Genomic DNA, 245,220 nt, shown 5'->3' on the forward strand with positions numbered 1-245,220 from the left:
TACGAATAAAAACCAGCTAAAATTTGTTTCCACTGGCATTGGAACAAACTCCGCGCTACGGCCATTCAGTGTTCAGACTTGACTGACAAGTAATTGATAAGCTTGCCAATTACTGCCAGCAGGCGGAACAATGGGATAGAATTACGCGTCGTATTTTCTTTTGTGTTTAAGAAAAGGGACCGTGGATACGGCTACGAATTACGAAGTACGAATTAACCGATAGAAATTAACGGGAATAACGAAGGAACAAAAAGGGGCCTTTCATTTTTATACGAATTAGGTACGGTAGCTATACAAATATACCGTCGACGAATTAAGCGAGTTGTTGACTACTGTGATGGGCTTGTAGTCCGCAGTCAATGAAAGTTGACAAATATTGACAGGTTTTCTTTTATCATGTGACTACCCTTGATTTTGTACGAACTGTTGTGATCGTGTTATTTGAAATAAATATATATTTTCTCTGTTGTTCCATTTATGGTTACAGACACCAGCAGTTTTATAGACTCTGCGTCACGTACATGATAAACCTTACGTATGTGATAAACCTACATCCATAGGTTCAGTTTCATAAAAATGATTTGGGTTTTTAAGAAACCGAGCCGAAGGTCCAACAATTGCGTAAGAACATGTACCGGTATTTTGTTTTCAAGAAACAATCCAGACATTGATTCCTCTGTTCGTTAAACGTATCCTGTGGACCCGGTTTCACTAACAGTTGAACTAAGATAGGTGAGGAGCGCGTCTCCCACTGGCTGATATATGGGTTTCGTGATTTGTTAATTGTCGGAGCCAGCCTGCACTCTCCATTGACCCGCGTTAGCGCTTACTTCCGTTGTAAATAAATACCCATGGCGCACATTACGGTTTCTGTCTAAGAATAGGCCTGTTTGTAGACGAGTTTCTGTTCTGAATACTCGGCCGTACGTAAAGACTCCAGACACCATCATTTTGATTTACACATGACTTAAAAACGTGAGATAAACCTGATGGTAAGTGATCGATTTTGATCCCGTTTATATTACTGTAGTAGTAATACTAAAATAAGATAAATGCTATGCTAGATCCGATCCTATAGCCGAGTCGTACACAAAATGACAGCTTTTTCAATCGATGAAGCTTGGTCTGAAGATCAGAAGGGTTAGTATCAAGAGGGTTTAGGGTTACGGTTAGGGTTTTGGGTTAGGTTTAGAGGCTTTAGGTTTATTTCTATAAGGTAGCTTAGGGTAAGGCTACATCTTGATCTTGATTAAATGCGTCGTCGTCGAGTATCCTTATTAGGCGTATAACGACGGGTGAGAGAGGGCGTGCGAGGATGTCAAAAGTATCTTCTTATGCCTTGTTGAAAGGCGCAGGAATCGCTGGCAGAGGCGATAGCCTCTTCTAATTGGTTCCACTCAGCGGTAGTACGCACAAAGAAAGAGTTTTTGTACTGGTCTTTCCTGCTGAACGGCACTTTAAAACACCTAATTAGAGTGATTGTACACTGTTCTCTGTACTAGATTTGTAGCTTCAAATTCTCTCAGGTGTCCAGTTTTTATTTTCTTCCTGTTTGCACGAACTGGTTCGAGAAACTGGTCGGGTGGAAGTGCCGGTACTAGACCCCCAACAATCTTATACATAAGCTACATGAATTTATAAAATCAGTGGTTCCGAAAGCTAGCGAGTGCTGTGGGATAACGTTAGGCTTACACTGTCGTGTAGGCCCTATGCAAGAGTTTTCTAAGACCAGGCAGTCAATGCGCATGCGCGATAAGTCAGTTATAGGATCTAACATCTACCCTGTAAAAATTGGGGATGAACTTCTATTGTGATAACCGATAAATCGTTCTATCTATTTATTTTGTTCTAATCGGTTTATATCGAAGTCAAAATAACAAGGTTCCTATGTATGTATTTTTTCTAATGTATTATAAAATTATTTATTTCTATTTTACAGAGATGAACGCAATCGGCGACCCCAATGCGACGGAACTGTGTCTTATGGATGCTGGCATCCACGACCTGCACAGTCTTCCATTACCGGACAAACTTCAGTCTCTCATCCTCCATTGCAACTCGATCAAGACTGTCGACAGTCTCAGTCATTTGAGCTGTCTTCGCCATTTAGACCTGTCATCGAATCAGATTGCGTTGCTATCCGGTTTAGAAAATCTTGCATCCCTGACTGTATTAAACTTGTCTTGTAATAACATCAAGGTCATACAAGGATTAGAATGCCTTAGGTACTGTATATGTACAGTAAAAATTGAATTAAGTTAGGCTAATAATTAGGCAATTATTGCCGGGGGGGGGGGGGCAATTGGCTTGCTCAAAAGTTGGTTAGAGTTACACTTCCCTGGTTGGAGTTAACCAGTGGCTACCTGACATGATGATAATTAAAAGTTCATTGTCAGATTAAATACGGACTAGATACTATAAAATATAGAAATCAGATTTTTTATTTTTAAAAATTAAGTAGAATAATATAGCATTGATGATTATTTAATTCTGATATAGTGATAGCATTAATTCTTACAATGTTTTATAGTAATTTGTTTGGTTAGAGATTCTATTTTTGACTGGAACTGGAAGCTTTTTTCCATGTTTGTTTGTCGGTTGTCTTTGACCAACTTTCGAGCAACTGGCCTCTGCTTTTCTTATAATAACAATTATTGTCAACTTGACCAAAGAGGATACAATTCATCGAATACTTGCTTCTCTACTTGAGAGCTAACCACTGAGACCGCTGTTTTCTGTCATTACAATTTCAACCACCTTTCACTTTTGCAGATCTTTGGTATCGATAAACTTGTCGTACAACGCGATAAATGATATTTCGGGATTCGTGTTGATGTCGGGATCGCAGTATGCCTTGCAAAAAGTCGAATTGCACGGTAACGATATCAAATCACAGGACGATGTTTTGCAAGCGTTTCTTGGGTGTCAGAATTTACTGCGGTTGACCCTTGCACAAGATGGTGCTAGTAACCCTGTCTGCTTGACTAAAGGTACTGGTATTTTTGTTTTCAGATGATCTGAATGCTGAGAAAGAGTCAGTTTTTGAAATGTATACAATGCAGAGCTGCCAACACAATGTTACTGATTTTTAGTATTTGTTACTCATGGCGAGAAAAACCAATTTGATTTGATTAAAGCGTACAGACATATGAAAGATGTTACTGAAGGTCCTACTGTTTGATTACTGATATTGAATGGAACATTTTCTTTCTTATTTCAATGTAATGTCACCCGAAAAATTCTGATTAGTAACTGATATCGTTTATCAGCAGTTGGCAGCCCCGCATTTCTATTTTGTGCATTTCCAATCGTTGAATATTTAAACTTGTAACGATGGAACTGAAATTTATTGGGAAATAGCAGATATGTAGAACTCAGTCCTCTATTTCCGATCTTACCGATCTCTTCAGGTTATCGCGATCGTGTGTTGTCGACTATACCTCAGTTGATAGCCCTGGATAATATCGACAGACGCGGCAAGCTGCTGTCTGATAATCAGGACATCGAAATTCCAGGTTTCGAGGACTATATCGAATATTTGCAATCATCGACAACCACTTCTAGCAATGTAAGTGATCAATCACGCTTTGGATCAATCGCCTTTTTTCTTGCAGTGATGTAGAGTTATCTAGTGATGATGAATTCGATTTGACTTGGTTGAATACAGTAACGCAAGGGAAATCTCACTTAGTCGATGAAAAATTTGAAGAAAAAATTTTTCAGGATCCTCCGATGGTACCAACCCCTTGTATTGATGCAGCATTGAAAACCTTCCAACGTGAGACACGTATCGAAACGTCGAGCAGTACGGAAAAAGATATTTCTCCTGTAGCAAAGGTATTGCAAATACCATTATAAAAAAATACCTCCCAACTCGGATTTAGAAATGATTTTGGATTACCTGGTGGCAAATTGGCTGATAACCGGCTAATATGAATTATCTTGTTCATCAACTGTCGCATCCAAATTTCTATGCAGTCATTCGTTATTTTTAGGGAGTGGATCAGTCATTCAACATGAATCAGGATCAAACAGACCGTATAGAAAAACTGGAATTGCAGTTGGCCAATTTGATGAAACAGAAACTGGTAATATTTCATGATATCATAGTCGTGTGTTCTATTTTCGGTTCAGTAAAATCGGGCGTTCATCACATCCATCTATTCCATTTGCAGAATGAAAGATCCGGCAATTCATATTCCAGTTGTCCAAAGAGTCCTCACAGATTGCAAGCTGAGAAAGGTAAATAATTGGGTCGGTTAGTGCATTTTGAATGTGTACACATACATTTTCTGTTCTTGCTGTTGAAACCAGTGATACCGTATTGTCGCGGGCGTTCCCCGCTTATAATTCCAATATTTGTCTGAAACCCCAGGGGTGCTTTCCCGAGAGTTACCTGGCCAATGCACCCTCCAAATTTTCATTGAGGCAGCGTGGCATTCATTCTTATCTTGCATAAGTATTGTTTGATAGGTGGCGTCATGGAAAATGTAGGGTTTGAGCTTGCTCAATACAAGAGATTTCGGTATCATTAAGAATGTGTCAAAAACCCGGAAGATAAAACAAGGCTTAATTGTTTTGGTAAAGGTTCTTGTTTGTCATAACAAATAAAATCAGGGGAAGCAGACCAGGGTTTGTAAAATCAGAAATCAACATATTAAATGGCATGGTTGCCCCAGAAGGGACGCTCGCCCAGGAGAATTTGATATAACCAATAATATCTGTTATAATATTCATGGCACCTTTTGTTTTATATGATATTTTCAGACTACTACAGCGGCAGTGATTCGAGTGTCAAATCGGAAACTCCAACGCAGAAAGGACGCAAACTCAGTAAAGATAGACGCGAGAAAAAGTAAGCTTCTCATCTGTTATAGGTGTTTAAACATCTGCTATTTTCTTGCACAGATTTACAAATGATTGAGAATGACGGCATGTTATTTCACCTATGCTACTCATTGAGCAGCTGCTAATTGTTGAAAAAAATGGGGAAAATGTAGGGATTTATGAATATTACTGATAATGTGTCATGAGAAGAGCCGTTATGGTTTTAACTCTGCTGTGACCAAAGGTCAGCGGAACTGATGAGCAAGGGATTTACTTTGAATTGCTACTAGTCCAACACAGTTTCTATCAGATCAAGATGAACTTAATGAAGCCCCTAAATAGAATAGTATAGAGCCGTTTTTGGATCTGACTCCAGGAGGTAACCTAGGGCTGGGCCCATATTTCCGTGAAGAATTTCTGTCAAGATATTACCATTAGATAGATGAGGTATATAATGAAGTTTATGTAACACAACAGAGCTATATCAGTTGACAGACTGCTTGTCAGGCATTGTTCACCAACAACTGTATGAAATCTTCCATTTTACAGGCTCATTAGGCTGCTGCTAGGTAAATGAAAAATTTAGCGTTAACCTCGCAGTGTATCATGATATATATGCCATTGTAGGGTTTATAGCAGTCATTGAAGGTCCTTAGAAGTATTGAAATGGGAATTGGTCTATTCCTTTGAGTTTTCATATTCCTATGGCTTTGAGTGTCATGGATAGGCTCTAAAATTCTTAAATGATTGTCATGGTCCTTAGATGGCATCGCCTAACCACACCAAAAAAAACAGGTTGAAGCTTTTGGTCGCATATCAATGGTGTATCGTATATCAGATCTAGGTATTGTTCGGCCTAGTACACTAGTCTGGTGATAATTCTCAACTCCAATGACGGCAATGATTCTGGACGATGCTAGTATAAAGATTATATTCAAGTCCTGGAATCGGAGTCAAAGAGATTGGTCACACACACTATGAACCCAGCGGCAAAACCAAATTATTAAGCAGTTGATATTTTTTTCATAATAATGGTTTGAATTTTATTTCTATAAAGCAGACAAATAGACACTTTCAGACATTTCATGTACATCATATGAATACGGTGATATATTTGTACACAATGTCGATATATTTGGTCCAAAAATTAAAATCATTGCACATTTTTTTACATCGATAACTTTAGGAGCACAATACTCAGATAACCGGTAAATTTTCCCAGTACAGCTAACTAAGTCCTTGTTAGCTAACCCCCTAATTTATCCGTGTTTATTCTTAAAAATTTTTTTTTTACTAGGGTACTGTACATTTTTTTTGAGGAGTTGAAAGTGATTTTTGTTTCATTAAGAAGGCAATCTTTCAATTTGAAGGAATCGCCGAAGAACAGTCAGTTTTTATCGGCAATTACATTCTGTACACATGTGCTGATTGATCTGCATTATTCCTAAGTTGAATACGAAGTTAACAAACCTAGCGACGAGCGACATTCATCTGTCCCTTGATTATTTACACCGGGTAACTTCGACACTGGTGCCTTGTAGAAACCTAAATCATGAAATGCAATTTCGACAGGAACAGCATCCTTCCTTTGGGCGACATCAAGTTTAAACTTTCTCGCATTTAATTGAATAGAAACTCTCCCAGAAGCCCTGAATATGATCAGACTGTTTCAATATTCATGTCTCGCAGCAATTATTCAGAAACCTAAGTTGGAATACGCTTTTGAAGTTATTCGTTGCCAAAATAGATTTTTCTGAGCCCTGAGCTGGATGCGGAATAGCTCGTCATGGTCAGGGTGGCCACTGACCTGGAAATCAGGGAAAAGCCTGGGAAATTTATATTTTCTTTGAAAAAGTCGGGGAATAGTCCGGGAATTTTGTAAAAAAAGTTAAAATCAAGGAAAAGTGGGAGAAATTTGTTGAGTTTGCTAGATGGCATGTAAAATCAAACAGTTTTTGCTTATGTCTCACATACTTGTCTGTTAAATGAATTCAAAATAATGGCCACCCTGCTTCGTTCGTTCTGGCCAAAACCATGTCTGTATCATCCGGATCCGTTGTGGTACTGTGACATTGAAGGATTATTACACACTTAAATATAGATTATAGATTAGTTTGTCATTATACTTCGTCATCAGTGGCAACAGTCGTGGTTGTGATGAGTCTTCGGCGCGGATCGTCGTTATCGACGGGTATCTCGACGTCGTCAGCATCGATGAATTGCGTCGCGTGCCCGTTGACGTGGTTGTTATTTTGTAATCCTTGTTTGACGACGACGTTGTTGTGCTCGCGGCGGCTGCCGGTCGCGTTCGCCTGGCGTTGACTCCCGGCGGCGGACATCGTCGTGCCGGTGACCGTTTGTCGGTTTGTCGTGCGGAACATTTGCATCGACGTCTCGCTGCGGTCGGTGCTTTTGCGGCCGCAGAAAATCTGTAGGAACACACGTCGGAACTTGTTGCCGAACACGCAATAGAGCAGAAAGTTGATCGCCGAGTTGATGGCGACGAGCAGATTGCTGACTGTCGTGAATCGCGTGAAGAACCAGTGAGCGTGTAGATCGGCCATCGACACGATCGCAACGAAGATGTTGTCGATCAGCGCCGGCAGTTGACACACGAGAAACACGATCACGACGACGATAACCATGATCGTCAGGTTGTTCTCGCGCGCCGTACGGGCGTTCATCTGGTTGCGCGCGCGTTGCGAGTCTTTCACTGCTCGTAACAACAGTATGTTCAACGTGAACAACAACAGGAATGGCAGTAGAAAAATGAAGAACAGATACATGTACGTTCGGTATATTTTCAGAAACACGACGTTGTTGCCTAGCTTCGACGGATGGATCTCGGGACAGTTGTGCGTCTCGTTGTCGAGGCGAGTCAAATCGGCCGGGCTGAACGTGTTCTTTTCCATCATGCGCGGAACGTTGTACAGTATCGACACGAACGACACGAGTAAACTGACTTTGATGGCGCGTTTCGGCGTGCACATGTTCGACGCCTGCAACGGTCGGCAAACGGCGATGTAACGTTCGACCGTGAACGACACGGTGATGTAGATCGTGCCTGTCTGCCCGATCAACGCGAGCGGATAGACGACCGGATTCAGGTATGGGTACACGCAGCGGTAGCTGTCGTTCAGCATGCTTATCGTCATGCTCAGTATCATCATGATGAGCACGATGCAGTCGAACACGGCCTGCGCGATCAGGTAGCACGACATGGACGAACGCATTCGCCGTCGGCTCAGCACGATCACGGCGAGCACGTTGCCGATGATGCCTAGAATGCAGATCGTTGGCGCCACCACACCGTAGACGCCGAACTGAAAATTTACGATTCCCGTATCGCTGTTCGTCGCTTCGCTGTCATTCATCGTGTTTTCACTGTTCGTTATCAACTATTACATCACTGAAACAGCAAACAGAAAAAGATGTTATTTGATTGTCCATGGTTAGAACTATTAGGGTACCTACAACTTGATAACTGTAGAGTAGCCGTGTTAACCGCATTTAGAATAAATAACATGACAAATAGTTCTGTAAACGTTTACTTTTAATTTGACGCACAAGCTTTTGCAACTTATGTACAGAAAAGAGTACATCAGGTGAATGATTACTTAAAAATTTTGATTATCCTTAGCACTACCTTAACTTGGTTTCTAATTTGGTTACCGCATTATAAGGCAAAAAAAAGTCTAGGTCCCAACTGTACCGATTTAGGCGTTGTTTACTGTACAACCCTTTAAAAGTATTTTCCATTTAGAAGGTGTTTATAAGTAAAGATTTTCTTACGAGACCACAGAATTAATGGTTTACCGAGATAAACAGTACTGATTTAGGTGTCTACAGTAATTACGACTTATAGTGATGCAGACGCTTCCTCGAAATTTGAAATTTTCTTCTTTAAAACCCCTTGAAAACTCCTGATATCCAGGAATGGCTGATCTGTAGGGAACCGGATATAACCTGGATTGTGATCAGAGATAGAATAAAAGAAAGTACACTCATTAATCGTCGTTTCTTGGGCGCATCCAGGTGAACGCTATGAATCGCGCTTTACCGTATAATTGATTTTTTCGTACATACGTCTAACTGATTAGGCTGATCGATGACATCAGCGCTTTTTTACGAGCGCCTATTAAGTTCTAATCGAGATCGTTTTAATGAACCTCGATAACGCTAATTCCTTTTCCTCCCAATTACTCTCTCCGGTACGCTGAGATGAGTAGTGCTAATAGTACGCCGCGATTGATTTTCGGTCGGCGGATTAGTGCTTTTTCTACTACCCTTCATCAAATCGTTTACGCTAATTGGCGCCACTTGGCGTTCAATTCAATTCGCTTATTCAGTCAGTAAAATGCCTCATTTGAGCTTTCTCGTCACCTTTCCAGTATTTCTTATAGTTGTATGGTATAGTATAGTATATTCATTTTTCATAAGCCATACATACAGTGTAATAAGTCGATAATATTTTTAAGTGCACTTTATATGTGGTTATGAAGGATCCAGTTCTAGCCAGCTGGTTGTACTTAGAATAAAGGCACTGGACCCTGAGCAAGGTGAACAACAGGGTGATAATGATAATAATAATGATAATTGACGAGGATATACCACAATAATTCAGCCAAAAATGGAAAAGTTCTTGAATAAAAGTGTATTTGAGCAACGCTTTGGCTAAAGACATAAGCCATCATCAGCCATCATCTCTTGTACATTCATCTTACACGGATATTGGTGAATCTTTTTGACTAGAAGTAATAATAATAATGATAATGATAATAGTTATTATTATAATTATACAGCATTTTGATATGCCATACGTTGTTGATATGCCAATCAGATGCCATACCTTTTTATCTAGGCTATTGTTATCCGTTGATATTGTTGTAATGTTAATATCAAATGATGCTTTCAATTAAAAATTGAAAACTTGCATAACTGCCAAACAAGGTCGCGCGCACACATTACATCGCACTTTTACATCAATAAACATCGAATGTCAATTTACGTCAAGCCGTGATGGAGCTTTCAGTTGAATAAGTTTCATCAATATAAAAAAGAAGATATCTCCTATCGAAATAAGGTTTATATCGTGTTACTATAAAATCATAAGACGCTTTAAAAAGCTCGCTGATATCTCGGTATATTCAAAGAATTTAAAAATGTTATCAGCGTGTTGTCCCATTGAAATTGCCTATAATCCTTATTGATTTGAAATTCTTTCGCACCGAGGTTAGTCTTATCAGTAGAAAATAACTTGAAATATGATCATTATCTATATAACCTATGCACGGTCAGTTTTATAGACGGGTACCAGGGGCTGACTCAATTGAAAATTTTAACCCTCCGCCGGGTTGAAGTAAACACCAGTCCCTGAATGTAAAGTTCATGTTAAAGTTGCCTGGCATTTCGCAATAATTTAGGGATCATTTGTCTTTTCGCGCTGAATTTCAACACCTTTTGTTTGGGTTCGTCATCGGCTGGTGTTGTTGTTGTCGTGGACTTGTCGCTGGTAACTCCTAATGAATTTGTCTTGTGTAGGTTTCTCTTCCAGTTATTGTCCTCCGGCTTCGACGTATCGTCTTTCAGCTCGGAGCGATCATTCTGTCCATCGACGAAGTACATTGGTATAAACGAGAGTTTAGTTTAGGGTGCGTTGTTTATACGCCCATATTCTCGAGTGATTTCGCTGATTAAACGTACGTGGTAACCCGCAGTCATCATCGCACTCGATATTGTAATTTTCATTTATTTCTCCTGTATTAATGGGTCGTTTGTTAATATTTGTTCCCCCCCTCTCTCTCTCTCTCTCTTTGTTATGTAATCATTTGTCTCTGTTCCGTTCGTATGTGCATTTTATTGCATGTAATTTTGTTATCACTTGGAAGCTATTAATCTTTATTGGATTGAATGGATTTCGAACACCACTATGGTATTTTGCAGCGGCAGATCCAGGGGGCCAAAGTGGACCGCCCTCCTATCTTTTGTCAAAATAAAATTTTTACAACCTGGTAAATTATCGCCGGTCATTTCGTCTTAGAATCATTTTGAATGCTCAGAAAATGATCAACTTTTTCAAAATTTTCTTGGGCCCCAAAAAACCCCTTAAAGACTTTATGTCTAGAGTGTTCATACCAAGTACAGGTATACAGTTATTATTTGACTTGAGAACTATACGTTGTTACAAAATTAAAAAGTGATGATAAGCTTGGGTTCATTGTTAATGTGGGAAAGGGTTTTGTTGGCCTTCTGGATGGAATGGTCAATTTTGAAAAAAAACATGGACATTTTTTAATGCCACATTGAGTATGTTATCTCTAGCTTGTTATTTCCAATCATTGTAATTCGGTGAAAAAAATTATTTTCGATGCGTTCATTTATTGATACATCAATCATGTTGTTTGACTTGTCATCTTTTTTCTTATTCTCGTTAGGTCATCGCCATCGCCCTCGAAGCGGGATAAGCTGGTAAGCGCAGATAAGAGAAAAGATATTCGAGCGGGTAACAGAAAACCTAAACGCGAAGATGAAGCGAAAAGGGATGATCTTGAGGCAACTTATCAGGTAAACGGACACTCTTTGCGATAAAGCTGGTCGGGTAACAAAAAGTGGAGTTTCACGTGACTAGAGAGCCATACTAGGTTTCCTGATAAGGACAGTGCGTTCATGTGAATGAATGCAATACTTTTTCAAAACCTCGCGATGATGGCTGGACCAATCAGTAAGCTGATCGTATGACAGTTTTTGCCAAGCTAAGTTGGTTCGATACAGGAGTATTTCATGGTCCTAATTTCTGTAGTTGAACACCAGTTGAGTTAAGAACTTTAGTAATTTTTGGAACAATGCATTCCTAAGCGCTTCTTTCAAGTTCAAAGGAATGCAGCAATACCTTGCAGTAATCTTTTTTGAGTTGAGTAACATTTCCTTCCCTGGAAGTACCAATGGGTGGTAACTTTACCAAATTTTATCATGAAATGTTATTATGAGCTGGACTTAAAAGCCACATTCACGCTACTATATTTAGAACGGTCTAAATTTGGACCGTTGCAATTTAGAAGGGACCAAGGTTCACACTACTAAAATACCAAAATGCTCATGGTGACATCATGATGATGTAGGGCCACTTATGGCTATCTGCAGCCAATTCAGCAATGCGAGTGTGAATGCACGCTTTGATTTGGTCCGTTCCAGATATGGACCAATTTGGAACAGTCTAACTAGTGGTAGTGTGAACACGGCTAAAATTGTTCTTGTCATAGTGCATTTGCTTTAGTCAAATCGGCTGTGAAAGACAAGACACGAATGTTAATAGTTAAGACTATTTCCAGTCTTGAATATCAGTGAGCTGAAACCCACGATATAGATAAATCTTAACAAGTCGGAATGTTTGTTATCGCTTACATCAAACCTACTATTGTAACAAATAGATTCTAAAATGAAGATGGGCGGAAATATAAAGTTAAAGGAGTACGACAAGAGCAGTTGTTTAGATTTACAACGTCAGCTTTCGCTGAGGTCGTGAAAGTTCTGAGGAACAGGAAATGTTGCGTCACGAGCAGCGCGATACTACTCTTTTTTTGCAGTCGGCTATCAATAAATTTTGGCGAAACAAATGAACTGCCGATGTATATAGAATCTCGGCTCATCGATGCGCGATTACCACCAGTCATAATCATTTCCGCGGGACACGTGTGGTCAGCGGGGAGACAGATGCAATTTGTCTTCTGCGCAACTGATTGCATCCACCAGCACCACCACCTATAGTGCCTCGACTGTGAATAATGAATTCTGCGCGCACCGTAACGATTATCCTTGATGCAAGAAAAAAGTATTCCACTAAATGACCGATGCCCCTGGATGCAAATCGAACTTATGAACAATTTTGCGTCCGGGCCAAGAACGCTTGCGTGATCGCTGCTAATGTCTTATTGTCTGTGCTAGAATCACATATGAAATATTTCTCCGATCAATTATCATCGAGTTTGGATATCACTAAAATCTGACTTATTTACATATGGTTCAAAAAAATCCCAGGCAGAATTGGCTGTTACTAAAACATCCGACTGTCGTATATAAATTTGGGTTAATTTGAATTCACGGTTCTTATGGGTTTTGGAAAGTTTAGGAAAATTTGAATTTTCTTTCCAAGCCCTGGAAAAGCTGTGGAAATAGTATTTTCTCCATGGCTACGGAAAATCAGATTTGATACCATAAACACATTGTCGATGGTATTTGCTTGAATGGGCCTACATTGCCTGTTCTTGATAGGCGACATGAAACTTGGGGGTATGGAAAATTCATAATCCAGAAAAGAAAAAGTATGGAAAATGAAATTCGGGAAACCCGTAAGGACCCTGCTCGATGAAATATAATCAGTTTTTAACCGATGTTTGCTGCTAGCAGGTGTGCTATCAAACTAAGAAAAATGTAGATATAGGTATAACGCCCTGGAGTTAAAAGTTTTATGTGTTAATGGTTCGATGCATAATGCAACACTTGACTTCTGGTTGTAATTTAAGATTAAAGGATAGATATGATAGCTTTGCTATCAAAGAAGCCATAACGCAAAGCCGCCATTAAGCTGAAGCTTTAGTAAGCTTTATGGTATGTTTTGCAACTGCCGCGACGGGGCCTCGCAAAGCCGTATTGAATACACCAGTTTCAACGCGTCTATTCATAACAGTAGCAACAACCATTTCTATTGAATCCAGCGGCCTTTTTTTGCGATTGGGACGTAAGACAAGAAAATAAAACGATATACGATTTATCGCCGTGTACATTAAATTCTGCGGGTCATAAGTATTCATGAGTTTTCAACGAAAGAAAATAGAAGACCAATGCTGGCGGATCCTTTTCGTCCGACCAAAATTTTCAAACTTGTAGTCAATATCATGTCAATGCCATGTCATGACATTGCTCCACAATTTGACACAAAATTCGTTGTTGTATTATAATCTTTTGGTTTCTGGTTAAAAAAAGTGTTCAGAATGCGCCAGAAAACATCTAATTTTCCTAAATTTCCTGGGAGAGGACCCACACCCCCTTGAGCAGCTTGATTGGCCCATCGGCAACCCCCTTTTCTCAAAATATTGAATCTGTCCCTGAAGAGGAAGGTAGTTAACCCGTAAACTACCCAGTAGCCAGATAAAATCCCACTATTTACTGATTAAAAGAATTTAAAAACCAGAATTTATTTATTCAATCTAAAATATATAAAAGACACGACGTTTCGATCTCACCCTAGAGATCATTGTCAGGTGATCCGTTATCCGTTCACCACGTTTGAGTGTGGTTATCGTTCTACCGAGTAGCCGTTTAGTAAACCAGGACCCCCTATTCTGGAAAGGCGTATACACATTAGACATAACTTTCAATGGTGATTTAGTTATCCCAGGTAATCTCACAAAATCGATACCTGCACCGCTGAACTGATTATTCAACTGATTTGGTCAGTTCCCTTTCATCTCCTCTGGATGATAAACATTGCAATATAACTGGCTGCAGACGGCTCTGTGGGAGTATATAATTGAATTGAGATTTATCCGGGCGATATTCACTGAGCAATACTCACAAATCGATCAATTAATGATGAGCTGATTGTTATTACTGTTAGATCAATTGACGTGCGGAGAAGTGGTATTTATGTAGAGTAATGATTTCAAGTGGGGATCTTAATTTCATTATTACAATGCAAGTCATTGAAGGTCTTTACCTGAACAACCTAAACAAATACCGTAATGTTCAATAGCCGTGATCATACGAGCATTTTTGGCGCGGGCCAAATTTGCCCTGGTACAACTGTTCCCATGGGTCACAAATGGGCCCGTGCCTGTTGAGCCCGACCAAAATTTTAGAATGCGTCAAATTATTGTCTGTGATTTGCAACTGGATCTTGCAATGACTCCGATTTGTTTAAACTCTTTTTAGTATGGAGTGAGTGGTTTCCTTAGGCACGGGCCAAATTTGACTCGGGCCTGATCCGTGCCAATTTTGCGTGGGCTGAACCGTCTCTGTGCGATGGCGACTTATGACACCCCTTTTGGCATTTTGTAGTATAGACCCCGTTCTGAGAGCTTGCGTTGCTTGCAGCACTCTCACCCCATCAGCCAGTTCCGTAATATCTCAGGGTAATCGGCAAAATAACACTCCCTGGTAACATAAAGACTGAAGTGCATATGTTTTGAAAAACGTGTATGTTGTACTGAATTCTTTCAGGCCGGCCCTTAGTGGTGGTTATATAAATTCCATCGGTTTTTTACACATCCACTGGACTTCTTTCATTCCTCATTTGAATGCGGGGCAGAGAATAATAGCTTCGGTTAACAAGTTGATTTATGAATAATTAATTGACTGTTCTTTGGGAAGCCTTATTTCCATTCATTCCGTGCAGAACTGTTCAAGTATTCACTGCTGCTGTAATTGTAGCTATGTACATGTTCTAGTAAGGCCGCGTGTTACTTCAGTTACTTCAAGAAATCTATATATTACTCATGGTTGGTAACTAAAACTGTAAATACCCATTAGAAAGCAGTGCTTTCATTGTTACGCAGAGAATTTGGACTATAGGTTCATCATCAATGGGAAAATTGCTGATTGAAATTTTAAGATTCTTAAATACATTCATAACTTAGGGGTTTGGAAATTTATAACGTGGGTATGGAAAATGATATTGGCCAACTTGTTGGTACCTCTATACTTTTTGTATTGAGAATTTTTATGAAAATGACAACCTGCTTCGCACTCAACTTCTGAAGAACTTTTCCGAACTCCGATACGTATTCAACTCTGTCCAGTGCTTTTGAGTTGCTCTCTTTTGTAGCTATCTTTTTTCGATAAAACAAACCCGGCAGTGAGGTGATGATCGTTCCCGGGTTGCGCTGAAATGAGCTGATATTATCCGCGGTGGTTTCACCGGGCAACGTCCCTGGATTTGGATGCGTTCTTCTCGAATAATCGCTAGCCGTAACTTAGTTCTTGGATGCGTTCTTCTCGAATAATCGCTAGCCGTAACTTAGTTCGTACGCTCATCCGTTCGCCCTCAGAAGTTTTGCGTGATTTCTATCATTTTCTCTCGTCGCCCTCAACGATTCCACCCAATTTTCCCCCGGTGTTGGCTTTGTAATGACATTGTTGTCGCGTGTGTACATCAAATGCTCAGAGGAAAAAATTTGTTCAAAGCGGCAAAATGGTGAAGATCAAGGCGACATCCGAAAATCTTGTTGATTTTTTCTGGCGTATCTAAAACAAGGGCTGAGCTGAATCAGTTGATCACAGTATCCGTGATGAGATGGTAAATATAAAATCCCAAAATAATTGAATGACTGAAAGTTTAGAAATATTTCGGATGGTGTATGCCACCCTTCTTCGGTCTAAAATGATCCGTCAACCTCGACAAAGGTTTCAGTCCTCGTAGTAAACTCCTTTAAAAAAATGTCAGTGCTCAAGTCCCTATAAGCTAATGTGCAGTAATTCTCGTCTTGTTTTACATTTACTGTGTATTCATTTGAAATATCATTTAAGACTGAAGAATGGGGCAGTAACCACCAAAATATTTCTATTCTTCTTATAAACATTTTACTCATTCAATTATTGTGGGGTTTTTTTTCGGGGTGAGTCGTCGTTTCATTATTCCATCTACCCTACTTTTCGTGATGTATCTCGGCAAAATTAAGTAATACGCCAAATTGACCGCGTATTACGCGCCGATGATCGGTCGTCGGAGTCGCTATCAATTTCTCGACGCTCGTTGGAAAGTTCCTTTACGGCACTTCCGGGGGTTTTCATTCATCAGTCATTAAATGTTAAGAGCTTTTTCTGGTATTTTCCGTGTTTCCTGTTAATTGGCAAGATTTTATCGAGAACGGCTTCGTGCGATGCGCGAATTCGATATTCATCCTGTCGGTTTATGAGACAGGAACCGATTCTTGAGGATGAAAGATTCTGCCGAGACTCAGTTGTGCAAAGGTTCGATAATCGATGTTAAAATGATTCATAAATAATTTGGATTCATTTTCAAATATAACTTTCACCTATAGAACCCAGTATACCCCCTTTGGACTCCCCTTTTTGTCTTTTTTCTTTACTACGCTTTACAGTGTAGAAGTACCTTCTGTAACCTTTTCTTTTATGTAATAGTGATGATGACTGTATTTCTGTATTGTATCTATTAAGTAAAGAAATAAACTTATATATATATAATGAGAAAATATGATATTTTCATTGCAAAAAATTGTTCAGATGAAGATCAAATAATAAGGCCATTTTGGTTTTTTTAAAACTTAACAGCAACAAAAATAAGGCAAATACTGCAAATAATTAAGATCTATCCAATGATATCACTAATCAACGTCCTGCAGAATGATATGAGATTTTCTGAAGTAGAATTTTTTGTTACGGTAAAGACGATGTACCGCATGACCTATTGAATCGATGTAGTGTCAGTCATTGAGAAAAACTTAAGAGCAGACGTCAGTTGATTTAACGTCAGTTGATTTAAACGAAGCCCCAGAAATGAGGCAATTATACGGAGATTATGAATAAAAAATGCGTTGGTCTCGAGCTTTCAGCGAAGAAAATCGTATCTTGACATTTAATCGATTACGTCTTACGTTCTTGACACGTTTTATTTTTCCATACAATGCCCTTCCTTCGAACTGAAATGGATGCTGTAAGTCAAAAACTGTGTGATTAGATTCGCATTTCAAGTAGAAGCGTCTAATTTCGTCGAGATAACCAGCGAAATACCGATATCAAATGTTGTATCGTTCCAGACAGTATTTAGCGTATTGAAAACAACATTGTTTTGTATCGCAAATTGATAACTATGCACCTTAGTCTCCTTAGTGTTGGTTTTTACGGAGCGATAAATCAATTTCTCAGAAATTTCTGTTCGATATTCATTACATTATTAATGATTCCAGCGATGTGACATTTATTTGAAGTTGGCTAAGTAAACGATACGTCTGCAGCTAGTCGTGTTAGCAAAATATAAGGGGTAGTTTTTAGTCTCAAGAGCTACGGTTGCTATTTTGTGTGGTATCCTTATCCTTATCGGCACCCGGCACCCGCCGCTGAACTACAAATGAGACGAGCGTCCGCGAGGTCGTTCGCGCGAGATTCTACCGTACTTGGATGCTCATGAGATGCCGAATCTGCCTTCACACTAAAGAAAATACGCGGCCAGCTCAGCGCTGTACTGAGATGGGGTTTTTGGTGCATAATCACCTTCTACGCTTAATAAGCCAGGCAATTCAGTACGGTACTGAATAAGCCCAGGAATAGGGTCTCGAATAACTTTGTGAATGCTTAAGCCGAGGACACACTGAGCGATTTCGTCTTTTTGTGTGTCCGATTTCGTCGCCCGACGAAATAGCCGGTAAAATCGCCTTGTGTGTCCGACGAAATCGCCCAAATCTAACATGTTGGATTCTGTCGCCGGCGACAGAATCGCTAAGTCTGTCTGGGTACGGCGATCAGTCGCCTCGAGCGGCGTATTAACCAGCCAATCACGGCGCTTCGACGCTTCACGTGATAGCAAAATGGCGACCCACCGATTTCGTCGGCTGACGAAATCGCCCAGTGTGTCCGGGTCTGTCAGCGATCAAATCGGTCATAAAATCAACGGCGACTGAGTTGGGCTGACGGAATAGCCCAGTGTGTCTGAGGCTTAAATAAATACCATACTGAAATCCTTGTGTGAATGCAGCTTTAATCTTTCTTACCTATTTCCTAAACTACAGATAAGATCGGCGATCACAAAAGCGTTTTTTTTTGCCTGGTCCTGGTGAGTAGTTTATGTGTGAACCTTCTGCTGTATTTAGGAGGCACAGGCCCAATTGAACTCAAGTCTGAGCTCGGCCAGTTTGTATCTGTGTGATCGCAGGTAAGAGATACACCAAACTCATTTGGATGATGTGCGAGTACTAGAGATGCAATTAACGTCATCAGTTTTTTGAATCGTCGAGTTCTATTTTGAAAGTCATATTAAAAACGTATTAAAAATGGCGTTAAGCGATGAGAATCATGATGGGGATAGAATCACTTAGTGGTTTTTCTGTAAGCATCAAATGCATTATGAACTGTTCAGTTTCGTATCGTTCAGCACCTGACCGAATTAACGAACTTCCCACCGTTCATTTCTTTAAATCAATTCTACTAACGGGCTTCATTTCAAAACGAGGAAATCTTGAAAGAACATTCCGTTTTTGGAATGCCGTAAAGTAGTTGGGATCGATAATTTGGGTACGTTGCTGGTGATTTTTCATTGCTTGGGATGGGTAACTCAAAAACTACCAAAAGAAAACAAACTGTATGGAGGAGGACTACGGACAAAAGTGATGATTTCTGAATGGTGTTACTGAATGATGGCAACAAGACCATGGATTTAGGATTCTCCCATTAAACAACAGTATGTATGAGCACTCTTTTCAACTTTCAACTTGAAGAGGCTCATAATCCTAAACAAACCCAATTTCTTTGGTTGAATATTCACGTTATTTTCTTTCGCCAATGATTTCTGATGAGTGAGAATTTCCATTGATGGTGAATTAAAAGTCTTTTCCGAAACCACTTTTCAAGGGGTTTCAAAAGTCACAATCGCACAGAGACGATTTGACCCGGGCCGAATTGGCACGGATCTCACCCGTGCCTTATTAGAGAGCAGCTACTCACTTGATATTGAAAACAAGTGAGCCTTTTGCGGAACCAGTTGCAATTCAAACGCAATATTTTGAATCGTCCCGTGCTCACATTTGCCTCGGACCTGGTCCAACATTTTAAGTTGGGCCAAAAACGCTTGTGTGATCGCGGCTAATGATAATGTCAGTGACGAACTATCAAGAAGAGCCATGTTGGTACGGTCCGAGCTCTTCTCCCATCGAGGGGTTTGAAGCTATCTTTATCCCCAGTCTCTTGAGCTTAAACGCATCAACTCAACACTGCAGTTCCTGCTGCCGGAAAAGACATAAACCACAAAATATCTTGCGAATATTGTTTCCGTGTGGGATTTTTTCCTCGAGTATTAGGTTGATTTCTCGCTAGGTCAATAGTTCAATATTAGAAATCGTTATCACATATACATTTTCTAGTGTCACAAGAAATTGGAACTATAATGCACGAACTGCTACTTGCAGGCAGTTGGTCTGGGTTTGATTTTTTCTTTAAGTTATGCCGAAAAATCACATAGATGAATAAGAATTATAGAAATTTGGTGGATTCCCATCTCACGCACTACAAAACGCTGATTGGTTTTGATATACAATCTTATTACAGTAAGACCTCGTTGACGTTATAACGAAATTTATGGGACCAGAAAATCTGTGCGTTTTAAGCGACAGTTAGTTATATCTAGTAAAAAATCATCGAAATTTTGTAATAACCAATACATATGGGAGGTTGTACTACTTCTACTAGACTTTTCTTGACTTGATGATAGGAATGTGCAGAAAGCAAATCTCTCGTATCAAATTTTTGATGTGTTATTCACAAGACGTATTCGGTTTTACTGATTGAATCTATTCACTCGACGACACAATGAAACTCTCATCGACTTGTTAGCAGTTTTCATTTGTTGCTGCAATTTTTTGTTTGCGCTGGGTGAGTAGCGCCGGGTTGTTTGGCCAACGGGGGGTCACGCCGCGGTTACTGCGTGACCGATCTCGTAATCATCCGTGTAATTCGGCTAGAAATTCATCTGATTTGTCCGCAAGGTGTATCAGATTAATTTGTGGCGTGGACGGATGCACGTTTCTTTCACTCGATTGTGGAGGAGATGCGGATGTACGGTCACGTCGTGTCATTTTCCGAATTAAGCACTTGAAAACCGACGACCGACAGCAGCGTCTGATGAACCATAATTAACCTCACAATCGTGTATTTTCAGTAATAGCAAGAATGATTTTGCGTTAAATGTCTAACCGCGACAAGTCGAGATGGGTTCCATTGAGGAATGAAATTTGAAAGAGTCTTGTGAGGAAGTGTCATTGAAATGCAATGCGAAGCATTTTGCAGTAGAATCTGCTTAATTCTGTTGGGAATATCATATTTTTGATGCGTTATGTATTATAGGTTGGCTATACACTGCATTTCAAGCGTGAAACGTTTAAACCAATCAGTGTGGAGCATTGCGACGTTGCCTTCATTAACGATAGGTTTCAACAGATCTGAATTATTTGTTGAACACTCGGGCAATAGTAAGATTTCACTTACAGGGAGAGTTGGCCAACTTTTCTACTTTTCCTCCTTAAAGTTGTGTAATGAGTTATTGATATTTAATGTTCTGCATCTTCAAGTACTAATAATGCAGGGCGTAAATTATGTAATTGGGTCCCTTGCACGCGGTTGTGGGATATTTTGTCACCTATAACATTGTTTCTCTTTTGCTAGTGTCCTGTTACCCAGGCTTAGGAGCTAATCTACGATAAATCTAATGGCTCTGCTGTGCCTTATATTCTAGAAAAGATTTTCATCTGGGAATAGAAATTTATTTCTTTCCAATAATGGAGTTGCACCATTTTTGTTAGTAGACTGATATTCCAGTACCAGCAGCCGCTACAACACAGGTCGCCTATACCTCTGATTTAGGGACTCTCTTTACCCTTGCATACCATTCTCGTGCATTACACCATGGTGCGGTGTATTGTTAGTCACTAGTATTTCACTTTATTTGACACGTCCTGTCATATCTTCCAATAGAGATAAAAGCGATGTGGTGTATTAGCAAAGTCCATCACCGATTTATATGGTACACAAAAAGGGTTAAGCATTTGTTCGAAGCCAATACCACTGAGGTTGCATGCAAAGGAACAAACTGCTACAGATAGGATGCTAAGGTGTTACCAGTGCTATGCAGTTGTGTCGTGCTTTGAAGCTGACCAGGTAGCTGCAGGCCAAATGTAGAGCTAGATTCATCGGAGCAATGAGAGATTCTAACAACACCAGCAGTCAGGAACAGCAGGATTATCTGAAGTATTTTGCATAAGCCCTGTGTCGACGGGCGATTTTTTCCTGCAATTTAAATGCCACTGAGAAATTGCTTGAAAATCGCAGTGACTCGTCGCTCGTTTGCAGTTTCATGCAACTGCAACTGATATCAAGTTCAAGCCGCGATCATATGAGCATTTTTTTATCCGTGCTTTGTTATGAATGAAATGATAATTAAATCGGCTCTTAGAATCTTTTTCATTTACATAAAATCCATGCAAGAAACTGATCCCGCTTACATTTATTCTATTGTAAGACTGCCGAGTATGTGCCACTTCTGACTTATGCGACAGATTTAGACAGTATTCAGTCATTTAGAACATATAAGTCGTCTTGTTGCAACATCTAACAAAAGTCAGTCTGTTGCAGAAACAGTGTTCTTAATTTTTCTACATAAAATCCATGAAAGAAACTGATGCTGATTATATTTCATTGTAATTCTGATGAGTATGTGCCTCTTTCGAGTATTCCAGCAAATTAAGACGGTATTCAGTCAATTTAGAAGATATAAGTCGTCTTGTTGAAGCACTCGGCCAAAGTCAGCTTTCTGTAGAAACACTTTTCATATGGGAGAATATTCTGCACCTTAAAGACGGCGGTTTATGATTGAGTTTAGAAACATGATCATTTATAGCAACTACGCTTTTTATTAGGTGGAAATTAGTGAACATGCGTAATCTGATCGCGACCTGATGTGGCGTGTGATTTGATTTCTCCGTCGAGGACCGTCCCCAGCGTTGTCTGAATGCGTTTTTCACGCGATAAAAACCTAATATACAATTTCCACTACATTCGCAACGCCGGAAAACTCTCGGGAGATCGAGGCCATCTAAGCGACGGATGAACTTTTGTAAAATTATCCTACGTTCTTTTTAATCGAAACTTGTACTCGTGATGGAGATGTTGAATTATAAACCATGATAAAGGATATATTATTGGAGTAGTGGACTAGCTTATCTAGACCACTTTGAGAAACGATGAGATATTGATGATATGAGAATGAAACAAGCAATTTTCACAAGATTCAGGGTTGAAATTCAATGTCTAAATATACGAGAGAAATTCCACAATTATTCAGTCATCTTCCAGATGAAAAGTTCTAGAATTTATATGAATATATTTTCCAGCTTAATCATCTAAACAAAAGATGAAAACGAATCCGCCACTTGTTGTCAGTACAGTGTCGTGTTATTGGTGGTGACATTTGCAAAAATATCGCATGAGTTTTTTCTTTTGTATTTCGTCAAGTGTTTTCAGTTTATTTTCTTGGAAATCAAACTCCGCAATGACTGATGATCGCTGCATCACTTTTCATGGTATCAGGTACGGTAAAAGGAAGGTTTCTACTTGAATCGGTTCCGATGTCCCATGCTGCAACACTTTTACAGCGATTATTACTGAGTTAGCTATTAGATCATTCAGGATGAATTAAAGGTCATGGGTTCGAACACCCACATAAAAAGAAAGAGAAAAAATTACCCAATGATACAGGACAAAAGTACCCTAACGAAATGGCGGCTAGCAACTGTAAAATGGTTTATTTAATGGATTATTCTGTAGGTTCCATTTGTGGCTTATTCAGGACGGTTGCGAAATATGATTCCGCGCCAAAAACCTTATCTAGATATGGTACTGAGAAGGCCATGCATCTTCTGTAGTGCGGACACAGATTCAGCGCTTAGCAAGCCACATATTGTACATGTTGTAACTGAGACACCATCTTGGAACCATTCCCCACATGTGCGATATTCTGGCAAATTTGGCACCACATTGGTACAGTACTTCATAAGCCCAGAATCTCCTTTGAATGTCACTACAGTACTGTAATGTCGCTAGACAAGACAGACACTTAGCCACATTGCATTTCTTTTCTCCGTACAGGAATAATTAGGTTCCTGGCCTGATAGATGACTTGCTGGGTGCTGAGAAGCAGTACATTCTTCGGAACAGGCTATGCAGTTATGTTACCAGACTATGAGTCAAATCACATTTGGACTAAACATCTTTGATGATTTTTCACCATCGTGTTTCAAAATTATCGATGTCAGCAATGTATATGTGTTACGTATAAATTGATATCATTATCGGAGAAAAGTTTCAGTGGTATTCCATTTCTGGTCTCTGAAGGACGGCCTTCAATATGTTCACATACATTTAGCTCGTTGATAATTGATATGAAGTTACATTGGAGGTAATTTGGTCAACTGGTACTCGAGGCGTAATTTAGTGACTCCCTCAGGATGAGCTATATACACATTAAGTACCCATTCACCAATCATCTAATGAGTTTTAGGTTCATACAGCAACAAGGCTTGTATACAAAATTCAATATTTAAAAGGTCTGGTTTCTCAGTCGACACTGTCCTCTTCCCAGAAGACCATAATTTCTTTTTCAAAAAGTAAAAAGGAGGGCCATGACGAAAGTTGCTATCTTTTCTATAAATTCGAAAAGTTCTCCCATTTATTCCTGATCGAGGTAACAGTGGATTACCCGGTGAAAATATTTGAATTTTCAGACATTGAAGTTGAAACTTGGATATTTCATTTTTTTTCCTGGTGTTGTTCCCTCCATTAATATGCACCAGGTTGAGCTAACTATTATTTGCTAATATTCTTCAGGTTGGTTTTCGAAGTAGTGTTAAGACAAATTTAAGTAAATCAATTCCTGATCATTTTTCATCGAACGATTAAAATGTGACAAAATTCTCTACCTTCATGTATTTTTCTATTTGAAGCATTTGACTCGGGAACTGTCGATGGAACAGGAGAGACGATGGAAAGCGGAACAGGCCGGCGGTAAATTGATCGACCATATAAAACTGCTGCAGAACAAAGGTAGGAAACCTCAAAGTACAGTTAAACATTATCATCGGTTAAGAGCATTGGCGTTGAATATGTAATTCAAACGTACCCAAGTTCATATCGCGCGTAAGCGTTTTGATAGCATTGCGACCTTGAGATCGAATAGAATCTGAATATTCATTGTTTCGAATTTGAATCTGTCAATAGGTAATAATTAACTGCGTCGCTTCACTTGATAAATGTATGTACGTATGTATAGTATCGACAGGACGGAAGATTGATGATCAAGAGGAGAGGGCTCGACGAAGAACGATATAGGTTATTGTGTCCCGGGCGCCTCGATGATTAATTAGCGTACAACAGCGTTAGAAAAATTTGTTCGAACTGAGCAGGTTTCCGGGAGGTGAGGGGGGGGTAATTATCCAGGAAAATGTAGAAAACTTGATGCTCAGGTATGGCCTGGGAGTGAGTCTGTTGATATTGGGAAGGTATAAACAAACAAACAAACATGTTTGTTATGGCTTACTTGTTTTGTGTTGTTAGTTGTAGTTATAGTATAGCTTAATTACATTTCAGCTCAAGGATATTTTGATATGAAAAATTAGCGGAACTAAATCATTTTGCGGACCCCCGATACCCCCACGCTACGGGCCTGTTTAAAGTTTAAAAACTTATGACGTACGACTGTATTCCCTACGCTTGAAATTGGGTGCTGCGTGAATATTTATATTTCCCTTCTCATTCTACGAATTATGGTCGATCCCTGAAGACCAGAGCGTAAATTTGAAATGAGAAAACGTAATTTAATAATTGTTCCCTATTCGCGATCTCAGCTGGGATTGCCGTTATAATGGCGTCATTCAGTTGAGGGAGAGACCTGATGATCAATGTGATGTTTCAATTGAAGAAGTCGAAGAAGAATCGGAAGAAGTTCTTCTCGTCATCATTCATGTTACTGTGAACGCTCTTTTTATCTTTGCCTTTTTTAAATGTACTTTTTGTTATAAATTTTATCGGTCAAGAATTCTACTATGAAAAGCTGCTGATTTGTGATAAGAAAACCAAAGATGCAGATCTCTAACCAAACTGCATTGGATATTTCTAGATTTTTCTATCTTAGGGTGCACCACGTATAGATAACAGCGCTCCTACTAGGAGTCACATTATTAAAAACATTTATCACTGTTAGTTTCCGCTTTCTTTCCGGCTGAATTCTCGAGGTAGATTATTCAGACTTTTCACGGATGATTTTGGGCTGATTTATGATACCCTGCAGTCGATGCGTGTGGAACTGAGTTTGAACGGATTCTTCTGATCGAGCCATTTTTGCGTCGGTGAAGCAGTCGTTTGTCAAAGTCTTAGTGACATATATCTTCGGCGGCATATTTCCCGGTTTTATTTGCGGTTTAACCCACTGACCTATAAATCCGTACTCGACTGTGTCGGCAGTACGTCATCGTCATGGTCGTCGAAACCATCCCTGAAAATCGTTTGATGCCGGTGACAGATTTAACCGTCATTCCACGATGTCGGATGTCGAATATCGCCGGAAAATTTATCTCCCGTGAATTTTCGCGTCGTCAAAAATCTTTCTTCGTTTTCGATGTTGACTTGATTGCGAAGCTGTCACCGGCGTCGTCATCAACCACCGGTGAATCAATATGGTCGGATATGTCTCGCATTCAGCTGACTTTGACTTTCGTACACGATATTGATTTGTGCGCGTGTTTGCCTTCTATCATTATCTATTTTTTCATTCATCTAATAGCCACCTGGAGACCTGCCATTACTAACAACCGACAAACAGACCTATTACATGCACCCAGTGCACATGCCAGGTATTTGATGGACCTTTTTAGCGTCTAGTCGACTAGTGGGAGAGGACCTCAATGACAGGACTTGTTGAACACTGGAAGGAAAAAATGGCCAGGTGAAAATGACTAAGGAAAAGAATGGTCAAGGAAAATTAAATCAAAACTTAACTACTATTTCATCAATTTCAACAAAATTGAATGCATAGATCTCTTGATAAGTTCCTGAGATTGTAAGAACAATTCCTGAATTAGTTAAGGTTGTGTGTTAGTTCTTCAAGTGGAACGGTGTGCTCTTCCTCTGAAATAAGTCAGTTTAAGGTGGGAATTTATGCGGCCAGCTAAACCAATGAAACAATTAATATGAATCAAATCTTCATGAAAACTATCTTCATGTAAACTATATGTACTGACTATGATGCTGGTCATCGTGGATGATTTCTTCTGTGGTTTTCTTCTGTTTCGCTGTTCATTGACGATCATGTCATTTGATTATGATGAATAAACCAACTTGTAACTTGTAACTCCGCGGTGTTGCACGAAAGATTTACTTTTGAATCAAAAGCCGCGATCACACGGAGAAGATTTGGCACGGGCCAAATTGGCACCGATCAGGCTCGGGCCAAATTCGGCCCGTGCCTAATTAGAGAGCGCGTTCACACGCAAACCATTCACTCGATACTCAACAATGCTCAAACAAAGCGAAGTGGATCATTTCCGGGGCCAGTTGCAATTCAAACGCAATAATTTGCCTTGTGCTAGCCTGGTCCGATGTTTTTGGTCGGGGCAAATTTGGCCCGGGCCAAACAGGCTCGGGCCCATTTGGCACCCGTGTGAAAGGTTGTTCCGGGCCAACTTTTGCCTGGGCCAATAATGCTCGTGTGATCGCGGCTAATGGCTTCACAGAAAGATTCAACTCCATCTGCACGGTGTAGTATCCTATATTCTGAATTGATTATAGGAATATATGTATTTTAATTGTCTAAATCAAACTATAAAATATGCGTCATGAAAAATGAATAATGTCATTAGATATAAAGATCTGCGATGCCAGTAGTTTGATCTCCATTTCTCATAACTTTTCCTTCATCTTTTTTTTCCATGTTCATTTTTTCCTATGATCCCTCTGAACTTGAATTGCAGATTCAGTCAACAATTGATTGTTGGTCATAATTTTCAAAGCCATTTGAATTTTCAGCTGCTCCGTTATCTCTGACAAGTCAGGTGAATAAATCTTTTTTGACGCTGTAAAAACTTCTGCTTGAGTAGATGTGCACTATGCAAAGAATATTGGCGCTAAAAAATAACCACTACAATTGTGATTTTTGGCATTTATTTCGTAATTAGATATATTTCATATATTTCATTGCTATTCTTCAATGCGTCAATGACCTTTTAAGTTAGTTTTCTTCTTTTTTTTCTGTTATTTTTCTGCGTGGGTAGATGTGCAAAGAATATTGGCGTTTAAAAATAACAGTCGTGAATTAGATTTTTGGCATTTATTTCGTAATTAGATACATTTCATCGCTATTTTTCCAGGCGTCGATGAACTTTCAAGTTCGTTTTCTTGTTTTTGTTATGTAAACACATCTCGAGTCAGCTTGAATCGCATGCCACTCCGATTGAGAACTGATGTACGCGGCATTTTCCACGGCAGCTCGGCGCGATCCTTCAAAAAATGTGCGTAATTGTCGACGATATGAATGAGTGTTTTTCGCTCATAAATATTCCTATTGGACTCGATGATCAAGTTGGCCATCAATACGTTATTTATTTCAGCTTGCCGCCGTGCTATTCATCAGCTTATCAACAAGCCCCTGCTGGCTTGAAAATGTCACCGCGGCGTTTTCTATCGAATTTACCTGCGATAAATGTTTTCTTTCGTCCCTCGTTAATAGCGACTAATTTATGACTTCATTGTTGTCCGTGATGCTGTTACGATCGCTGTGTACTTAACCCAATTTGTCGGGTCAAACTGTAACGTCCCGCTGGGTAAGTGCGGGCCTATTTTGCCAGCATTTTTATGCAATCATTTTAATGTATTTGCATAATGAAATATTCTGCCTCTGTCCACAATTTATCACGTCGATTTATCGTGGAACATCAGGAAAAAGCAACCACCACGTTGTTAAATGCCTTGCGCTGAATACGTGTAGAATGATATATACCGAAATTTAGGACTTATCGTTTATTTCGGGCGATTCATTCGTCAAGTTTAGGTTAGTCAAAAGAGATATATAACGTTTGAACCATACCTGGATGTTTACGTTTCATCTAAAGGTACCGCTGATGATGGCCAAGGCATGATCACCTGTCGCGCGAGTGGTAATTGCATTGCCATATGGTTGATATTTATGATGGCTAAAGCGTCATCCTCTATTCCGTTGTCAAAGCTGTTTCTTTTGGGAGGAAAACCAGTCACGTCTCGTCATGTTGTCGCTACTTAAGCGCGACGTGTTCTCTGATGTCAAGTCTGGGGGTGTTTTGTTTGGTCTATGGTATTCGTAAATATTGAACTTCATTCGAACAATTGAAATGTTGTCTTTGAAGTTCCTTCAAGACAGATCTTTAAGACGAACAAAGAATTTGCCAAATGAATTATAAAATCCAGTCCAAAAATATGACTCAGGAACAGTTGTTAATTTTGTTGGGTAATTAAAAAAACCAACAACGCATTATGTAAATGGCTTGGCTCAAACTGTTCAAAAGAAATAAATCCTTCGCTCTTGAGGAAATGAAGTGATGGATGACACATGGACAACTTGAATATGCAATGGATTAGGAAGGATGGTAGGTATATTGTCCCTGTGCTTAGCTTAAGTCATCCCATTTCCAGGAAAACTATTTTCCATTTTTTCAACGTCCTGAGATCAGTAGGCCCGTTGAAGGAGGGTTGCCTGAGGAATATATTGCGAAAGCAGCGAGCAATCGTCGAGATTATTGTACATCGGCTTTGTTTCAGCAATTACGATACATGTAATCAAGATGAAGTCGTGAATGAAAGCTAGATGTGCCAACTAACTGCGCTGATATATATCTGTTTTATGAAGTTGTCGCAAACAGTGTCTTCTCCCAGCGTTGGACCATTGCCATTTGTACAAGCATCAATTTCACCATTGTCATAGACCGAGTTACACTGATCCGATTCTATGTGAGGAGATAAAGAGGAAAAACTTTCCATAAGATGTCTAAATAGAGGCTAAAAGTTTACAGAGTGCAATAAGATGAAGGAAAAAATTATAGCCGCGTTCACACTAGATTCAGCGCTTACAAAGTACCGTACTTCGCTGTCGCCAAATTCACCAAAATACGGCGCTTACACAGCCATTTAGGTTCACACTACGAGTCGCGATTCGGCACTTAGTAAGCCCAGTATAGTAGTCACCCAGTGTGCCAATAGAGGGAAGTGTAATTAGTGCTAAGTGTTTTGTACTACTAGGATGTGAATACGCGGCTAGCTAAGCGCCAAATCTGCGTTCACACTGAAGAAAATACGCGGCCAGCTCAGTTCCGTACTGAGATCGGGTTTTCGGCACGGAATCGCATTCCGCGTTTAATCAGCCGCGTATTTCAGTACGGAACTGAATAAGCCGCGAAAACAGGCCTCGAATAATTTCCTAGTGTGAACGCTTAGTACCGTACTGAAATCCTAGTGTGAACGCAGCTAATATCTATCAACAGGGCTAAGCCATAAAATAAGGGTATTTCTTTTTTATCTTCCATCTTTTTACAACACTGTAAAATTAGGATACCCCTTCTCTATCTGCCATTTCTATCGAACTCTTATGTAAACTGAGCCTCCATTTCAACGACTTATCTTAGCTTATCCTCCACTTTATGCATGTCTTCATCTTTATACGTGAGTGGAGTACAGAGTTATCAAAAATTTTGATTATTGTTCGAAGCTTTTTATGTATTCTGTTCCGAGTATTCCATTACCGTGCACCACGTGACGTCTGAATTATGCGTTTGTACACAAATTCATGAAAACAAATAGGAACTTTTGGTTTATACCATGAGATAAAATGCGGTACGTGACTTAGTTTTTGGCTACGATGATTCATTCAGATTCATAGCAACTGTTCAGTGTTGTGACATGTCCACGACGCCGGTCTAGAAGAACCCTGGAACGTTTAACTTCTATCAGCTCATATCTTAGCGATAGGTATATTTTTCCAGCTGATCAAACTTAGCTTGCTTGTTCAGGGAGGAATTGAATTGTGGTTCAGGTAAAATGATCTTAGAGTGCGCTTTTTTTAAGCGACCAGTACGTGACTGGCTTCTGTCTAGAAAACAAAACCCCTCTGAAAACACGTCCCTGGGTAACAGCCTTTCAGGGTTAACAATGACCAGCTGCATTTGCTACTAAAACTGTTGACTTTCAGGGTCTGTCATTGCAGAAGTTGACAAATGGGAGTTGTATTTGTGTTGTATGGATGACAGGTTGCTGGATAATGGCAAACAGTTTATTAGTCAATATCGTCTGAGGTTCTTTTTTTCACTTCCGCCTTATACTGCGTTCCATCAAGTCATCGAGCCCTATCCAATCGGGATATCATTCTTGCCATTTTCAAGAGAAAAATCTTGTAAGAGTCTTTCTAGTCCGCTGTAGACAAGTTTTTCTGTAAATCCTAGCCGCACAATCAGAAATTCCCAATGTGAAAACGTTAGAATTTGTTATATAATCCGAATTTTCGGTTTTTCACATTTCATTTTCAATTGAGCTAGCGCCGGATGTTGAAGTCATTACCAGTCGATGGGCCCTGGGTCCAGTTTAAAAAAAAAAGTTTAACTCAAATTTTTGGTGTAATTGCTTTTGGACACTTCATGTTTTACGATGAGGACAACAATTCCATTTTCGGCTTACACTTTTTCGTGAACCTGGGCCTGGGTGATTTTCAATGCTCACAGAAACTTTTCAATTCTATATAAAACCTCTGACTGGTTTGATTAATCTGCTACACACACAGCCATCATTCACTATTTACAGCTACTTAATTAATTAATTAATTAATGAATCGTTATAAGTAGGCATTGTTGATTAGTTCCGTCCGAGAGAACCGGTGACCTCTTCTTCGTTCGTGTCATCACATCATGTTCGTGACATTCTCACGGGCAACGAGTCCCTAACTCGCGTTAGTGCGTCGATGTAAATGGCAATTCACTTATCGTTGCGTCGCCCCGCAAGTGGGAAATAGTTGTAAAAACCTATAATATAACATATCGTTGGTGTCGTGTGGCATTGCCACTCCATTACTGTTCTACAATTTACGTTTCTGTGATTAAACGCACTCGCTTAACTTATAGCTCCTCGTGTTCTAGAATCAATACGAGACAACATTTTCAACTTCGGCAGCTTCGTCGATGAAGCTTCTCGGTGAATTACAACTCGCGTCATTCGAAAAACAAAGCAGCTGGACACGCAATACAGGACTTGTGTCGATCGAAAGTATTAAATATCGTGTGGAATTGACAATTTAACATGTCGTTAATTGCGCAGTCGTATTTCGATAAGTCTGAGAAACGTCTGAAAAAAATTAGCGATCTGTCGTTGCGCGGTTTATAGCTCGATCGTGATATGGGTGATAGATTGCCGTGAAAGATGAATATCTGTCAATATCGTCTCTTAGCTAGCTATGACAGATCAGCGGTCTGCTGTACGAAAAACTCGAAAAACGCAATTATTCCGTTCATCAATTTGGCAATTTCAAATAAGCGATGTATGTTCAGTTGCGAATTGAAAATTGTCGGACCTTGGCAGAACGCTATGGAAATCTAACCGTATCTGTTGAAAAAAAGCACAGGGGCTTGAGTGGGTATGAAACAGTATCAATGAACAACTGCAGTTTCCCTGCATAACAAAAACAAAGCAAGGGTGGCAACTAATCATCAATCTGAATATTACCTCTCCTGCAATTGACTGCAATTCTAAAGATTCTCAACCGATTCACATGAAATACAAACTAGAAGACATTCTACCACAAAGAGTCTGTAAACATCGCTGTACAATAATTATCTCACAACGAAATGGCCATTTTTTATGAGAATAGCTCAAAACCGTTTATATGGAGGCGACAGTAAAATGGCGGTTTTATTCACTTAAAACAACGATCTTAGAGATGACCATAAAAAAACTATGACAACTTCACAAGTGTGATTGAAAGTTCTAATGTAGCTGCCTTTTTCTTTGAAAAGGTGTTAAAATGTCCTTATAGAATCCTATGAACCGAAGGGTTTTCTTGACAAAGAACAATGTTCTGACAACTGATATTCACCTGAATTTGGAATTTTCCACTCTCTGTAGATTCTTCCTATTGTAAAGTACATCAGCATCAGTTAAGTGTTCGAAGCAGAATCACGTTATAGCTCGCAGTCAGTTCAATTATTTTTCTGAATGCACTCATCATTTGAATGTGCTTGTTCGTTGAAGAGATATATCTCTAACAGATGCTACCGAGCTGTCGGCCTCATCCTTTTACTATGTCAGTTACCAATTTCTCGGCGATTGCATTTCAATTCTAATTTCCTTCAAACGCGATCGAGCGCAGATTGCAGATGTCCGATGAAAAAAGTGAGCGGTCTATTTCGAAACTTAAGATATGCCAATGCAATTTAAGATTACTGACAGCATTTACGCTTGCTTTCACATTAATTCACAATGATATCCTTTTTAAGCTTTGACTTTTTTGTGAATGAAATGATATCATTAGTAACTGACTAAAGTACGTTCCCACTATGTTATCTGGACCTATGTCATTTGGAATGGTCTAAATTTGGTCCGTTCCAATTTAGTACCATTCAAGCGTTCACACGAATGAAAAGTCGGATCCAAATTGGTTCATTCCATTCGAACACCGATCCTAGTCCGTAATGAATTTTGGAATGGAATAAATGTTGGGTTTGGTTGGTTGTTGGGTTGAGTTGGTTGGTTAATTGGTTGGATTGGTGGGTTGAGTTGGTGGGTTGTTTGGTTGGGGGGTCGGTTTGGTGGGTTGAGTTGAGTTGGTGGGTTGGGTTAGGTTGGTTGGTTTGGTGGGTTGGGTTGGTTGGTGTGTTGGTTTGGTGGGTTTGGTTGGTTGATAGGTTGGTTTGGTGGGTTGGATGGTTGGTCTGGTCGATGGGTCGGTTGGTTGGATGTGTGTGCTTGCGCGGAGACAGAAACTGGTTCAAGGTCCATACTAAATGGTATTCTGCGATATGAATTGAATTGTAATAAACTTGTCACTAATTTGTCATCCAGCTGATTGATATAGTTTTCAGATTTCAGATAATTTGCTAGAATTTAACATAGATTGATATATCCAGATACATGTATATGATAAACTGCAGTCATCAAAATTTCTTTAATAAACAACAGCCAGGGACTCAAATCTATCTTTTAGATATAAATTTCAGGGAAAATTCTCATTATCGCCATTTAACAATCAAACTTATATTCCATATTTTATATGAATCCCAACTCTTTCTGACAGTCTAATTATAGTCTTTATTAAAACTGTACAGGATCCATACACTCGGCACTAATCACTGGCTTTCTGGCGAACCGTTGAAAATGCAGTTTTTATTGAAAATGAGCTGAATGGACCATCAAAATTTTAAATTTTTTCATTTGTGCTAATTTGGCATCAGACCACTAATGACTTAAGTACCCAGTCTGATTAATTGTGCAATATGATTTTCCCCTTTTTTTCTTTTTGGCAAAGTGTCGAATACCATATGGGTGTAGATGTCTGTTGAATATGTGGAATTAATCAAATCATTGTATGGTCTATGCTTGTTCTGGATCCCGTGGAATATGGTGACTCCATCTGCAATAGTTTTTCTGGACCTTGTGGAATATGGTCACTCCATCTGCAATAGTTTTTCTCGACCCTGTGGAATATGGTCACTCCATTTTCAATAGTTTTTCTGGACCCTGTGGAATATGGTAACTCCATCTCCAATAGTTTTTCTGGACCCTGTGGAATATGGCGACCTCTTTTTTTGCAGTTGAAAAATATTGTTAACTGTCAGTGATTTTCGGTATATTTGCTTGTTCAATACGCTAATAATCAGCTTACTCTGACTAAATATCTGAGATAAATGAATCTGAAAACAGAACAGAGATCGACAAAAAGTTCAAAATTGATTTTTCTTTAGAGTAATGAGCCACGCATATCTATAAAACTGATGACAACCGTATTATGGAAACCAGCAGGATGTTAACTAGGCTGTCGATGCTGGTACTGCGTACTGTTATTAAAAATGCAGTTGTTAGTGTCATTTTCTGATTGAGGGTGTCTCTTACTACGCAAATAATTATAGCCGTCTATTGATCTCGAGCTTCTGTCTGGATTTTGTGAATTTTATGACTTTCTCGGACTAACTATTCGACTTTGTCAATTCCAATTGTCTTTAAATGGTCGGATGATGGACATGCCGTGTAATGCCATGGAGGACGTAATAACCAGGGCCGGATTTGCAGGGTACGCGCTCCCTTTTTAGGATCTAGTGTTGCTGGAAATAAAATTGGATCTCAATCCATGGCGTAACCGCAAATAATCTTTTTGACAATAATCAATTGAAATGCAGGGAATGCCATCTAAAAGTGTAGATTTTAAACTTTTTTTGACTCGGACCCTCCTCCCTTTGCAAGTCTGTGCGAAAAAAAATGTCTTTTTATTTAAAGTGCGCCCTCCCCCTTAGTCATCTTCACGTAGGGCCACGAGGGTCTGTTCATCTCATCAGTACAGATTATTATGTTATTTTTCTCATCGGCCACAATTATGAATTTGGTCGGATAGAGATCTGTTACGGATATCGGTTTTGATGAAATATCTTAAAGAAGTTACGATTAGGTATAATCATGCGATGTATGACATATGTCTGTTGATGTATGACATGTCTGTTGATAAAGCTGTAATCCGCGTTAGATTAGATATGTTATTAAATCAATATTAGGTATCTTATCAGCGGATTGTGTTGATTTAATGACAGATTACGGGCTAAAGATGCAGATCAGACCACTCAATTGAAGCCGGAATTGGAATTATTGAGATTTAGCGAAATAAAATGTGGGTGGTTCTAATAATCTGGCGGCTCAATTTCGCGACAGAAAAATGTCCATTGCCGCGAACACACAGAGACGATAAGGCACCCGAGTCAAATTTGGCCTGTGCCTAATTGGAGAGAGAGTGCATTCGCATGACCTAAACCATGGACTCTAAAACGAATGCCTAAACATATTGAATGACTGGCTTATCGCTAATAAACTAACCCCTAATCTGAACAAAACTAAATATATCATATTTCATAATTATCAGAGAAGACCATTCATAAACCACATACAACAAATCAAAATAGGCAACTTTGAACTTGAAAGAGTAAAACAAATAGATTTCCTCGGCTTGACAATACATGAAAATCTGAACTGGAAACCACATATCGACAAAATACACAAGAAAATTTCACAAATTACTGGTATCATAAACAAAACTAAAAACATCCTAGACACACAAAATTTACTTTCTCTTTACCACACCTTAGTCTATCCTCATTTGAACTCTGGCTTGTTGGCTTGGGGCCACTCGCCTTATAATAAAAAATGCCTCCTAATCCAAAAGAAGATTGTTCGAATAATCACCAACTCTAAGTACACTGCACACACAGACCCACTTTTAAAAAATCTTGAAATCCTCAAAATCAATGATGTCCTCATCCTTAAAACTGCACTTTTTATTCAAAACACCATCAAATCTTCACCCCATTACTTTTCTAATTACTTCACCGCGGAAAACTTATCTCCTTTAGTCAACATCAGAAAAAGCATATATTTAGACCACGCATATTCTTTATTTTCAAAACAAACACCGCCAACCCCGCATCAAAATTCACCTCAAAACATTCTTTCAAACATCTGGCAAAAACTACCTTTTTCTAATGACATCCTACAAACAAGCAAACAAAATTTAAAACGTAAACTCAGACCATATCTCACCTCCGCCTACAATGATATCCATGTAATAACCCTAATTGTTATAATTGCTCACTCTCCTGAACCCTCTAGCTTACTCATATAAACTCTCCTGAAATTATCAAAAATCATCAACTTTCATTTCCTTCCCCTTTATTTCTTCATTTCCCTTTCGTTTTTTTTCCCTGGGTGCTTGCGACTGCGGCCTAAAGGCTTTGCTTGGCCCACACTGAAAGCTACTGTTCTCTCTCTCTTTTTATAATTGTGCTTTGTTTAAAAAAATTGTAAATTTTATTGTTTGTTTTCTCTCAACCTGTGTACATAGCCTGTCATGCTTTCTGTGAAATAAATTTGAACTTGAACTTGAACTTGAACATAACCACTTAATCGATACTTAACAATGCTTAAAAAAGGCGAAGCAAGGAATATAGCAATTCACACGCCATAATTTGAGCCGAGATTCTGAATTAACTGAACTGATCGCCAAATCGCTTGATTCGCCGCTATAGAACTCCAAAAAAATCGCTCGGAGTTTGATCGGACACATAAATCTAGAAACAATCATGGCATCTTAAATGCTGCACCCAAGGGGAAACCTGATAAACATTACTTCCAATGCATAGAATATGAAACAAGAAATGGAGTTTATCGAAGTTTGACACGATGTTGTTGTTGCGTAATCATGGTACTTCAGTCGGAATGTCCCAAAAATGAATGAGTGAAGATCATTTTTGTCCATTTGCGCATCAGTTCATCCATCATCTGTTGCTTTCCGATCGAAAAAAAGAAATATTACGCGATCTGGTGAATTTTTGATGCGGCTGTGGACAGAAGTCGGCATGCACTTTCTCGATTGGTTCCTCGATTGAAATTCAGATGATTAGCGCCACACACTAGCTTCTTAGACTTCGCGAAGTTCATCGAAATTATGGTAAACAATTTCTGCTTCATCCGCACGTTGCTGACGGTGGATTTATCAGGAGAGCCCACCTGCGGTGAATTCATCAGATATCTTGGAAATGTCGCCGATAAAAAATTCCATTGAATCGAAATAGAATTTGTATTTTTCTGCCATTCTCGTGTGCGTTGAGATAGCTATTCTAATGGGAATGGTTTGTCTCTGATAAACCTTTTGAATTTTTAAATGATTCTTGCTCTTAGAGAAACTTTTACCGCGATCACACAAATTTGGCCCGTGCCTAATTAGAGAGCGCATATGCAGGTAAACCATTCATTTGATGCTAAACAATGCTCTAACATTTCCTGGGTCCAGTTCCACAGTTCCGAGTTAAGATTTGACCCTGGGTTAAAACATTGAAAATGAACTAACTTTAACTCAGAGTTAACTCTAACTCACAACTGTGGAACTGGGTCCTGAACTTTGTTCGCAATTCGAAATGACCCTGGCTAGAGTTTGGCTCGCGCTAATATCTGATTGGCTAATAATGACATCATTTAAGCTGCGCACTCGGTCAAGCGTGGCAGGGATTTCGTACCATGGCAATCTCGATGCCATCAGGTTCGAATCCCTGCCGGGGGAGGATGGGCGTTTTCGGTTTGGCCAAACAGCCGTTTTGCACCCGTTTGACGTACGTTCCGCGACTAATTCTCGTGCGATGGCGGCTATCGTCGCCCACACTTGTTTTCGTTCCCTTACGATGGGGATTTTTTACATGAAGTACTACGAATAGATTGTTTTATTCGCGACCAACGGAACAGGTGATCTACTAGAGTCGAAGAGTTGGCGCTGATAATTGCGCTGTTACTGAATGCAGCGTCATGTTCGGTAAAGACTACGCGAAATTAGGTACAATTTTCTAATCGGTAATTGATACCGGTAAAACGGCCCTGAAAACATGACAGGCATGTTTGCTAAGTTGGATATCGGGGTTTCAGTCAATTCAGCCGGGGGTTTCCAGCGCTGAATTTATTAAACAAACAACTCATGGCTACATGGAGAGCAATTTTTGCAAAGTTTCCCCTGGCGTGACTATAGCTGCGTTCGCACAGCGAATATTTGGCCTGTGCCAAATTGGCACGGATCAGGCCTGAGTCAAATTTGGTTCGTGCCTTAATAGAAATAATTCACACGTAAACCACTCACTCGATTAGAGAGCGCGTTCACAGGCAAATCACCCACTCAATTCTAAACAATCTTTAAAAAAAAGCGAAGTGAGTCCCTTCTGGAACCAGTTGCAATTCACACACAATGATTTGACCCGTGCTTAAATTTGGCACAGGCCTGGTCCCACTTTTTTGGTCGGGCCAAATTGGCATGGGCCTATTTGGCACCCGTGTGAACAGCCAAAGATGTTTCGTTGATCGCGGTTTATTTGACTTTTGGGAGATGAGGCTACAATGAGGACATGTCATTGACGTATCGCATGTGGACAAGAATCGCGAGGTTACTCCCTCAACAAAGAGACATTTTGACCTGTGAAATGTGTTGACGTGATGGACTAAAGTTTGGGAAGAAATCCCCATAATGATATCAAATGATACCCCATAGATACATTTCAGTTGGCAAAAATGATCGGTTCTATGATTGAATTTGGCATTCTTCGAAATAGTGACTTATTTAGTTTATGAACTAAACAAATTAACTTAAACTAATCCTTAGCATTTTTTTGGAATTTGTTTATAATCAAGCGGATCTGGGGATATCAGTTGTTTAAGTTTAAACTGAATCTAGCTTTCATTAATTTGCACAGATTGATGAGTTTCGACACGCAAATATAAGATTATATTGTATGAAATTACTGTCATCCATTGCACGCTACCTCCAGTTCAGTACCGTGGAGAGATGAAAGATTACGCAATCCTGCGGTCTATTTATTTGGTGTCATTGTGGTCATTGTGATCAGCGAAAAAACATGAAAATGCTGCGTAAAAGCTGATTTCATCAGCATCAAATCAGGGAGATAAGGCGTGTTCGCACTATCAATTGTTAGACCGTTCTAAATGGGTGCGTACCTGGAACGCGCCAAATTTAGAACGGCCATATCAGAGTGTGTGTTCATGCACGCATGCTGCATTGGCTACAGAAAGCGATGACTGCCCCACAAGATATTGCCATGAGCATTTTACCAAATTGGGCCTGGGCCAGAAATGCTTATGTGACTGTGGCTATTAAGGAGTTCAGCCCATGTTTTGCTTATCACCGGTCTTGGACATTATACAGTTCATGGTCATGTGTAGAACGTAGTTCCTGAGTGTTTACATATTGATTTCTAGTAACTATTTGTTTGCGTTCGTGTAGTCTACTAGCTTCATCTTGCCGGGGATCTGCTATCTGTAGTTGACATGCTACTGCAGTTCGATTCACCCGCGGTTGTCGGAAACACGCACTCAGACAAAAGCAGTTTACCTGGGAGTTCGACGAGTTACAAAATGTATCGAAGCTTGAAGTAATCATTCTGACCAGATACCTCGAGATCAAAACGAATGGAACTCTCTTTCCATATCAATACTTGAAGCCATCAGTATGTAACCTTGACCAATATGTGACATTGGCATGATGTTAGGACAATATTAAACGGTAATTGCTGTTCAATGTTTGATGAGTTGTTTATCCAATCTGATATATCACTGCCTTATTGCTTTTATCAATTCGGTCCACTCTATACTTGCTGCCTGCTGGTACGCATTCGAAATAAGAAAACACTTCTTTTTGTTCAATCGTAGGAGTATAAGCTGCGATCACGCGATTGGTCCTATTGATTACGATGAAACCACACAAAAGATGCACTTTTTTAGACAGGTCTTGACATGTACGTCAGAATCTTCATTCGATAGAATTTGCCATCTCGCATGGGCCAGGTCGCAATTTGTCGTGTCTTGATTGGCTAAATTCCGAGAAGTTGCTAAAAAATTGTCGAAATACGTGTAAAACAAGTCCCAGTTTTTAGTCGTCGTGACTGACAGGACATGTTGAGACAGACAACAATTTTTATCGTCTAAATGTTGTCCATTGCCTGGACTCTGCTTTTTTCTGTCCTGATTCTGGATCAAGGCACTTTCCTCGCATGATACCGCGTGCTTCACTGTTTGACCGCTCTATACGTTAGGCAATTGGTCACGCCGGCTTTGTTAATTGTGTCGAAGCCGGCGGCTGTATTTTCCGCCGCTCGCATCATCAACGTCGACCTCCATAAATGTCAAAATCATCTTCAGCAAGCCCGCACTCCACACAAACATATCATTTTCATCAACTAGGCTCCATTAAATAACGGCACTTTCACCTTTGGCTTAAAGGATAAAAAATGACACATCTCAGATATTCTTGACATATGCATTTAGAATTGCCGTCATCAATTAAGTAGCGTATTTGAGCCGTTGATATCCTTCAAAATCAGAAATCTGAAGATATCTTTAAAATTCAGTTATATTTTCAGTTATCGGACCTCCGTTATGAGCTCCTGTCTGTGTACTATCCGTGTGTTTGTCTTTCATATACTTTTTTCAGGGGAGGAACCTCATTATTGGCCCTAGATACAACATGTCCAAAATGCAGTGAGAACTAACACATGGTAATTTCGGGGTTCCAGATTAGAGTCTGAACCTGGAAACAGTTGTCGCCTGTGTCTTGTCACTCATGAACTCGTGAGGATGCTGTAAGTCGGTGTATCGACGCTGATACTCGCAGACATTCGTATGACTGGTAACAACTCAAGTGCAATGTTACGAAAGGCATCGATGCCAGATTGATCTGAGCCGGGCTTTGCATAAGCTGCGTTCACTTTGGCCCGAATCAGGTCCGAGTGAAATTTGGCACGTACCTAATTAGAGAGCGCGTTTATATGAAAACCACTCACTCGATACTAAATGCTTAAACAAAGTGAGTCACTTCTGGAACCCGTAGCAATTCACCCGTAATAATTTGACCCTTGCTTAAATTTGGCCAGGGCCCAGTTCAATGTTTTTGGTCAGGCCAAACAGGCACAGGCCCATTTGGCACCTGTGCAAAAAGTTGTTGCGGGACTAATTTGTCACAGGCCAAATTTGGCCGGACCAAAAATGTTTGTCTCAAAAAGGTTTGTGTGATCACAGCTACAGCGCTGCAATGGTGACTCCATTTCCAGTAGTTTTCTCGTAACTTTTACTAGTGATTTTGTCCGTTCGACAAATTTACACTGCAAGGTTTTAGGTAAACACTTGACGTTGTCGACTCGAAATCCATTTGCGTCATTCTCTCCTATCTTAAAGAGATGAAAAAAAGTTGCAGTTTATTTCTCTTCGAAGCCATGCCGAATATCCCTGTTGCTCACGAGATAATCACTAGGCGTACTCCTACGCTTTGAAGCACAAAATAATCATAACCACACGAAGGAAATAACGAAATAATGTCACATAATGCACTCTATTATCTATTTACATTTCAGTATTATCTACAGGGAACACGAAATCAGGTATCTCTGTCGGAAGCTTGAAAGCTGACATTCACTCGAAATCATCCTTAACTCATCTCTCCAATTATTTTCCAATGTCATCAGTCCTAAAGATCAATGCAGATGAATATAGGTTTTCCTCGTGTTAGTTGTCTAGGAATTACTGATTCCATGATAATGATGCGAATTAAACCTTTCAGATTTCCTAATTTTGTTTTTTACGGTTTCACTTACATGCTTGTAGTTCGTCATCAGGTTAAATGTTCGGATGATTTCCCATGACAGTCGATTCAGGCGGAAAGTTTTCCGATGGCTGGAAGACATTTCTGTTTTTTACGACCACCACGCTCAGTACAGTTGTTGCATAGAACAAACATGTTTGATTTATGAAAAACGTTTTTTTTTTGTTTTTCATTGCTTGCGCTCCACGTTGGCAATGTTATCATTCTTATGATTACCTAAATGTTTTAGTTACATCTCATCGCATCATGGCAGACACAGATAATCAATCCCAAATCGGCCATTCCGACGGCTATTCGCGAATGAATAGGGATGCATATTTCACGAAAAACGAGCCGTTCTTATCTAATAACATCAGTGCCATGTTTTTTACCATTTATACGGCGGTCAGTCGCTGGACGCATGATTGATATTCCCCTATCACTGGGGACCATTTGAAGATGTAAGTCAGGCGAGTTGATTGCCCTGCTGGGCGGCAATGCGTAAGTGGACTATTTGTTACTTAAGACGTAATCAACAATGATGACTAGACGACTATACGACTATACGTAGTATCTATCTGGAAGGTGGCAGCGGACTAAATAAACTTTCTGCTGTTATTGCACAAGGAAAAGAATACTTGATAAAGAGCGCTGCAAGGTAGCGTCATATGAGAGTGAAAATTCTTTATCCATGTTTCGATTTTGTGTGATATTTGACGTATTTTGACGCATATGCTGACTTTTTCTAGAGACCACATTTTGAGAAGATGAAAATAGTTGTAGCGATTTCTGGTGATAAACAGAATCTCCTTGTACAAATCATAACGCTACGCTATTGAATAGTTTGCTCTAGATAGTAAAATTATCATTTTCGGATGAAGTGCTAATGCTCTACGGAACATATTTCTATGATTTTTCATGTATTTTTGTTTTCGTTTCTTGGAATTACACTTTTATGTTAAGCTAATTTTCTAGATGATGAGAATAGGGTGAGGCAGTTTTTACAATCAATGAGGCATCTGATTTTACTTAGGTATCCATGAATTTTATATATGCACAAATGTAATTATATTGACTGATTGGTACATTGACCAGATTACATGACAAGTTGTTTAATGAGCATAATACAGTAACATGAGAACGTTTAAGGTTTTCAGTGTGATTCTGGTAAAACCAATCTTATCTCGTTCATAAAAAATATTGAGCCTCATAAGTGGGCTCCTCATCGGCCTAATCTGTTTTAATATGATCAGGGGGCCTTGATTGTCTTGCCCAAGACCCTCGTTTCTTTTCCATCAGCCAAAAATTCCTGTTACGTGTCAGAGCTATTGCTTCTGTGACGTACGAGACTGAATTCCAGGTAAAATGCGACTAAGTGAAAGGCCATCGGGAAGTTGGAGTAATTTAAGCGAAGGCATCGGTTCATTTAGAAAGGAGTGAAAAGACAGGAATGAACGATAATCAAAAAAGGAGGAGCATGATCATGAAAGCAAATTGTTATGAAAAAAAGGCAAAACTGATTGCAAAAAGAGCATCTACAAAAGATTTATGCAATTTGATCTTCAGTGAGTCGCAGAAGCCTTTTTGTTGCTCAATATTTGGAAAAAAGCACTTATCATTTTAAAAGGACATCTTTAAAATAAAAGATTACTATGCGCATTGTAAAAATGAATTCGGCCACTTAGTAAATATCACCTATTAGGCCTTTGAGAGAAGTGTAAGATCTAATGTTGCAAGATTCTAAACACTGGGCCCTGGATCTGCTCCTGTTGATAGATAGATAGATTGATCTCAGTAATCAATCATAAAATAAAGAGTTTGACTGAAACATGATCGTGTGCATTGTCGAACTGTCACTTCTCTTTTTTTCACACTGATTACCGCGAGAACTTTTTGAAGTCTCTGATGATGTTTACTGTCGTCGATTGAAAGCTGTAGCCAACGAGCGAACAAAGATGGAATCTGACGTGCTGATTATAAAATGATTTACGCTATCTGATAAGTGAAGCCAATACAACAAGGGAATACCATTACCTATCGATGTGACAATCAACAGTCTGGGTGACAGAACATGGCATCTGTTCGTCATGAATACTTTCTATTGTAGCTTCACAGTTTTGGTTTTTACAGAGATCCAGTGATCCATCGAATGTAATGTGGTCCTAACGAATTTGAAGACAAAATCCTAAATTTTATCTGAGATATTCTAAGATAGGATTTGCTGTGAAAGAACGCCGATATCAAATTTGAGCTGCCGCATGAGTGTTTTGACACAGGCCAAAATTTGGTGCTAGGTTAGGCCTGGGCCAACCTTATATGCTCGTATCAATTAATGAGTATGTGCCTGTTAGAGGTCGGCCAAGTTTTACTCGGTTCTGGTCTGGGCTCATTTGACCCGGGCTGCATCGTCTCTGCGCGGATTTAGCTATGGACTGACATAAATGCTGTAGAATCCTGTTTCTGGACCATAGGAAAGGTTTCTAAAGGGTAAATATATCGCAGGCAGCAACTCATTGCTGGCCCTTATTATGCAGATCTCTTGGTGAATTTGTGTTTGCTATTGTAGAAGAAAAACCCGAGTAATTTCTTCGATTGAAATTTTGATCAAAGAACAGCGAAAACGGTAAAAACCTCGCAAATTGTACGTTCGACGCATCCGACTAGATAATTGTATTTACCTAGAACACAGCTGGGACGGAAAATTATCGATGGCAAAACTAATTTTAGGAAATTCGAGACCGGCGAATGAAAAAAATAATCTCATTCGAAGCGTACATTATATTTGCTTAGATAACAGCGCGCTCACAGACATCATCCATATTGATGAATCGCGTTCATATTTGAAAGAATCAGAAAAATATTATTGATCGTTAAGCGACTTGTGGAAATAATGCCATCGGAAAAAATGCCACCAAATTTTGCGGCGACATAGGGAAAAATGCCACTGCTAAAATTGCCACTTTTTGTCTAGTCAGAAAAAAGTTCTCTAGCCTGAATTTGATTTAAAATCCATGTCCTGGTAAATACCTAACATTTGTTTAGTAATATATTCGCCAGCTTTGTTGAACTAAGTTTGCCGAAAGAATACTTGAAAACTATTAATTTTTTTAACTCGAGTCACTACCTCATTTGTTTAGACGATGAGTTGATTAGGGTCTTGAGGATTACGCCGCATATTATGCAACTATTTGCTGAATCCATATTCATCGAAAGTGAATCAATATTATCTTACTCATAAGTGCACCTCCTGAATATTCATGCATGATGTTACAAAAACAGTTCCTGAACTGGTTAAGAAATATGTTACCGTTGCAAGTGATAAGAAATTTGTTGACAAATTTCATTATGACAGGGGCCTGATTCAGGGTGCGCCCCCAAAACTGGGCATTATAACTAAATCTCAAACAAATCAAACCAAATCTACCGATGCAATAAGTAGCAGGGACCATCTGTTTTAAGATCAAAAAAGAAAAAGAACTATGGATAAGGAAAAGAAGTTTTCGCAGCTTTTCTTACTGAATGAGCATCATTTTTTCTCACTGGAACTTGAGTAATGATATCATTAGGGTCACTCTCTCGTCATTTAACTCGCACTTATAATCATAATTCATCGATTTATATTCAACTGCTTTTCGTGTGTATTCTTGCGTCATCCTGTTTTATTCATTTGCCCTGGCATTGTTTAGTTGTCCGTTGGGTGTGATATACGCTGCATCACTACCCACGGAAAATATCCATCGTATATCTCCCGGCTGACTCGTTACTGTTCCCTTTTATTTTCAAAATATTCATCGCATCAAATATTGATCATATAGAGCAAAGTTTTCGGGGGACCTCCGAGTAATCATGTCGTAAAATGCAAAATGTAATCGTCTTTGAATATTGCGTAGCTAATTCAATTCAGCCGAGCGAGATATAATCGTGTCGTAGATTTATGGTAAGCGTCGAAGAAACTTAGGCGAAGGGGTAGTTTTTTTTGGATACGTCTATGGGTTATACTTCTATCTAAGCTGGCAATGAGGCCGGCTGGCAATGAAGCAGGGAATTGTCCATTCTTGAAAAAGTCAGGGAATAGTCAAAACCATCGTCTAAAAGCTAAAAGTCAGGGAAATTTGTCAAGATTGTTTATGTCTTTGTTTTAGATATTTGACTGTGTTGATTTATTGGATTCTTCCCAGATCGAAGTCTGGGAAATCAAGGTGCATGTCAGGGAATATTCACGGAAAAGTCAGGCAAAAACCAAGTCAAATAATAGTGGCCACCCTGTGAAGGCCCTATTGTTTGAAATCTAAATCATTTCCAAAATATGTCGTTCCGAGCATGTAGTGGTAGACCAGCAATTCGAATACCCTATTGTTAAGCATTTCTGCTGCTCTGATTTTCTCAACGTGGAATAGGTTTCGAAAATAGATACTGCATATATAACGTATATAGCAAAGAACGCATCCTTACTTTGATAGAATATCCTTCAAAACATTGTCGAGCGTCATCGAACATAGAGGAGACACTGCTGATAATCTAGTCATCGTATCAGGTAATTCAGTCTCCCGGAAATGAGAAAAGTTTTATCTTGGTTTCGTCACCGTCGACAGTGTTCGCGATAGCGTACGAGGTATCGCCTGCTGGAATAGTTTGGTTCAGTCGTCGACGAGTTTTTGAGTCGCGAGACCGCAAACTTCTCGCGGCGTGTGATAATGTAACGTAGTAAATCGGAAACTAGTCGCGACAACCAGCCGGGCTAAGGTGAGGTTTCATTGATCATGAAAAATGCGATCACAGGCCATTAGCGGTGAGACGATCCCGATACCTGGAAACAAATTTATCATGAGATGCGAATGATTTTGCTGCCTATCAGGTGTATTAGACTGATGTATTTCCAATAAAGTTGTGTGCACCAGTGACTGGGCATCTAGGGAAGAGTTTTCTATTTGAAAAACTTGTAATGGAAAATAGCGAACAGAACGTCATTCTCGGTTCTTGAAACCTTCTGCACATGTTCTGATTGAATATCGTAGGTATTTTGCCCTGCGCAAAGTTGGTACTCATTGATTTAGTGCAAAATATAAGCCCGCGAAGGAGGAGCTGTACTAATAAACCATTAGAGATAAAATCCTAAAAGAATAAAAGGTAATTTTATGGATGTCCAGGGGGAATATACATGAGTACAGCGGAACGTAAGTTCATTCTGGTAATCCCAAATGCAGAAAGTGATACCCACGTAGTAAATCAATGATTTCTTTTTCCGAGATTGATACGCTAACCCCTATCATCAGTTTTGGAGTAATAACACATATGCATTGGCATTGGAAGCGGCGCAGAGTTACCTGCTCAGCTAAACGTACTTGATGCTGCATTAAAAATCATCAAATAAATTGAATATTTGATGAACAGCATAATGCGCTGAAAAAAATGATGCAGCCAATTTTCTATGCATTCTTCAGCTCACACGTGCAGGGCTTTAAGCTAAAAGGTTGGGTCTGCGAGTATGTCTGGAGGTCCAAGGAGGTCGTGTTGCATAAACCAATTTTGTAGATCTGTTACTCAGATGTTTAACCGAGCTACCCGAGCCTTGATGGAATCATTTTTATCGGATATAGGATCTTGAAGAATAGCTATGGGGTGTTTGTTGCAATAAACATCGACAAAAAGGCATTCATATTTGTCGCCGAGCTAGTCGCTTGTCATTGAAACAAACTTGATAGTATCATTTATTTTTATTGGCTGTTCCTATATATCTTATTTTTCCAACTGAAATGATATATATTATGAAATAACATCTATTATATAGATTATATTATATAGACATCTATTATATATTGAAGATACCCTTCGATGGGGGGTGACTTTTTCAAGAAATCAATGTAACGAAGATGAAAACCTACCTGAATTTCATTTTCTTGATCGCGGGTACCTTGCATCCAAACTGTAAGGAAAGGAAATTTCGGAGTAGAGTTTTAATCCGGAAATGTCAGTAGCTACCGGCACCGATGTATAGGTAAATTAAAGTGAGACAAGAAATGACGGCATCAGGATCAGTTGAGGTAAACATCGGAGTTGTGTGCGAACAGTGCCTGATCACATTCAAACATGTCAGAAAAATTGCTATTTCAGGTGAACAGATGTCTACTGAAACTAATCTGCATGATGATGAATAGAGAATCCCGCAATAATAACAAAAAGTCCAAAAATGTTTCCTTGAGCTAGTAGTTCACTCGACATTTCGACTATATTCCAATAGTCATCTTGAGGAATACTGAAGATAACTATTAAGCCGGGCTCAGATCGACCTTACGACGCGACTCAACTGTCGGCGACTGTCGTAGATTGCACTCAGATCGAATTCAGCGATAATCGCGGACCAGTTGCTATTGGTCGTAACGACTGGACGTGAGCGCGCTCACATTGACACCGATACACCGAGGCGTGGGCTCCCTACGAGTAGATCACGTGACCCGTTCGAAGCTACGTGCACACATTTCCCAATAAAAAATAACAACATGTATGCCATTTTATTCCATAAACTCTCCATCTATTTAGCGGCATTATTGTGAGAGAAAAATTGAAATTTTTAGAGTGATTCAAATAATATTCATGATTTTAGGCTATTCATCAAAGGTTTTTTATTATCAACATGCAAAAATGTCATGGAAAGGCGGCAGCGGCAGCAGCAGCAGCGGCGTTGTATATGGAGGCTGTGTTTCTCTTCTCACAATAACAAAGAGCTTTCCTTCATATTTGGCAGGCCATGAGGTCGCCATGTTCATTTCTGATCCACCACTGATTGGCTGGAATTAGTTGTCGAGTCGGCAACTCATCACAGAAACACGCACACCGACAACGACGAGTCGGCGACTGGTTCTGTTGCGTCATAGAAGTTGAGCATGTTCAACTCCTGCGATTCAGTCGCCGATCGTGAAAATCTGTCGCACGACGGTCGTAGCTAGCCTCAGATCGACTAGAATTGGTGACGAAAATCATGCGACGATCGGCGGTAGTCGCCGGAAAACCAGTCGCCGACCAGTTGAGTCGCGTCGTTAGGTCGATCTGAGCCCCCCTTTAGAATACTACTGGGTCTTGGAAACGTTTCCGTCTCAACATTATTTTTCCATTATTATTGTGGGATTCTCTTTATATAATCATCACAACGTCGATACAGTGTTTTTATCAACGGTTAGTCTCTCTTGTACTTTTACGCTGTATTCTAAACTTTTAATTTTTTATCAATGAGAAAAATCTGTTTCCAAATAGTGTTTGACTGGCAATGTAATGTGCTGTAGTTGTCACAGATGGGACGGTTTAGGTACAATTTCAACTTCCACGTTCTGTCAGGTTACGTCGAATATCGGTTGATAGATTCGCTGCTTCGAATGTTTTTATTGCGGTATGATATCGTATGAGTTATGGAGTATTATCGAAGATCGCGAACGTTCGTTGGCAGATTCATAACTTTTAAGATATGAAGTAGCTGATAAAAACAACGCGTTGTTACATCATGTTTTACGAACGGCAGTCTGAATGTTTACTGCTTGTCCATTCATACGTAAATGCTATCAGTCACTGTCTCTCAATCGTCATTACAAACTCGTTTATTGCGCGCTATTTTTACACCCTCCAAAGCCTTGTCTTGAGTAATCGGGTTCAAAAGGCTGCGTTGACAATGCTGATGTCACCTCTGTCTGTCTGGCTGGTTAAACCTTTGAAATATAGTCGCTGCATTACACCTTGGAGTAATCAGTCTGATTACACCGATATGACCATTTGAACTCATTTGATTATTTTCCCGCTGGATTTTCATTACCGTAGATCATTTTCTTTCCTCATCATTTAATTCTGGTTATTGTCACGATCACACAGAGATGATTTGGCCTGGGCCAAATTGGCATGGATCAGGCCCTAGTCAAATTTTGCCCGTGCCTAATTAGAGAGTGCGTTCACACATAAACCACTAATTTGATACTAAAAATTGTCAAACAAATTGAATCATTTCTAGAACCGGTTGCAATTCAAGCGCAATCATTTGTCCCATGCTCAAATTTGGCTTGGGCCTAGCCCCGCACACGAGCACTTCCATTCATATTGCATCTACAAGATTCAGGGTTTTGCAAGGGAAAACTTTTAGAAATACACGTAAACTGCGTAAGGCAATAATGGAAATCAGTGATCACTGCAAATGCTGTGAATGTGTTGAACATCAACCGATCTGTCATGAAAAATACTTGACTACAAAACTGTGACTGCCCGAGGCAACTCTCCGAAAAAAAAATTTCTACCGATGTAAAAAAATCAAATTAGCTCAATCTTTTCAGGCGGCCTCCACTTCTTATCATTTCATGACAACGGATTATTCAAAATCGACTGGGTTTATGCTGCATAATTGTCTCATGTATGGTAAAGTTGATAGGTGTTAATGTTGATTCAAGACGTCTGTCTGCTATAGTTCGGAGTTGGGTTGCAGTTAATGATGGTTATTTCATACTCGGATGACGTTTGCAAGAAGCTAGAGGCTCTGCAACTCGGGTTACCGAAGCCGGGTTTCGAATTCGTATTTCTGCATCATTATTTTAATGAACGGATAGAATTTATTGGCTGGATAATTTGCACATTGTGTCGTGCCGCTGATCAATAAGCCATTTTACTCTTTCTAGCCGCGATTTTGTTTGTTATGTTTTCTAAAAATTATTTGCGATGTATATTTCATCATATTTTTTACCAGTCCTGTCGGTTTATATCTCTTATCAATATCTCTTATTTTTTGCTTAAGGCTGAATCGACTTTTCTCTGAAGTAAACCCATTATCGATGAAAGCTATACGAAAACGCTGAGCAGGAAAGTGACTCTTCAAATCTTTCTGTAAGCTTGTATGATTATATTTGGATTCTGGAGCTTAAAATCCATATAGAAGTTAATTGAAAATTAACTACTTTGAGTAACATTAAGCGTAGCGTATCCATTGATAAATTGGAGACATCTAGTTGCCTGGCAGGTTATGGTGTTTAAGAGGAACTGGCTGGAGTTCAGTTGCTTGAACGCATCGATTTACACGCGAGCTTTAAGCCTGGTGAGCGAGGATCTATCTTCAGTTCCAGCCAGTTGCCCATATTATACTTTTGAGCAACTGGTTGTACTCGGTATCCACACATTGTGCAACTGACAAAAACAAAGCAAAATGGCACGGGACATAGGATATCCTCTAGAATATTTGCAAGATAACACATTTTAGTTGTTGTTCGATGGCTGCAATATGGGTCTTAGACTAGCACACTTCACAAAGTTGCTGGTTTCCACGAGATCTTTTATGTGTACTCTTTCACTTACTTACAACTGGATCTGATCATTTGTTACTCCAAATGTCCAACAGTTGATGGAAATCGGATTGTTCTATTAAAACCCTATGTAGCGTATTAGTTAACATGGAGTTTTCTGTTGTATAAGATATCAACTATGCCCAGTTTTAACTTTGTGGCTCTTTAACCGATCTAATGAATCAGTGCCTAAATTCTTGCTTCAGAAGTATTCGGTGATGAGTTCGTTGAAAGCTGGTGAAATCCGTTTTGATCTCTGTAGCTAGAAGGAATAAATGTTACTCAACATGGGGTCTATGTTAAACGCCTGCCAGGTGGAGAACTTTGTACAGGTGTATCATAAATGATAACATCATGTGCTGTGAAGTTCTTAGCGGTCAGTGACCTGCGCACAAAAAGAATCTATATGCTTATTGAATAAACGATGGTGATAAGGTAATAAGTACGTATCACATATGAAGTTTACTAAAGAACTGTGTCAGGATTACTTCGAGAAAAAGCAATTTTCCCCCAACGGGCGCACCGTTTGATTGAGTAGCCCATTGGTCGTTATTCCCGGACATATAGCAATGATACTAAGTGCACTTATGCTCCTCTGCGATGGACAGTTGGATAAACATTTTAGATATAAGTTCTACTAAAACCAACATCATATCTATCTCATAAACCCATACTTATCAATTACCTGCTTATCTGAGAATATCAGTTGTCGGACAACAATGCCTTTTGATACCCGATACCTTGATAAGATTGATGAATATCTTTTAACCCTTTACACCACATATCCTATTAAATGATGGACAAACTCATCACCACTGATTAATTAGCAGTAACAGAATGAGCCCCCCAGTTGCATGTTTACCTTTTGCTAACAAGCAATTGTTGGAATATACCGTTGAAGGTAAATCTAAACCGAGAACGAACCTGATCTTAAACAGCGAACGAACCTGATCTTTCTGAAGTTACGCATAAGATCAACCATTCCACGTTTTTGTATCAAAATACAAGACCAGAATCGAAGGAAACCTCTTTGTTCAAAACATGGAAATGAACTCATTATGTTAGGTTTTGGTGGCTGGATGGTTCATTTGCGTGTGGTATATTGAAGAAGCATGCCCATATACATATCACTAATAAGCCATGAAATGCAAATGTCAATGAAGATATTTGTAACGCAATTACCATTGCAGGTCATACAGTGGGTAATTCATACATGAAATGCCCATGAATGCTGTTCCAGTTTGCTCCTCAGATTAATCACGGCGTGGACAATTTGTTCTTAAGCTCTTCAATCATTTCCAAATGCCAATAGATTACTGGCCATATTCACATGTGTCTCTTCTTAATTGTATTCATACCTAAGCACTAAAGCACTTTGATAATGATAAGTCCGGTGATGGAGAGATATAGAAATGGTTTCAAATTGTCTCCATGATTTTTGTTGATGAGCTGGCGCACACACCAGGCATGCGCATTCTCGTCTTCCAACTGAGTATTTTGATCAGCCAAAACTACAAAGCTCTACGTTTCTTAAGAAGTTCCATCGTTCTCCTGTTTCCAATTTCTGTTTCAATTTGCTCGATTGCATCTAGATTTATTTGTACCGTCATAAAGCATTGTCCTCACGCCGCTTGAAAAAACAGCGAAATAATCTCTGTATGTAAACTCAGAATGTAAACTCATCCTGATGCTCAATACTTTTTCACCCTTGCAGCCCTATTTAGACATACCTACAGCACATACATATATACACGAATTTCGAAAGGTAATTTGTTTTCTTCGCCTGTAGATACTGCCCGAGTATCAACTGTGATAATTGGACTTTTACCTGTGCGCACTGGTGCAGAAATTGCTGCGGAATGTTCTTAGCTGTGAACACGTGAAATGTTTCCGCGGCCATCATTTTCGCCCAGTAGTTGCTATTACACTGTCTCGTTTTATTTTGATTCAGGTTTTAAGAAATATTTGGGGGAGAGACATTGGCCAAATGGTTGAAGCCAGCCGGTCACAAGTTCAAATTGTGATGAAGTTAGGGGAAATGATGGTGGGGGGTACTTTGGACAGAAACCCACGTAATTTCACACAAATTATTAATAAACAATCCTTTGATGGCTGGCCTTCTGGACAAGGGACGACTGGATCCAGTTAGATAGTTCTTCGTTTAATTTGACTAGAAGAGTTGAATCAGTTCATTTTCAATTAGTTTACTCTAGACTCAACCTAAACAACCAACTGTGCAACCACGGTCACGCTCAAAGACGCATCTATATGGGGGTGACAATGTGAACTCTTTCTCACATCGTCACCTATAACAGATATCTGCAATTACGGCCCACGGGGTTCTTTGGAAAAAAAACACTTTGTAAAAAATCTAGATCATCTTCGCCAGTATAAAATCAGTCAAAAGACCGCAAAATTTTCAGCTGTGTAAATGTATAAATATCAAGACTAGGAAACAAAGGAGTTTTAGTTTTTTGTCAAAGTACACCTCAGTCAGGCAAGGTTATCGACATTTTGTCTCCATCATGTATTCGTTCTTTTGGTCACTTTTATGAAGTGTTAAGGAGACTTATGAAAGTGTTCCATTTGCCACATCGCATTGATGGAGTTATAATCTCATTTATATGCGTCTGCTAAAAGGAAATATTGACTTATTCAAAGTACATTATTATGTCACAGACAAAAAAATCTCAGTGTTGCGCCAACTATCTGCTTGTTCAGAAGACTGATACGCTACTTTTTCCTGAAAAATAGATATACGCATCCGTGTTATCAACAAAGCAAATCTTTTTTTTTTCATCTAGCAAAGGGACTGGGGAAGACTGAACATTGGCTTCAGGAATTGACCTAGTTACTGTTTGCTGGGTTTTTGTACATTTCGACACCTGATATTGATTCAGAGCTCTCAATAATCTTCAAAGAATCATCGTCATTTGTCACGAAAACCAACCACCGCAATCTTATGATTCAGCTGTTAAACCTGCTCCTCATATGATCCTGTTATTCATATGATGAATGATTTTTATCAAGACCTGCTGTTGCGCCTAATGGGTGAATCTTTGCAGTGCGTGGGTGTAAATTTATGTGATTAGCCACTAGGTACCGGCATCTGTTTGCCAAGAATCGAAAATTCCCTTCCGGATTCAATCTTGTCAGGCTCCATTTCCCACTGACCAATAGAAATCTTATTGCAGTAAAATGAGCTTAGCAGGCTGTCATGTAACTCAACTAAGAAACCTGATGTAGGGACTGGTTTCGAAATCTCACTTCCGACAACGAAAATTATTCTTTATTTTCTATACCTGTTCGTGCTAGCTAAATTCTCAATTATCATGAATACGATACGAAACGAAGTACATTTACGTGAAAGAAACGTGAAAATGGATCTCTTTGGTGTCATAAATGACGGCATCTTTCTCAAGTAGATTTTCAGCTTAATCGGCTTAGGTTCGCTAACAAGTCAGAAGACAAAAATGTATGGATCGATAGATGGACCCGTGTATGTCGATAGTCAGTGACCGGTGATAAGCTCAGAGACAATTTTAGAATAAATTTATCGCCCAGATTTCCAGACTGTAGTCTCCTTTGTCAATCCATTATGGTGTCATTAACATCAAACACTCGTCGCCATTAGCTAATAGCTATATCTATGATTTCTGAAATAATTTATCGATTGTTAAGGACGTATGATTTCCGAAACAGTTTTTCTTCTCTTCCCTATTGCACGATAAGATCTTAAAATCTTGAGCGTGCGGTAGTTAGAAGAGATAAGCCGCGATCACTCGAGCATTTTTGGCCCCGGCCAAATTTTGCCCATGTCAAGTTTGGCCCGGAATGGCACCCAAATGGCCACCCTGTTACTTGTTATATCATGAATCTTTCTTATCAATGTATTAACATAACCTGTTGATGCGTAGTTGAAATAAAGTGGATGTGGCGAGATTACTATATTATAATTAATACAATTTCATCACTGAATTGCTCATTTCGCAAAATGTGTTGCATTTATAAGTATCCTTTTTGTTCACCCAGTCCTGGCAGTGTGGCTGTCTCCACAGTGTATCTACGTTGCTCTACGATCCTGTGTAACCACCCACCCAGACACGTTCATTCAAATTTCGCGTGACTTTTGCCGACACAACTACTGTCGGCATTTTTGCCTGTGTTCAAACTGCGATATCACAGCAAATAAACAACCGATTTTGATAAATAAACTATCTACACTAACCTTATGATGTCTTACGTTTGTTCATTATATCATTTTGACGATGAATCTGATTTTAGTACGATTAAATTTAAGATACAAAAATACACGCATCGCTCAAGTGTCTTGTTGCTAACGAACTACAGTGTTACAATGCCTAGTTTCAAAGTGAAAAAATTGTGTCATTTTTGCTATTTCTGTATTTATATCGCATTAAGCACGGAGTATGATGAAGGAACCTCCGAATGAACATAATAATAAGAAAACTGAATATGTGATGTTTGCAATGATAGTTTATTTTTCACAATCGATTTGGTGAAACTGGATTTCTGGTGGTTTAAAGTCACAGTGATTTAATAGTATCGAGAAAATGTCGTTCGTGTCTTAGTGTCTGTGGTACATCAGACACTATAAGGTTCTTGGTGAACCTTTTTGATGTGTCTTTTTAAAAGTCAATTCGTAATGTATACGTCCCAATTGGCTATTGATCTGATTTTATACACAGCTGTGGTGAGATATGTTTTTCCTTCATCGGTGTCCTCACCGCTGCGCTATTTGTCTAATGAAAGATCTAATCTCCCGTGCATTGGAAATCAATCCAGTAATGGAGAGATATCGAAAGGTGTCTGATTTCTTTTCACTGAGTCCGAAGGCCATTCAGGCTTATGCTGTACCCCTTGGTCTCAGTGGTGGTTGTCTGGCGTGCCTACGTCTTTGAGTTTGTCTTGTGAACTCTCTACAGACCAGAATATTATTCCGATCATCATCAAATTCGATTATATTGTGTAGGATCATAAAATCTGGTATGAGTTCGATATTTGTGATTATCGGATCAAAGCTGGCCAATTAGCAGCCATCTTTGTTTTTTGAAATTTACATTTTGGATAATAACTAATATAGCATTCCATATCAAGCTATCATTTTTCACATGAGAATGGGAAATGGAATGGTGTATCATAAGACCATAGAAGGTCATGATGTCATCCAAGATGGCTGACTGGCGGTCATTTTGGAATCTGAAATTATACATTTTGGTCATCAACTCAAATTTTGATTTAAAGCTTTCATTTTTCATTCGTCAACTGGGATGCCCATCCCATGACCAAACTAGGTCATGATCTCATCCAAGATGGCCGACTGGCAGCCATTTTGGATTCTGAAATAATGCATTTTGGTCATCAACTCAAAAGGTTTTCCACCTAGAGCTTTCATATATCAACTGGCATGACCTATCACATAACCAAACTAGGAAATGATGTCATCCAAGATGGCTGACTGGATTGTGAATATGAATATGTCACCTAGTGACCAAACTAGGCCATGATGTCATTCAAGATGTCTGACTGTGACTTTACTTAGCACCTGACCACGCAGGCGTAGATGCACCTTCATCTTGTTGTCAAAAGACGTGCGTGGATAGCGGCAAACTCACAACTACAGAAGCTCTAGCTCCGCATTTTGATCCTTTGTGACTTTCCTTCATTACGTTTTAAGTAGTAGGGAGCATGACGCCAACAAACGCCGAGTTGGTCACCGGTAGTCGAATCGTATCGACTAAATTTGATTTGTTCGGGATTAAAAAATTCCTTTGGTTGGCAAATCTGCTTAATGCGTTTGACAATAAAAAAGTTTGCTTGCGATCTGATCAGAAATTCGTACACGCGCAAAACTAGTCGGAGTTAATGAACTATAGTTCACACTTCATCTCCCTGCATAACATCTCATTGGCCTTTGTGTCTGCTGTGCCATTTGCTGTTGATCAAATTTCACTAAGCGCCCTTCAAGCGATCACTCATCCACCGAAAAAAAGCAGTTCGATTTGCAATAGCTATTGAATGATTGAGTGTCATTCCGTGGACTGCATCAGATTGCTGATAGTATTTCAGGGATTAGTAGGTTGTCATAATCCTACCACACATTGGTGTACTGAATATGGTCTATGATACCTTGATCATGTCCATCTCGGTTTGAAACTGAGATGGACATGTTTCATGAATGGCGATCATACAAGCAGTTTTGGCGCGGCCTAATGTGGCCTGGAAAACTTTTCACACAGGTACCCAATTGGCCCATGCCTGTTTGGCCCGAGCCAAATAAAGCCACGGAGACAGTTTGGCCCGTGCCTAATTAGAAAGCGCGTTTACACGCAAGCCACTCAGTCAATAGTAAACAATGTTGTAAACAAGCGAAATGTGATGCTTCCAGAACAAGTTGCAATTCACACTCAATGATATGACCCATGCTAGATTTAGGCTTGTTCCTAATTTGGCCCATGTTGTACTCCTAGCTTCAGTTACTGCTCAGTTGCAAACCAGTTAACAAGTGATTGTCTGAATGAACCGAAATTTCCAATTATGTATTTCGATTAAAAACTCTGTCTGAATTTGACCGCCCATCACACCTATATCTGCACTTCGATTTCTGATATCATAATCGGCCCCTGGTCTCGCTCCTGGCAGGTGTGGCGGGTTTGTAAGGGTACACCAAATCAAAACACATCAGACCAAATCTACCAATGATCACAGTAATTACCAGGGTCAATCCTATTTTTAAGATAAAGAAAATGCGCCTTCAGAAACGGTGACCTTTAAGTTGCGCACGTTAGTTACTGATAAGTGAACAGTTGTACAGGAAACTGAACAAACAACTCGGTTCCGTCGTTTGATCGTTAATCACCGGCAAAATTAGTGACATTATTGTAAAAACCGTCACATCGTCCACGGTTGAAAATGACCGATTCCACCGATATGACGGCCACTTACTGTCATCGAGCCCCTGATTCGATAACCATGATGCGGTATCAGCGACGAGAAATTAAACACGAACGCCGTCGCCGTCTGTTACTACCGGACTTAAAGAAATGGCCATGAAACGATAATTTATATTTGCTGTGGAAATAAGCAGGTTTTCGATAACGTCGAACCAAGCGCGAGTTCGACGTACCAGCTCGCCACGCTGTCATCGGCAACTCAAAATGAAACTTAATTGTTTGAGTTTGAAACATCGTTGAAAGAAAATTTCCTTTTCGCTTATACTTTCCTCTTATGCCTCGCGCACGCAGCATGACATAAACACGAAAAAAATGTTTCCAGTTTGTTTCATGACTTCAGTCCGGTGTTCCGAAACAAGAAACAAGGTTAACTGAAACTGTTTTGCATGTTGGTTTCACCGTGAAACAAGAAACATCATTTCGATTGCTTTGTGCGCATTAGGCATTTTACTTGCTTGAAATCCTTTCGCGAATTTTTGTTTTTGGAAATATGACCGTGCAGAGATCTCTAGAAAGTTTTCTGCGATAAACAAAAATAGTTCCTTAGACTGACTGTTCGTTTGTTGAGATGCCAGATTTTGCAGGGCTATTGGCTTGGCTTCAAATAGGAGATAGTTTAGTGGTTTTTTTTTCGTTATGACATGACATATCTCATCGATGCCCGGGTCATTCGCTACGATTGTTGGACGTACCACGAAATTTCTGATTGTCATGTTCTGTGAAAATAACAAGAACGATGATGTATCTTCTTGTAATGCAATCTTCTGTAGGCTATACAGATGTCTGTATTTGTACCAATTTATTTAGGTTTCGTGTCTGTGCTTTATTTGCATCGGCTCCAAATTGCCGTTACTTGTGCAATCCCGAAATCTCGTATGATAGCATGATTGAATTGTCCGAATGCAACAATTTTCTTTTGCTCTGGTTACATATGTCCACCTCGCCGAATAGATTTTTTTTCAACAAAGCCAACTTTTTGCAGCTGATGTTGACGGTATAGCTAGTATTCTAAGCTCCACTTTTTCCATGCCATGAGCTTTGAAGATGCTTACAGTTTGGTTATCTGGATGATTTCTTAGAAATTCATATTTTTGATATCAATCTGAACTATTAATGCGGATATTTGCGCATTTTTCAGCGAAAGTGGGACAAAGTGATTGGTAGATATTGTTAAGACGACGCTGTTGAATTGGCTTTTTTCTTCCGGGAAAGGGGCATCTCGTATTGACCTGTAAGCGAACGTCTTGTCTAGTTCAATTAGAGCCCGCTCGTGCTGCAGGCGTGATTTGCGATGCGAAAAACACAAAAGGCTGAACGTTCGCTAACATTTTCATCAGCCTAATGAACCACCGTACGTATTGAACCCAACGCGCTGTGACATTTCGGTCTGCTATTGTTTGCCAATGGCGCCGTATGTTACCTGTCGTTCACTTCGCCGCTGGGTCGGTAAATAATTTTTAACGCAACCTAAAACCAGACTCGGTCGTAAATGTCGTCGCTTAAAGCTGCAGGTGCTCGCTTCGCTTCCCTATACTGGACACTGGAATGACCGTCAGCTTTTTAGAATAACAGTTGGCTAAAAGCTGTTAAGTGCCCGAGGTGACTAATTTTCCAACCACGATTCGTGTTGACAGTTTTTCATAAGCAGCGCATATTATGGTGCTTAGCTTTGAAGTCAATGCACCCGTGTTGGCTCTTGTGTCATAGAATGGCCTTGAGATTTGAGACTATAGCCTTGATCACCCGAGCATTTTTTTGCCCAGAACAGCTGTTCACACAGGTGCCAACTGGGGCCTTTGCTTGTTTGGCTTGCCCCAAAAAGGACCAGGCCTGAGCCAAATTTTAGCACCGGTCAAATTGTCGCGTATGAATTGCAACTGGTTCCGTAAGTGTTTCACTTCGCTTTGTTTAACAGTGTTTTATATCGAGTGTGTGGTTTACATGCGAATGCGCTCTCTTATTAGGCACGGGGCCAAATTCGACTTGTGTCTGTTCCAAGCCAATTTGTCCGGGGCCAAATTGTCTCCAAGTGATCGTGACTTATGTTTTAATCTGTAATCGGCCTTAGGAGCTGGTCTGTCTCATTTCTAGCATTATGTAGAATATCGAAGTTGTCCTTATGAATATCGAACTTCTCCCTGTCACAAAATGACTATCACCACTCCATATTATTGCGCACATGCCCCACTAAAAGCAATCGCCAATTCGTTTCAGTTCTTCTGGTCAGGTGGGGGAATGAAATCGACTGACTGACTTAATCGATTCTAGCTTTCCAACATTTTCATTTCTAAGAAATAGCCCGACTCATTGGTGTATTCAGTTCATGTATCTTACGTACAAGATGAATCCCTATTTATAGCTTATCCTCAGAGCTGACAGCTGCCCGTGATGGATTTGTCAGAATGCCCTGCTATTGTCTTTAACGCTGTCCGGATTACTGATACTTATCTCTTAGAATCGCTCAATTATGGATTGTCAGCGGCATGCCGAATCGGTTGACAGAAACTGACGCTCAGAAACAGCCGCACGGTTTTGTTTTGCCGAACAGTTTTCGGGATTACTCGACCTTTTGAACAATTCGACGAAGATTCAAATCTAACTACCTTTAGCCGGGACACGCTACAAGATTTTAGTCACCGATGATGGCGACTGGCAAGAATTCTTGAAAAAATTGCTCCGTGTTTAAATCTACTACATACAGAATTAGAAGAGAGACTGAAAACGAATTTTATTTATCAAAAATTGAAATCGAAATACGCGATGTTTCAAACTCTCACTACAGATCATCTTCAAAGAATGCAAATCATCATTCTCTAGTGAGAGTTTGAAATGTCGTGTATTATGATTAAATTCTTAATAAATGAAATTCCTTTTTAATCTTTTGAATTCTTTTAATATGGGCATTAGGCTTATTATCTGTTCTCCACATCAGAGTGTGGCTATTCTATCATTACGTAGCATGCCCGCATCAGTGATTGAGAGTGTTGTAATTATAATAGCAAAATCACCATTATCATCAGGGTGGCCACTGACCTGGAGTATCTGGGAAATCTAGAAAAAATCTGTGAGAACTGGGGGAATTTGAAAGATTTTTCCAAATAGCTGGAAAACTCAGGGAATTTGGATAATGTTATCGATGATGTTATTGACCGCATGTTTCTTTACGTAATTCAATGAAAAATGAATGAATCGTAACATTTTAAACTTCTCCGATTCACGCGGGGAATTTAATGTAATCACGAGGAAAAATCGAGGAAAACTCGGGGATTGGTAAATGGGCGGAAAGCGGCCACCCCGATCGAGCATGTTTGATATTTCCACCGTCGATTCCACAAAATTAGCTTCTATTTGCCGAATGCGTCCGCTCCAGTAACGAAATCGCGTCGCAATCATTTTATTAGTCAATCGCGAGCAAACAAAATGGCAACACCGATGAGACGTGGGATATAGACATTACAGCGAAAACACGGGTTATCAGAATGATTCTAAAAAAATTACACTTACAAAAGTCAGACTGACCAAGCAGAGCGGCCAACTGTTGCTGATTTTCTGTGTTTGTTACTATTTCATTACGAAAAATACCGATTTTATTTCATATTTCAATGAAATGTTCCCACTGAAAAAACTTCAATTTTATCCAAGGTCACGCCGCTGAAAAATGGTTTTATGTGCCTAATTCTGCTGCTAGGTGACGCACTGGGCCCATTCTTTGCTTTGCACAACTAGACCCCTATACTAATGTACCATTACGACCCATTCTTAACGAAGCTAAGCAGCTGAAGAAAACAGACACAGACAGTACAAGGGTCTTTCGGAAACCCGAGAACCAATATGATTCCTGTACTTAGCCGCGTCTGTGTTGCATGGCTTATGAGGATCTCGCTGGCCACATTTTGGTGGTAAGGATATATCAACGATTGGATTTCATCTAATATAAGTGAGCAGCACTCCAATCTCGCCCTAATATTGATGACATAGTACACATCCACTTGCACACTACCCTATTTGCGATCAACATTCACTATTCAAGACATGAGAATTTGATGAGATAGAAAATAGATTGTAATTGTTATTTCAATGTTAATATTGATGATGTAGTGCACATCAGCTCACATACTATCGCTTCAATAATGCATCGTAGTAAGCAATGTATAAAAACATTTTTGTAACGGTTTTTCAACATCAAACAAAAACTAGTGTGTCCTCACCGCCTTTCTGTCAAAATGATGCGATCAGCAATTAAATCCCTAGCGTGTCTCCGGCTTTTAGCTCAGGGAAAGAGAAAAATATGCAGATGAAATGAGCATTTACAGAGTAGAATTTTATTGGGTTACGAAATTCCAGTTTTTTTCCCTAACAGTCATCGCCAGGCGACACAATGAAATGCACGAGAAACATTTGGTGACATTTAAAATACTGCTGTTTGTGTAAATGAAGAAATGATCAGAATTTCTAGACCTGTAAGGTGTGCCTAGCCTTTCCAAAGAATTCTGCTCTTAGGTTTTGTGTGTTGTATTTTGATGGACTTCGCAGTGCTGTTCATTTGGGTATGTTGTCGTGCACCTGCCTTTGGCAGCTGATCTCGCATTGGCCTAAGATTTGTCATCATTTGACTTGGTCACGTAGACCAAGACCTACTATCCTCGTAACGGTGATTATGGGATACAATAAATGCTACTGACATCACTGTCAAAAGCTTGCAATCTTAGACTTGATGACGTTCTGGAGACGCATTACCCCAATAATAACTGTTTGTTCCAATTGGCTAACAACATGCATTTGCGTCCGGCAAAAAAGTCATTAACCTTCAATTTAGGCGCTGATTACGTTGTCATCGGCATTCTTAATTGGCGAGACAAGTCAATAAACGGATTCGAATTTGCTGCTGTCGCAATTAGAGCGAGCTCTGATGGCATTATCGTAAAAATAATGTACACTGTTGATGTCTACAGATTGCATTAGATGTAAGAATGGGTTATTATGTAAATATACACTTCCCGTTGTCATCCAGAGAGATGAACTTTTGAAATATTACTTGCAATGGCGATGTACTTTAATTTGTTGACTTAATTGTAATGGTTGGTTTAATGTCTAATGTAGATAGCGATCTCTCAAGAAATGCAACCGATTTCTCGGAAACGTTTTAGCCTTATTTACTGTGCCATAACAAGATGTTTGATGAATTGCTGTGCCTGGCCTTGAACGCGTATCAAGTGACTATCATTTATTGTCTGCCTGTCTTGTCTATGAATAATTAATAGCAATTTGTTTTTGATATCAACAAATTATAGATTTAATTAAACGGTGAAATCGTGCTCGGGAAAATAATTCGTTACGCGTTAATGAAGAAAAAGGTTTTAGATTTAATCAGTGTTGCTTGATTAGTTTTCGGGATATATTTGCGAAGTTGTAATCGAAGAAGCGCATGGCGCTTGTTTCTCGGAAAGACGATATTTCTAATCTGGCTGAATCTGGCTGTCTGTATTTCGTTGTGTACATATTCAGCGGATCTGGTTGTTTCGGTTTTGAACTGGTCGTGAACCGGTTTTTATCTCGAATTTTGGACGAACAGTATTTTGGGGAAAGGGAATCGCATCACTTGTCTCTGCTCTTGTAACCGGCCGGTGTATCACTTGTTAACATATATATATAAACATACCTGTTCAGAGTTAGGCAACTGAAAGGGATTAACTCACCCCCCATAACTATTTGTTTGTTTACACAGTTAGATAGTTGTATATATAGTTTCAGTTGTCTGAAATCGGAAACCCGACTTCCCTGAAACTAATCCAACTGAAATTCCTGAATGGTTGAAATTAGTTGCCGCTGATAGTCTAATGGAGCGCACAAGCATTTTTGGCCGTTCCAAATGGGCCTGACAAAAACATAGTAGGGGTCGAATTATTGCATTTGAATTGCAACCTGTTCGGGAAGTGACTTACTTCACTTCGTTTAAGCATTGTTTAGTATCGAGTGAGTGGTTTGCGTGTGAACGCGCTCTCTAATTAGGCACGGGCCCGTGTGATCCCAGATCATGCCATGCCGATAGTTACTTCATCTTATGTTCAATGCATTTGCTTGATCATCACATGAACTCACATTCACTCAGGCATTCATTCAATTCCTTGTTCTCAAAACACGATAAGTAGCAACCACTACATCCCAAGGGTCTCTTGTTAGTTTCGGCTCGGGTGACGCTGCTTTGGACCATCCTTGAAGGTTTTTTTTTGTTTCCGCGACGCGATATCATGATGCATTGCGCTGTTGAGATTGAGAAACTGTGTAATATATACATGGAAATGATGTATATTGAAAATATGGGTGAAAATGATGAGACACTTTAGTGTGTCGAAATTGACTATTTGACGACTTGAATATTCATGAAGCATCAATATTATCGCGCCTTGACAGCGATGCGATTGTATCCAGGAATAAACATAAAAAAACATCTCGTTCGCAGGTTACGCAAGCGATCGAGAGGCGGAGATCCGACTTTTGAGAAAAGTTGCCGGATCAAGAATAAATCGTAGAGAGTCGTAATTTTGACACATCATTAGTTGGAAATTTAGAGACAATATCGTATGACTGGCATTGCAATAAATGCGTTGAAGCGGCTAATGAGCACGGTTTCCTTTCCGGTATATTTCCTTTCATGCAATATATCTCCATGTTCGTAGCGCCGTTGTTTTTCATTTCGAGATCTTTTTCTACGTCTACTTATTAATTTTTTCATAAGTTGAACATGTGACGAAGTGGTTACATAACATTTTCCTAAATACTACAACATGTATGTATTGAAAAACTACAAGAGAAATCCTATGATAGAACGATAACCACACTCAAACGTGGTGAACGGATAATAAGATAAAATCCCACTATTTACAGATTAAAAGAATTTAAAAACAAGAATTTATTTATTAAATCTAAAATATTTAAAAGACACGACGTTTCGATCTCACACCTGACGATGATCTCTAGGGTGAGATCGAAACGTCGTGTCTTTTAAATATTTTAGATTTAGATCTTTGGCTGATTTATTGTGGGATTTATCTCGTATATTCACCGCACATGGATATTGTGTATCTTGCTGACTTATGTCGAAAAAGTACTTCCCCGCGCTCATTGGCAATAATACCAAAAGTGGGAATCGGTGCATTGAAATCGAGTCTTATTCAGATATATTAAACCCAGCTGTGATTTATTTAATAGAACGATCGTAAACGAGTAATGGCTTTGATAGATGAAAATTGCGACAGCAGTGGCAATCACTGGCTCCCCACGCCGTGTGAAGAACGCTCCCCAGAATTGAAAGCGAACGAACACGCGAAGAGCAACGACTTCTATTTATCGAAAAAAAACATTCGTTCGAGCAATAAAACAAGTTTGCGTTTGTCCCAATTTCGTCTTATGTTTTGTCATTAGTATCATGATGCGAAGGCAATTATACTTTTCAACCCGAAATTTGATGCGAAACTCAAAATTGTGCGAAATTGCTTTGATTGCAATTGACTGCCGAGACAATTAGCTTTGAAACTTTTATTTCTAAACCAGATCGCAAGCATGAAAAGGGGAATTTATGACTTTCAATATTTCCATTTTTCCATTGAAAAGTTCCTGTTTTAACATCAGTCAATTTCATAAGTTATTGTTAACAAAACCTTCAAAAACCATCCGTCTTTTTGTCGTGGGATTCCATGAATTGAGGCCGTTTTATTCTTATTCATGAGCGAATCTTGAACAGGAAGCCACGCAGTTTGAAATGCTATTTTCATTCTTATGACTTCAAGCATTTGGGAATGATAAGTTGGCCATTGATCCGCCCCCCTTTGAACAATTCCTGAATATCTGCCCCCGCTTTTTTCATTCAAAGACAACAGAAGCTTTGATTTCAGGGAACATCCGGCTCATCAGGTTTTTTTCATGCGCTGTTTACCAGTTTCGGTACCACATGAACTCAATACCCTCGTACTTGCGCTATGATACTTATGCACTATCATTAGTTAAAAATGGACCCTGTTTTGCCCAACCAAAAAAGTTGAATCAGGCCGGAGCCAAATTTCAGCACAAGGTAGATTATTGCATTTGAATTGCTACTGGTTCCGGAAGCGTTTCACTTCGGTTTGTTTAAACAGTGTGTAGTATCAAGAACGCGCTCTCTAATTAGGCTCGGGCCTAATCCGTGCCAATTTGACCCAGGCCAAATCGTCTCTGTGTGATCGCGGGTATTGACGAAATGAAACCCGATTTTGGCTAATGATATCATCCGATGGACGAATAGCTTGATACCTGTGTCAGAGTCTTGTGGTGCCCGTTAAAGTTCAAACCTACCCAAGGAAGAATGCTCAAATTCATCCAGTCATAGATGATGTAGTACTCAGAAAATGACTCTCCCTCCAGCATTTTCCAACTGAGTTAACCTGATGTTAACCTCATTTATTCTGAATTGATCATTTGGCTTCGTTGTGTAATTGGCTATTACAAATATCTAATTGTCATAAACGGCGAACTCATTAATCCCCGAACTACACTTAAACCCCATATCTGTAGGCATTCTGCAGTTGTCGGTGTTCGACAATATACTTTTATGTCACAGATTAAACTGTGGACTTCCACCGGAATTCAAAGATCAAATTAGTTTATAGTCGTTTCATTTACATAATAATTACACATACGGTCCACATGGTAGGATTCTCGGTATAGGCTTATCGCATAGAAAAATATAACCTCAAATTCAATTAAAGAACAAAATGGCCAATCCCGCATTTGATGTTGATTGCATAACGAACTGATGTAGAACTGATCCAGTAGATGACAACATAATGTGATTGAATAACTAGTGGATTGGCTTGCGTGAATTCTAATGATTATAAAAGTATTCGTATATCTGATTGCTGTTGTCTTTTGAATTCATTATTCTCTTTGAGAGATCGAAAGTTTTCTGTTTTGTGCCAGAATTAATACATCAGCCACTGTGCAGTTGTTGGTCACTGGTTATCCCATGTAACCAACAAATTGGACTTGAGAACTTTCCTCAATATGTGTTATGTGTTTTATCAAAAATACATTTTCCTTTTTATGTATTATCTATTTTTGGTTTTATGTGTTAACACTACACCGCAGTGCGGTGTATAAATCGGTGATGGACTTAGCTAGTACACCGCATTGCAGCATATTTATGCTATTAATTATTAGTTTTGATCTCCATTGTAAGATGGCTGCACTTGTCAAGCATAGGAAAATAGTAGTATAGATACACCGCACCGAGGTGTAGACACTAGTGGTATTCAACACACTTGGGTAGAATTTTCAAATTATCTGCAGCACTTTAGGGTATCAATTAGTCGGCACTGAAAGGGCTTTTAGGAACCATGCGGTCAGACGAAACTTAACGATACTATTAATTAGAGAAATAGAGAAACGATTCATTTTACAAACGTCACTGCTTTATCGTCATTCCCAGAGCAGCATTGTGCCCAACTATACCCTCTGTCTCCATCACGCGTGACAACTTTCTCCAATTAAAGTCAGATTATTTCAAAATCCATTGCGTTTGCACCGACACGTTTGTTTGCAATTAAGATTTCGCGACGATTCTATCTCTTTTTTTCATCCACTGTCACGCCATACAACAATTTATGAAAATTATCAACCATCGCGTCGGGAATGACAGCAACCTTGGTGTGATTTTAATCCGCGTTCGAATACTGTCAGTTTAGTTGTTCGTCTTCATACCAGCCTACTCTAAATCCTCTGCGCGTGTTAAATGATATTCCGTGACATTTTCTTTCTCCCGTTCGTATAACAAAGGGGTATGGCTTAAGCTTATGTTATCAAACAACTTTGATTCCACTCCTGAAACCGACTGATGATAACATATGAAGAAAAATAATCCGCAAACGCCCCTTCCCATCCTCCCGCGGCAGGGACTCGAACCTGATGGCATCGCTTGACTCGCCACGGCACGAAACCATGGTTCTACACACCAGGGGCCGGTTCCATAATCAAGACTTACCGTAAGACCAAATGTGGTCTTAAATCTTGAGACTGGTCTTAAGTTATTAGATTGGCTATAGAACTAAGTTGGTCTTAGAATGGTCTTAAGTCTAAGCCCTCACTATGGAACTGGCCCCAGAGCTTGATACTAACTGTGCAGGAGCGGGGGTAAGCGGATGCATTATTTCCCGGTACATTTTCCCCTACATTCGAATATGATACTCTCCAAAATTCATGGTTGATGCACAATGCAAAGTAAACATATTTACTCTGGTGGGATCCTTTTCCGCAACTGAGTGAACCCCTAAATGAATGTTAGAGTGTCAACGATTAACCTATGTCGTGCCTCCTGCTTTATTGATGATTTCTCTCCGTTCGTTGTGCTGTTGACTTTCTTCTTACTGCTCCACGACAGTCGACCACATTCGGCAAATATGATTACATGGTCGAGCTGATTGTTGCATGTGTTTACTCGTTGGGCAGGGGGGCTTCACTTGGCGATTTGAAAGAAACAAACAGGCGCTCTCGTTAAAAATGCTGTGATTGATTAAGTAGTCCTGTAAAAAGAAGCGTACTTCGTTGAAGCTTTTGACTTCCGTCCAGTGGTATATAAACTGACAACAATTAACATTTAATCGTGGCCAAAATAAGCAAAGTGAGCTTAGTTGCTTAATCCGGTTGGGAGAGAGATAGAAATAGCAATGAAGCCGTTTTAGCAAAAGCTTGAAATGTCTTCGGTGGTCATAAGTCGTGATCAGCATTTTTGGCCAAAAACGTCACACCAAATTTTAGCATTGGACAAATGATTGTGTTTGAATTGTAACTGGTTCCAGCAATGATACACTTCCCCGCTTTATTGAGTATCAAGTGATTGGTTTACGTGTGAGCGTTCTCTAATTAGGCACGGGCCAAATTTGACTCGGGCCTGATCTGTACCAATTTTGCCCGGGCCAAATTGTCTCCACGTGATGGTGGCTATAGAGGGGAAAGGCGTGCGCGATATTTGCTGCGATTAAGGTTAGATTTGTTACGAGGACCTCCAGTAGATTATTTCATGTAAATTCGTCGCTCATCGTCACCATAAATATGGTTAGAACGCGCGTGGATTATCACCTGTTTCGCTCAGTCAATGCCAATGCAGCTCGTAAAAACGAAATAAATGAGTGTATTAATTAACGCATCAGTCACCTCAATCATGAATTATTTAGTAGTTATGATATCAACCATCGGGTGGTTCACAAACTACGAATGCATTACAAAATTTGATTAAAACATCAAATCTACATTTTATAGTTAAAATGCATGGAACAGGGGATGAATGGATTCAAATCTTTGTGGGAATCGAGGAGGTAGAGGAAAGGAAAAACAGATGTTCTTGTATATTTTTTTTGTAAATCAGACAATGTCTATGCAATAAGGTTTTATTTTTAAAGAAAATATCAACAGGTTTTAACTGATAGCCTTGATATTTGATAATTGTTGATATTTGAATTAACACTGTCATACATGGGACGCACCTCCATACATGAAATTGCGATTATCCGATATTTCGTTCTCCCCACTAGGCAGAGTTAAATATTGAATTACACACAATCTTTATATTCATATTGGTAAAATTGGTACCTATTTTATATAATTTGTAATCGCAATTATTTGCAAAATTGTAGCTCATGACATGCTCCATGATTATGGCAGGTTTCAAGGTCATTGGTTTCTGTTAATGAACAGCAGGGGGCGTTGAATAGAGCAACAACATGGTATTTTGTATAATTTGGTACTGTTTTTTTGTTACGACAATCAATTGCAAAATTGACATGCTCTATGATTGTGGTGAGTTTCTATTTACTGCTTTACTACATTTGTTCACCGTAGGCATGACGTCCCTGGGTCCCCATCTTTTCCAGATACCACAGTGAATTTGATTATATTTCCCCAGTAGTCCGTGGTCTGTTGTAACGTTTTGAGTCTGCAATGGATATTTTTTGATCGTTTTTATTCAGCTGAATAAAGATAACTGTAATGGTCGATTCGTTTTATTGTAAATACTAGCATTAGTGACAGCTGTCGTACAGAAGTAGATGAAGACTGAATATCTGCTGATATTCATGGTACTGATAAGAATATTGTGGCAACTTTCAAAGCACTAAGCGTGCTCATCGACATGGCCAAGGTGTGCTATACTAAGTAGTCGGTCTATCATGGTTTGTTCTTCTCAAATTGAATATATTTGGTATACAGCCTGTTGCATATGTGCTACTATTCAGCTGAAACTAACTCGAAGCCGAATGAGGATGTATCAATTTTGGTACTAGAGGGGCCGCTGACCTGGATAACCTGAAAAACTCAGGGAATCAGAGAAATCTAGAAAAAAAACCAGGGAATTTGGATGAACTGTTGACCAAAATTGTAACAGCGTAAACCAAGGGATTTCTCCATTCTCCTGGTAGGGAACAAACTCAGGGCATTTGTAAATGGGTGGAAAGTGGTCACCCTGTGGTACAGAATATAATGGATTGTTTGTCAGGTGGTAGCATAGATGTCGAATAGTGCCAGTTCTCTATATCAGAATAGAGCCGGCCAGTTGTCATGCCAAAACCACCTTATGAATTGCACATTATATTAGATGAAATACCATTACAGCAGTCACAGTCACAGACCCATAGTATTTATTTCCTCATATACTCCATTCACTTTCTCGTTCGCAATTTCCCTCGTCTAATTGGATGCATGCAAATCAACTCATTTATACGATGACGACAGTGGACTTATGATATTGGCTGTTGGAGGCATTTGGTTGCCGTATAGAGAAGTAAAGCCTCCGTATGTCCAAATGCACACACCGGGTCAAAAGTTAGCTGTAAATTGCTGATCGCTATCATCTGGACTAGCAAATGCGCCCAGCACTGTTACTTGTACTTCCAGTAAAGTTACATCGATTTCAACTTAAGTCAAAAATGTATATAGTAGAACTTGGAGGTAATGCAGATGACCAGGGACTCAGCCCAGAATTCTTCGAATTAAGTAAAATCTGAATTATGAATGATGGTTTACAAGGTTCCAGGTTAAATGGGCAAAATATTTCATACAAATAAATGAAAATTTGGATTGAAAATTCTGAATTGTATGAATCCTGCTGTATACAGAATTGTTGGTACTCTCTGTAGCAAAACCTGTCACATGATGAGAAAAACTAATGAAAAGAATGATTACAGAATAGCTACTTAAATTACTTTCTGTCGAAGAAAAAAAATAATCTATTTTTCACTTTAAGGAAATGAAAAATATAAATGCCGGGTTAATATCAATAAGTTAGGGTGCAGTTACAGAGCACACAGGCTGTAACAATTCTGGCCATGCCTGTGATGACTGTACCAAAGTGACTGTACCAAAGTAACCAAAAATAGATTTTCTAGTGACTTCATCTTGAAAATGGTTTTAATGTATGATTTTCGCGAACAACCAGACCTTGTTGTGTTACCTATCTTTTAAAAAAGAAGTCGAGTTGTTCGTTCGAAAAAACACATGGAAATATAGTTCTACCCAGAAGAACAAAGAGAGAAAAGAACGTGTCTCACCTGAATTCTATCCTTTGCGATTATTTCCAGCGGAATGCACTCAACAGATAGTAATCCATTTGTTGTTAATCACTCAATAAAACTCCTTCGCGCACAATGTAGAGACGAGTTGATTGCTCTGACGTAATGGCTCAACTAGCGACAGAGTGGACCCGAACTTACTGACGATGATGATGTTTGTAACGGTTGTTTTTTGTTTCGAAATCGTGTTTCAGTCCCTCGAGTCGGCGTGTAAGAAATCGCGATGCCGTTAGTGCCGTCAGTTGATGGCGCTTTGCGACGTTTTTTTATTCAAAGACAGCGACGACAAACTAATTGATGAGATATATCGCGTGACGAAAATTTCGTCCATTTTTTTCAGGCTTCTTCAGTTTCTACTTACTGCACTCGAATGGAAAACAAAATATGAAACGCTCCTAGAATTTCTGTTAAAAGATTTACCTCAGCGTCGCGAAACGGCGGTGAAATTTGTATTTGGTAATCGCCGACGATTACCATTGAGAGACGTCTTCGTTTAAAAGTAACGAGCGATTGATTTGGTGGTTAAATTTTTTGCGCTCACGGAGAAATAAGACGTTGCCGATAGTGAGAATAACCGAAGGATTTCACGAAATCCGGTCCGCGCGAATGAGACGTCGATTTTCCGTCTGGTCGAACGTCGTCGTCGTCGGTTAACCATCGATTAACTCGAAAAAATGAGCCGCGCGATCAAACGATCGCTAGTTATGATATTTCAATAATCTAGTTACTAAGCTCGTACGGTTACGGCTCGTGCTACGGCGATTCGATTATAAACAGTCAGATTCAAGCTTGCCGCAGTAGAAACTTTTCAGCGCGTAGATGACGTGACGTAGATGACGCACGCATACGTTTGCGGTCTGGTCTGCTGCTCCCCGACGCGTATAGCGTTTATTAGACGAGAGCGATATTTAGGAGGTGATAGCGCATATTTAACTTCTGCCGTTCAACAGATGGTCGGAAGGATGCGCGCGGGTTTCGTTCATTGGTTCATTCATGCGAGCTATCAACGCTCGCCGATGATTAATCTACATGGTCGAGCAATCGGGTTATTCACCCGTGTCAAATACTGGCTAAAACAACTGTTGTACAAGCGTGTACTATTTAGCGTTAAGAGATGCCTGTACTACTAGAATCCCCCATACGGATCACCGTCCTATTGACAAGATTTATAGGTCCGCATTGGGTTGATTTGTAACGAAGGTTAGAAAACGATTTTGGCGCGCAACGCATCGATTGTATACGTTCTTTGCCGAACACTTCAAATTCAACAATAAATGGCACGATTAAATACTTCTGTTGTTTGATAAATATTGCCTCGGTTTCCCAATCGGTATGCGGCTTTTACGAATATTTATGTCTTCTACATTTATTGCCGAATATGTCGAATTTTTGTCGAAATTGATAGTAATCGAGTACGCGCGCACATGCGCAGCGTAATCAAATGTGCGCGGGCGTAATCCATTTCATTTTTAATAAAAACCATTGACAGCCGCATTATTCATTAATGACTTCATTCGTATGACAATAATTAACAGTATAGTTTATGGTACCAATCGTAAGGTAAAATGTACTCACGAGTGTTGGCTGAAAACGAGTGAGTGATCGAAAACGATACGAATGATACCCCGATGGAGATATTTCAGTAGTGCGGGGCGACATCAACGAGATGAGTTCGTCGGCGATGAACAGAATCTAAAGTGTTTCATTCAGCTCCGTACTGGTAAGCTAAGTAGTTGAACAACAGACACGCGTAAAAACAGACAATTCAAGAATAAGGGTTACACGGAAGTCCAAGATTTGTTCCTGTACCATCTGTCTGTGGGTCTGCGTGTGGTCTATTTTTCAGCTACTTAGCTTGATAATAGTGACTTGATCTTGATGAAAATTGGGTCCGATGTTTTGATCTTAAAATAGGGATTGTCCCCATTATTTATTTATTTGGCTGGTAAATTTTGTTTGATTTTTTGATTGAGTGTCCCTTACAGACCCACCACACCTGCCGGGAGCGAAACAGGGGGTTTGATTTTGAAACCGGAAATCGAAGTACAGATATAGATGTGTGATCGGCGGTCGAGTTAACAGAATATTTTTAAATCGAAGTACATAATTGGAAATTCAGTTCCGGTTCATCTAAACAATCTTCCATTCAGTCTGAACAGTATAGGGGTCTAGTTGTGCAGTGCTTAGAACAGACCCAGTGCGCCCCCTAGTGGCAGAACTAGGCACTAAAAACTGTTTTCTTTTACCTTTTACTTTGAAGATGACCTCATAACTGAGCAACGGGGTTGAAATTCAAAAAGGTGTCTCCGCAAAATTCAGCTATTGGCCCTAGAAACAACATATCCAAAATGAAATGGGAACTAACGTATGGTAATTTCGGAGTTCCAACCTCAGCTCGAGAACCATTGTCGCCTGTTCGAAATCTTCAGTTTATATATCATGTGTGTATTCAAAGTCAGTAAATCGATCCACAAACACAGATCTCACATCTGCAAATGTGCACGACATTTTGTTATCGACAAAGTGTCACTTCATTTCTTCTGTGTTCTCTGCAGTTTCATATTACATCAGCGGTATAATATATATTTCTTTTCATTTGACGATGTTCAGATATCCCGCGCAAACAAAAAGTCGACATATGTATTTTATGTATACGAGATTAATTACTGATTAATTCGATACTGTAATCACTCAAATAAATGCTGTCTAATACTGTCTAGATTTCTGAAGTCTGAATATGATTTTTAATCGAGCGTGGTTTGAATTGATGTCGGCCATAGCAACGAAACGAGCTTATAGACGTGTCTCCAATTCTCTGGTAATTCGCTGTGTGACATCGGAGGAAGATGATTTGAAAATAATTTCCTGTCTTAAAGCGGCAATCTTTTCCGCTATTAGAATTGACATTATCACGTATTGAATCAGTATCTAGACACAATGATGAGACTGGTGATTCCGAAATTGACCTTTTGCCCGATCCGTAGACGTATACGTGTAGTATTTTTCCTTGCCGGAATCCGATGTATGACAAGAAATTTTCAATCAATACTCCAGCTTTTCAGCGTTCTCCACACCGGGTTTTAGAGGGACAGCCACCCCTCTCATTTATGTCAACCTTTCTGAAATTCGGCCACCCCTTATAAAGTATGGGCTGCCCCCTACCAGAGTCATTTTCAATATTCAATCAGTGCTGATTATATTATATATTTGAGCTGATGTGAAAAATAGATGATCACACCAATATTCAGCTCAATTTTCTGTATTTTTGGGGGGTATCAAAAGCCTTGCCATTTCAGCAGCAACGATGTCATACATTTAACAACGAATGCAGCCTCGGAGAACACTGGGTTTGTGATCACTGTGTGTACATATATTCTCTTTTTCATTTTAGTTCAACAAACCGCTGAGATCGAGAAGGCCGCCGACAAAGTCACTAATGAGTTGAAAGAGCAACTTAATGACCAGTTGCAAGAGAAAACTCAGGTTGAAGAGGAAAATCTAAGTTTGAAGGTAATCATCCACCATCTAATTAGAGAGCGTGGTCATACATAAACCACTCACTCAATACTAAACAAAGTGACGGAAGTGAGTCACTTCCAGAACCAGTTGCACTAATTTGACCTGCGCTAAAATTTGGCTCGGGCTAGCTGCAACATTTTATGAAAACGTAGAAATGTACTTCTAGATTTGGCGGGCACGGGTCAAGAAAGCTGGTGTGATCGCGGCTTGAAAGTGTTCTGTTGTTTTGAAAGGCGTTGGTCTACTTGTAGAATTGATTTACTCCCGCTATTATTTAGAAGGAAGTGAGAGAAGTTATTTGTTCAGTAAGGTGTTTAATGAAATGATCAATCATGTGTTTACAGTAAATCATCTTGTCGAGAAAGTTTTCCCCCAGAACATTAGAAACGATATCTTTACTTTCCAACTTAACATCTACGCCTAGTACATTATCAAATTTGCCGACAATGCTCTCTCGGTGAAAAGGATGTTGTTAGAATGGGCAATCAATGGGATAAAGGCGATAGTTTTACTACAAATGTATTGAAGTTATTTTGATCGAAGCAACGATCAGACGTCAGAAGATCGACGACTGACGCTCTGATTGATGCGCAGGATTTTCAATCATCTCGGCGAAAGAATGGGGGAAATTACTCGCTATTGACTGATGCCGAGGTAAGTTCCGTTGTCGTCGTCGGTGCGGTTCATTCTGAAATCGGTAGGTTGACATTGATACAACGGGTCGCGATTGTAATAGCTTCCTGTGAGGAAAACCGGATGGGAACCTGCAGCTGTAGAGTCAGGCGATAAAGACTCCTCCATAGCAGCAAACTACGTGTGCATATATAGTCACTTCATGAACAATTAATTTTGTATGTGCTTGGTTATATTTTTCCGAGATATCATTGATGATTACAGAAAAACAGCGAAACCCAGATGGCTGGTCAGTCAGTCAAGTATGTGTCAAGAAAAGGGGGGGGGGGTTTACAGTTTCGCAAGTCAAGGCTTTGATTTTAGGCCCGGTCTAAAGCCGATTATGGTTCAGAAGAATGAAGACCGCTTTCAGATGACTGTACCGCTGGGCTTCGAGCGTCCAAATTTTTGAAATAATTTTCCTATTGATTCTTCTTAATTTCGAGATCATTTGAACCAGGGATCAGTTTACAGATACTTTGAAATGTGTTTACATTTTTTCCGTGCATAGATTTCTGTCAGCTTGCATCATCTACATCATCGCGCTAATTTTCACCTACCGATATAAATACCTATGAAATAATTTCCGCTTGGACATAATTTTTCTGTCAATCGGCTTCCGCTCCTGTCATTTTCCATACAGCTTCGGGCACCTGCACTGTGATATAGAATGTGGCTACGTTTTCTATTGTTTCGACACGAACTTGTTCAGATTAAATCTGTTTGAAGTCTCTTTTTTTCCCCTAATGAAATAAAGCGGCATTTTAGATATGCAGATAAATACGATAACCCTAATCGTAGCATCTACAGTGAAATATGTCACTGTCAGTGTACCAAGTTGGGATCAGTCACCGAAGTCGGTATCAACTACGAGCAATCATTGCTCGTAGGTATCAACCGAGCAGAGATTCAATTCTATATAAACCGTAGCTAGTTCCACTCTCTTCTTGGTTTAAACCGACCAGATAGAGAAGTTAGTCGAAATTAGTTCCTTTTCAAACGAACATTGAAATGATTTAGATATAGAATAACTGTGGCTCATTGCGCAGATCCCATTCAAAATGTCTTTTTCACCTCTCTAAATTTCAAAAGATCTTTCGGAAGGGATCTTCAAATGATCAGCTTCATTCATTTATTATGTACATGTAAATTTAAATTTTTTATCCCCTAGTGTAATTTTTTCATAAACATTAAACATTATAGTACGCAATTCACTTACCCCTCCCTTCCTACTCCCCCTAATGCGTAGCGATAAATGAATGACCCCCCTTAATGTCTTATAGGGCACATTTCCAACTTTTAGTTCGATGCTCCTGCTCTTGAAAGGCCACTCTAAATAAATGGGTTTGTAGCCTCAACTTGAAAGAATCTTTGGGTATGTGAGATTACCCGGTATTCCAGAATGGGGGGAAGGGGATCAGTACATGAAAAACTGCGGTCCCCAAACATTATATAAGTTTAAATCCCCATAGCTCTTTGTCGATGTAGTTCATTCAAATTTGAAGAAAGAATGTCCAGCTTTCAGGAAATGATGTTATTAATGGCTAATTTTTCCCCATATATACTCACATGCGTTTACAGAAATATATAAGCATCAAAATTCATCTTTTAGCATTATCATAAATTGTATCGACTGGCTCATTTCAACTATTAGATTTAGAAGAAGATTTACTACAAAGCCAAAATGCCAATATGTGCTGTAGTAAAATGAGCCGTCTGTTCAAATAGTCATCAACTTTGTGGATTTGCGCAGCAGACGCTGTCGCGATAAATTATCTGATTATCTATCTAATAAATGATATATGTTTGTTTCTATTTGCGCGAAGGAGACAGTATTGCAACTGCAGGCTAAACTCGAAGGACAACTTCAGCAGAACGTCGACTTTCAAGAAAACATACAGAAACTCGAGTCGGAGATCGAAAAGCAAATTAATGACCGCATGACGCATCGCGCGCATCAGGTATTTACGGTCTCGGCGACAGTGTCTGGGGCAAATCTCAATGACCGGGGTTAATACCAATGATTACCGCGTAGAGCATGTATGGAACTATCACTGGAGGCTGTTGCTGGCCTTTTATATAAGCAGAATGCACCCAAAAACGGATTTCTGTCCTCTTCGGAAAGGTCAAAATCTACGTCGAGAGAAAGTGTCTTACGTGAACCTTCCCTCGAGTTGTAAAAACAATCTCTTGTTTATCATCGAACCAATCGAGATGAACAAGGTTAAGTTGATCCCATGTTATTTTCATTACGTTCGATACCAAGTTACCACTACTGTTTGCATGTGGTAAATACAGATATAAAAATCGATAAGTTTGATTAATATCGTTGTTCATTAGATGTCACCTCTAAAATGTGATAATGTGAACTGGTTTCTAGAAATGTCCTATGGTATCAATTTTGCATCAGTGTTTTAATATTGGTTATGAGGTTGGGGTATTCGTTCAAAAGAGAATAAATACTATTTTCTAGAGCAAAGCCACGCAAGAAGCGCAGATGAGAGCGTCGGCATTGCAGCGCGAGGTCGACTTAGTTCGAAATCAACTGAAAGAAACGACGAAACAGCAACAGCAATTACAACAGCTGCTAGCCACTAGAGAACAAGAACATCAGTAAGAATGATGAATAGTCCGTTCGTATATATCGGCCTAAATTATCATCCGTGCAGAGCCTTTGAATTCCTCTGTTTCATTTGCATCAAAGAAAAAAATGGATATAATATGGAAATTCAATTCTCGTTTCTAGAACTAGATATGGAATCTAGTTTCGGTGAAACAAATATTCAAGTTACACTTTGCACGTGTACAGTACTATGTAAGCCCAGAAACTCATGTGAACACTGTGTATGTTCCATAATCTCAAGACATACCGTGTGGTGTGTGGCACCAGTTCCTGTTGCAGGTGTTTCCAACAGGTCAGCAAACACAGACGTAGAACACACACTCGCCTGCGGTAATTGATCTTTCAATTAGTTTCATCGGCAGTTGAAGTTCAACCGTCTGGTGAAACATGTTTGTTGAAATCGATGTCAGAAATCAAGCTTCAGTACAAAATCCCGATTAACAGGAAACTGCTAGTCGCCCTGTTTGATAAATTCATGTATGCTAGATATGTAGTTAAGTTCATCTAGCACTCTGGTCTTAGTTGGTGTAACACTACATTAGAAAAACTTTTCTGAGAACCAAAGTTAATATCTGAAAATCACTTTGAGGACGATTGATCACTTATAACCTGGAGATCTCTTTGAGGAAAAAGGTTAGGGTCTCAGCCCAAGAGTCAATAGTAAGACCTTTTTTAGATTACTTGGAGTACAGATTTTTTCAAGTAAAAAGTGCAAGGGCGAAGGGGAAAAATAGAAATACACCTTTTTTTATTTAAGTATTTTTCACATAAACCCTCGGAAGGACCACAGAAGGAAATTAAAAAGGAGTGATGCAAATGATTGGAGAAATGGAAAAAAATTACGAGATTTAAAATTAAGATGAACGTAACTTATAACTTTTACAAGTTACTAGATTGAAGTTTTTTTTTCAATTGCAAAAATTGTGATGAAAACATGAAGGACTGAAAGAAAGAATTTATTTTGATTTGATGATTGCAGAATTCAGGGAGGCGATTCCGTACTCCAAGTAATTTTTTTTTAAAAGCTGACGATATAACTTGTGATCTTCAACATTGCCTTGAGTTCAATAGATGTGTACTAACAGTATAATCTTGCTTACAAAAAAATTATTACTGTAATTTAATACTCTTCTTTTGTGTATACAGTAATGAATTAAGTAAACGCTATTCGCCCGAGAGCCGCGAGTTGCAGGAATTACTTCAGAGAGAAGTCAGTCGCGTAGAGCAGTCTCATCAGAAAGAATCGCAACTTCAAGAAAATCGGTACGATATATTTCATCGATTCATTTAGACCCAGCTGAAATCAGTGTTCTCCACAACAGGTTTTTGAGGGGTGGTCACCCTTTTTCATTTTTACATCCGCCCCTCTGTAAAATCAGCCACTCCTTATAAAATATCTGTTACCCCTACCAGAGTGGATGTCAGTTATTCTATCAATGCTGATAATTGCTTTGGAATATAAATCGCATGCCTGGAGAAATATACATCAGTGCAATTAAATGTGCCTTGCAGAATCAAGATGGGGATTTTTTGCTATTGACTACTGGTAATCGATTGTACTCTTTTCCTGGAAACAAAGCTGCTTACCATCCATTACCGAATTAGAATGATAGCTGCTGCTGGTGCTGGCAGATGATTTCCAGTTTTTAAGCCAGCAGAAGAAATTCTCTGGTCAAGTTCACTTGAATGTTATATTATTACTTCTTATGACAATCTTCCCATATTCAACTGTAGGAACGATTCAAATAATCACTATTGAATTGGGTTCCTGCGATCGCAAAAATTCAGAAGGACGGAAAGTTAGGCCCGTGACCCTATTCATCTGTTTTGACATGTATAGTTTCTGAGAACAATAGCGACGATCACACGGAGACGATTTGGCCCAGGATCAGGCCAAAGTTAAATTTGGTCCGTGCCTTATTAGAGAGAGCCTTCACATGTAACCCACTCACTCAATACTAAGTGAGTCACTTCCAGAACCTGTTGCAATTCACATGCAATAATCTGACCTTAGCTAAAATTTGCCTCAGGCCTGGTCCAATGTTTTTGGTCGAGCCAAACAGACACGGGACCATTTGGCACCTGTGTGAACTGGTGATCCGGGCTAAAAACACTTGTGAGATCGTGGCTAATATCCAAGAACTAGAGTACTCAGATTTATGATACCTCGAAGTTATTGATACCTGTCATCAATAATTATGTTTTATAGGATACAAGCTCTGAACAAGCAATACCGTGATCTGGAAGATGAATTTAGGATGGCTCTCCATATGGAGGCGGATCGTTATATGAAGGTATTATGATGTTTATGCTACATGCTTTCCTTCCATTCCTGGTTTCGCTGGACCTATCGTTAATGAAATTCTTAAACGACGAAGACCGATAATCAATTCTGACTAGATCAACTACTGCTGACTATCGTATCGTAGAAAATATAAGCCATGATCACACGGAGACGATTTGGCCTGGGCCAGATTGGCACGGATCAGGCTCGGGCCAAATTTGGCCTGTGCCTAATTAGAGAGCGCGTTCACACGTAAATCACTCACTCGATACTAAACAATGTTTAAACAAAGCGAAGTGGATCATTTCCGGTGCTAGTCGCAATTCAAACGCAATCATTTGTCTGGTGCTAAAATTTGGCTTGGGCCTGGTTCGCCAAAATGTTTGTGTGATCGCGGCTATAATGTGCTTATTCATGAGAATCAACTCAGCTGGACCTGGCCCCATGCTTGAAGTGCTTCACAATTTAAATCTGTGGTGAAGAATGTAAAAACAATGGATGCTGAAATTCTCTTAAAGCAAGGTGCTTCTCGAAAACGTATGAATGATCGAGTTTTTTGGTGAGAGATTCTGGCCATTTGTAGCACTCTGATAGCACAGGGAAATTTTTGCGCCGAAGTATTTCGTACTACCTTAACCGTTGCTCTACTAGTGGCGGAATAGTGGTCTATGATTTTTATTAATGAGATGATCTTGCCAGCCATTTATCAGCATTAGTGAGGTTTCTCCTTCTCTCGTGGTGTTGTCGTCGGCGATATAGAACGGTTTAATCACGAATCTTTTGATGAATTCATTAGTCAAGGTGCGCCGCGATCGCGCGATCGTCGTTCGTTCAAAAAGCGACGAAGACGTCGTTTGTCTTGATGTAGAAACGGAATTGCAATGATTTCTCGTTCAACAATGCTCGCAAAAATGCGCGCGTTTGTTTGTTTTTCTGCAAATGTGTGGATAGACATAAAAGATATAAAAGATACGATTTAGATCAATGTTGCAGCGAAATCCTAAGTCAGAACTAAAGCCGCGATCACGTGAGCATTTTTGGCCCGTGCCAAATTAGGCCCGGAATGCCCCGAGCCAAATTTTAGTACTGGTCAAATCATTGCGTTGGAATTACAACTGGTTCTGGAAATGATTAACTTCGCTTTGTTTAAGCATTCTTTAGTATCGAGTGAGTGGTTTGCGTGTGAAGGCTCTCTAATTAGACACGGGCCAAATTTGACTCGCACCTGATACGGGCCAATTTGGCACGCGAGTGTATTTTCGTACAATCACGATGAAGCATTGAAATACGCTCGTGTGTGTCCCTAGCTTGAAGATCTGCCCTGAAAGCTGATGGTACGGATTCTGTGATTTTTGTGACCTGTCGGGCCTTCATCTAATGGCTCGATTAGTATAAATACAAACTCTTGTTATATCGATATCATATTGAGTTGTATAAATTGGAGTGGAAAAATAACATCTACTCTTTAACACAATATCATAAAGTGGAGTTGTATTTCTGCAAAACTCATTAAACTTGCATACCATATCCATGGTTACCCATGAGTGTGAAAAATGTCCGATATGATTATGGATGGAAAATTATCCGTCGCGAAATTTCATTTTAAATTATGGCGTGAAATCGATTCCGTCACCACATTCCGAACTGATGCATTTGTTCTCGTTACAATTGCGAAGTGACTTCCTGAAATGGAAAGCAGGCGGAATATGCAATTAGAATGTTAGAAATCTTGCTCCTGGGTTTTTTTTTTCCAAAATTTTTGTTCATCGCATTTTCTTCATCGCATCGCACCATAATTGTGCATACGTAAGCCGCGATCACACGAGCGTTTTTGGCCCGTGCCAAATTTAACCCGACCCAAATTCTAGCACGGGACAAACGATTGCATTTGAATTACAACTGGTTCCGGAATCATTTCACTTTACTTAGTTTGAGCATTGTTTAGTATGGAGTGAGTGGTTTACGTGTGATCTCGCTCTCTTATTAGGCATGGGCCAAATTTAGCTCTAGCCTGATCCGGGCCAAATCATCTCTGTGTGATAGCGGCTATTAACTTCATCAATTTTTCAATCCTGAAATTTGGGGCCAGTGGTTCAAAAATTGGTTGAAGATAACCATCAGATAAATACCGTAGTAACAATAAACTTTTATTGATCACTTTGTCAACTATCCACTGGTTAACTGTAACAAACTTTTGAGCAACTGGCCCCAGCAATGTATTGATCAAATAGTGAATGCAATCAAGAAATATTCATCACGTTTGCTGGTTTTTTATTTGTAGTTGAAAAAAATTTTGATATTTTTCGTACTTATTCAGTTGAGCAGGTGATATAAAATGTTATCAGGTTTCCCATTCAATTGTAGTTGGAGTCAACATATGAAGCAGCAAGTAACGAGGCCAATGCCAGTAGAAAATTGCTGAACGTTGCCCAGGAAAAAGATGAGAAATCTAATCGCATCATAACAGAACTGACGGCGGTAGGAAATTCACTGCTTCCTTAAATCCATTTCCAATTACGCCTTGCCCAGTAATTTGATACTCAAGTTATTTGATCAACTTGGTAGAGACAACTCGGAAAGATGATGTAAAGAAAATTGTGAATTGACATTGATTTATTATTTTCACTGTGGCTGTTAGTGATTTTACGTGCTAGGTAGGAACCCTTGCTATGGAATAAGTTTAGACACGTTCACTAAATGCACATGAGCCAAATACGGCGGATGCAAAGTCCGTAGCACAGTTTTTTGGCACTTGTGCGATGCATTTTCTAGCGCATTTTGCCGTTCACCAAATATTCAGTATGTTTGACATTTTTCGACGCAGCGCAAAGTACGCTCTCGTGTACTTTACTGCATTCGTTGTCAATGCGCATGCGTCGATGCTCAGAAATTGTTCATGGCGGCTAGCGTATCAATTTCGCTATAGAAAATCGTCGATTTATTTCATGATGACCATTGCTGAAGTAGGGTTACTTGAATAAGGCTAAAAAAAATTGATACCTTGTTTCTCCGCTCTGCTGAGCTTAAATGTTGACCCGGCCGGCCGCCTATCTACCCTATACATTACTTTTTTTTAAAACCGTGATCAATTTTACCATAACAGACCCGGCCGCTATAGGAATGAACTGTTTATAAATTTTATCATATTTTACAAAAATGACCTGGCCGCTGCGGAGAAACAAGGTATCATTTTTGTATAGCCTAAGTAAAGTCATGATTTTCCCTCGCAAGTTCCTCAGATGCAGATGTAACAATAACTGAAGAATTCTTTCGTATTCAAATTAAAGTGACAAGGATGATGATAAAAAGTCACTTGCAAATGGTGCAGATATGTAGTAGATATGATTGTATACCACAAATCCCTTTGCGGGGTGGGGGGGGGGCTATAATCGGAGCTAAATGCATACAAACTTAGCGCAGCACGAAATGGGTGCGCGGGTGCCTTGACATTTTTTTTTCGATGTTAGCTCAGTACGATCTGCCTAGTTAATCGAATCTCAAGCCATCTGCTCTGGCTAGACGCCCGATTTAGTAGTCGCTCGAGAATTCAACTTTTAAAGAAAAATACTCGCCAGCTCATTTGTATGACTTCGTGCATAAAACAACCGAGTCGCACGATATTTGTCTCAAATTTTGAGATAATATTGCCTCGGGTGCAGACGGGGAAAGAAAGATATTTTTGCGACAGCCATTTAGCTTCAAAACAGTTGTCAGTGACAGTTTGTTGTGTGTGACGTTGTGTAACTCTGCGAGCGGTTGATTCAATTTAGATAGTGATGCGTAAAAAAAATCCGCTTCTCTTCCGTTTTGTTTTTTGAAGCAGATGTCTCCGACAAAAAAGAAAAACATTCTGCCAGTTAATGCCGTGAACGTCTTTCCATTAACGCGTTGGAAAAAGTTGTGCATCGAGCTTCTATCGGAATGAAGAGATTGGAAGAGAAAAATGTTTGGGCCGGGAAATTCGTTATTATAAATAGGTCTGCTGGGTTAATAAGTCCTGGTTTAAACCCCAGGCAACACTGTGTTGTGTCTGGCAAGAATCTGATCCTTGTTGCCTCTCTCCTTAGAGCAATTAGCTGCGATCTCACATGTGTTTTCGATCCATGCCAAATTTCAAACCTGGTGCCAAATGGGTCTGTTTGACGCTGGCTAAATTTGGCCCGTGTCAAATTTTAGTACGGGTGAAATTTGCATTTTGGCCCAAGCCAACTGTTCACACGGGTGCCAAATGGGCCCGGCCCAACAGCCAAATTTAGTTCGACCAAAAACATTGAACCAATTCATGTGAATTGCAACTGGTTCCGGAAGCGACTCACTTTACTTTGTTGGTGCATTGTATAGTATCGAGTGAGTGTGTGAACGCACTCTCTAGTCAGGAATGGGCCAAATTTGACTCGCGCCTGATTCGTGCCAATTTGGTGTGGACCAACTCATCCCTGTGATTGCGTTTATTATTCTGTGTGAATGTAAATTGGTAATGTTAATTAGCTCGCTTGTCACTGTACGACAATGATTTCAGAACAATGCAATCTAGTTATTTAAGTGTGGATGCGATTTCCCATGAGGCGCTGGCTATAGCCGCGTTCACACTAGATTTCGGTGCTTACGAAGTACTGTACTTCGCTGGTGCCGAATTCACCAAAATACAACGCTTACACAGCCAGTTAAGCGCCAAATCTGCGTTCACACTACCGAAAACAGGTGACCAGCTCAGTGCCGTACTGAGATCGGGTTTTCGGTGCGGAATCGCATTACGCGCTTAATAAGCTGCGTATTTCAGTACGGAACTAAATACGCCGCGAATAGGCCTCGAATAATTTCCTAATGTGAACACTTAGTACTGTACTGAAATCCTTGTGTGAAGGCAGCTTAGATTTGACCGGGGTCTGGTGCGGGCCGTTTTGACGTGCGACTCCTGAGCACAGAATTCTTGAATTAGCCAAAACTTTTACACATTATTCTAGATTATTAATCTTAAAGGTTTGTCCTTAAACACAGGGTGGGTGATACATGGTGCAATGACAGAACATCAAATAATGAAGCTAAGTCTTGATAAATCTATAGCTGTTTGATGTCGGTGATGCTGTCAACCACTTAATTAATTAGAAATCTAGGTACGGTATTGTACCTACCACATATGGCTAGCAACTTTTGTTGTCATAGATAAATATCATATCAGGCGATGCAGAGATATGCTTGAATGGAAAATTTAAGTAAGGTAATATCAGCGTTCACACAAGATTCTGGGATTACGAAGTACCGTACTTGTGTGGTGCCGGATTTGCCAGAATACCGCGCTTACAGAGCGTTCACACATGATTCAATGCTTAGTAAAGCTGCTTAGTTATGCCGATATTGACAGTGATTTCCATGCTATCATTCTTTTCTTGTATATATTTGAATCCATTCTTAACCTTCTCTCCTACCTTCTGAATTGCAGTTATTAGGTTAGAGACTGGAGTAAAAAATGAGTAAAAACTGGCATGTGCATGAATAAATGACATTCATCCCCCTGGTTGAGTAAAGGGTACTACAATAAGTGGCTTGCTAAGCACCGAATCTGCATTCACATTACAGAGAATACGCAGCCAGCTCAGTACTGTACAGAAATCGGGTTTTTGGTGCGGAATCACTTTCCATGCTTTATAAACCCGGTATTTCAGTACGTTACTGAATAAGCCACGAATAGACTTGGAAAAAGATTAGCAAATGCTTAGTACCGTACTGAAACGCCTCTGATTACAAAAACTAGTTACTCAATGCTCAAGTGGTGTGATTTTTCTAGCACAGACAATTTTTTTCGAATCATGTCGAAGATTGTATTTACCAAATGTAAATGAGAAACTGAAGAGACAACCTGTCACATGACTCGAAGCAAAATTTACTTTATGTTCAGCCAACTCGGTCATCAATTTAGTCCATTCAATATCAATCGAATTTTATGGTCTGTTATAAATATTTACGAAGCATTCACGGTCACGTTTTAGTATTTTCGACCATTGCCGACTAATCAAAAAGTGAACGGAAAGACCGCGCAAAGAAGAGTCGTATATTAAATATGGAATTGCGATGGGTGACAGATTACGACTCAATCCCCTTCCCCAATTACTGTTTGAACTGAGAATCTGTCAGATACGCCGCATCATCGTGTCGTGCCAGCAAAACTTATATACACGTTTTATTAAAAGCTGAAATTCATTTCTCACTTTTTATCTACGGTTCGTCGTAATTTTGCGATAACATGTTCAAATACAAGTAAAAGTGCTTTGTTATTAAATAACAAGTAACAAGTACCAAGTTTCTTACAAGTAGTAGATCAATGGATCAGGTCGGCCACTCACCTGGAAAACAGGGATAAGTCAGGAATTTTCTTTAAACAAAAAGCTAAAAGTCAAGGAAATATGTTAAGATTGCTAGATCACGCATGAATTAAAGCAGTTTCGGTGTATGTCTTAAGTATTTGACTGAGTTAATTGATTGGATTCTTAGCAGATTGAGTCAGAGAAAACTACGTGTCCACCTTGTTGAAATTTTAACCCGTGCATCTATTTTCATCCGCATACCGTATATCATTTTCATTTTCTCGCATATTTCCAAATTTGTCTTATCATGGGAAAATAGCTGACACAGCCTTAAAAAACTAATAGATATAATTGCTTCGAGAATTGATTTTCGTAATTACTTGTGTGTCTGTTTCCGTATGAAGACTTTCCCACATGTATTCCATTTCATATGCTTCTTGGAATCTGACGTATGATACCGTTTTTTTTTCTTCTCTTTTTTACTGTCAGCTTGTCAAAGAACAGAAAGTAAAGATAACGGAACTGTCGCGATCGAAGCAAGAACAGGTTTCCCATCTAAAGGTGACTTTTTTAACAGTCGATTCAAATGGAAGTATTTCGTTCAAACATACCGGGACAGTCGAGAAACATGATCGATTTTTCTTTTTTCACGTGCTTTAGGAGCGAGTCCAAACTTTGGAGGTTCACTTGGATGAAGCGCGCAGAAGAATGGTCCAATTAGAAATTCTCAAACAGGTAACTTCTATTTGCAGTCAAGTCTCGAGTCGTCCAGCTGAATTTGTTTTAGGCTCAAAAACGAACCTAACTTAATAATTGGATTTGTATTTAGGATCCAGATCCCGGCGTATAAACTCTAGTATCAACTGCTTCTCATTTCCGTCATATCCCCTATCATCTTCAATCCATCATATTTAGTCAATCGAACATGACTACTTTACAGCCCCAGTTCATTCTATCAATCGTCGCTTCTTCTAGTTGTACGACTTTCAAGACTTTCAAACCCTACTGCAAATTCGGCGCAATAATTTTTAACGCCTCAACGAGCAGATTTCTATGGACAACTCCGATAATGACATATGCGTGTGTGTGTGTGTGTGTATATATATATATATATATATATATATATATATATATATATATATATATATATATATATATATATATATATATATATATATATATATATATATATATATATATATATACACACACACACACACACACACATATATATATATATATATATTGCGCCGAATTTGCAGTAGGGTTTGAAAGTCGTAGAACTAGAAGAAGGGACGATTGATATGTAATCATATTATTTCATGGAGCCATTATTCCCACACATTCGACACTAGACGACAGTCCGTTTATCATCTGGCAGAAGATGCTACAACAACAACGGGGAGAAGTAAATACCGTTACCGATACGGATTATGCTATTTATGGTAATTTCGTTTCGGCAATGATACGTATATGTTGCTGTTACGTAAACCGCTTATATATATGAAGACAACCACAAGGGGGTTTGGTTTAACGCGCCCCGACGCTGCTGCCTCATCATCGTCAATGACAATTCTGCCGATAGAGATTTCGATGCGCTAGGATGGATTAATTCTTGCCATGCGTTGAATAGATTACCTAGGTGGTTAAGTAAGTGAGAATAGGCCTGGCTGTATCGGATATGGAGATATGATAGCGTTGTCGTCGCGAGGGCCTGGTTACGTCCGCGTAACTTATCGAGAACTGAATAAACTATATAGTCATCACTAATAGTCGAAGCCCTATACTACCGCGAGAGATACGAGATAACGATTTAACATATTTGAAATTTTTACTTCAAAAGGAATTAAGATGTGATCACACAAACATTTTTGGCCCGACCAAAAACGTTGGACCAGGCCTTAGCCAAATTTTAGCACTGGTCAAATTATTGAATTACTACAAGTGTCTCTCTTCATTTGTTTAGCACTTTTTAGTATGGAGTGAGTGGTTTACGTGTGGAACTCACTCTCTTATTAGGCACAGGCTAAATTTGTCTCTGGCCTGGTCCGTGCCAATTTGGCCTAGGCCTAATCGTCTCCACGTGATCGCAGCTTTATTTGCGAAAAATAATATATCGCTGGCTTTCTGGCGAACCGTCGAATATGCACTTCATTTATCTTGGAGATAAAGTTACATTAATTAAGCTGATTTAGGCCTCCTATTAGCGTGTCAAACATGTAAAGCACGAAAATGACTGATAGTAACCAATTTTTTTGAACTGATAAAAATATGTTGCCATATTCATCGAGGTTCAAAAGGTCCCATTTCAAGGAGGTCCGATTTGGGATGGAGTGACCATATTCGACGGTCGACCGTGCAATCATTCAATTGATTCCCGTTATTCAATGGATATGTACGCCAATGTATGGTATTCTACGGTTTACCAAAAAGGAAAAAGGGGAAAGCCATATTCAATCATTAAGTTGCCTTGAGTAATTATGAAATTACTTGTCTGATCCATATAAACACAAATGAAACTTTCAAAGACATGTGGACTCAGCTCATTTTTGACAAGAATTGCGTATTCAGCAATTTGCCAGAAAGCCAGCAATGTAGGTGTTAACAAATTTCACAGCACTACGTGCTGATTTGAAAGTATAGATCGAATCCCCAAAGCTTATATTTGACGAATTGGATTTTCATTACTGTACAGCCAAAACATCGGAACAAAATGAAACAAAACCAGGCTGTTTCATTATTGCCACAATAGGCTTCATCCTGTTCCGAGCCTTAATAAAACCTACACCGATTTATCTTCATAACGCAGCGCGGAAACTTCGCGATAACGCTTCGTTGATTTCGGTACAATGCTGGTTTAATCAAAATTGATTTCGCTTAAATGCCGGAATTCAAATACGCGAATTTCATTTCACACGTCGCAAAATTATTCGCTCCAGATCTCTGCGCGAATACTGGGGTTTGAATGACGAAGAAACAGTAGTGTTGTGTCTAGAGATTCCGGATTCGATAGTATACAAAATGAGCCATCAGCTCGATTTGCCTGCTTTTCAATCTATTCATTGTTTGGCATAGTCAATGTATAAAAAACCTCTCCAGCTTGTGAGACCCTTATTCTCATATTTTCTGATTGTGTGTGTGTGTGCGTGTGTGTGTGCATGTGCGTGTGCGTGTGCGTGTGTGTCTGACTTTCAGAAATTTGGCTTCATTAATAGCGGGTGGATCTTGATGAAATTTGGCTATAATATTAGTATGGGGGTCTAGTTGTGCAGTGCAAAGAATGGGCCAATACACCACCTAGCGACTGAACTAGGCACTAAAAGCACTGTTTTTCAGCGACATGACCTTGAAGATGACCTCATTACTGAGGAACATTCAAAATTCAAGAAGCCCTCTTGACAAAATTTAGCTATTGGCCCTAGGTACAACATATCTGAAAAGAAATGAGAACTAGCGCATAGTAATTTCGGAGTTCGAGCCTTAGAACCGCTGTCACCCGTGGCTTGTCTCATATTAACTCTAGATTTGTATATTTACTGCGAGTTATTATGGGGACTGAATTGATCATGGGGCTTTAACTTGAGTGACAAGTAATGGTAGCAGATATCCCGATGAGATGGACATCTATTTCAAGCAACACTTAAACATGTACAGGTCATAAACTCATATCCTCTGAAGTGGAAATAATCATTACGTCATCATTGTTCAAGAATAACATTTAAAATCCGCGACAGCCTTCGGAAGTTTCGCGGAAAGGGATGAGCTTCAAGGTAGCGGACATCAACCCTTGTCAGCAGCGTAAAGCGCGGCACCCATTATTCCCAGAACGACGAGGTGTAATGTGAGAACTCGTTAAAATTGTCATCATCGGCTTTTGAATTCCCGGAGGATGAAACATAAATTGTCTCCGTGTTGGGAGTAGATATATTGAAACCCTGCGATCATTGATCTGAAGTGCTCGAATACGCTAATGGGTAAATGGAGAAGACTGATCTCTCGTCATTATTGCGTGTGTGTGTACTAAAACCCTTTTTCTGTCATCGAATCTTCTGCCAAATCCTCCTACTTGAATAGCCGCCGATGCTATCCTTTCTCACAGTTAAGAATCTCCTCCTAGCCCCAACTGTTTTACTGACCTGTACTTCATTTAGTGAAAAACTTAAATGAAGTTTGAAAGAATAATTCCATGAATTTAATCTTATTGATAGCAGAAATTGAAGTTAGATATCGAAAAATGAAAAATTCATAGATTTTACACTGACATTGATATAAGCAATCTTATGAATTTCCATCTTGCAGGAAAAGAATCGCTTCCAATCTCAAGTTGAAGCTCAGGAATCACTGATCGACGGACTTCGGCAGGAGAAGAAATTATGGGGGCAGGAGTTGGCTCAACAAGGTCAGACATTGATTTCGTAAAATTCTATTCTCACGAAGTGTTACATTAATCTTAACATTTATCGCTGTTATAAGATAGTGGCTATAATGAGACGCGAATAATGGCTCCAGTACTTTTAATTCAGCTTTTGTCTTACAGTTGTTTCATTATGGCCACGGCTGTACTTACCAGCGAAATAGTTAATCATCTGTCCACATCAACAGTTGTATATGTGGGCTTCACTTTCACAATGCAAATGTTATTTTCTCACATTATGTAGGAACAAGTTTGGCTCAAGATCGCGGACGTCTAGAAGCAAAAATCGAAGCGCAAGCTGCCGAGATAGCATTTCTAAACAAACAAGTCGAGGTAAAAAAATCTAGTGATGAAATTTTCGAACAGAAATATGTGGATTACCCCTCGGTTTCCCTTAGTGACAATGTTTTTTTTTCCTTTTCATATAAAATTAATGAAAACCATATTTTCAGCGTGAATCCAGTACCGTGAAAATCAAAACAAAAATGTTAGAAGATCAAACGGACACTATTAAAAAACTGAAAGAGGTATTTTGAACCGTCTTCATACGGTCGTCAAGGACTTATTGGATTAGGCTTTTGATTTATATTTCCTTGTATTGCAGGGATTACTGGAAAGAGACAACGAGATCAAGGCTATCAGAGAAGATTCATTGACAAACCAAAAATCATTAGAACAGACATTAGCTGATGAAAAAATTGCCTATCAAGAGATTCAGGTAGGCCTGATTTTTGTTACCCAGTGGTACTCTTTGAGTTGAGATTAGCCTAATTTTTCAAAAATCTCTTAGGAAGTTGCTTGCTCTAAAAGATCTTGAAGTCACCATCGTCTCGGGGGCGGAAGTATTTGAGATAACTATCTCATTTATTTGTTTGACATTTGTAGACACAAGTCGATGATCTGACCGAAAGAAAGGAACAACTGAAAGACCGAATCGCGGAATTGCAGGAAGAACTACATGTAGCAATTGATGAAAAAACGTGAGTACAAATTCGTCTGTGCTTTCTCTACCGTCTTTACACCCGCGGTCTATGAAACATGTACACCTGACAATTTCAGCATTATGCAGAATAAGTGGAAAGAAAAATCAACAATGATCAGTGATTTAGAAGAGCAAGTTCAACAGTTGAAAACGTCGTGGGAGAATAAAGAAGTCAGGTTACAGGAAGAACGCGATAAGGCTGTCCACGCTGCTAGGTATGTTCGATGGTCTACATTTCAAAAATGTGCGCGCTAAAATGTGCATAACTCTAGTTTATATTTCGTCATGATTTCAGCTTGGCTTTGGAGAAGATGCGTAGCATGGACGATGCATTTCGAAAACAACTCGATCGAAAAGAGGCGGCTCATCGCGAAGAGATTCTGCGTCTGGTGGAGGAGAAACAACGTGAAATTGATGCAGCGGAAACCAAGGTACTTCATGCAGTAGACACTCGTGCCAGTCAGCTATTTTCGTGCAATCAATTCCCAGTTCATAAATAAGCAAAGCGGAAAATGTTCTTTTGGTCCAATAAATTTCCAGTTAACTAGATGTTCTTTATTTTTCTGCAAGGTTTCAGATGTTGAAGCCGAGATGAGACTGCTGCTGAAAGAAAACAAAGAGAACAAACAACAAATGGAGAATCGAGTTAAATTAATGAGTAACGCATTGACGGAATTGCAACAGGGATTATTGTGATATACATTTAAAACATATGGATAATAGACAGCATTTATAAAGCTAGAGTATTTAAATGAACTGCTTTCCGTCAATATTTTGACTTCACAACTGTGGAACTGGGTTATCTATTTGAAGATGTTAGAAAATGTTAAGTGTCGAATTTCCTTGACACTTAAGTATCTAAGTGGTTGGGGAATAAGTTAGTGAAATGCTATGTGTAATATACGTTATACACAAAATTATTCCCAAACCACTATGCATGAATGCGAATGCCATAAAGGCGATATTTTGATTGAAAAGCTTCAAATCATCTCCATAGTCATTATCAACTGTAATTATTTTATCTTAAGTCACAACATCGGCCAAGTGATAACGAAATTTTATATCTTTTTGTATGTAATGCATTTGCTGGAAGCTGGTCTTCGAGTGTTAGTACGTATTTCAATGAATGATATGATTTTGAGAAATAAAAAGAATAAGTGTTCATAATTGAAATTTTTATTGATTGATCGTATTCGTGAAATTGTGGATTTCTTCGGAAGGAAAAAATGATTTGCCATCATGGTTTGTGGTCTTCCACTACACATCCCATTCGTCTAATGATTTTTCAGTTTCCAATTTTTGCCAATGGTGCCAAAAACTACATACAAAACTGGCGTTTGTCTGACTAGACCATAAGGTGCTGCCCCTATCCTCATCGTACGCGGATTTTCCATACACTAACATGAATCTTACTCTGGCAATTAAGGACAGCAATTGCCAGAGTCGGGTTCATATTAGTGTATGAAAAGTCCGCCAACGATGAGTATAGGGGCAGCACCTATGTGTCCACTGTTAAACGCGCAATCGACATTCCACATTTCTAACACAGAGTCAACCATTTTCATTTGAAGTTAACTTCTTCTTTCAGTTAAGTTCCCCAGTTTCGGAATGAATATGATAAAGATGCAAATTCAAAAGATGGCTAAACATCTTCTCCATAGTCATTATCTATTGTAATTATCAAATCTTAAGTTACAACATCTAAACACAAGTAATAATGAAATTTTATATCTTTTTGTATGTAATGCATTTGCTGGAAGCTGGTCTTCGAGTATATACATATATCTGTATTGTTAGTATGTATTTCAACGAATCATATGATTTTGAGAAATAAAAAGAATAAATGTCCATAATTGAATTTTTTATTGATTGATCGTACTCTTGAAATTATGGATTTTTTCAGAGGGCAAAAGTGACTTTGTTATCATAGTCTTTCACTACACATCCCATTTGTCTAATGATGATTTTACAGTTTCCAATTTTTACCGATGGTGCCAAAAACTTGACATACAAAACTGCTGTTTGTCTCACTAGACCATCAGGTGCTGCCACTATGCTCATCGTATGCGGATTTTCCATACACTAACATGAATCTTACTCTGGCAATCAAGGACAGCAATTGCCAGAGTCAGCTTCATATTAGTGTATGAAAAGTCCGCCAACGATGACTTTAGGGGCAGCACCTATCAGTCCACTGTTAAGCGCGCAATCGTAATTAACGAACATTTCACATTTCAAACACAGCTCAACGTTGAAGTTTGAAGTTAACTATCTTCTAGTTAAGTTCCCCAGTTTATTAGAATGAATAACATATAGACACTAATTGAAAAGATGGCTAAAACATCCAGGGCCGGTTTTATTGACTGGTATTAACTTTAACTCGGGGGTTAACTTGAAAATGAATTGAGTTAGCCCCCGGGTTAAAGTTGATCAAACCGGCCCCAGCTAAATAACTTTTGAACAACTCTTTGGGCCATATTTTGTCGTACGCGAGCAAATGCACGACGAAAAAAAGATGTATTTACCAGTTTTATCCTTCTACGACGTCAGGAAGTCACAGAGGAATTGCATGCTCCCTAATTACATGCCATTTTGAAAAAAATTAAGAGATTCCCACGAGCTCGCTGTGCGTGATATAATTACAGAACTGCACTGCTAGCATATAAATTTTGTAGTTGCATGGCCGAGTTCTCGGACGGTTAGTAGCAACCAGGGCCTTCCTTCTTTGGAATCTGATGTCTTTAATGCAAAATAAATTACCTTCGTGGGAATCAAGTATTGCCTTGAATAGAATACTAGCTCAAGGAAACATTTTCGGACTTAATTCTATTTTCCGTTTTATATAGAGAATCCCACACTAATTCAACGTGAAAGATGAAGTCCGAAAAGTTTCCTTAAAGCTAATGATTTAATGACGTTTCGTCGATAACCTAAAAGTCATCTTCAGGAATGACTTTTAGGACTTAATTTTTTCTCGTTATATTAGTGTGGTATTCTCTCTATATGTCGTCACGGACATGGTGTTTCAGTAATGGTTATCATTTTCCGTTATTATTGTGGGATTTTCTTTAAATCAAGTACTGAGACTAAGCCGTCTGGTAAAAAGACATAAAACATAGTTCTTATTCAAGCGAACAAATTTAGTCTGAAAATGAATGGCAGACATTTTTGGTTTTTGGGTTCGAAATCTTGATTTAAGATTTAACATCGATGATAATGAAAAAGATTATTATATTTTCTAATGTGTCTACGTTTAACATTCCTGAGATGCGTAATTCAAAAGAACTCGGTATACGCACGGTATGTAATAACTCAAATATGTACGTAAATTGCTTAGATCACGGGACATCCCCGGGGATCAGCCATAGATATTTATCCCTAATCTGGATTACCCAGACATGATACCATTCATTTTTTCCATACAAAAACAAAAAAAAATAAAAAACCTATGCTTATTATATATCAAATGTAATCTACCAGAGATCACATTGGCATTCGCAAAATTCTTTATGATCCCAGATGGATTTCGTCTGTGATTTCGTATGCTCTCCTGGCATAAGAATTGAGTGGTATAATCCCACGTATTGAATTGAGCATTGTTCTTGTTTTTACGCATTTATTTCTGTTGCAGGCGTTGTTACTATAACTCAAGGACTGACGTATTGTTATTACAAACATACAACAACGACGCACGCCATCTGTTCTGTTGAGCACAATATTAAGTGACCATCGAGCACATTTATCAAATTTATCTTGGGGGATTATTCAATTAAAATCGATTCGAAAATGTGGTATTTTATTGCAGCGCTCTCTACTACGTAAGTTTCCTACGGAGTGGCGGTTTCGCCCACGCCAGCTGTTGTATAGGCCAACTCGTCTGCAATTCAGAGGCGTTCATTCAGTCGTCTGTCATTCGTAGCTAGAGTACATGTACATAAAAGGCTTTTCTATCTGCGAAAGGGCGTATTATTTTTCAATTATTTCATACGGCAATTAAATCCTGTTGATGATGGGAGACACTACGAACAACGTTGAATCAGCAGAAGTGAACAGTCCACCGGCTATTTCGCCTCTCGGAACTCCTTACGCAGACCTGCCCCATTTCGTCAATGAAGATGGGGAATATATATTTACGAAATGCTGGGAACCGTCCGGACCACCAAGGTTAATACGTATAGGCAATGATCGGTTATGTGTGTTTTCTTTTTCAATTTCTCGCTTAGTTTCTTTTAAATAGCTACATATATATTTGATTTTTGTTTTCAAGAGCATTGATCTACATCGGTCATGGAGGCGGAGAACATTGTGCGAGATATGAAGAGTTGGCATCGATATTAGTAAACGAAGGTTACTACGTATTCTCTAACGACCAAGGTGAGTTTCCGTATCCTCCAAGCTATTGAAAGATAGATTGAAAGAACCTATCCGACGCAGAACGTTTTCCCAATTAGAGTCGTTGTAACTTCTGGAAGACTTTATTTAGTATTTAATACTTCATGGGCGAAGGCGAGGGGGGGTTTTGTAAACTTTACACTTTGGTGTACAAGGAGGGGGGTTGTTTGAATATTCAAGGGGAGGGATGATTACCAACAGGACCTCTTTTATGGATAATAATGTAGGCTACCGTATCTGTGCTCTATACTGACAAGTGCATTACACGACTTCGTGCATTTAACTTCGAATTAGAGAAGAAATTTTGCAATTTTGTGTGGAAATCTTTTATGGACGCCCATTAAAATACACTGTATGGATATATGTCTATATTTAAACAATCCTGAAACAATAATCTATATGACATCTCATTCTATGCTACAGGGATCGTACGTTGTACATTTTGAATAGTTCCTTTAAACTATGCTGTTGAATTATGAATAAATTCTGACTCGAATTGGTGCGGATCCAAAGTATCAACGTATAATTAGGCTAAGCTTATTTCGGCGCCGTTTACGCAGCTGCGTTGATTTTACGTGTTTGTGGTGAATTCATTCGTATGCCACTTGTTAGAATATATATTAAACGTTTGAATATATATTATTCAACGTTTGAATATATGTATGTTTTATGAAGATTTTTGTTGGCATCTCCCCAAAATGTCGAGGAAAATCTATCTTCACACTGATTATACCATAATGGTTTTGATAATGGTTATTAGTGAAAAAACAAAAAATTCGGATTTTTAGAAATAAATTTTGATCTCTAAGATGGGTTAGTACCCTGTTATTTAATTGATTGGTAGATTTCGTTTGATTTGATTTGATTGTCATCCCTTACGAACCCACCACAACAACCGGGAACGAAACAGGGTAACGTTTCGATGTTTAAACTTTTCGGCTTCGTGATCATGGGACAAATATTAAACTTTCCAGAAATCCTCTCGGTGTACAGTATGAGTTGCTCTTCAGGATACGCGTAGCCCTATGCATAGCACGTAACTATAACACGGATCATGCATCAATAAAATTGATCAATCTTATTTTTTTGGTTTCAGACCGATTCTATTAACAATCGAGTATCAATTGCTTTGCGAGCATTGTATAGGCATAAAAATACATGCTATCATGATCTACGACCGTTACAGGCGGTCGTACCATAAACCGCAGGCGAGTGCGCGATTTTTACCGCGTTCACAGATGGTCCCCTTATCGATTAAGCACGTAATCAAAATAATAATCTTCATTAAGGCAGATTCAGATTCCAGGGTTTCGTCATTGGTTTTGCATAAATTCCGTACAAATTTCAATGCCTAGACTTGTTAATGTCAGTTAGCACTAATCCATTGACGCGATAGCACGGAGACAATTTGAGCCTGGTCAAATTGGCGCGGATCAAGCCCGAGTCAAATTTATTGAAAAAATAGCCAAATTTAAAGAGAGCGGGCTCACACATAAACCAATCACTCCATTAACAATACCTAAACAAATCGAAGCGAGTCATTTCCGGAACCTGTAGCAATTCACACGCAATGATTTGACCCGTGCCAAAATTTGAACAGCTGTTCCGAGCCTAACTTGGGCCAGGCCAAAAATGCTCGTGTAATCGCGGCTTATATTGGCAAACTCATATATTTGCGCGTATTTAACCAAGGTTCATGGGAAATGTGAATAATGTTTTGCAAAATGTTAAATATGTATAAAATCGGAAAAATACTCTCATTGCATAGGGATAGGTCTCGGCTTTCAGTTAAATCGTCGGACAAGCTTTCTGATATAATTAGTGAACTTTTCGGTCAAGGAGGGCACAAAATGGCTAATGATATAAAGAATATTCCCCCGACTATAGCTCATAATTATTTGAATGAACTTTGAAGTCTGTTCTAGGGGTAATTATGGACGGTTTTTTTTTATGTACATTGACTAGACCGTGAACATTCGTGTATCAGCACGGCTCTAGATTCGTAAGTTCAAGTTTAAGACTAGCTATACGACATAAACAGCTGTCACACCTATAGAAACAATGGTATCCTTCCCGTCACAATAGCATTTTGTAACTGATATGAATATTGTAGACGTTTGAATAAGGTTTCGTTGATTGTACCGCCGTATGATTTTATTCATTGCCTTGCAACATACACGCCGATAAGCTTGGTAAACACCACCACATTCAGCAGGTTTGGTGGGTTTGTAAGGGACACCAAATCGAAACGAATCAAACGTAATCTACCCATCAAATTGATAACGGGGTCAATTCCTACTTTAAGATCGACACCAACACCTTTCTGCGCTTTCGTATTTTTTCGTTCGGTATTCAGTTTACGGCAAGCCATCATAGTCAGTCAGTCAATCGCAAGCCGTCGCGTAGGTCCGAAGCGAAGGGGTTCGGGGGTACCGAGTGAACCCCCTAAAACGTTCCATTCTAAAAGCCAGTGTAAAAAATTTTAGTCAAGATTTTACGAAATTTTGGTATAAATTTCATGCTTTCATAATCTAAAATCCGAAATTACTCGTTTTTGTGCAAACCGTCGCTGCTGTAACCCAATCGCCGTGAGGCTAATGGATCTAGGAAGCTAATCGCGGAAATCAGTGAGACAGAAATGCTATCAATGCTAATTCATTTCAGTTGGTCATGGTCAAAGTAGCGGGGAGCGGATGCATATCGAAGAATTTACCGTCTACGTACGAGACACTAAAAAGTATATCGAAAGCGTCAAAGAACGCTTTCCCGATGTAGACGATCTTTTTATTATCGGATTCTCCCTGGTAGGATCTGCTAGAAGAGGATTTTTTGATATTAATTCGCCGCATCAGGAAGCCTTGTCAATTTTCGTAAATTTCATATTACTTACAGGGCGCTTCAATAGCTATCAGATTGGCCATAGAAAACAAATACATGTTTCGGGGATTGGTCACTCTAGCACCTGCTCTCATAGCTCACAATGAATTTGCTTCGGCTTGGAAGGTACATAGTGAACCGTGTCTAATCTGCCGATAATTTTCTTTTTGAAATGTTCATGAAATCGATCACTACACATGAAAATGTAAAATAAGATGTAAAATTCCATTTATGAAACCAATTACAGATGAAGGTTGTACAAGTTCTGGCGAAGGTGATGCCCAAAATGCAAGGGGAAGATTTGAAGAGTACGGTATTGTCGAGAGATTTGGATCGGGTAAGCCAGCCATCGTTAATCAGCCTAATCTTGATATGACCGATGAACCTGAGAATTTCTTTTTTCATTATCAAGGTGGAAGCTTACAACAAAGATCCGTTGAACTGGCATGGTGGTTTGAGAACAAAGTAAGCCGCATTTGATACGCGTTTCCCGTAGTAGAGGGTATCAGTAAAACTTATTCGCTTCGGGCCTGATTCGTACCAATTTGGCCAAATCGTCTCCATTTGACCGCGGCTTATGTTAAACTTTAGTACATCAGTACATGATTCTTCTGTTTTCATTCGTCGTTTCAGGTGGAGTCTTGAACTGATGGAGAACAAAAACTACTTGGAAAACAATATGAAGAAGTTGGAAGTGCCCATTCTGCTGTTACACGGTGAACGGGACGTTGTGTGTGACGTAGCCGGTTCGAAAATGATCGCCGAAAAGTCAGTGAGCAATGACAAAACTTTGAAGGTACATGCTTAAGATGCTTACATTGCATCGAATCTTGATAGTTATAAAGCAACGCAAACAATAAGTAACTTCCGAAATTTTCATTTCATTGTAGTATCTATATGTGTGTAAAGTTATAATGTCTAGCATATTTTGTTTCTCATTTATGCTGACCTCAACCCTGTACATTAATTTTCTTTAAAATCGTGATCAAGCTAACAATAACAGACCCGGCAGCTATAGAAATGAACTGATTACAAATTTTATCAAGTTTACAAAATTACCCGACCGATTGGTAGAAACAAGGTATCATTTTTAGCCGAATTGCTCACAAATACTTTTATTTTTGATTCAGACCTATCCGGGTTGTTACCACCAACTACTCGATGAACCGGCTCAAGACCGAGGCAAAGTTATAAAGGACATAATCGACTGGATTAACGAAAGAAACTGAGAGCAATATTTCAAAGCCGGATTTTCTTTATTATGTATAAGGCCTATCGATTTAACTGTTACATTTATTATTAAGTTTGATTCCCTTCAAAATGTACAAATATATATCTATTTTATACAGCATGTATAAATATATTTCATTCGTTTTTATAAGGAGATTTATTTCGACCGAATGTGAATTCGAAGCAAGTGATCAGTATAAAAATCAAATGGTTTCCCCAGAACATTCAAGGGACCCCACCCTCACAGTGCGCCGTGAGGGCCACCAATGGAACAAACAATAGCCGCGATCACACATAGAGGAGTTTGCCCTCGATAAGGCCCGAGTCAAATTTGGCCCGTGCCTAATTAGAGAGCGCGTTTACACGCAAATCGCCCACTTGATTCTAGACAATGCTTAAACAAAGCGAAGTGAGCGACTTCCGGAACCAGTTGCAATTCAAACGCATTAATTTGACCCGTGCTAAATAAAATTTTTCCCGGGACTGGTTCGTTTTGGGTCGGGCCAAATTTGGCCAGGGCCCATTTGGCACCATGTGAACAGTTGTTCCGGGCCAAATTTGCCACGAGCCAAATCGATCGCGGCTATCAAGAAGGCTATAGGAATCGTGAGTCGGTGCCACTTCGCTATGAACGCTCGTTGAAATTCCATGAAGCGAATTTTTTTTTCGGATAAAAGTTTTTCTTGTGAACGATCGCAAACGCTCAACATTTTCACGACATAAACAAGAAGTTTGTCGAAATTACGTTTGGCTGACTATAGATTTAACGAAACGATTGACAAAGTTTAGTATATCTTGCAAGGGCAAGCAGTCTACGGCTACAGTCTTTCCGTTATCCACTGTCGAACGTCATTCATTACAACTATTCTGTCATCGCCTGGTTCTGAGTGTAATTCGTGAAAGTAACCGGGATAAACCTGAAATAAATAGATAATCGTATAGATTTTACGAAGTCCGAATCTAAGCAAAATTATGCTTTAGGCTAAACAAATGGATATACCGGTATACCTCCTAACTGCGGGCTTAAAAGTTGACCCGGACTGCTGCCTATCTACCCTGTACAATACTATTTAAATCATGATCAATCTTTCCACAACAGACCCGGCAGATATAGAAATGAAATGATTACAAATTTTATTGCGGTTTACAAAAATGACCCGGCCGATGAGGAGAAACAACGTATGATTTCTTAAGCCTCATATACTTCTGAACAAACGCACGGGATATTGAATGAGTGAAAAACATCGAAGGAATGGATGGCCATGAGAGCCTTTAGACTAGATTTACCTTCAACTGTTTATCGGGCGAGTTTGATTTATCGTAAATGAGTTGCGCACCGGAAACGTCGCATATTTTGTCTGCATCTCCGTTCAACACGAGCAACGGAAAGTCTATCATATTAGCATTATCCAAAACAAAATCGATACTGTCTAGAATGCACGTTGTCCATCTGCAAAAAATTAACAGAAAATCTTATGAGCAGAATGAAAATACAGTGGAACCCCGTTATAACGACCTCGGATATAAGGATCTATCGGTTATTAAAAACCTAGAATTTCACCCGAAATACGACAATACTATAGATATAACGAACTATCGGTCAAAATGAACAGATTCTCTGGTGCCTTGAAGTTTGTCTTAACGAGGTTCCACTTAAGATTTTCTTGTATCGGAAAATCAGAAAAAGTTTTTCGGAAACAAGATAGGGTACACTATACGCAGCTAACTAAACATATGCGAAAGGAAACAATACACAACAAACGTTAGGCTTACTTGGCTTTGACTCCACCACTCCAGTTCAATTTGTCACTAGCACCCTTATTTAGCTATAAAGAAACGTCTCAAAGGTAAAGCGAAAATATACATTGCATAAACCTTTCTTAATTCGGCTTCTAGAGACAACATACCTACTTGGAGAAATGCTTGCCAATCTGATAAATTCAATATTCAACATCTCCCGCCTAAAGCGTTAAGTTAAAACTAACATTTTCCTTGATAGAGGAATAATGAGATGACTGCAGCCAATTACGTGAAAATGGACTGATTGAAATGCCTATCTGATTACAGATCCCTTCCCAAAGTTATATCCACTTCAAATTTCAATGAAAAGTAGCCAGCCATTTAGAAGCTAGGCCTTGCATTGGAAATAAGGCCAAAATGACATTTTTGGGCACATAAAATGTCACACGACAGCGATTTTGTGATCGATTGAGTCAATTTTTCTAATGTAGTGGGATATATTAACAAATGGAACATCAAAATAATAAATCGAAGCGTCTTAAAAATTATCCTAGAAAACATGAAAATTTGTGAAACGTGCTGATTTCGGCGATCCACAAAGGCTACCGGACGGCTGTCTTGTTGATTCTAGTCGAGTCAGTATGACCAATTTTTGGCTACCGTGTAGGGTACGATGTAAACCAAATATCAAGACAATACATTGTTAAATTCTTCGAAATTTTTCAAAATAACCGGATTCCTTTTACGGTCGAACAAACGGACTAAAGGTGTACGCATTAGCTCGCTTGGACATAGGTCCCAATAGTGGGCTAAAACGATATCACGAACGTTTTAGCTAATGATGATAGAGGATATTATTCATCGGAGAACCTTCATTGGATACGATACAAATAATCTTCATATATTTCATTTATCATTGTACAAATTAATGCCGTGATAATTGAAATTCTCACCACTTCTTCATCTCTGGTCATCAATGTTCCATCAACAGTCGCTATTTCCAGCTGCGGAACCAGCCACGATACCGCTTTAGCCAAAAATACCTAAAACGCCACATACACGAATCTTATTGTTAACCCGATAAACCCAAATCGACAAGGATCTTTCTCGAAATCGTATACCTTCGTTCGTGGAAGAAAGTCTGTACCAATTATGATTGCAGGACTGGACAGTATAACTCCGTCAAATATATCTTTGTACATCATCGCAGTTCGCAATGATATGAGACCTCCCTTTGCAAATGAAAATCAAGAGCAAAACGAGATAATTTGTTGCAACTTGTTTTATAAGTGCTTTAGAATCTGACTATCTGTGAGGGTTTTCATAAAACAAACATATAATATAGTAATTACGGATTTGTTTATTTACTTGGTAGAGACGAATTTCTTCAATTTCTATGAACGTACCATTGAGTGACCATAAGTGAATACTGGTAGGCTCGGATATTTTTCTTTCATTTCTGTTACGTGTTGTTTGACATCTCGACAATACGTCACAAAATGGTCAATGTGCACACGATCTCCACTGCTCTGTCCATGCCCGACTAAAAATCAGTGTCATAGGGGACGTAGTTAATTTGTTAGTTACATGGATTGCGATTCGGGTCACACTTAACTTTTATTGATTTTAAAGAACGTATCATTTTGATTGTTGGTAAAACGGACGTTTTGGGCTTAGGTGTTTGATTGTCGCGATGGTAGTACTGGGGCCGTGTATCGAGTACATTCTAGCCCTAAATATATTCAATTCTATTGAAGGAAAGTCGAACTCCGGATTAGAATGCTTACTGTGATCGTGAGCAAAAACGAGATAACCATCTTTTAGAAATTCCTGTGATACGAACGTGTCATAGATGTAAGCGCCAGAATGTTCGCCGAAGCCGTGACAAAGAAATATCAGCGCCCTGTGGAAAAAACCTGCTTATCAATGATAGATGGGACATGGTATTCTGAGGACCTGAAACACTATGTGCCCACAATCTAATATGAACGCCCATACCGCCAGATATTAATCTATGTTTTGCAGCACATTCTATATACGCTTTTTTATCAAATGCGTCATTCACATGACGGCTAAATTTATCAAAATGTTCTATATCTTGATAACATAGAATTTCTGTTTTCACCTATTGTCACTATAAAAAAACGAAAGACATGATACAATTTCAGTATTTTTCAGCTATGTAATTTGACAACGTATTTATCAATCTAAAGATGACACATTGTACTTGCTTCGGTTCAGTGTTAGGTCTCCATATACGACAGAAAAGTTCCTGTCCATCGGCATTCCTCATGGTAGACATTTTATTCTAAGCGCTAATTACAGTACTGCAGTATAGCTCAGAATTAGGTTCAACAGTGCGTTATTGTGTGCTATATATAGATGTATATATGTGTGTGGTTATATATTCACAATGTTTGTCTCTAGCGAAATAAAGTCAGCTAAAAACATAAAATAACGCCTGACCCTGTTATGCGATTGAGATTGCCACAAAGCAAGTCAACTTACTACGGCATAGTGTCCTACTAACGAGGAAAAATTATCAAATTTTAAAAAGAAAGAAATGTCCTTTGCGTCCTGGTCACTATTTTCATCGATTTACCGGGTTCAAGGATGCCTCTTTTTATGAGTCACCCAATCTCCGGGTTAGATCTTAGGAAACCCTAGTTTATATCCTATAGACCGCAGAATCGATATCGATCGACCGGGTTCGATCCTCTCGCCGGAATCTCCGCATCCTCTGATTCAGCATTGAATTCTTTATTCATCAATCCAAACTCGAATAAGGAAAATGCTTAGAATAGAATTACGTTATCTTTATCTCGACAGAAATTTCTGTACAAGCGACAACTATTTTGCCCTAAGAACAATTTCAAGAAACTTTGTTTGATTTATCTAAGAAAAGAATTGTTTTCTCAAATTATCCAAGGATTTATTTTTCAAAAAATATTCAATTATGGCTATAAATTACGCATTCTCGACTGCAACATAATCATCAATTGTTTTAGATTATATAGGCACTGGAGTAAAATGAAATAGGCTACCCTTTAGACGTTAGATCCCATGAAAGTACGGTTAAAAACAGTTATTCAAATTGTTTGTTTGTTACTTAGGATACATTTTTTTTTTGATTCGAGGATATTTTCAACTGTATGTTTCGAGAACATATTAGGCCTATCAGGAAAAAAGACTACGACTGATACCTTTGTTTTTTACAAACTTGGTGCTAGCACCGCATGGTCCCCTAGAGGAATTTTTGCGAACTATTGTAAAATTAGCCACTCATCTAAAAAGAAACGACTGTATGACAGATCTAGCCAGCAGGAAACGTTAAATAAATCACCAGTAATCCTTTCGGCTGACATGTTTAATCTCAAATTCTATCGGTTACAGATCAGTCGTTAGGAGAGATATTTAAAAATTTTAACGCAGGCCAAAACTGCAAATAATGCTCTATAGCCTCAGTAAAAGTGGAAAATATGGAAATCTAGCTTTAATAACCACTTACATATTTCAAAATCTATAACAATCGCATTTTTGACGCACGGTTTAAATATGCGGTCCTTGGTTTTACATCGTCACTGCTATCGTCAATTGTTGCGTTAAGAAAATCCAAGAATTACCGGCAAATATCTGCATTTGATTTCTTTTAAAATAGTGTATCAATTAAGTTCATCGAGCAAGGGACTGCAGAGCTATTTGATATTCAAACTAAACATATGTTTTAAAAATTAGTGCAAATTATCGCAACAATGGGGACCTCGAGGGACCGCCACAAAATGGCGCCTAGAAACTGGAAATTTCTCCATCCTCTATGCAAAAAAGAACAACAACGTACCTATATTACACATTTAACTTTATTTGAAAAATCTTAACATACATGTTGGACCCCGTCTTAAAAAAACTAGAGTGGAACAGCTATCATGATTGATTAAGTAACAATTAATGCATTAATCTGCAATATATCATCTGCAATAACCACCAGATAAAAACGTTTCGTAAATGTACGGTAATTTCTGTGCATTCAATAATTTCAGAATAACAAACATCTGAATCGATATTAACTATAAGAACTGAGAACAGAAATATTTACTCAATTGTGAGAAGTGAAGCGCAATTATTACAGCTGTGTTGATATGAAAAAGCTGACAAAATAATGGCTCTATCTCTATCTAAAACCATTGTTTACATTTAAACACATACAGGTTCAGTTCAAGTCGGATTCAATCAATTCAGATATCTGTTGAAATATTATTTCTCACACCAGGGGAGGATTCAGCCTAAATTCCCTGAGCGTTGCTCAGTCCAGTAAAACGGCACGACAGGGCTGTGTGGGAGTCCTCTCAGAGAAAATTTTGAAATTTTACCACCTTCAGATAGAATCTGAGCATTTGTGGAGACTAATGAATTTTTCATACATCCGAAATAAGTGGATCGTTACATAAGCTTCATTCATACAAAGGAACAGCTGAAGGGGTACCGCAGTAGGCTGAATCCGTCCCTGAACCCTAATGAGTCATAAATCATCAAACTTGGATATCCCTCGAGTAAGACACATTTTTATTGTACAAAAGATATGATTTGAGCGGAGTTCACTGTATAAATACATGTGGTGCATATGAATAAGAGATTTTTTCTAAATACCAACACTTGTTGAGATTCCCAAAATAGCAACACTTTCTGACTGTCCTTATGCATGCCACCCCTGCCAACAACAAAATGGCGGATCTATTCATTGGGGGTTATCGGAATACTGGATATTCTAAGAACAATCGGTGTTCACATACTTTACCAGAGCTTAGAATTTTGAATTTCCAGTACAAAGTATTAGTTTATCTGTTCAACCATATCCAGGATATTTCAAGGAATGTATGTACCAGATTTTCAAACCCTGAAATTGATCTTGCAATAATTCTAGCTACAACCAGACCATATTCATGTATATTGTAAACTTAATCATTCATTAAACAAATATACAGAGAAATATACTATATTTATCAGAGATCATGTTATTATGTCATTTTCACATAAAAAACTAAACAAATGAGATTGAACTTTCAACCTCACATCTTGACGAAAAAGAATTACGATTGATTATTACCTAAAGTGTAAAAATACTTTTTTCAAATTAAACATTTGATGATTTTGAAAAGATACCCGGTACATCACTTTTAGAAATTTAGGCATCATTTTTTAAGCCAAATATTTCGAGGTGAAATCACCCACCTATCCTTGGAGCCTAGAACATTATATCTAAAACCTTTTCAAAGCTGACACTGTCCAGCCACGGAACCACCTATCAACCATTCTGGCGATGAAGCATTTTGTTCCAACAGAGAAGACATTGGTAAAATTACACAAATTCACTGAATACAGAAGGCCTAAGTGGAAAGTGAGCAGTTTTTATCATCAATTATCTAATGGAAACGTGTTTGTGTCATTGTTCGGTAGCGCTGGGGAGTCGTTCTTTAATCCAAGCGCGAATGTCATTCATCACTTTAATATTGTCTCCATCGGGTTCCGCGTGTAATTGATGATAAAGTCCTTCATATATCTGAAAAATATGAATAATACTCTTGAATACAGGCAACGGGGATTTAAGATTCTTTCACTCACGTAACGCCATCATTAAACTAAGGGTCCAGGAACACCATTGCCTGCTAGGACTTAAGTTCCAAGTAGGCTAAAATGTAGCGTACCACAAGGCAATTCTGATCAAAATCTGCCACCTAATAGCAATAGTAATACAGTTTCTATAAGTGCCCTTTTCGCTGTGATACAATGTTCAAAGGTGTTCTCCATTAAATAGGTATTATTACCCCTCCCCCCCCCGACTATACTATAACTCTAACCATTTGCTCCTAGGTGAAAAGGGGCAATGAGCCGAGACACTACACGGACCTGGCTCTCGAGAGGTGAACGCTCTAACCACTCGCCCACACCGCTTGTTCACCTATCACAACTGCCATTAGGTCCGGACTAGAATTCTCAATAAATTATAAATCAATAGTTGGTGAAAGTCTAGATTGGTTTCATTACAGGTTGCTCAGAAAGTAACAAAATCAACTTCATTTTTGTCTCATGAAGATTATCAATCCCTGTTTGTCAGAGATGAGCAAAATTCAGAAATGCACGACGGACAGCCACAAGGTACCTTAAGCGTTTTGTCCTTTGATGTTGCCGAATCGTGAAGCAACTGCGAGCCTGCCACATCACAGATATGATCATCGCCGCCGTGCAGAATCAATACTGGAAAGTCTACTTTATCAAGGTTATCTTTAATGAAGTTGAAACATTCGAACATGGCTAGACCCCATCTATGAAAATAATACACAATCAATGATTAAATGATTCGGCTAAAAAAATTGATACCTTGTTTCTCCTTTTTGCTAAGCTCAATAGTTGACCCAGCCGGCCGCCTACCAGTATCTACCCTGTACATTACTTTTTTTCAAAATCATGATCAATTTTACCGTAACAAACCCAGCAGCTATAGAAATGAACCGATTACAAATTTTATTGCATTTTACAAAATGACCCACCACAAATCCGCTGCGGAGAAACAAGGTATCATTTTTGGTTAGCCTTATAGCATAATTTATAAATGTGAAAGTTCAGTTCAGTTTGAATTGTTCCACGCTATCATTATAGTTTGGTTCCTGGCTTCAGTTCACTCGAAAAACATCAGGGAAAGGGACGGTAACAGGAATAATCTACTTCACCGGTTTTCCAATAACTTTCGAATGTTTTTCTAAATCAACAAAACGACACAAGATTTAATCGATACGGCATTTCAAATAAATGAAATACATTTTACGATTTTTGAAGTGCGCGTCTGCACGACGTTTTCAACTACACAAGTGAAATATTCATAAAACAATTACCAGTACACCAATACCAATACGTACTTGATTTTCATTCCTCCGTGCCAATTGAGTGGATCTGCTCTGTAAGCAGCGACCTTGAAAATACAAATATTCAGTGACAATGTACGAGAAAAGATACAGGGGACCATTCATTTATTACTTATGCACATTTGGGGAGGGGGTGTCATATGATGCTTACGAATCTGTGTGGGGGAGGGGGGTTAAATGATATGTTTACGTACGTAAGTATCTATTGCACGAAGAATTTCTGAGACAACAAACTACCGACATTATACAGCTATGCGATGAAGCCAATACATCGAAAACTAATAATTATGTTACGATACTCAGCGCTACCGATCTAAGATCAATACAAAATTCGACGATCATGTAGGGCTGTAAAGGCATTTTCCTGGTTCTAGGAAAATCTGATGCTTCTGACCATCGCCACACAATACTCGCCTGTTTGAAGCCATAAATACCTCAAATTAACAAATTCATTTGAATGGTACCAATCTAAGTTTTTTCTTACATACGTATGCAGGGTGGCTGTAAAATAATGTATGCTTACAGGAGGATGGAATTTATAGAATATTTTTGGAATTTTATGCGTTACCTAATAAATGAATGGACCCTACACTCTCAAACATTTTCGATTTTTAAAGCACTCTGACAGAACAAGTGTTGGCTCTCAATATCAATATCATTCATATACATACCACGTCCTTATCGCGACAGACATAATCGCTTTCTAACTTGTCCATCTGTAGTTGAGGCCAAAATAGTGACAACGCCCTGGCTAAATATAACTGAAATAGGATATTATCATTATCGAGTGCTGTACTTAGGACTTTGGAGGGTCACAGAGTCAATGTATTGTAGACATTCATTTGATCTGTGGATGGTAGTAAGATACGCCTCATATTCATATTCATGTATTTGAAAACAATCTAGATCAGTTTAATCTAATAATCAGTTTATCTTAAACAATACTAAATATGGTTCTTGCTTGAGATACCAGTCTAGCTCTAACTTTTAATTGACAGCAATCAATTTATGGTCGATACCTCAAATTCAATGATTTATGATAAAATGAAAGCCAAATTGAGCGCAGTAATTGACCGAATTATCAATCAATGAGAATAATCTTAATCAGATCAATTTACATGCCTACATCAGAAATAGAACCACTTAACCAGCCGGACAGCCAAATCAGATATCCGTTTAATTAACACCTCAGACATCTGAGGATCCAATGATACTAGCTTGGGTGCACAACCAAGATTTTACTTAAGTTTGGTTCTTGTTTGTTTGTTTGTTTGTTTTTGCTTTATGTCTTTTGAATCTTGGTTTTTCAAGACTAACCCTATCGGATTATTCATTTAACCTCACGACGGGACAATGTAATGACACTGATACGCTGTCAGCAGCCAGCAGGACTCGAACCCGCTAGCCGGTCAGCACTCTGATAGTGAATGCAACAGCATGTTTTTTGATATTATGAACAAAATGAGCTTACATTGTTTGTCGAAATTTCAACAAATCATGATTATTGGTGTACAACTGTATCGCATTCAGGGATTTCACGGGGACGGTAATCATAATATATGATGGTGTATTTACGGTATGTGATTTCGTCGCGTCACGCTCGGTGAACAGGAAATTTTTACCTTAAGCTGTAAACAGGAAAGTGCATCTGGCGCGGGAGTAACAGCCGGGCCTGTTAATACAACACCATCGAATAAACCTTTATACATCATAGCAGTTCGTATGGCGATGGCTCCACCCTGCAAAACAAATCAAATGTGACTATTATCAAATCAAAAATAGTTTCATGACAAGGATTTTGGAGAAAAGCAGCCAGCGTTTGAAATACCCCCTCCCCCCGCGCTCACTGATGTTCCGGCCATAAGAAAGTTTGGGGATCAACCTCAAAAGATTCAGTCATTGGTAACACTTTTCATTTGTTTCCATTCAAAATATGCACATGCTTCCAAATTTATTTGATTTGAGGCCAAATTGAAGGGATAAAAGCAAAATATTCACCCCAAATATGCTAGAGAAGTTTAAAAATTAGTCCTGATTGGATCTAATTTTTCAAACATTTTCTGCGCTAAACTACATGGACCCGACATTTCCGTGGGCAAGTTACAAAAAGGTCCACTTTCAAAAATCAAACTCCAGAGACATGGCAGGCCCCCAGAGACATGGCAGGCTATGAGGTCGTGAGATCGATTGTCTCGATCAACGTAACTAAAATCCATACCATCGAGTGTCCGTAAATATACGTCGGCAAACCGGGGTGCTTTTCTTTCATTTGCGCGACGTGTTGCCGTACGTCGTTGCAATACTGCTTGAAATGGTCGATGTGAACTCGGTCGCCTTCACTTCTTCCATGACCAACTAGAAATATAGTCAATTAAGCTCGCGTATTACATTTCGCTTACACTTCATAGAGAATTAGACGGCGACGATCCATCACGATTTTAAATTATTCACTTCAACTTCCCAACAAATTCGCACCGAACATGAATATCATACATTATTCGGCCAACGGGGAGTGATTTGGTTATCGTAATTTTCACAAACCGTAATCGGTAACCAAAGGCAACAACGGAATCTGATAAATACGTTGAAGGAAAAATTCATCAGGAGAATGCGCTTGCATTTCATGAGTCCGCAAAGTGTATGCCGAACTTTACTTTTATTCCATAATCAGAATTGGCCGGATTTTGCTATTCTTAACTGGCAAAGTGTATGCCGAACTTTACTTTTATTTCATAATCAGAATTGGCCGTATTTTGCAATTTTTAACTGGCAAAATGTATGCCGAACTTTGCTTTTATTTCATAATCAGAATTGGCCGTATTTGGCAATTTTTAACTGGCAAAATGTATGCCGAACTTTATTTTTATTTCATAATCAGAATTGGCCGTATTTTGCAATTTTTAACTGGCTATGTCGGGAAGTTGTACGCTGAACTTTAAGAAATAAACATTTACCATGGTCGTGCGCGAAAACCAAATAGCCATCAGTCAACAGTTGCTGGGATACGAACGTATCGTACAGACCACCGGCATGCTCCGCAAAACCGTGACACAAAAATACCAATGCCCTGAAAAACATAAATCAGATCATAACAATGAAATTACGTTTAATTTCTTATTGAGGCCAGACGGCATTGAAATATTTCTTCATCGAGCTAGCTAACCTAGACGTGTATCTATGGAACGAGAATGTTTATCGTTATAATTACCCGAACGCCTTTTGATAGGCCTAATTACTGTCACCAACGTAGAAAGCATTTTATGACATAATTTGAAAATTATACTTTTTTATCACTTTCCATTACTGCTATAAAAGCAGGAGGATGATTATCTCATCCATTTAGGGTTACTTATTTTTTTTTAGATTTCTTCATCGAGCACCTAGAACGCAAGTTCTACCCAACTGTCAAGCGAGTACTTTGTTAAATAAGCGTTAACGCAAGATGTTTGAAGTGCGCTGCTTAAATCACGATATTGACAAGACAGCTCATCTTCCCCTGCGCATAGAAATGAATACCCCCTCGTCAAACATCAGATGATTCGGCCGCTGGCGGTATATCGGTAATTTCGCGGCGGTACATCCCGCCTGTAATGATTAACTAACTCCCGAAACGGTTGAGTCTGCAACATTTTACCCGTCATTGAATTATCAATTTATTTCCCAGTGAACGATGAGCGCAACATCATCGACAAACCACTTAATTCGAACGCCGATATCCGCGTCGACTGGTGTTAAGGGAATATCCTATAACGAAATTAGCCGATACTATAAACAAGCAGTCCGTCAACGGTTCGACGACGCGAAATTGGTTTTTCCCCGTTCGGAGATGAGTACGTTTAATGACAATCGACTTTCGAACATTTAAAACCACTAGTACGATCACAAGTCAATAAATGATGCAACTTACAGACAATAGCCGCGTTCACACGACAACTAGTTAGACCGGTCTAAATGGGTCCGTACCTGGTCCGGTCCAAATTTAGACCGGACCAAATTTTGGTGAGCGTTCACACGGCGTTTTGAAATGCGGTGATAAAATCGCTTGTCATCGGGCCCTCAAGATGTCGCCATCTGCTAAATAATTAATTGCGCCTGGATGAAGTCTTGCTTCCAGATTCCAAGTAGAGCAAGACATTATTTGACCAATTCGATCCTATGTCACGTTTATACATTTTTGCGAATTCGATTTTATTCTATCATGCTGATACTCTAAGTGTCGTTTAAACACGGTTCAAAGCACGGCAGTAAAACGGATGATGATCGCGATATGCGAATACGAATTACGCTCCAAACATTTCCATTGAATAGGGAGGAAAAAGAGTACTTAAAAATAATTACATAAACGGTAATAAAAGCATTTAAAACTTAATAAACTGGACTCACACTCTACTGCAGAGGTTGCGACATCTACCGCAGAGATTCAGAATTACGATTTAGACCGGACCTGGTACTAGTTTCTGTCCACACATGCATATTTAGACCGGTCCAAAATTTGGTCCGGACCTGGTTTGCTCTTTCAGACCGTGCCAAATTAGACCGGTCTAAAGTAGACTGGTCTAATTTGGAACGGTATGTTTGCCCGTGTGAATGCTTGGTCCGGTCTAAATTGGACCGGACCAAATTTAGACCGGTCTAAATTTCGTCGTGTGAACGCGCCTAATGTTGAAATACATGTATGCGAGAAAGATGAACAAAAAAGAAAAACAAAAAAAGACCACAATTTCTCATCGCAGACTGGTGGGTGGCCACTTTTATATGAATTGCTTTTTCCCTGACAAGAATATTGTTTTTCCCTGATTTTATTTGCTAAGAATCCAATAAACGAACACAGTCAACGGTAAAAACAGAATGGAAACCCTTTGATTTTACGCGCGATTCTAGCAATCTCATCTCTATTTCCCCAGCTATTCCCTGATTTTTAGCTTTTTCACAAAATTCCCTGCCTATTCCCAGACTTTTTTTAAGAAATTTCCCTGATTTCGGGTAAATGGCCACCCTGACAGAGGGATTCAAACCGCAATGGCATCACGAGATTCAGCGACCATAGACTGCGTGTATCCTCGCTTTCATATTTGACACGTCACCAACTCCATTTACGAATTCGTCGAAACTTCTATACAACTGATAAGAGTTGCTAACTGAAACTAAGGTAGGCCTGCTTAATCTGATGACATCCAGTGAATATTCATTGACATACGGACAACTTCAATCAGAACTCGGGTTATTGCGAAATGACCAAGGACGCACGATTCTGACAACGTTATTAAAGCGCTTAATAAAATCGAATGATTACTCTTCACAAGGAATACGTGGTCAGCGATGATGTAATTACATTCACTACGATACGAATGATTACCGTATTCCCGACAGAAATACCAACTGGTGGGTCTAAAGCCGGGCGTAGGTCAGCCTTGCGACGCGACGGGATCGTCGCGTTGCGTCACAAGTGACCGCGCAAGTCGGTTGCGATGCAGTTGTCAGCGACTGTGTGCGACTAGTTGCTGCCAGTCGCAACAGCACGCAGGTCAGTTGCGTCGCGTCGCAGAAAGTAGAACATGTGCGACTCATTGCGACTGGCGTCGCTGGCAGTCGCAACCCGTCGCTGGCAGTCACAAGGTAGCGTAGGTCGGTGAGTCGTTGTGACGCGATCGTCGCTGGTGGTCGCAGTGAATCACGTCGCAGTGAGTCGCAAGCCGTCGCAAGGCCGACATACGCCCGCCTTAAAGCCCCTATCGGACAGAACGATTTGGCGCGGCCCAAATCGGCACGGATCAGTCACATTAGGCCTGCGGTATATTAGAGAGCGTGTTCACACGCAAACCACTCACTCGATACTAAACAATGCTTTAACAAAGCGAAGTGAATCACTTCCGGAACCAGTTGCCATTCACACACTGATTGACCCGTGCTAAAATTTGGCTCAAGCCAAACAGGCACGGGCTCATTTGGCACAGTTGTCCCGGACCAAATTTGACCAGGGCGAAAAATGCTTTGTGTGATCGCAGCTTATAAAACCTCGAATGCAAAAATGGCGAAATTCGATATCGAAAAGAAAATCAAATAAATAAATGTGAAAAATAAGGAGTCAGGATTTGAAGTTAGAGATTTTTTTAGGTTTTTAGAATAAGTTAGGCCTAACCATGATCATATAAACATCTTTCTGCAGGCATTAGGCCTATATCCGCAAATGGTGACGTTTGAAGAAAGGAACATATGAAGACTAAAAACTGAAATGAATAATCCATAAAACATGCATTTAGAACAATCGAAAGGGCCTCCGAATGAACAGTGGGAACACGATTTTAAAAAAAAGATGAATAATGCAGCGAATATGTTTTACAAAAATAGCCTAGCTATTTGTATAATATCTCAATGAGTTGAACGCATGATTGAATCAATTAAACTGACGACCGGCTTGCAAGATATTCGAAATAGCGCTAATTTGTTCTTTTTTTGAATACATCGTAATAACGCCATCATCAGTAACGCCATCGTCATTCTTCACGCATCTACGATCAGCAGTAGACGCGCGGTTTTTTTTCTGGTAACAAAACGTTCACCGACGAAAACCAAATTGCCACTTGATGGCATGAATCAGTATGCGAGGCATTCCGCGTCTCGGTAATTCTCGACGCCGAACGAACGCAGAAAATCGCGATTCAGACACATATACATATATAAGGGACATGACGATACTGACGGAAATATCATCTACAGCACACGGTGAATAACAGCGAGGTGATGAGAAAATCGACTATCGTCTGATGACGAATTAGTCACTCACCCGATTGCGGGATGTCGAAACGTTCTTAAGGGACCGAAAACACAGTAAAGTAAACCGGATGATGATATTATATGCGTCAATGCTTTTACTAAGTGTCCCCTGCTAGCTGTAGTATATATCTTTTCCGTCATATATGCAATATAGCTATACTCGATGCCCTCATGTGATATCCACCGATTGGTAGAATGCTAGCTGCACATTGGTTCTGTTTTCCTATTAACATTTTTTGCTCTTGGAATAAGACAAATTTTTCTACATCGATAATTCTACATGTTGTTGATTAAGAATTTATATTCCAATTGTTTTTTTTTACCAGGCTCGAGCGGTCCTGATATCCTAGTGGATCTGTTCGCATGCCTCTCGCTTCAGTGTCTGATGAGTTCCTATACCCTCAGATTGCACCAATATGGGCGCTCAACTACAGATTCCGTCCTCCAGAAGCAGATACAAATTGAATAGGATCATTTTGGGCGACATAAGCTGGACGCTCATCCTCCTCACCACTAGCCCAGCGCAGAGAAGGTTTAAAATCTGGCTTTTTTTTCTTTATTTAGGTTTGAGGTCTGCAACACCCCGGATTTTTGCATTACTCTCTTTTAGATCCTGATTATTTCACGCGACAAGTGATTTGTCTTTGTATAATAATTGCAATTCTGAGAAAGGAATATTTGATGCTTATGACGCATCTGATGAAAAGTACATTTTTCACGTGAAGCACTGTCGGAAGAAGCCTCAAAGAAATCTAGAACCAATAGCCATTTTTCATTCATTTGTTTCAATACGCCTGCTGTCTGTAAACGAGTGTGAACACGGTGTGTCTTTCAACTTTTCCCCGATGAAAAATGGTGGAATTGTTGTTAACGATTTACTGACAACAGAAACAAATGGAAGAACTGTCTGTGTTCAGTCGATATAATATCGCCGTCAAGTGCTACACGATTATGCGTACATTAGCAATAATGATGGATATCTGACATATAGGTATGGTATGCAAATCCATATTGAAATTCTAGTAAGTTAAATATTCCGCATAAAATTGATGCCAACATTGATTTTGTCGAAGCTATATGAATCATTCATGAATAGTGTTTGAATGGTCTTAAAATATGACACTAATTTTCTACATCCAGAAATTAAGGTTGGCGGAAATGAAATGAAGATCAAATAGAAATATCAAGATTGCAGTAAAAACTAAGACGCTAAACAGGTTTTTCCTGAAAAATTTTTCAAACGTGAAAACAGAAATTACCTCCTGCAAAAAGTATTCACGAATAAACCACACCAGCAGCAAGCTTTAATCTATGAAAGGTAATAATGCCAATAGCCCCACAAATGAATGTCTATCAAAAGCTGGTCGACTGATAAGAAATACATCTTTCCCTTCTTACACAATCAACAAACGCAAGAAACAGTATTTAGCGAAATTCATTATTTGACCAAAGCCTCAAACAGTATTTTAGATGGACGCAGAAGCCTAAGGCCCCCAGACGACATTCCTTTGATGAAATGCATATGCGGATAAAAAACGCGTCTTTTTAACCAAATATGACTAGCTAGCTGACAAAATCTCGAAAAAATTGATGTCACTCGACATCCGGTCCGGTTCATAAGGGAAATTGTAACTAGAGAATAATATCACGCTATAATCCGGCAGTTGAAGCGCATGATTCAGAAGAATCTATTGAATACATCCTATTTAGATTGATGCGTTGAATTAGTTTGAAGTTTAGAACACGGATGAACGTACAACTTGCAAACACTTTGCAACAATTTATGATTGCTAAACAGAGTCGAATTCTTTAAGGAGGGCATTTACAAAGTTTTAGGCTATGCGAGTTTTTTAGCGAGTTAAAAAAACTCTTCCATTTCCTTCTTTCTTCTACATTCCATTTATCTGAGTCCAACCAGGAAATAAATTTGACAAATATTTCTGATCTCATATCAACACAGAGCACGTACATTTTTCATATAGGCCTAGATTCTATGGTATGGTGTTGTATGGTGTGGTGTGGTATATTTAGTATGGTAGTTTATTTTGAATAATAGAATGATACAAAGATACAGCTCTCTGATATGATAGCTTTGAAAAGCCGTTGTTTACATCAGTTCAGTTACAACACATCAGTACCCTAACTAAAACTAGAACAACCTTTGACCTTTACAATGGAAGAAGCCTAACTCGACTTGACATCAGTACTCAAGATGGATTCAGATGGACTCTATAGGCCTATGGCCCTCTACCCCTTTGGTTGCAAAGCACGATACCATACGATACAATATGATATATTATTGTGTTTGAGAAAGCAAATGTACTGATTTTCAGGACATGTTACAATTGTCAAATGATGATTGGACTTGATCGGTGAATATTTTCGATGATTTCAATCTGTTCTCCTTTCATTATTTCAAATAAGACCAAGTATCATCTTCGAATTATTCTGTACGTTAAATAATCCTCTGGCTTTTGAGGAATCGTCATTGTCATGATAAATAATCGCCTTGAGAACATGGCCAGCTGGAACCCATATAATCCTGATAATTTAGCTATTTTTACGCTCAATATCAAATCAAGCCAGTATTTTCTCTGTTCACCACAGTTCAAGTGAAGCCGGTATAATTCCACATAGCTTTACGATATAATAGTAATTTTCAGCCTGTTCAATTTTCTCGCTACATAGGGCCGGGGATTTCCTTTGTAGGCCTACGTTTCATAACAAAGGTATCCAGCAAATCCTGCGTATTTCAAAAAACTGATTTTGCATCGGATCGGCCACTTAGTAGTTTTTACCTATTACATTATTATCCAATTAAGCAATCGAGAGAACTGGTGGCTTAAACAAAGTCTGTTTAGTAAATAGTGTGAATTGCAAAAAAAAACCGCATCCGCCATGAGTGTAGGCCATAAATTGACAATTTACGGGTAGGCATCCAAAATGACCTCCAAAATCAAACAATGTATCTTTATCCGAATTCCCATCCGGGGTCACGTGGGCCTAAATAAATTCAAAGTCTTTAAGAAAAGCCTCCCCAATCATTTCAAGTCCATCAATATTTTTTTAGTTTCATTGGTGCCGGTGGAAAGCTTTTATAAGGGCCCCTTTTATAATGCCAATAATACCGGTAATAATGAATGCACAGGGACTTGTCACGACTGATAATGGATGAGACCAATGATGGGGGTACCAGTATCCCTGCAACTGTATAATAAAATAACAAGGGTGGCAACAAATTTTCAATCTGACAATGACTTCTCCACTTCAATCGACTGTAATTCCAAAAATTCTCAACCGATTCACATGAAATAAGCTTTAATACAACCTAGAAGACTTTCTGCTTCGAACGAGCCTACAACCACCACTCTCCGACAATTATCTCACAACGAAATCACCTTTTTTTGACGAGAGATAGCTCAAAATGGAGGTGTACCGATTCTATGGTGGACAGCAAAATGGTCGTTTTTTTCAATTCAAACGATGATTTCTATGTGAGATCTTAGAGAAAACCCCAACAAACCATACATTTTTTAAAACTACGCGGTCATACCTGTACGCTTATCTCATTTATTTGTATAATCCACGCGATGGGTGAGCTCACAAGCTCAAAATCGAAAATGAGGACGAACACGGCGTTCAACTTGTCATCAACTGGGCGGCCATTAATCACGTGATATCGTAGTAACGGGCTAAATATTTCACGCGCATTGATTGGCTTAGAGATTTCGAAAAACATTACAAAATTTATTAAAAGTTCTGTTAATTAATAAAATATCCGTATTATGAAAATATAGTGCAACATTCGTCTGAGGGGTGGTATTATTAGCAAATATTTCCTTTTTTCAAGTCTTCAGACGTAGACTTGTCGCGGTTCTATTAACATAGCCCGAACCTGCACGTCACGTGATTAATGGCCGCTAGCGCGATAGTGCGAGGTGACTTTTTCGTATATTTGTTCGATTTTGAGCTTGCGAGCTCACCCATCGCGTGGATTATACAAATAAATGAGATAAGCGTACAGGTATGACCGCGTAGTTTTAAAAAATGTATGGTTTGTTGGGGTTATCTCACATAGTTATTTCACATAGAAATCATCGTTTGAAGTGAAAAATACGACCATTTTGCTGTCCACCATAGAATCGGTACACCTCCAATTTGAGCTATCTCTCGTCAAAAAACGGTGATTTCGTTGTGAGATAATTGTCCTAGAGTGGTGGTTAAAGGCTCGTTGGAAGCAGAAAGTCTTCTAGGTTGTATTAAAGCTTATTTCATGTGAATCGGTTGAGAATTTTTGGAATTACAGTCGATTGAAGTGGAGAAGTCATTGTCAGATTGAAAATTTGTTGCCACCCTTGTTTTTTTATATTATACAGGGATAGTGGACCTGGTCATTGATATTGGTTTTATTCATTCACTATCAATTGTGACAAGTCCCTGTGAATGAATGGGAGTGTGGGCTGTGGTTTTTGAAAATATCCGATCAAACCAGGGAAACTAAACAACAGACAGGTTAATGACTATCTCTGACACACACCAGCGAACACTAATTTCCAATATGCTACTAATTACATTATAGTTAGTTGACACTGACAGACAGGTTTGTTGGTTACCAATGGGTCAAAAATTAGGACAGGTAAAAAATTCGAAAGTTGTGTGGTCGACAACTTGGCGTGTGACACCTCGTAAAGTAAACGTTGTATTACCTTGGTTCAGTATTCGTAGGTTTCCACATGTGACAGTACAGTTCTAATCCATCTTCGTTCTTTATCTTGGCCATCGTGTCCCCGAGACGCTGCAGGCAATGCTGAAGTGAAACCCTTGTGCAGCGTGTGCGCACAGTGACAGTTGATAAAGTTTTGGCCGCGTTGACCGTCCGCTACCGCCATCTGACGGGTTGGCTTTGGAATATTCTCGGAGCCACCCATATTCTAGATGACAGTAATGGATCATGTGATTAAACAAAATGTCGGACGAACAACAAAAGCATAGTTATGAGAAATAACTTTCAAATCAAGGAAACAATGGATGATGCCGATGATTTAACCGGTAATTTATTCACTACTATTGATCTCTATACAAAGAAAGATTTTATCTCAAATCATAAGATTATTGACATTTTTGCTAGAGATTATGAACGCAAGTGTTTTTCAATTCACAATTTCAATTCAAATGAACTTTTGTGCTGAATTGACTTGTTATTATTGTACTCTTTATATTTTTTAAATCTAGATTCTACACAAATATATACACCTCAAAAATGGACGAAAATCAGGAATCTTGTAGCATTTTGGTGAGTTGACTGAGACCCCGGTAAACTGACCTGTGTCGTGAATGATAATTCACAACCCACCCAGTTCCCTTCTCAACTTAATCTTGATTAGCATCTGATATTCATGGTTAACTCTCACAACCCACCCAGTTCCCTTCTCGACTTAATCTTGATTAGCATCTGATATTCATGGTTAACTCGACCGATATTCATAGAATCGTGTATTTAACCCTTTCGCTACTTGATAAATTTTATAACAGTGTTAGCGTAATTTTGCTAATGTAGTGAACAGGTTAAGTATTCAAAGAAACTTCATGTTATAGTCCTGATGATATGCGCTAACCATAGACTCACTCAGAAAACCTATGACGATAATCATTTAATGTTATTTTTTTTCAGGATTTTCGGATTGTGCAATAATTTCGCCTATGTGATTATGTTAAGTGCTGCTCATGATATACTAAAAGAAAATGAACGAAATGATAATGGAACAAATGTAAGTTTATATCAATTGACTAATCATTGACTGAAAAGTCCAATGTTTGGTCAAGATTGTGTATCATGATGCTACAACATTAAGTCATATACATCATTTGCCTGCCAATTACTTTTTCAGACAACTGTAGCACCGACAGTCCCCGTAACGATAAGTCCCAGTGGCAACAGTTCGAAGTTGATACCGGAGTGTAATCCTATTGGAACTGGGGTATGTATCATATTATACACCTTATGTTCGGCTGGAGAGCATTTCAGTAATGGGTAATTTCTTTATCCTCCCGATTCATCGCGAATCGTAGTTTCAGTTGTGTATTGCTATCACCCATGATTTTGTAAATACAAGCACTTTTTATGAGACACTTGAGATCTTTCTCTTATTTTTAGGCCATACTGCTTGCTGATATTCTACCGGCTTTGATCATCAAGATAACAGCACCACTCTATATGCAACGTTTTCCTTATTTGTAAGTGTATACTGGTGGCCTGAAAAATTCATATTATCAGCCCGCTCGCTAATATGAGTTGTCTAATCCTTTTTCTTTTTATTCCAGCATTCGTGTCAATTTAGTTATCATTTTTGCTGCTGCTAGTCTTGTTATAGTTGCTGTATCCGGTGCTGTTTGGATCAGTTTATTAGGTAATATTGATAATAAGGGCAGTAGTGTCTTTACTGTATCAAGTATAGTAGTAATGAAGGTCAGTCATTATATTGATGATTCTTTCCAGGTGTTGTTTGTGCAAGTATAAGCAGTGGTCTTGGTGAAATAACGTTCCTTGCTTTGTCATCTCATTTCGATAAGTAAGATTCTGAATGGTTGAAAAAAAGAAAATAATCTTTAAATGATAATATGAAATAATAATTCATTATTATTATTCATAGCATTATTAACAGCGGCCTGTAATTCTTTGAATATCTATTTATCCTTTTTCACAATGACAAATCATGATAAGCAGGTGTTTGAAATCTCTGTTTTGGTTTTCGAAAGTAGCCCCATACCATGACTGACAACATACCGGTTTGTACTTTACACACCGGTTTGTAAATTTTGTCTTCAGGAACTCAGTGTCGACTTGGTCATCAGGCACTGGTGGTGCTGGTATATTTGGGGCTCTGTCGTATGCTGGTCTCACGTCAATTGGTGTCACTCCCAGAGACACGCTATTCATCATGCTTGCTGTACCTGTGATATTGGCATTTGCGTAAGTCTTTTCAGTCTTTCCTACAATCAAGATTTCCCTGCTCATTAGTTGCATGAAGTGAATACTTTTGATTCCTCCGGTCTTATCAATCGGTCTTATCTATTTTTTTCCAGATATTTTGTCTTAGTCGTTAAACCGCCCACAGTCGATTCTCATGGCTATTTTCATATAGACTGTGGTGATGAAGATCTGCCATTGTTGAAACACGACAGTCTCGCTGAGGATGAGTCTCTGGACGATAGTGACATCAGTGATAAAGATGCTATGGAACGCGGCAAACAGCTTTCATTCAGAGATAAAGTACATCTGTTGAAACCATTGTTGAAATGGATGATACCGCTCGGTACTGTCTATTTTGCTGAATATTTCATAAATCAGTGCCTGGTAAGTGCAATGAATGTATGAAATAGTGACACAATTGATCGAATTAATTCTTTTCACATTCTTTGGTGTGTCTGAACTTCAGCATGAATTGATTGCCGTACCTAAAGCAGAGTTAGTTCCTGGAAAGACGATAAGTGTTGCTGAGCAGTATAGATGGTAAGAAGACTATATAGACTGATTCATTGGTTTTACAATTCGAAATACCTCTGACGACCTTCCTAAATGACAAATTTGCATTCAGTTGTGATTTTTATTGAATATTCTAAATATCAGGAATAATGATTGAAAGTTGGGTGTAGGTCGGCCTTGTGACTGGTTGCAACTCGGTGCAACACGATTTTCGGTGATGACCAGCATCTATCGCGTCACACTGTCCTTTGAAATATGCGCCTTGCAACTGCCAGACGAATTAGTTGCAAGGAGTTGCTAATGGCTCTACTTTCTGTTATAATTCGACCGTGTCCTCTCCCAGTGGTAACTGACCTATGCTGCTTATACACTAGTCGCTCATTGCATTCATTTTCGACCAGTTGCAACCAATCAAGTCACATCGTAGGCAGTCGTGAGTCGTCCTACACCTGTGTTTGATGTGCGGGGAAATTCACTCCTGTTGTGATTCATATTCAACATGTTCTGAAATTTGTAGGTTTCAAGTTGATTATCAGCTTGGTGTGTTTTTGTCGAGATCATCTGTGAATTTATTTCAAATTCGTAAGATATGGATCATGGCAATTCTACAGGTAAGTAAGAATTAACAAAAAACGACAATTACAGTTTAAAAACTATTTTTCTCTTAACTAATATGAATTAGAACAAAAACTTTCTTTTGAATTTCAGTGTCTGAATATAATTCCATTGATGTTTCAAGTATTCTTCAAGTATATTCCGAGCGTATGGATCATATTTGCGGTGATTTTATATGAAGGCTTACTGGGAGGATGTGCTTATGTCAATACATTCTACATGATCTCAAAAGAGGTAATTCGTCTATCACAGGATATATCAAATATTTCGAAATCTTTTGTAAGTTTGCTAGGCACGTGTTTATAGACCTGAGTAAAGGAAAAGGTACAGTGCAACATATTGTTTTCTTAGGACGAATTTAAATGTAAGAATTTTTGCAGTTAAGAGTTTAAATGCAGTGCTATTGAAGAGTAAAGAAGCAAACATCAAACTGGCTCTTAACCTAATGGACACAAATCAATGATAGAAAAACTGGTATTCTCTTATGATTCAATGAATCAGACACAAGCATCGCATCTAATGTTCTTTAATTGCATATTTCTCAAAATGATTTTTTAGATTCCGAAAGAACATCGTGAATACAGTATTGGTGTCGCCAGTGTTGCCGATTCGTTTGGTATCGCAATCGCTGCAGCTGTGTCTGTTCCTGTTCATAATTTCCTGTGCAGTTTAAAGAAATAAGGATATTTGATACAGGAATAAGCTATAGGAAACATCTTTTAGAAGCTGTTGACTTGCAGAGAGTGAAAGGATAGATATTCTTTAGTTAAATGCTATTCTAGTTGCAGAGAAGGTTAAGTAACTGTACTAATATTTCATAGAGGTAGGAGGAATTTAAGCCAAATAAGTACTCTTAACCGATTTTAATTTTTCCAAGCATATACATTTATTCTAATGTACATGTACATGTGCGTGTGTAAATAGCAATACTGCTATCATCTTTTCATACAGATTACTTATTTTATGGGTGCTTTTAGCTTGTTAACGTCTTTGTACGATGTGCCCTCTTAAATTGTATTTATACATAAAAGGTTTTAAGCAGATTGAAAAATTTTTAAAAGAACTCAAAGTGCTGAATCTAAACAATGTCTCAAAATATTGGGAGATGTTTTAGATCTAATTGTTTTAGATCTTTTTATTGACAATTGGAAAAATTATATTTTCCAAATCGTTGTACAATCTATGGAAATAAATTGATTTTCATAATGGTAATAAGTTGACGTATTTCCTTTTAATTGGTGAAAATTTTATTTATCTAAAAATTCCTGAATCTTTCATGATCCTCGTTTTATACACCATTGATCAGGTGTTACAGAACCTCTCGTATCAAAAGCGGGTATGACGATTTGTTTGATGGTGTTACCCAGCATTTGGCCCTAAAGCGCAGCCACAGGCAACTTTTCTCAGACTTGAATGCCGAACTTCCCTTGTTTTAGTTCCCATTGCATTTTAACTAATTTCATACTGAGATATGACAAACTATCAGTTACAACGAATAGATTCGATATCCACTGAAGTTCGTTGTAATGAGGTTTGACTGAACAGAACATGTGAAATCATTGTTATCCTCTCCTTGATGATATTTTGCAGTTTCATCTTTCTTGCCATCAGGATCCATTCCAAGAAAATAGCGGACATAATTTGATTCGATAAACCAAAATTCTAAAGGTTGAAAGGTCAGTTTTATTCACCTATATAATACATGGTACATTTTACAAAACATTCCAAAAGGACATCATAAAAAAGTGGTAAATGATATGTACATTATAAAAATTTGCATGAAATGTTCATAAAATGTTCAGTGAACTAATTGGCATCTAGAAGAAAACACAATTCAGGGTCAAGTTAGTTCAAATATCTTGAGATTATTTAATAAAAAGAACTTGCAGAGATAGAAAAAGCACCTAGTGAGATAAATGAATGTAAACTGATTCAGAATCGAATGTAACAAGCAATATGAATCATCAGCCTAATGAAAACCAGGTGGGAGAAAGAACCACCTCCCTGTGAAAACAGAGTTGGTTTACGGTTTTAAGTAGAGAAACTGGAAATAATTAGATTAATATAAAGCAGACATTAGAATTTAAGTTAAAGACAGCTGATATCTTTGTAAAGAAAAAGGTAATTAAAAAAAGAAATTATCCTAAACACATGGAAATCTACTTAACACAAATGCATAAATACAAATATTACTTCTTGTTCGAGTTAGGTTTATACAGTTCCTGGATCCTGCCAGTCAGAAACGTCGCACTATCTACATATATTCATACTTCATACCAGTACATTACATATGAATCATCATAGATTTGAATATCATATGAGACTGGCATAAAGAGGTGCAATGAAAAAATACAATAAACCGGTCAACTGATATTTATAGCAACAATAGCACTCGTATAAATGCGTTGAGAAAGAGAACAATTTTCTAGCAGAGTTTCTCCGAGGAATTAAAATTCCAGATCGTTTTTCAAAATGCCGTCGTCGAGCTCCTCTTCGACGACTTCTTTGTTCATTTCAGCCATGTACTTAACATCGGGTCCACCGTGAATTTGGGCATCCAGCCGGTCTTCCTTCGCCGGGCAATTAGCGCAGCGGGCTTCGTCGAGCCCGTAATCGAAACACGTACTGCCGATGCACTGACAACAGCCGTACTGGTGAAACCAGCGCATTTTCGTAGCACCCATCGATTTGCACCCGGATTTACACTTGCGCAGCGGCATACAGGAAGCCATAAATGCTACCGAGCAGTTTTTAAATGCCTCCGGCGGAAATCCATGTTGATATTTCTGAAATTCCGGATCGCCTGAAATGAAAAGATGACAATCCATATAAATATTTCGGTGTTCATAGTGCCTATGACCAATTTCAACGACTTTTTGCCTCAGATTCGAGGACTTTTTTTATCTCCTGATTCCAGGGCTGTTTTGGATAGTTCATAAAAGTTCCAATTTACGTTGGGTCCATTCATAGAAAAAGTCGAGACATCTGATATACTCTCACACCAGATGATACGTGACCAGAAACTTCAAATTGTAATTGAGGTCAAGCGATACCATTCTAGGACCATGACAATGATTTAGAGCCCAATTTATGATATTCATTTCCTGGGATTGACCCATTCCCTCCTATTTTATGAAAAAAGAAAAAAAAACCAGTTCTATACGCAGTAGAACGCGCGTATATTTTGCTAGATATTGCATCATTTCACAGAATAAAAGGTTCTCATAATAAAAAAAAAGACCGCAATGAACCCTGTTACTTCAAATCAAGCTCAACGTGGCCCGAAAATAGTTTGCTATGGTAAGTTTCGTTCAACTTACTGATATCGATGTTCATCTTTCCCTCGGCGTTGAACTTCAGCAAGCCTTTATACGTCGGATAACTGTGCACGCTCCATTCGGAATAAGGCGAATTGGAATCGGTCAGAACGTTGAATAACTCCGGTAAAGGGTTAGGCAGGTCTTCGATTGAGCTCGTACGGAAAATTGAATCGTCCAATCTCGGTTCGGGACACATTCCTAGAAAATCGAAAAAAAAATATTATTAACATCTAGTTATTATAAAGCTATGCTCAGAAAAACTGTACACGTCAGTTCCTTTAAGAAAAATTTCAAAACGCCCCATGAAAAATTGTGCAACTAAACCACATTCCCGTTACTGACTTTAGCATCATTGAACTTACCAACACATGAACAACATTCAACGTAAAGATTTGACAGACAAACGCTGCAATCTTTGCAGCAAGAACAATTGGCCTTGTCAGTCATATCACAGCCGCACGCTCTCAACAGAATACACTTGCTGACGATCGGAGCACAAACTGCTTCATTACACGCACTCGATTTCTCAGCCAGAACAATCAGCGTAAAAGTAGCGACCGAAATGAAAGTGGCGATCCTCATTTTCGGGAGTTAATTAACTAGGTCCAAACGGACAGAAGAGGTGTCAGTGGACAGGAACGGAGGAGCTGAAGAAAGAGGTTGATATCTATCTGAAATGGAAGAAGATGTCGATGGAAAAATTGAAACAACAAACAAAAAAGACTGAGACAAGGATCGCAATGTGAAGAGGCGATGAGACGAAGAGTAGAAAGCCATTGAACGATTAGGCGTGATAATAAATTTAAAAAGAAGTAGGTTGGTCTTACAAAAGGTAATAATTCATGCACTACAAAAACGAATTGTTTACCTTAAACAAAACACGAAAAAGATAAAAACTTTTTTACCCAAACTTTTTTTTTCGCGAAATATACCATGTCACTCAAACAGCACTGATTGCTGCGCCACCTATTAATCCGCTAATGAGTCCTTAAACGAGTTGTAGTGAAAACCAATGGATGCAAAGATGCAGGATTCTGAAATTCACTTTTTCATTGATTTTTGTTTCTAAGATTTTAAAATGATAGGTGTATGTCAGTAACTGAAAATTATAGAAAAGGGGGAGATTACCATCATCATCAGTTGCGAAAGTGATAGTAAGATAATAAAATGGTACGTAAACGGCGGCTGTCAGGGACTTGACACAGAAGGATTTTAACTCCAGTCTCCAGTAGTCTAGTACCTAGCCGTTGTTCCTGAAACAACGGAACCGTAACAACGACTGGTATTCAGACTAGTCTCCAGCTAGTCTGAATACCAGTCGTTGTTACGGTTCCGTTGTTTCAGGAACAACGGCTAGGTACTAGACTAGTCTCCAGCATGTCCAGTATCCTATGTACTATAATCCTATATTATGGTAAAAGTGCAGATCAGCACCTCTCGTGATTGACGCAATCTGCTGAATGACACTGACAGAATCCTGTCTAAAATCTGTCTACTCTCTCTAAGTGAAGATATCTTAAAATTAACCAATGGCAATGTAGGCTACTGAATTGCTGATGACATTTTGAATCTGAAACAATGATATTGAACATAATTGATTGAACCGTTTACGCGGAGAGGTGCGGATATGCGCTTTTACCCTATATTATATATAGTACCTAAGATATATCCTAGGTACTATATATAATTTAGTTCCTAGGATACTGAGGTCAAAATCCTTTCGTGTCAAGTCCCTGTGGGCGGCTGTCGGTGAGTGAGTGTACACTACATGTCTGTCTGCAGTACTCCTTCCTAGTCTACTGTCTAGTACTACTAGTAGCCTAGTACTAAACTAGCCGTTGTTCCTCAAACATAGGGAACCGTAACAACGACTGGTATTCAGACTACAGTACTCCCTCCTCTGTCTACTAATTTAGGTGTCTGCAATAATGCAAATTATGTTTTTTAATTTCAGCAGTAAGTGTTTCTTGTTTGGTTTTCGCGATTTCATGATTTGGGTTCATAGCCTTTGACAATCTTTTTCATCTGTTTGTTCCGATTGATTTTTTACAGTCGTTAGTGCAGTTGCCGCCAGGATATCACCATTTGCGTGATCTGAAATCGGGACAAACTTGCAACATTTACGGCGTGGTGAAATATTTCAGCAGGCCGGCACAAAACAAACGAAACCGTACGTATTATTTACACGCAATCATTCATAGTACAGGGGTCTTACAGGAGAGAACGTTATGTACGAAATGAAAAAGGTCTGAATCGGATTGATACCAGTACAAGTACTAATACTCTTGACACTTGAGAAATGCAATTTCTTTATTATCAGAATTATGATTAGATGGGATTAACCAGGAATTTCTGTACCATATCAGCCAGTATTTGGTTAATGCGAGGACGATGTTGTAATAATATGTGTTGTTGTAACCTGTGGATAAGATACGAAGATTTGTTGTCTTTTTTCAGATGGATACAGCATGTGTATTGCGGTTACTGATCAATCGTTGAATCAATCCTGGGAAAAACTTGTATGCATTTTTTTCGGAAAGAATTCGGCTGACTTTCCGTCGATTGATGTGGGTGATGTTATACGTTTTAATCGTCTGGAGGTATGTACCGTTCGTTTTCTCCCCTACAATTCGACAAATGCATACGTTTTGGGTAGGCCTGGACTCCGCTTGCCTCGTATCTAGCTAAAGCTCTGGGGTGATCGAAGTCTGTCGTATGGCAAATCCCTTTTAATGCCTTATCCAACGTTGATTGTACAATTACACCGAACTATCATCCTTTTGTAAATATTATCATGCAATTTTTCGGAAAATTTCGGAAAATGAAAATATTTTCCAGGTTCGTGTGGTTTCACAGTTTCTTTGGGTTTTTGTAGATATGTATGTTTAATGGAGGACCACAAGGTAAAGCAGCACCAGGCTTCACATCAGTGGTTTTCCCTCGAGATAAGAGCGATCCTCGGCCTTCGAAACCGGGTTGCGGTATTACCACAAAAGATCATGAAATCGTAAGTTTTAATACAACCACAGTACGGCTAAAAAGATTGATACTTTGTTTCTTATTTCCCTGATTCTAAACTCTGTATCAGGTCACCAACTCAAGTGAAATAGTTACCGTTTTGATGCCACCAGGTGTGCTTTACTTCTCAAATCTTGAATCCTTTCACTCCATTATGTTTTAGGTTAAGGGTCTATTGGAGTGGTCGTTTGACTTGCAGAAAATTGACGCAGCTGTTTGTCCAACAGTTATGATCAGTGAATGCAAGATAGAAAAGTATTACAACATCATATGTCAGGTAAAAAGCGAATCTGCTGGAAAAATACAATCGAGAGTTTTTGTTTCCCTCAGGTTCGGTGACGAACAAGGTGATCACTGGTTTTCTTTTCCATTGCAGGTGATAGGCATCAAAGTAATTGATTCTGCAAATTGTGTGCAATTAATGGTCACGGATGGAACTACGAACAAGTACGTAAGGGAAAACTTTGGTGTCATAGTATGACTATATCTCTATGTTGCAGTTGATAGCTTACCTGGTCCGAATAAAACATGTAGTACTTTTCATAAAGATTTCTATTTCAAGCTATTGCTCTCACATTTCGTCCATCCTTTGTCCATTCGTTTGATGGAATCAAGTCATTTTGGGAAGTTTTGACAACGCTTCAATCAGTATTGTCTTGCTATTTTGTTGATTCATGTACAAACCCAAGACTACAGTGCCCATGTGTAACTATGTCTGACTGACCCGCTCAGAATCAAGAGCGCTTACTGTAAAAAATTGTAGCAGCAGAAAAATCTAAATATACCTGTCCTTAAAGATGGAGAATATCTCGTTTCAGGGATATGATCCAAAGATGTAGTGGTTTGGCTACTGATGTACTTGTGTTTGATGATCATGTTCCTGCTGCTAAAACCATCAAGGTAATAAGTACAGTCATTTGGACTCCTTTGGCCAAGGTTACAAAAATACCCTTGCACTTGGGACTGAGGTCGTGGATAACTTGACATAATCAGCCACTTACCGTCAAGTCAGGGAATTTTGTAACAAAGTCAGGGAAATTTGTCGATATCGCTAGATCGCGCATAAAAACTAACCGTTGCAATGCTGTCTATGTCTTATGTAGACTGTTAATTCATTGGATTCTTAGCAGATCCAGTCAGGGAAGACAACTCACATGTCAGGAAAAAATCAGGGGAAAAGCCTGTCAAATAAAAGACTCCACCCTGATAATCTTGATTGGGAATGAACTAAATATTTGCCATCAGGAATTTAACATTTTGGTAGCAAAGACCGAGTGGCAGATAAGGACTATATATTTCATTTTCTCCAGGTCAAGGACTACATCAAACTATTCAACGTCCATGCTGCTCCGTACCATCTGGAGAAAGATATTTGTAGACGGGTCTCGGATACTGCTATTAAACCGACGATCGATTTGTGCCTTCACCGCGGGACAAAGTTCGGCCGCGGACTCAAAGTGATCAACGTGGATTTGACCGATGATAAAATTGCAGCCATTCACGATCGAATAGCTTTTTGCCCTCAACTGGAAAACGTCGATGCGAACGAAAGTCAAAATGCGTCGGGTTTAGACATCCAAGTGAATCAGAATGATCACCCGTCATCTCATCTATATAGTTCTACGCCAAAAAAGACGAGGACTGTATCTCCTATTCTGGAACTTAGTCAGTCACCTTTACAGTTGAGAACTGGCTCGGTAGGAAATGTGCAACAGGTCAATAATGATGGTGTTTATTTTACTCTGCCTAACGTAGGTGAGTGTATTGACATGTTCTCTCGACTTCAGTTGTATGGGTATTTTGATTGCCTTAGTATCAGGCGCGGATCCTGGGCCATTCGGTGACTACAGCACAGTGAAAAAGGGCACTAACTTTGAAAAGGGCCAATATTAATGCCCAGCGAGTTAGTTTGAGTGCCATTTATTGGTATCATGCCACTAAATTTGCCTTCACATTCAATTTGCTTGTGCCTTTTTTAGATTTTTGGCAAAATTTGCCCTTTTTCGATTAGATTTATAGAGCAACAATAATGTCTCTTTTAGAAGAATGCCCTTTTGAGTAAAGGAAAATGCCTCAGATTGCCTTTTTTGATTTTGGGCAATTTATTTTCATTCACGTTTTGCTTTAGTCCTAGTACAGAAAGGCAATTATTTTTATTTACTTTTTTCCCGAAACAAACATTTTTCAAGGACATTTGAAAACTGCGACTACCGCACGTGCTGCATGTGCGATAGTCTGGATCCGCGCCTGAGTATGAACCTAGTCTTTTAATGACATTCCTATGACATTTGATTGGAAGATTGGCTGTGCGTGTTTTTCAGACAATTTTCATTCCAAGGATAAACCGATATCAATCTCTGAATTGAAGCTAAACAATCGTATCGAATCAGAAATGAAAGTGACTTGTCGTATTCAGAATTGTCGACCTCAGCGTTTAAGGGATTGCCTTATTTTACACTGTGATGCATGTTTATTTGTGTAAGTAGTACAAATCATTAATAGGTCCGCATGGAGCGTGACAATGAATATATTCATTTTCGATTACCAGGTATTAGAAGGTTCTTATTGTAACACGTTTCATTCATAGGTCACATTTGTTTCCCAAGTTGTCATCTTGGCATGCGCCGAATGTATCCCACATGGAATTGCCAGAGTTACTGGATTTAATTGGAGATACTGATGTCGAAATGTTGAAATCATTTCTGGAATCATTGGAATCGAACGAAGATCCTGATTTTCACAAGGTTGGTTGAGTAAAGCGTTTCATGATACAAAAATGTTTGTGTGAAAGGAACCATATTCTGTATGAGCTACAGGTACACTTATTCAGCACTGGAGAAGTCGGCGTTTTGACAAGTCTTTCAACTTCTATTCTTAATTTGGTAACCAGCTTAGTGAGATATTTATGGTTCCACTACTGAGTTAGTAAGAGTGGACTATTGATCTTGAATTTGACGCTTCCAGAATATCAGGGATTAACCCTTACAGATCTACCATCTAGTTTGATTTACTTGTTATGGTTATGTTACATTTATTGTATTCTATAGGCTATGCAATGGGATGATGATGATCATGATGTGGTGAATGGTTACAGCGAAATTGAAGCTCACAATATATCCCATCCTCCCTCAACTTGCCAGATACCAAACTTCAATAGAATTTTGTATGTTGAATATCGGGCATATTATTCATGATCTTACCTAGTAATGTATACCGGTAGATAGAACTATTATTAAGATTTATCTACTTTTTATACAGTCCGTGTGTATGGCATAAGATGAAGCCAGCAGATGTTATTTGTGGAGTAAGCATTTATTTTTGTCCTAGGTGTGCTTCACCCGCAAAAACAGGTTAGCTTTTTAGTTTTAGGTTAAATCGAATGCTTGAATGTACAGTAGACTCCGCTAAAAGGGCACCTGTCTATCGGGTAATTCGTACAATTACAAAACATTCGCTATGGAAAAGTATTTTGGCATTTGTACTACGTTTTGTCAACTTCTTTTTATTTCTATGTTATAGTTTTAAAATATAGCGCACTCATTCAAATACAGTTAACAGATCAGAAGGATACTCTTGATTGTTGGCTATGGAGTCACAATATGGTAAGAGTTTGTCATAACAAGGTTCTAGTCTGCACAGAAACAGACAGTCATATAGTGGAACCTCATTAACACAAACTACAGGAGACTAATGACACGATTTTTAATCGTCTAATATATTTTTGTCAACGCTTATATATTAACAGGAGTTTTTCGGCGACACGTCGTTGTTGACAATATTTGATAACCCCGAACTAGTCGAACACATCGAAGAATCGTTGCATCGCATGGCAGGAAAGAGTATAACGTGCATGATTCAGCCACATCGTCAGTATGCAGGCTCGACCATTTATGAAATAACGGACTTAAACTTTAAGATCAATACTCAGTCGGTGCTGGAGTAATGAAATGAATGGAACTGGATGAACAATGACAGTATTAATACGTGCATTTATAATATTGTAAATAAAATTATATTCATTTATTCATAATCTAGTATTTCTACGTGGTTTGAATTACATTCATGCCAATCTATGCATTATGGTCTAAAATCAACTGTGGCTAGTGCAGTCAGTAGCTTGCGACTTGATATGTCGCATCTCATGAATGGTCTTTTAATGAATTTCACAATGACGCTTTTGAGCCTATAGACTATGTCATACAGCTAACTACGCTTACTATGTTTTAAAGTTCCAGTTAAATAAAGCGTTGGGATTAGAAAATGGTCTACTTCATTGTCCTAATTTCACTCAAAAAAGTTTGCTTGAGACTTTTCTACTGAGAAATTCCAACATTTTGTTATGTAACAGATGTCGAGATACCCGGGGCCCTCCCCTTGTAACAATAAATAAACTTTTTGACAGCCCCTGCCCATACGTGTTACGTAATTGTTGAACAGCCCCTAGCATTTAAAACTTTAAATCAATAAGTAATCCTGCCCCTGAGAGATGGATCATCTTCACAGAAATGTTTATCGATTTTATTTCTTGGTCACTTCGGTTAATCATTTTCATGTTCATTGAAACCACACCCAGGGTATTTAGTGCAAATGACTGCTTCTCGAAATCGTCACTTAACTGTGGTTAAGACGAGATGGCGGGTCTCGAACGAGCCACGTATTGTTGCGAAACTTGCAGCGTTACGATTAGAGCGAGCAACAATGGACTGAATACACACATATACCACGACGTTCCCGTCACATTTTTAACGAACCAGTTCGAGAACATACCCGTCACCAGCGTCACGGATGCGAGAAAGAACATCAGCGTACCGGACGTGGCGTGGTAAAGTTTCATATCGCCTAATTTCAGGTTGATGAATTTCTGCACAAGTGAATGGTACAAAAGTCCCGTTCCAGCCATACACTGAAAGCATATGTAGCTGACAGTCATTAAACCTAATATGCCGTGCCAGGTCACGAAGTGCAGTTTGTCATTCAGAATTTTGTTGTAGAATATCACACTGAATCCGGCGACAGCTGAACACGCAGCAATAAGCATTAATATCCAATGAACGCGTACTTTCAACGATCTCGCAGCCTTCTTCAACAGCGAACTGTCCTGTGAAAATGTAAGGATACCTTCAAATGCTAGAATGGTAAACTGAAAAGAGAAACCAATTTTAGATCAATTTGTCATTCAATTAAAACCGTGTAGATGAGTAAGTGTGGAGGTAGATGTATGATAGATGGTTAGCATATATACTTACTGCGATGACCATTAAAGTTGGATGCCAAGAGAAAAGACCTAGTAAAAAGAAAAAAAGTTCTTTTTCAAATTGCGCTGACAAGATCTGTAATAGTAAAACGCAGTTACGGTCAATTACATTTTGTTTGGCGGTATAGAATTTTTAAGTAGGGCCAGGTTACAGAGACTGTTTGGGTTGACCACAACCTTACCCCTTAACTAGCGCTTTTAACTCTAACCTTATACCGTAATCCCTAATTTCAGCGGTTCAAAAAGCCGCCATTTTGTATTTCAAGTACTACTTCCGTTTCGTAGAAACCCAGAATCCATATAAACCAGCAGAGCAGAAATGTTCCAGTGAAAATGAATCACTTACTGGACCCAGGCGTTGCGGTATATATTAGAAATCCAGCGAACAATACGGCTATGAAGTGAGCAGCCATAGCTTGAATTCTTTCGATGATAAATTCTATGTAAAAATGACGATTTGTGTTGTCGTCAGCTGTCATGTGTCATGTCACTAGGTTCTCCACGCTATCACCACCGATTATTTCTTAACCGCATGTGGATCTCTCGAATGCATATATATATATATGAGCCATCCACGTTCCCGTCTCGACCCGTTACTGTCTCGACCCGTTCCCGTCTCGACCCTACCGTACAATAGCGCCACCACAGTCGATTATTTGAACTAAAACACTACGGCGCGTATCGGATTCGTTTTTCGCATGTGAACCTACCAACAATTTTAAAAAATCAAATTAGATTTTTGAAAACTTTTCATTGAAAAGATCGAATGATGGAAACGGTATAAGCTTAAGTGCAGATCCGCACCTCCCCGCGTAAACGGTTCAATCAATTACATTTAATATCAACACGTATTGCAGATTCAAAATTCAGCAATTCAGTGGTTTGCCATTGGTTAATTTTTAGATATCTTCACTAGAAAGATTTTAGCCTGGATTCTGTCATTCAGCAGATTGCGTCAATCACAAGAGGTGTGGATCTGCACTTACCAAGAAAACGCCTCCAATGTCAACAGAAGTAAAAATTCAAGATGCGAAGTAAGCAATTTCCCGTCGAGATTTCCTCCCAGAAATAATATATATTTACTGGTAAAGCTAAACTAATTTCAAATATAATCTTGAATGAATTACACGAGTGTAATTATTTTGGTTTCTAAAAAATAAAATCAACTTTCTTTAAATCTCTCAAACCGTTTTTTTCAAAAAACGACCCGGCCCGGGGCATTTTGTTTGGGGCATGTTTATTGCCATTAATCAATTCGAATTCATCAAATTTATGAAGAAAATTAATGTCTGAATTTTGCAAAAAAAATAAAGATGATTGTTAAATTCATGAAGCGTTATCTTTCTCTACAGATCCCGTGGGTCTTTCTCCATGGACCCTATGTTCCTGTCTCGACCCTTCAAACCTGTCTCTAGTCTCTACACAGTCCCGTGGACACTATGTTCCTGTCTCGACCCTTCAAACCTGTCTCTACTCTCTACACAGTCCCGTGGACACTATGTTCCCGTCTCGACCCTTCAAATCTGTCTCTACTCTCTACACAGTCCTGTGGACACCATGTTCCCGTCTCGACCCTTCAAAACTGTCTCTAGTCTCTACACAATCCCGTAGACACCATGTTCCCGTTTCGACCCTTCACACCTGTCTCTACTCTCTACACAGTCCCCTGGACACCATGTTCCCGTCTCGACCCTTCTAACCTGTCTCTAGTCTCTACACAGTCCCGTAGACACCATGTTCCCGTCTCGACCCTTCTAACCTGTCTCTACTCTCTACACAGTCCCGTGGACACTATGTTCCCGTCTCGACCCTTCAAATCTGTCTCTACTCTCTACACAGTCCTGTGGACACCATGTTCCCGTCTCGACCCTTCTAACCTGTCTCTAGTCTCTACACAGTCCCGTGGAGCCTATGTTCCCGTCTCGACCCTTCACACCTGTCTCTACTCTCTACACAGTCCCCTGGACACCATGTTCCTATTGGGGTGATAAATTAGTAGTTTGCATAGAGGGAGGGAAGCCAGAGTTCAGGGCAGTGGCTGAAGTTAGTAAACAACCTACGTAGATGCTTACGTCGCACACAAGACACTGAATAGAAGATAGGTGAAAGTGACGTGAGTATCTGCGTAGGGTTGCTGGTTATAGCGGCAGCCTTGAGCTCTGGTATGGCTAGGAAGTAAACAAGTAATAAACTCGTGACGTATAACATATGTAGAAGTATACGTCACGAGTAACATGATATAAGATAAAAAGGGAGGGTCAGCACAGTAAGGGGGAGAGAGATGCTAGAGTGGCGGAGAAGCCTAAAAATACGAGCTGTAGGAAGGAATAAGAATTGTGCGGGAAAATAAAGAAAGAACGTAGACCCACGAGAAGAGTTGTTATTATTCCGGAGTCAGAGGGATATCACTTATCGGATTAATCGGAACCAACAACGACAACACGAGGGGAGAACGCAACGTGGCCCCCACAACAATTGGTTGAGAAACTCAACTCCACAACATTGTTGGAGAACCGAAAGCAACCCCACAACATTCCCGTCTCGACCCTTCTAACCTGTCTCTAGTCTCTACACAGTCCCGTAGACACCATGTTCCCGTCTCGACCCTTCTAACCTGTCTCTACTCTGTACACAGTCCCGTGGACACCATGTTCCCGTCTCGACCCTTCAAATCTGTCTCTACTCTCTACACAGTCCCGTGGACCCTATGTTCCCGTCTCGACCCTTCACACCTGTCTCTACTCTCTACACAGTCCCGTGGACCCTATGTTCCCGTCTCGACCCTTCACACCTGTCTCTACTCTCTACACAGTCGTGTGGACACCATGTTCCCGTCTCGACATTTTTAGTGGACACAGGTTTAGTGAAGCCATTAAGATGGTGTTTCGTATCTTGTATCAAGATATTTCGATATAAGTAATGATTTGTCATTCACGATTTGTCGGGCTACAACAGGCAGAAACAAGAAAATTAATTTTAGAAAATTATTTGACGCCTGAGAAAAAAGTGTAGAATTTCTGGGCTAAGCTAATGTGGAATTGCAAATTTGAAATCGAAGTTTTAAGAAATTTGGGGAATGATGAGATTTGGCGATTGGGTAGATGATACAGGTCTTCGACTCTAGTAGTGGTTTAAATTTTTTTATTGAAAATTCTCAATAATTGATCGCGAACTTGCGACCGACTTCATTTACTTATGCCTCTAAGCTGGTCTGCAACTTCATTGCCTCCATGGATGAAGAAAGAGCTCTTCTGATGTCTGCTTCATCATGACTTCGAGCATATCGTGTGGCCTAGCCAGCCGGCCCGGTCCCCGGGCCCGGGCCACGGGTTTGGCTGTCACTCGATATCCTAGAGTCTTGAGTCTGGGTGGGTTGAAGTAGACATTGTCATTTAAAATAACATGCTTATGTTGTTCTGTATGAATTACCCGTGTGTCATGTATGTTGTATTAATTTATTTTAAAATTTGTATTTATTGAATTTGGGAATTTTATCCCGGAATTTCAATGTAATAAGGATCAATAAAGAATTGAATTGAATTGTCACCTAATACACATGCCATCAGAGGACGCGGAGCCGTATATGACAGCTATGCTATTATAAATTGCTAATCTCACGAAACTTGCATACTCCTAATATCAAACATATTTTCACAAACGATTGAATATTGAAATTATATGTTTACACATTTTCATATTGACCGCTTGTAGCCGCTGATGAAATTCACGCCGGCCCTACACACATCGTAGATAGCTTCGTCATTCCACCGGCATGCCCACGTCAGGGTCTGACTTTTATATCAGACTTCTGCATCGTGTATACATCCGCCATTTAACCGAATAATCCGATTTACTTATCATTTCTATTTATGCCTGCCGCTTCTGATATAATCATACATCCTTTACTATTACAATACGTCTTCTAATGATATTTAATGCAATATAACATTTCGACGTTCAAATATAGGTCATTATATAATCACAGGAAGCCATTCTACATCTATGTCAATAATATTTTGCCAGACAGCTTGTTTGTGTACACATAAACCTGTGACGTTTTGCACATCGATTTACGGCTGTCGTTTGTAAAATGACGCTGAATGGTTAGCATTGTTTAGGTTTCATAATGGTAACGTTTTATAAGGCGTCAAAAAAAAGAAAATTAAGATGAGAATGAAAGCCTTTCGTATTGAAGACCATGGGATTCAGCCAAGGAACATTGATTATCGATTATCAAAAATCTAGAATTTCGACTATTAGGACAATGTCGGTTGTAATCTTCTGGTTCTTTGAGTTCGTTCTAATGAGTTTTCATTGTAATGTGTATGGTGCATATTCCTGAAAATTTCACTGAGTTTGATTGAAAATTGTAGAAATTTTCCTTATGTATACATGTATCAATATTCAGTCCGTCGGCATCGATTTTGTAGATTTCTCATCTTTTTAATCAATGAATATTCGACCAATTTTAATATTAATTTCCATCTTTTTTAAAGGCTCGTCCCACTGAGTGGAAATATTACAAGCCGATTAGATATGTCAGAGTATCCCAGAAACTGTCTAGAAACGGATGTGAAGGGTCGAGACGGGAACATGGTGTCTACGAGACTGTGTAGAGACTAGAGACAGTTTTGAAGGGTCGAGACGGGAACATGGTGTCTACGGGACTGTGTAGAGACTAGAGACAGTTTTGAAGGGTCGAGACGGGAACATGGTGTCCACGGGACTGTGTAGAGAGTAGAGACAGGTGTGAAGGGTCGAGACGGGAACATGGTGTCTACGGGACTGTGTAGAGAGTAGAGACAGATTTGAAGGGTCGAGACGGGAACATGGTGTCCACGGGACTGTGTAGAGACTAGAGACAGTTTTGAAGGGTCGAGACGGGAACATGGTGTCCACGGGACTGTGTAGAGAGTAGAGACAGGTTTAAAGGGTCGAGACGGGAACATGGTGTCCAGGGGACTGTGTAGAGACTAGAGACAGGTTAGAAGGGTCGAGACGGGAACATGGTGTCCACGGGACTGTGTAGAGAGTAGAGACAGGTGTGAAGGGTCGAGGCGGGAACATAGGGTCCACAGGACTGTGTAGAGAGTGGAGACAGATGTGAAGGGTCGAGACGGGAACATAGGGTCCACGGGACTGTGTAGAGAGTAGAGCCAGATTTGAAGGGTCGAGACGGGAACATGGTGTGGGGAACAACGTGATCTAGAAATCAACGCGTCATAAAATTGAACAAGATCTTAATTTTTTTGCAAAATTTATACAATAATTTTTTTTTCATAAATTTGATGAATTACATTTGAATTGATAAATGGCACAATGAAACATGTCCCAATTAAAATGCCGCGGGCTGGGTCGTTTTTAGGAACATGGTTTGAAGGATTTGAATAAAGTTGATTTTATTTCTAAGAAACCAAAATAATTCAACTCGTGTAATTCATTTGAAATTAGTGTAAAGCTTTTAAACAGTGAATATATTCTTCCCAGATTCTGGGAGGAAATTTCGACGGGAAATTGTTTTTCGCATCCTGAATTTTTACTTTTATTCACATTGGAGGTGATTTCCTCATTCGATCTTTTCAATCAAAAGTTTAAAGAATCTAATGAAGTTCTAAAATTGTTGGGAAGTGTCACTGATCGTTCTGTGAAAACCGAATCCGATACGCGCAAGTGTTATGGTTCAAATAATCGACTGTGGTGGCGCTATCGTACGGTAGGGTCGCGACGGGAACGGGTCGAGAGAGTAACGGGTCGAGAGGGGAACGTGGATAGCTCATATGCAACTCCTCGAATGACTTTGAAGTAGAAACAACAAAAAGGACGGCTCCGACATTGGATCGAAAAATGGCGACCACCACCAGCACTGTGATGACAACGACATGTAGTAGCAAAAATACGCAGGCTCATAGCGATGAAGACATCTTAAAAAACTCTATGTGCGAGGATGATCCGAACCAAAACAGTCCAGTGAATGTGAGTGAAAAGAAACCTCGATGGGGACCACAGCACACAGGCGCACAACTACTCGCAGCTCAGTATACACCCGGTACGTTCGTCTAGCATTTTTGGAATTACATAATTTGATAAGATAAAAACCCACTATGTACAAATTAAAAGAATTTTGAAATGGAGAATTGATTTATTCAAAGAATCTAAAGTCTAAGATACACAACGTTTCGATCTCACCCTAGAGATATTGACTAAAACAGGATAAGAGAAGAGTGAATTACATAATTTGATATTTTTGGAAGTGGATATTTTGCCAATGCAAGAATAACAGGAATAATGCCGCATTAGCAAAATATTACCTGTCAATTTTTACACTGAAATATGCAATCATTATGTAATTAGGACACCTTATTCAGTAATGGTGTACTTTTGATTCTCTTTTCAATCACTTCGGCTTTCAGCAAGTGGAAACGCATTCGATTGTGTTGACAGAGGTTTTGCCACACTCAGAAGGATATCTAGCCTAAGGCTTAAAATTAGACACAAAAACGCCTAATTTTACATTCAGCTACAAGTAACACATACAAAATATTAGTTTGTCCTTCATTTTAGGAAAGTTATTAGGACATTTCTGGGCAATTCTAATCATTAGTGTCACATGAAACTCCTATTTCCCAAGGCAAATATCTGTAACGCTATGTTACAAGGGTGTATAACAGGCTGTGACGCTATGTGAAACCCCTGTAACTTAAAGTGAAATATCTGTAACACCCTGTAAGGGTGTAACAGGCTGTAATGCCTGTAACAGTCTGTGGAACCCCCCTGGTAACTCAATATTATGTAAGGCTTAAAATGGGACAAAGAAATGCTTAACTTTTCATCAAGTTACAAGAGTAAACTCATAACATAATTCGTACTTCATTTTGCTAAGCTGAAAGGATATCTCAGCCATGTAATTCTACATAATCTTTAATGTCCCATGATGCTCCTATTACTGAAGGAGGTAATTATTATTCAAAGTAACCAGTAGACATACAAATGAAACTACATTGTTTTTCCAGGCATTTATCTGATTGATGGTTGACTTATCAAACAAAAGATTTGAGCCAGCGCCAAACCGTCTGCTGGCCTAAATAGGATCCTTTTCATTCTTGGCAATAATTTTTGATAATACATTGGATTTATTTTTTCCAGGAAAGCGTTTGCAAGAGACGGTGTGTGTAGGCGTTGCGATTGTCTTCATGGTGTTCAATCTATTCCAGTTTGCTAGGCATTTCGATTACCAAAATTGGTATGTCATCATCATTTGTGCTGGTAAGTTGTTTTGCTGATCGAATAGACTGTATGAACGTTGGTCTAGAGCCTGATTGATTAAACAGGAATAATGGCAAATTTAAATACATTTAATCATCAATACAATACTAAAGTCTATTTATTAATGTATGAGACCTGTTTTTCTGGGATATTTTGCTTACTTTTTGGGGTACATACCTCATTTATGTCTTAACAGAATGCCAAAAATCGCGGACAACAACTGAATATCCGATATATTTCCAGTTCTGTACCAATTAGATGGATTGGCAAAAAGACTCCTTAAGTCCAGTTGAATGAGAGAGAAAATCCTCCATTTTGTCAAATTTCTTGGATTTGAACATTGTTACCATGCCTACGCCACCCTGATTTAGTTGTTGAGACCCCACAAGAAAAATAACTTCATTTCGTAGGCATGGTGACAATGTAAAAATTCAAGAAATTTCACAAAATGGAGGATTTTCTCTCATTCAATTGGACTTAAGGAGTCTTTTTGCCAATCCATCTAATTGGTACAGAACTGGAAATATATCGGATATTCAGTTGTTGTCCGCGATTTTTGGCATTCTGTTAAGACATAAATGAGGTATGTACCCCAAAAAGTAAGCAAAATATCCAAGAAAAACAGGTCTCATCAATTAATAAATAGACATTAGATCACGGAATTTTCCCAGAATACAATTACATAAATCCCATATACTGAATTCATCTTTTCTTTGCAAAGCACCGTCATTGTGGCAGGCTCAATCGCACGTTATAAAATCCGCCCCATCAATTATTTCATTGAAAAGCAGGTTTTAAAAGCAAACATTTAGTACATATTGATCATAACGAAATACAATCCAGCATAAGCAATTTTCTTTTTCGATTCATCTATCTTCCATCTACTCAAATGACAATAAGAGGCTTTTTTACAGTAAATTATAATTATAATTACGGTTGTAATTATTATGATAATAATAATAATTACTATTATTTTCATTATGATTATTATCATTATCATTATTATTATTATTATTATTATTATTAGCATTATTATAATTATTATTATTATTATTATTATTATTATTATATTATTATTATTTTATTATTATTATTAGCATTAGCATTATTATTATTATTATTAGCATTACTATTGTTATCATTACCATCAATCTTCTTTTTTTCTCTAGGGGGCCTGAACGTCCTAGTGATTGTACAGCCTTTAAGGCTCTGTTCAGGTCCCTCATCATCAATCTACTTATTTGTTATACATTTTATTTGTAATTATAATTGATGATGAAATAAATTACATTACATACCCTTTTCCACTGATTGCTTGTCATTCCGTTGAAAAATTAGATAGCTAGGCTGTTACCTTTTGTTTTGGAATTTTGCTTAAATACTGTTATGTAAAGCCTATTGGAACTGTTCTTTTTCAGTACTAGGTATAATCACAGCAGATTTTGCCAGTGGTCTTGTACATTGGGGTGCTGATACGTGGGGCTCTGTAGACACCGCTTTTGGAAAGGTAATTACTTAACCCTTTCAGTGCTGACTAATTAATACCCTATAGTGCTGGAGAAAATTTGAAAATTCTAAAAAATTCCACCCTAGTGTGTTGAACAATGGGAATACCACTATAGCGCGTCTACACCGCAGTGCGGTGTATCGTTAGTTACTAGTATTTCACTATGTTTGACACTTTCTGCCATTTTTCAATAGAGATAATTACAAATTACTAATTACATCAATACACCGCAGTGCGGTGTTCTAGCAAAATCCATCACTGATTTATACACCGCACTGCTGTGTAGACGCACTGAAAGGGTTAATCAATATGAATTATGAGGAATTTACTTTAACTCGTGTAATGAGTTTGGATTTTTGCAGCGATAACGTAGAAATTGTCCTGAAAGGTTGTCGGGGTAGCTCTTCTATTTCTCGAAAAAGAGTGGAAAGAATTATGAAAATTGAATTGTCGAAATAATGTAGTTAGTTTTATGCGAAATTTCAGGCTCTTATTCGTCCATTCCGCGAACATCACATCGATCCGACGGCGATAACGCGGCACGATTTCATCGAAACCAACGGTGATAACTTCGCGCTAACTATATGCGCGACTGGTCTGCTCACGTATCGGTTTCTGACCTGGGAGGCCGAAGAGTTGAGGGCGGCGTATCCGTGGCATTCCTATCTGTTTTTATTAGCTATCTTCGTCAGCTTAACCAATCAAGTAAGTTGCTGTGAACAGCTGTGATTTTAATTGAGAAAATGTCTTTTGTTGATTGCGTTAGTTCTGTTGCCTTAAGCGGATCTCGATCTTCTGCCTGGAAATTTTACAAACTATTGAAAAAGCCCTGAAATTGGGAGTGGAGAAAGTCCTTGTATCAGGGCAAAAAATCAGTCGTGGTCATGTGTCAGTCATGGGTTTTCAATACAGGTGTGAAATTTTGAAGAATTGAACAGGGAACGCACATATCTGTCAAATTTATCAGTATTTGTTGTGGAGAGGAACACCACTTACGCTACATTTAACCTATAGACCCTGTATTTAATTCGATGTCTGTGGAATTTTTTGGGACATAAAGAATCAATTGCTTAATAGTCATAATGTACACATGCAATTGTCTTGAACTTTGAAATTTTGGTGCGAAATTCTATTATTATAAACACGTTATTAGATAATTTTTCGTAGTTCAAAGATTGCTATGCTAACCTTGACTGCGCGAATATCATTCTCGTGGATATTTGCACTGTGTACTTGCATAAATTGCTATTTGTCATTAAAACTGATGTTTGGTGTTTGATTCGATTTGAACTTTGTTCTTTTGCCAAATGTTCGAAAGTCCACAAAATTTATGATTCAGGATTCGGGTCCACAGTTGTCTGATATAATTCTTATGGAGTCAAAATAAGTTCATTTTCAATCAACCTGTCCACAGTCACGTCTTAACTCACGGATGTGGAACATGATCTGGAAAATAATCTTATAATTGTACAGGGTCCTGTTTTGGGAATATTATAAAGTCGAAGTCCATTATACCGCCTGCCTATATAATGCCATGTTCATTCGTTTTATTGCCTGAAAATCGTGTTCAACTAACCGGCTGTGTCTAGAAACATGTGAATTTAGTTGGTTATAATGCCATCCGCCATATGCCACGATTTATCTAGTACGTATTGGTATTAAAATGAATAACGGGTTTCGTTAAAACCCATTATTAATTATTGAATATCGTCAGTCTCCGTACGCTTACCGGTAGATGTATTGATTTACTATTCACACGTAAACGAGATCGACTTTTTCTACCGGTACTTAAATCGATTTCCCGATTGGTGCAATTGACTGACAGTCGGTCAAACTTCACCTCACTTACACGTCATATCCAGCCATCTGTTATAATGCGGCATTATGCCCAGGGCCAAGTTTCACAAATAGGTTTAACTCTTAAATCGATTTATTTTCTTCATTTATTCAGTTTATCTTAAATTGATTTACGCCTTAATCCTTATTGTGAAACTGGGCCCAGGTTGTTATAATGCCCAACGGTTCGGATGGTAGCGGTAAAATTGACTTTGACTGTGCATTTTATAAACATTTTACGGTAAAATTAATGAAACTTCCAAAAATTTCTCCTCTAAGTTTTTTGGGTATCATTGTTCTTTGTCATGACTGTGCAACCTGTGAACTATGGCTTATATGCCATTCGAGGTGAATTGAATGAATAGATAAGCTCGTCCATTTTCAGATACACAAGTGGTCCCATACGTATTTCGGCTTGCCGCGTTATATCACGATATTTCAAGATCTCCACATAATCTTACCACGTCGGCACCACCGCATACACCACGTTGCGCCGCACGAAACGTATTTCTGCATCACGACCGGCTGGTTGAACTATCCGCTGGAGTTCATACGATTTTGGCCGACGTTGGAGTACCTTATCGAACGCATAACTGGCATGAAACCACGATCTGATGACATGAAATGGGCTCAAAAAACCCAATAAGCTTTTGGTTAATGATCTACCGTAAGTAAAAGTGCGATCAAACCATATTGTTTGTAGTAAAAACTTTTGCTTGTTTTGTGTATGGAGTATTATTTAATGAAACGAGACAAAACTATTCATGTTAATTGTATGCTTTGTGCCCTGGGCAAACTGCGGCCATCGGAGTTAGGAGACTATTAGCGAACTGAAACCAAATGTCAGTTAGTCGGAACTGTAGTTCAGAAATGGTCAACCATGGGATTGAGCAAAGTCGCTGTAGTTGGGACCTAGTTTTAAGACGGCCGATACTGTGTAATATGTTATGAACAAACTAAAGTGCGTTTGGTTATTAGTTCCGATCACTATTCGACTTACTATGAAAACCGAAGTTTGCCTTTGCTGAACCTCCTGGGGCCTGTGTCATAAATAGCAAGCCTAACTTATTTATGTTATATGAATTGGAAATTCATTTCCATAAATGTATTTCGTTTCTCTTTTCAGTGTTTGCATGTCAATGTATGTATGCATGATGATGAATAGATTTCCGCTAGAATTTTTTTGTGATAAACGAACAGCCAATAGAACAAAAACACTAATATTGTACATGCGTGAAATATCAAAAAAAATACTGAAAAATGTGTCTATTTAATTCATACGTTTAAAACCCAGTGTGAAAGGCAATCATGATAAAAAAACGAAACTGTCGGCTTTGGTATCATTAGCTACATTAGCTTCGGAAGAGAGAAAAATTTGAATAATCAATTCCTGTGTTGATACTGATCAGAAATCAGAATTTTTACATCTTCATGTTTTATAAATGTACTGCGCAGGGTATGTTGATTAGGGTTAAATGATCTAAATGGACAACTACTAAGTACTATGAAATGATGTTCATAGATATGTATATCAATTCCCACCGAAGAATGATTAACCTGTGGATTTCAATGTTCCTCAGTTCATTTCTTAACCCTTTCGCTACGTGTGACGTTTTGGAAACGTCATATGAGTGACACTTGCTGTGCGTATGACGTTGTAGAAACGTCATGCACCTATTGATTTATAACTCGAACGCGTACACAGCAAACAGTATGGAAACGCATGTAAGACAAGATAGTTAGCTTTCTAAACAACAGATGGCGAAAATGCGTCAGTAGTTGGTGCTGTCAGCCTGTTGAGCACATGGTAATTTGCGCGGGATTGAGATGGCTCCCCACTTACGTACCTCTACCAGCGGAAAAGGATATCCCATATCAATTGAATTTCTTTCATCCACACCGTAGCATCAATCACCAAAGACTGAGATAGGCACTTGGGTGAAAAACTGAAAAAAAAAAAATTTTTAACCCATCCTGACCCCCCCCCCCCCCAACACGCCCCCCCCTACAGAAAAGGCTGTTGGTATGATTTTTTACTGATTTTCACTAAATAACATCATAATCTTCGATAAAAACGCGAAAAATCGGGGTTAAAAACAATTAGAAAAAAATCGAATTTTTCGGAAAATACCTTACGTAGGGGGTGGTGCAAGCGTGTACGCAGCGAAAGGGTTAAGTTAAGCTACTTCATCAACCCACAATTATAAAATCATCGGCAAAGATTGGAACTTGATGACATCGCTACACTCAGCCACGGCACGAACCAACCCCTGCCACACTAGACTGGGTGTGCAGGCATATGCGCAGGTTTACCCCACTAAAACTTGCAGCACCAGTCAGATTGCTCGTAAAATCGCTGAGGCAAATTTAACGAAAGAACAATATTTTTGGGAAAACCTGGGCTAAAAAAAAATAAAACGGGATATCTGACTGGCTTATAATGACATTATCTAAGCAGCGCACTTGGTCTAGTGTGGCAGGGTTTGGTACTGTGGTTATTTTGATGCCCTTCAGTTGGAATCCCTGCTGTGGAGGATGGTGCCGATGTGGTTTAATCGGTTTTATTTAATGTCTGTATATTTTGCTTTGCTCTTTGTTTCAATGAGCAATTGATATCATGGTTAACTTATGTCGTAAATGTCGAAGTAAGACGAGTGTGCTGTTTAAGTTCCTTGTAAGAAAAAAAACATTCTTTAGAATAGAAGTATTTTTGTACTATGGACGATGCTTTTGAAACATTGAATTATTTAAAGTAAGAAATACCGGACCGGGTTTGTTCAAACTTGCTTTCTTGGCTAGTTTGTGTAAAACTTGTTTATTATAAGCATTTTTATTGATTGATTATAATGAACGACATTCAGTTTCATTGTAACACATACTATTATATGATTGAAATCATTCAAATCAAAAGATCTCATTGTTTAGAATACTCTACATGTCCAGTGAATTTGATGTAGAAGCTCAAATTGAATTCATCTGACCGCCCTGTTATTGGAGCAAAACGGATGACCCCTAGATTGAATTGTAGAGTCTTGAAGCAAAAAAGTTTTACGAGGCTGATAGTGGTCTACTAGTGTGTGCTAGGCCTTCTTATACGTTATGTCTGCTAGCCGCTACTCTAAGAAATATGCTGATGTACTGATCTGAAGTGGCTTCATCAACATGTTGTTGATGTCGAAAATGAATTTATGTTAAAAAAAATTGATACTTAGTTTCTCATTTTCTACTCAGCTTAAAAGTATACTCGGTCCGAAATTACCTGTTATTTAAATCGTAATCAAACTAAAACTGTTACAGACTTGGCAATTTTATTGCGGTTTACAAAATGACCTGGCCGATTACTAGAAACTGGGCCGGTTCCTCAGTTGGGACTTAAGTCCAAAAATGGTCTTGAATTCTAAGGCTGGTCTTAAGTTGTTAGATTGGTTATAGAACTAACATGGTCTTAAATTGGTCTTAAGTCTAAGCAATGACTATGGAACCGGTCCAAGGTGTCATTTTATTTTAGCCCAAAAATAGCGGTAATTGGTGAATCGATATCATTTTCAACATTTTGTCAAAATTGTTTTTTTACTGGTGGAGCTAAATTCACGTGTTCAGTTGAACAAACCGAACCCATTACAGTATTATAGATATCTCACCGGTTTATATAGATGATCCATTGTGAATGACTGTAGTATTTATTTATCTGCAGATTCGTTTTGACGTAACATATATATGTATTTAAATGCGTTGTATTTATTTTATGTGCACAGTGTATTTTGTGGTATTTTAAGGGAACATAAAGTGTGCGTTGTGTAATTGTGGCAACTGAATGAGAAAAATTGTTACATTGTACATGTAAGATGAAAGATACTGTGCTAGTGGAACCTCGTTATGATGACCTTGGATATAACGATCTATCGTTATAGTAATATTAAGTGATAAATGACGTATTACAAACCTCGAAATTCGTCCCAACTAAAGTCTATTTATTTTCGGTTGGCATCGATCTTTTTGGGATATTCCGCTTAATTTTTGGCGTGCAAACCTCAAATACGTCTTAATCAAATCAGTAGGGTTTTGCAGTCCAGATAAATCTTTTTTTAGGACATTTTTGATAATTTGATACTCAATGTAGCGAATAATAAGTCTTTTTTCTTGATCTTAGAATAGAGATTGCCCCTGTGTCAGTTGGTTGGAAGATTTCGTTCGATTCGTTTTGATTTGCAGTAGTGTCCCTTACAAGACCATCACACCTGCCGGGAGCAGAACAGGCGGTTTGATTTTGAAATCGAAAATCGAAGTACAGATAGTCGTGTGATGATTGGCGGTCTCGAGTTTACGGAATTTTTTTGTTTAAATCGAAATACGTAATTGGAAATTTCGGTTCCGGTACATTCAAACAATCTTCCAACCAGCCCGAATCGGCAAGTGACTGATCTCGAACAATACGGTTTAGCGTACAGATAATGAAGGACAGTCCCCTGAAGTTCGTCATCATGGGGTTCCACTGCGTTCATAGCAGGCATCCACAATCCGTGTATACAATCTCTCGTTTCTAGTTCACTTTTTATTAGGAAATAAAGCCTTGCCTCCAGGTCTGGACGATCAAACGTTATCAGAAAAGAGTAAGAAACCATCCGAGGGTTGGCTCCAAGTTGCACGTTGATACTGATATTTGTTGGTGCACTGGTGATGCACGCGTGATGCCTTAGATTCTCACGTTGTTTTTGGTTGTAATTTATGTATACGAAAGTGTGTTATAACATTCTCTCATTAGCGCTTATAATTTTGTTTTAATCGAATTGATTCGCGTGATCCGATCATCGAACTTATTATATATATATATATATATATATATATATATATATATATATATATATATATATATATATATATATATATATATATATATATATATATATATATATATATATATATATATATATATATATATATATATATATATATATATATATATATATATATATATATATATATATATATATATATATATATATATATATATATATATATATATATATATATATATATATATATATATATATATATATATATATATATATATATATATATATATATATATATATATATATATATATATATATATATATATATATATTTTACATAACACTAGGGCTCACCGATATTTGAACAATAAAATTATATCGTCATCACTGTGATTGATGCCAGCAGCATTTCTGTGTTTTGTCTTATTTTATTCATCGAATTCAGTGCTATGAGGATACCGAGGAAACCATCGTGGACGTCCAGGGAGAAACACACTAGAGGATCGCAGCTATTTAGTTCAAAAAACATGACTGTGCTGCGTAATGTATCTATTTTTCTGAAGAAACTAAACGAGCTTTTTCAACTCTAAGTAGTAAACTCCGAATTTAAACCGGAACCCTAAAACAGTAATTTGTATATATGTATGTATGCATGTGACAATAATGTATTTTCTTTTCTGTGCTCGAAATTTTGTTAAAAAAATGGAGAAATAAAGATAATAATAATATTTAAAAAAAAGGATGGTCGTATCAAAGCTGTGGGTAGTTGGGTGTCGAATGGGATCGGGATCTGTGAGCATTTGTGTCCAGCACACAGATCAGAACGATCATAGTTAGTGTAGTTAATACGTCCAGGGAGAGGTAACATGTGAAATGAGGAAATAAAAAATGTATTTCCAAACCACATTTTCCAATGCATTCATTTGAAAGAATCAAATGATTTAGATTTCATCTTTTATTTTCGATCACTCATCATCGTACGAGATACTAATTGGACGCCGTCTGATCTGATCCAGGACGTATTAACTAAACTACGTTCATAGTCTGATAAGCAGACAGTGGCTGACGATCGATCTGCCTTGAGTCGCGAAGTGAGGTCTGGGTCACATTCGGGGCTCGTATCAGAGTTGTTGTAGGTAGTGTAAAAACAATATTCTGTTAATCCAGTGTACAGATTATCGTTTTTACACTCTACAACTCTGAACCGAGCCCCTGTGGTCTGGGCTCATACAGTTTGAGGGAGCTCTGATGCAGCAGGCAAAGGACAAGTGCCACAACGGAGAAGGGTCCAGCCAACACCAGACCAACGGAATTCATTTGTGCATACTGCAGACAGGACTGCCATTCGCGCATCGGGCTTTACAGCCAATGCCGACGCTGTTCAATCCAGGGCACAACCCCACGATCCTCTGAGAACGAAGGATGCATACTAGCCTGATAGGGAGGTGCGAGACCCCGAACTGGTGAAGGGTCTTCGTTCTAATGTTTCGCACTGCTCCTTGGCTATCAGGAAAAGAAATGGGCCAATTTAAAAAAAAAATTTATCGGCGTGCCTCTAGCTGTACAGAAATACTTATAGTATGTCCCGAACCAGCCACCATGGTAGTTAGGTCCATATCACTGATTCTGGTATTTTATCATATACGATCGCTAACCATCTATGATTCCGGGGAAAAACTGTTTTCTTTTCATATTTTCACAAGATTCATTTTAAAACGATATACATGTACAATTTAAGAAATCGGTTTGGAAATTGTGCACATTTACTCAGTTTTAACTACTGGAAGTACCCGGCAAAATCTGCCAAATTCGTCTCCGAATGCGAAGTCGGACAAAAATTACGGTCCCAAGTGTTCGCGTGTTTACTCTACTTGGAATTTTTAAGGTGAAATTGAAAGCTAAAGACTAAAGATTCTAACAATTGTTGAACCACAAGGCGTAAGAGCTCTGACAAAAATAGTTAATCTGCATTTGGCATTCCATTCATATTCGTAGCTAGGGGAGACCGTTGCCCGGGCCGTAAACCCAGTGATTTATTTCCCTTCAGAAATTTGGGAATTTGCCCGGCACTTTCGTTATTAGCAGCGCCTAGCAGCTTGTTGGTGCGTATTGGCATGGCCTCCGTCGATCGCATCAAGTCCGAGCAATCATTTCCCGATTTCATCATATCGACTAAAGTCTCGATGTTCCTCGCCGACAGGCTCAGATATTGTCCACCGACGGCGCACAACGGGTCCTTGCCGGTGGTGATTTGCGATTTAAGATTCGGCAACTGTTTCAACAGTAATTCCAGTGCCAGTAAACGTTTTCTGGCTTTCTGATTGAACGAGCACACGGGCCCGCAAACAACCGGTAAAATAATCATGTCTTCGTGTCTAGAATAAAAGAAAAATAAGTACTTTCAACTTTATTGAATTCTCCCATCATTTGAATCAAATTCATCACAATCTTTACCCCTTTCTTATTTTTCTCTACAGTCCCGAGGTTATGTGAATAACACTCAAATAGTAAAAACAAATAATAATATTTCATTTTTTTCCATTCTAAAATGCCTAATATAAAAAGTTGTTATTGGTAATTTTTCCCTTCGCCCTCCCGTATTTATTGAAAAAAGTAATTTTAAAAAGGCACGAGTAAATTTTTCACCCAACCTGTATTCTGGATCGTCGAGGATACTATGTAGTTCATTCAGAGCATCCATGGTCAGTCCTGAGTGATGGAGTTCCGGAGCTTCTCGGACATCGCGCGTGACCTAATCATAAAAACCGCCGTGGAACTAATGAAGGTGGCGATTATCAATTCCTCGCCTAAAGCAGCGATCATGCGGCGACCATTCGGGCCAAATTGGCACGGATCAGACCCGGTTCAAATTTGGCCCGTGTCTAATTGGAGAATCCTTCACGTAAACTGCGATATGAAACCAAAGAGAAGTGAGACACTTCCGGAACCAGTTGCAATTCACACGCAGTGATTTGACACGTGTTAAAATTTGGCTCGGGTCTGTTCCGACGTTTTTGGCCATGGCCAAATTTGGCTCCGGCCAAAAATGCTCGTGTGATCGCGGCTTAAGGATACACCACTTCCCAGTAAGGTGCACGAGGTAATGCACGAGGCATTTGAAAACTGGAGCTATATACACTATAGCAATATACTCGGCCGAAGAAAAAATGATACAGACCTCCTTATGCTTTTTCTTTTTAGTGCGTATTTTCTTCTTGGTTTGAACATATCTTTTCGCGTCAGATCGTGGATTTTGCACGGCCAGTGGTCGACGAAATAGATTCGCCTGACTTCCTTGTAATGCCCCAATATCTTTCTCGCGCTCGTCCCCCGACAAGGACGAGCAACTACCACCCTGGGATACCGAATCCCAGGTATCTATGACGACAGACGACGATGAACCACCACCGTAGCGACAGCCAGTACTTTCCGGTCGAAATTTAGTAATTGAGGGAAGTCTTGACGAAGAAGTAGCTACGTTGCGTTTGCTGCGATACGTCGGACCAGATCCACACCGCCAAACTCCAGAATTCGAAGGGTTTTGCCTCAAACTGGTCACGGATGTAATCTCAGCTACAAAAGATACCATTATCGAGATATCACCATCAAATGAGAATTACATGTTGGGGTGTGCGCGAATTACACAGGCTGCGTACAGTGTAATGCTCTCCAATAATTTTGTACAGTGATACTAGGCCAACCCCCGAAGAATCAGTGTAACTAGGACATGCCCAACTCGGACTTTCGATTAACTCGGATAAAAACGAAATCACTTTTGAAATTTTCCAATTTATCTTTCCTATATTCAACTCAGACTTCGCTTAACGTGGACCGATTTTGCTGGTCCCAGTTTGTCCGAGTTAGGCGAGGTTTACTATGTATTATTCTTCCAAGAATTGGAGGTTTCAACTTCAGATATATCTACCTTGCTTGTGTCTGCATTTTTGGCTGTCGGTTCCGCCGTCGATCATTCGAAGCGCTATCTCGTGAGAACTGAGGTGAACATACGAGCCTTGGCTTCGTCTGGCGCCGTTGGTCCTGTAGATATCTTCGATCATGTTTTGCACTCGGCGACTCAGCGGTTGTTTCTTTTCGTAGTCGAACAAGCGCGATTTAGATTGAATTTTTGATCGCCGCTGAGATAGCGAAGCCGATGAGCTGTGAAAAAGTTGGATAACTTCATTAAGATTGGCATAAAAGCTATCAATTCTATACGAAGGATGTTTCAGTTCTTGTACGAGTTTGTATGTAGTGATTGGCCGGGATAACTTTTACGTAAACGGTTTAATCTTAGTTTTATCTTTTAATCAGGCATTCAGTGTTATTCAAGGTTTTGGTAGGTTTTTAGATGGCCCAACCAAAAAATAGACTCCGTTATGAATTCTATTCTTGATAGATAAAATTTAATTTAAATCTTTAAACTCTGTATGTGGAGTTTTGAACTCCGGTCTCCACGTCTGAGTGAGGCTATATGTTCTACCCCTATATTTTCATCAAATAACGGGCACACGTAACTAACCTCAGCGAAGCGTTACTCGAGTTTCCACCATCAAATGATTTCTGTCGTGTGGTTGAAAATGAAAAAAAAAAACGATCTCATGACGGCACAAAATATGAATGTTTATTCGTTTACTGTTAAAATAAGTGATCGGGATTTCGATGGATCTGATTCGTTGCAGAAATCATAAATCAACGTTTATCATCAAGCTGTGTAACTGGGCAAACAAGGTAACGGAGTAAAAATATGAAAATTTCAGGGGCCAGTTGCTCAAAAGCTGAGTAGAGTTAACCAGTGGATAGTTAACATGATATTCGTGACAATTAAAAGTTCATTGTTACTATGGTATTTATCCACCGGTTATCTTTAACCAACGTTTTGCCCCAACTGGCCCCAGATGTAAAATTGTTCGCTTACTAATTTAACGTGGCTTTGGGTTTGAGTCTCGTTTGTTCGGGATTTTTTTCTTCTCGTACAACCACCAGACTCCAGTTTTTGTTCGCTGGTTTTTCTGGCAGAAGAACGCTCGACGCTATTTCATTGAGAAATGAAATTAAAAAATAACATCATACGAAGGTTTTACCTACCGGTACCTAGTAAATGATAGGTTTAACAAGAATTTTTCAAAGTATGGGCTTTGCAATGTTGTCATTATCTGTAAGTTAGACCGTGGACTCTAAAACGAACTTCGTTTTTTAGTTCATGGTTACGTTCGATCTGTTTTCGTCTTCTCGGAATGATAAAATTCGATTACTTAATATTTTCCAATGTCCCACGGCATGGGTTGGAACTCCTAGATTTACCCATGCAATAAAAGATATTCCATATTAAGGTTTAAAAATGATACCTCATTTCTCCTAATCGGCCGGAACAACTGTAATAAAATGTGTTATCAGTTCATTTCTGCTTCCGGGCTGTTATGGTTAACCTGATTCTGATTTTTAAAAAAAAGTAATATTAGGTACAGGGTAGGCGGCCTGGTCAACTTAAAAGCTCAATAGACGGAGAAACAAGGTATCAATTTTTAGTCTAATATGATGCAAGTTTAATTCCGTAGCTCAAGCCAGGCATTTCGTCAATTAATTTACCTGTTAGCCATTGTGAAAAATGTCCTCCCCAAGAAGGGATGCGATTAATTGTCTAATTCCCTTAATTACATGCTGTTTGATCACCTCTTGCCACGCGAGTCATCTACTGGTTGCTAAACCTGTGTGGAGTGTCGGGTTTCCAAAGTTTCGGTTGTTACGGCTACTCCATGGCAACGATTTGGATGAACTAAATACCATGTGACCACAATCCACCCCCTTCCGAATTCCCCGTGTAAGAGCAGAACTTTCCCTCTGTTCTGTTGAACGGTAGTAGGAAAGACCAGAGAATTATTATCTTGGCAGACCCTAAGTAGTAAGGTAGCTCAAGTAAATATCCCGACTATCCGTTTATGTATTTTCATAGGAATTCTAAATTGGCCATATGAAACGAAGATTCTAAATTTCTGAACGCAACCATGCGGAGACAACCAAATTCCTTTCGCGGGAAAAACGCGCAGGCGAAATAAACGACATTTTTTTGTTTCCCAGAGAGAAATTAGTTCCGTGTTTTCCAGAATCGTGGTCACCGTGAGTTACATTAATTTACACCTAGGTCTACGTAATGGTCGATGAGTGCACATATGAAATGTAGACAAATGTTGGATATGTAGCCCTAGAATATTATAACATGCTATCCCTAATCTTACGTAACTACGTTTCAACGTTTATCATTTTTCTATAATAGAAAATAATACTCCTCGGATAGAAAATAATACCAAGTGTTATCCAATGAGCTAGCCAGTAATCTTCATATTTGGTAGGGGGCTGAAATGAACAAAACTCGCCACTTTCCACTCAAAATATCTTCAGGAGCCATAGGGAAGGAAGACCAGGCAATTTAGTTACTTCGACAATACAATGCGTTTCCTTCTTACTTTCACAGCACTTTTCAAGCTCTTTTTGTTCAGTTGTTACTAATCCTTCTTTAACGATCTAAAGCCAGATACTCTCGGCCATCACAATGATTTCAATAACACCCAACAATAAAAAGTTTGTATTCGTATATTTCTTAAACTTCATTTTATTTGAAATGAAAACAACCAATCTCAGAAAGTAGTCATTGAATTGATTTATCTTAATACTATTTCTTTCGTTGTAAGAAGCCCATTACGGCTTTGAAACATTCCTCTGATTGCCATCGTTCTGTGAGTCTCACGCATTCAGCCTTGTTAACGCGGTGTAGAATATCTCGGTCGGCATCGCGAATCAAAATCTTTGAATATTTCATACTCTGAAATGTACAATATCATAGTCTTTGTTGGTACCGAGTGCATTTAAACGAAGATCAATATCGTACCTGGTATGTCACGTCAATGACTACTTAGGGCGTAATCGCATAGACTTACCTGCTTCGGGAATCCTGCACGCTCTGCTAGTTTGGCTTCCACTTCTCTGTCGAATGAATCATGAGGGAAGACTTCGGTCACTAATCCAAGATCACAAGCTTCCTTAGCTGTAATCATTTGGTTGAACAGCAAAAGTTCACTGGCCTAAAAAAACGATCATCCATACAGTCAATTCTACTTATTCTGTTTCTGATGGACCGACGATTTCGGTAAGGTACATTTCTATAAATGCAGCATTTTTAAAGATGTTTATTTCTTCATCAAATGAGTGTTGTTGATACGGAGTTTGTACTTTTTCCTGGGCCGATTTTTTATCGATATTTGAAATCTAATCTTTATTTGTCGAAGCAACACTTGCCTGGCTTTCGTAATATCAAGATATAATGATAATATGGAAGACGGCTTACAACACTACTAATACAGGATATGTTGTTTTTTAACTACTAACCTTGGCGATACCCATGAGTTTTGGGAAAACATAAGACGAACATCCTTCTGGCGATTGTCCCAGTGCACTGAATGGCGTATGAAATGTAGCCTACAAATATAATGAAGACATGAGTTACTCATTTCGATGTTTGTCCAGCTTTTGATAAATTCAACACAGTACAATGTGCATAGAAATAGTATTCATTTCCAACCAGCAGAGCCAATATGACGCTTTTTAGGTTTCAATACAGTCGAAGTAAATATTTCTACAGTGGAACCCCTGTTTAACAACCTCGGATGCAACAATTTTTCAGATATAAAAAACCTAGAATTTTGTCCCAGATATGGCAATATCAATTATTTTCACACTGGATATAACGAACTATCAGTTACAACAAACAAATTTTTTGGTTCCCTGAAGCTCATTGCGACGAGGTTCCACTGTTAAGATGATGGGTAGACCTTATCAGTAGCGTATACTGCATCGAATAAGCCGAGCACGGTAACACTGATTCCAACTGCTGGACCGTTGATTTTTGCGATTAATGGTTTAGGGTGATCTATCATTGAAGCGACGAATCTCCTAAAAATAAGAGAAATAATAAGTTACCAGTAAGGAATATTCCATCTGACCCCTTTGTTTCATTCTGTTGCAAATTCAACGAGGCACCATGTGCGAATATATTCAAAAGGACACTTTTGTTAAGTGAAGTAAAGTTTGCAATTACAGTACACAATCATTTCTTTCACTGCATGGATGTTGATATCTTGGGAAAAACGAAAGCTGAATACACATACTCTAATATTTCTGCGCCCTCTTCTGCCTTAGCTTTTACATTATCTGGTGTGATATTGGCAAAGTTTTCTAAATCATTACCGCTACAATAGAAATCGCCTTTACCTAAAATGATTACAAAATATTTCGATATCTAACTCTCACTGGTGGTTAGAACAGTACACTGGGTTATCCCAATTCCTACGAGATGTGTCCTATGAGAATGCCAACAATCATTGTCAATATGAAGCCTATAGGTTGAAACCTACTTTCCTCACATTCTTCAGACATGAACAAGATCGGATGAAACTAAGATGGCCGCTGACTGCATGAAAATCAACTGATCCAAAAAGCTGTTTAACTCAAATTTCAATGCAATTCAACAAACCATAAAGAAGCAAGAAGACGCTTACCAATTCAGTACTGAATGACTTTTTTTGGAACAAAAAATGGTCACCTGTTATAACTGTAATGGCTGTTTTAGTGTCATTAGCTGCATCCTGTAATGCCTGAGTCCATTGATCATACATCTGTGTAAATAAACTAGACTAGTAAAGCGAATTGCGTAAAGAATTCACCCAGTAACCTTTCGGGTTATTCCTCAGAAAGTCCTTTGCATACAAGCACTAAATACATGAATAGGTAACTCTTACTTGAGTGGTTATTGCATTCTTTTTTGCTGGCCGGTTTAGAGTAATACGAAATTGATTGTTTTCAGCTGTGACTTCGATGTCTTGATACTTTGAAGAATCTCCGCTTTTAGTGGTTGTAGCAGCAGCTGGTTCTTCAGATCCGGCCAAATCATTCACGAGTTTGATATAAGCTGCCATTGCATCGTCCTGGAATAAGAATTAATTAATGGAAATCAAGGGACATAACTGACTTAAGTAGAATATCTTACCTTGGACATGTCACCCAAGTTATTCCAGGCTTCCCATTTTACTTTTCCCACAAAATCCATCATGCCTGGCTTCTTCTTCGTATTTTTGCCTTCGGTGGCCTGTACAAAAAGACTGCATGTAATATTACACCATTACAATAATCTCTAAGGCAAGGCTCGATTCATACAGTTCTAGAGAGTATCTTCTCAGGATACAAGCTCCTCCAGTGTCGGTATCCCATGTAAAACTTTAGTATCCCTATTTGCCTTTAAATTTCTTTTCACGAAAATACAGTAAAGAATTGAATCAATATGATCCTCTTTATGGTGAAATCAGAAAATTTTTGTATCCTTCAGGATAATTTCATTTCAATATTTAGTATCTCAACAAAAAATCTCAGGATACTGTCAAGATTGAGCCCGGTTAGGGTGCCAGTAGGTTAGAAATTGTGAGTGTGGTAATTTGGCCAACCTGTTTGAAAAGTGAATAGATCTGCAGTTTAACGTCATTTCCGGGATCTTCTTGAAGCGTGTTCAGGCGATCTTTGGCAGCTTGGAAATCTTCATTAATACCACGAAGCACATAACTTGAGCAGAAACTACGTCTAGCCAACCCTGCCAACTGTGGAACAGCACGCCTACTTATCCTAAAATGAATACCAAAAAACACAAGTGGTTAAGAAACGACCTTAAAAAATTCTGCTTCAGTTTTTAGTTAGGTCTACTCAACGCAAATCTACTACATTTTGCATGTAATGTTTGCATACTCGCAACATATCATAATGCCATGATGGACTAGGGATCGTTGGGCCAAATGCCCCAAAAGCTTTTAAGGTTAGAAACATACCAGGTATGTACTACCAATAGCTAGGACACCTGACGTCCTTTAAAGTTTAAATAGACTTGTACTGGTGTACTGTTGCTAATACACCAACACTCAACAGGGAAAGGCCGGGTGAATACAGTGAAATTAAGTGATGGACTGTGCTGACGATCTTAACACTGTAAGGTTAGAGTAGCTTAGATCGTCCAATACTGCATGATTTTAGTTACAGTATGAAATGTAACTTAAATCATCCAGTATGACGTTCCTCACCAACCTCTGGGCTCTGTGGTTGCTTGTAAAACATATAGCTGTCAATAAAATTGCATTGAATTTGACTACTCGGTTATATTTCTACCGATCAGGGTCTGGATATGATGGAGATATCAAGTCAATTTCTGACTTCAAACAAATAAACCTATCGAGGGCTGTGTCCCGCATCGACTGACAACAAATAAAACGAGCGTTATTACCCGTTCAGATGCGATACATGTCGCAGGATTACACCTCCCGAAAGTAAACCGGCGGAAGCTGCCATCTTGACAGCTGGTAGAGTATACACAGGGAAGCGAGTGTGAGATTGAATTTCGATTCAAAAATCTTACACCGTTTGCGAGTGTAGAAATAACAAATGATAGCAGCAGAATTTACATATGATTTTATTTAAACGCAAAGATAAGATAATTAATTGATGTAAAACAATTTTAGGAAAATAATGGCTCAAAAAGCGGAATCCTTTTACGGAATGCGCCCCGGACTATATAATCCCGTGACGTCATTTTCGTGAAAATCTCTATACAATGGAGGATGATCCGAGTAGGGCTGCTGCTGAAACTATTTACGAGGTACGCGTAGCACACGCGCATTTTCGCTTCGTCGTTGACTGCTGGTGTTTTTATTCTATTCCATATCAAATTGCCCAGCTTTTATCATTGGTGTTGGTATAGCTATATACGTCTAATTCTACTAAATAATCGCTCGCCGTGTGCATTTTGATTTGGCTCTTTTTGAGATAAAACTTTTTTATCAGTCATTAATAATAAATCATGAGATTGATTAGATTAGATCCGCTCTGTTGATTTTTTTTAGCTGTCTCCATCAAATAATGTTTTCGCAGAAAATGACATTCATTTCACATCCATCCACTCATAGCGACTTGTCAATTTATTTACTTTTATTTTAGTGAATTCCTACTCACTATATTATTATCCTCTGTATTTGAAAGGGCCTGTTGCCGTTGGCCTTCTTCATTGAATATATTTTTGTACCTCATTATTTTCAGCATTTAACTAATGAACAGAGTTTTTCTTTTTAATTTATTCACGCTTTATCATTTGCCAACTGCATGTGCTTTCTGCTGTTTACATTATTTTTCCATCTTTGTGCATTAGCCTAACTACCTTTTCGCTTGAAGCATTACACAGCCGATGTTCGCTGTTCTTAACATTTTCCAGGCTGTTTCCTATCAAACCACACGAATGAATTATTCAAGAATATGATGGACGAACATTAGAAATACGTAGAAGAGCTCATTTAAACTTTGTTTCTGGTAAATAGCACAATTTTCTTACAAAGTTTTCCGAGTTGTCGCCTCTGTTCAGTATTTTCTCCGTTTCTAAGCTAAGCATTTTGCGAAAGGTTTTATTGAGTTCGTCTCTTATTACTAATAAAAGAAAAAAAAGGAACTTATCGTTGAAAATTACATGCCACGCCCAGACTACACCTATAACTCAGTGTACACAATAACCTTAAACCTAGATAGAAATGATAAGCATTTCCACAACCACATGATTTAGCATTATCCTTTATCACGCACTGCATGCATGTTCATTATTAATCTGATTCCTACCGTACTTACAAAGCTGATGTCACATATGTCCATTTGTGCAATAATTAGAGGAATAGTTCATTAATGAGAGACCCAACCTTGGTGTCATGAAAAAGTTAATTAGATGCCTCCATTATTTGATATTAACAGTACCCCCCGTATAATATACCATACCACTGACTAAATTGGTAGGGCCTATATGAGTTGTCTTGTCAGTGACTAAGCTGTGGTAAAGTTTCATGATTGGACAATGTCACAAACACTGCATGATTATACAATATTATAAAAAGCTTAAGGATAGGGTCATTAAGATAAGGAGTTGTGTTTCATGTTGTACACTACACTTTCATTCAATGAGATGCCATTTAATTTTCTATCAAAAACTGTAGTATAAATCTTCGGTAATGCCACTGTTTGGACCAATGAAAATGATTTAATCTATTCTTAATTTTCTTGTGAAAAACTGGATTGATTTTCCAACAAGTAAATGAATGTGACTTGTACAACATTTATATAGACCTAGTTCAGCAGATAATAGGCTTAGATCTTGTTTTTTGGGTCTCAAAAATTATGTCATATCTGCAAGATATAATTGAAAATGTGACACCATGAATATCTGGGCAGGTCATATTGGTGTCAGATCCTATCTGCCTTTCGGAATTATTCTAGTAGACCTGTGAACATATGTGAATGGGCTAACATTAATAAATTTCACCTTTGCATTATCATCATATCATTTATCATTGAAATGGGCTGCGTGGTTTCTTAACATTTCATTGGCTAACTTTTTAGGCATTTGTTTGGTATGGCAGTGCATGTCTGAACATAAAATATATATATATATATTTCATCTATGTGTTTTTAATGTAATCACTTTCTTTAGATTGACGACGTGCTCCAAAAGCGTATTGGCAAACTTGGTAAATTGGAATATTTGATTAAGTGGAAAGGCTATGAGAAAAAGTTTAACTCTTGGGAGCCGGGAGCTTCCTTGTTGAACTGTGGAAACGTGCTGAAAAAGTTCAAAATGGCGAAAGCCTTGTCGATTACGAAAACTGCCGGCCAAACAAAGGCTAAACAGTTAAAAGTAAAAGCACTGAAAGCTGGCATGGTTACGAAAAGCTCCATTCCTAAAAAACGCAAAATCATACCGACAACAAAAGCTAAAGGCACAAACATTATTAATTCGATTGCGAAACGAGTGCCGATGAATAAACTAGCAGGACTTTTACCGGAGAAAACGAAGAAAGCAATAGCAAAAGTTAAAAAAGACACTGTGAAAAATAATGTTGTAGTCAATACAAATCTAGAGTCTCATGTTAAAGAAGAGGTTACGACAGATGTAGAACAAGTCACCTCGGCTAGTGTTGATGATCTACAGTCTTTAAATAATAGTAATAATAATTTGGATAGTGTAGATGGTAGCTTCATCTCCATTGAGGAAACCTCTTCAGAGGCTGAAGATGTAGGTGATCACAAAAAAATCAGTGATAATAACGCGAGTAGTATTAGTGGCAATAAACCTAGTGCTAAATCATTTGCACAGAAGCGGGCTTTGAAAGACAATCGAGCACGCTATAAGTTGAATCCGGCTGCTCTGCGCGAGTTAACGAGACTTGTTGCCGATGAAAAGGGTAATGCAGATGCCCTGAAACAGATAAACAAACTGGCGAGTAGCACGAAATCGGGATGCGTCAGTTTGAAAGCGTTAACCGAGCTCGTAACGAAAGAGGCGGAACTGAAAGAGCGCACTCGCAAACGGAAGCGTGAGGCAAATGCCGCTGCAGCTCTAGCCGCGAAAAAGTCGAAGCCAGCAATGGCCACAGCTCGCAAGAAGAAACCTGCAGCCACTGTCGGGTCGTCGGCAAAAAAGCAGCTCACTGGTCAGGCACAGAAACAAAAGTCATCGCCACCTAAGAGTACTGCTCGGAAGAAGGATGTTGCTCAGGATGCAAAATCGAAAAAGAAGAAGTCCCCAAGCAGTGCAGCATTTCAGCAGTCCAATCATGATAGAACGACTGCGCTAAAACTAGGCATGCCAAAAACAGAGGTTGTCAAACCAGGTAATGTTGTTTAAAACTTCACAGTACTTTTGAAGTTGTAGATGCAGAAATTGTATAGAATATGTCTGAGAATGACTACTTAGCCTTGAAATTAAGAGTAAGTAGATAGTAAAAAGAATTGTAACTTCAAAAGTTTTAAACTTACTGGGTTTGCAGGCACAGCCAGCTTATTTGGTGATTACAATACCAAACTGACCTGCCTGGTGACATGGGTCACTGGTATTTGTAGTGAGTGCTTTATTATAGAAAATGTTCTGGATTTTTGTGATTTTGTAGTACCTCGTACGACACACGCGAAAACTGGTCCTTCAATGATGCATATCCCGACTCCTACTGAGTTCAGCGCGTTTAAGACACCAGCTACGACCCCGGCTACAATTGTCCATCAACCCCAGATACTCGTCCTCGACAACGACGCCACTGCTGCCTACTATTCCGATCTGCCGACATGCACACTTCCTGTTGCGCCAATATTCCCGAGCAGTCCGACGACGGAATCATATCGTTCGCTCGTAATGAACTTGCCGGCGAAATTGCAAGCGAATCGTTTGGTGCGGCGACGCAACAGCAAAGAGGAGGATGAAGAGATCATCCAGCGTCGATTGAGCGTTCGGCAGAGTGAAAGTGCATTTAAATACAAGGAAATCGTTGTGAAAAAGTTTGACAGCTACACCCAAATTTGGCTGTTTACGAACACAAAGCTCGGCAATTCGTTGAATCCTCAGGTAACCAAATTAAAGTCCATGTCCCTCTGTCGTTGTTGATCAAGATTTGAATGTCGATCATGCGTTTTGCCAATTGCCCACATATGAAAACTTATTCTTTTTCATTTTAATTCGTCAAGGAAAACTTGATACGCATCTTCAGAAATATTGTCCTTTTGGTTAATGTCTTAGTTCTTGTGCTGCATGTTATGAGTTGCTTTCTTCTAAAGGAGAATAGAAGTCGTCAATTGTGTACCATTTCAAGCTGTTCGTTCCAGGTTTTCCAAGAACTTATCTCGGCATTTAACAATGCTAAGTACGATGAAAGCTCGCTGGTGATGTTAAGCGGTACTGGTAGTCTGTTCTGCTCCGGAATCGATTTGGCGTATCTCATTAATTCGGAAAATCGCAAAAAAGCCGCTGAAAAAATGGCAGCAACTCTTCGGTAACTATATTTACCACAGTCCACCGAATTGAAATATGGCTCAAAGTATTGAGAATATTATGGACATAGGAGTGGATATGTACCGTCTACTTAAGGTTGCAACACAAACAAGATCTTGAGGATCGTAGTCTAGATATTGTTGAAAATTTTTGCTGTTTCGATCTTTTAGGGATTTTATACAAACACTGATAGCGTTTCCTAAGCCGGTTGTCGCCGCGGTGAATGGGCCGGCTATTGGTCTCGGTGCTACTATCTTGCCATTATGCGATGTCGTGTATGCCAGTGACAAGGCATCGTTCTATTTGCCGTACGCTCGAATTGCTCAAACTCCTGAAGGCTGTTCGTCATTCACTTTACCATCAACAATTGGAATGGCTATGGTCAGTTTTGTCGGGTTCATGAAAATATGCACTTTTGCCTATTACCAAATGGCTTTTAAAATCTCGTTTGACTTGACTCTATCTGTTATTTCCATTTGTAAGGCTAATGAAATGTTGTTTGGGGGTCGAAAACTGACGGCGATGGAAGCGTATCAAAGCAGTTTGGTATCACAGGTGTTTTGGCCAACAACCATGATGCAAGAAGTTGTGCCAAGGGTTCAACAGATGGCAAGTCAGTCTGCGCGAGTAAGTATTACTTAACCCCAATATCGTGCTCGAGTTAGAGCTGCCAACAGTTCCTGATTTTTGGTATTTGTTACTCTTTTAAGAAATACGGATTTGATTTGTTTGATGCATACAGAAACTGAGTTACAGTTACTGAGGGTCTTACTTTTGATTACTGATTAATTTGAACATTTTCTTTCATATTTCAATAAAGTGTACTGAAAAAAAATTCAATTTGTTACTGATGGCACTTCAGAGGTTGGCAGCACTAGATATACTGCATAGCATTGAATGTCGGGTGCAAATTTTCACTCTTGCTTTGGTTTTTTTTTAGGCATTGGAAGCGACCAAACTGATGATACGTAGCCATATCAAGGCCAAACTGGATTATACGAATGATTCTGAGTGCAATATGTTGAAAGATTGTTGGTTGACGTCCGAATTCTACACTGCAGCAAAAATCTACGTCGAAGAGGAGCAACATTTTCTTTGATGTGCTATATCTATTCTAGACTTCTAGGTGATAAACGATTTTATACGAGCGAATATTCGGAAAATACGCCGCGAGAATCATTCGAAACCGACTCGCCCTCGAGTCCGATCATTCTTAGGACTGTTTTTATTTGAATGTTTGTACATTGCCCGATTATGATGAACAGTTTTATACAGTGAATCTTGCCAAGCACTTATGAAGGCATTCAAGCAATTACACTCGTTTCTAGGCACGAATAATCGGTTACCCCTCTTTATTCGCTGAAAACACGAGTTGTACTGATTTAAGAAGATATTTAGGCATGGTTTACTTATTTTGTTTAATCGAATGTCTCGTATGTATGCAATCGCACGTCTTAATCATGTAGTAGTCATGCGCATTTTTGTGCTAGGAAAACAATTGCACTTTACATGCTCTTGAAGTGCTTTGTTTGTTGGGTATTGTAAAAGATTTTTTCAGTTACACGAGCATGATATTCCCGGTAATCCGGTTATCTTTACGCATCGTCATTGATGTACTATACATGTATAATGCTGAAGAAAAAATCTTAATTCGCACAAAATGTATCTTTCAATGGTGGGAATACAAGAAATAATGATTTTGTTGTCTCATTTTCCTCTAGTATAGCGAGGTTTTTTCGATCATGTGTATTTCATTAACTTCTAGAAGAAATTGCTCATATGGAAATCGAAGAAAAAGAAAATCTTGTATTTGATGTAACATGTCCGAATAGAAGAATTTTAGAAATAGAAATAATACGGTAATCGGATCGTTAGTTGAGGAACCCTCTGAAATGTGCGATGATGTTGAATTTTAGCGATAAGAAATAGTGATCTTTTTAATAAAATGATCGAATAGCCATAATCATGTATGCATGTTACTGTACGATAAATGAAGGTATATTTTTGTAAAAAAAACGGTTCTCATCTGACAAATACGACACTTGTGATAAATGATATCAATCAAATACTATATTATAGCAAAATTAAAGGAAGAAAAATATCCCCCTTGGCTTTGTATTATTAAGTAAATCATGTTTCTGATTGATGTGGTTGAAAATATTAATAAGTAACTGTAGTTTTGTAAATGAAATAATGTCCATGAATATCAGTTTGTTGACTATTTAGCCCACTTGGACTTAGTCCTAGCGTTCACTTTTCATCCGTATGTTTGTCTGTCTGTTGATGGAATCAAGTTATTTTTGGAAGTTTTGAAGATGCTTCAATTGATTGTCTTGATATTTGGTTTGTACATGTGTCTACCATTAGACGCACTTGCAGCCCAAAAATTGGCCCGGTCAGAATCAATATGGCCGAATTGTGACCATTTAACTTAGTCTTGATATTTGATAATTGGTAGCAATTTCATTGGAAATGTCACCCCACATGGAAATGGTATCATCCATTTTTTTTTATAATCCATATTTTTGGTAAGTTTTTAAGGTCATTGGTTCATGTATATGCTCACCACGGGACATTGAGAACTGAAATTTTCTGGTAGTTGAGCGTTTCAAAGCACTTCCCAAGTGGGCGTGGTGTCTTTGGACCCATAGTTCCTTATCTAACTATTGTCGACGCTTACTCGGAGCACTGGGACCGTAAATGTTGCGCCGATTTGGCCACGTTATTGAATTGAGATATTCATGTCTTGTCGTGTTAGCTTTTTGTAAATATGGATTTTAATTTATTTTGTAACGCTTTCGTCAAAATACATTATCATCAATTCGACAATTAAATATTTGTCATGGCTGTAGTTACTGTAAGCAGGATAATGCACGCAGACCTAACGCAACGCTTGTCTCGCTCCCAAATTCGTGTTTTATGTGAACGATTGAGGATTCTGGGAGTGGCACTTGCGCTAGTTACGGAGTTCCAACTAGAAACGGCGTAATCGATGCTCTTCGCTGTCGATTTTGGTCGGGATGTCTTCTTCGTAGTAAGTTTTCCGACCACAATCATTTCAATGGGTAATTCATATAGTTCTGTTATACAATGTATCATTTTTGCGGAGAATCAAAGGGAATGCCCGCGCCTTTAGTTGAGAATTTTTAAAAGAATGTCATCATCACGCTGTATATTGTATGACTAGTGATTTCTAGTATATTTCTTAGGTTCGTGAATTCCTCGTCGTGCATGCATCGTGTGGGTGTTATAAATGTATATGAACACTTATAATGAATATCAGACAGGTTTAGGCTAAACTCTAGAAATGATGAAAAATTATCACGTGTGCGAATTATATCGTTAATTCATGATAAAGTGTATGTTGCGAATGATAAGTTCGAATAAAGGTATCTTAATATAACGTAAGTTTGTTGTTTCTTTGTACTACTGACAAAATAGGCTTACAACGTAACTACGAAAAATCAGCCAAAAATGAAGAAAAATTGTTTGACGCTGGTGATTTTTTTGAAAGATGAGCGATGTATCCGTCGGACAAGTAGCTTTGGTGTCTACTCAATTTCTTTTTACTCTTGGTAAACCCTGAAATACATCGGGGAAATCCTCCGTTGCCGCTCCACACGGGTTAATCGTGACCATAAGTGGAGTCGAGGCGGCGTGATAGGTTCGCTTCGATAAACTGTTGAAATTTATTAGCCAGAGAAGTGAACATTTTTCCCACTATAGTATAGCGAATGTAGGTGATAATTCCGAGGGAATATTCCCCGCGGTTGAATTCCCTCCAGTAAAATCCCACAAGGTCAGAAACTTTTAAAAAACTTGGGTAACAATCCACGCGGTAAATCCCCCGAAATCCAGTTTTATATCAAACAAGAGAAAAAATACTTTTTACCACGATATCAAGGAACACGTATACATGTATATAAATGTTAATTCTTTTATCAGTTTCAAACTATATCATTTCTTCATAGACATTTTCAAAACTACGAAAATGTCAGTTTTGATGCGTGTAGCTCTCTAAAAGTACTTTATACGGTATACTTATCATTCGGAGGAGTCGGGAAAGTAAGTTTAAAAACCCAATACATACAAAATCAAAAGGTGAATGCGAAAAAATGTTTCGGACTCCCTCTAGAGACCATCCGACGGTCTCTTGAGACTATCACGCCTGTCTCGACTAGAGAGAGAGAGAGAGATAGTCCGAAACGTCATTTGTAATTCCTAAAGGAATAGATTTCGCTTTTAAATTTTGTATACAGTGTGTATTAAACTCATTTTCCCCACTCCCCGAATGATACCTAGCCTATACCGTACGAAATGCGCTCTAAAAGCCGTGCGATTGATATTGACCAACAAACGGAGAAACACTTGAACATCGCTCACACGTCGATCGCTTTCTTAGTCGAGGGTTACAATCTGTACCAAGTGAGCTTCATTTTTCCACTCAATAAATACGTCGTAACCATGTCACATTCCCGCATTGTCGGCTCACCTCCATCTAATATTTATGAAACAGATAATAAAACACATCATTCTATATGCTTGTCAAGCGTCAATTACACACATGATATGTTGCCAATTGGCGCTAGACTATATATCTAAAATATATATGTTCACACTTGACGCACGCGGTTAAAATAAACTAAACAAGAAAGCTAACTTGAAGATTTTTATTGACGCCTGAACAATCACACGGAGACGATTTGGCGAGGGCCAAATTGGCACGGATCAGGCACGGGCCAATTGTCTCGGGCCTGATCCGTGCCAATTCTGCCCGGGCCAAATCGTCTCCGTGTGACCGCGTATGCATATTGCTTTATATTAGCAACAATAGATACACGATTAAGGGATCAATAAGGTTATTTTGAATTTGAATAAATCGTCAACTGAATTGAATTTCCCAGCAACCAGTCTAGCCCCGATATTGATGGTCTATTCCACGTCATGAAACGTCATGAAATTTATCCTACATTCATTTCGTGGTGCTCTAAGGATTTGATCAGCATGCCATGAAATATGATCATAAAAACCATAAAAGTAGTCAAATAAGTTCCCTAAAATCCAGTTTATATCTTTCTATCCATTAGATACACACATTTTAATTTTAGATTTCATACGGTAAATATATATTGTATCAGTTGAATAATCAACCAAAAAGGGCCAACCGAGGAAGGGTGTTATAATTGGAATTATCCCCGTATAGCATTTTTATGAGAATTTTAATTGAAGTACACTTAGTAGCCCAAACACTATGCCGAAAAAAGAAAAAGATGTAACAACGGTACATTTCTCTGCAAAGTTGAATTGGAAACCGTGATATACCGCAAAATATTCAAACGTCTCATTTCAAGTCAAAACTGCAACAACGACTTGCTTACCAGTGGAAACGTTTCGGTTACTTTAATGGGTTATTTTGGCGTATTCTAACGCGCGGATGATAAAGGCATCTTTTTATCGGTGCTAGGTGTCAAGATACCGTACTTGCGCGTAAAAATATCCGCTGCCAACCGAGCAGCCTATCAGAAAACTACCCCGCAGTGAAGTGGGATGATCTCTGAAACGGCGAATGGAATGTTGGGACCGCAGAGCAGACGTCAAAATTCCTTTGGTGCGTTTCAAAATATATAAAATTGACTAGCAAATGGATTAACAGGGATTATCATGGATTAGAGCCGGCATTAACACGACAACAAAACAACATCGCGGATAGTATTCTAATTCCGCGAATACCGAACAAACTATGCCTGACCTAACAAATCACGTGCTGGACCATCCTTATTAGAAAAAAAAACTTTCATTAAAACCCTGCGACTTTTGAAGTCTCAGATAGTTTCCGAAACGCGTTTGTTTGCGTCTCGTGACTGTGAATTATCGAGTTCTTCGGCGAATCTGTTTAAAAGCGGCACTGTTCTCTTTTCTCTTTATCTTACGTTCGAGTATAGTTTTCGAGATTTTCTAGCGAAAAACCCGCACATTTTCCGCTTACGCACGTTGTTTGTGTGACCGCTATTTCTCTACAAAATCTTACGTACACGCACACGAGACATTTTCACACGTACGTTGAACGCCTAAGACGCATCCAGCGTTCGAAGTAGTTGTTCGGTGTTTTGTTTGCAGAACGTTCATTCGCGGGTTGCAAGAAGCGCGTGGGAAGTGAAAATTATGGCAGCGTCTTTACTCAGGTTATCAATTGTATCGTTATTCGTCGTCTATATCTGTTCCCGACTAGAGGAAAAACAAAGGTTCGAGGGGTAAGTTTTTAATCGAAAAATTGAAAGTTTCTCTTTATAGTTTTTTCACCAATACCCGGACGATGTTTGTCCATGTGTTTAGAACATTTTGCGTGGCAACCTCACGAATTGATATCTTTTCGAAGTGCTGATAGATGACCGGTTTGAAAAAATACTATCAATATCATATTCACTTTATCGGTTATCGGTTTAGGCGATTGTGGAATATAGAAATATAACAATTGTGAAAATTTAGCGCCCTCTTATATAATCTGTAAATGAATTGAAGAAATCAAGTTTAAAAGTTATTTTTGGCGGGATTTTGGAAGAAATTTGACAAGCGAAAATCCAGAAAACGAGCGAAAAATAGAGAGTGAGTTATATAACTTATGAACTGACAGTTATAAACGTCGATTAACCAAGCAAGTTGAAAATGATATAAATGAATCGGAAGAAATCAAGTTTGAAAGATAATTGTTTTCTCGAGATTTTGGAGGAAATTTGAAGGGAAGATCCAGAAAACGAGGGAAAAATATAGTGAGTTCTCATTACCCATGAACTGACAATCCAAAACGTCGATTAACTAAGTATATAAGTTGTTGAATGATATTGATTAAACAGAAAATCCGGGAACATTTGCGCTTGCGTGAAAACATTTTGCATTTGACCGGTTCATTTAGCTGATAAGAAGTAAATATTTGTAATCTGCTTACCGCAGAGTTATGTGGCTACTTCCTTGTGTTTATATTATGGCGATTCAAAACGTATACGAGTAAAATGCCGACTTTAAACAATCGGAAATACTTTCGATGTGCGCACGTCGTTGGTCGTACCTATTTCAAAATCAGTCCGAGGATAATTCTCGTTTAACTTGGATATTGATCAAATGAAATCACTACTGACATACTAAATGATTGATAATTTGAAGTGGAGAACAGATAACAAGCGTAAAACCCTCTATACAGAATTTATACAGAATTTAATTGATCAAAAACGAATTTCAGTCATCAATAATTAAACTCAAAACAGACGACGTTTCGAACTCTCACTACAGATCATCGTCACAACTGGTATAATCTTTTAAATTCTGTATATAGCGGGTTTTACAATTATCAATAATTTGAAAAGTCTGAAAGAATTTTAAAGTTTTTCGTCGCGTAATTTTCGCTGTAACATTCCTTTGTAGTCGATGTTACATCATTGGTTGTAGCATCAAATCTAGTTTATATAATACTTTCTACCAGTAAACAGTCTCGTCAGTAGCATTTTTGTGTACGGAATCAATTCGACGTCACGATCTGTCATTTAGTCATGTCGGTTTGTAATATAACCCCTGCAGATGATTAGCATATAAACCTGTTCATTTGGACTGTTGTGACGTCATTTGACCCGGAACACCGCGCTTTCATTCACCGTAACCTAATACGTAATATCAGTAGCTGTTTTTAGAAGTTAGTGACTGGCCACAAAACTCTTAACATACTAAAACCTGGACGGAGAACATTCCCTACGCAACATCAATGATTCATTGGGCGAGGAAAATATCAAAATCACCTGCTACGAATCCAAGGTCAATGCAGGGCGAAAACAATCGTTTTGTGTCGAGATTAAGCAGCGCATATAATATGTTCAATCAAAATCAGTCTATTTTCGTCATTTTAGACCAAGTCCCAAGGTTCATCTATTATGCGCTTCCGAGTTCTTCATTATCGCTCGTTATGATCGACTGACATTTACATAATTGTTATTCGTTGCCATTAATAATTGAGTTGAATATTCCATCTGCAAGTATTTTGTTATCAAACCCTGTCTCAATATTTTTGTTGAAAGTGTTCGATTTGCACGGAATATTTACAAATATTGGATCTCATAGGCGAACGAAAAAAATGTATAATCTACTTGTTAATTTATTTGGTTGACCTGAGTTAAACAATCGTAGATCCCCGAGGGAGAGGACCGGCGAGATGGCGTGGGATTTGTCGGATCGTGCCGGGGGATTTGTTTGTTACAATTAAAGTAGAGTCAGTGGCTGAGATAGGTGTGCGGATAGGATGTTGTCAGGCATAATCCCACCAGATATGGGCTGCTATGTCATCATTAGCGGCGTCTTAAAAGAGTCATATAAATCAGATCAGACACCATCAACTCACAAATCAACAATGATCACCGACCCACCGCATCACAATCGAGATTACGCTACGCTCCCAAAGCAACCGACTGGTTAAAAAAATATTTCCTATGGACGAAATGGGTAAGCGAAAAGTGGAAGTATCAAACATCAAAATATAAACGTATAAAAGATAGGGTTATATATCCCAGATAAAGGTATCGAAATATTTACCGAGCATTTTGCTCTACGCTGATAATTCTATTGTGATATTCTGTTCAGTAAAAAAATGAATTTTTAAACTTTTAAGTTCTTACTTCATATGTGTACATATATATCTAATATATTAGCTAATGGGTTCCATTATATTGATATTCCTCCGCAGAATATGCGAAATTTGATATTTCTGAGACGTTGTCATGCGACTCGCGTTAAGTGTGTGAAATTGACCATTATCATAAATCTCATATAAAGGAAATTATTGGAAAATTATTCAATCGGGAAATATTCGCGAATTCGATATATCTATACCAAAGTAGGCTAAAGTAAAGTAAAGTAAAGCGAATTATGACTGCAAGGTCTACAAGCTTAATTGCACAAACACACGATTCCATTAGGAACGTTAATATCGCTGCAAAATCTCTCAAGTAAAATTCCAATTAAGATACTTAGACGGAGGTAAGTTTACTTAGAACTCGTTGTCAATATGATATTCAAATGATTGATAGCGTTCTTCGACAACTCATCCCGCACTTCTAAAGGGTTTGACAAACCGAGCCAAAAATGCGAAAGACGACTGACTGATTTTAATCGCATCTCACGCGCACAAAATCTGCAAGTTTTTTTCAGATTTTTCTAAATGCTTTTCTAAGGATTCATAATTATATTCCATTTCCGTAGCTCCATCGAGTCTGATATTCATCATACAGGTTATTGCGCTTCTCTTCTCACATTTTCGGCATACCTTAATACAAAAACTTACGTTCAGATTTGATACAACCAGATAATGAAACCAGAATATCAAAAACGGCCGATAACTTTTTGGTCATTGATTACAGCTGATGTTATCGACAGCAAAAATTTAAGCCTAATGCCAAAATGTATAAATCAATTCCGATATGAAAAGTGAGCATCAGAGTTAAGGACATGATCAGGATCAGATTAGAAAGCAAACATTTATGATTTGATTAGCGTATTTAGATGGAACACTGTGAAAAAGAACGCATAAACAATTAACCGTTTCGAAACCCACGCGCGCATAACTTCACTCATTTAACGACCCGGTACAAATTGAATCTCCAATGACGCAATATATTACATAAGATGAGGTATCCGATATTTTCCGTTTTTGTTCGTAAAGTTTCAGAGGAACAATTCAAACGATTTTAACACAGTTCGCCACGGAGTCAAAATATATATCAGGAGTGAATTCAGGATCAAAGAGGGTAGCACAACTTTAAAAAATAAAGGCATAATCCACGAAAAACCCAAACATTTTTGAAAATTGACTGCTTTTTGGGCAATTTCCAAGGGTACAAAACTTTCACAACGGTAAGCGTGTGCATATGGTGCTACCGTCTGAATGCGCGCCTGTGTATACAGCATTATCTACGCCCATGAGTATGGATACAATTAAAAAGTTCAGACTTGATTCAACGCGGGTTCGAATCTTAATTGGGCTTCGTATGAATTGCACTTTGCACGCTACTTTGGTATATAAGACTGTCTGAAAATTAGTGGGAAAGGAAATTGCTAAGAAAATGATGAGCTTGTGGTCCTCGTGAATTTAGCAATTAACCTAGCAGGTTGATGACCATCGCATATCACGCAAGGGTAGGTCATTAAGTGCAGTGCAGGAATAATCACCATATTGGATAACAATCATCAGATCTCTATTTCGAGTTGTAATCAAAAGGACCGTCGGCGGTTGCATCTGGTACGCACTTCCGCTGTATATATATATTGAATATTCATACTAAAGATCAAGCTTTATCTGTGTAACTGGTTTCTGTTAATTCTAGTATTGTCTGCTTTTACAAGATTCTCCGAGCTCAGATTGGCGATAAATTTATCTTCGAAAACGGAATGACGGAAATATGAATGTATTGCAATAAGACCTTTGTTTAAAAAGTTGAGCGGTTTAACGAGTCCACCAATATAACCGTAGTTTGACGCATTTTCCCTGGCATGAACTTGAAAACCTTGAAATGTTTTTTTTCAATCACGGGAGGTATTCCCGCAGTCTTGAAAGCGTTTGACATTAGCGCGCCATTTTCGTATTAATTTCTGCGTCTCAGTCAGCTCCCAGCAAAATGGCGGGGGTGTGTTATAAAATAAGCGGAATCATTGTCGGCCTCGTGGTCTGACGCTGGCTTCGTTCGTCACCTGCTTATTTTTCGCAAAAGTCAACGACAGAAAAAGGTTAATCAATCTATTTTTTTTATATATGAATGTGACTTCCTCGAATATATATATATATATACACACACGCAAGAAGTGGGCTGCATTAAGTCTTACAGGCATACACGCCTCAGCAAAGCCTTAAGCCATGCCGTAATTGATCAAATTGTTCTAATCTTTCCAAGACGATACTAAATTGACGTAACTTCGTACGGAATAACATACGTAAGTTATTTCCACACCCAACCACTTGTGCGATTTATATCCATTCTTATTATTAGGGTGTCGACCAGACGATAGCGTTCGTTTTAGTTCAGAGCTTGAATGAATCTATTTTCGGTCATTTCAAAATGGATTTAACTTCGATAAACGCAAAAAATTGTTTTACATATATAAACATTTTTTTCAATCCATATATACATATTTCTTTCTCAGAATATGTATATAATATGTTATACATAACCAACAGCTCTTTCGAAATCGTTTCACTGATAACGTGGATGAACGTTTTAGAGTTTCGAAGAAGTTGCCGTATAGGTCGGTATCGATAATCGATCGACGTTCGGCCACTCATCATCGACAAGTTTAATTTGTGAAGTAATTACCGCTACATTCCAAGCAATAACATCTACAGCCAGTTGAATGGGGGTTTGGCAAAGTAAACAAAAACATTAGTATTTACAGCAGTTACAGGCATATGCAACTACTAGAATCTATACAAAGGTTATTGAGTAATGTAACGGTGATTAGTGGGTTATCATTAGGCCGCCAACAACGATTTTGGCTTCGCAGCCAGGGCTAAATCCAGAGGCAAGGAAGGACATAACAACAAGGATTTTTGTCATGTTTTGTTAATCAAAAATAAATGTATAAATGTCAGTTGAATAAATGCTCAAAAGTTAATACATAAACAATTCCCACGAAGCGATTCAACACCCATTGAACGTGTATCATGCCATAACGTAATCTCTCAGGCTATCTCGAAAGTTGTAAGGTGTAATTTCTTACCCCATTACACCAACTTATCCACACTTTTGATAAGAAGCGTGTGTTACATAACCCAGAAACCAGTCGCATTTAAAAAATTACAAATGCTTTACAACACAAGTCATATTGAAGTATCATCTCGGTTAGTAAAAAAACTCGTTAAGAAAAAATTTCCATCGTACGATTCCTGAACCAATATCGGCGTCATAGATTATGTAAATTCAGAGTGGGGGTTCGGGGTAGCGAACGAACCGCCTAAATTTTCTAAGTCCTTGTCAGTGTTAATTTTGGGTCAAGATTTTTTGAAATTTGGATAGAATTTTCATGTTTTATGTTTTGGAAAATGAAAAGTAATTCATTCTCAAATGATATATTCAGGTACCCCGGGAACTTCATATTTTATAACTGCCCTTTTTCAGTAGGAAAGTGTCCCTTTTCGCAGTGAAAAATGCCCTTATTCTTGAAATAGAATTTGACCCACAAAAAAACTCGGCATGAGCCTGATATTTTTACACGAAGATTTATGGTTTCATTGGAAAACACAAAATATAGATCCTTTTACCTTCATGCATAGCCAAATCTGTAGGTAGATTGTCCATGCTCAAGAATATATGCAATGTAGTGGCGAAATTGTTGATGACGTCAGATATATGCCCTCCGAGGAACGGCTGACACGCGCGCTCGGCGAAAATAGTGTAGCAATCGATTTACAAGAAATCATATAGTGTTTCATTAAGTCGAGATAAAAGAGCTCGCAATCGAGAGATGAGTGACTGGTATGCAAATGTTTACGCCGTCGCGGTCTCCGAGCGGCGTTCGATATTCAAAAATAACCTCATCTTCAATAATCTTTAATAGAAATAGAGAGCAAGTTATGCGGAAATGCGCCAGGTCCAGTTACGCGACTTACAATCACCAGGTGTGAAGTGCTTAGCTTGATCGACATTCGTCTAAATATTGCACAGAGAGTTTGCCTTCGCTCATCATTCCATCTGTAAATTTTCCATTTCGTTCGTCAGCGCAGGTCGGCGTATCATCTGCATTTCATACTCCCACAAATATTTGTATAAGTCCTATTTGAAGTTGGCTGTAATTGTCGCTGCAAACGATTAAAGATTCGGAGAATTATCCATTGTGATTTAGTGTTCCCATTTCTGAATAACATCAACTAGGAACAAAATAATCACTGGCCCGGATGGCGTTCATATTGCAGTATGGGTGTTTGTTTAAACTTATGTACATATGCGTATCATTTGTTGTAATTTGGTAACTGAATTGAGTAGTATACAGGGCCGTACCTAGCACTAGGGTTGGAAAGGGGGGGGGGCGATAAACTCCAAAAGGGCAGTTCTATAGGATATAACAATAATATTTGCACCTTTCAAAAATATTTCTAGGTGGGGGAACTCCCCTGCCCTGCTGAATACGGCCTTGGAGTATCGTGGTCGGTTCTTACCACGAACTTACGTTGTTGGAACTTTCTGAAAATCATTTTCTATGATAACTAACTAAAGACATAAATTGCTGATCCGTTTGGAAGTGACGTAATGGCTCTTTTTATTTTGCGGATATTTAGCTACGGCCGGCTAATGTATCACCTAAATTATTGTTTTTACATCCTAGCCTTCTTCCAAATACACCGAAAGATCCTCTTTGCGCTACATTTCAACTGATTATGAAGAAATGAGATTGAAAACACGAGGGTTATTAACGCGTGAACTTCATTTTGTACTGCGGCGACAAACGCAGGCAGAAGCCGCTATCAGAGCGGTCGTTGGCGATGTCCCTCGAGGACAGTTAATTTGTCGGCAGCGTCTCCATAACAATCCAATTTCAGGTTCTTCACATATTTGAAACATTAGCGAAGCTTCGAGAGTTGTCAAATGGACGAGCGACGCCGTGAAATGTTAATAAACAGACGACTGCTAGTTGTTAAGTCCACCCTCTCGTGCATAAATATACGTATCGCATTCGGTGCAACAAAATACATCGAATATTTTCGAAATAGATTCTCAATTTACACAGTGTGAAAGGTTTCGAGCATGGATAAAATTCGGGTAAGCTAAGAAATGAAAGGAGTTAGTCGCATGGCGAAGAACTTGCTCGTTACTTTTCTAAGCTTCGTTTTCGTCCATAAAGGCGCCCGCGGTCAATGAAGGCCAAATGCCCCTTCCTTCTCCCGATATAGAAATGGAAAGGATACATGAGAGAATAAGAAAAAACCAAATATAAGTGAATTGATGAATTAGGTTCAATCGATTGGAATGTTAATACTTCTAATGCATGTGGCGTTGAAGTAGTTTGTAAAAAAAGAGAAAAGACAAACGTACCACCGGCACGTGACAGCGAATAGAAATATTCAAATATTGCTCCTGGACCTACGTCATATTATGCTGTGACATTTCCAGAAATACAGACGTACGAAGAAGCCCCGCAACGAGTGTTTCTGACGATTTTTTGGTGTGTGTAGAAAATATAAATTCAATTAAAGGTGAATGCCATTTTGGAAAAACACCGTTTGATCTATTATCGGATTTATGATGGCGACAACAGCAAACAGTTAAAAGGAAATGTCATTTCGTTTGACTTATCATGTAATCGGAGGAACTGCTGAAGCGGGTTCGGCAGTGTTTACATCCGCGTACAAACCGTGCGGATCTCAGAACACCAATATCTGTATCATATATTAGTTAGTTTGCTTATAAGATTTTCCTTAATTCATATACGGAGATGATAAGAAATGGTATAGGGCTGTGAATGAACCAATTTTTAATATCCTAATTCACGTCCCATAATTTTGAATTAAACATTTCCTTCGTTATTCCCGAAGCTGTGTACCGTTGCTTACGTATGTACAAATCGTCTCAGGTGACGTATTTTCTGATATTTCTAGATATAAAGTCTTCAGAGTATTTACCAAATCGCCCACTGACGCCGACGTCATCCGAAAACTACTGGAAAACGAGCTGCAAGAGGTATTCAGTTCATTATTCGAATCAGAATGTAGTCACCTGATACCAAGACGCTATGTTACACAGAAGTTTCTGAAATTTTGCATTTCTATTGATTCATTCAAAAAGGAATTACGTTCAACTAGGCTAATACACTAAACGACCAGTCTCAATGTCTAGGATGCGAAAAATCTGAACTAGCTCAAATACACTGCCTTAATGAAATAGAAACAGAATTCTGAATAAGGTGTTCCTCTTTTACTTAACCATCGGTGGTATTTTTGTTGCGTTTTACAGCAGTTGGACGTCTGGAGCGAAAATGTTGACATCGGCGGCATGCTAACGGTCGACATAATGGTACCACGTCATCTGGTGGACTTCGTTAGCGAAACCTTTCAAGATTCTGGAATCAAATATTCAATATTGATCGATGACATCCAAAGGTTAGTACCATAGACTCTACTCACCTTGGATTATAGCCTGCTCGAAAATATTTTAAGATTTTTCCTTTTTTTAAATTATTTTCAAATAAAAATCCGTCATTTGCTTGGCGTCGCTTACGTCGGCTTATCGTTGAGCGCAGTCATATTTCAATGGCGCAATCGGTATTTTCTTTGCTTACCTCGGAGATTCCGTGACCGTATGTGTTTTCCAGTGGAGCGGGCGAACAGGGCCTATCGGTTCTCAAAGGTGATCGTCAAAAACGTTTTATCCCGTACAGATCTTCCCTTAAGCTACACGATTCTACGTAGGCATTCATGAACATCACAATTAGACTTTTTGATCATATTAATAATAAGAATATCTATTTCCATCTGAAAAATTGTGACAAAATATAAAACAATTTTTAGAGATTATAATATGAAGAGGTTATAGGTATTCATTGGATGCAAAATTGGTTATATTGCTTCTATGAGACACTCCTTTTACTGCCTACAAGGTAAATATGGAGGTCGAAATTTCATTCAAAAAATGTGATAGTGCTCACGACACTCCGGTTGCTAGCTCATCGAAAATCTATTGGTTCCGCGAGATCCGAGGTATGCGGAGTTTACTGAATTCCCTTTGACCACATCTCTGACCATACTGAGTGTAAGTACGACTCGTCGTCAGGTCGACGGGAGTTCGGACGTTAATGGAAGCTTATGAAAGCGCTGGCCAGTTTCTAAAAGAAAGACTCAACATCCTTTCGACGGATGTCTACTGCCAATCAGCCGAAGGGGATGTATCTTGTTGCAGGAATTATTTCCGCCTGCGGAAGCGCGTTGGTAGACGTCAAACTTTTCAGTGTCAATGTCAGACCGAATATTGCAGTCGGTCGGACCTCTTGATGGCGGGGATCTAGGAAAACTGGAAGACGGGCATCCAAAAGAAAAGAAAAGTCATTTTCGGATAAAGGACTCATGTTTAAGGCAACTTGTGGGGTCTCTCAATTTAAGGTTATGCAGATTAGGCAGAGATACGTCCTAAAATTTGCCAGGTTGAACAATCTGTCTTGGCGAAAAGGACAACTATCAATGGGAAAGAAAGGGTCCGGGCCCTGAGACCACCCCCTAAATCCACCGGTGTCATGTGGTCGGTATAGTAGATAACAATGGAAACAACAGCACGTGTAGCACATGCTTCATATATCCTTGTCTTTGATACCGCGGGTAGACATTGAATGCGTAATTTCATCATATAAAAACCTACAGCCACTTTGATGGATGAACGAAGTACACCTACATGCACGACTAAGTCCAAGGTAATAACGTTATTTGAAAGTCGGTTACAGCTCTATACGTCGTATATGTATAAGTATGTTGTCGGCGTCTCCTGAAATTTGTATTATGGAATTATGGGGATTCATTGTTCATTCTAAACCATAGTTTTCAAATGATTAACTATTTACAGCGTTTGATACATAGACGTTTAAATCGTGTACAATTCAACTGAAGCCCAACTTTAAACATAATTTCTCAAGAAGATACAACTATCGATTATAGTTCAGATCAGATTTGTCAGATTTGTATAATCATCTAACAATTATTTTACTCGGGGCTCAACATCTTTAATGCTTTCAGATATGTATTCTTCTAACTTGGCTTTATGGCCTAGTTCAGAATGAAATATTTCAAACGATGCTGGGTCCATTAGATTAATTTCATTTTATTCGAATTCATATTCAGTGACCCATATGAATTATGCTGCTTTGACGTGATATCGCGTACCGTGATCTTTACGTTTTTTTTTTCTTATAGTTTCCCTCCAAAAATAACAAACGCGGCTATCCCCCAAAGCTGTACTGGTGAAATCCCTTCTCACTCTCGGCCGGGATTAAAGTCATCCGAGTGCAAAGAAAGTTCAAAGGGATCTCCCCAATTTCATTATAGAAAAATAATCCGCATAGTCCGTAAACATAATCTATTATCATCGAACCAATCCCCTCTATAAAATAGGCTTTTATCTCTCTGCAATATCAATCTAGATGTTACTTTCATAGTGTTGATGGACGTTTTTTTATTGTTTAATATCTTTGAACACAACCGTTACTTACTTGATTATTCAGCGGCGGGGGAGAATAGGGTTTTTATATTTCAAACAAAGAAAAAATGTCTACCTCGGTCGTCCTCTTGAATAATTGCTTTCAGCCCGCGAACATGGGAGATGTGAGAGTCCATTTTACAAAACTTTTTCTGATTTTCAATGTGACTTACTTTTCATTGTCGGATTATTTTTACTCGAAATTATTTGCAGGTACTTATCAGCAATTTGAACGCGATTTATTTTTCATAGCGGAATTATTTTCGATGGAATTAATTTTTTCAAGACGAAATTATTTTCACTTACGAATATATTATTTTCACTTACGAATATATTATGATGGAAATCTATTTTTTCATGGACGTGATTACTTTTTTAATTTATTTTTTCATATTTTTCATGTCCCTTATCAGCCATCACAGTATAGCATGTAGCCTGTGCACATGTATACTTTTATTCATTTATTCACATGTTTTATTTTTCAGATTAATTGATTTAGAAGCCGAGTCGCTGCGGCGTAGCAATAAATCTCGGACAAAACGATCTCTGGAAGAAACGAACGAAATCATCCCCGAAAGACCGCTTTACGTGAAAGAAACCGTTCTTGGTCGATATCCACGCTACCACGAGGTACGCCGGTATAACACGTCCATTGAAAGTACTAACAAAAGCATCTATAGACAGAGTTACAAAAAGGAGAAATCTGAAAGTTATGATTCTTTGGTTCATGGGCTATATATAGTAGTATATGCGATAGGGATCTAATTTCTTGAGTAATTTCACTTTGACATTTAAAAAAATTATAAAATATACGTTAATGGTATCAACTTACAATGCGGGGCTGAGGCTTTGAAATAGGATCATTCAAAAATTGAAGTAATTTGAATATAACCACGTTTTTCTTGTACATAGATGCTAGTCTGGATGTCGAGAGTGGCGGCTCACCATCCTGATATTGCCAGTTTGGTAGATATCGGATATTCGTTCGAAGGAAGAAAACTTCAACTACTCAAGGTATCTGTCAACTAAATCTACTTCAACAAGTACAAATATCTCTGCCGTAATGACAGTGTATTTTGCAGCTGATTTCGCGCCGAGTCGTTACCGCGGAATCGATCTAAAAACATTAGTTTTAACCACGTATTACCACACAGGAGCAAGACTTGGTCGATAGTGAAAGATTCTACTATAGCCAAGGATTTTGAAATTATAACTTTGAAAATGAATTACTGTTGCTAAAATCGTCGATTTATACATATGACCCAATTTGACTTCGGCTGGCAGATCATGTCTATGCACATCCTCACTTGCCAGGGCTTGATTGCCTCCCGCGAAGCCAACACAAACACTGGCCGCAAGCCCTTTATTGGTCTATTGCATTACCCCAAGATTTCTTGGGCGGAGAGGTTGTCGCAAAGCGGCCACCAGTCTATATATTAAGCCAATCAGATGCGTTGTTTTCCACCAGACGATTCGCTTACACATCTGATTGGCTAGATAAATAGTTTGGTGGCCGCTTATTGGAAACATGTCCGCCCAAGAAATCTTGGGCAGGGTGAGCTTCAGCGGGAGGCAATCAAACCCTGGCAAGCAATGATGGTCTAATCCCGAGCACCTGATTTGGTGTTTTTGTTCGAATCGTTACTCATCACTCCACAACATCCCACTTAAACATCGTATTCCTATGTCACCTCTGTCGTATAGATTGGCAGTCGTTTGCACGAAGATAAACCAGCGATATGGGTCGATGGTGGTACACATGGCCGAGAATGGATTGCGCCGGCCACCGCTTTGTTCATAATTGACCAGGTAATCAATTGAGCTTTACGTTATGTCTTTGTTTCCCCACTCCATTTCCAATATCGAAATGGACTGCAAAAAAACCTTCTGAATAATCCTCCAGCTTCATTCATTTACGTAATACAATTAAACTTGATATTGATGGGCTAGTGGGCGGGATAGCGACCTAGATCCCAGAGACGCATGACTCAGGACTTTACAATCATGATAGATGTGAACATTTAACCAATCGTTCTTAACACATATATTTCCTTATGCCCACAGTTAGTTTCCAACTACGACAAGAAAAGAGACATCAAAGAACTGGTGGACATTTATGATTGGTACATTATGCCGGTCTTAAATCCAGACGGTTACGAGTTTTCCCACTCATCGGTAAGGTCCTGAAATTCCAGCTACACAGTTTATAGTTTCCTATACTAGACAACAAGAACAACAATCGGTATTTGAATATTTCAAATGATCTAACATTGATTGTTCTCAGAATCGTCTGTGGCGAAAAACGAGGAGTTTCACTTCAGGAAGTAATTGCAGAGGAGTCGACGCGAACAGAAATTTTGGATACAAATGGAAAGGTGAGAGTAAAGTGTTATACTGTATCGATGATTCTTGCGTTTCATTGAAATTAGCTTGCAAGTTATCAACTTACAACGGACCTCTGACTGAGTATCTTACTGTTCCTGTTCGTTCTAATGCATAGAATGCGAACGGCGTAGTTACGGAGGGCGACAGTGCTACAGCGACAACCCTTGCGAATCGATTTATGCCGGTCCTCGACCGTTTTCCGAAAAGGAAACCCGCGCCAAAAGGGACTTCCTGCTGTCAATAAAAAGAAACGTGAAGATCGTATTCAGCTTGCATTGTTACTCGCAGTTGTGGCTTACACCATGGGCGTACACGAAGACGCAACCAGAAAATTATAAAAGACTTGTAAGTCATTTTACGATTATAAAGATCTTTAAAACACAAAATATTGTTTGATGGGCTATGACAAGCTTATATTTGGATCACAATTTCTTCGTATTTACAGCTAACTGTTGCAAGGGCTGGTATCAGAGCTATTAGATTGAAGCATAACAGAGTCTACAACGTTGGTTCACCTGCCAGACTTTTATGTAAGTTTTTACACAGAAAATCCCAATTCAGGCTCCACGATACATGGTATAAACGCTTTTGGTTAGAGGTTTAAGATATCGCCCGTCTTACTTTAAACTGCTTCCAGAATATTAAACTTGATGTAATCAAGTAACTTATTAGAATAAGACTTAGAAAATTGATACATTGTTTCTCATTTCTGGCGAGTTGACCCGGCCGGCCGCCTATCTACCCTGCACACCTTTTGAAAAATCATGATCAATACCATAACTATGGTGGCTGATAAGGGCCATAGCGTAAAATTCCTGGTATGTAAATGAGGGCGCCAGAACGCCAGAACGCCAAAACGAAAAAAAACGTCAAATTTTCTCTGAAAGTCCGTTTTTGCGCACCAAAACAAAGAATATTCCGTTTTGGCGCCCCGCCAAAACAAACATCCATTTTGGCGCCCCGCCAAAACAACGAAAAACGTCGAAATTCCTCAGATGCGGCATATATAGAAATGAACTGTCATAAAGAATGTTATTGCAGTTTACAAAAATGACCCGGCTGATAAAGAGATTAGAAACGAGGTATCATTTTTTCTTAGCATAGAGAAATTTTGACAAGATGATTCTTTCACAGATGCAGCGGGCGGAAGTGCCCTCGATTGGACGTGGGGTACGTTGAAGGCCGAATATGTTTACACACTTGAATTACCCGACCAAGGTCAACTTGGATTTCTTCTTCCGGTCGAAGCCATATATCCCGTAGCCGACGAAACCTTTGAGGGAATAAAAGCTGTCGCTCACTTAACGTCGCCTGAGTTCAAAACGACCGCCACCCTGAAACCAAATAACGGCCCGCTACACGGATCCAACAGTGGCAGAATCACTGGTCCAAACGACTCGATCGGTGATTTGTCCAACTCGAAAGGCAAAGGCATTAATGCTGATTCAACGAATGATCCTAATGGTTATCGCGTTGTAGATTCTTCTTTAAACGAAATAAACTCTGAAAATGTGAACGTAAATGCTTTACCCAACGAAAGTCCGCTTGTGGAGGGCTTGGAGGAAATATTTTCACCGAATCAAATGTCTTCGAATGAAGTAACCGAAGATGTTGCTGAGAACAATGCTGTGGCCACACGGCCACCAGTTGCTGCTGGACAGATAATCGAAGCTATTGAACATGATTTAAACAGCATTAAAGACACGAATAGTAGATCGAATAACGCTTCAAGCAGGGCTAGGTTCGACGCGTTGGAATCTAACATGGCTATCGTGTCGGACATGGCCGCCGCTCATAGACCGCCTCCTTACGAAGCCAGTGTCGAATCTCGGAATAGCTCAGTTCCTACAGACGCGCAAGAAACCGCTACAAAATTCAACGAATCGGCCGTGTCTGACACGGAAACGATTTCGACAACGGAAATCGAAGACTTTGAAGTCATTCACCACTGAAATACTAGGCTTTTCTGTACATAGTTATCCTTCATATTATCTGGTGTAAAATATTTGTTGTGAATAAAGTTTTGTTGGTTCGAATATTTGTTGATGAAAAATCGATTCATTATTTTATTCTTCATCGTATATTCTATATGACATAATATGTTATGAAATGTATAAACATGATATTTTCCCTTCTCGACAAACACCGCCATTATTGACATTTTCACCAAATATTTGCTTCAAAAGTATCGACGTTTTTAATTATTTTCATGTCGTATAAGTAGCCACTCGTCAAATATTATTTCATCACTTATCATAGAAAATGTTCGAATTTTATATTACCAAACGAAAAACGCGAAAAAGTTAGAAGATATGACGAAACTTGGACAACGAGAAACAATATAATTATTAACATAAACACATTTACGGTCAATATACTCTTAAAACCTGGACACATTCATACAGTACGACGGTTCCGGTTTAAAGACCATACACACGTCTTGGGATCAATTGCGACCTGTCCTTTGCTCAATTCAATTATAAGACACCTACTAGTATAATACACGCAAATATTCATTACGCATAAAGAATGCATATCATATCTACCGGACATTATTTCGTACTGATACATCGGACCTAGTAAGTTGATCAAGTTAGTCGATTATCCCAAGGCTTAAGTAGGCCTACAATAATACAGGAATTCAACTGTTGCAAGAAAATATATATCTGTTGGTCAGATTATTTGGAAATGAACGAAATACACATCGTTATCAAATCACGCCGTAAACTGTCTCTGAATGAAAGTTATATCATGTTGCTTGTCAATTTTATCATGAGGATTTGATAATATGTGATGATCGACAAACCCGAAGATGGCTTATCAAGAAGCAACGCAACCTACAACAACGATGGTCGGAACTGAACCGGACACAGGAGTCCGTCCTAACCCAGATAACGATGATGCAAAGGAAGTAGATGATGACTCAAAATGCCTGGTGATTAACTCATGAAACTTTTGTGGCATTATTGAAATAAGTATTTACTATCTAGTAGTGGTAAACGAGCATAACGACATTTAATAGATTAGATACGGTAGTTTATTTTGTTCAGCAAAAAGATATTTGCTTAGAGCAAAGAAAAACCTAAAATCTGTAATAATCAAATGTGGATAATAATCAAATATATACATAGAAATATATGGACATATCTATAGATTAAACTATAAATCTAATTTACTAAAATTAATTAGATTTAAATATGAGTCGACATTGCATATGCATTGTTATTTCACCCAAAAACTAGCTATTTTCTTGTTAATAACAATTTTGAATGAATTTTCATAATAAAAAAAAAAATACAATAGAAAATGGAAGCTATATTCCATATGTCCTTCAGCAAACAAAATCCTTTGATATAATTTGTCTAATATAGGAGTCCCTTATCGAAGCATGCAAGTCAGGAAGATTGTCAGAAATAGAGTACTGTTTGGGTACCGTCAAGAAAGAGCGTATCAACGAAACTCTCGCTTCATCGGTAAGATTGTTACGAAATACTGATGTATAATTCTAAGACGTGTTAACAATAACATCTTCATGTATTGAAATTTGATGCAAAAAGACATATAAAAAGTTCGCGATTATATCATTCATTTAAGTTGGGATACGCAGCCATCCATTGTGTCGCAGCATACCGAGGCCGAACTTGTGAAAACGCGATAGCAGCTCTGATTGGCGCCGGAGCCGACCCTAATTTACAATCCGCTGAATTACGGGAGACGCCGTTACATCTCGTTCTAAAAAACACCCGATGCAAATATCCCGAATCGACTATTCTAACTTTACTCGAACTCGGTGCCGATCCATGGATAAAGAATAAGGTACGGGGCACACTTGATTCACACTTATCACTAAATGTCTTCATAGATCCATACATAATCAATGTATGAATTTGGCATGAATTTTTACAAATATTATCAGAATACTGAGATAAATATTATACAGTTGCGGTAATGGAGGACTCCCAAACGCTATCACACGCTTTCAGGGTCGTACCTAGCATTTCGAGGGTCCTGAAAAAGTACAGTCCCATTGGATATAACAATCATATTTGCAAAAAGGGCACTTTTCGAGAATTTCTGCCGGGCAAAGGCCCCGCTAGATACGGCCCTGGCTTTGAGAGCCCTAATGTATACGCGTAATGGCAATGATGTAGATAGCGATGAAAGCCATCGATTGACAGCGTCTAAATGATAAGAATATTCGTTCATATGCGTTTTTCTTTTCAAACGAGAAGGCGTTGAGAACATCTTACGACGAGGCAACTACACGTGGAGTCGCATCACTTATCGACATATTAGGCTCGACGCACGAACTTCTACGTGACGAGGATGTAATGTCAATACAGGTATCATTCCTCGTGCCTTAGATTTACTGGAAATTAAGAATATTACATTACTCGTTACTCGCGTAGGATTAGGCGTTTCTCGTGGGTCAATAACGAGCAATTTTCCCGATTAAAACTGGTTTTAACGGTTGTCGTACAAGTTCGAACACCGGTGACAGCTGCGATCAGTAAAAAACAGGTGCCTTCATTACACTCGAATTATTATTACTCGAACAGGTTCAAACAACAGTGACAAATTTTCGAACGACATTTATTTTCGTAAAAACTAAATGAACGCATTTAGGTAAGACTAGACATACATTGCCGAGAATATATCATCATCGAAGATATGTATTACGAAAGGTAATCATTCCAACAATTAATTCGCTATCTGCCTCGAAACGAAAAAAAAAAACAACAAACGTCGATCAATCATTCATTGCCTTCATTAACTTACAATCAATTGAGACTACGGTATTTGTTCAAAAGACATACACCATATCTCTTCACTTAGACGTTGTTCGTTCGTCGCAATGGTTATATATGGTGGCATGGATTTTCAGATGTTTTGCTGTCTAAGTTGGCATCGTCGTCACAACTGAAAGAGAGAGGACTATAAGACTGCTTTGGGAGGGGTTTTAGGTTTATTCATTATGTCTAACGGCTTCGGTGTCGTTTTGATTTCAGGATGTGATCAGTAAATATCGTAAAGCATATCCGAGGATGTTCGATCGAGAAGTAGTAAGTTTGCTTGGGTTTCCGACTGTAATCATTCACCGTTTCTAGCGATTTGAAAAGTTCCCATTCAGCAGTCTTCTTTTTTTCTGAATTTAGAATCAACTGCATTTGCTCTGCATCGATGGTACTAAAAATGAAATTCAAAGATGCATTTTACAAGACAGGGCCATGTTGTTCAGACATAACGAGGTCAGCTATTTCAATATTCAACAACACTGTTTCCGTAAACACGGCAATTCAACTATTTTGCAACGAATCAAAGATAAATTCAAAGTTGAAATATTTTTAGAATGGACTTCTGCCCATACACGTGGCTGTTCAACGCGAACTGGACGATACATCAGAGATACTGGACCTACTAGTCGAACATAAAGCCGACGTTAACGGTAAAACAGTGGTCGATGGAGACACACCGTTACATATCGTTGTCCGGTTAGTCGGTTTACAGAAAGCTATTGAGCTCTCGAAAAAACTGATGTCGCTTGGGGCCAACACGAAATCTCGAAACCGGGTAGGCCTAAATATTATGTTATTACTAGCCTTTAAAAATCCATTCAGTTGTCATGGACACTTGATTATAATTGTATTCCCATTCGATCGTAAAAGTCCTGCGGTACATGCATTTATCTTTGTTTAACTTAAGCCACAACTTATGCTGTATGGTCTTCATCAGCCTCCATATTAAAATAGCTTTTTTTCTTAGTTTATTTCTATGTTTTACAGAATAATATGACGCCTTACGATTACGCTGTAGTGAAGGGTTATCACGAACTAGCTGAGATTCTCAGTTCTCCACTTTGGTTAACGGTGAGCGAATTTTTTTTCTTAATTTCATGATTTTTGCAGAATTCTAGGGTTGGGTCTGTAGCCCAAGTTATTAAATGAATGCCTAATGAATATTGTAGGATCCAATGGCGTTAGTCAACGCGGTTTGCAGAGGTGAACTCGACGATATAAAAACGTGCATAAAAAAAGGCGCCGATGTGAATATGAAAACCGAGGTAACTTCCCAGAAAATGTTCTTGTAAATTTCTAAATCTAAAATCTCATATCTCTACTTTGTAGCGATCGTATCCTACCGTTGATAACAAGGCCTTTCCTTTATTACAGATTGGCGCAGCCCCGATACATTATCTGATGACGCACCGAGTATATCAGGATAAAACAGAAGTGCTGGACGTCCTAACTCGGTCGGGATTACATATCAACTCCGTCAACAGAGATTGGGATACGGCATTAACACTCGCGGTTAGTAACTTCAACGACGGGAAGGAACTATGTACGCTGGTTTCACGTTTACTCGACGCCGAATGCGACAACGCAATGAAAAATAAAGTATGTATGCATGTAAAAACATATAGAATATCTGAAAAAAGTGTATTCTACTTTTGCTCTTATCGTAGGAAGGGAAAGATGCGCTGGATATCGCTAAAGAACGAAATTTCGCCGACGTGGTGAAGCTCCTAGAAGCGGCTAATATCAAGTTGATAAAAGTAGGTTGAGGTATTTCGTAAAAAAGGACCGATCAGATCCAGGAAGAAAGACACTCTAAATGATTTGATTTGATTTGAACACTTTATTTTTCAAATATAATTTACAGCATAGTGTACAAAGCATAATACAAAATACAGTAAATTAGACCTGGAGGGGCCTGTAGAAACTAAGGAATAGTTTGTATAAAACAGGTCCCTCAAAAGAGAAAAGAAAAAAAGAGAAATGCAATAAAGAAAATAATATGCTCACAGTCAACCCTTAACACACAAAATGCAATCAAAGTAAACTATGATAACAGCTTGATTAAGATATAATCATTTAATAAGCCAGTTATTTTCTGAAATATTCCAAAAACAATAATTTTAGTTCGAATAACTGTATGATAAAATCAAGCACAAAGTTGCTTTCTATAATTTCTTAGGAACAGTTTAGAATTTTCCATGTTTTTTAGATTTTCACTGATGTTATTCCAAAGTAAAGGGCCGGATACTTTTACTGAAAATGTTCTTCTTAGACTATTGAAAGAAAGTGTTTGTAAATCTTGACGTCGCCGAGTATTGTGACTGTGGATTTGAAAATTTTGGTTCCAATAATTTTCGAATGATTTCGGTAATTCGGAGTGGACAGATCTGTAGATAAAAGTACCTAGCTGAAGTTTATTAATATCTTTGAGCTTGAGGATATTAAAAGCTTTGAATATAGGGTCAGTGTGCGCCAAATAATAGGAATTAGAAATTAGCCTGATAGCTCTTTTTTGCAATACAATTAATGGCTGAAGTTTATTTTCAAAATTTCGTCCCCAAACTAAGTTACAATACTGGAGGTAAGGATCAATAAGCGACAAATAAAGGGTACGAAGAGAACTCACTGGCAGCTTATATCTCACTCTATTTATTATACCAATGCTTCGAGAAACTTTTTTCTCAACTGATTTTATTTGATCGTCCCAGGTTAGATTTCTGTCAATAAAAACTCCAAGAAAATTTGTGACATTGACTTGTTTGATCTCTATGTTGTTAATTGATATTCTCAAGTTATGTTTCATGTTTCAAGTTATGTTTACCGAACACCATAAATGACGTCTTCTTTACATTTAATGACAGCTTGTTTGTTTGAAACCAGGTATACAATTTTGATAATTCAATGTTTACTGTACGTACTAATCTGTCTAAATTAATGTCACTATAAAAGGCATTTGTGTCATCGGCAAACAATATAAGTTTTAACACATTAGAAAATTTAATGCAGTCGTTTACATATAATAAAAAAAGCAAGGGACCTAAAATTGAGCCTTGGGGTACTCCAATTTTAACGGTACATAACGAGGATTTATAATTTTGAATTTGAACAAATTGTTTTCTATTCTTCAAATAGTTTTCAAACCAGTTGTTAGAGATGCCTCTTATTCCATAAAAACATAATTTTCTTAATAAGATTTCGTGATCAACGGTGTCAAAGGCTTTTGATAATTCTAAGAATACCCCAATAGTTGATTTGTTTTCTTCTAAATTTTGAGAAATTTCATCAGTTATCAATGTTAAGGCCATGGCAGTTGAATGGTTCTTTCGAAAGCCGAACTGGTTTGGTTGAATGATATGAAACTTGTTACAATATTCGGTTAATCGATTATACACTATCTTTTCGAGAATTTTAGAAAAGCAAGGCAGTACGGATATCGGTCTGTAATTATCAAAAGAGTCATTATTGCCAGCTTTATAGAGTGGACGTATTCGCGCTACCTTTAGTTCAGCCGGCACTATACCGGAATTTAAGCTACAGTTAAATATATGAGTTAGCGGGTATTTTACAGAATCAATTATTTTCTTAACTACTTTTACAGAGAAACCATCAGCACCAGCGCCTTTGCTGGGTGAGAAATCATTTACAATCTGACTGATTTCATCAGGGTGGGTCGGGAAAAAGAAAAAGTTTTCATTTACTGGATCTGTCAGATATTCACTGAAGTGGGCACCTGTATCTGGTATTTGATTGGCTAGGTTGCTACCAATATTTACAAAGAAAGAATTAAATTCATTAGCGATATTTTCATAGCCGTTTACAACGATACCGTTCCTTTTGAAAGAGCAAGGTAATCTACTCCGATCATTGGAAGATTTTCCAATTAGACTGTTTAAGATATTCCCTGATTTTTTCATATCGGATTTGGCTGCAAGTAATTTAGTCTCATAATACTTTTTCTCGGCATATTTGAGTGTACGAGACAAGGTACGTTTGTAATTCAAATAATTTTTCAAATGTGATCTATTACGCAAAGATTTTCTGTACAAGCGATTTTTGTGTTTAATAAATATTTGGATGGATATATGAAAGCTGTGGGTACTGGAGTGTGTAATGGGTAGCGTAGTGTGATCTGTGTGCATTTGTGGCCAGCACACAGATCACATTGTTCAATGGGGTTTGGTCCAGGACTCGCGAGATTTTCAACACGGAAGTAACGTGTAATAAATGATGACTTGAATTGCATGACTACCTACCACCCCTCATTATTGTTGGAAAACTAAACGTTCGGCACTGACTACAAATTAGTAATAACATTTTAGAAATGGCCAGAATTTTAACTTAGGTTCTCATTTTTATTTTACAATTGCGATTGGTATAATTTTTTTTTAAACGGCCGTTAAGGCTTCATGTTTCGTCTGCAATTCACTGCAAATAGTTACGCAACTATGCACATTTCAGCGTTTTTGGCAGCTGTACACTCAATCGGCACCGTTCGTGACTAGCTTCACTGCGGAATTATCATTAATTAACATCGCCATATCACATCATCAACTTATATTGTGCCTTAAAACCCTCACAGCCGAAATAATTGAAATGCACACACGATTTCTATCATTGAAAATTGAGAGAGTGGCCATGTTTGTGTTTGCTGCTTCGCGTAAATCCCGCGCGGTGGCGCAACCGCGCGGAGTGGGGCCGATACGTCCAGAATGATTTTGATACTATCACCCGCTCTTTTCTTACATATGTCGAGCAGAAGCATTTATTCAAAGCGGTGCAAATCGGAGATGTAAAACGTGTCAGAGAACTGGCCGAAAAAGACGAAGCAGCCACTCCAATGTTTAACGAGGTTTGTCATGGAATTATATTTCGAATCAAATCCAGGATTCTACCGTTGAGCGTGAACAACGTCCAGTGTTTATCTATCGATTAACTGTTGACGTTTACAGGTTCAAGTCAATAATAGGCGATGATTCTTCGCATTTTCAGGATGGCTTTCATTTATTGCACGTGGCTGTGGCGGAAACTAACGAACACGACCGAGGCGAAATGATACGCGTACTACTGGACCTAGGCGCAAAGATAAACATCAAATCGAAACGGGTGCGTACCCCGAGATTCTAGAAATTTGGATGTTGAAATAGTCATCGATGATCACGATAGACCGTATTATTAATCCCCTTCCTTCTTCTGTAGGAGGTCGATACTCCATTGCACGTAGCAGTCAAAAACAACTTCCCAGGGGTAGTGTTACAGCTTTTAGAGAACGGCGCGGACGCGGCGATGACTAATCGCGTATGTATACCCCCTTCGTAAAATCTGTCGAATTTAAATAACAGTATAAGCCAAGAGTGTTCAAACTTCGTTATTAGGAAGGTAAAAAGCCGTACGATATAGCCGTCGAGTTGAAGTACGAAAGTTGTCGCGCCATATTCGAACGCAGGAAGGCCATACGAGAAAAATGGTTGAAAGGAGCGAATAAAGCAAAAAATGTGTCGGTCGCCTCTAAATCATGTACCATATTGTAAATATACTGAAGATTTTTATAGTTAATTTAAAGAAAAAAAAAGAATTTTATCAATACAGCCATTAATACACACCATTGTATTCATCTATCCACGGGTTTTTTGGAAACGAATGGTCACGATCAGCCAAGAAAGCTACTACTGGATTGATAATGAGTCAGGGCAACTGTGGATTGTGACTTGACACGTTCGATGAGCTTTTCATTTTGTGCAATACAATTTTATACAAAGGGAGCATAAGTCCTGTAGGCATGTAGTCTCCTCATGTTCACGTATGAATGTATTTATTTCATTCATTCAATTTCATTTTTGGTTGCATGCAATTGTCGAAAAAAAACCAAATTTGTATCTATCGAAATCCATTTTATTCATAAGTGAAACCATGGACTCTAAAACGATTTTAGAGTCCAAGGTGAAACAGAGCTGTGGTCAGATACACATTATGATAGTATACATATTTTGGTACCGATAAAACACATTATCCGATGTTGTTGATGACCGCCATGGCAGCATCGTAATTTGAGTCGATAATCCAGCGAGTTACTGCAATGAGTAAAAACAGTTTTACTGCAGAAGTAAAAAATGTGAAAGAAATACCATTCATGGTCTGTCACAATGTACTTACAGTCCGGGTTCGTTTCGGCGAGCTTACATAGGCAGTTGTTGTGCAGAATTAAGCCACACGGACAATCGCCTACTCCCGATGAGGCACCAGTGGTAGAGTCTGGTAAAACTACAAAGATTTTACCGATAAAATAAGCTCATTAATGCAGCGTGGCGTTACAATATTTTCTCAACGAATTATGACGGATGAAAAAGTCTCGCGCGGTGGACTGCTGCTTACCAAAAGATGAGTCGACCTGCTTGAACAAAGCCTTATATCCAGATTTGTTTATGGAGCCGTCGGACTTAAAGGTGACTTTCACCTTGTTACTTGTCGATAACCAATCAGCGCCTTTCGGACGGGTACCGCACATGTTGCCGGATTTGCGTCCAGAAATGACGTCTTCGATCTGAGAATGGAAAAAAATCGCCATAGATCAGTAACTGCTTTTAGAATTTCACGGCAATACAATCTTATGATTATCACATGAGAGGGATATCGTGCGCCTTACCAATACGTAATCGTTTCTGCAACCGCTCCCACCTTCCAAATTGAACTCTTCGAATTTCAAGTGAACGCGCATGCCGGTAGCGGCTTGTATATTTATGACGCAATTCCTGTTGTTCGGGTATGATAGCGGGTAACTCGGAGAACTGATTTCACCACTAGTATCACTGAGCGTCTTACCGCAGAGGTCCGGAAGGGTTGGCACGGTCGTCGTTGGTGCTGGTGTGGTTGTTGTCGTCAAAAGCAGGACTTCTGTTGGGAAAAAAAATTAAACTAAGGATCCCATATATATCCTTACTTGATGAAATGCTTGACGATCTGACAAATTCAAAATCCAACCGACAACGACGAACGATGAAAATTCTGAATTGTACCTCGTTCCGAACTGGTCAGTGCTTGATAATGCAACCAATATCCACGTTCCTCAGAGTTTATTCCTCCTTGCATCCTGAGGATAATGTGCACCTTATTGGAGTCGGACACCCAACGAGTACCAATAGCGTCGCTATTCTGACCATTTAACATCCCGGTAGATTTTGACGTTTTTAAATCACGTAGCTATAAAGATACACGTCGAAAACTTAATTCGAAGAAAGTATGAATCCCAATCGCATCGAAAACGTGCGTATTGGTATAGACTCTGATATATAGGTGCTGAATACAATATGATATTTTTTTTCTAAATAATTTCATGTACGTAGACCAATGGTAAAAAGAATGTTTTATCAAGGTGGTCAAGCGATTGTAGAAGATCTTCAACAATTTGATGTATGTACCTCGAGGAAAAACCCAGATGACCTAAGACTCAGATCCTTGATGTCAAAGCGAATGGTCAAACCTTCGTCTACCGCCACGATTACGTCACACGATGTATATGGTTCGACTGTATCCGGATAATTGGGCGATTTGATGTCACCAGACGGCGCTGTCAAATATCCGCTACACTTGTCGTAATATTCTGAAAACAAAGAACGTATACCGGTATTGAAAGACACGAAGGATAAACTTGATTCGGAGTGACGTTCGCCTGAATACCGTAAGGTTTATTAGCCGGTACTGTTTTATACTTTGCTTTGAAGCCACGTGAATTGCTCGATCGGGAATCACTTCTGAACATCAGTTCGACCCTGTTCGAGTCGGACACCCAGGTTTTTCGGTTGAACGCGGAGCCGCACTGTCGTTCACTGGTACGCCTACTGTTCATATCAATTATCTACAATAAAGAATACATACATTTTTGCTTCAGGTAATATGATACCGGCAATCATGTCTTCGATGACTTCATCACCAGCTTGATTACAGATATATACCTCCAAAGAATCCGTGGGACAGTTGGGTAATGCATTGATAAGGTGAAAATCGATGAAATCTATCACAATTTTCTTTCCAGTCGGAACGTGGATACGTGTTCGACAGAGAGCTTTTTCGTAGAATTCATCCGGGTAGTTCGGTGAGCGCAGTTCACCAGTTTCTGCTCTCAGAAGTCCGTCACAATAATCGTAGAATTCTATGAAACCAAGAATGAAAAAATGGTTCAAACTAGGTGAAAAAAATCAGTCTTACCGTCACAGTGTATAGATGTGTATTTCAGAAGTGTTTCGCGTAATCTTTTGCGTATTACCGTCATCTTTAGGTTCAACTTGTTGATATCTAAGCTTGAAGCCGTTGTATGTATGACTATTATGTTTGCCGCTTATGAACGAAACTTCGGCCCGGTTCGAATCCGAAATCCATTCTTTCCCGATTCCGACTTTGGTGCCGCACAATTTCAGGCTTTCTTTGGAGCTGACCAGATCGCGGATCTGTTCATGAGAAAATGGTGATGAAATGATACGGTAATTCGCGTAGCGTACAAGGAGCTAGATTGTTTTTTGTTGTTGTTGTACGAGAAGATCTCTTTTCCTCAATAGCGAACTGACCAGATGAAGGCTTCATAAAAGACGTCTTACCATTGGCAGACGGACATTTTGTGATCAAATCTTTAACTGCGATCTCACTATCATAGAATGATTTCCCGTTTAGTATTTCTATTTTCGATAGTGCATTAACACGCGATAACAAACAAATGACAGTTATACAAAAAGATACTTTACATCTAAACATTTTTAAACCTGATTTGTGAATCCATATTGTCTGACCTGCAAAGAATCGACGCGACATTCCGGAAACGCGTGAGCCAATTCCACGTCATCGAAGTGGAATTTGATTTTTTTCCCCGGTTGTACTTGAATAATTGTTCTACATTTGTCGTGGTCGTACCAAGTTCCGGGGTAGTTGGGACTCGTCAGTACACCGTAGGGTAACGTCATGAAACCGTTGCAGCCATCGTAATAAACTGAAATTGAAATATGTCATATATATAGCAACGATATGTGACACTTGCCAATCACATATAGGACGGGATTTGTGAAATTAATTGATAAGTTGAATATTTAGGCCTAATTTGTAACCTGAGGCCAGTTGCATGGCCATGGCTTAGATTTGAGACTGGTCTAAGACCAACTTAATTCTCAAGTCAATATAACAAAGACCAGTCTTAAGATTTAAGACCACTTTTGGATTTGTGCAACGAGATGGCTCTGTACCTGCTGGGGTCGTGGTATCTATTGCGGTGTATTTGGCAGAAAATCCACGTCCACGATTAGACTGATCTCTCGGTGACGTATGCAAACTGATTCGGATTCGATTCGAAGTAGAGACCCATGTTCTGCCGCTGAATCGCCGGCCGCACATCTTTCCGGTGCTGGCACCAGTTTCTAAATCGTCCAACTAAAATCAAGACGTAAGCGAAATCTGTTTCCATAAACTAATACCAATATTGTAGATACATGTACTGGGAATCTTTCTACGGTAACCGATTTTTGTAAGTTTTCAGGGGTCCATTCAACTTATTTATCAGAAAATAGATAATCATAACAGTGATATTGATAATAATAATCAATGATAATAATAATATATAATACGTAACTATATAACTTCATTTTTCACTCTAATTAATTTTCGATCTTGAAATAGGGATTGTCCTTGTTATCTATTTGATTGGTAGATTTGGTATAATCTGTTTTGATTTGGTTTCCCTTCCAAACCCACCACACCTGCCGGGAACTAAAACCGTACTTTTCAATGGCTAATTTGGATTTTGAAATTTGAATTTGAATAAACAGAGGACCGACGATTGGAAAATTTGTAGAGGCCTTTTTCCGAAGACTTCTTTATCTTGTAAAATGTTATGCAAGAATGGTTTTTCTTTTTTCCCCATTGATGCCACAACCTTAACTTACCATCACATAGTCGTTACTACACGCTGGGTACGTCGAATAAACGAGATTAAAATCCGTAAAGTCCACTCGGATCTTTTGGCCTTGATTGACTTCCAATACAACCCTGCAGTCGTAGCTATAATCAAGGTCGTTGGGATAATTAGGAGAGCTGATTACACCCGTTTGTTTCTTCAGGTACCCATTACAGCCATCATAATGCTCTGAAATAAATAGATTTCTTTTCAGGTGGAAAAAGTGTATCGCAACTTTTACAAAAGGCCTTTAGGCGCTTTTTAAATCACATACTGTAAATATTAATTGATAAATGTTATATATCATAAAGCTAGTATTTTGGGGACTGAAACGGATGACAACTGATGTTCTGACGGTCTGTTATAAATTCACATCTTGTTTTAGACCAAGTTTTCGCTTGTACATTACTTGATCCACCATTCAGTCTTATTTGCATTTTACTCACGTATCTTTCCGGCCGACTTCTTGACAGCTTCGTACGTCAATTTATAACCTCGGGCTAATTGCGAATTTGACGAAGACGAGAAGATGAGGTCGATTCTATTCGAATCCGATACCCAGATCGTGTTTTTATATCGATTAGCGCACAGTTTTGCGGTTTCCTTCTGACTTTCCAAATCTCTCAGCTTTTTGTGCAATAAGAAACAAAAACAAAAATCAGAATTTCATCCTCTCTCAGATGTGCGACATTCTTTTATCAAAATAGAACGACGTACAACGAGCAACTTTTAAGAAAAAAAAGGATGAACTACATTGCAATGGGGATACAAAATTTAAATGGAAATGCATTGGCATGCATAGAAGATTTTGAGTTGAACATACGTACCAAGACGAAGTCAGTGCAAGACCCGGGTCTTCCGTAGAGCTCCAGAACCTCGAACTTAAATACAACGCGCACACCGTCTGGCAAACGGAATTGCGTTTTGCAATTTTCTCCTTTTCTATAGAAATTGTTAGGAAACCCCCAGGAGGTAACGGTGCCGCTTGTCTGGCGTACAACTCCATTACAACCGTCGCTATACTCTGAAATGATACCGGCGATAAGAAAAAAAAACATTGCTGATGTCGTTCGATTTCCGAAAATGATAAAAACGTTTCGCGTACCTATTTCGTTTGGTTTGACTGCTTCGTACGAAAGTTTATAGCCGCGAAGATTGTCTTGACTTCCGTTCGGGTCGACTTGGAAATGAATTTGGACTCTATTCGAGTCGGATTGCCATACTCTTGCAAATTCCGGAAATTTCTCACCGCAGTATCGTTCAGAACGACTGGTCGACAAATCTTTTATCTGAAGGCAGGAACTTGATCAATGTACAAGATATTCCCAAGTGCATTCGCGTTCGTAAACATTGTTCAAGAGCGTATCTGACTTTTTTTCAATGTTTTTTATTTCCAAGAGCTTGTGGCAGGTTTTCTTTTATTTCAAAATATAGGGAATGACCTGCTACGTATTTGATTGGTAGATTTCGTTTGTTTTGTTTTGATTTAGTGTCCCTAACAAACCCACCATTTTGAAATCGTAAATCCAAGTACATGTTATAGCTGTGTGATCGGCGGTCGAATTTACAGTATTTTTCTTTAAATCGAAGTACGCAATTGTAAATTTTGGTTCCGGTTCATTTAAACAATCTTAGCAGGTACATGAAAGAGCGTTTTTAAGATGAGGCTATTACGGACCGACCCCGTCCCTCCTTTGATGACCCATGAAAGGTGTTCTCGTCAACTACAATCCATTACCTCCAGGGAACTTCTGCCGCAGGTGTATACGTAGAAATCGTCGAACGTTATTTTCACAATTGTGCCAGGTTCCACGTTTATCGTGACTTTACAGTCAATTCTATCGGGATACCAATTCGGATATCTCGGTGACGTCACAACTCCTGTAGATGCTTTCATGAACCCATCACATCCGTCAAAATACTCTACAAAATGTATTAACTCAATACAGATACATACATTAAATCATTTTACGACAACGCCGTTTGACGATGAAATCCTATTCAATGATATTGCCAGGTAAATGCCATCGAACTAACGTAGACAGTAGCAGGGCGAATCCAAGGGGGAGGAGGCGGTAGGGGTCTCGACGCGCCCTGCTCCATTTTCGATATTTTTTTGATAGTGTCACCAATTATATCAATGATATAAAAAACCGCAATGCAAATCTTTATCGATTGCTGTTTCGGTGTCTGCCAGAAACTACTGTAAGGTAATGCACACATTTTTATGAATGCATTTTTCAATGTAATGTGAAAAACTGTACGTAGGAAAACACTGCGCTTGACCCCCTATGCTCAAATTTCTGGGTCCGCCTTCAAATTCATTGAGTTGCCTTTGAAAATATATTTCTGGAAAGAAAAATAGACCCATTGGAGGACACTAAGGGACACCATAAGACGAGGGCTAAGAGATATCTTGCAGACTCGTGAGGAGGGCAAAGAGGTGCTGATTTTAGAAACACGAATAGATGCATACCGTGTTGGATCTTTTCTACGGCTTCAAAAACAATTCGGTAGCCTCTTGAATCACTGGATGAATATTTGTACGTTTTCAACAATATCTGTACTTTGTTCGAGTCGGAGTACCAGATACGACCCCTGTGACGCCACGTCGCGCATGACTTTGGTGATCGCCTGTGAGTTCCAACGTCAACAATCTTATGAAAACATAAACATCCCATGCTAAACAAATTTCATCATCTACATAATAAGATACGACTTTGATCATACAGTATTCATACCTCAATGAATTCATCATTGCAATCGGTCGATTGTCGCATAGATACATCTTCCAATAGCAGACGGATTTTCTTGTCTTGTGGAACCTCGATTGTCTGAGCGCACTCTAAACCACCTTCAAGACGACGGGGATACGACGGCGATATAGCCTCACCGGATGTCGTGACCAGATGCCCTTGACAAGATTCTGTAGATTGTAAATTTATGATAAGAACTAGCGAAATACACGTGGAGAACATGGGTTTTTATCCCAGAACTTGCAAACTTTTCGAATACATATATTTAACCTCTGCAATCATACTATAATCGTCGGTGGCAAGGAAATGTTTGTCACGTCACTCCTTTTAAGCATCGGCACCTCCAGCCGTCAAATTCATCAATGCATGACCAGGAATATGGATGGAACATGGTTAACATTTTTTCAAAGTTCAATTAAAAACCTACGATATAGAACTTTTTTGTACATGAGTGACGTTACTACATTCTAGCAATCTTACCCGTGCTGGTGGCTGGGTATTTGCTAGTATGGTATAAAAGCTGTATATCTACTTAATTTCTCTAGCTAGCATAGCGGCAAGTTTGCTTCAGACACCGTCTTCGAGACTAGAGAAAACGACTTTGCATATACCTATTTTGTTTGCCGTCGAACTCGTGTCAGTAACTAGTCCAGAAGTTATAGCAGCGACGCATAATATCCCCAAAAGATTCATCGCCACGCAATCTATCAATTCTATCTCGAGGAACTTCATACCTGAAATGATTTCAGCACTGATAAATCATTGCCGTTTGTGAAATTCGATCACCAATAACACGTGTTTATCAACAAAACCAGTTATCAATCTATCCGTATTAAATCAATTTTTTGACATTTTTATTTAACCACAAATCTAATCACGTTCATCCACATGTTCAAATTAGTTTGGTTAATTTGAAATATACTGTATACGGTACCTTAAGCTTTCACTGTATAGTCTAATAGTATTTGCTGCGTGATACAGATGCTCTGTACTCTTTGAAGCTAGAACTGAATAAGATAACTACGGCTTATATCTGTATTAGAAATTTTCAATACCTTTTGATATAAGACGGTAGTTAACAAATCTTCAAGTAGTTAGCCCGTGTTTACAGCTTATGAGAACATAGTTTCCCGAGTGACGTATACAAACAAGATAATTAGAAGTTCCGGCAGGTCAAGTGCATGTTTTCTGAATAATCGTCGTCATAGTAAACAATTCTAGATAACAGTTATATCACCGTCTCGGCGAGAACTCTCATAAGTAAAAAACAGATGTTTTCTAGAAAAAGAATCATTGAACAGTCACATATATACGTTACGTAGATTTTTTGTTCTTCATCGTGGCGCCCGGTGCACGGAACGTTCGTTTTTTTACGAACGAACAAAATGAGAAGAAATGCAGGGATGGATTTTCTATGCATAGCTGAATTTAACACTCTTAATGAAAGCTACTTAAAATATTCCGAATGGTTATTGAGAATTCTGTTTGTCATAACGCTCAGGTGATACCTTATACCTCCGTCTTCCCCGGGTGAGGCCCCAGCAACCGTGCTCGGCGTACCGGTTTCGTCAGGGGAAATTGGGGGCTGACTTTTGCATCTTCTGATTTACATGGGAATGTTCCCTGGAAGAACCCATGGGCATGGAGATCACATAAAACGCACATATTCATATATTCTAAAAAGCACAGACAAAAATTACGTGCAATAGATTACAAACATTTGGCATTCTAAGCTAAAAACCCAGTGGCTTTCTCGGGATGAGTATAACAGGCAATCGCGGCGTTACAGTTTATTCTTCTGCATTCTTATCGTATCGTATCGTATCCATTTGGTACTCTGGTCTCTTAGACCTTGACCTCTCCTAGCGTAAATAAAAATCACTTGCCGCGTAATAGAAAGTAACGTTCGCTAAAAAAAATCATATTGCAATAATGTATGAACAATAAACAAAAGTAACAGTTGCGAGTGAATCGTTTCGCAGAAGACGTTTGACAGTTCGTTACACAATTAATCTAATTTAAAGAATGTCATGCTTTTGAATTAGAATACTTAAGATCAAAACTGGTTTTTACACAGTTCTGTTGACGTTAAGAAACTATTTATGTATTCAATTTGGTATGCAGAACCACCTAGTTATGTATATGGTAAGGGGCGTGTGACGTGACGATACTGGCCTATTTCTTATAAGCACCAAGAGAATCAGTTGACTGCTGAACGTAGATATCATGGCTCAACCAGGTTAGTCTTTTAAGAAACTCTGAAATCTTCATTTACTTCCCAGTTTGAAAAAGTTAGCATTGTAATGAATCCGATAATCCCTATGTAAAATATTCCACCATATTTCATTGTATATCTCTGTATTTCATTTAGCTAAAGGGGAAGCGTATGTAGTGGGTCAACCGCCAGCTCAGTACCCGGGTCAACCACCAGCTCAGTACCCGGGTCAACCATACCCACAACAACCTCAGGGCACATATTATGGGCATCCAGCAGGACAGGGGATAACCACAGTCATCGTTGGGCAAGGTCCGTTGCAAAATCCGCCTCCCGATCATCTTGTCTGGTCGATCATGATGATTATCTGTTGTTGTTGGCCGCTGGCTATTCCGGCAACGATCAAATCTTGCGATGTCAGAGACGCCGTCGCCGCGGGAGATCTACCGAGAGCGCAGACCGCGTCGAAGAGCTCGAGATGCTGGAATATCGCAGCATTGGTCGCCGGGATATGTGCCCATCTGATTTGGATCATCTACGTCATCGTAATCTACACTGTGTATGCGCATACACTATATAACAGGGCCGGATAAGCTACAATATATTCGAATTGAAAACATTTCAAAAAAGGAATCTGGGACTAATCTCCTCTCGAACTGTAATCGTCTAAATTATGTCATATTGCCACCAGAAAGGTTTGGGCAAACATTGCCCAGAAGAGTGGGATAAGCTGCAATTCGAATTAAAAATTAAAAAAAGAGATGCCAGGAACTAATCCGTCTCTCGAACTGTAATTGTCTTAATTATTTCCTATTGTCACCAGAGAAAATGATTTAAACGTGGACCTTAATCTATGAAATTGGAAATCTTTTCATATTTGAAATATGGAAATTTATAATTTCCACTAATATTCAGTGTACTTGATATTACAGCGTTTCAATGGACTAACAAATTATATCGCGCGAGCTTCGTCATTTCTTTAATGCGTATAATATGCAGAATGTTATTAACATAAAATACAAAACCAAAACCACTAACTTGCAAGTTATTTGACGCCTTGAAAAATAAAATTGCTGACGTAGTGCACATTTCCCCACACTATACACCTTATTATAATGCAGAGTAGTTCACTATGTATTATCTGAAAACATATTGGAAGTGTGTGACATCGAAATTAACTAAAATTACGAAAGACTTAAATCTTCCTTGAAAAGACAAATACAAAATGTTTATGTTCTATCACACTTCATCTATTATAGTCTATGTCTTATGTTGTCTCTATGTAGACCAATATTATATTTCAGTCGGCTCCATACGGCCCATTAATAACTGAATCTAATTTCGAAATTTCAACCCACGACTTTGAATCTGACCTCGAAAACTGGATCACAACGGCTCATTATGAAAAATGGATCAAGTATTATATTCATGTATAAATATAGTTTAAAGAAATAGATTTGTTATTACATGTGACATTTATCTTATCTTTTATTACATTAAAAATGGTGACTCGTCACAGAAACGAATTATTGAGTCGGAGGAGACCAAAACTTCGATCTATCGCTGGCTCTATGTGTCCATGCGTGAGCCTAAAGACAAGCGAACCTAGGGGATCGTGAAATACTTTTGTGAAAGTTTGAAAAAGTTAGCATTGTACTGAATCCGATAATCACTACAATGTTCCATCCCATTCCATTGAACATCTCTGTATTTCACTTAGGTAAAGGGGAAAACTGTCAATCGCCACAACAATCCCAGGGCGCATATCATGGGCCTGCAGGAGAAGAGGGGACAGCCACAGTCATCGTTGGGCCAGGTCCGTTGGAAAATCCGCCTCCCGACTAGTTTATCTGGTCGGTATTGATGCTTATCTTTACTTTTTCGCCTTTGGCTATTAAGGCAATGCTCAAATCCCTCGATGTCAGACACGCCGTAGCCAAGGGAGATCTACGAAAAGCGGAGGTCGCGTCGAAGAGCGCGAATGCTTGAATATCGCCGCATTGGTCAACAGGGTATGTATCCATCTGATTTTGATCACTGTACTCATCGTAATGTACGTTGTGTTTGCATCCACTGGATTAGATAAATTGGGAACTTCATCTGGCTCCACAGGATCAGATGCAATGTCAAAATGGAATAGTCCATATAGTGTCTAAAAAGGAATTGGATCGCCTTCAATCATTCCAGCCTTCGCACTCTAGCGACAAAGCCGTCGCAACAACGACGCAATAACGACGTGTCTATTTCATATTGTCACCACACCAGAAAAATGATTTAAACCCTGTGCTCAATGTATGAAATTGGAAATCTTATCAAATTTGAAATAAGGAATTTGTTATTATTCATCTTCAGATTTTAATGACGCCTTGAAAAATAACATCGATGACGCATAGACTCACACAGTACACGTGTCATCAATGTATGTTTAAAAGCGTATTGGAAGGGTGTGAATTCGAAATGAAATACAAAATGGGCATGTTTTATCGGATTTTATTATGTATTATATTGTATGTTTTACATGTATGTCTCTATTTAGATATATATTATATTCCAGTAAAGTCGGCTCTGTACGCCTCAATCAATATCTGAATCTATTTTTCAAATTTCAACCAAAGCCTGTGAATCGGGCTCTTAAAGCAGGATCACAATGACTCATTACGAATAATGTACAAGGCATTATGTTCATGTATGTATAAATATAGTTTTGATACGCATTAAAAATTGATTTTCCTAATGCGTGTTCCTTTTCTGTAAAGCCAGTTTCACTCTATTTCCAAAAGCGTTCTGTGCGTGGTGATTTTCTGTTCTATTAGATCACAGAAAAATAAAATCAGAAAGATAATTTTCAACAAAAAGGCACACCAGAATCTAATCTTTATTGCCTGGAAACATACATCTCGATGCACTTTGCATTTCTAGGAAGCACTTTGCATCAGTATACTTCATTTATTGCTTGGACATTACTCACCAAAAGCAGAACATTTTCAAGATTTTCGGGACGGGCCCCTTTTGACGTGGATCAGGCCCATTTTTTAAAGATGTGCTTCCCTCAACAGTGGTCTCTGGATCTTTCCTGGATCCCAGACCTTTACCCGATTTTTTTGCAAAAATTGCACGGGAATTAATCGCACTCGGCATTATCGACAAAGAATTGAATATGCTCGTTTTTCGTAAGTAATTTAGGTTGTTTGAATTGTATTGCGCTCGTCAGCGGATTCGACGATAGCACCAACTGTCGAAATCTCGAAAACGTTCCATCCTTTACCGAATACACCGACATCGGCTGTAAAATTCCTTGATGACGTTTGGCCCGATAGTTTTCTTGGGCCTCCATCAAACCTTCGTCAAACTGTGAAAAGATTAGACATTTTCTTAGATGCACTCTCAACTAAACCTTTTATTTCTTTTTTTATTTCGTCGTATATGAAACTGACCTTGGTTCTTGCGTGTCGAGACAATTCAACCGTATTCCCGTCCTTCGTTTTCAGTTCGACGAAGATAACTTCGTAAAGCCCTTGATTTACCCCATCCCTAGTGACTAAAAGAACAATGGAAATCACGACAGAAATAAACAGGAAATTAAATACGTTTCGATATTCGGGGCTTCAGAGGGTTTTTATAATTACTTACTTTTCGTTACCTCCTCAAACAATGGACCTTCGACGGATGTGTACTCTACAATGGACACGTTTAATGAATCCGCAGCGATGTTCAAACCTTCTGCTAGGGCGGTTTCGGTCAGTTTTTCATTAGCCACATTTAGAATCTGACCAGATCTGTTAAAAACTAGTGTTAGGTATTATTCGAACAATCTATACACACCAACTAAACTCATCGACCGATGTAACCTCCGAAATGAAACATTTCCATCACAGAACGATTCTGAACAATGTTAATACCGCTTTTCCTCTGATGCTTACCTGTAGGAAAGATCGATTAGTGGCAAGTCGTTATAGTATCCAACTACTTTGATGACGTCACCGCATCTATAGCGGTAAACTCCCCTGTTATTGGTTACAACAACCTCGTACTCTTCGTCTAATCTCAACTGTCGCATACCAAAATAGATACATGTTAATCATAGAGGTCAAGCCTTTTAGATAACGATATGAAATTTTCAGCAGTTGATATGCGCTTTATACCTGGTGGATTCGTTTCGTCGGAGGATGGTCGCTGCGCACTTCATCGATCGCGATGAATTCAAAGAAAACCTCGTCGACAATCGGTGTGTAGTTGCCTTCGGTTTCATCGTTAACGAATGTCAGACACGCCGCGCTGCTTTCCGTACTACCATACGCGTACGAGACCACTGGGATTTGGCCGAAATATCTCTTTTTCAACAATTCTGCGCTGTTTTTGAAAGACCCCGACGTCAAGAGGGCAATGCAGCCGGCGTTCGGCCAAATACGTGGCATGATGTCCTTAAAGCCACATTCGAATTCTTTCCTCAGTTCATCTGCGCGATGCGGGTCAGGTTTCAGCAGTGCGTTCAGTTCAGTTTTTATCGCTACCGATAGGGGGAGGGCAGACCACGCCTGGCCTATTTCTATATCTGTACATAGTTGTTTCCATTTTGCCTCGAGTAGTTGCATGAACATCATCGTTGTTCCGACGAATGTAAATATGAAAGCTTCCGTATTACGTTTTCCTAATACGAGAAGTGCGTGCACGTAGAGAACAGTTTCTTCGCCTGCCAGGGACGCCGCTTTGTTGATCTCATACGGAACGTAACCATTTGATTCGCGGCCAGAAGAAATCGGTCCTATTCTAAGTCCTTGCGGTGACGTTTTGAACGTAGGATTAATTCGAATACCGAATGGTCGTTTTAGATGAGTAAAAGCCGGAAACATATGTTGGGCCCGATAGAGAGTCATGGCAACATCCAAAACGAAGCCTTTAATGTGTAAATTGGAAATCGGGAATAATTTGTTATTTCCAGTCGTTCCTGATGTCGCAGCATAATACACAACCTCTCCTTTGAAAGTGACGTCTTTCAGATCCCCGGTCTCAAACGTGTAATCGATGTAAGGCTTGTAATCTTTATAGTTTGTTAACGGCTGAGTCTTGAAAAAATCATCAACTGAATTCATCTCTTTAAACCCGTGATCTATACCGTACTTCGTGTCTCTTGTATTTGCGATAAGTTTCATAAGTAGACGATTTTGCGTATTTTCGACATCTTTGGATGACCTATTCAAAGACCTGTAGCGCCACCAACCGGTGATTGGGATGATTATTCCAATCACGAAGTAGAAGCCTACGATGAACTGCAAGGACTCTGAGTCGCACGGTCGTCTTCGAGCTATATCGAAACACACAAAACTGAACGCGACGCTTCCTCCGAGTAGTATTACTGAAATATTCAATATTAAAAGACAGACTGAATACATAGAATAGCTTATACTGATGAAGCAAATTCCGAGACAGAAGTATGTCCATCTTGGTTTTTATTGCCCCCGTCTTATTCTAAAGAACTCTATGCCCACAATCAGACGATAAAACCCAAAAAAAGCTCTTACCAGAAACAAAAGATGAACTGTTGATTGCTAGTGTCCATGCATTCCAAACCGTTAAGATGATACCAACAGTTCCAAGCATCACGAACAGCTTAACCCAAGCCATGATGAATTTCGCGATACAATGCTATGATTGAAGGTCCGGTCAATTCTTTACGAAGATATTCTGTGAAACCGATTTTCGTTAAACAACAGTTTATATGCGAAATATATAACTCTACTGGAATGAGGTCATCAACGACAATAGCGATATAACGAAAATGACACTTTTTACGATATCTCGACCAAATGTACATATATACAACCACTCCGTTCATATCTATAGATAAAGCGAAAACACGAATCTATGTAGAGTATAGGAGTTATTTCTTGACGAAATCGGCTGCTTCCTTGGAATTGGCATCATCGTCTTATGATTGTTTTAAAAGATCGAATGATTTCCAAATCTTAAACTACGTATAGCTATTGCACATTATGCGCTCCTTAATTATTCAAGCTGAGACGAGTAAGAAACGAGCGAGTATGACATCTTTATGTGGATAAAATTGAATATATTACATTATCACCATACCGCCACCACGACGATGACCACGACGACGACCACAACGACGACCACCACGATGACCACCACCACGACCACCTCCGCCACCACCACCACTGCCGCCGCCGACACCACAACCACCAGATTAAAGGTTTACTACCCTAAGCAAATTCTCAAAAGTCAATAGCAGGTCGTTTCGAATTTGGTTATTGAACATGCATACATTACGTGCATTTTTGTTCTTCATAGGCGGATGGAGTTGCATTCTTCAACGCTCTTACAGAAAGGAAAAATAAATCTGATTAGCATTCGAACCTCGGAATCACCATACGTCTTAAGCTACATTCAGCTTTCACTAAAAAATTCATTTTGCATTAATGTATATGACCAATGACCAATGACTAAAAATTTTGAGTTCATCATATCGTAGAAGAATGCATCGATGCATACTAGTGTCGAGTCTGTTACACACTTAGACCTACACGCGAGCTACCTAAAAACCAGTTATATTATTATGAGCTTAAGTTAACACATAAGGGGAAGTACCTTCTTTGACGCGGCAATGTGTCTTCCTGCAAATATCGAATTGAAAATGACGTTCTTTTGAGATTCAACCTGAAAATTTAAAAGCATAATTTATTCGTATGCACCTAGCTATAAATTTGAGTATATATAAATATATATATATATATATATATATATATATATATATATATATATATATATATATATATATATATATATATATATATATATATATATATATATATATATATATATATATATATATATATATATATATATATATATATATATATATATATATATATATATATATATATATATATATATATATATATATATATGTATGTGTATATAATTCGGGCGTGTGACATAACTATTACTCGTCTATAAACACCGAGAAAGTCAGTTGACTGCTGAACGTAGATACCATGGCGCAACCAGGTTAGTTTTTGTTTTCCAAATTGTGAAATTTTTTATTCATTTTCAAGTTTGAAAAAGTGAGCTGTGTAGTGAATCCGATAATCCCTACAATATTCCATCAAATTTCATTGCAGACCGCTGCATTTCATTTAGCTTAAGGGCAGGTGTATGTAGTGGGTCAACCGCCAATTCAGTGCCCGGGCCAACCGTATCCACAACAACATCCGTGTGCATATTATGGACCTGCAGGAGGAGAGGGAACAGCCACAGTCGTCGTTGGGCAAGGTCCGTTACAAAATCCGGCTCCCGACCATCTTTGCTGGTCGATCATGATGATTATCTGTTGATGTTGGCCGCTGGCTATTCCGGCAACGATCAATTCGTGTAATGTCAAACACACCGTCGCCGCGGGAGATCTACCGAGAGCGCAGGCCGCTTCAAAGAGCTCGAAATACTGGAATGTCGCGGCATTGGTCTTTGGCTTATGTATCCATCTGGGTTGGATGGCTTACGCCATTCTACTCATTTCCATGTATCAGCGTTCGTTCATGGCCGAATATTAATGCTACAATCCGTATTTCTGAGGATTTCTAAGCAATCTGGGACTATAACCAGAAAAGTTATTTAAACCATGACCCTAATTTCTGAATTTGGAAATCTTCGCATATTTGAAATATGGAATTTGTTAATATTTCAACTTATATGCAGTGTACTTGATATTACAGTGTTTTAATGGACAAACAAATCATATCGCGCGAGCATATGTAGAATGTTAACATGGAATGCTAAAATAAAAAGCTAACTTGAAAATTATTGACTCTTTGAAAAAAAAACATTGATGACGTAGTGCACATAGACTAACACAGCACCTTAGATAACGCATATTAGTTTACAATTATATCTAAAAACATTATTGTAACGGTTTTTACTGCATCAAAAAGTTAGAATGATAATATCTTTATGATATACATATGTGACATCGAAATTAACTAAAATTACAAGACTTGAATCGTAATTACATGATAACAATATAATCACATAAGACACTACATAATAGGGGATTTCTTTTAATCATATTTTATCTTCCATTTAAGTTTCAAGTTTCAAGTTAAGTTAATTGTTCCAAAAAAGATTTTTCCGAGCATAACAAAATAATATCGATAGATAACGAAGCTGGCAAATTTATACATAACGATAGCCATAGCTTTAACAACCGGGTAGCAGTCGATAGATATTCTGATTCTGATAGATTGTATCAGATTGTAAGTTTTCATTTTTAAGCAATTGATTAAATCTAATATGATTTGCACCAATTTAATATCTGTTAGATATTTACAAATTCCTAATATCGTTGAAAATTTACACCCAAGGATAGAATGGTATTCGCCACCGATAGATTCAGGTTGCAATTACAAACTCGTTCGTTCCGTGTTTTGTTTTCATATCTACTCGTCTCTATAGTTGGAACATCTAAATCTACTGAGTGAGATTCTTTGGCTTCGCGATCATGATTCGGGATATTTTTCCTCTCTCCGATCAGTTTTGAATATTCTATACGTATCTAACTTAAAGGACGATACCGTCGATCCATGTCAAGTTTGAATTCTTAAGTTTTACGAGTTCCCCGTGATGGAAACTATATTCGGAAAAGTTTGTTCCAATCATACATTACCAAGACCAATTCTGTAACATTGATTTGATACTAGAGATCCGTTCAATATGTGAACTATTCAAATGACTAAAGAATGCGGCACATTCTACCAGAATATGTCTCTTCATTATTCTGCATGTTTTACGTTGTCTCATTGTAGACCTATTATATTCCAATCAAGTCGGCTCCATACGCTTCATGATTATCCGAATCTTATTCTAACATTTCAACCCATGACTGTGAATCTGACTCCATAATGACGCATTATGAATAATGTATCAGGTATTATATTCATGTATACACATGTTTTTTACGCATAAAATCAAAAATTCATGAAGTTCTAATAAAATTGAATATATCTAATAGATATTTCTTAATGCTTGCCTTGTATCTTTTGTTTTAAAGCCAGTTTTACTCTTTTCCCGAAAGCGCTCTGTGTATATATTTGCGGTGGGTTTCTGTTTCATTTAGATCACAGAAAAAAATGGCGAGCGTCACAGAAAAAAATGCGAGTCGGGACGACCGGTACTTTAACTTTGATTTTCCGCTGGTTGTATGTGTCCATGCCTGAGGCTGTGACATGCGGGATTATTCTTAGGTTAGCCATTTCGTATTTTCCTTGTTTTATAAAGTTCTCGTGCCTCGAATATAATACACCCTGCTCTGAGAAAAACTAGGGGTCCGAGGGCACCATGCCCAGTTAACGATATACTTTAAAATCTGACAAATTCAACACTACTCTCACAACTGTGGAACTAGTCCTGTGTTGATTGCGAAAACCAAAGTTTGCCCTGTCATTGTGGAATTCAATCGGTGCTACCAGCTATTCATTCACGAGGTGGCGGACTAGTAAAGCAAAACACGAATTTATGCAGAGTATGGGAGTTTTTTTTTACAAATCGTTAACTTTGATGTGGGGTATTACCGTCTTGCCTAAAACCCAGGTCACTCTTTATACAGTCCATGGCGAGTTTTCATTATGCGCTCCTTAAATAATCAAGATAAGACCAGTTAAAAACCAGAGTATGATATTTTATTTCAACAAAATTGAATTTATATTACATTATTATTACGTATCACCATCAACATCATATCAATCGAGATGATACACAATATCCGTGTAAGATGAGTATACGAGAGAAATGCCATAATAAATCAGTACGCCTGATGATGGCTAATAGTCTTTAACCGAAACGTTGCTCAAATAGATACTATTCTTCTATTGAACTTTTCATCTTTGGCTGAATTAATGTCGGATTTCTCTCGTATATCGTCATATTGTTCATGAACATCGTATACCTTTCTTCATTACAAACGTATTCCTTCTTTTCTTTATTCACCGGGCATCAGTGGGCTGCTTATAATCGTTCCTAAACAACCATATAAATGAAGTAAACGAATCTTTAACTAATATTGAACTGTGATCTATTTCATCCAGGGCCGTACCTAGCACGTAAACGTTGGGGGGGGGGGGTATAGCAGAGCAACGGGAAGGGCATCACCTAACATCTACATAACGACTCTTCTCATTGGCCGTAATGATTAATTTGTGGTTAGGTTCATGACAAAAATGTATTAATTTTCAATTGGATGATAACAATATTTTTACAAATCTCGTTCCAATATGGTTTTGTTATAACGGTTTATGGTTGTATTTTGTTGAAATGCCCAATGCACAGCGTTTCGGTGAGTTTGAAATAAACTGGTTGTTTGGGGTAGATCGATAAGAACGATTTTAAAATGGCCATTGGCACTGCCTTTTTTCGGGTTTCCGTAGGAAACTGCCCCTGTCGTAAGCAAAGTACGGCCCTTGAATCAACCTGGTGATTACGCGAGCACGATTAAATGCGCAGGACTGCCGTGAACCAGCCACTTGCAGGACTGGCTGAAAATCGTGGGTTTCATCGTTCTATATACAATATTCGGTATAACTAATGGCGTAACGTTTTTGATTACAATAGTTTATGATTTGAGCTTCGTCGTGCGATGCTAACGAATGCATGATGGTCATAAAACAATATGAGGATTTTTGTAATGTTTGTGCATTACTCAAGATACAAACTTCGAGTCCCATCCAGACAGTGTTATCACCTATTCACGATAAATCGAAATCCTAATCAGGAGATAACTAAAACATAACCAGCCGTCTGGCAGGGGTATTTACTCCAGGGCCTGGTCTAGAAAAGCTTTGCATCTTCTTTCTGGTCGAAGATGTCGCGAATATAAACAATAATAGCGACTAAACAAATAATCTAGTTATAAAACCAGGCCCGGGATACATCGGTCGTGATCTCGATATATCATGGTAATCGAATACGTGAATACGTGAAGTACTACTGCTTACCAGGGTATTTATTAAAGATGAAGTCGATATCATGGATATTATATACAAAAGAACTGTATCAAAATATGAGCCCTTATTAACCCTTTTACCGCGATTTCCGAGACACGTTTCATTGATATGAATCAACGAGTTCCAATAGAATAAAGCTCCTAAATATCAAATATTCGATCGATGCTACACACTCGTCGGATTTGTATATTCGTCTAAACTAATCACGACCCGCTTTCCGTTTATGTTCGGCGTAGAAGGTACGGAGTCCGTGCACGTAGTTAGTTGGTCTTCAGTCCGAGTTATCACTTCGCACATCGTGGCTATCTTCCGAGCCAGGATCGTGTTGCCGAACTTTAAGTTCTTTTGTTTCAGTAATTCCAACTTCATATGTATATTAAAAAACTCATCCTGAAATCAGACACAAAAAAATCGAACGAGTTCTAAAAATCGTAAGCTTATGTTTATGATGATAGTGATAAATTTTAATAATGATATCAATGATGATAATTGAAAGTGCCCTTCAAAATTTCTTGTCAACAAAGCGTTCCATGGTGATAATCATGTAACATTCTTTCCGGACCTCTCCCACTAGAGCGATTAGTGACTCGTTTTTGATGGACTAAATGCCCCAGGCGAGGGTCCAGGGAGTGTTTTGGGTGCTAGAACACCCTTCCTTTCCTTCGTATTATTCATTTTCAGTTTTCCAATGCTAAATTTCAAAGTACACGGTACATTTTGAATCATGAGATGAACAAGCAGTGAACAAAAACTCTCGGAACGCGTGAAATTTAGACAAACTTTTCAAAACTTTCTGTAGGATGACCAGGAGAGCACCTCCACTTTGAAAATCCTGGATCCGCCCCTGTGCCCCTAGGCAAAAGAAGCTATTTTGCAATCATGCGTGGGCGTGTACCCGAGACTTCGAAATTCGGTTTGAGATACCTGTAGCTCTTTCTCTATCGAATTGCAGTATTCATGGTCGTCCATTTTTTTATCCGGTGCAGCGCCCGCCGTTGTTACAGTGCTTAGTACGGTAGACGTGGGTACGCCTTTCGGAGCTGCCATGTACTTTGAGCCACGGCTGATTGTTGTTTGCGCTTGTTCTTTGTATCTATTTTTATAAACAACATACGCTTGAAAAGCCTACAATGAACGATAAACAAAAACATGGTTGCAACTTTTACGATTAAATCGAACTGGATAACGGACATTAGCATTAGGAATCCATGGTTCTAATCAACCCTTATTTGTCGTTCGGAAGTATGGGGTTCCGGAGGTGACACGGAGAAAATATTTTTCTCGTGGGAATGAAATAATCATTTCGTTCGAACGAAATCAGTTTCGTGGAGGCAAAATTATTCTTTTTGTGGGAAAGAAATTTTTTCGCCAACCCCGAGAATTTGCCCCTTGAAAAAACATTATGTTATCACTTTATTTCGTTTGACCAAATGAGAATTATGCAATAATTTGGTCATCTTAATATACATACGAGGTTAGTAACATAGATAGATTCATGAATTTTAGTTAGTCATGAAGTTGGTATGACTGCCAAATGGCTCTAATCTCCAGAGTAATCTGTTTGACCACCTCAATGGCTACGTGGGGACCTCTGCGGATACGAATTGACTATGATATTGATGAAACACTATTCCGTGTTGTAACGATATATAGAAAATCCTACACTCATATAACGGAAAATTAAGTCCGAAAAGTATCCTTTCAGCTATAAATTCATTCATTGATCGAACGTTTAGATCATAATCTAATAGTCATCTTCCTGAAGATGACTACGAATTGCCGACGAATAGACTAGCACGTTGTCCATCCTTTGAAAACTATTTGAGAGAATTGTTTTGCTCCCACGAAAAAGATTACGTCTGAAAGAAAACATTTCGTTCGTACGAAAAGGTTATTTTGTTCCCACGCAAAAAAAGCTTTTTCGCCATATTACCTCCAGGGCTTCGTACGGAAGATACTTAGAATCGCTATATATGAATATATGTACATATAATGTACTTACTTTACTGCCGAATAAGAAGGCTAATGTGACAGTAGTGGTTAACTGAGTATGCAGGAAGAGCACGAGATAAAGAAGATCTGGATTGGAAGGTGATTGTAAAAATAACCTGAAAATCATTCATAAACAGTGTTGCAGTTAGTTTTTGCAGGGCGGAAGGAGGAAACATTATTGCACGGGTGATCACAAACTATTGTGTCAAAATGAAATGTAAAAACCCTGGTTTTATAAACTGGTATTGCCTTTAACCCCAGGGCTAACACAATTGATAATGAATTGAGTTAGCCCCCGGGTTAAATGTAATACCAGTCTATGAAACCTTTTGGGTAAGGAAACAACCGATAAATACTTTATTTTCTGGGAATCAAACCCAATAAAGCAAATTCTAGTTTACAGCCAGGGTTAATTAAGTGAAAGACCCACAAAAAACTAGGAGAATCTGACGGTTCGACTCATATCTATGAGCCTTTTCAAAATCAGATTTTGGTACGACTGCCATACAAATGGCTACATTTCGACTAAGATCTGTGATTCTTTCCCAGTTTTTTCGATCTTATTATGGGTTTTTCACTTCATTGATATCAGACAGTCACTTTTCCTGCCAGGGTTAAGTTCCTATTTTCTTAAACTTTTAGTATAAGCCGCTGATTATAATAAGTTTTGCACTCTGTACCCATAAGGGAGCAAGTTTACTTACATTGATATATTTAAAAATAGCGATAGTAGAAATTCGTTATATATAGCCCAGCTTATGAAGCGACTTTCGTTGAATTCCGAAGGAGCTTTTCTAACGACGATACAAAGCCGAATGCCCCATAGTAGCAAAAACAATTCCGCTGAAACGACGATAATAAAAAGCGAGTTACTCCGATGAAATATCGTATATTGACGTTGACCCGGAGGGATATTGACTTGGCTGTCACTCTCGCTCAGTTTCAACACAAATGATGGGCTTCCGCTTCCTGACTGAGGGAAGTATCAGATAACCAAACAAACTTGTGGTTTGTTGCGAGTGCCGCACTGACGGCGTTACAAGCTTCCCCTAGTGGCTGGTTTTGCAGACGAGATACGAATCCCCCATACGAAGGTATATGGTACGTGGCTTTACCTATTGCGGCGCAGTAATCCCATACATCAAATGAGCATTGGAAGGCTTTTAACCCACTGGAATGTTTACCTGCAATGTAAATTCTAAAAAACTAGAACTAGACGTAAACAACGACAATTGTAACACGGAAACAACGTTCATTTTTCGATATTGCAACTAAAATCAGGCCGGCGGATCCAGGGTCAAAGGAAAGGGGGTGACTGTCCACTTTCGAAATTTTGGGCCATTTCTGAGCTCGGCTGCAATTTCGTTGTTCACATACACAATTGTCTTATTTAATTATCCTTTATTCGAAAATTGAATTACGTAAGAATGTGATAACAGGATAATGCAACTTAAGTCGGTGTGATTTTTTAGATCTAGATTTTTATTTTGATAAAATAGCAAATTGCCACAAGAAAATGTTGGTATTTTTTCAGTTGGTCAATCATGATGTTGATCTTTCTTCAGAAAATATTCAGTCCGGAATATTTGAGGATGGAAACTTTAAGGGACCTCGAATTCTAGGGGAGGTGTTCGGTCCCCGTGGACACTACTGGAACGCCACTGAAATTCCCCTAAAACATCCCCGTTCATTTTCACACTCGTCATTCTTTGCTCGAAGTTCGCAGCGGGCGCATGCGTCGGCTTACCCTGAATAACCTTCGGTCGGCCGACCACCGTTCTGACGGACATCCACGCACAGAACAGGAACGTTATGAACGCTAATCTCTTTATAAGATCGGTGTCCGATATTTTGATGCGCTGCGCCGATTTCACCCTGAATACCATGGAGATTCTACAAAAATGAAAAACGATCGCGGGTGTGTCAAAAGAAAAGATTTTCATAGCTTTTGCAGCTGCTATGATGCGGGGTTTTGCGAGAAGCGATTTTCAACTGTAAATATTTTATGTTATAAGTTTTTGCGTGAAGTTTCTCTCTTCGAGCACCGGCGGCGGTGGCAGTAGACTTAGCAAAAACTGCGTATAATTCGTCGCCTTTTCTAATTGATGCGGTGGATGCGCGGAAGCCTCCGGAACAGGTGCAATTCAAGGTGTTTTAGAATTCAGTCTAAATACACAAAATATCAGAAAATACATTCCATCAATTGGAACACTGATAAAAATTTATCATCAACAATTATCAAATTATGGATGGCTATCTTTGGATTGTAGGTCTACTAATCATCTATGTTTCTTGAAGCTTATTTTTGAAATAGAAAGAAGACACTTAAACCTATACGAAAGAAATCTTTTTCGTCTACGTTGACTTTTACCTCCATGTTTTAAGCAACAAAGCACCATAGGATATTGAAAAGCCTATTTCACGTAACCACAACCGCAATGAACACGTGATTTCAGTCGGTTCGAAGTAACTAACTATCATCTGAAACGAGAAATCCCGAGAAAAATGCACTTCCAAAAAGTCTAGTGGGATTGCTAAAAAAATCGACAGAGCTCATTTCTCATTGGACGACTGATTAACAAAAAAACGCAACCAAACTTACCGGACTGTATAAAAGCATCGCTCCTAACAGTATTATCTTTAATAAAACTGGACTAGCTGCCTTGAGAACCTGCAAATATAATGTTTATTCGGTAACGACATTTTCTCGAAAGAGGTGTCCAATAATCTAATTCAAGAAACGTCTGCGTCGCTTGGCACTGCGCAGTTCTGTTTGTCTAGGTGGGCATTTTTTGTTGAGTTGCAACCACCGACTTGAATAACTTAATTATATATATCCTGTAGTGCCTAGTTCTGAGAGCAAACGACCAGTTGGTATAGGGGGCCACTTAAAAATCCGATAGAAAATAACAAAATGATAATACATGTGATATCAGGCTAAGGAAGTTGATACCTTGTTTCTCCAATGCTGAGATTAAAAGTTGACCCGGCCAGCCACCTATCTGCCCTATATATATATATATATAACTTTTTGTGATTTTTAGAAAATCATGACCAAGCGAAACAATTACAAACCCAGTATCTATAGAAATGAACTGATTACAAATTTCATTGCGGTTTACAAAAGTTACTCAGCCGATTAGGAGAAAAAATGCATCATTTTTTATCCTTACTATTCATAAGTTTCGATGATTCATTTGAATGATAAATAGATAAATCTGATATACATAAAACGCCCAGAAAACACATATTAGAATCGGCTCCGCGGGACCAACATACAGCATCATTCACTTGTCTATAAATCGTTACGTGAAAAGTGCATTTTCCTACATCGTTCCTTTTTCGTTTGAAATTCCTGTGCGGTGCCCGTTAGAGAGTCGACGTTTCCATGTCGAAGTGTCGACCTGTCAGCAGTCCTACCCACGGCCTTGATTAATTACGACCCAAGACCTGTCACTGGTTTTCCGTTTCGACAACAGTGTCAGAAGGCTAATTACGACACGGCGTTGATCCGAGTCGTCTGTCACGTTTGAATCAGGCGCTTTCTGTTCCAACCCTTACATCTTCGCTCACTAAAATCAGACATGTCCTTCGATGTACTATTTCAAACGGTCCTAGTCAGTCGAAGTCCACGAAGGCATCAATGCAGAAGAACGATTTTGATTTGTGAGAATGTTTAGGATTAAGGTTAGGGTCAGGGCCAGCAGCCCAGGTGATTCACCACTTAATCCGTCAATATTGTTGAGGGCATCTGACATCGGGGCCTCTGATTCTATGACACCCGCCCTGATCTCTGTTGTGGAAAAATATCGCTGATTAGGCGTAAATTGTGATTTCTTTATTTTTTTTTGGGGGGGGGGGGAAATCATGTTTTAATGACTTAAACAATTAAATATCCATGAAATAAGTTGATGTTTGAATACATTTTATCTAACTTCATATAACGTCTGCAGAAATTCAATAGAAGCCATACTCGGAATAACGTATCAGCTTTTTGAGAAGCTGCAATGTATTCTGTCGAAACTTGTTTGAACAATTCATCGCTTTGATGCAGCAGTTTCCCGGAAACTTGTCTGCACACGCTATGAGACGACAGACTTAAAAATTGGCCGAATATCAGATTGATATGATGACGAAATCAATTTCTGACATCAGGAAATCGTTGCAAATGTCAGGCGTATTTGAGTTACCGCCAAGTAAATATTACAGGACAGTAATTGTATCATGAAGTCAATTATATTGTCTCTACGGCGAAGTAACGAAATTATATCTAATTTCATCACGACTCTGCAGAGGAGTTGAACAGACGACCTTCTCGAAACAACATTGGCAAAATTGGCCAAAAGATAGAATCCCCGATAGATTGAATCCATCTCATTGTCCTTTTAATATTCAAACTGCGATTATAGCGTAAATAATCCTGGGAAATTGGAAAATTTCGAATCAACATCGAGGCGGCAAAGCTGGAATTCTTAAACGACGAGTGATATCCTTCGAGACACATATCCAATCGCGTCGATATTTCAATTCACGCTCACGCGGTTATTCGCCGGAACAAAACAGTCGGGAACAATGACGTATAATTTGAAACTCGCTAACTAAACAATGCTGTTCAAATCGAGCGAGTTTGTTTCGCTTCACCCAACGTTACAGAGTATCCTTTCTTAGACATAAATCTGTTAAATTGGCCAATTTCAATTGGGTTCAGAGGACCAAACATTATGTATTTATCTATTCTCACGATGATAACGAAAGATAGTCATCTTCAGGAATACTGAGGGGGATACCGAACGTATTCGTGAAGATGACTATTAGATTATTAAAGTCGAAAAGTCAAATAAACTACCAGCTCAGGGACACATCTTCGGACTTAATTTTTCCGGTATTATTGTGGTATGTTCTTTGCAATATCGTCACATCACGGATATAGTGTTTCATGGCTGGTTATTGTGTTTTCTTTTGTTGTAATTAAACTGTAAGGTGAGGCTGACTGTGTGAGAAAAACAATGGACGCCAAGCTAGCTTTATAAAGCTTTGTTATATGATCGCTAAATATTGATTGTCACCCTGTCCATTTGATGAATCTTAGAAAGTCTTCCCGACACTTCTTTGAAGTTTTCGATCTTAGTCAAATTGATTTAATTTGTCAACGCATTGTAGTTTGATTTCTTTAATAATTGAGCCAGTTTTTACTTTTAGATTTTACAGCACGTTCTGTTACGCATATAGGACAAGCTGTAACAGTTCTCTTTCTCTGGGATTGGAACAAACATAGCCTTGGAACAAACATGTGCGGGGGCCGGGCAGACTCATTATGAAAATCACGAGGCAATTTTTAGAATGTCAACCTGATTTTTTAGTTGTTGTTGCGCATCGAGAGGAAATGTCGACTGTTCAGAGGAAAAACTAGCACAGTACAATTTACCAATCATCTATCATTCGTCGATATATTTTGTTTCATGGTTAATACTACATGATTGCACGTAATGTCGTAAATAAGGGGCAACTCCTTGGCCCACGTCCAGCAGAAAATATGGCGCGCATATCCGGTTGCTTGTCGTAAAATTGATGTAAATAATGGATTTTGTAAACGAGGGAAAAGATTTACGTTTACTGTCTGTTTTTATGTCAAGCCGTAGCTCCGGCGATTATTCTTTCCCCGTGGATTCGCGTCGCTTCCGTCCACCATCGGTCACACGAATTGTCACGTGACGAATGACGTTGATCGATCGTCAGCGCCTCGGCGGTGTAGACATCCGATGATTCCACCGGGAGAAGATCATCTGTAGTATAATGAACGGCGAGGTGACAATAGGGAACCGCGACCTCAGCTATCCCGCCAGATGGCGTGACGAGCCACTCAGTCTTGTAAATAGTATGTTGTAGATAACGTTTGTTATCTTTCAAAGTGCTTTTATCTACTGTTTTTGTAAATAATTGTAAATACGGTACGGTTTTTCCTCCATATACCATGAGAATGGTTGGAGTGTAATAAATATTCGTATTCGCATTCGTATTCTTGTGTGGTCAAAATTAGAATCAAAATGAACTTTGAACTGAATTTGTAGGCTCCCGAACCCATATAGGACCCATCATATCGAATTAATTTTCCCTACTCAGATATCTCTTAAGTATTCATGAATAATTGAATTATCAAAAAAGTCCATTCAGTTTTAATTGAAATGTGGAAGAAATCGAACGCGAAAGACCGAGTAACAATTAGCGAACCTGGTGGATCCTCGCCTGCCATAAGTGGAATTTTCGATCGCCACAGGAGGTCGTGTTCCCAATTTCATCCGGTCACCGGCAAGCGGATGTTTTGTTACTCCAAAGTATATAGCATGTGACGGTTTAAAGTTTCATTGTGAGTGAGCAATCTGCAGTTCGATAAGATCTCGGACCATGCGAGTGCTAGATTTGTGATAATGACAAAATCTGGTAATGAATGGTCTTCTTTTTTATATTGCCTTCATATTGCCTTCATACGGTGGGGCAGCAGCGCAATTCCATTCAATATGCATGTAAAGGGAAATTCTTTTCAGTTATATCACATTTTTATTTTCCCATCAGACATGTGACTGGTAAGGGGTGTGCCAATAATGAATGAAAACTATTTTATTGGCAGAGAATATTCTGTACAGAATATGAAAACAGTGGACCGCATTTACGTCTCCATTGCCCAAAAACGTATGTTTTTTATAAGTAACAAAACAAGAGAAAAAAAGATTGTCCACAGTACATTACCTTGATCTCCCTGTAGGCCCAAACGAACCACATAATGACGGGTATACCAGACATCATCGCGCACGTTATTCCCAACAGTATGCTTCTTTGTAGCCAGTCTAACGATATGATACACGGCGAGTCGTCAACGCATTCGTCGCAACCCAAGGCACACGGAAAACAGTCGAAATATTCCAAGTATCTATTCTCTAAATTCTGCAATTATCATTAGCATAAACGATAAGACCAGCCAAATATTATTATTGTTCTGTGTACAATCTTACTCATTAGTTTCGAAATTTGATTATCGGTATCTGGAAATATATGCCTCCTATTGTCACTGGATGTTGTGATTAAATAGATACGTACGTTTAAGTACCTGAATAGATACTCAATCTGGATGCATACCTTCGAGTGCTTTTCGAATTCTATTTCAATTTCGGTTCCGTTAAAATAATCCAAACCGGCAGAAGGGTCAGGAAAGTAGTAACCCATTTTGCAGATGCATTTGTACGATCCTCTTCTGAATCCGAGACCAGGCACTGGCTCACACTGAATTGAGAAGAAAAATAATAATAGTAAAAATAATAATGACAATGATAATGATGATAGTAAAATTTGTATAGCGCGATAATTCCATGCGAAAAAAAGCAAAGTTCAAATGCTCCTCCAGGGTAACGTCGCGGTATGTATGAAATAGTTGAGTTTTGATCATGGATCTAAATTCATTCAGCGTCAAATTGAGAACAGTGGGTGTAGAAATCATGGTATTCCAGTAAAATGAAAGGTATGTATTTTTTGAAAAAATGATTTTGATGTCTATGACTCACATGATGATAGATTCGTAGAGGAGCCTCTACCGGGTGCAGAAAACAACGAGGCGAGTAGTACTTAACTATTTTATTTGACGCACGAGCTTTCGCTTCTATTAAAGCTACTACCCGGTATACACTAGTTGCGAAAACTCGTGCGTCGAATAAAATAGTTAACCAGTAAAGCACTACTTGTCTCGTTGTATTCTTGATAATAATTTTAATAATGATAATGATGATGATGATAATAAAAAATGAATTGTCATTATAGCGTAAGGCTCTTTATAAAAGTGGTCAAATGCGCGCCTCTAGAAATTGTATGTAGCTATCACGGAATAGAACTGTTTTTAGTATCTGCTTGAATGACTCACAAGACACAGACATCGGATCCGGTATGTCCGCAAGAAGGTTATTCCGCAGTCTAGAATCATATGTGGCGAGTGCTCTAACATCATATGAAGCGGAAAATAGGAACAACCAGACTCTCCTGATTTGAACGTCTGACAGGTATATTAATACTTACCATAGTCGTTTCCTTTTTGCACTTCGCCGATCCGGCAAACACATTCGGCGTCGAGTCACCACCTTCGTGAGGGCACTGGTCGATATCAACCTTCTGCAGGTCGATATCAATACCGCTTGTACCCCTTTTTGAAAAGAAAAGCAACTGAGAATGAGAACAACTTCGACGACTAAGTATTGAGAATATTTCTGTTGATCTCATTGAAAGGAGCGGGTTTCATAAGGTCACACGAATGAGTATATGCGTCATGCCTAATCATTTCTGCACTATAAGGCGAGTGCAAATTAGAAAGGAATTATCAAAGTCATATCCGTGGCTCGAAGGCATCTTTTATGCTTCAGCCCGAAATAACACGCTCGATCTGATGTTGGTGCCTATTTTTATCGCGCTCGTCAAGGAAAGAACATCGTGGAAGTTTTTTTTAACGGCTTCCGTTTTACTAATAAAGCATTCCTCATCAATCACGCGTGGCGGAGAATCACCGATCAAATACGAGTCTCTCTCTCTCACACGACTTGGTAAACGTTATAAACAACGCGACGGCCATCGTGAAATGCGCAATAAAAAGGGGACAACATCATATCGGCTTCGTTCTAAAGTCTGTCGAATCTATTTCGAGCCGTGAAAACCGGTGATTTGTGAAGCGAAAAGCCGCAACGATGGGTAATAAACTCGACATGAAAGAATTACGACAAATAATCTAAATTCCATTAATTCTAACGATAGCGTTTTTCTTTTTTTGTTGAAAACTTCGGAAAGACATCTGAAATCGATTTGTTGGTTTGGCATTGACACGAACTCTATACTTCTCAGTGTATATCGTGTTTACGTTTTAATGATTGGCCAATTACGATTTCACGTGTGCTTTTCAATAAACAGACGAGTTGCGCGTTATTCTTCTAGTTCGGGTAACTTTAGAGAACCAAAGGGGATTGCCGGCATATCGGCTAAACACGCGCGTGTCCCGGTAGAGCTTCATTTACTACGTCGTTGATGTTTTTTAATTTGTCGCATCCGACAAGCTGTCATTTCGAGCACGAGCCAGCGTGAAGTTGACGCAATTATGCTCCATCTGCGCCACACGCTCGAAATTGCGGTTTGGCGGCGTGTATGGATTTCATCCTTTGTTGTGAAACCGTGTCTTCGATTCATAGAAAAACTCGAACAGATTTTCGTATGACTCAAGGCCGAATGGCCGCCCTTAGTTACGATACGTCTTAAAAACTTTTTTGCATAATCGATGAGTTACCGTTGTTGAAGTAATATTTCTAGTGTAATTTAGAATCATACAGGTCATGGTGGCGTTGAACAGGGATGAACCTTGGGCAACTTATGTCTTTTTTGACGCCGTAAAAAACGTTATTATAATTTTTATATACATGGATACCTAGTATGCACTATTTAAGAGATTCTGTTTGAAGTGAGTGTACTCACTACGTCATCAATATTCGCGTTTCGAAATAACATTTCAATAATGTGAATTTTGGCGTTCATATTGTTTCCCTTATTTTTGATAAATTTTGAAAATTATTTGAGAGAATGTGTTCTACGCCATCAATATGTTGGGCTAGACTGGTTGCCGTACAATTCAATTCAATTATCGATACATTCAAATCCAAAATATCTTAATTGATTCTTGATATTATAAAGTGTGTATCTTATTATTCATTGTCGATAATATTAAGCGATATTATTCTTCAAGGCGTCAATAAACTTTTAAGTTAGTTTTCTTTTTTGTATCTGTTTTTGTCAGTCAAACGTCAAACGTCCGTTGTTTTACGTTCTGATCATTGGTAGCTTTGTTACTTGTCTTGCTCTGTTACAACCTGTTACAACGGCTGCCGAATCTAAGGAATGTTTTTGTGAACGAACAAAAACAAATATTTGACTTACTTGAATTTGTAATTCTTATGCGCGTCGTAACCGAAAAACGGAACAGTGTACGTCATCATCCAGATGTTTCCGCCACCGCAGTCGAAATAGGGCAAACTCCAGTGACCATCTTCGTAGCGAACGGACAAGCTGACGACCTCTCGCAGAGGACCTTGGTAGGACTCATTCACCCGTAGCAGCTCTTCACCTAACAATGAAAATACAAATTGCGGTTTTTTTTAATACGTCAGCACCTTAGTCCCCATAACCTTATGTGCAGGACTTCGTGTCATATTCTATATTCATATACTGTTTATTTATTTGACATTACATCTTTAGACAGAATAAGGGTTGAAGCAACCACCCGAAATACTTCTATATTTCAATAAACTTTTCAGTCCTTCAATTATTGTGGGAATTTACATCCTGTGATTCTGTATAATATCGTGATGAATCTTTATCAATAACGCTTTCTTCAATTTCTTTTGAGCTATCTTCCTTAGCGCGGTAGAAGACGGATGGATAACGTTGGATTATATTACCAAGAGCAAAGAAGCCAGAAGCAATACGCGTAAACCAAGTTCTTTCTTTTTGCATCTACTACCTTCACTTGTTCTCGCGAAGTTGAGAAAGAAAGTTCCGTTACAGTTTTGTTTTTTTGTGATACGTAATTTCTCTAGTCGGATCAAATTGGATAGGTCATTTTAGTGCCTATCGCTTATAAAAAAGAATATGTGTACTTGTATTCTTTCTTTCACTGTCCCTCTCGCTTATTGGACATAGAATAAAGATCTATATCATCATATATATTACTACGATAGTTGTAGTTATTACATCCGAGCTATTTAGCAAATCAAATCCGTTATCAGTTTCAAAAGTTCGGGCTTAAGTTTGTTGCTAATGAAAAGTTCATTACCGCCTGCTCTTGCCACGAAATGTGATACGAAACGTGATTTTCAATTTTAACGTCCATCGATTACAAATAATTATTCATATCCTAGATGGCGTGACTATTATCTTTCTATCCACGCATCCGCTGCCGATTCATGTTGTTTATTCGTAAAGCGTTGTTCCGGGGGACACGGTGTCTGAAGCATTCAGTCGTTCAATACAATTTTAATCAAACGGAATGAATTCTTCGGTCGGTATTAGATGCACGCAGATAGTCGCTCATGAGGTGTTGGTATCACACGGCAAATTGATAAACTCCTCTTAAAGTCACCCCTGGTTAACAATTTTTTCACCACAATTGAAAATACAAAAGTCACCCCATGTCGATAAAATGGACCAAATCAATTCAATGGGCATTAGCATCTCTTTGAATTGGATTTTTTAGGCTTTTTGATTCATTTTTCTACTCAGATATCGGTATAGTTCATTAATATAATTGATTTGTTTAAGAAAAAGTTCATTCAGTTTTAATTGAAATGTTAAAGAACGCGGGCGACCGAGTTACTACTAACGGCCCTGGTGGATCCTCGCCTGCCATACGTGGAATCATCGATTGCCACAGAAACACTCTATTTTGCCTCACTGGAAATGGCGCCAATGATACAGTGGTTACATTCACGCGGTAGCCTACAATGGCATTCTTATTAGGTCGTAATAGGTTTGCCAAGAGATGAATTGACGGGTTGGGAGCAATCGCCTCGTTCGGCTTATCGAAAAGTTCTTTTTCCCATGCATATAGTATACAGAACGCGCCGTCATAGATCGACGCACAAAGTGATATGCTGGCAACAAGTCTATGGTCAAGCTAATAGCAATAAGTTACGCGGTACAACAGCATCGGGGTTCTTTTTTTGTCGACCGGACTTGTTTGCCTCACGCTGATTGGGAAATGTAGACAGATTGTTTTTGTGGAGATTTAGTCGGCTATGATGTATCGGCTTGTCAGCGCAGTTACAGGCGAATCAACGGATAGGATTTGTCAGTGTCGGGCTACTGTAACCGTGATAAAGTAGCCGGCATCTGGCTCGTGTCATCTCTTGCATTGGGTTCTGCTGCCAAAAGCACGCAGAACGGCGCTGATTTAGTGCTAGATCAGTGCGAATCGAATACGTGTTTTATATCAGCTATCGCAAGGGCATCGTAGCAATAGATTTCAAGAATCTCTGCCGACGTAGGGACTGTCTAAACTTGACGCCTCGAAGCTTCGTCGGCCTCGGATAGGAACGATAAATGTGATAAAACACGAGGAACAATCAGTTTGGTGAAATTGTCCGATAAAAATATGTTTACAGGAAGTGCGATAAAAGATGAGGCGGATTCAGTCACAGTTGAATCAGACGATCGTCGTAATACAGCATCACACGCGAATCACTGATCAGCAAATGACACACACTTTGGATAACATGCGTTGATTTGATAAAACTTGTGTTGTACCCACTCCAAAAAATAGGTAAAGGCCGATTTTTCATATTTCAACGAGGTATTTGCGGGCATTATCGCTTTCCGACTGCCATTTCGTCGTGCAAGGATAACGTTCCAAATGTTGTTGGAATGTAACTTTTGGATGGGTATGATCAAACCAAGTTAAAAACATAGGCAGTCGCTTGCCGGTTCAGACTGTTTGGATGATCGTTTGAATAAACCGTAACCGAAATTTATAGTTATGTACTTCGATTTAAACAAAAAATTCTGTAAATTCGACCGCCGATCACACAACTGTACTTCGATTTCCGATTTCAAAATCAGACCCGTTGTTTTGCTCCCGGCATTTGTGTTGAGTTTGTAAGAGACACCGAATCAAAACAAATCAAACGAAATCTACCGATCTAATAAATAAACGGGTCAATCCCTATTTTAAGTTTAAAAAAAACAGACTGACAAGGCTAGCAATGCTATTTGGTTGAATTTAGGGTGTAGACCTACTCGAAGTTTTCATACAAATAATGAGCAATTGAAATTGTAATTGAATTGTAATTGAAATTGAAATCTATTTTCATTTATAGAATGTTACATTATTGGACGATATTACAAATGTAAAAAAAATGTAACAGGATATTGGGGCTATATGGAGAGACTGGAACAGTTTATCTAGGCCGTATCACCCATTCATCGCACTCACGCACCATGCACACAAGTGATAAACAAATGTATAGAAACAGAAAATGTTTATACATTTTAAACTTTAATAGAATTTATGAAGAAGGTTTAACGAATTGATATAAGTACGCTTGTAGGCAGGTTCGCTTTGCAATGATCGAATCGATTCCAAGAGAATATTCCATGAATGTTGATTCTTATCCGTTTTTAGTTCACTGTAGTTCGGGCACTATATAACTAGGATCAACGATCCAATATTTCAAACGATATTGGACAGTTGATAACCCACTTGGCGGGAATAGGTTCTTTCGATGATAGTTTCATAGAAATTTATAGCCAGCAAAACATCGCCACACTGCTCGGATGGCTGAGAGATAATCCAAAAAAACACTTATCATGCCAATTTACGAGATCTGATGGGGAATCATTGATTACTGCTTATCTCTATTATGTGAGTATCATTGTTATTTCATCACATTTCGCGCCGATATTTTGCTACATCGACGCAGTGATAAATGATTACGCGATGGCCCGACTAACCCCTTGCACCACAACGACGCGTTAGAAAAATATCATTTGTCCTCGTTAGAAACAATTTCTGATGGAGAAACTATGTATATATGTTTCAGGATCAATGAGTACCGCGCGTATTTCTATTCGGGTTTCTTGTTACAGAGGGCTTCCTAGACCCTAGATAAATTCCCATTTGTAATTTAAAGTTAAAACTTATCGTGATTTCCCTATTCGAGCTGAACGCATTTTCGCATTTTATGGCACTTTTATTGGATCTAAGCCCGTGAGAATAGGCAAGGTATCTCCACGAGTCGAACTCGACTAAGATTTAGACAAATTTTTCCTAATGGATTGGTCGAAGTTACCGCAGACGATACGCGACGGCGCTTTGAAATGCGGTCTGGCGGGATATCATGCAAAACTGTGAACGCATCGGTAATTTAATAATTCTAATGGATTTGTCCGTGTAAAGACTGAAACGAATTGTTACACAAACCTGTTGCTTGTGAGTCCACCCAGACAAAAAAGGGAAGTCATCGGAACAATAATGGCAAAACCGGAGAGAGCTCTAATATGTACTATATTCCAAAAAATTAGAAGCCGTAGATTCCAAACCATTCATCGTCGTCATCAATATCGTTCGGCTGCGGGCAGGTGACCAGAATTTTACGTCACTCATTCTTGTCATTGGCACTCCTCGTCGACATCGCCTGTACAAACGGAAGGTAGCGCTGGTGAAACGTGAGGCGTTGTCGTGCTGGTCTACGCTTCCAAAGGGAGGGTGCATAGAGGCAGTATTTTCTGGCAGGCCCATCGCTTGGCATTCTCAGCAAATGTCCAAAGAATGAAAACCACCCAAACCATTATTGTTTGGTATATTTGCAAATAAAGGATTATTGATAATTTGAATGCGTGTTAACATAACTTTACTAGTTGTTTTTTTCTGCTGGTGGAAGAATTCATAGTACAGATTATCTTGATGAATAAACCTATACGTTTAAGTGGCGCTAGCGTCCTTGGCGTACAAATATTTGCACGACGAGTTTCTCTGCGGCGATTTGTATCTTTATTCGATTAAATCATTAACTCCTCGGTCTGTACTGTTCTTGTCCGTGTTTTTCATTTAGTGGCCGACTATAAATGTTAAAGCGATCTGTTTAGCGGCCCGTACTACCTCAATCAGGGCCTTGCCGGCAGATTCGATTACGTACTTTACGCAGAAAGCTAACGAACGAACTATCGGTGGCAAATGGATTACAAATTAGTAGCGCGGGACAACAACAACTTAGGAACACGTCAGCTAAAATGTCATTTTTCTTCATCGGCTTAGTTCTATCCCAAACGATCGCTGAACATCAGAATATCCCTTGTTGTCGTGTGTGTTTGTGCGTTTGTGAAGCATACAGAAATAATCGTCACCCGTTTGCGTTAGCTTAATAACGCATTAAACATTTTCCGAGAGATGACAAGAAGAAAATCATTCTGTAAATAGTATATTCACAGATACTAATGCAATAGTCTTTCTTCACTGTACATAGTTCGGACAGGAAGATATATACGATATCAATACGAAAATCAAGTATTTGCCTTTCAAAAAATCTTTTTCGTCAATTTAGTTATTGATCACTGAATCATGAAAAATATTATAGGTTCGACATCCGGGTAAATGTGGCATTCCGTAGAATGGACAACCCCGGTAGGCGAGGACGTTGTTGATAATGAGGATGATTTCGGGTGAGATTTCAAGGAAAGGTGACAAATATCATAGATGATGACCTGCTGGTGAAACCAAAAAGACTGCTGATGGTCGTATATTACACAAATCTATTTCTGAATCTATTTTGAATAATTCGCTATATCAGGTACCGCATCATCAAGAAAATTCGGCATTGCATCAGCGTGCACCATGCATAAGCATGCGATGGGTTCGACCTCCACAGGCCTTCAAAAGTTAAAACGCTCAACGTCAAAGATTTTGATAACTGATCTTTGAACAAATTCTGTTTTGATATTTTATCATAAACTGGAAACACATAAAAAATTTGAACCAGTCAATTCTGTTTATTATTTCCAGATACTTTCACAAAATAAGTTAACGTTATAGTGGTCATATCAGGTCAAAGTAGAAAATCAGTTATCGCTGCTTTGCAGCTATGTTACTTTGATTTGATTTTCCTGATACGAACTGAATAATGTTTGGATGAACTTATACACCCGGCAACATCGAAACTCGGCAGTTAAGAGAGTTCACTTTCTTACGTTGATGCTGAATCTAGAAAAAGAAATGTTTCTTCATCGATATAGGATCTATGCACGCAGGTCGAGATCCACGTCGTGGGATTCGAGAGCAAGCCCCTCGAGACTGATTGCCGTAGAGCGTTGAATGAAACCAACGGACAAGTCGTTAATCGTCGATCAATAAGGACATTCAGGAGAATGAAAACGCTAGTAGCTGCGTAAGTATTATTCTAAGCGTCAATCCAGATTACAGTAATAAATGGGCCTGCTCGGGAATGGGCATATTTTTCATGCAGCATCTCAAGTATTTTACAAGCGACAAGAATAGAACTCGGTAATACTGCTGCAACTGAGGACCCATTCACTCACACATAATTCCCCCGTACATTTCATTTTAAGCTAAGCAATTACTTTTTAGAAATTCATGAACAGGGCACCTGCTGAAATGATATTCGATGAAGTGTGATCGGCTTCATGATGGGATTGAGATACAACAAGATACATGTCATCGAAAACTCTGGAAAATATTCTCACCACTCCGCACATCGATCAAACATGGATTTTCGAATGATTCGAAATTTATTTACGCCGAAAATTCGAAAATCAAATCGTTTCTTTTCTAAAGCAATCACATTCTCCGACCCGCGATATCGAAGAAAATCAGATTGATTATTGTTTAAGACTATATCACGATTAAAGTTTCGACGAATGAATTCGATGAAATGCATTAATTTTTGAAATTAGATTTTTTTTCGATTATTCTTGCGTGGTAGCAAGGCCTTGGTAATCCAAGGTTGATGATTTGGTAACCCATTTTCGTTTCCGTTGCTAAATTTTGCTACCCATTCACAGGCGAGGAGGTCATATCATTCTTGCATGGAAGAAACTCGTTTCTTCACTTCTTGGCCTTGATAATCTAAGTTTGGTGATTATAAAATGTCGGTTTCTGTTGCGGAGGGTATTCCCGTCAATTTCGATCTGATAAAGTTCATATCTATATTTACTGCATGTCTTTGCGCGGTGTTAAATTTCTGTCATAAAACGTGCCTTTTTTCTCGGACGAAATTCCTTGAAATGTACCAGTCACGACACGAGGGTGCAGCGGGCATAAGAATTACCGAAATTAGAAAAATTTCGTAGAATAATTCATGAATGAAGTAGATTTTTATTCATTGATATGCATATTATCATCAAGGATAAGACAACAGGCAAGTTGTGCACACACAGTTTATCGTTCTCGGTGGGTCGCCGTGTTACTGGGCTGTCGTACGCTGCAACTGACTTAACGAGCATATAGAGACTCATAATTCAGCGAAAATGCTATAGAAACGTGTCTCGGGCTTAACGTGGCGAAGGTCGGTTAAGATTTAGGTATCGGCAGCATCACGTGGCTTCTCGGAGAACCACCATTTGGGGGGGGGGGCATTCGATTTATGCATGTCATCTGGTCGACAACGCCGCCGTCGAGATAAATTGAAACGTACGTGTCCACCACCGTGAAAAACCGTGACAAGCGAGACTCTAGATAACAGATAATCTACCACCGGCCGCAGCACGAAAAACTCAATGCCTCATTAATTCTATTAAAAGAACAGCCAGTTGTCGGTTGCCAGCCGGTTGCCAATCAAAATCATGCAGATTGGCACTGGACAACAACTTTTTGATACTTCCGTTCAGCAGACATACCATATGGAAAAGTTGGTACACCATTCGAAAGTTACGCATCTTGGCTTCAAATAATCGATATCCTTTTCTAAGAAAACTGGTGCAATTTCTATGGAAACGGACAACAAGGTACCAAGATACCATTATGGTAGTTCTCAAAAAAATTCCAAATTCGTTAGATATATGTATACGATGGGCGAGTGTAAATTTGAGTGGTATCTCCCGATGCGTACGGGGTTTATGAATCATTTTCCAATTTTACTGACATCAATTCGTCTAAAACTAATAAATAATCAGTTTAAAATCGCCAGTTATTAAATTGCTCTCCATTTACTTCCCCGAAATATGATATATATGTACAGATACGTATGAACTAAAAGAGGCTCTATCGCGGCAAGGTAAAACGTACACCCAAGAACCAGTTCCTGTTAATATTAAGTATGGCACAGTAACTGATAGCGTGAAGGCCGTGGATTTGTTACAATGATTCGCGTTCCTGTTGCCATCAATAAACCTGTGTCCGTTTGGCAAGTGCCAGCGCCGCACTAATATCCAATTTATTTAATGAACTGAAAACCATTGAATGCCTTCCGTTCGTCGTCGTTGAACACGAAAGTTCGCGTGCTTCCAGACTGACGTCGAAGAATGTAAAAAAAAAAAAACGTTTTACGAAAACCATCAACTGATGATAACGTTCACGCGGGAAGCCCTGCCCTGCATGTTACGTACTACACTATAAATGGGTTAAAAACTGAATGCGTCGCAGTTTTATCTCAGCTAGCACCCCCGTCTTGGCGCAACTATGACACAATCTATTCAGTAATCCTATTATGAAGGGAAGAAATGTAAATGAATGACAGTCGTTTGCATCGAGGAGTTTTTATGGTTTCTACGGAAACTGATAACGTACGTACACTTTCAATTTTCATAGCGTCGCAAGCTGGCACATTTATGTTGGCGTGAGCGGAGATACATTGACAATTACATTAATGGCATTCACCCGCTTCCACAATGTTTCCCAGGACCTCTAGGATAAGTTTGATGATTCCGGGGCCATATTCCATTCCTCTTCACTACGACCTATGAGAGAATTATCAGTTCAAACAAACAAAAACTGAACCTCATCTGCCGCCTCTTTCCGAACTAGGAAAGTTTTTTCGTCGAATAGGATGTGGCTGATGTTGAGTCGCACGCAATCATGTCATAAAACTGGGAATTTGAAATATGGGGCATACGACAGATCGATGTCGCGCCGAGGTTATGTTGTCGTATAGGTGCCAGAAGATTCTGCCAGACAGTTCAGCGTTTAATCATTTAATCGTCGTCACAAACGAGACGACGTATTGCATAAATAACGCGACGAGATAAGCCTGTTGACGACAACGTGCGACGTGTACTGCCGGACTAATTAATACATATTCATTCATTTTTGAAAATTGCATCATAAAATGTCGAATTCGTTCGTGAATAAACGAAATCGACATAATAATATCCAATGTCGTAACTATTAATTCTGCAGACACATTTTATATGAATTCGTGGCATTATATAATAATTTCGTCATTTTCCCCGGTAGGGATTCGAACATGACGGCGTCGAGACTCGCCCCGGTACGAAACGATGCTACACCAGTCCGAGTGTGCAGCTACATGCACAACTTAGATGATGCCATTATTAGGCAATCAGAAATACTTCAGCCCGGGTTTTCCATTTAAAGTTCTTCCGTGAAATTTGCCTCGACGATTATACAACGAGCAATCTGATTGGTGCCGCAAGTTTTCACGCGGTAAACTTGCTCACTTGGTCTAGTGTGACGGGGTTTGCCGTGGCTGAGTCTAGCGATGCCATCGGGTTCGAATCGCCGGTGGGGAGGATGTCATTTCATACAAAGGGACTCATAAGTCTGAATTAAGGCTAATGATACATATTATAATGTGGCTCTAACAAATATGGATATATAAAAAATGATATCATACTTTATGGAAGTTGACTGCAGTTCTTGTGCAATTTGAAATGGAATTAAAAAGTTGTTAGTCTCGATGGACCCATGGCCAGGGAAATCGGCTGTCTCACACAATACAACTACATTAACTTATACTAGATTCTTTCGTTGTGTGAAAAATACAGGGTTCTTTTCAGTATTCGAGTGCCATTACGGTATTCAGTTACACTATTTTTCTTCGACTCGTTATTCACCAAAATGTGATATATTGATAAAGAAGTTCTCGATTTTGCTTTTCCGTTCAGTCATTCGATACTTTACATTTCGGATGCAGCAAACGAAAAGTAGGCACGCGCGGTTGTTTTCAATTAGGCGTAAATACTATAGATTTATACCCGCGAAGGAAATCATGATAAATGGATTTTTATATTGGTACTCATCAATTCGGCCACGGGTCTCATCGATTAGAGATTACGTTGCGTAACCGGAGCGGGCGGTAATTTTTTTCTACTGACCGGGAACGAGGCTCGGATCAAATGTCGAGACATCCGATGATGGATGGTCGGATGATCGAACGGTTCATTGAACGAGGAGCGACTTATTTCGCTTTTTTTAGGTTTGAGTGGTACGGCCGATTGAGAGAGGAGAGGCAGTAACACAATAGATTCGGAACAATTCATGCGGTCAATGCGGAAATGTGTCCACGTAGAGTGATTGAGGCCGGTCGCATAGTCTAGACCCAAGATAAGACAAAACGGTTGATCCAACGAATTGAAAATCATTGGAATACCTAAACAAAGTTTCGGACTTATTATTGTTACGTTCTAGAATCTATTACCAAGTCAATCATTGTGGCGTAAACGATATGACAGCCATTTCATGTTACAGCCACGACTCTACACGACAGCGGTATTTCTGCCTTCAAAGATGTGTCTCTTGCACGAAATTTGAATTTTGCGTATGAAATACGTCGATCGAACCGTGAAATTTATATGTCAAAAACGAGACAAAAAGTCGGCAGAGTTTGTAATCACCTCAAAATGGCGGTGTCATTTCATGGGTAATCTTAAAACTGACCGTCAATTTGTCATCTGGGGAGGTTTAGGGTGCAACACAGTACAGGCGCCATGAGATCGCTGATACGGTGAATGGAATTAGAATCAGTCTTTTAAAGCCTTTGATATTTCGATCGTATTGAATATCTTTAGCATTGGAGATAATGCTGCTGTTCGACGGATAGATGAAGATATGTCACGCCACCAGACACGCCTGGGGTCACGTGCGTACGGTTACGAAAGAACGATAAATCCACTTACCAATTGTCAGGTTGGATCTCGATAAGGTGTTGCCTTTCTTTCGCGCCTGGTAGAACCATTCGGAATCGTTCTTCAAGTATTTGTATTCGATGGACAAGTCTTTCACCATAATCTGTCCGTTCGGCAGACGATAAGCGTACGGGCAAAACAGTGTGTAATCCTTGAACTCTTTGTAGTCGTAGCAATTTCCGGCCGCGAATATATCATCGTCCCCTTCGACCATATTGCGCACGTACGTATAGAATAGGTATTCGTTGTTAAGAACACTAGGTGGCGCTCCGATCCATATCCGTGTGAGTAGATTGGCGCGATTGACCGCGGTGAGAGCCTGGCGTTTGAATCGGCGCACGCCATATTGTTGCACGACACCGTCGCCGAGGTTGAACCCGGTACCGGTCGTGCAATTCTCTTTGGTCTGTTCGTAACGTTCGACCAGATTGAGAAACCTGGTGACGATGTCCAAATTGGACGCTCTCGACGTGGTCATTTCACCGTTTTGATGCGGGAAAATATATTCGCTATCATCTTCGTTGTAAGAAGCGAACCGCGCCGTCGTGAACATTGTCATCAACGTCATTAACAATACCTGCATATTGATAGGTTGGACTGGGCTGATCAGTGGGCGTCAGTGAGTTCTGATAGCTGTCACGGGGATATTTGAATTTCCCATATCAAATATTATCATCGTAAATCGTCAGTAGACTAGAAAGTCATTTCGACCAACGAATCTGCTGGAACGGTTAGTTCAGTTAACATTTCTGGACTGGTATTTCTTCATTTTTCAGCGGTGCCTAGAAATAGAAAACGTTGCACTGTGTAAAATCTATGAATCGTTAGAAATACATGTTCATAATTTACAGGGAAGGCGACTTCTGTCATGGGGTGCTACTGGACTGAAAATCCCGAGTATATTTATACTTCTTCGCGCCTAGTTTCTAAAACTTGATCAATATTTGTTGGTAGTTTTGCGTTTCATTGCTTCCACTCAACATTGTAAATTTAGATAAGAGCTCCGCAAATACAACGACAAGCACGTATAAAAAAACCAGACGCGATGCGATTGAGTGTTAATATGCGATCGAGTGTTTATACGAGCCCCGCCAGTCAAAACTAATTTTGTACCGAGAGACCACGAAAATGCGATTCGTTGCCATATCAAAATGTCCATTCGATAGACCAACGCCATCATCGATCATCAAAACGTCTTTCAGCTTACGTCACTTCCGCTGATTGAGACGTGGATGAATATCACTTCGAACCCGATCGTTTACGTGCTCCACAGGTAGCCATTGTACGAGGCAAAAAATCAATTGCGCGTCGAATCTTCGAACGATTCGAGTTAACTGCGGCTTTACTCGTCTAATTGAAACGAAACGACGCAGCTGAAGAGCGACTTTAAACGGTAGGCTACACTTAACGTAAGATCCACTGATAGACGTTATTCCTTGTGCTCATCTATTTCGATTCTTCGATGAAATGAGAAAATAAAGAGGCGCGAATCGAAGGGAGATTTCAGAAAGCGTAATTGACCTTGGAACACGTATACATATACGTCAATTGACCCGGTTTTTCGTTCTTTTGAATGTCGTTTACTTAGAAAGAAAGTCATTGGGAAATGATGATATCGAGAAGCTAATCCGTACGTAAATGTTTGATGCTTTTTGTAACTGTATAAGAAAATTCTTTACGCTACAGCAAATTTTGGGGAAAAAGTCGAGAACTTGAAAGTGGATTAAATTCTCTCCGTTATTTTCTTATCTGTTGGTTTCGATCGACGGTATCGAAATAACAAACGACCGCATATAATGGAACACAACCGTATATAATGGAGCTACGAGGTAGATTAGAAACTGGCATCATCTTTTTCGCTATCGTAGTAAAAGGCTACCGTCACCTGGATCATAGCAGGGGAACAAACCACCCGGAAAACTGGGGAAAAAGCGACAGAGCAGCCGATAAATGAATTATCACGGCGAGACGTATTTTGATATTGAAAAACAATTCGGATGGCGAATGTTTTGCGCTTTATACAAGAGTCGCATTTCAGTACGATCACGGAAACAACACTGATCCGCGGTGTGTTTATCAAGTGATGCGTCAAGAGTACGTAACACGAGATTAATATCAGAGGGGAATAACTAAACCAAATCATACGGCTGAACATGAGCCCGAAATGTCTCGACACATGAAAATGTCACCTGGAGTGTGCGTCATAATGATCATCGGATGTACTTACTGATGAAATGTATATTTTGCAACATGCATTCTAACTCACGGCTTTGGAAGCTTAATATGTAATGAGTTTGAATATTTAGAAAGCCCAATTTGTTAAAGTTTGATATTCTTTACTCACCTTACCGACTCGCAGCATTCGTTTATGACAATATTATATGAAATACATAACATCCGACTCGGATATCGCTCAAGTCGGATTCATTTTACGATCCTAAAAAGATCCGACTTGAGTGAGTGAAGTCTGCTGTATATTTGGTTGGGCGTCGAGTAGAAATTCGACATCTGATGATACAATATGTAAATTTTTCCGACCAATTTCGAATTATAGTTTTTGGGCAAAAATCTCATTGCGATTATGATATTTTTTGCCGTAAGCACGTATCTATTCTTCATACGTAGGTGGACAACCATTCACGCCATGAACAAATAAGAAATAAGATTAGGTTTTTAAGATGATCCACAATGACTGGATTGGGCTGCGAATCGCATCCTCGTCTTTCCGTGACAGCTCTAACCGAGCAAATTTTTTCAATAATCTATTAGGAAAAAGTGGGTCTTGGAGTTACGTGTTTGGTTTTTTCTGGTGTTGACGGAGGATGGTGAAGTAACCTACTGAGTGGATTCGTCTGGCGATCTCGAAGCACTCTCGAATACATTTCACCCGCACAAGTAAGCTCAGACGTTGATGGATAAAGTAAAGAAAAATGAACAAGAAAACTACTTTGAAAGTTTATAATACACCTCGAAAAAATAACATATATGTTGCATAACATAGTCCCACAATAAAAATTATATTATATCCGTATTATGTCGTTTTCTTCACTTAACTTTCATCTTATGTATATTTTTTCCTCTTTTCTAGGGCTGCTTTCTTGTATAAGCTAAATGTTGTTTCAAAGCAGTCCCTCATTTAATATCATTACATCTTTAATGCATTTCCTTATTCATTGATTTTGTAAAATTTTTACTTGAAAAATAAATCATTATCATCTTATCATCAAAATGCAATATCAATGATATTGAGATCGATGAAGGTATTTTGGATTTGAATGATAATTGAATTGGTCAACAACCAGTCTGGCTCCGATTTATTGATCATGTAGTGCAGATCTTCTCAAATACAATCATAAGAATAAAATAAGAGGTTTGAAATGTATTTGATTACAAAGTAACCACCACAAATTCACAATTGTGATTGTTATTTCGACATGCCAATAACGATGACGTAGTGCACATCAACTCACACAGAACCCTTAATGAAACATTCATGTACTAGGTATCAATGTATATAAACATAACAGTAACGGTTTTTACGACGTCAAAAATATGGAAAATACGAGCCGAAAACCTACATAAGTCTTGCTAAGTATTTTTGATTGTTACTTATATAAGCATTCGTATAAATTGGACAATTGGAACAGATTATAAATGATAAACTAAAATGTATAGCTAACTGCTAAGATACCGAGATATTGAAATACCGAGCGCGCTACCCCATCGAGAGTCTTGCGTAAGAATATTTTCGATTTTCGACCGGCAGTCGTGTTTGGAAATATCTCTAAACGTCGCGGCCTCATCGCAAGAGCAGTTGTGTCAATACAACGCCATCGTAGTGTTTGCGCCAATAAAAAAAGGCGATACGTTCTTTTTGTCATCTTTTCACTTTCCACCGCGTTTTGCGTCATAGCCGCTAACGCACAATGTTTTGTTAGCCGTAGAAAAGTGGGAAAATCTAACGTATCAGCTACGTGCAGCGCCAGCGTAAATCTGGTTTTCGGCGCACGAGTACTATTTGAGTAAACATTCGATGGTTCTGTTGGGATATCAGCACCGCAAGCCGCGATCGGCAGATTACGAGAAAACGAATAAACTGTGTATTTTGAGAAGTGGTCATGATTAATCTGCATTTTCAGAGAACTGGGTTACATAATTTTTACCGATGGAAAACTACCGCCATCTGGAGTGATGATTTGAATTAAGTTGACGTCAATCTTATGAGTGAAATGGCATTGAATGAGTTTATATCGGTAGACGATATTTTCTATCCATTCATCTTTATTCGGGAAACAAAAGCGTAAACAAAAATGAGCTTAACCACGCAATACGCCTAATGTGGCATTGTATGCAAGGAAAAATACAAATCTAATTAATGGTAACTAAAAGGCCGAAAAACAGTAGTTAACAACGTATTAAACATACGAAAAATGAAGATTTTGTGGGTTTAGTCGGTTCCCTCTTGATTTCGCCTTTTTACAAGTCGGCACAATATAGAAATTGATTCAAATGGTGCACCAGGATCTGAAACTACTACTACCGCAACAGAAATACGAAAATACTCAAATTACCTTTTTCATTTTCCTCGTAATATACAATCCCATATTTAGCAGACGGCACGATATTCTAATTGCATCTAATTGTAAATGTTGTTTTGTTGTCGGATACCCGTGCGAAGCAACTTATATTGCTCGAAAACAAATGCCACTAGTTGCTATCGTCGACCGTGAAGAGTTTGTGAAGCGTGCGCACGTTACCAGACGAGCGTCAATAAATATTGCAGATCGCGTTTCACCTTCCGATGACCGATAAGTTGTTGACGAGCCAAACGAAGGCAATAACAATGAGCGCCAATAGGCTGTAATTAAATGGCTATTCGCAAATAGTCTACGTGCACCTGCCTACCAAAATAGTGAACACAAAATAAATGAAAAAGTACGTATAGTAATTAACTAAATATTCATCTGGTTGACGCAAATTAGTTCCATATGTATACTTATATTTCTTATTTGATATCAACTGCCTATATATTGCAACCTTTTTTCGGCGTTCGTTTCATTCATCATATAGAAGCCTTTTTACTTTTAGAATTAAGAATCTTGTGGATCTCTCCATTTGTGGGTAGCCATCCTCGGTCCGGTCACGACCATAGACGTCATATTGTCAAAGTGGATTTAGTTTGGGTGCCTGGGAACATTGAACAGCAGTTGACCACTGATTGACTTCATATGTTCTTGGTAAACCCGTTGTGAAGTAATCGAAATTTCCAGAACCGTCGGTAAAATTTCGTTTGAAAATTGATATTTGCTGATTAATCTACAATACGGTGTAAACAGACGGCATTCAGTTGCCGATAAATCAATGCAACAGCGCACAAAGGCAATTGAGATTTCTTCATTTATTCATGATTTAATACGGGACATAATAGCACCGGTCATTGGGTTGCGTACAGGAGATTATCAGACAGTATGTTCACTTGGATCAGCCTCGTGATTCTTAACCAATTTTGGATAAGTTTCACTGCTAGATCATTTAGAAATTAAACTGTGACTGAATGCCGAAAATGCATTATTTTCTACGACTGTGAAGCATTGAGGATGTCATTTTTCGTGTGGGTGCTCATTCGAGTATATTACTGAATTGCCCGAATCTTGGATTTTTCCAGATTTCAAATGAATTTGCCTAGCGTTTCATCAGCTAATTAAGAAGATCGACCTGATGCATTATAGTGAAATGCTGGATTCACTG

General features: G+C 38.8%; 18 protein-coding genes across 27 annotated transcripts; 8 read left to right on the forward strand and 10 right to left on the reverse strand.

Moving 5' to 3' along the window:
* Positions 1-829: 829 nt before the first annotated feature.
* Positions 830-93,787, forward strand: LOC141901713 (leucine-rich repeat and coiled-coil domain-containing protein 1-like). The gene is made up of 26 exons (XM_074789137.1): positions 830-992; positions 1,940-2,225; positions 2,773-2,990; positions 3,411-3,568; positions 3,724-3,837; positions 3,996-4,088; positions 4,176-4,242; positions 4,768-4,855; positions 11,262-11,391; positions 24,543-24,642; positions 75,237-75,355; positions 77,863-77,997; positions 78,510-78,649; positions 79,806-79,922; positions 80,869-80,953; positions 83,308-83,421; positions 87,735-87,806; positions 87,906-87,980; positions 91,545-91,644; positions 91,904-91,992; positions 92,112-92,186; positions 92,264-92,377; positions 92,545-92,639; positions 92,719-92,856; positions 92,937-93,072; positions 93,212-93,787. The coding sequence occupies exons 2-26, from the start codon at positions 1,942-1,944 to the stop codon at positions 93,335-93,337; spliced, it is 2,982 nt and encodes a 993-aa protein (XP_074645238.1). The 5' UTR covers positions 830-992; positions 1,940-1,941; the 3' UTR covers positions 93,338-93,787.
* LOC141901714 (FMRFamide receptor-like) lies at positions 5,903-9,840 on the reverse strand. The gene is made up of 2 exons (XM_074789138.1): positions 9,677-9,840; positions 5,903-8,236 (listed from the first exon to the last, which is right to left on the reverse strand). Exon 2 carries the CDS (start codon positions 8,199-8,201, stop codon positions 6,948-6,950), a length of 1,254 nt encoding a protein of 417 aa, XP_074645239.1. The 5' UTR covers positions 8,202-8,236; positions 9,677-9,840; the 3' UTR covers positions 5,903-6,947.
* Positions 93,788-96,564: 2,777 nt separating the features above from the next.
* Positions 96,565-101,160, forward strand: LOC141901816 (monoglyceride lipase-like). Its single transcript, XM_074789306.1, has 8 exons — positions 96,565-96,805; positions 96,909-97,015; positions 99,698-99,837; positions 99,926-100,036; positions 100,158-100,247; positions 100,323-100,375; positions 100,544-100,706; positions 101,041-101,160. The coding sequence occupies exons 1-8, from the start codon at positions 96,648-96,650 to the stop codon at positions 101,137-101,139; spliced, it is 921 nt and encodes a 306-aa protein (XP_074645407.1). The 5' UTR covers positions 96,565-96,647; the 3' UTR covers positions 101,140-101,160.
* Positions 100,811-105,288, reverse strand: LOC141901817 (monoglyceride lipase-like). Its single transcript, XM_074789307.1, has 8 exons — positions 105,112-105,288; positions 104,668-104,783; positions 104,287-104,423; positions 104,002-104,112; positions 103,834-103,923; positions 102,914-102,966; positions 102,428-102,590; positions 100,811-102,057 (listed from the first exon to the last, which is right to left on the reverse strand). Exons 1-8 carry the CDS (start codon positions 105,180-105,182, stop codon positions 101,959-101,961), a joined length of 840 nt encoding a protein of 279 aa, XP_074645408.1. The 5' UTR covers positions 105,183-105,288; the 3' UTR covers positions 100,811-101,958.
* A 1,443-nt stretch (positions 105,289-106,731) lies between these two features.
* Positions 106,732-121,426, reverse strand: LOC141901510 (monoglyceride lipase-like). Its single transcript, XM_074788795.1, has 8 exons — positions 121,275-121,426; positions 112,749-112,861; positions 112,013-112,149; positions 111,417-111,533; positions 110,466-110,555; positions 109,789-109,841; positions 109,035-109,197; positions 106,732-108,434 (listed from the first exon to the last, which is right to left on the reverse strand). Exons 1-8 carry the CDS (start codon positions 121,346-121,348, stop codon positions 108,318-108,320), a joined length of 864 nt encoding a protein of 287 aa, XP_074644896.1. The 5' UTR covers positions 121,349-121,426; the 3' UTR covers positions 106,732-108,317.
* On the forward strand, positions 121,337-125,848 carry LOC141901509 (battenin-like). 3 transcript variants are annotated; one of them, XR_012618834.1, is made up of 14 exons: positions 121,337-121,617; positions 121,801-121,861; positions 122,240-122,336; positions 122,457-122,546; positions 122,723-122,802; positions 122,890-122,975; positions 123,065-123,137; positions 123,395-123,538; positions 123,652-123,922; positions 124,005-124,078; positions 124,569-124,662; positions 124,760-124,900; positions 125,047-125,140; positions 125,225-125,269. XR_012618834.1 is itself a non-coding variant. In XM_074788794.1 (13 exons), exons 1-13 carry the CDS (start codon positions 121,563-121,565, stop codon positions 125,056-125,058), a joined length of 1,278 nt encoding a protein of 425 aa, XP_074644895.1. In that variant the 5' UTR covers positions 121,337-121,562; the 3' UTR covers positions 125,059-125,848. The 3 variants fall into 3 exon arrangements, 2 of the variants coding, with proteins under 2 accessions (XP_074644895.1, XP_074644894.1); XM_074788794.1 differs by having other exon boundaries at positions 125,047-125,848; XM_074788793.1 differs by lacking the exon at positions 125,047-125,140 and having other exon boundaries at positions 125,225-125,848.
* A 500-nt stretch (positions 125,849-126,348) lies between these two features.
* On the reverse strand, positions 126,349-128,945 carry LOC141901892 (twisted gastrulation protein homolog 1-A-like). 4 transcript variants are annotated; one of them, XM_074789453.1, is made up of 4 exons: positions 128,892-128,945; positions 128,349-128,653; positions 127,987-128,184; positions 126,349-127,469 (listed from the first exon to the last, which is right to left on the reverse strand). In XM_074789453.1, the coding sequence occupies exons 2-4, from the start codon at positions 128,566-128,568 to the stop codon at positions 127,114-127,116; spliced, it is 774 nt and encodes a 257-aa protein (XP_074645554.1). In that variant the 5' UTR covers positions 128,569-128,653; positions 128,892-128,945; the 3' UTR covers positions 126,349-127,113. The 4 variants fall into 4 exon arrangements, with proteins under 4 accessions (XP_074645554.1, XP_074645550.1, XP_074645553.1 ...); XM_074789449.1 differs by having other exon boundaries at positions 128,349-128,657; positions 128,855-128,931; XM_074789452.1 differs by having other exon boundaries at positions 128,349-128,657; positions 128,892-128,923.
* A 49-nt stretch (positions 128,946-128,994) lies between these two features.
* On the forward strand, positions 128,995-134,947 carry LOC141902357 (protection of telomeres protein 1-like). Of its 2 annotated transcripts, none has more exons than XR_012618891.1 (14): positions 128,995-129,156; positions 130,039-130,156; positions 130,444-130,586; positions 130,862-130,993; positions 131,168-131,281; positions 131,381-131,451; positions 131,823-131,904; positions 132,315-132,759; positions 133,326-133,482; positions 133,592-133,748; positions 134,052-134,167; positions 134,263-134,308; positions 134,524-134,606; positions 134,750-134,797. XR_012618891.1 is itself a non-coding variant. In XM_074790041.1 (14 exons), the coding sequence occupies exons 1-14, from the start codon at positions 129,154-129,156 to the stop codon at positions 134,945-134,947; spliced, it is 1,911 nt and encodes a 636-aa protein (XP_074646142.1). In that variant the 5' UTR covers positions 128,995-129,153. The 2 variants fall into 2 exon arrangements, 1 of the variants encoding a protein (XP_074646142.1); XM_074790041.1 differs by having other exon boundaries at positions 134,263-134,354; positions 134,750-134,947.
* Positions 134,948-135,137: 190 nt separating this feature from the next.
* LOC141902358 (transmembrane reductase CYB561D2-like) lies at positions 135,138-136,768 on the reverse strand. Of its 2 annotated transcripts, none has more exons than XM_074790043.1 (3): positions 136,605-136,768; positions 136,251-136,288; positions 135,138-136,102 (listed from the first exon to the last, which is right to left on the reverse strand). In XM_074790043.1, the coding sequence occupies exons 1-3, from the start codon at positions 136,735-136,737 to the stop codon at positions 135,626-135,628; spliced, it is 648 nt and encodes a 215-aa protein (XP_074646144.1). In that variant the 5' UTR covers positions 136,738-136,768; the 3' UTR covers positions 135,138-135,625. The 2 variants fall into 2 exon arrangements, with proteins under 2 accessions (XP_074646144.1, XP_074646143.1); XM_074790042.1 differs by having other exon boundaries at positions 135,138-136,144.
* A 5,337-nt stretch (positions 136,769-142,105) lies between these two features.
* Positions 142,106-151,673, forward strand: LOC141901577 (plasmanylethanolamine desaturase 1-like). Its single transcript, XM_074788904.1, has 6 exons — positions 142,106-142,304; positions 143,402-143,521; positions 144,940-145,028; positions 145,515-145,733; positions 147,250-147,531; positions 147,991-151,673. The coding sequence occupies exons 1-5, from the start codon at positions 142,127-142,129 to the stop codon at positions 147,508-147,510; spliced, it is 867 nt and encodes a 288-aa protein (XP_074645005.1). The 5' UTR covers positions 142,106-142,126; the 3' UTR covers positions 147,511-147,531; positions 147,991-151,673.
* Positions 151,674-153,617: 1,944 nt separating this feature from the next.
* On the reverse strand, positions 153,618-155,715 carry LOC141902050 (uncharacterized). Its single transcript, XM_074789690.1, has 4 exons — positions 155,583-155,715; positions 154,836-155,230; positions 154,309-154,409; positions 153,618-154,032 (listed from the first exon to the last, which is right to left on the reverse strand). Exons 1-4 carry the CDS (start codon positions 155,713-155,715, stop codon positions 153,618-153,620), a joined length of 1,044 nt encoding a protein of 347 aa, XP_074645791.1.
* Positions 155,716-158,272: 2,557 nt separating this feature from the next.
* On the reverse strand, positions 158,273-162,034 carry LOC141901757 (enoyl-CoA delta isomerase 2-like). The gene is made up of 10 exons (XM_074789200.1): positions 161,970-162,034; positions 161,146-161,320; positions 160,695-160,793; positions 160,447-160,632; positions 160,251-160,323; positions 159,817-159,919; positions 159,481-159,601; positions 159,038-159,127; positions 158,590-158,733; positions 158,273-158,474 (listed from the first exon to the last, which is right to left on the reverse strand). The coding sequence occupies exons 1-10, from the start codon at positions 162,032-162,034 to the stop codon at positions 158,325-158,327; spliced, it is 1,206 nt and encodes a 401-aa protein (XP_074645301.1). The 3' UTR covers positions 158,273-158,324.
* Positions 162,035-162,286: 252 nt separating this feature from the next.
* LOC141901814 (uncharacterized) lies at positions 162,287-169,918 on the forward strand. 2 transcript variants are annotated; one of them, XM_074789303.1, is made up of 8 exons: positions 162,287-162,341; positions 162,951-163,045; positions 164,208-165,387; positions 165,664-166,112; positions 166,370-166,536; positions 166,706-166,916; positions 167,019-167,162; positions 167,476-169,918. In XM_074789303.1, exons 3-8 carry the CDS (start codon positions 164,352-164,354, stop codon positions 167,632-167,634), a joined length of 2,166 nt encoding a protein of 721 aa, XP_074645404.1. In that variant the 5' UTR covers positions 162,287-162,341; positions 162,951-163,045; positions 164,208-164,351; the 3' UTR covers positions 167,635-169,918. The 2 variants fall into 2 exon arrangements, with proteins under 2 accessions (XP_074645404.1, XP_074645403.1); XM_074789302.1 differs by lacking the exon at positions 162,951-163,045 and having other exon boundaries at positions 162,293-162,341.
* An 18,733-nt stretch (positions 169,919-188,651) lies between these two features.
* LOC141901993 (uncharacterized) lies at positions 188,652-196,448 on the forward strand. Its single transcript, XM_074789607.1, has 16 exons — positions 188,652-188,697; positions 188,896-189,053; positions 189,490-189,591; positions 189,713-189,934; positions 190,351-190,461; positions 191,128-191,181; positions 191,275-191,367; positions 191,468-191,689; positions 191,902-191,985; positions 192,084-192,179; positions 192,289-192,513; positions 192,582-192,671; positions 195,671-195,763; positions 195,904-196,017; positions 196,111-196,209; positions 196,287-196,448. Exons 2-16 carry the CDS (start codon positions 188,931-188,933, stop codon positions 196,440-196,442), a joined length of 1,884 nt encoding a protein of 627 aa, XP_074645708.1. The 5' UTR covers positions 188,652-188,697; positions 188,896-188,930; the 3' UTR covers positions 196,443-196,448.
* A 343-nt stretch (positions 196,449-196,791) lies between these two features.
* Positions 196,792-204,706, reverse strand: LOC141902574 (cubilin-like). Of its 2 annotated transcripts, XM_074790373.1 has the most exons (20): positions 204,533-204,706; positions 204,210-204,332; positions 203,584-203,768; positions 203,319-203,499; positions 202,581-202,765; positions 201,948-202,131; positions 201,670-201,866; positions 201,289-201,469; positions 200,832-201,031; positions 200,136-200,319; positions 199,689-199,885; positions 199,172-199,352; positions 198,861-199,057; positions 198,586-198,763; positions 198,327-198,508; positions 197,925-198,108; positions 197,555-197,802; positions 197,284-197,452; positions 197,065-197,172; positions 196,792-196,982 (listed from the first exon to the last, which is right to left on the reverse strand). In XM_074790373.1, exons 2-20 carry the CDS (start codon positions 204,328-204,330, stop codon positions 196,918-196,920), a joined length of 3,327 nt encoding a protein of 1,108 aa, XP_074646474.1. In that variant the 5' UTR covers positions 204,331-204,332; positions 204,533-204,706; the 3' UTR covers positions 196,792-196,917. The 2 variants fall into 2 exon arrangements, with proteins under 2 accessions (XP_074646474.1, XP_074646475.1); XM_074790374.1 differs by lacking the exons at positions 204,210-204,332; positions 204,533-204,706 and adding an exon at positions 204,079-204,159.
* Positions 204,707-205,630: 924 nt separating this feature from the next.
* LOC141902042 (proline-rich transmembrane protein 1-like) lies at positions 205,631-207,280 on the forward strand. The gene is made up of 2 exons (XM_074789681.1): positions 205,631-205,837; positions 205,970-207,280. Exons 1-2 carry the CDS (start codon positions 205,825-205,827, stop codon positions 206,404-206,406), a joined length of 450 nt encoding a protein of 149 aa, XP_074645782.1. The 5' UTR covers positions 205,631-205,824; the 3' UTR covers positions 206,407-207,280.
* Positions 207,281-208,389: 1,109 nt separating this feature from the next.
* LOC141902043 (uncharacterized) lies at positions 208,390-211,557 on the reverse strand. The gene is made up of 6 exons (XM_074789682.1): positions 211,333-211,557; positions 209,956-211,166; positions 209,734-209,861; positions 209,444-209,589; positions 209,248-209,351; positions 208,390-209,162 (listed from the first exon to the last, which is right to left on the reverse strand). The coding sequence occupies exons 1-6, from the start codon at positions 211,433-211,435 to the stop codon at positions 208,935-208,937; spliced, it is 1,920 nt and encodes a 639-aa protein (XP_074645783.1). The 5' UTR covers positions 211,436-211,557; the 3' UTR covers positions 208,390-208,934.
* A 3,992-nt stretch (positions 211,558-215,549) lies between these two features.
* Positions 215,550-240,055, reverse strand: LOC141902051 (metabotropic glycine receptor-like). Its single transcript, XM_074789692.1, has 13 exons — positions 239,464-240,055; positions 228,763-228,949; positions 226,870-226,993; positions 225,943-226,086; positions 225,556-225,750; positions 221,414-221,482; positions 221,183-221,292; positions 220,559-220,704; positions 219,927-219,995; positions 219,516-219,654; positions 218,822-218,927; positions 217,744-217,944; positions 215,550-217,209 (listed from the first exon to the last, which is right to left on the reverse strand). The coding sequence occupies exons 1-13, from the start codon at positions 240,053-240,055 to the stop codon at positions 216,985-216,987; spliced, it is 2,307 nt and encodes a 768-aa protein (XP_074645793.1). The 3' UTR covers positions 215,550-216,984.
* Between the last annotated feature and the right edge of the window lie 5,165 nt (positions 240,056-245,220).

This window comes from Tubulanus polymorphus, chromosome 3 (genome assembly GCF_964204645.1).
Source record: "Tubulanus polymorphus chromosome 3, tnTubPoly1.2, whole genome shotgun sequence".
Lineage (NCBI taxonomy): Eukaryota > Metazoa > Nemertea > Palaeonemertea > Tubulaniformes > Tubulanidae > Tubulanus > Tubulanus polymorphus.

Coding starts and splice junctions, on each gene's coding strand:
- LOC141901757 (XM_074789200.1), bottom strand. CDS start 162,034: ATGGCAGCTTCCGCCGGTTTACTTTCGGGAGGTGTAATCCTGCGACAT. Junction 159,128..159,480: donor CAGTATACGCTACTGATAAG/GTCTACCCATCA, acceptor TTATATTTGTAG/GCTACATTTCATACGCCATT. Junction 158,475..158,589: donor GTGCAGGATTCCCGAAGCAG/GTAAGTCTATGC, acceptor TGTACATTTCAG/AGTATGAAATATTCAAAGAT.
- LOC141902043 (XM_074789682.1), bottom strand. CDS start 211,435: ATGGCTTGGGTTAAGCTGTTCGTGATGCTTGGAACTGTTGGTATCATC. Junction 211,167..211,332: donor CAGTTCATCTTTTGTTTCTG/GTAAGAGCTTTT, acceptor TGAATATTTCAG/TAATACTACTCGGAGGAAGC. Junction 209,862..209,955: donor CGACGAAACGAATCCACCAG/GTATAAAGCGCA, acceptor GGTATGCGACAG/TTGAGATTAGACGAAGAGTA.
- LOC141901816 (XM_074789306.1), top strand. CDS start 96,648: ATGATGGGAGACACTACGAACAACGTTGAATCAGCAGAAGTGAACAGT. Junction 100,037..100,157: donor AATTTGCTTCGGCTTGGAAG/GTACATAGTGAA, acceptor AACCAATTACAG/ATGAAGGTTGTACAAGTTCT. Junction 100,248..100,322: donor TGTCGAGAGATTTGGATCGG/GTAAGCCAGCCA, acceptor TTCATTATCAAG/GTGGAAGCTTACAACAAAGA.
- LOC141901714 (XM_074789138.1), bottom strand. CDS start 8,201: ATGAATGACAGCGAAGCGACGAACAGCGATACGGGAATCGTAAATTTT.
- LOC141901892 (XM_074789453.1), bottom strand. CDS start 128,568: ATGAGGATCGCCACTTTCATTTCGGTCGCTACTTTTACGCTGATTGTT. Junction 128,185..128,348: donor TGAATGTTGTTCATGTGTTG/GTAAGTTCAATG, acceptor TCGATTTTCTAG/GAATGTGTCCCGAACCGAGA. Junction 127,470..127,986: donor AAAGATGAACATCGATATCA/GTAAGTTGAACG, acceptor TTTTCATTTCAG/GCGATCCGGAATTTCAGAAA.
- LOC141901510 (XM_074788795.1), bottom strand. CDS start 121,348: ATGGCCAAGATAAAGAACGAAGATGGATTAGAACTGTACTGTCACATG. Junction 112,862..121,274: donor CCTACGAATACTGAACCAAG/GTAATACAACGT, acceptor TATGTTTTTCAG/GGCATTGGTATTTTTGTGTC. Junction 109,198..109,788: donor CACGGAGGAATGAAAATCAA/GTACGTATTGGT, acceptor TTATTTTCATAG/ATGGGGTCTAGCCATGTTCG.
- LOC141901577 (XM_074788904.1), top strand. CDS start 142,127: ATGACAACGACATGTAGTAGCAAAAATACGCAGGCTCATAGCGATGAA. Junction 143,522..144,939: donor TGTCATCATCATTTGTGCTG/GTAAGTTGTTTT, acceptor GTTCTTTTTCAG/TACTAGGTATAATCACAGCA. Junction 145,029..145,514: donor TAGACACCGCTTTTGGAAAG/GTAATTACTTAA, acceptor GCGAAATTTCAG/GCTCTTATTCGTCCATTCCG.
- LOC141902574 (XM_074790373.1), bottom strand. CDS start 204,330: ATGAAGTTCCTCGAGATAGAATTGATAGATTGCGTGGCGATGAATCTT. Junction 202,766..203,318: donor CGTAGAAAAGATCCAACACG/GTATGCATCTAT, acceptor TACATTTTGTAG/AGTATTTTGACGGATGTGAT. Junction 201,032..201,288: donor GAAGTCGGCCGGAAAGATAC/GTGAGTAAAATG, acceptor TATTTATTTCAG/AGCATTATGATGGCTGTAAT.
- LOC141902358 (XM_074790042.1), bottom strand. CDS start 136,737: ATGACAGCTGACGACAACACAAATCGTCATTTTTACATAGAATTTATC. Junction 136,289..136,604: donor TACCGCAACGCCTGGGTCCA/GTAAGTGATTCA, acceptor TCTTTTTACTAG/GTCTTTTCTCTTGGCATCCA. Junction 136,145..136,250: donor CAACTTTAATGGTCATCGCA/GTAAGTATATAT, acceptor TTCTCTTTTCAG/TTTACCATTCTAGCATTTGA.
- LOC141902051 (XM_074789692.1), bottom strand. CDS start 240,055: ATGCAGGTATTGTTAATGACGTTGATGACAATGTTCACGACGGCGCGG. Junction 228,950..239,463: donor GAGATCCAACCTGACAATTG/GTAAGTGGATTT, acceptor TTTCATTGTTAG/GTGAAGAGCTGCTACGGGTG. Junction 221,293..221,413: donor CGATGCTTTTATACAGTCCG/GTAAGTTTGGTT, acceptor TTCTCGTTTCAG/ATGATAGTTAGTTACTTCGA.
- LOC141901993 (XM_074789607.1), top strand. CDS start 188,931: ATGGCTTATCAAGAAGCAACGCAACCTACAACAACGATGGTCGGAACT. Junction 189,054..189,489: donor ATGATGACTCAAAATGCCTG/GTGATTAACTCA, acceptor TGTCTAATATAG/GAGTCCCTTATCGAAGCATG. Junction 192,672..195,670: donor CTAATATCAAGTTGATAAAA/GTAGGTTGAGGT, acceptor TATGTCGAGCAG/AAGCATTTATTCAAAGCGGT.
- LOC141901814 (XM_074789302.1), top strand. CDS start 162,297: ATGGAGGATGATCCGAGTAGGGCTGCTGCTGAAACTATTTACGAG. Junction 162,342..164,207: donor CTGCTGAAACTATTTACGAG/GTACGCGTAGCA, acceptor CACTTTCTTTAG/ATTGACGACGTGCTCCAAAA. Junction 166,537..166,705: donor AAAATGGCAGCAACTCTTCG/GTAACTATATTT, acceptor TCGATCTTTTAG/GGATTTTATACAAACACTGA.
- LOC141901713 (XM_074789137.1), top strand. CDS start 1,942: ATGAACGCAATCGGCGACCCCAATGCGACGGAACTGTGTCTTATGGAT. Junction 92,187..92,263: donor CTATTAAAAAACTGAAAGAG/GTATTTTGAACC, acceptor CTTGTATTGCAG/GGATTACTGGAAAGAGACAA. Junction 92,857..92,936: donor AAGGCTGTCCACGCTGCTAG/GTATGTTCGATG, acceptor TCATGATTTCAG/CTTGGCTTTGGAGAAGATGC.
- LOC141902357 (XM_074790041.1), top strand. Junction 131,282..131,380: donor ATTACAACATCATATGTCAG/GTAAAAAGCGAA, acceptor TTTCCATTGCAG/GTGATAGGCATCAAAGTAAT. Junction 131,452..131,822: donor ACGGATGGAACTACGAACAA/GTACGTAAGGGA, acceptor ATCTCGTTTCAG/GGATATGATCCAAAGATGTA.
- LOC141901509 (XM_074788793.1), top strand. CDS start 121,563: ATGAGAAATAACTTTCAAATCAAGGAAACAATGGATGATGCCGATGAT. Junction 122,803..122,889: donor ATGCAACGTTTTCCTTATTT/GTAAGTGTATAC, acceptor TTTTTATTCCAG/CATTCGTGTCAATTTAGTTA. Junction 124,079..124,568: donor GTTGCTGAGCAGTATAGATG/GTAAGAAGACTA, acceptor TGAAATTTGTAG/GTTTCAAGTTGATTATCAGC.
- LOC141901817 (XM_074789307.1), bottom strand. CDS start 105,182: ATGTCTACCATGAGGAATGCCGATGGACAGGAACTTTTCTGTCGTATA. Junction 104,424..104,667: donor CGTTTTTGCTCACGATCACA/GTAAGCATTCTA, acceptor ACTGATTTTTAG/TCGGGCATGGACAGAGCAGT. Junction 103,924..104,001: donor ACTTTCTTCCACGAACGAAG/GTATACGATTTC, acceptor GTGGCGTTTTAG/GTATTTTTGGCTAAAGCGGT.
- LOC141902050 (XM_074789690.1), bottom strand. CDS start 155,715: ATGATCGAAGATATCTACAGGACCAACGGCGCCAGACGAAGCCAAGGC. Junction 155,231..155,582: donor AAAATGCAGACACAAGCAAG/GTAGATATATCT, acceptor TATCTTTTGTAG/CTGAGATTACATCCGTGACC. Junction 154,410..154,835: donor AAAAGAAAAAGCATAAGGAG/GTCTGTATCATT, acceptor TTTTATGATTAG/GTCACGCGCGATGTCCGAGA.